At 39.2% G+C, this 288,358-nt stretch overlaps 4 protein-coding genes and 1 long non-coding RNA gene across 7 annotated transcripts in view; 3 read left to right on the top strand and 2 right to left on the bottom strand.

Moving 5' to 3' along the window:
- The first annotated feature begins 1,091 nt into the window (after positions 1–1,091).
- On the top strand, positions 1,092–17,653 carry ogfrl1 (opioid growth factor receptor-like 1). 2 transcript variants are annotated; one of them, XM_079842369.1, is made up of 8 exons: positions 1,159–1,403; positions 3,127–3,213; positions 3,355–3,433; positions 5,083–5,115; positions 5,345–5,423; positions 10,040–10,106; positions 10,609–10,754; positions 14,440–17,647. In XM_079842369.1, the coding sequence occupies exons 1-8, from the start codon at positions 1,209–1,211 to the stop codon at positions 14,933–14,935; spliced, it is 1,182 nt and encodes a 393-aa protein (XP_079698495.1). In that variant the 5' UTR covers positions 1,159–1,208; the 3' UTR covers positions 14,936–17,647. The 2 variants fall into 2 exon arrangements, with proteins under 2 accessions (XP_079698496.1, XP_079698495.1); XM_079842370.1 differs by lacking the exon at positions 5,083–5,115 and having other exon boundaries at positions 1,092–1,403; positions 14,440–17,653.
- A 6,241-nt stretch (positions 17,654–23,894) lies between these two features.
- Positions 23,895–40,424, bottom strand: LOC307141642. Its single transcript, XR_013818371.1, has 2 exons — positions 39,885–40,424; positions 23,895–27,519 (listed from the first exon to the last, which is right to left on the bottom strand). It is a non-coding gene; the product is annotated as an uncharacterized lncRNA (long non-coding RNA).
- Positions 40,425–41,614: 1,190 nt separating this feature from the next.
- asrgl1 (asparaginase and isoaspartyl peptidase 1) lies at positions 41,615–52,264 on the bottom strand. The gene is made up of 7 exons (XM_079843016.1): positions 52,127–52,264; positions 50,690–50,882; positions 50,447–50,589; positions 50,104–50,258; positions 47,332–47,453; positions 46,616–46,726; positions 41,615–42,830 (listed from the first exon to the last, which is right to left on the bottom strand). The coding sequence occupies exons 2-7, from the start codon at positions 50,874–50,876 to the stop codon at positions 42,628–42,630; spliced, it is 921 nt and encodes a 306-aa protein (XP_079699142.1). The 5' UTR covers positions 50,877–50,882; positions 52,127–52,264; the 3' UTR covers positions 41,615–42,627.
- A 1,692-nt stretch (positions 52,265–53,956) lies between these two features.
- rims1a (regulating synaptic membrane exocytosis 1a) lies at positions 53,957–158,437 on the top strand (the record flags this gene model as incomplete). Its single annotated transcript, XM_079841970.1, is given in 35 exon segments — positions 53,957–54,126; positions 55,910–55,984; positions 84,473–84,704; positions 115,517–115,818; positions 120,132–120,955; positions 125,283–125,323; positions 126,207–126,317; positions 126,499–126,598; positions 130,320–130,443; positions 131,421–131,467; positions 131,586–131,701; positions 131,787–131,917; positions 132,997–133,168; positions 133,252–133,405; positions 134,733–134,789; positions 136,154–136,325; positions 136,403–136,498; positions 136,944–137,006; positions 137,634–137,711; positions 141,540–141,638; positions 141,912–142,001; positions 143,068–143,145; positions 144,336–144,407; positions 144,575–144,640; positions 145,949–146,027; positions 146,029–146,060; positions 146,641–146,753; positions 146,864–146,973; positions 147,462–147,622; positions 148,694–148,914; positions 150,955–151,105; positions 153,798–153,910; positions 154,003–154,104; positions 155,749–155,888; positions 155,974–158,437. Coding segments are annotated over 35 exon segments (4,911 nt in total). The 3' UTR covers positions 156,193–158,437.
- A 7,810-nt stretch (positions 158,438–166,247) lies between these two features.
- Positions 166,248–288,358, top strand: part of kcnq5a (potassium voltage-gated channel, KQT-like subfamily, member 5a) — a 162,919-nt gene continuing 40,808 nt past the window's right edge. For both annotated transcript variants that reach the window (XM_079842995.1, XM_079842996.1), the window contains exons 1-2: positions 166,248–166,369; positions 167,524–167,943. In XM_079842995.1, the coding sequence (XP_079699121.1) occupies positions 167,609–167,943 (335 nt within the window). In that variant the 5' untranslated portion in view covers positions 166,248–166,369; positions 167,524–167,608. The remainder of the gene's footprint in view (positions 166,370–167,523; positions 167,944–288,358) is intronic.

Raw genomic sequence — 288,358 nt, forward strand, 5'->3', positions numbered from 1 at the left:
CCTTTCTGGATTACAATCCGCCATCAAAATGATACGTTTAATTATTCCAGCTGCTGTGAGAAAAGGTTATAAATGATCCGCCACCTGCAGCATCCTCACACGCGATAGCCTACTAGCCAGACTCCTTCTTTATGAATACAGACATGAGGAATGGTTTCATGCTCGAATTTCCCATGGAAAGCTGTACCACTCAAATTATAACACATTATTACAAGCTTACCATTGTGAATCGGGCTACGGTAATGAGATAGTTTTGAACACTGGCTGGTTATGTAACCAAAAAAAGTTATGGACTGCAGCTTTAAATGATGCTGAGAGTAGAGGTGTAAATCGGACGGTTCATCACGATACAATCTGATATCGATTCTCATAACCAACAATTGTTCTTCAGTCGCCCAGTCATGCCCGACTCTTTGCAACCCCATGAATTACAGCATGCCAGGCCAGCATAGCCTACGATATTTGCTGATGCCTCAAAAAACTCTGTGATACGATTACGGTTCTATTTGAACCAGGTGTATGTCGATCAATATATCGATACTATGATATATATAAGTTACACTTTTATTAATTATTTATCCAACCAAAATATGTAACATGAACATTTCTCTGAATATTGCACACCCTGTCCCAATTGGCACATCTCAACAAAAAATACACTTTAGTTTTTTAAATAGTAAAGAAAAATAAATAATGGGGAAAAAAATCTAATCAATTCAATTCAATTCAAATTTATTTGAATTGAAAAATCACACATGAGATAATAATTATTTGCCTCAATAATTAATGCAAAGACAGCGTGAAGATTAAATCACACATGAGATAATAATTATTTGCCTCAATAATTAATGCAAAGACAGCGTGAAGATTGTTGAAATAAAGGTGTCTTTTGGAGGGGAAATTGTATATATATATATATATATATAGTCTATCTAGTATAAATTAGGCTACACGTTGCATCGATATTAATTTAATCGATGTATCTGTTGCAACTTACACCCCATAGCTGAGAGCACATCATCTTCTTCCTACTCATCATCTCCAGTGCTGATCTCTGGGCAGAAGGGGGTGTGTTCTCATCAGAGAGCTGGAAATCCCCCCATTAGTCACATAAAAGCGACCCGAACGGCGGCTCTACATCATATTAAGGCTCGATCCTGTGCTGAACGAGGACTTTAAACTATGTAGGCACGGAGGACAGGGTTTAAATGGGCAATCTGATGGGCAGCTGGAGATATAAGGAGCCGAGCACAGTGGAAGAATGCGACTCGACGTGGGAAACGGACTCGGAGAGTGACGAGCATCAGCCGGGAGGAGAGGAGGAGGACAGCGGTATCTCCGAGTCCATGAGCCCGGCGGATGCCGTCAGAGGAGCCGAACAGCTGGATCACGGATCACCGCAGGTGCCTCTCATCATACACGAGCACTAAAAGAGAACAAAAGATAAACGATAACCACTAAAAATGGTCATTTGGCGTATCTTTAGGAATTGTAAGCGTATGGTCGAATAAAAGATGACAGCGTGTAGTAGTAGCCTAATAATTTTGGTTTTGTCACTAGTATCGTTATAATTATTATAAATTAGGGATGTTCTGCCGTAAAAAAACACAGCGTTACACTGAAAATTGCCCATTTAGAGTAAAATATTGGCTAAATAGCTACCGAACAGATGTATCCAGAATAGTTACAGTTGTGATGGATCCAATTGTCGTGTCATTTTTGTCCCGGTAGGACAAATAGCCTACCACTTAATTTTAGTAATTGGACGTAGGCTTTTAAAATAGTTAATGATACTAATATTAACACAGCAAACGCATATTTTATTTAAAAAATTACTATTTAAAAAGTGTCCCACAAATTTGACCTATATTTGAAGAACCAGCTATGACCTTTAACTTTTGGCCTTTCAGCATTTTGGCTATATTCTATAGGCTATATTTTTATACTTTTCTCATATCTGTGAATCACATTTGACCAAAACAATAAAAAAAAAAATTCAGATTTAGTTCCTTAAACACACTTTCCTCTCCACTCTTGTAATTTTCTCCTAAAAGTCACCATGAAATCAAAATTGATAGTTTTTATCGTATGCAATATTATGCACATCATTAATTTATAAATGTTTAAAATTCATGTGCCTTCATAATCTTTAATCAAAATAATATCCCTTCCTCTTGCTCTTTTCTTCTCTGATGCTGTTTACTGGTGCGAGGGCGGGACAACCTGTCACTCAAATGACATCACAGCAATAGTAAACCACAATGTTACAGTCAATTCCTAGTAGACAACAAATAATGTCCCAGAAGCCGTTTCACTTGGATATACAGTACGTCACAATAGGGGGGGAAACTAGAAAAATAATGCAGATGTTGTTATAATATAGGCTACATGAGATAAAATGAAAAGCTAAAATGATCGATATTAACCAGGAAAAGGGACAAAGTTGTGTCACAGAGTTAACTTTTCTTAGGACGGTTAAAAGTGGGAGGGTGGGTAACAATCTTTGCCCTTGTCATTTGTCATTTGTTTTAAAATGGCTCATGTTCTCTCAAGATTTCTGGATTTTAAGGCCACTGAGACTGTGACATGTTCAATGTGACCTATTTCCTCACAGGAAATTTGTTCTCTTGAATTTCCTGTCAGCAGAAGAAGGAAATTGGATTTTCATTCATTTGACTAAGATTTTGATAACATCATTTCACACTCACTATAATAGTTTTTGTAACCCTGCATCAAAGACCATTATTTAAAGCATTTATGTAAGTGAATTTATTGTTATTAATTAATAAGCTTCACAGGCATTTCAGTATGTCATTGGTCCCAACAAGCAAACAGCTTCATGTGGTGTGTAAGAGTTCAAGGCTTCTGTGCTGTGCTTTCACTCAACCATAAAGATGTTCAGTGTTTGAACATCACAAGAGGCTGAGAGCAAAAAATGGTCATGAATTAGTTAGAAACAAGTACATTCAGCAGTCTACAAAATGGAGCTCTTCTCTTCCATCTATGCATCCCAGTGGGGGAAAGCAGTGACAGTATAGCTCAGATGCTGATGAGTGGAGTCATTCATACTCTCTTTCACTGCCTATGTAACCATTCCGTTCCTCTCGCTCTCTTCCTCTCACACAGTTTGGTGACATGATGGAGTCTTCCACTAGGATGAAGAGGAGCTTTTACGCCGCAAAGGACATGTACAAGTATCGGCACAGTTATCCGGTAAAGAGTTGCATCTACTCTCTTTAGATTTCTCATGCGAAGCTTGGAGGCTGATCATATTTAAATATGAAAATTGCAGTAAAGTCAGCAGATAACATAGTTGAGGCTAGCTCTCACTTATTCTGGGATTTTGTTGCTCAGAACTACAAGGAGCCTCGTCGGCCGAATGAATATCGCAATCTGAGGTTCTATCTGAATAAGATCCCCCTAGTGCCGGATGGTGAGTGTGTTTGCTTTTTCGTTTTAATGAAATAATCATAAGACTGTACAGTGGGATATGGACCGAAAAGCATGCCATTCACTTATGTTACATAAAATTCCTTCATATGTGTACATTTTACTGCATCCACTGAATGTCTCGTGAGTGATATGCTCTAAATATGTACTGCATTAGTGGGGGATTTTCCTGTGTTCTTTAATAATGAAGTAATATTATTGCTATTCTTTCCAGGGCAGCGTTGTATGGTGTTCAAAATGTTTGCCAAACAAATTTGCTTTATTGTTTTTAAATCACCATTATATTAAAGGAACTTCCTCCCTGGAAGTCCCTTGATTCTCATAATGAGACTGTGCCTTAATTGTTACTTGGGGAAATTTTGTTCGCAGTAATAACAAGCAGCCATTTGAGGAATAGAAGCATTGGTGCAAATAATGATCCGGGCTGGTAATCCAGCAAGATTCAAACCATGGTTCACACAAACCATATATGATCCAGAGAGTCATCTGTACTCATGATTATAACACTTCAAGGAATAGTTCAGCCAAAAAAAAAATGAAATTCTGTCATTATTTACTTGTTCCAAATATGTGTGCTGTTACTATTTTCTGTGGAATATGAAAGTTTAAATTTTTTTTTTACATAAAACACTTTTTGAATCATTATTTTGAGTAATATCTTAACAATGAATTGGTTTATGTGATTCACAAAACCTTTCTGAATAATTTCTTCAGCTTCAACGTTCTCGAGCTGAGATCTAAAAAAATGTTTACAAATCTGTATCTTCTTAGCCGTGGTCACTATGACCTGGCATTATATAGACAGTATACGCCTTCTGTATTATGTATCCATGGTTTGGAAAAAAATGAGTAAATAGTGACTGAATTTTACATTCTGGGGTGAACTATTGCTTTAACCTCCATGTTGCACTGGACATGTTCGGAAATTAGATTAAATGTGTCTGTCAAAAAAAGATTTTTTCTAAAGGTAAAAAGAATGTTGTCAGTTCCACCTACAATGTTTCACCTGACAATAAAAGAATATTACAGTACATGAACATACATACTGCAAGAACATTTTTAGACAAACATAAAGCAGTTTTTACAACTGAATACACATGCCAGCTGGTGTGAAGGAAGAACATGGGTTCTGGAGTGCTTCATTAGCTGAATGTTTTCCCTGCGGGCCACTTTAGGCAGACAGACAGTGAAGAAATCTTAGAGGAGCCATTGATTGGTTATTGTGGGCATGTTTGAGAATTAACTGAATCTGTTGTGCAAGCATTTAATGGCAGCATAACTGCTTCACTGCTGTTTATGGAGAAGGACACACACACCCACACACACACACATGCCGTCCTCTGTGTCCCCCAGAGATCTCAGTGTTTCCATGTCACGGATGACCTACACCTCTATTTACACTCTGAAACTACACACACTGCCCTGTGTTTCTTCTTAAAGGGACAGTTCACCCAAAAATGAAAATTCTGTCATCATTTACTCACCCTCGTGTCATACAAGTCAAAGCTGATGAAAGATATGACTTTCTTTTTTATGTGGAACATTAAAAGAAGATATTTTGATATGTCAAAAGGTTTTTGTCCATACATGGTCACCAACATTCTTCAAAATACCTTCTTTTGTGTTCCACAGAAGAAAGAAAGTCATGCAGGTTTGGAACAAGTGGTGAGTCAATTATGACAGAATTTTCTCATTAGCATGTTAATGTTTTCATAAGAGAATAAGTCATGTCGGATATGTGAACGAATCATTCTTTCACAACTTTCAACTGAATCATTTGATCTAGTTCACAAAATAGAGCTGAAAGAACAGTCCCTTTATTATAGAGTTTTAAGTGACTAATACTGAGCTTGGCCTGTTGTGATGATTTATTATTTTTCTCTTGTCCCTCCAGGTATTTATATTGAAGAAATCCTCACTAAATGGAGGGGAGACTATGAAAAACTAGAGCACAATCATACATACATTCAGTGGTAAGACATTTCTTCAATATTCATGCTTCTTTACGAGCAATAAAGTGCACAGTCAGTAATTGCTTAATAAGGCTTAATGACTGAGACGTCACAATTTGTCATTGGCCAGACACTTATTATTATATTTTTACTATGTATTATATTGCTTGTTCAAAGAACAGAGAAAGTTGCAAGCTGATATGTGCATGAGGGATTTTTGGAGGGTGAATTAGAGATGTTTTTCTTTACCATCTGTTCAAAATTAACTGGCAAAATCAAACAAAAGCATGAAAGCGGACAAAGGCAATGATAAAGACAAAATCAGCACGGGTCAGTAACATCCTCATTGGCGACAAAGGATGGCCTTAGGACTGCATTAGATAAAAGTTTCTTTAATGTTTAACGTTGCTTAATTATTCATGGACCGCTTTGGCTGACATCATCTCTTTAGTAACTGAAGAAGCTTTGGGGAATGTCTATGACTTAAGGGCATTTTCTGATTAAATGGTCCATTTTCCTAACATTAAAGATGCGAATGATAAAGGTTTAATCTTAATGGCAGAAGATAAGTGCAAGCCACATTATAGGGATGTATGTAAGCTTTTCTAAGAATTTTAGATTAAATCAAGCATGATTAATTAAACATGCAAGCACTAAAGCATATGAAATAGCATCCAGCTGCTTGGGTGCATCATAGCTTAAAAATCCATACAATTTGTAGTAGGTATATGTTCAGACATGAAAAGGCATATTTCATATTTGTCTTTTTAAGTGCCCTTATTATGCTATTTTAAAGTTTCCTAATTTTGGAGGTCTCCAACAACAGGTTTACATGCGTCAAAGGTCAAATTTTTTTTTAATTTTCTCATAATAATCATTGCACATCACCACAATGTTCAATGATTCTCAAACAGATTTTTTGTTCCGAATCAGTCTCTCTAAATCTCTCCTTTCCACGAACCAACTCTGCTCTGATTGGTCAGATGGCCCAGTCTGTTGTGATTGACAGAGTGTATTTCGGAAATGAACGCCCATTACCATAACTGAACTTCTGCTCTGTTCAGGAGGCTTCCTGTTCCGAAAGCTCAGCTATAGTACACACTGTAAAGACAGTAACGATGACGTTGATTTTACATACATCCCAAATCGATGATGAAACAATGGAAAAACAAATTTTTCATCCTGAACCTTGAGCAAGACGTTTCTCGGTGATGCTTCTCAGTTTGAGGTACATTATGAGATGTTTCAACTTGCTCACCATCAGCATTAGCAAGTGTGCGTCCATCAACAAACAAACAATAAGTGGACGGGCAATATGCTAATGTTTTGTCGTGACATCACTACGAAACGGCTTGCGACTCGTTTGAAAAACGATTTGCTTAATTGACTCAAAGTCGACTCTTACTTTTGATAGACAATAGCTTTATATACGCTGCACTTTCAGATTTAAAACTTTGCAGGATGTTTTCATTGACTTAGAACTATGTTACACACTACATGAAAGGTAATTTTCAAAAATCCATAATAGGGGCTCTTTAAAGCTGTCGGTATCAGAGAAATACTCGTTTGGATTCCGATGATGAGGAAAAACAGGAACTTGCAGTTTGTGCATAAGAGGACAATACATGTCTGCATTGGCTTTATGCCTCTGTTGGCCAAACAATACGAATTGCTTCCTTTTAGCCTTATCAGATCTTTAAATAAAGCTGTTAAGTTTGTAGTCCTAAAACCTGGAAGAGAATTAGCATTTGTGGAGTAAAAAAAACTTTAACTTTTAAGAGACTCACACAATTTATAATTTTTTAATATTTTTTTCAGTATGACCAATGTATTTTTTTTTAAATCCATGTGTGCTTAAAAAAATATTTTACTAAATAACAAGTTGCTAAATTATGATTTAAGTTATCACAAGCATGTACTTTGATCAACTGCTGATATTAGCAAAATTCAAAGCACACAACCGGTTCAATATTCATGCTTGAGGTATAAATGTGTGTTATGTTATGTTGTAGATCAAGACTTGAAAGCCTCCTTAAGTAATGTTAATCACAGACCCAAAAAGCTGCTAAAATTAGCCTTTCGTGTTGTCCTACAAATTGACGTCATGACGTTTGCTTTTTTTTGTTTCATGCCTTAGTCATCCTCTTTTTCATCCTCTTATTAAATTTAAAAATAAATATTACACAATACATACAACACCAATGAAGAAACATGTAAATGGTAATGAATTAGAATCTGCTCACAAGGGGATTTTCAGCTAACATTGAAGGTTGTATGAAGGTTGAACGGTGGTTCTACGTCATGTACTCTTCTAAAGCTCTCAGTTGGGTGTCGTTACATCTCACACACTCTCCTAGCTGAGGCTCCTGTTCGTTCCTGCCTGCGCTGTGATTACAACCGTTGAGGGTGAGGAAGAGGGGGAGGACATGATGCCCAGAGCCCGCGTGAAATAACAACACATTTCTAAAATCAGGCTTCACGCATATGCTGCCAGTCGTACCTCAGCACTCCCTCCTGCTGAGGAAAAAGTGATTAGCTTCTCTCATTTTTTCCCCCCTACTCATTTTTTCACACTCCGTATTCTTGCTGGGCTATTTGCATAATATCAATTAGCGAATGTAAAAACACATAAACGGTGAGTGATTGCAAGCAGTCAAGTCGCTAGCATTTTGCCTGTTTAAGTAAATAAAGATGAGATGTGAGATGACAGTGAAAGTAGAGTTGCCAATTCCGCCTATTATACGCAAATCTGGCCTTGTTTTTTTAAAGAAGTCGCTTAAGGATTTGGGTAATCGTGCGTAGGCTTTTAATGTGAATACACTATATTGCCAAAAGTTTTGGGATGCCTGCCTTTACATGCACAACTTTAATGATATCCCATTCGTTATCCGTAGGGTTTAATATGGAGTTGGCCCACCTTTGCAGCTATAACAGCTTCAACTCTTTGCAAGGCTTTCCACAAGGTTTAGGAGTGTGTTTGGGAGCATGAAATTGTCCAAAATGTCTTGGTATGCTGAAGCATTAAGAGTTCCTTTCACTGGAACTAAGGGGCCAAGCCCAACCCCTGAAAAACAACCCCCACTCCATAATCCCCCCTCCACCAAACTTTACACTTGGCACAATGCAGTCAGGCAAGTACCGTTCTTCTGGCAACTGCCAAACCCAGACTCATCCATCGGATGAGTGCCATTGCACTTGGTGATGTAAGGCTAGGATTCAGCTGCTCCATGAAGCTCTCTACGCACTGTTCTTGAGCTAATCTGAAGGCCACACGAGGTCTGTAGCTATTGACTCTGCAGAAAGCTGGCGACTTCTGCACACTGTGCGCCTCAGCATGCGCTGACCCCGCTCTGTAATTTTACGTGGCCTACCACTTCGTGGCTGAGTTGCGGTTGTTCCCAATTGCTTCCACTTTGTTATAATACCACTAACAGTTGACCGTAGAATATTTAGTAGTGAGGAAATTTCACGAATGGACTTATACACAGGTGGCAACTTATCACAGTACCATGCTTGAATTCACTGAGCTCCTGAATGTGACTCATTCTTTCACAAATGTTTGTAAAAGCAGTCTGCATGCCTAGGTGCTTGATTTTATACATCTGTGGCCATGGAAGTGATTGAAACACCTGAATTCAATGATTTGGAGGGGTGTCCCAATACTTTTGGCAATATAGTGTATCTTATTAGATAGACGGAAAATAAATTAGCTTGTTTACGTGTTTTATGAGTTTTAAGGACAATAAAATCACCATTTGCCAGGGAAGGGACTTTTCTTAATGGGACTACAAAAGGTTTAAAGAATAAAAACGGTTTCAATGTTTTTGACAGAACATAATAGAAAACTGGAACAAAAATTCCTTTTAAAAGGGTTTCCTGTGTAGACTGTGTGATGTGCGTATGCCTCACCTTCACCAAACAAAATCAGGGGTCGCTTATTTTGGGCTTGTTTTTTCAGGCCAAGTCGCTTATTTCTCTAGCAAAACTTGGCAACACTAAGCGAAAGCTTGACTGCTATAGCAGGCAGCCAGCCAGGACTTCATCATGGCTTCAGAGAGAGAAGAGAAACAAGGGAGGCTGAAGAGAAGAAGGGAGAATAAAGATGTGCCGAGGTTTGCGGGTTGTCCTTCGCTAGTGGTTAGCAACATGTAGGATCAAACAGCTGACAGGGAGAAATTTACTCTTTGTTGCATTTGTTTGTGTGTGTGTGTGTGTGTGTGTGTGTGTCCTTTTTCTTGTTCGTCGGTGGTCAGTGCCAATACTGATATCTAGGGAACTTGGTATGGTTGATATAAAGCTAATATATTGTGTAGGCTAATACAATGAAATTATAGCAAATGACTACATTGCTGTAGTTAAAACAGTAGACCATAGCAATAGCAACGTCAAGGTCATGGGTTCACCTTCAATATAAGTCGCTTTGGATAAATGGATAGATGCGTATATATTTAATGTATTTCATTTACTTACTCGCAATTAATCAAAATATGTCCTATAAAACCAAAAATGGTTTCACTTATACATAAATAATGTGTTTGAAAATGTTTATTGTCGAATGTTGTCAGTTGTTTCTCAAATGAATAAATAATGATTCATTCTGAGGTAGATCCTAACCTGTTTCTTGACTGCTGTTACAGGCTCTTCCCACTCAGAGAACAGGGCCTAAATTTTTATGCTCAAGAACTCACTCAGGATGAGATAAAGGTATGTTCCTAAAGTCAAACAACTCCTTTCCAGTCAAGACGTGTACTGTACATTCTTAAAAATTAAAGCTCTTCTGTGGGTCTTCATATCAAAGAACTTTCTTCTTTGTAAGATTCTTTTTTTTGTTGCTGTTTAAGGTCTTGCATTGGAAATATGGTTCTCTGGATTTAAAAAAAATATATTTTAGATACAATTTAACATGTTAAGTACTTGTTTAAATCAGTGTTTTGGTTTGTGGGTTATCTAGAATTAAAAACTAGAGAATAAAATGTTGCTAATATATTAGTCTGTAAGATCCTTTGGTTCTAATTGGAGCCTTTATTTTTAATAGTGTGTTATCACCTAGTCAAAGGTGCCAGAACATCCATAAATAGGATTCAGGCAGTGGCACGTGATGCATTTTAGTCTCATCCTGCCTTTTTTTATTTGACCTTAAATAATCTGCTGTAGTCATTGTGCACTGCAGATCAACTTTTACTGAGTGAGTTTTTGACTTCAACAGGAATTCCAAAACACTCGAGAAGCCAAGAGACGCTTCCTCCTAGCATATACTATCATGTTGGATTTCTTTGGAATCAAACTCCTGGATAAAAATGGGAATGTAGCTCGGGCCCCAAATTGGCAGGATCGCTTCCAGCACCTGAATGAGTGAGTCCTTTTTTCCGGAATAAATACTTTAATCTGATCTTTATGTTCTACTCCACCTCAACCAGTTATCTTTACATTCCCTAATCTTAGTCTCCTGCTATATTTAGGGTACTTTAGTCCAGGGAGTCAGCATCCTAAGTCTCCAATCCCTGCAACACAATTTCGGTCATGACCCTGACTGTACCGTCATGTGACCATCTCATGCAGGGGCCGGAGAAATGGGTCAGATGCACAGAGGAGTATAAATAGAGAAGAACTGAATAGGATACAAAAAACTGAATGTAAGCGGGGAAAGAAATGTTGAGACAGTTGGAAAGGAGAGTTAAAGATGAGTTTGATGAACGCATGATAAGCAAAGAGGGAGCGAAAGAAAATCCGCAGTGCAGTGGGCTGTGTGGTAGACATAGATGACTGTGCGTATCAGACTGTGTGTCATTGCCCCAGGACTGTGCCACAGAGGACACATATTACATTACAGAGTTACTCCGCTTGATGAACTTTGTCTGCAGTGTGAATGGCCCTGTCCCAAAAGCTGTAATTTTGAGAATGCTGAGTGTATTCATCTTACACTGGACAAAAATGACTTCTTAATGAGTTTTTATTTTGCCTTTTTTATTTGTTTTCCACCAAAAATGCATTTCAGATCAATTTACCTTGATAAGCAACACTGCATAAGATATTTAGGCCTGTTTTCAAGTAATGTAATTTCATTATAATTGTTTTTGGATATACTGCACTGGCAGATGTTTTCACTTATTTTAATCTTGTTTATACTTCAAACAAGTGAAAAAAATCTGCCAGTGCAGTAAGACAAAATACAATATAATTTACAGTTTTTATAAATTCTAACTGGAAAATAATAAATAGATTTTTTTGCTGTGTGGCCAAAGATTAGTCAAAACAACTTAAAAGGAATAGTTCACTCAAAAATGGTCTCATAATTTACTAACACTTAAGCCATCCTAGGTATATATGACTTTCTTCTTTCAGCCAAACACAATCTGAGTTATATTAAAAAATATTAAAATAGAAAATAATAATCTCTTCCAAGCTTTATAATGTGAGTGAATAGTAACCTTTGAAGATTTTGAGGTCCAAAAAAGCGCATGCATCCATTAGAAAAGTAATTCATATGGCTCCAGGGGGTTAATAAAGGCCTTCTGAATCAAAATATTCATATTTACCACTTTATAAAAACTAGAATCACTGGCCTCTGGTAACGTCCGTACACCAGTCGAGTGACCTCTGACCCGTCGCATGACATATTGACGAATGTGGAAGCGCAGAGGATAGAGTAAAACTAGTGGTGGGCATAGATACATTTTTTAAATCTAGATTAATCTCACTGTAATCTTGGAATTAATCTAGATTACAATGGCTCATTTGAATTCTGCCGAAGGCATTCAGAATATGTGTACTAGTAAGTGATCGTTTGTCTTAAGTTTGAATAATAAATAACTTCTGTCCCTTTAAGACCTGACGCACGCATGGATCCCACTGTTCCTGTGAGCTGGTTACGACTGTGTTTATGTTAAAACTCACCAAGATGGGCATTGAGACAGTTTTGAGTGTATTTGACCATTAATAAGCTGGAAAAAGGAGCTCATTTTTGCACTTGTATGTCAGAGGCGGGTTTATTACGGTATGTGTGTGTGCTCTTCAGATGCGAGCGCGAAATCAGCGGGAATTAGTAGAATTAACGTTATGTGCAACCCCGCGCGAAATTCAGACCGGTCACACCAATAGTAACACGCTGTCATGAGGGAAAATCCAGCAGAACACCCGTTCGCCATGTTCATAGGATTAAACGGACTGAATGAGAGAAGGCGGGTGCGTGTCAACTCACTGTCGGTCGGAGAGGAGAGGAGAGCGCAGCTGATATCCATACTGTAGAAAATGAGTATTGTATCGTTTCAGATATTTCAGTATCGATACATAGCGAAATATCGATATTTTTGACAACACTAGTAGGCATACACACAGGTTCGAAGACTCGTTCTCTCGCCCCCTACAGTGCAATTCGGCTAGGTATACATCCACGCTAAAATATCAAGGTGAAAGTAATCATAGCTTGTGTAGTATAGACCCCGCTCCCAACCCAACTTTGAGAATAGATTAACGGCGATATTTTTTTATCGCCTGATAAGAGTCTCACATTAATGCAGCACATTAACGCCGATAACGGCCCACCACTAAGTAAAACACAACACCAGTCACGAATTAGAAGTCTAAAACGAGAATTTTTAAAGAGAAATGTCGGAGGAGCTTGAGTTTGTTGCCCAGCCCTATTTGTTTGAACCGCGAGAGGAGTCTACTCTCACCTTAGCTTACGCTATGGCTAAGTCTTACTGTACGCCTGAACTTGACTCTCTCTTACCAGAAGCTTGTGATTACAGTTTATAAAGTTCGAATTATGGATATTTTTACAAAAACACATCACTTCACTTCAGAAGGCATTTATTAACCACCTGGAGCTGTCTGAATTATTTTTTATGATGGATGGATGCGCTTTTTTAGGCTTCAAAATCTCAGTTACTTCTCACTCCCATTATGAAGCTTGGAAGAGCCAGGAAATTTGTGCGACTTTTTTTTTCAAGTTGAACTTTTAACTTGAATACCTTGTCATGCGTAAAACTTTGCAAAACATGCAAGACATGAGAGCAACGGTCTTATTCTATGTGAACGACCCCTTAAAGGGACAGTTTACCTCAAAATGAAACTGACCCCATGATTTACTCACCCTCAAGCCACCCTAGGTGTATGGCATTCTTCTTTCAGACGAATTCAATTGGAGTTATATTAAAAATGTCCTGGCTAATCCAAGCATTATAATGGGAGTGAATGGCAGCCCAAAATTTGAAGACCAAAAAAAGTGCATCCATCCATTATAAAAGTAATCCACACGGCTGTGGGGGGTTAATAAAGGCCTTCTGAAGTGAATCGGTGGGTTTGAGTAAGAAAAATATCCATATTTAAAACTTTATAAAGTAAAATATCTAGCTTCCGCCTTCTACATTTACATTTATGCATTTAGCAGACGCTTTTATCCAAAGCTACTTACAACTTGGGAGTACAGGAAGCGATTGAAATACTGAGTCCATACATTGCTCAGTGTAGCACAGGCATAGAGTAGGGAGGGAAAAAGGGCAGAAAGAGGAAAAGAAAGTTTTTATTTTAATTTTTTATTTTATTGCGCATTGCAGTAGTCATAAATATATAAATAAAAATATCTAAATAATATCTACATAAAATATCTAGCTTCCGCCTTCTGGTGGACCGCCTTCCGTATTCAACTAACGGAAAAGTGTAACTGGCATGACGTATGACGTCAGACATTGTGTAAGTGTTTTGAACTACAAGAGGTGTTACACTTTTTTTCGTTAGTTAAATACGGAAGGCGATCCGCCGTAAGGATATTTTTTAATGTAACTCGGATTGTATTCGTCTGAAAGAAGAATGTCATACACACCTAGGATGAGTAAATTATGGGATAATTTTCATTTTTGGGTGAACTATCCCTTTAATATGCTTGGGTCCTTTGCCACTATTCCTAACAATGTAAAATTACCAAAAATAAAATGTCATAAAATGTTCTCCTTTGTCAACAACCAACATTACTTTAATTGAAACTGTTGGAAATTGTGTTAAACCTATTTTTTGTACTATGACCTCTTTTCTTTTCCAGGTCGCAGCACAACTACTTGCGTATCACTCGCATTCTGAAAAGCCTTGGTGAGCTGGGCTTTGAAAGCTTCAAGCTGCCTCTGGTGCGTCTGCTGTTGGAGGAGGCGCTGGTGGAGGGCACATTACCCAACATGCGTCACAGCGCACTGGAATATTTTGTCTTCACACTGCGGCAGCACGCTCAAAGACGTGCCCTGCTTCGCTTCGCCCAGCGCCACTACCATCCGCCCGAGAACTTCATCTGGGGGCCACCCAAGAAGAAACGCATTTCGGCCTCTGGATCCACAGGGACAAGAGTGGGAAAAAGCGAAGCGGTGGAGAGGAGTGCGGGCAAAGCCAGGTCACCTAGGGAGGGCAGGAATAACTTAGAGAGGGAGGTGGAGGACATGGACGAGAGGAAGAGTGGAGAGTGGAAAACAGTGAAAGGGTCCAAGGTCCTGCAGGAGGGCAGGGGGAGGGTAGATCTAGAAGAATATATTGAGACCATTCCTCTGTAAGAATAGAAAGAGGGATTCTGGGAATGCTCAAGTATCTGAGCTTCAAGTTAGGCAAAGGAATGGCACAGCAATATTACTCCATACTATTGCCTTTTAGAGACTTGCTTTGTGAACAACTTGACTGTTTGACTTTTTTTTTTTTTTAAATACGAAGTGTTTTTTCTTAACTCTGAATACTTTTCAAAGTGTTAGCGGATGAATTTCTCTACTGTAATTCTTACTTGCAGCCCTCTGGAGAGTTCTTAGCACATATATATATAGTGCTACCTGAGCACATTGTGTGAAATATTGCACTTTTTGTCTATTCAGTCTTCCCCTGTGAGAGAATATTATCTTAGTCTACAGGCTTTGAGAATAGGCTTTATTTGCTAATCATAAGCCCGACTCTCAGACAGACGTGTCTTTTTCCGTGTTTAGAGCTTGCTGAAGTTTCTTGTAATGGATACTCGTAGCTCCTTGTAACAGATCGTAATAATGTGTAGTCCGTATGAATATACTTGCAGGAATTTTCAGGTAATTGATCTTCCATGTTTTTATAGGTACGTGTGAGACTTTAATCCAGTTTTCTCAAAAACATCTTGCAATATAAAGTGCCTCTTCTTTCGTTTGTTACAGCATGTGTGTCGCGCTCTATCATTTTGAGTCTGAAGTAGTGCGCCGTTTGTGGAAAAACAATAAGGAAAACGAACTTGAATTTTATGTTTTTTGATTAAACAAGGTATCATATATCAAATTATGTAAATTTTTTATAAAACGGCATGCCCATTACTCCAACCTACAGCTATTATCCAGAGCGTGCGCGTTAACCAATCTTATATTCAGATACTAGTTAAAGCACAAAATAAACATGACTGGACTTCCAAAGGTCTATTGAAAAATAAAGTACAACCTACTAAAATGTATAATTTATTATGTAATCGATGAAGAAGTGTTTCAATGTCGGAAAGACGCCAATAAAACAGCTTGTAGGCTGCGTTACATTTACCTCAGGAAAGCCATTCAATGACCATAGCGTTAGCTAGCTGGAAAAGTAAAAGTATAGTTTATATATGCACAACATTATAAATAAGCTTTATATTTTAACTTAGCCTGTTATTGTCTTAATTAGCCTATAAGAATGAATTTCCTAATTCTGACAGAAAACACGGAGTCTTTAGACGTCATTTTCTCAGTGATTATGGTTATCTCGACGATGGTTTGAAAGATAATGGTAATATCATTAGAAAGCAGAAAAGTTGCTTTTTCATTTGTTTTGAGTGCATATGACTCAAAACTACTCAAAGTGATGGAGCATATCACATACTGTATGTATGTGTGAGAGTGTATGCTGCCTTTCTCTCATCATACTTGGTGTTTATGTGTGGACAATCAGGGCTATTGATGGTCACTATCCACATAGAATAGAAATACATTTTTAAAGCAGATATTAATTCAAATGGATCAAGTGTGAATGTTATGTGTGTGTTTATTCCACACTGCTGTTTCAGAGTGTACCCAGAGGGCTAGCCATACCTCCACAGCACAGGTGTGTGTGTGTATGTGTGTGTAGCCTAACTGTTATGGAGTTCTGCCTGTTTTAGTTTCTACCGACACAAAAAGAAGTGAAAATTTTCTTCCATAATAGTGGCTGAAGCCAATCTTCCATTCTCTTGGATTAAACGATGAAGGCTCTCTGTCCTTGTCTTGTTTTTCTCGCAGCCTCTTTCCCTCAGTCAATATTTGGATTGAGCACACTTTTCTGTTTGCCGTCTAATCCAGTTCGTACCCTGGGGTTCATTAAACCCCGTCTTTCTGAATGTGTGAGAGTCACATTCTTCTTCTTCCAAATGGACAGATAGCTCTTGTGTCTAAAACATGAAAAATCAATGTTGTCTACTAAGATGCCTTCATCTGGTCGTTTTTTGAACGCAGCAATCATGTGCATGTGGTATGGCAGTTGGTGAAACGTACATTTGAAGAAGTAAATTTGTTCACAAATGTCTTTTTCAACTTCTACTAAGAAATAAGTATTAAATATTTGCTTGCTTATCTCTTGTTCTTGATTTTTAGATGTGAAGTTATGCTTTGGAAGCCAGTCTGAAACCATTTTGTAGACCATTTTTTTACAAAAAAAAGACAAAAACATTGCCTTTAAGTCAAGCAACGAAACTTCAGTTTCAGACATAGCTAGTGACTGGGAAACAAATAGCCATCTTCTCTTCATCCATCTTGGTCTAAAAGACTGTTGAATCCACATTTCAGTGTTTCTTGTGCCATAATTGTTGGAAAACGTTTGACTGGCCTAATGTAAGGCACAATAAGTGTGTTTTTTAAATATATTCAACTTTGTTGGGAAGTGATCATTTGTTATCAAAGGATATGTGACATATGGAAGTTTATATTGTGGCCTACTGTATAATAAAGTGCAGCTCTTTGACGAATTGTAAGTGTGTGTGTGTGTGTGTGTGTGTGTGTGTAAATGTGGCTACTGAATTTTGATGTTCTGCAAACTTGGCACAACTGCTATTATGCACCTTTTAATTTACCCCTATGATTTACTCACCGTACATTTAATTCAATTAAATTGAACTAAACTGTGGGGCCAGTTATCAGAGGAGAAATGGGCATGTTACTATTATGACTTTTCAAACATATATTTATGCACTTTGAGAAGATAAATGCACATATAAAGCAATTCTTTGTGATAAAAAATGCTGAATAAAAACAAATTGAAACCACAGACGTGCCACATTAATTTCATCATCTTTTTTTTACTACATACTAGAATACTTCTGATTGATCAATCACAACATTGTGTTAATATATAATTTATAATTACATATAGTAGGCTATTTGATATACAACTAGAATATTTATTAAATACTGTGTATGTATTTATTTATTTGATAAAGAACAGTGTAATTAGCAGAGTAAAACACTTGGCTGGCCATAAAATGAACCACTTCAGGGTGATATACGAGACCCCCATAGCTTTTGGGTCCCGATATATTTGGGTTTTGTTTTGCAATAGCAACTGACTAACTGAAGGTTATCTCTTACTTATGTCATTTCAAAACAATCTCTCAGCTTAAGATAAAGCAGCCCAGTGGGTTGTGTCTTTGACAGAGGACAAGTTGAATAGTCTGTCCCCTCCCATAATCCATACGGCTTGTTTGAGAGGATTGTAAAGTCAGGGAATACAGCTGAAATTGTGATAAAATCACAGAAGAGAGGTGCCATATGGTCTGTTCAGGCAGCCTGGTCCCCGGCGGGCTTAAGGAGAACGTGTGTGCCGTAATCAGCTTGAGCCTTGCTGTTGCTTGTCAAACCGTCAGTGTGTGGGACCGGTTTTCCTGACGTACACCTGTGAGTGTGACTTTACCTGCCAGATCTTCAGTCAGAGAGTTGTCAGACACAAACCTGTCCCGCCTCTCCTGCTGCGCTCCTGCACATCTTCTCCTGTGCTTTTCTTTGACATGTTCAGGCTCTTTTCACAAACAAAAAAGGAGCATGATAATGCCATGTTTTTGGAGACCATGGTAATATTGTGATAAAATTTGAAACGGAGTGTCATATGATGGTATGTGAATATGGTAATTCAGCAATGGTTTGTCTCCCATCCCAATTTTAAATAAATAATATGTATGAAAAATACACAAAAATATTATTGTTATACATTTTGCATAATTTAACAGCATTACAGCTTGATTGGAAATGACACTAAAAATACTGCTCACACGTGAAATGAACCTTATTTTGTGTTGTGACAGGATTATAATTGTAATTTCGGAAATATTTGTTATGTAGTGGCAGGGAACGGAAGAGTCAAGGATCTAAACGCAGCAGCAACAACAACAAAAATTTTCACAACACAAAGATAATACAAAACAGGGAGCAGAAACAAAATGCAAAACAAGGTGATCTGATCAGATACGAAACCACAACAGCTACAACAGACTACTGAAACACAGGGTAATATATACACAAGATAACAAGAGACAGGTGAGGATAATTAATCACAATAGCAACAAACAAGGGAACTATGGAAACAAACAAGTGAGCAGGAAATTAAACAGGAACAATGCACAGAAAATACTTGTAACAATTGTAACAAATTATTTCGGGTTTATGTCGCCTAATTGATTATGTTATTTAAGTATAATTTAACTGACACACTGTCTTCAAATTGTTTGTTTACTTAACCTGCATCCGTTAGCAGTTAGTAAAACACTGTGTTTTACTCCAGGACTGTGGTTGTGTGTGGTAATGTGCTGAGTGGAAGGCAGCGTGGCCGTACTGATCAGGAGTGACAGAATGAGGTGGAGGGGTTGTGTGTTGGAGAGCGGATACTTCCCGTGACTCACTGCTCTAGTTTGTGTGTGTGTGCATGTATCTCCTTTGCTGTGCTGTATAATCTCATTCAATTAGAAGCTTCAAAGCTTCATACCATAAACATACAACACAGTGAAACAGCACCAACCACAGGTCAGGCAAGAATGGATCAGTCAGCGTGTTTAGATGTGGCCTACTGAATGACCTACCATTCACATGGCCCAAGCAACTAATATCCCAGCAGTCATTGTGCCTTTTTACTGTTCAGTATGGAATACTAGCTTACTTGCTGAGTACTAAGCATTATTTACTGTATACTGTATTTTTTCAAATAGAAAGTAAACATTTATTTCCTGTGTAAGTGTACTTCCTATTGAAAAACAATTTGAAACGCTTGTTACCTTTTCATTTAATTTAGTGCAAGACAGACACACAAACCTTGATTTTCTACTCACTATTGCAATTCGGTGGTATTAAGGGGAGGGGACATTCTAGAGAGAATTTGATTGGATAAAAAAAATAAATGCTGTTCTTTTGAACTTTCTATTCGTCAAAGAATCCTGAAAAAAGGTATATGGTTTCCACAAAAATATTAAGCAGCACAACTGTTGATTTCTGAATGATCACTGTGACACTGAAGACTAAGAGTAATGATGCTGAAAATTCAGCTTTGCCATCGAAGGAATAAATTACATTTTAAAATATATAAAATAGGGAAAAAAATGTATTTGCAATTGTAATTTTTCACAATATTACTGTTTTTACTGTATTTTATTGATCAAATAAATCAGCCTTGGTGAGGATAAGAGACTTATTTCAAAAGCATTACAAATGTTCTATCAACCCCAAACTTTTGAACGGAATAAATGAGTAGCCTATTTTTAAATTTTAAATGTGTATATTTATGTGTAAAATTTAGTTGTTAATACTCTCAAAGTTAACAGATTTGGGCCTGGTTTCACAGATGGAATTTAGATTAAGCCAGTATTAGTTCAATTAGGACATTTAAGTAGCTTTTTATAAATGTGCCTTAGAAAAAAACATTACTGGTGTGCATCTTGAGACAAAACAATGGCAGTGACATATTTTAAGAAATGTCAGTGCAAGTTGCTTTCAGTTAAAACAGCTCAAACATGCATTTAATCTGGGACTAGACTTAAGCCTTGTCTGTGGAACCGGGGGTTAAAGACTCAAACCCACAAAATTGTGGTTTCATGGGGTCTTAAAGGAGCAATGTCCATATAATCCTGCTGACAGCAATGATAAGAGTATAAGCAGCTGTTTACCTCACCTCTTCCAGCAACTCTATCATCAGCTCTCTCACTCTCTCTCTCTAGTGATATCATGTTGAAAATTTGACCTTGAGTCGAGTCTATCTTCTGAGCTCCACTAATATGAACAGCTAGATAAACATGTTTTGCCAACATGCCTTTGAGAAATGATAGTAACTGGTTTCCTCCCTGGTATTTTATTGTGAAATCCTATTCTTAACTAAAGACAAGCACTTTATTAATTCCAGGAATATGTATGAAATACGCATTCTTTCTTGCTTCAGGATATCAGGGGTTATTTGACATTCCTACAGGTTTATAAGCCTGTCCATTACTGTTAGTTATCATGACTGAGGTTGCAGGGTTGGTAGTGTCATATACAGTGCATCCGGAAAGTATTCACAGCGCTTCACCTTTTCCACATTTTATGTTACAGCCTTATTCCAAAATGGATTAAATTCATGATGAGCCTTGAGTCTTTTTGAGTATGATGCTACAAGCACACCTTTTTTTGGGCAGTTTCTCCCATTCTTCTTTGCTGGACCTCTCAAGCTCCATCAGTTTTGATGGGGAGTGTCGGTGCACAGCTGTTTTCAGATCTCTCCAGAGGGTTCGAGTCTGGGCTCTGGCTGGGCCACTTAAGGACATTCACAGAGTTGTCCCGTAGCCACTCCTTTGTTATCTTGGCTGTGTGCTTAGGGTTGTTGTCCTGTTGGAAGATGAACCTTCGCCCCAGTCTGAGGTCCAGAGCGCTCTGAAGCAGGTTTTCATCAAGGATGTCTGTGTACATTACTGCATTCATCTTTCCCTCGATCCTGACTAGTCTCCCAGTTCCTGCCGCTGAAAAACATCCCCACAGCATGATTCTGCCACCACCATGCTTCACTGTAGGGATGGTATTGGACAGGTGATGAGCAGTGCTTGGTTTCCTCCAGACATGACACTTGCCATTCAGGCCAAAGAGTTCAATCTTTGTGCATCGAAACAATCCTGTCTCGAAGGTCTACAGACAATTCCTTGGACTTCATGGCTTGGTTTGTGCTCTGACATGCACTGTTAACTGTGGGACCTTATATAGACAGGTGTGTGCCTTTCCAAATCATGTCCAATCAACTGTATTTACCGCAGGTGGACTCCAGTCAAGTTGCAAAAACATCTCAACGATGATCAGTGGAAACAGGATGCACCTGAGCTCAATTTTAAGTGTCATGGCAAAGGCTGTGAATACTTATGTGCATGTGATTTTTTCGTTTTTTATTTTTAATAAATTTGCAAAGATTTCAAACAATCTTCTTTCACGTTGTCATTATGGGGTATTGTTTGTAGAATTGAGGGAAAAAATATTAATTGAATCCATTTTGGAATAAGGCTGTAACATAACAAAATGTGGAAAAAGTGAAGCGCTGTGAATATTTTGCGGATGCACTATCTAGTGCAGATGGGTTTTTACACAGGTCTAGGGACTGTCCGTTTCACAGTATTTGAATTTTGTCCAGCTGACAAATATGGGTGACTTCTCCTTTTTGTGTGAGTCTCTCTTTCTGTCTGTCATCTTCACTGGAACTGAACTTCTGAACCGTATAGACCAATTGTAAAGTCTTGTGATACAGTTTTTGTTTATTACCCAAGGGCACCTGGTTCACAACCTTACCTAATTTATTTTTAAATGGAATGTTTCAGTGTTTTAGTTTTACATTTCTTCACATTTATATTTCATAATCATGCAATTTAATGATGAAATATCTATTTATTCAAAGTTCCACTGATAATCTAAAGTGGATGTGACACATGCATTTGTTTTTACCAAAAGCTCAATTACTGTGCACTGTCATTCGATATAGATAGAACTGTTTGTGTTCTCATTTTGATTTCCCATTGGGATTAGGGTAACTTGAAACCCCAGATGTTGTTTGAGGGAAACGTATGTTTTCTGTAAAGAGGAAGTGCTGATAGGCCTCATAGCAGTGCGTGTAATGAAACGGCCAGTTATGTCAACTCGATTCTTCACTGTTAGCAGCCGTGTGGCTTCAGATGACCTTCCTTCAGCCATGGAATGACAAAGAGCATTTATGCCTTTGTCCAGGATATTATTCAGCCATTGCACAGCTGTTCCTGCATGCAAGCTTAATACATGGAGTGTGTACTTTAGAAAGCGAGTCACACTTTGCCAGTAAGCAGTCGTACATATTGGTTAATTCCCTGTTTACATTGATGTTTGTGCGATGACCCCTGCCAGTTCACAAGTTTGGGCTCGGTAAGATATTAGGGCTACATTTATTTAATCAGAAATACAGTAAAAACAGTAATATAGGCTAAATTTACAGTATTCATCACTCCAGTCTTGTCACATAATAATGTGGTGCTCAAGTAACATTTCTAATTATTTTCAAAGTTGAAAACACTGTTTAATATTTTTTTAAAACTGATAAACTCTTTCAGGATTCTTTAATGAATAGTTTATTTGAAATGGAAATCATTTGTAACATTATACTGTATATGTCTTTACTGTCACACACACTTTTGTAACATTATACTGTATATGTCTTTACTGTCACGGACACTTTTGTAACATTATACTGTATATGTCTTTACTGTCACACACACTTTTGTAACATTATACTGTATATGTCTTTACTGTCACACACACTTTTGTAACATTATACTGTATATGTCTTTACTGTCACACACACTTTTGTAACATTATACTGTATGTCTTTACTGTCACACACATTAACCACACATTAATGCACCTTTGCTGAATAAATACAATACTGTATTTTCATTTCTTTCACAAAAAAGAAAAATCTCACAAACCCCAACGTGAGATTTAACGGTAATATAATATATTTAAATGGTATAGTATTTCTGTTTGTCCGCAGGTTGAAATTAGATTGGGAATCCTATAATTTATTAGCAGTTCTACCGTTTGTTAGCATGTCTTCGAATTCGCAATTTTTCAACTAATGTGTATTTCAGTGACAGCATAGATTTGTGTTCTGAACATTTTGACATCTTACAGGGTCAAATGAGCTGGGTAGTTCCACACTTACTGTTAATATTTCTTTATTTTATTTTATATGATATAAATGTAAACATTTTTAAATGAGCTTTTGTCACAGTTCAGTATTTTTCTGTTGCTAATGTCTAGTACTGAGAGCAAATAATCTCTGCAATCTTTCTGAACACACTGTAATGTTTCAGTTCCTTTGTGTGGTCGAGAGTGTTAACATCCCTCGAAACTAAGTATTACTATACATACAAATACTAAATACAGGGTTTCGACTGACTTTCGTCACGTTGAGTTAATGGGGAAACATTTTGCTGAGGAGGAATATGACTGATCAAAAAGAGGCCAACAATAACAGAAGAGTCAAGAGTCAAACAGTCAGCTGTTTATTAAACAAGGAACAACGGTCTGAACATTCCTCCCGATGGGTGTCCATTCCTGACAATGCATTGTTTACAATGTTGTTTTTACTTTACATATAACACACATACCAAATTGCATGCTTCAACTTCCCATTGCTGTGCCTACTGTGGGGCGGGATTATTGTTTGAAACATTTGAAAGGAACTTGCTGTAAATTCAATAGCTCTTTTGCAGATAGATGAAAATATCTCTGGCACCATAAGAATCTTATAGAGTTCAGTTCAAAGAGTATGACAAGGAAAAAAGTGAAACTAATAATGAATGATGTCCTTGTTGTCATACTTTGGTTGTTTTGACTCCTCCAGTTGACAGGAAGAGCTTGATCAGAGCGTGTCAGTTGGTTTTAAAATTTCCTATACCGTTTTTTTACTCGCTTAGTGTAACTATAGCAGGGAATGCACTGTGGGGTGAATGAGGTCAAAACAACTCTTTGTTGTGCTTCCCAAAGAAACCAAAGATATTGTGGAAAATTATGACAATATTAGCAAAAGATATTTAAATATTTTAACAAAAATTGTGCTCTCAATCATTTTAAAAAGCTAATTTAAAAATGTCACGATTAGAAAGAATAATGTAATGTTTCCTAATGCAAGTTTTATAAATCTGTGTGCGAACTGGTTATTTACAATGTAGATTGTTTTTAAAAGAGTTTAATAATCTTGATGTTACTGCTAAATTATATGTTTAATATGAGTAAAATGAATACCATCTGGTTTGGTGTCGTTGAATTAGAAGCGAATAAGACAAGCAAAGGTTGTAAAAAAGAAAAGTTTTGTAGTGGATAATTTTAACATTTCTCAAAAAATTGGCCAGTGAACAGAAGCATTTTTGTCTGCTGCCTTTCCAAGCAATTCAAAGGATTTTCTGGAGTTAGTCTGCCACCTAGTGGCGCTGTATGAGAGATGCTTAAGTTATGACATCAAGCAAAAGTGGATAAAGGTCATCATTGCAGTAGAAGAGAATGGTTCCCAAAACATGGTTAGGCGTGTACACTGAGAGCACTGGATGTTGTGCATATCTTCGTGGAGTTGGGATTAGCTTTCATGAGAGCAGTCCTAACATATTTGTCAAAGGAAGCAAGAGGAGAGACGCCCATCGGAAGGGTGCCTCTCTCTGTTCCTTAGTGGGTATAAATAGTCACTTCCTCTCAGGCAATTCCATCGGCAGCTCTGTCTGGGTGGAGGTACTTGCAGTCGGACAGAGGGGTCAGAAAGCTTCAAAGAGACCTATAGTTCAGCCTGAACGTCTTAATGACAGGCCACTCGCCCTCAGAGCCCTTACAATGCTCACAATGGAGCTCACTTCCTGTGTGCGTTACAAAGCTCCCATATCCACTTCAAAATCTATCCACAAAGTCCAGGAAGTACATACTTTACATATGCACACAATGTTTATACGTTTATAATGGGGGACGTGCACCTTTCACAAACTGAATTGAGGATGCAGAAATGTTGTCTGGAAAGTTAAAAAAATTGTCTTGAGGTTGTTATATGCCTTAATGGGATAGTTCACCCAAAAACGATTTTTTTAATGTTTATCTGCTTACCCCCAGGGCATCCAAGATGTAGTGTTTCTTCAGTAGAACACAAATGAAGATTTTTAACTCCAACCGTTGCAGTGTGATAGTCGTATAATGCATGTCAATGGGGATATTTTAGAGTATGAGAGCAATGAGAGTAAAAACACATAGACATACAAATCCATATTAAACCATGCGGCTCATGGGGACACATTGATGTCTTAAGACACGAAACGATCGGTTTCTGCGAGAAACCGAACAGTATTTATGTTATTTTTTTACCTCTTATCAGACGAATGTCATCTAGGATTCCCAGCGCCATAACTTCCGGCGAATGAGGTCAAAATACTGGCGCGATCAAAGATATATATACGTAGTTGCCTCATTCGACCGATCCGCGCAGGCACTAATGAAGGATCTATGTATATATATCTATGATCGCGCCGGTATTTTGCATGTATTTGGACCTTATTCGCCAGAAGTGATGGCGCAGGGATGGCTGATGCAGAGCAATAGAAAAAAATGAAATACATTTTTAAATATGGACATTTTTCTTACACAAACGCATCGATTCGCTTCAGAAGGCCTTTATTAACAGCCCGGAGCCGTGTGGAGCATGTTATTTGACGGACAGATGCATTTTTTATGGACTTCAAAAACAGAGCAACTATTACTGCTATTATAATGCTTGGATTATCCAGAACATTTTCAATATAACTCAGATTTTATCCGTCTCAAAGAAGAATGTCATACACCTCGGATGACTTGAGGGTGAGTAAATCATGGGCTAATTTAAATTTTTGGGTGAACTATCCCTTTAAAGACAGACAGACAGATAGCTGTACATGCTTGCAAAGATTTGAAGCAAAAGTAACACTACCGCAAACAAATGAACTCAATCAGTACATTTAAGTTAGGTCATTGCTATCTTCTCCAGTGACTGTAGTGCTTGTTTTCAATTTCAGGTCTAATGCAACTAAAAAAGGAGAACATCTCAACAACTTTCTGAATAAGCTTTTCCCCTCCACAGTGGAGCTGTAGTGAGCTGTAGCGTTCCTGAGCCAGAGAGCGCAAACATCCCACTCCCGGCATCGGGCTGGGCTCCAGCTGAGAGTGTAGGATGTTTACACTCCCTGAAGCTCATATGGGTTCCCAAGTCAGGCTGTGATGGAGAGATCTGGCCATGCCTTCATAGCGAAGAATTCTTGACCCAAGCATACCTGAATATCGCGCTTCGATCAACGCACTTGTTAAAAATCTCAGCTCAGTCTGGTGTTGTTGCTCATAATGTACATGTATCAAAAAATAAAAAATGTGGCCTTTTTTTTTGTATTTGAGTTTTTTTCCAGTTCTGTTAATTATTTTAATTTCTTCCCTTTTCTTGCTTTTTAATTTCTAATGAATAAAAACGTCTGCTGAATGAATCAATGTAAAAGTTTTAGTTCTCATTAATGATAAAACTGTGAAATTACAAAACTGTTTTAAAAAGAGAACCGGCCACGAGTTAAATTCATAGAATATCAGAGGAAATGAGATCATTGCCAATGAATGAGGAGCGGTGGATGAGAGATGTCACTGCTGCGCCTTTCAGGAATCTGGACATGCCAGTCGTTAGTCTTTGAGATAATCTAACCGCCCTATTAATAGAGACACATTCCTCATCCTGCAGCCTACTGGTTCTCTTAGGGTAGAGGAACTGCGGGGAGAGTTTGTTTGCGCGGGTAAATAGAATGCGAGGGGTCTGGAGTCGATGTCCCAAGGGAGCGAGGAGAGGCGGAGACAGTGGACGCTCCCACGGACCAGCGTCATCTGAGGAGCCTCTGCATCGCTCCTGGCCCCTGTCCAGGATCCCTAGCCCACCCTCCCGAAAGCAGCAACCCCTCCTCCCTCCTGAGGATGTGGCCGCTCCCAGCCCCTCTGAACTGGCCTGAATGGAAGCTTTTCACATTCTTCAGTCCCCTTTTCTCTTATTGGACAAGAAGGCTCTCTTTCTGCCCCCTCTCTCTATGTCTTCACTGAATCTTCTGGGAAAAGTCATCAGACTTGGTGCCAGCCTATGGGCATAAAGAGGGGTGGAGGACAAGAAACACACAGAGAAAGAGTGATTGAGTTTACCAGGAAGGGGAACAAGAGGGGACAGAGCGATTAAACTGGTGGGGCTGGAAAAAGACAAGAATGATTTTTATAAAAGGCTTAATGAATGCAGACACACAAAGCTGAAAGATTGCAACATATAGATGATATTGTAATAGGTAAATCTACTGTGTTCTTTAGTAAGAAACTAAAGCAGTTTTTTTTTTCCTCCTCACAAAATATTTACATTCTAGCATTATAGTTTGTGTCTGTTGCCTTCTGGAATGCAGTAGATATGATTTAGAAGCAAAACTTAATGACACTTTTAGATCTTCTGCCACTTTAACATTTGCAGCCTGTGCTTAACAGAAACGTTGCATAATTTGTGATAAATTGTTAAAATATTTTAAACTAAGAATGAGTTTAAAATATATTTTAAGTATTAATGTGCCAATCTCTGTGCTCTTGCCCAGCATTTTAATGGCAAATTTAAATACAAAATACCAATGTACAGCTTATTCAACAAGCAGTTTATCATTACCCCATTTTTATTGAAGAACTAGGTACTTGAACCGTTAATACTAACACTTACTATTCTATATTTAAAAAACCCTGGCTGTGTGTACTGTGCTGGACTAACTGGGACTGGTCCCGGCACTTGCATATTGTTGCCCTATTGTTGGTTTGATTTCTTATAGTGCTCTCCTCATTTGTATGTCAATTTGGATAAAAGCGTCTGCTAAATGATTAAATGTAAATTCATATTCAATTATAGACACTATAAGGGAGTAGTTCTCAACTCCGGTCCTGGTGCCCCACCGCTCTGCACACTCTCTTATCTAACACACCTCATTCAGATCATCAGCTTTTTAGGAGAGTTCCTGGGTCAGATAAGAGAGACATAAAATGTGCAGACGTGGGCGCCAGGACCAAACAATATGGAGTTGGAACAATACGAGGAAGATCAGAATATCATCCTTTTAGAATGACAGTTTTATTTATTTATTTTTCAACGATTGTATTTTCCTTTATCACATTAAAGATGTCCCTGAGGACTGTCTCACCCCTAGGTGTCTGCAGGGTCAACATGAGTGAGCTGTCCAGAGTGCTGAAACTGGGTGCTCATTAAATCTGTCATTTTGATTAAGTGATAACCAACTAAAGCTAGAAAACCTTGGGTGAAACCAAGTCTTCAACTCTGCTCCTGGGGACCCACTTGCTGTATCTTAATTCAGAGGCTGCATCCTTCAATCCTTCGAAGTCCGCAAAAGTCAAACCGAGCGTTGTTAAATTGGATAGTCTAGACTCTAGATTACGGAGGATTGTTCTTGTCTTGTAGCAAAAGTAACAGCTGCTGTTGACGAGCGACAGTAACATTTATACTGGACTTTTAAAAAAGTTATATTTAACTGTCTAAAAAAACACAACAGGGTTCACAAATTGTCTAAATATGTTCATGTGGTCTATTTATGTACTTAATAAAGACGATAAACTACATAAAATCACATCTTAGTAAATGTTAAAGTTTTTATTTTTACATTTGTATCGTTAGATATTCGAGTAAATTGAAACCGAATACATTTAAAAGTATAATCCAGCATTCAAGTATAATCTGCGCATTGAATTCTGGGGTAGGCTAGGTCGGCGAAGGATCCATCTGTTGTATCCCTCATTTCCCAGGAAATGAAGGATGCATTTCAAGGAGCCTTCGAATTGGAAGAGCCTTCTTATCGCATCTGTGATGCAATTAGCTGGAAATTAATTTGAATGCAGCCTTCGAAGGAAGCCGCCTCTGAATTAGGACGCAGCTACTGTCCTGCAGAGTCCAGCTCCAACTTTGATCAAACACATCTCAAGCAGCTAATCAAGGTCTTCACGATTGCTTGAAAAATCACAATGCAAGTCTGTTGAAGCAGATTGGAAATAAATGTTGCAGGACAGAGGGTTGAACACCTAGGTCACGTGTCAAACTCCGCTCCTGAAGGGCCACTCTCCTGCAGACTGTAGCTCCAAAACACCAACCTAGAAATTTCTAGTAATCCTGAAGACCTTGACTAGCTGGTTCAGGTGTCTTTAATTATGGTTGGAGCTCAACTCTGCTGGAGTTTGACACCCTTGACCTAGGTCAAAGACTACACATTACTTTTTGTATATCAACAGACTAAATTTTAAGGCATGGATGGCTCAGCTAATGGTGTGAGTTTGGCAGGCGGGACTATTTGTTTGTCAAACCAATGTTTGTTGTTTGCATCACATAACCAACTCCATCTGTATGACTTTTCTGACATAGTAAAACTTTCTAAAACGGCATGGATGCTTCAGCAAATGCATTTTTATCTTACATTCGCTTTTATCACTATCTGAAATGTCAGTACAGACATTTATAAGCCTGGATTGTTTTTTTTACATTTACAGTGTTAACAGAACAGATCCATTGAAATACATTATAAAGACTAGTAAAAATACTACACACCAAACATGGTTCACAGTGCTAAAAATATTGGTTTCAACTTGAATAATACATCTATAATAATATTAATGTTCAAAATAAGCATTTAGCAGTGTTGTCCGATAATTTGCAAAGCTAATTTGTTTGACATAAGAAATGGTCAAATAGCAAAATCCTAAATATAAAAAAGTAGCTTTTCCATTTTAGACAGTGTTAATGCATCAATTGGTTCAGTGAATGGACTTTGTAGGCTTGAAAGTTTTCACTTTGCTGACCCAAAGCTGTTCCTCAGGATCACATTTCTGTGCTTTTCATCGCACGCCCTGTGGGAGCCTTCATGCAGGAGGTGGGAAAGCAAGAATCCTGTGCTCTCTGTATCTGTGTTACAGGCCTTTGAAACTCTGAGAAGGAGTGACCCGGAGCAGGGGCAGCTCAGCTAATCTAGGTCTTAGCGCTCCGCAGGTGTTGGGGATGAATGTGTTTTACACGATTGAATGTGTTAATCTGACACAAATGGCAACCCTTGGCTTCTGATGTTGACATTCGGCCTCTAGAGACAGTGCTCATTCTCGCCAGAGCCCGTGAAGCAGACCCTCGGCCTGATTCGCTCTCGAACCGCTGTTTGCTCTTTACATGCCACAGAGGGATCCATTTCAGCCTGTATCAGTCCACAAAGCTACGCAATTGCAGCTGCTGTGGATCGAAAGCAACATGGCTGAAACAGTCAGCTGTTGGTGTAGTCGACTGTTTTGTGTAAACGATAAAAACACAGGAAGGTGTGAAAACCTTTCATAGTTTACTGTCAGAAGTGACTTCGTGTCAGGTAGCTCACGTGACATTACCCATGATAAATTAGTCTAAAATAATGCATAGAAAGCTAGATGTTCTTTATCGACATATCAAAATTACACAGGCTTATTGACAGAAAACATTACCCTTTTTTCAGTGGGTCATGATCTGGTTACATAACATACATCTTAAGTGAGAGAAATATTAATACAGTTTACCAAACACTGTGAAGGTATCAATCTAGCCACATTTAAAAGTCTGACTGAATGTTTGATTCCCCCAAAAAGGAGTATAGCCCACAATTTTATCTGAGTGCACTTTATTTTTTAAGTTAAAAATCTTAGTTAAAATGAACTAAACACAAAATTCCAAGTTTGAAATCAAGTTGCTTTGCGTAATTGTGTAGATGTTTGCGCAATGAAATTTACTCTATAGCACTACCTAGCGACCAAACAGTGGTTTTACCAGCATTGTCGGTCGGACCAATGTGAAAATTATCACATTTTGGCAAGTATATTTTATAATCTTTTAAAAATAAAATGAATAAATATGAAATATTTATAAACAATATATACTTATGCTTATAAATAGTTGTATTTGTAGCACTAATTAAATTCCCAAATCTTATAAGTTGTTGGCCTATCTTTTTTAAGCTTACTATTTTCACAGTGCTTTCCAGTTTTGTGTACAATGTGCATCAGATGGCCCGTGAATTGACTTTGTGGCTCTTCAGAGAGTGGAACTAAAAGTAATTGAACCTGAACATTAAAATCAGATGGTTTGTTCCAGTAGGTGTGTCCACGTTCTCCTGCTGCAGGATTCTGGGTGAGAGTAACAGCAGTTGGCTGCTGCAAACATCCGACTGAAAGCTCCATCTTAAGCACCAGCTTCCAGTCAAGGATGTTTACAGTAGCCCGTACTGCCAGCAGTTTTTTTTGCCCATGCAGACGATACCTAAACCTGACTCTGACTTTAACACTAATACACGGAAATTTGTACCATTGCTGATACAAACATTTTTTTTTATTAAGCACCACTACAAACTTTACTTTATGGGACTGCAGACTTCAGTGGCCTTTCGGCACTCCTACCTCTGTGTCCATGGAGAGACAGTCATTCCAGCAAGGTTTGGCCCACCTTGTGACACTATGAGGGCTGGTAACCATGACAGAAGAGAAATGTCATATTTACATTGAAAACACTGGAAACAAAGCGGCTGCCGTTTGTTTTGCCAAGACTCTCCCACAAAGAGCCAATCTGATGAAGCTTCATGCAACATATCCCTGCTGACTGCAAACATCTCCTAAACACAAACACCAGAGCAGTTTCCTGCCACCCCCCTCCAATCACAAAGCGTCCATCTCTGTTTACTCTTTAAACGAAGCTGTTAGACCCCTGTGTTGTGAGGGCTGAGATGGCAGATTTCCTCAAGACCGTCTCAACTCCCTTCAAGCACTAGACTCAAGCCTGCAGCTCTGAGAGAAGCCTCTATAAGCCCATTACACAAAAGGGAACGCCAACTAACTCAAAACTACATTTTCTGTCATCAGTTGTACTTTTTATTAGATTTTTTACTTTCGCTCAACTGGCCTCTAAAACTGGAAATGTGTGTAAGTGAGAATAGCTACTTTGACAAAGTGACAATGGGAATTCGGAATGAGTCTCGTCTTACTAGTCGCTTACTACTAGATGTATCACATCATTCACTGACATTTAGAAAATCTATTTAACTGTTTCTGAAGTCACAAGTCTTTCTCTGTACTTCAATATTTTGAGGATATTTCTCAAATTTTGATTTTAGGGGAAAAAACTAAAATAAATAAACATTATTAGGTAAAACAATGAGAAATATTGGTTTCTGGGCTATTTTTAGGTCAACTAAACAAATTTGTGACTGACTATAAATACTATATATACTGAATTGACATATTATATGTATATTTTTCTACAAGTAAACTGATAAATGCCACAATTTGGTGGGTCTAGCACCAAAATTATTTTATTATCATATTATATATATCATATATCATATAGATTTCAACTCTTTACAAAATAGCCATACATGTTTACGTGATGTTGTATTATAATCAAAATTATTATTAAAATATTTATAATTAATATTTTGCCATAATGCATATCTTTTATCATGTAGCTAGTTATATTTGTTGTAGCTTAGCTTGTGTCTGATAAACAGACCAGACCAGAAAAAAAACCTTCCGTTTTTGGAGCATTTCATGTTCACTGCCTACAAAAGCTATACTATACAGATTTGTGTGTATGTATGTAAATGAAATTTGTAACATGCATCCCCATGACATCTTATCCACACGGCAGCAGTCAGCAGCATGTGCTGTAAGATACATAACAGGTTGTTAATGAGACGTGGCTTCAAGTGTGTGTGTGCCTAACCGTGTGTTGAGACTGTGTACAGGGTCTGATCTGCAGTGCACTAGAGCTGCATTATTCTGGATAAATTGCAATTTTTTTTTGTTTTAAATAGTGAGTGTGATTCTCCCACGATTCTGAACAGGCAACTAAACGAAACGTAATTTACCAGAGGTTATGACAAAATGGAAATTGCTGCATTCTATTTAAAATGTTTAATTAATTTGAATGACTAGAATGAATGATTCAATGACTCTCTCGTTTCATTACTGGATGAATCAGCGGCTGCATCCGAATTCGCATACTTCCCTAGGCGAAAAACAATATGTCACAAAAGGAGTATGTCCTAATTCACAGTATTTATAAAAGAGTAGCCAAAAAGTACCCAGATGATACTTCTTCAGGCAAGATTCCGAAGTGTGCATACAATGGATATTTTACTATCCCATGTGGCCACTGGAGAGTATTTGTGAATCGCAGTAACGCGACGCAACTTATGCAGGTAGGTCGCGTGATAAGGGCAACATGGCGAATGCAGTATGTCCAGATTACATTCATACTACACACATTAATACTATATAGAATGTACTTTTTTAGCGGTTGCAGAGTAATTACTTATTCAAAATAAGTACCTACCCAAGAAAGTATGTGATTTCGGACACAGACAGTGTTTTTGAACAAATCTCTTGAATGAATGATTCCAACAATTTTTTTTTAGCACTCACTTGTTGCCATAACAGTATTTGAAGCACCAAGTTACTTTCAAATGGTGATTTGCTCTATTTTGAAGGTCTCGAGTCTCGAGTCTAGCATTACATTTTTATATGTTTTGGAGCTGTGGTGTGCTGACTTTTATGTTTTTTCTTGTTGAGCACCCATTTTGAACAAAAAATTGTTTTGCCGTTAATGTGCGTGCTTTGGATCAGTTTTTGATGGCTACCATAGACATTAGTGTTTAATGTCTGAACTTCTATGATCATTTGAATATTTAACAGAAATAATGTAACTGTGTGGTTGAAAAATTTTTTTGTGAAGCTGTTTGTTACCTATACATGATAACTGCTTTCTCTGGGTCAGCGGCAGCGCCAACGCAAATTTGAATGTTCCCTTTTTATTTTGTCAAAGGTTTAATAAACAGAAGAGAATCGGCGTCGTTTAGGAATAAGATCACGTGGGTGTTTAAATCGAGATCATGATCTTTTAACGATTAATCGTGGCTCTACAGTGCACTGACTCTGGTGAAACTCCCAGGGTCCCACATCCCTCCCAGCGCTCAGGTCACGGCGGGAACAAAGCAAACTTTATCAGACCACAGCAATCCCACATTCCGCAGATTCTTAGCACTTGGCAACCGCATAGCATGTAGTAAGGCAGAGACGTAGGGAGAGGGAATTGGGGGAAGGGGTGGAGAGCAAGGAAAGAGAGCGAGACTAAATGAAAAAAGGAAGGGATCTGGCTGTGAGTCCGAAGACACACGGCCTCCACCCAAACAAGGCCTCTGATCACATCAATAATTTGCTATGGTTCTGTTCACTCTGTTTTACAGTTACCATTAGCATTGATCTATTTTTTGATGGGGCAATAGCAGCTGTAGTCAAATATTTGGAACATATTAAAATAAAAAATCCATGTCATGACCCCTTTAAATAGCCCAAATATATGTATTTTTTAATAAACTATGAAAATTGTAGTGCTGCCCCCTAATAGTCGACTAAACGTTAGTCGACGAAAGGAGGCTTGGTCGACGAAATTTGAGCCAGTTAGTGGCAGAAAAAAATAATCCACATGAATTGGACACAGAAAATCCAAAGTGTGGGAACATTTCGAGAGGGTAAACAATGACCACAAAAAGGTGACATGCGACCTCAAACATGATTTATCATTTAAAACATTTAAAACCTTGATAAATGTGAGGTAATATTAGGCGGATATCCAAGGGTTCTTGCGGAGTGTGGAAGCTAAATTAGTGCCGCACTTACTGAACAACATGTTTAACTTAACTTCCATGTCCACGCCATCGGAGCGCATTTTCGCAAAGGCCCGCTTCATTGTGAGCATATGAGAAGACAGTTATTTTAGTGTTTCAGATGCTGCTATATATTTTATTTATACGTTTTTATATAGGCCTAGGCCTAATGTATATTTATTTTGTTTGTGTTCTGACCTCTAAAAAAACTGAGTTTTTGTTCTGATCTTGCTGGTGTCGCTGAAGCATGCGTGAGCACTTCATTTATATTTTAAATGCTCATTGTTATAGTTTAGTATTTGACTAATCGACTAATGGCTTACATGAACGACTAACAGTTGACTAATAAAATCTTTAGTCGGGGGCAGCCCTACAAAATTGTGACTGAATGCATTTTCATTATATGGAAAAGACAACCTTTGACATTTATGATAATAACTCTTTATACCGCACAGGAAAAACATTTGAGTGACATGAGGGTGGGTGGATGATGTCATACATTTCAGTTTAAAGCTAATGATTGGCGCCATGTGCAACATGATTGAACTGACCAATTGTAGACATGTAAATGAGATTTATGCCACAGCATTTTACACTTTTTTTTAACCTCTTAAGATCTGGGACCATTTTTGGGATTTCCACCTGGATTTGGCCTACCCAAATTGAAAAGCTTCCCATACACACATACAGTGGTCTAAGTTCAACATTTTTGTGTCATTTTACAGGAAACCCTTTGAAGTTACATAAAACACTGCTAAAAGTGATAAACATGTATGTATTGGTTGTCTAAGCAGTAACCCCCACAAACACAAAAAAGATACTTTATATATATATATATATATATATATATATATATATATATATATATATATATATATATATATATATATATATATATATATATATATATATATATATATATATATATATATATATATATATATATAAATATATATAAATTCCTATTTATACTATAAAACTATAAAAAGTTTTGAAAGTGTGTAACTCAGGCCCTGTGTGCTCTAGCACCCTGCAGACAGTTTGGGCTATTTCCACTAAATTCCAGAAAATAGTGGAAAAAATTATTTTGTCTGTGTCATGTTGTATGCAAGATTTATTCAAATGGGTCTGAAGGATCATTGCCCCCCCCCCCCCCCCCCCCCCCCCAACAGTGGTATAAATGCAATATCCCAGTGTCATTAAATTAATTTAATATGCTGGAAACAGCCCAAACTGTCTGCATGGTGCTAGAGCTCACAGGGCCTGAGTTACACACTTTCAAAAATGAATTCATAACCAAAAAAAAAATCAAAAAGCGTCTCTTTTTTGGGGGGTGGGGGGGTTATTACAGCTCAGACAACCTATACTTACATGTTTATCACTTTTAGCCGTGTTTTATGTAACTTCAAAGGGTTTCCTGTAAAATGACACATTATTTTTGAACTTAGACCACTGTATGTGTGTATGGGAAGCTTTTCAGTTTGGGTAGGCCAAATCCAGGTGGAAATGGTACCAGAGTAATTTAGTGTAAATATGTTACTTTGTGTAAAACAAATGCCAAAGTGATGCATATCTCCAGAAAGTATAGACTCTAAGCTTTCAAATGGTTCCACATATGAGGTCAGAGCTCCTCCACAGACATTTAAAATTGAAAGTATATACATGATGACCCTGTACAGGATCCGCGGACTTTAAGTGGTTAAACTTAAAATAGTCATTTAACTTACTTACCACAGGTAAATACTTATTTCTTTAAGTTCCAAACTCAACACTGGGAGTCTGGGACTCAACTTCTGACTGCTGTCATGAATTGAATCTGTCTAATGAATTTAAGTGCCATTTTATGCTGCTAACACAAACACAATACATTTTCCAGAAAAGGCAAAGTCACAGCAAGGTCACAAAGATCAGACACATTCCGCTACCTCGTCATCTTTTCTCTTTCTGTCTGAGAGCTCAATAAAGCAGAACCTTCTCAAATAAAGCATTGGTCCTGATGGCTGGGATTTTCTGATCATCCCGTTCTCCCGAGACTGTGAAAATACCACCCTTGTGAGCGGCACTCTGATTAGATCAAGGGCCTCATCAAAGCATTCCTTCCCTAACACTGACTTAAACTGCATTTCTCATGATGGCAAATGCCCTATGGGACAAACTCTTTGTGGAGCACATGAGGTTAAGTCAATGTCTAGAATCCTTCTCTGACTTTAACAGAAACCACTTTTTCCCTTTTAACACATTTGTCAAGTCAGTCTGATTCAGATGGCATTCGTAATGCATTTGACTGTTTTTGAGAAAATGTTCTTCAAATATTTGAATAAAGTCTACACTAAAATAAAAATATAGCTATGGATAAAAACTACAGACGTGGCAAGTATGTCAGGCTATTCGCTTGATCTTTTCCTGTTGATTTACCCTTTTGAAATTTCCGAAACGCAACAAAAAAACACGGCCCCATTTCTATTTGAATTGCATGCACTTGAGATGTTAGAAAACATATAGATTTTTTTACCTGTTCCACACAGAATCACTTGTTTCCATTCGCTGGCATTGCTTTAACTTTCTCTCTCCTTTATTTTTTTTTTTCCAGGAACCCAAAACTGCCCAAAGCAGAATCAGACGAGCAAAGGCCTCTCTGACCTTGCTCAAGGTCACACTTCTTTGCACTCGACGGGCAGTTAAACACAGCTCGCTGATTCCAGGCACGAAACTCACAGCAAGAGAACAAGTCATCTGTGTCACTAGAACACTGATTAACAGAAAACGCTAAGTTCGCTAACTCTCAGAGGTCAACAGGAAGTCATGCCACCCGACATTTACACTCTACCTGCTGTTTTGCGTCACTGAATTAGAAATGATAAAACAGACATGGAGTGAAGATGAAAAAGACTTACTTAACATGTTAAATGCAATAATGAAGGGTTTAATGAATGGGTCTCGACACACATTGGCCTCAATTGGCTCATGCTTGCCAACCTATCCAACTACAAAGCCATGACACGAGGGACGCAAAATCTGATTTTCATCTCGTCTTTGAGAACTACTGAAAGAGCAAGGTTACTTTTGATAGGCTGTTTCACTGAAGCAAAGAAAATAACTAAAGTAATGCACTGTGACACAGATGTGACAGTTAGATAAGAAGTAACTGCTGGCCTACATAATCTTGCAACTGTTCCAAGACGAAAGATCCATTCACACCAAGGATGAGAACTATAATGATAATTAATAACAACAAGGTTTCAATATTCGTTAAAAGTCCACATCACAACTGTAGTTATCATTATAGTCATCCTGAAATAAATGGGCCTTAAAGCGACAATGTGTAATTTTCCGCCGCTAGAGGTCGCTTATTCTAAACAAAGGCGTAGCTTGATGATGCCTGGATTTCGCAGAGCTTTTATTATGCCGCAGACGACCGCTTTCGGTCCTTTTCTGGTCATTACGCAGTGCTGTTTTATCATATTAGATACATTTGAGTGTGTTCAAAGTTATGTTATAATGCTGTGCGTTCGGTCTGCGGCTACTATGAGACATTTGTTGCACACTGTAGTAAGCTAGATCGATATTAGGCATGGTACTCGTGGTAAATCAAGAAAACGAGATTTAAACAATAAGACTAGGCTATATAGTGTTGAGCTATATAACAATGATTCTTTTTCTGTCAATGAATGTATACATACAGTTGCTCACCTGTCTAATAAAACACATAATATATTAAAGCGTATTTGGTGTTTTCATGTTTTCTACAAAATAAATCCAGAAATCGAGGGTAACGTGGGTATGATGTCATTGATAGGCGACACGTGTCCTGGTTAAAATTGCTTATTTCTCTGGATTTAAACATTCTTGAAAACATTTGGGATAATGCCTTTAAATGTAACAGCACAAATGAAAATAAAATTGTAAAAATTCCACCTCTGTGTTCATGGTTTTTTTTTTTAAAAAGCTAGAGCATCTGTGTTTTTTCTCTCTCTCAGGTAGTCATATTTAATTTTTAAGGGATAAAAACGAGGCTGTGAGGAAAAGAACAGTGTAGTTAATGGATTTGTGCTGTACTTTAACAACATGCCAGGTGTTCAGCTGACGAAACATCTTTAAAACTTTCAGTAGACAAAAAAAGTTATTTTGTAGCCTACCTTTATACAGTAGGCTACGTAGCCTACATTGTGTTCTATCCCTCACAGCATAAAGTAGGCTATATGGCGTCTGCCCTGACCAAAGCATATGGAAGCAATGTTCTGTGATTTTGCCTGAAAAGAGCAGCAGTTATTGAAAGTCAGAGCGTCGACGTTTTATTTGCGCTTTTTCTATCACTACTGAGCAGAAAATGGAAAATCCGGACTCCGCTCCACTCATACAACGCTCCGGGACTGAGATTTACTTGTTCTCTCAAAAGCTTGATTGGCGGAGAATAGCTACATGTAGAATCCGAAATATTATAATATTAATTACTTGATATTGTATCCTAATTACTGAAACCTGCAGTGTTGGTAATTTACACAAGTGTGAATAGCCTACCTGCGGCCTTGTTCTTACAGACGAATACAAGTTTTGGTTATCTCCTGTAGGCTATCATATTGCTTAAATACATAAATTCGATTAAATGCATATGCTATATTGTAGTTTACATTTCATATTTTTCCCCATAACGAAGCTATTTCCTCGACAGCGCACTGCCTGCTGCTCTACTAACTTATTTCTTTTTAAATAAATGTACAATCCAGACACTTAATGCAGCATATGAACAGACCACTCACCGAAGTTACATTCAGAATGTATATGTATTTCTAAGAAAGTTCCGTCCGATGAACTTTCTTTCACAAGATTCTTGGCAGATGTCCGTGACTTTTCCTCCAGCGCTGAAAGCAAAGATGCCTAGTGAGAAAATGCATAAATGTCCAGAATGTCATCTCCACATCGACTACAAATCGCCGCGTTCTTCGTCTTCTTAATGGCTTTATCATGTCTTCAACTTCACGAAAGCCCGTCCTCAAGTCATTTAAAGTTCTTGGTCAAAGCAGACATGTACAATGTATTTGCATAAGCTGTTGGGAACCGCCAAGTGCGTAATTACGTAACGTTAATTATCTCACGCGACGCAACAAAAATAGACAGCGGCCGTTATAAACAACTATTATAGTGCTTTCGTTGAAGTTTTGTAGCGTCGCGACGCTCTTTACTATGTAGACACGGCGTTAAAAGTCTATAATAAAGCTTTGTAAAATGGCAACTGTAAGAATGGGGGCTGCTTGACTTCTTCGTTCGAGCGCACTGTAAAGCTGTCACCCACTCCGGGCAATCTGTCACTCCTGACTTTTTCTATGCGGATTCCTGCACTTTGGCCCGCCCCTTTTCTGTCATCGCTGTCGAGTGCTGACCAATCAGCAGGCGAAGCGCTCTCATCCATGATGGTGCCAGCTTTTACGTTCACTGTATGACCTCTTGACCGCAGTACTTTTCAGTTTTCTTCGTTTTTTTTGTTGTTGTCCATATCCATTTGAACATTTTTTACGTTTAATACAAATCTATTGTATTATGGATGGATTTACATAGGTTAATTTAAAATGGACGCATTGCTACTGGTTCTGTACCAAACCATATGCTTGGATACATTTCTTTCTTTCTTTTTTGTTTTGTTTATAAGTCTCTCTGTATATATGTTTGTTTTTATCATCAGTCTATTGTACATGATGATATAACCAAAATCACATCAATGGATTGTATGTATTGACATAATCAAAATCACCCCAAAAAAATCGACATGCCATCCAAAATGCTTGGAAGTTTTTTTTTATTTTTTTTTTTTATAAAAAAAACATTATCTTGGAGTTTGAAACAAATCCATCCCTTTTATTCTGGAGGGACAATAAGTAGATCATATTTCAGTGAAAAATATAGAAAATAAGGTCTCTGTAACTACTTAACGTTAAGTGACTTGGTATTAAAAAAAACGTCTTTATCTAAAAGTAACATGGCACCATGCCCCACGAAGGTCACTGACCTCGAGGTAAATGCTTCTCTTTCTTACACTATTTTCATAGGAGATTCAAACTTTAAACCTGAACATAAACTGTATTTTTATGTACAACTTAAAATTTTATTTTATATATATATAATTTTTTTTAATGTATTTTTTATGTTCCTGGCAATTTAAGAGTTAAAAAAGACACAAAAGGACAGAGAGGTCATGACTTGTCGGTCATGTCTTTGAGAGGACAAAAGTTGATGTTGTTTTGCATGCTCCTATGTGGAATATTTTGAACACAAACTGACCGCCGAGGGCAGAAAAACTGGTTTTGGGGTTTTAGATCATTATGAAGACAATTCACAGTTGGAACTTGCAAGCTGGCCTATGTGTTGACACAATAAGCAGGAGCTTGTGTACTTAAACTGTCATAAGGGCCACGTCACCTCACAATACTGTACATGAAAACAACAGAACTGATGTTATCTGTATCTGGGCTGCCAATTTAAAATAGCACATAAGTGATCCACACCAACAAAAGTTTATTTTCTGCATGTTTTCACCTTCCAAAATAATCAGTATGATACCAACACACCATTTAAAACATGTTACAAAGTTTCTTCAGGCACAAACTTTCTCACAAAATATAGACGGTTACGATAAACTGCTGCATTGTTTATTTACATGCCAAAATGTTCTATAAATTAAAAATATTTTGTTCTGATTTAATGAGCTGCGTTTTCTTTCAGTCTTTATTAGCAAACGAAACACGGAACTACTTCAGGAATGAATCATGATTTCTGTTCTTCAAAATCAGCTGCCAAGACATTCTGTCTTTCTTAGGTGCCATTTACAGTACATGTAAAACATTTTAATCTCTACTATTTTGTAATAATTATAAATTTTTAATAATTGTAAATTATAACTGCACCTTAAAGGGATAGTTCATCCAAAAATGAAATTGTTGTCATCATTTACTCACCCTCAAGTTGTTGAAGAATGTTGGTAACCAGACAGTTGCCATTGACTTCCTTAGTAGGAAAACAAATACTATGGAAGTCAATGGCTACCGTCAACTGTCTAGTTACCATCATTCTTTAAAATATCTTCTTTTGAAACTCATACATGTTTGGAACAACTTGAGGGTTAGTAAATGATGACAAAATTTAAATTTTTTGCTGTGAACTATCCCTTTAACAAATTTCACTCACTTGATTCCAAAGAACATAATTTATCTCCATCTAGTGGAGAACATACAGTACTACGACTTAGGACAGTGTAAAAAAAGAGAATTCTAATATTATAATACTGATTTGTTTTCTTTTTAATCAATCTGTGTAAGACTTATATTGCTTTACTGTTAAGTGCAAAGACGATCAACTTCAAAATGCTTAATAGAAGCACAATATCACTGCCATGAGGTATGTATGCATTTACATTACCACTTATTTCCCTTTCTATTCAATACTTTTTGAAAAAATATACTCAACAAAAACTGTGTAAGAGTATGTGTGTGTGTGTTTATTATGTGTGCTCTACAAAGGTTCAACCATGTCTTCACCATGGTACAGCCCAAAGTGGAGTTCACCCTGCTGGGCGGCAGCCCATGACATCTGTAAACTGCTGAAGCGAGCTGCCCAGGTCCCTTTGGGATCTACCACCACCACCCCGCCGAGACCCTCCACCCGCTCCTTCATATACGCAAGAGCCAGGTCACTTGCCTCCTCTGGGGTTTTCCCTAGAGAACATAGAAGAACACATAACTATATTATCAAGCTAGTGCATGGTATTATCCTTCCAGATCTTTCTGCCAGACGTAGGTGACCATAAAGTGCACAATAAGGAAGAGGATCATGCAAATGGTTTAAATTATGTGGAATGGATTTCAGGTGAGACCAAATAAATCTTATCAACACCCTGCCCATATAAACACAAATATAGGTGAGTTCAGCAAAAACACTTGCCGTTGTGTTTCCACACACACAGGGCAAAAGCATGCACACAAATCACCTCAACTTCCATGTGTCTACTCATTGCAAATGGTGCTGGAGGAGGTTTTACGAAACACATTGTTATAGACTGGCTCAAATTGTTTTTGCTCAGACCCATGAAGTGAGCAATGTTTACCTAAACAGACTTGAGGTCAAGCATCTTAATGAGGCCCTCGATCTCAGTTAATGTGTAGCTAAAGTAATTCAAGCTGTTTATTCACAGGCTAAAATGCTGCTAGGAATCAGTCTCGCGGCTATTCATGCACACATGTGAACCGTCCATTTGAGCTCATGTCAATATACATGTTGCTTCTAAATCGGTACAATGCAGATTGACTTATGGTCCAAGATGTGACATTTATGCAGTAATAATACTAAAACTACTGATTACAAGTGCACAGTACACAGAAATAAAGATATCAGTTGGCCATATGGCTAGTTTAACTTTTCTTTATATTGTACAACAATTATGTCTAGTATAACGTACTATAGGATGGGCATTATCGCAAAAAAACCCTGACGGTTTTGTTTTGACCCCATAATTATGCAAAGCTCTTGTACTTGTGCTCACTTATGTATTATTAATCTGCAGTTTCAGTTACTTTTTCTAGTTTTAAATTAACCTTTTTAATGACAATCTTATGTGTCTTTGTCTAATTTTAAATTCTCTCCAATCCAGCTCTAGCTGTCGCTCGCAAGTTCCTAGTAATTCCAAAAAGTATTTTGTTTCTCGCTTTAAATGGGGACTCCTTAGCTTCCTGCTTACCATGTACTGTATATTAAAATGAATACCAAATATTATTTTTAAAATACATTTGATACATAAAAAATACATTTAAAATACTTTTTTGATACTCAGCTTTTATAACTTGTGTTAGTATGAAAAAAAGCAATAATATGAATCTTCTCACAATGTTATTATGTTCTGTGTTTAACTTGATTTTGATTTTGTTCACTTAATAATTATGTGCTGCTATAACTCGGCTTTCAGTGCATAATTGTATTATGAATTTGCAACTGCATCTCAAATCTATTCCCGGACTGGCAACTGTCTACTGTCCATCTAATGATTATTAACTATGTGGAATGACTGTTATGATTATGTAAATTGACCAGGCACGTGCAGAGGGGGGGGGGGGGGGGGGTGCTTTGGGTGCTCGAGCCCCTGCCCTTTTTCAAAATGAATCAAAAGTGCCCCTCTCAGACAAGTATCAATGATAATGTCGTGGTCAATAAAACTAAATAATTGTGATTATTATAACATGACATTGATGACAATGTATACAATAGTAACGAACGGCTCAAAAGTCGGACAATTTCTGTTGAGGCGTTGCCATAACGCGTTGCTATGGGTTGCGTGCGTTTTGATTGATTGCTGATTTTCCTCTGTTCGGAAGCGGCTCTCGAGACAAATATGGTCCTTTCAGAGAGTATGTGGCCTTACGGGAAAAAAGTAAACCAATATTTTTTTTTCATCCATAATCAGAGCTAATGTGTTGATTTAAATACAAATCTATATACTAGGCTATATATTTTAAAGTATTACACAATTCACCAATGCCCGTTTGTCATGTAGCCTATATACACCAACCAATCGTGATCTGGCAAAGCAAGTTCAAATTCCATTGGGCATGTGAAGTGGAGCGGTAATTTTCTGTTCTTATTCATAAATCGGTTCAAAATTACATGGACAGACGAACTAACGTTTCGGGCTTTCGGTACGGGGCGCGCGTGTACCGAACGTTTATGAATGTAATCTATAACAGTTAACAGTCGGCTTGTTTAAAGCGCGGAACACACTTCAATCCGAGTTCCCACACGAACATATTAAGTATTCAGTCCATTTTATCACGAAATTCAAACGATAAATGCCGTTTTAACGCTCTATTATGTGACGTGACAGAGAGACGCGTATCAGTTCAACTTCAAGCGGCAGCGCGAGTGAACGCGATCATCTCTTCCTAAAGAAATGAATATCTAAAAGGTATGTTGAGGATACATTACAACTTACTGAAACGTATCATATGTTGTGTAATCGCTCCATTAGTGTTTCAACCGCGGAAAGACAATAAAACAGGTTGTAAACAAACAATGTCATGTAGAATCACATTTAGTGATTCATGTAGAATCACATTTAGTGATTATTCTCAGAAGTCATTCAGTGTCCACAGCTGTGAGTTCACTAGAGAGATTAACTCTTTCACTGAATACATGCACTATATTAGCCTATATATTCGTTATATTAGTCTATATATATTCATTATATACCACTTAGCCTGTTAGTGATGTCTTGTTTATTTAATGTATAGCCTAACCTGTCATGAAAATTACAGCCACTAAATGATTATATTTCAACGAGTTGGAGAAAAAATAATAATAATTAGATTTAGATATTAATGCAAAAACTGCCTTATGTGAAGCTTATGAGTGTTGATTTTTATTTCTAAAAATAAATAGCAAATGAATTTAGGCTAATAGTTTGGGCTCTGTTGTTAATCTTTAATAGCAATATGTAAGGGCTCCCTATATAGTTTACAGCATTATCTTTAACTTTTAGTTATAACTGAATTCATTTAAGGACAGACACAATTTTTTTTTCCATTAAACCACTGTTGAATAAAAATTAATATAAAGCAATTTTGTAAAACTGCTGTACCGAATCCGTACCGAACCGTGACTTCAAAACCGAGGTACGTACCGAACCGTCAGTTTTGTGTACCGTTACACCCCTAATATATATATATTTACATATTGCCCCTTTTTTACATTTGAGCCCCTGCCTCTGAAGAACTCTCTGCACGGCCCTGAAATTGACTGTATATTCTGTTACTGCCTGTAAAGCGTCCTTGAGCCTGGGAAAGGCGCTATATAAATTAAACATATTAATAATATATGACACTTGAAATGTATTTTACTATTGCCATAGACAATGATGAAATGCACTACCATTTAAAAGTTTTGAGGTACGATTTGTTTTGTTTTTGAAAGGATTCTCTTCATCACTAAAACTGCATTTATTTGATCAAAAATACAGTAAAAACAACAATATTGTGAAATAATAATACAATACAAATAAACCATTTTCTAATTTATTTTACTTTTTCATCAATGTTGAATTAATATCTTTGTGGAATCCATGATACATATTTTTTTCAGGATTCTTTGATAAATATAAAAAGTTCAAAAGAGGAGCATTTATTTGAAATAGATATATTTACAACATTATACATGTCTTTTTCATCACTTTCGATCAATTTAATGTGTCCTTGCTGAAAAAAAAAAATATATATTATTATTATTATTAAATAATTCTGACCCCAAACTTTTGAACGGTAGTGTATACAGTTTAGCAGTCATTTTCGACTAACACAACTGACCAATCAGAATCAAGTATTTCAGAGCAGTCTGATACACATAGTTAAAATAAATAATGTGATAACTATGGTCATTTTGTTCATGAAAAAAGAGAAAAAGAAAGCCAAAGCGTTGTTTGTTTATGCTAAATAAGTTGTGCTGAGCTTTTAACACATGCCTTGCTCCATGTGGAAGAGAATGAGTCTGGACAGCGTGACCTTCATAATGGCTTCCCCATGGCCTGTGGGTGAGACAGCCCCAATCTTGTTATCTGCATATCCCCCACATCCTGAGAATCAGAGATAAAAACAAAGATCCTGAGAGAGATCTTTCCTGTACACACACTCAGCAAACCTGTTGCTCCAGATAACCATCCACCTATTTGAGGCAAACCCTGATAATATTCACTGCATAACAGAGAATAAAGCATCTGTCTTTTTTTTCATTTTTGCTTATTTACTTATTAAGCAGACAATACCAGCTTTCTTTCATTAACTAGTGAGTGTGTGTGTGTGTGTGTGTGTGTGTGTGTGTGTGATTCCCACAGGTTAAAGTGTGTCCTGAGAGAATGTATGTGGAGGGTTCTGTGCTGAGCTGGGGATTAAATCTGTGGTTTGAATATTAACTCAGCAGGCAACAAGCTCTCATGAGCAGCTGAAATTTACACACATTAGGTCCAAAGGTCAAAGTTCAATCCCACACCAGCTGCTTAAGTTTGTTCAAATTAAAGGTGGAATTTTTCAACATTAAAATACTTTCGTCTATTTCAGCTTAATACACAGAAACAGCAATAAGTAAGCCATTTGTAGGCTGATTCCTCTGGACTGGACCTCTGTGGTGCAAATCAAATCAAGGCCCCTTACATACACTACAAAGAAGCAGGTTTGGATTTACCAATACATGGCGTGTCTCCCACACGCCCCTCCATTTTATTTATCATTCCACCAGTGGATGTAGCACAAGCAATGTTTCCGTCTATGTCCACAGCTACTGCACCTACTGTTCCCATCTTGCCCCTGAAACACATGCACACAAAAAAAACAGATTTAAAAACACACAAAAACAATATGGCTTACTTATTGTGGTAGCAAAGGAAAAGCTGACTAGAAAGAAAGAAACCAAACTGAGTTGTCTTTCACATCTTCTTGAGCAAATACACAAAAAAACAAAATGTCCATCTTGACAAGTATCTACGTCAACACAGTCGGTTATGACTGACATTAGGTGAATGTAAACAGTTCCGAAAATATCGGATGTGTGCTAATATAATGGATCTGTGCATTAGGCCTTAAAGTGACGGCAGCCGCATATACTTTCTGTTTCCTTCTGTTAATAATGTTAATCAAACAACAAAAGAAAAAGAGAGAATCACTTATTGCTCTTAACTAAACGTCAGTAGCTTTAATAGGTATCAGTGTACATTTACTTTATACAATAATACAGTTTTCACAAGCAATGTAAAGTACTGTTTATTTAATTTGCATCTTTGTGCTATTGTATTTAGTTGTGCTATTGCTTGTAATTTGTTTATTTGTTCTTATTTTATTATTGCCTGTTTACTTGTTTTTAATGTTTATGTTATATTAGATAGGCTAGAATTTGTTTTTGCTGTGATCGTAAATTGGAATCGAGAACTGTGAAATTTCACTGGTATCTAAAATGTTGGTATTATAAGTTTACATAGATCAAAAACAATGAAAGCAATAACTTTTTTATTTGATTTAAAGTGAATAAGGCCAGTGAATGTTTTGGCAGGTCAAGTAAATATCTGAACTACTGGCCCAACCAGGAGCTCGTTCTTCGCTAACTCAGTTAGCTGGATTTGATTGTTGAAGATTTGTTATGATCTTGGATTGTTTGGTTCTTCAAAGCTCATCCTGGACTTGCTGTCATAGCAACAGGTCTGTAAGCTTAAACCTGCTCTGGAGCAACTTATTTCATGTAAACAGGATTAGATTGCATTTTTTTTAAGCGGAGGTGATACTTAAAATTTGTCCCAACCACTGCTACTTTATCTGTAAGAGTTCCTTACTGAACCAGGGGCAAGAATAATTGTAAATAATAATAATAATAATAATAATAATAATAATAATATAAAAAAGGATTTGAAAATAATATTATAATGTTGTGTATAATACTATAGACACAGCCACTTGATTGAAATATTTATTTTTGATAGAATAATTACTTTATAATTTTATAAAATGAGCCATGCATTAATTTGAGTGGTGATGGATATTATGGGAGTGGCTTGATGCAGATAATTTGATCTTGACCCTTAAGAAACTTTAATACTGTCACGTAACAAATCTGCTTAAAATTGAATTAAAAATTAAATGAATTGCTAATTACATAAAAAATGTAAAGGGTGTACAAATACTATAAAATCGTGAATATAAATAATAAATAAAATAAATAAATAAAATAAACAGTGCACATTTCATTTATCTATTATAACTTTTATGTTGTTTTGGTCGCTTGGCTGTTTCCTTATAAAGGTCCAGAAAATTGTCGTTTTTTGTTTTTTTTTCCGCCAGGTGGCTTTTTTTATTATATGAAGTCATTACGTTGCTGTCTTGCCGCCAGCCAATCGCTGCATTGCTGATCGTGGTTTTGAGTATCGATACATTCACCCTCTTCAGGGAACTGAACACCGGAACGCTCAGACTCAACTTAATCCAGATATTTTAATCCAATCTGCAAATTAATTTGAAGAACCAAATTAGCCAGAGATCAGTTATCACGATTAGTTGATCTGGGATCTGTCAAATAATCTCAGATGTATTAAGTGAGGTACAAAGAACAGACCCCTGGCCAGAAATAAATCAAATGAATATGTTGAGCTCCGAGTCAATATTCTCGTATTTTAGCTAGTTAACAACAGTAAACACTATTGTCATATGATGAACATTTTCTGTTGGTCAAACAGTAGCCTATATGTGCACCAATTGAACTGTACTGCAGAAATACTGGTAAAACATATATTATAAAATTTATTAATTTGTTACCAGAAAAAGTGTAGTGCCTCTCGCAATTCAAAATGCTTACGCTATGTCTGACGAGTGTAACTGCTGTGCAATGTCGTCAGACTTGGCGTAAGCATTTTGAACTGCGAGAGGCACTACACTTTTTCCATGAGTTGAATTTGGAAGGCGATCGGCCGGAAGCTAGATACTGCCATTATAAAGCTTGGAAGAGCCAGGACATTTTTTAATATAACTCTCTGTTTGTGTTTGTCTGAAAGAAGAATGTCATATACACCAAAGATGGTTTGAGGGTGAGTAAATCATGGGCTGATTTTCATTTTTGGGTGAACTAACCCTTTAAGGATGAAATATTAGAACTGCCCCTGGCCTGCGTTTCATGACAGAACTTTGCATGTACTGTACATTTTAAATGAATGCACAGAATATGCAAAACTACTGACTTTCCTTTAACATTTTTCTTTTTCAATGGACACATGTATATATATGTATAATATGGACATTACAAGCAAGCAAGAAAGTAACAGGTTTGAATCAAAATGAAGACAGAATTTTCTGAACTATCCCTTTAACTATTGTTGCAACTCTTTAATTCTTAGTAGAAGTTCTAGACATTAGACATCTTATGCCAAAAGCATTATGTCAGCACTTTGTACCAGTTTTCATTACGTAAAAGCTTTACATTTGGCATTCCACAGGGTTGGCATCTGGCTCCAGGTTCTTCTTCCAGCGCATCTTGGCATAGTCTGTGATCAATGACTCCTCAGGCACTTCCGGTACACCCATGCTTCTGGCAAACTTAGAGGCCCCTTCAGCTGTCAGACACAAGTGCTTGGTCTCCACAGAGAAGACAGACATCATTCACATTATTAATTTGAGTATTTAAAACGTAAAGTGTTCTAAAATCAACTAATGATTGTATTCAATGTATGCAAAAAACATCTGATAACATATAGCCTAGTATCACTTTTTGTTTTTAATCTGTTTTAAACTGTAGATTACTGATGATGACTTTACAACAATACCTTCTCCATGACAAGCCTGGCCAGTTGCACCGGGTTAGCCACTCTTCTGACTGCGGACACAGCCCCGCTAGCTAAAGACCTGCCATCCATCACAAATGCATCCATCTCTACCTCCCCCTTCTCATTTAGCACTGACCCCCGACCTATGACATATGGGCATAACCCAAGTTTTCAACTTATCCTGGATGTAGTATTAGGTTATAAATATATGCATTTAATTGAATATACAAGTATTATGAGTACCTGCATTGAATCTCGGGTTGTTCTCCATCAAGGTCACTGCTTCAACCACAGCATCCATGGCACTTCCACCCTTCTGGAGGATGGCATACCCAGTCCTGACTGCCTCTTTCACGCCAATAGTAGAGTGTTCAACTCTTTCTTTAGGAATATGACCAGCACCTCCATGCACCACCACTACAGGCAGCATATCTGTCTTCAAATACAAATACAAATACATGACGTTAACATGAAATTCTTATTTTTTTGCAGTATTTATTATAAATGATTTATCCATGCACATAATCGTTTGAAAAATTCCTGTTCATGAGTAATCTTTAATCAAAGTAACTTCCCCTTCTTGCAATGACATTTCTGATGGGTTTACTGGAGCGATGGCGGGACAACCTGTCCGTCACATGAGATCACAGCAATTCACAACGATTCAACCATCCAATCAATTCCTGATGGACAAAATCACGTGATTCTACTGCCTTTGTTTAGAACTACTTTTGGCACATGATTGGCGAATTATATTTAAAAATTCTTTATAGCATGTTTTTGTGATCATACATTATTCGATAAAAATGTTACACCTTTTTTTGACTGTTGTCATTCTAAAAAATGTGGCATTTATCTAGGTATTTTCCACAGAACCCTGGACATAATTTGGATATAACTTGCAAATATGTTTTTATATATTTTTGAATAAAAACGATATCAGGATTTTTTTTGGTCTTATTATTTTATATGCTAAATTTCATTTTAAAGGACTAACGCTTAAGTAACTCTTAAATGCACTGATAAAAAAATCTAGTTATACAATTATTTAATTTTTAAAAGTTAATTGAAAAAATAAAATTTTGAAATGATCTCTGTTTTATTTATTTTCCTTTAAAATGTATATTGGTTTTGTTTCCTTTTTGTGTTTAGTTAACAAACCTTGTGTTTGTTAATTTTGTTGGTCTACCAAACTTTTTTAATTGAATATTTCACAAATAAAATAGTTATTCAACCTGTGTATTTAACTGTTGTGTAAAAGCAATACAATCGTTCTGTTGGTTTGAATATTTTAATCTACTGCATGATCTTTCGACATTTGTTAAACCAGCTACAAAACACACATCATATGAGCTATTCTTAACGTTGCACAAGGCTAAACTTTATGACTATTAGACCAGAACAGAAGATGCATACACATATACAAGTAGCCAACAAAGTCAGTGGTTTTTAATGACTTTACTATCACAATAATTCTGTCTACAGGTACAGCATTTGTAATGTTTACAATGCCATGTCAAATTGCGTTACAAAATGAGTTTACGAGCTGTAACCACCCAAACTGTATCCCATCGTCAAATACAGTGCAAGAGAGTGTAAACCAATCTTAAAACCTATCAACCGATCAACAAATTTTGTGCCACTTTCCCAAATATGCATAACATTAAAAATTATATTTACCAAGGGTCCCTCGCCAGATTAACGATAGGAACATAAAAATCACTGGTTGCAGAAGAGCATTAATAGCAATGGGGAAGCTGTAGATGGTGTCACGAGGACACATGATCCATACCATAGCTGCTACAGAGAAAACACCAAAATAAAAGTCCTGTAATTAATGCCATTGCCACAGGGGCGCAACATTCAGTTCCTGGGTTAGTTCTGCTTCAACACACTACACACATCAATTACATGTAGCCTGGTTTTCAAATAAGGCTGAAGAACTTGATTAGAAGGAATTGAGGAAGTCATCCCATATGTGAACACAGATTAAATGCATCTTAGTTTAATACAGACATGTTGATGAATAAAATGTCTGTTTTCAAAAAATGCTTAACCTATTTTTTCTCACACCAATAATTTTACCATTAATGGGCAGCATATGATTAACCAATTCATTATTATTTATTTATTATTTATATATATAGGGTTTTGCATTATTTATAAGTTGTTTTAAAATACATCTGTACTGTCAAAGTGGGACACATTGTAAACATATTCTGTCTAATGTAATGTAAAGTTATTCTCAACAAGTTCAATTCAAGGAAGTTATTCTACATTTGAAGTTGTAATATTTAATTGCAACAATCGTATTTAAAAGTGCATGTTCTTCTTTAGTACAATACAGTAGTTCAGGTTATATGAACTGTGGTTTTATGAAGGCACAAATAGAAATTGTTCCCTTTAATATGACTGAAATGTACAGTATGCACTGTTGGACAGTTTGTATGAAAACGATTTTAGGAAAAATTTGATTCATTATTAAATTACATATAAAACTACATCACAGTCACAAATTACCCTCACATTTTGTCTCAGAAATTGTCATTTTACATTACGTGACTGCTGTGCAAATGTGTTATGAAACACCCCCTGAAATAATGACAGAACTATACCCATTTTCATCCCATATGGTAGTGAGAACTTAAAGATCGTTTTAAAGAATATAAATTAATGATAAGATAATTCAGCTTCAGTGTCCCTGTTGTCTCAATTTACCCGTAGCTATTAGGCTAATCCATATAGGCTTACCGGTATTTGAATTTTTTTTTATGTTTATTTTTTTATATATATTTTTTTTACAACAAGTATGTGTTTCAAAGTGTGCATTATTAGCTACATTTTAGACATTCATCTGTTGCGTCCTGAATTTACACGACTTGTACTTGCAACGCGCTGTTCTCAGTCTCCTCCACGAGCATTCTCGGTGAATCTCAAAGCGTCTGCCGCTGGTGGATGCATGCGCGTCATCAGCGCGCTGTGATTGGAGAACGAAAATAGGATGCTGTGCGCGCGTGCAGCGAGCCCCCATTCTCAAATGAGAGTGCGCGCGGCCGTCTCGAGGAGGCGTGCGCGCGCTTGAGGGGCTGCGGTCCCATTGACTATTCCGTCTCCCTGACAGCGGCAGCATCAGCAGCAGCAGCGCGAGCTCGGAAAACAGAGCCGCGCGGACTCCGCCTTTGCTCCCATCATCCCACCCGAGAGCCCGAGCTCCGAGGCGGCTTCATCAACAAGCGCTAGACCCCCCTCGTCGACTCGCACATATCCCGCGGATCAGATATGGACTACCCTTAACCGGACCTGGAGGGGAGAGGCAGGCGGGCGGGCGGGGGGTGGGGGGGAGAGAAACAGGAGAAAAAGCCGTATAGGAAGAGAAGCACAACCGTGGGTGCCTGCCGCAACGATGAACGGTTCGCCACGCTCGCGACAACCGCAGATAAGCCATCGGACTATGTCCTGAATAGCGGTTTACATAGCTGGGATTGTGCACCGATCATACAGGGGTAAAATATGTCCGCCTCGGTGGGGCCCCGCGGTGGCCCTCGCCCACCCACAACGCAGCAGAGCTCCATGTCCGAGCAACCGGACCTCAGTCACCTCACCGAGGAGGAGAGGAAAATTATCATGGCTGTGATGGCTCGGCAGAAGGAGGAAGAGGAGAAGGATGAGGCCATGCTCAAGTAAGACATCACGCTTTATAGGGAGTCTGTAGTATTCGTGCTGCTTCTGGAGACCAAAAGGCAAACAGCTTGTGATGCTTTCTGTAGGTGCATCTGTTTGCCATAGCCTACTAATAAAGCCATCAGGCTGTACGCCTGCACCTGAGCTCCACTGTGTGTGTGTGAGTGTGTGTGTGTGAGTGGGTGGGTGAGTCTGGCCATGTTCACTTTTTCCAACCTTACGGACACCTGTTATGAATGAGCACCGCTGTGTGTATCATACACATCCATATGAAATAACCTTATTAGATGTGTAATGAAATGCAGTGAACGGCCAGGTGACTGGTCACAGGTGTAGCTGTTAAAGAGAGAGGGGTGTGTCGACATACAAGAACTAAATATCTACAACTCGATACACCTTGTTGTTTTACACCTAACTGTGTGATGGATTCATTTCAGGCAGCACACGTGTCATGTCACATATTTGTTTGACTCATCATACATTTTTAAAAATATTTTTTAATAGGTCAGTGAAAGTTTTTCTGCAGTATCCACCATCATAGTCGGGATTCCTGCCTGGTCACGACAATATTTCCGTGCCTCGTCATCATGACCGTCAGGATCCTTAACCCATTCATTGAAATCTTCCCTGATTGTAGTGAGCATCACTCACAGCCTGAGTAAAAGCAGTCATAGCTTTGTGTTTTGTCTGTTTAATATTTTCTTTTCCTCTTAATAATAACTTTATTTGTATAGCACATTTTACACAAATAATTCGGCTCAAAGTGTGTTACAATAAAAATAACTTATTACAATAAGCACCACTGTGTTTTCATGTGAAGTACTTTACATGAAAACCAGTAAACATACCATTTGAAGAGATCTGATTTATGACAGCAATTTACATGTAGGAGGGTTTATAAAGATTTATTCTGAATAGCTATTTGTGGTTCATCAGTGTTGTTATAATGAGTGTGAAGATGTTTCTTGGCTTCCTGTCCACCTGCCATTTAGAGGCCATCATTGCTCATATTACATTAGTTGTAGCCACCTTGAGAATTGAAATCAGATTTATGCATCTCAAATTGGTTCACTGAGCAGCAACAATCGATAACTTAACTACTTCGTCCTATTTTTCTCATAGGAAATTATTATGCAGTTATTTAATTTCTCAGCCTTCGTGTATACATCTTTGTCACTAAAATCGTCAAGAAAAACGGTTAAAGTCACAGGTCAAATGATATACAGTGTCAGTCACACAGTATTTCTTATAGAGAGATAAACTGTGTCTTAGCGTAAGCAACCTCTAATTTTCATTTGCTGTGTGTTTTATGAGACAGTTTGAATGGTGAACAGTTCCTTAATGTCCAAGAAACGTCTGTCCTGAAGCAGAAGCTAGAGGTCGACCTCACAACGCTTTTGAGGCATTCAGAAATACATTGTGTGCTAGCTTAAAGGGACAATTCACCCAAAGATCATTTACCCCATTACAAACCTGTATGCCTTCTTTTTCTTCTTCTGTGGAATATAAAAGAAGATAAGTTTGGGAAAATTGCTATTTTTAAATCTTATTTTGTGTTCCGCAGACAGAATGTTCATTTTTGGGTGCAAATAATATTGTAGAATTGTTTAAAAAAGGAGGAGGAGATGTGTTTTGTACTTATAACTCAAACTTAATTTCATGAAGAAGATGCATGTTTGGAGAGGATACTAGGAAAAAAAAGTTATTCCGCTGTCCTAATTTTATTTTGCTGTTAAAATTTCTGAGAGATTTACTGTCACTGTCTAAAATGTGTTTGTACAGAGAGGAGAAGCCCATACAAGCAAAAACAGTGAACCTGGTCGGGAATAAGAAACCACCTCAGAAGAACGACATCAGGTAAACATCTCAACCAAGTTTACCTGCAGTAAGTTAGATGTAAATAAATGATAAACATTGTAGTGGCCATTGTCATGTTATGTAAGTCATTTCATGTTCTGACTGATAGTGTATGACTGCGGTTTCTATAAATGCCAGACAATGAGGATTTGACAACTCTGCCACAAAATGACAGAAAAAGCCATACGTGATAGTGAATGAAAGGTCAAGCTTTACCTTAAGGAGGTGTTCAATGCTGGTTCTTTCTTGCAGCTGTAGAGTTTGTAAAGAATGAACTTGGAGAGAAGTGTCTAAAAGAGACTAATGCTGTTGTGACATTGTTTAATACTTTAAATGACTGCTTTATATGTTTTCAATCTTTTCTTTTAACTTGCCCATTGGCGTCACGCTGAAGTTTCTGAGAGTGGCACTGTGTTGTAAATCAAAGCCTTTCTCACAGTCGCATTATTTTTCTCTGCAAAAACAAGAAAACAAATCCTGGCACCTGTGGTGGTGCTTTAGAGTGCTGACAGAGTAATATTTATGCTATGTTAAATTATTTATGCACACCAGTATTGCCCTGGTTCTCTCAGCCGGAGAATAAGAGAACTGCGGTGTGGTTCATATCAACAGAAAGAGTATATCCCTCTCACACTTGCTCTCTGTGGTCTCTGGAGGGGTCAGAGGATCAGAAAGGCTTAGGATTAGGGGGCAAGTTGGCCAAAGCACATCTGTTTCTGTGTGGAGTCCCTGGATGTGGTCACTTGTCGTGTCATTAGCCTGACCAAGAACTTGCTCCAATAGAGCACTGCAGTTTTTATCGTAGTGTTTTTGTAGGCCAACCCGGAAGTTAGCATCACCCTAGCTCCCTTGACAAAAACCCAATAGCATTTTTAAATGACTTTTGGATTATTATAGAAAATAAGATGTGAACAACAAAAGTTTATGATTCGTACGTGATAATCTTCACAGCTGTTATGCATTTTGAAGCCTAAATACAATGGTCACACTGTAAACCCGAATAAGTTGGCAAAACTAAAAAAAATTGAGGCAGTTGGTTACATACATTTTTTTTAAGTTAATAAATTGAAAGTTTAAGTAAGCAGAACTTTTTATTTTGTACTCTTACATATGAATTGCTCTTAACTTCAAATATTTGAGTAAGCTAATTCATAAATCAACTTAAATATTCTTAGCAGTGGAAACTTGGCTAGCTTCAACAAGCTAATTCAATAAATGCTACCTTTCTAATGAGTTACACAATGCTTAATAGCATAATGAGTACAGCAATATAGAACATTTAACATACTGTCCTCAACATCTGTTCTCAAACCAAGCTCATGCTCCACTTGTCACCATGACCCCCCACCCCCCCCCCACACACACACACACAATAACTAACATAGCAAAACATTAAACACTAAATCTACACCTTAACATTAATCTTGCACAAAAAACATTTAACACTTAATTTTAGCATTTACTTTTGAGTGTCATGGCAAAGCATGCTGGGAAATATAAATCCCATCCCAGTTTCAGTTCAATTTAAGTTTGTCTAAATTAAAAGAAACAAGTTTATAAAACTCAAAACAATACAACAATTCAGATGACTTAAAATGTGTCAGTTTTGTGAACTCAAAATAAAACATAAGTTCTAAATACTCATAAAAGTTCATTTGTTTGAACTAAGTTGTTTAATTTGAGTTGGCTCTACTCAAACCAATTAAGTATTTTTAGCATTAGGGTTTGCAGTGCAGAAGTCGGCATCTAAACGTAGGATATACTGCAGGGGTGGGGAATGTTGGTCCTGGAGGGCCACTCTCTTCCAGAGTTTAGCTCCAACCCTGAAAAAAAAACCTCACCTGCCTGTAACTTTAGCATGCGTCTCAATCAGCTTCCTGTTCAGTAGTCAGGGCACTGATCAGGACATAAGTCAATGGGCTGACTCCCTGATCAGTGCCCTGACTACTGAACTAGGGAGCTGATTGAGACGCACCCTTAGTAATCCTGAAGACCTTGATTAGCTTCAGGTGTGTTTGATTAGGGTTGGAGCTAACTCTGCAAGAGAGTGGCCCACCAGGATCAACGTTCCCCACCCCTGCTATAAAGGAACAACACAATTGGCCACATGACTTCATTGCCTCCACGCTTAAGCTTCAAACAACTCTTTCGGTCTTTATTTAAAACGTTTTCCCTGAAAGTTTGAGTTAGATTTGTTTGCAACTGTTTGATTATGAATACACCGAGGCTGTAAAAAACTGACTAGTGAACAGATGAGTTTTCCTGTTCTGCATTATATCATTTAATGTCCCAAACAACCTTTCTAGTCCCGTTTAGCCAATTATTATACAAGTAAAAGCTTTAAAAATCACAAGGGGGTATTACTGATATATTTTATGTCGTAGAATAAAACATGGACATAAGCTTGTGGCTTGTGTTAACCACAGCTTATTTCAGGCATAAAAAAACCCATTGACTTCAGGACAATGGAAATGATAAAATGCAAACTCGTTTCCGGGTTTTAGCATGCAAAAATATGTCATCCCTGCAGCATTCTATTGACTTGAGCCAAAATGCAGTTGTGCTGTTTATCATTATTATATTATCATTGCACCATATACGCAGAATGTATTCGATCAGTTACACTTACCAGAGACTTCTGGCCTGGAAATGTTGCTGTTGAGCAAGGGATTTAGAAGATGGGGTGTATTTGAGTCAGGTCTATTCTGCTAAAGATCAAACAGAGAGTTGCTCTTATTGTAATCTTATTCTCTTGAGCCCCACTCCTCCTCTAGCCTGTGCTTCTGGCTTAGACACAAGAACTGACAAAAAGCCTTTAAAAAGAGGAGGAATACATGAATAGATAAATAATTAAATGCACAGGCATATCACACAGTACTGGCTTTTAATAGCGCCCTAGTCCATACATTAGCACCCACTGGAGAACAAGCCTTCCGAATCCATTTGCTCTCACCCACCAGCAGGCCTCAGAAGGATGAGCTTGAGCTCACGGGTTGGCATGTGCTAAAGTCATGCTCCTAATTCTCCCGCTCCCACTCAATTACTCTCTCACTTGTTTAGTCAGTGGCCCGACTGCATTATACAGTGTGGCTTTCGCAGACCTCTGCATACAGATGCTGGAGTGGTCGTGGGTTTGATTGTTGTGCGTTTTATGTGACCTACTCAAACTGAGCTGCTTAAACTGAATGATGCAGCTTAACTCTGAACTGCATTGGCATAATGTTAGCCGGGTTAGCAAGCAAGCTAACTTTCAATTATAAAAACTTCAGTAGTTCATTTTCTGTGATCTTCTGTTGATTTAAATATACCACCAAGGTAATAGCTCGCTAACATTGATGAGGTTTTATTGAAGAATATGTTTTGTTGTTTGAATTATTTTTGAACGGTTAAAACGTAATGGAAATTGTGAACAAATCACTGTATGTCATTGTTTTTGTATCAAAATTGTGCTTTTTAATTTATAAGTTAAAGCATAGTCAATAGTTTCCAGATACTATTGAAAACCTACCTGGATAGGTCAGAAAAAAATTGTTTTTTCCCCTGATGTTTAATGTTTCATTTATTTATATTTGATAGATAGATAGATAGATAGATAGATAGATAGATAGATAGATAGATAGATAGATAGATAGATAGATAGATAGATAGATAGATAGATAGATAGATAGATAGATAGAATGCTTCAGATAATGAGTGCTCTGAAACAAATGTTGTTTAAGTATTCTAATTAAATGTATGAATAGGCACACATAAACATGTCAGAATATCCTGTTTAGAGTTGAATGCTGCTCTGAGAGGTGTGTGTGTGTGTGTGTGTGTGTGTATGTGTAAATGCTGTGTTTCTTCACAACAAGGAGAGTGGGGAGTCCATCTGTTCCTCCAGTTGGTTAACTGTGCTAGGACACACTCACACACACACACACACACACACACACACACACACACACACACACACACACACACACACACACACACACACACACACACACACACACACGCACACGCACACGCACACACACACACACACTCATTTCCTCACCAACTCACAAAAATATGCAGTCAAGTCGACAGGGACCCCTCACCATGCACTGCAATAATACACCCATCCTTGGACCGCTGTGTCAGCGACTCAGGCTGTTTAGAGCACAAATGTTTTGGTGGATAATCAGTCTGTGAGGGAAGTAAGACCTTTTAAGATAAAAACACAGAAAAGTAAAGGGAATTACAGCCGGCGCCTGTTTCCTCTTGTTGGGAGTTGCCAACACACAGAACTTTCCCATAGCAGAGTCAGAGGGCACTTTTCTGAGACACCAACAAATACTCTCCTGACATACTGGATCTGCTCTTGGCATTTGGTGGGACGAACTGGAACAACTGTAACTTGTTTAGCACATAATGATGGTATTCAGGAAATGATTTAACATGTCAGTAAAACAATGATTACCTTTTAAGGATGATGATTCATTGATCCTCAAATGACTGGAGAGATGCAGGCAGCGATGAAGAGTGAAGTGTCCTTTGCTGTCTGGTTGATATTTCCAGATCAACAATGTGTCATGATCATTACCGCCAACCCTCCTGTGAGAATTTTTCCCATGGAGATGCCAACATGTAGCATGTGTAGGCATGCTGGGACATTTTCTTTGCCCAACACCTCCACTCATCTCTTAGTAATTTTGATGCTAAAATTGTCTATCCTCTAACCATTGTCTGTGCTTTAAATGAGAGCTTTTGGAATTGAGATTTGATGGAAATGTCTCATAGCATTCCGTAATTTTTGGATCCAAAACCAAGCGAGCTCCCTAATTTAATAATTTTGGATGTTCTTAATTTTGTTAAAAAATACAGCATTACACACACAATGAATATGTTTTTTGAACGAATGTTGACTCGCTCATACCCAGCAAGCAATTTTACGTTTAAAAGATGCTTAAATAGCCATCCAAACACAGCCCTGATAACGTCTAGGCTAAAACAAGGCAACATTTGGGCTGTCAGACAAGAATAGACTAGTCATCTAGAACATGAACATGTCAAAGAAATGAAACCAAACACCTTGTAATCACTGTTGACTTTGCTTACATTATGGATTATCATACACCTCGCAAGTTATTTTGGCAAAAATGACATGTAACCAAATTCAAGGTTATTTTGGCTAGAAGTACATTACTCATAGCCGGACTATATTGGGTTTATAATTAACCGAGATGGTGAAATGACGGCTATTGCTTACTAGGTAAAGATAGGTCACTTATTTAATTCCTGAATAAATCAGTGTTTTAAGCAAATCAGCTGAATTAAACATCTAATTTATAAAGGTAGTCGCTTGTAGCCTAACAATGTAACCTACAGAAAGAATTCCCGAAAAATCCTCACCACAGATTTTCTTGAAGCAGTGAATCATCCCTGTGCTGTTTAACTATATATGATCACTCTTGAAACGCCACTTCAAGCCAATCAAATCTGAGTACTGGAAATAACCTGTCTATAAATATATTTAATTTAGTACAAAGTATATTTGTGCGTGTTCTGTATTTGTTTACAACTTAGTGGTTGCCCGAATGTTACTATGCAGTTGGTAATTGTTGTTTTAGCATGTTGATGGTTGCTAGGTGGTCGACAGATCGTTCTGGTTGGTTTCTAGGTGGATCTTTACTGGGCCAATTTAAAAGAACCCAATATCAAATGTTTGATCGCTATGATATTGCTTATGTAGGCAGAGAGCTAACATCTCCACTACCTCAGAAGATTCAGAAGAATGAGTCATGTATTAAGTGTAGATTTAATTTGCAAATAAAAACAGACACTAAGCTCCTCAACTGTGGTGAACTGTCAGCTTGGAGTTGTCTTTTTACCGCGTCTGCTTCTTCTGTCAGTCGTATGTTTTTTTTTTTAATGAGCAGAGTCTTCAGTTAGTCAGTCAGTCAGACAGTCAGTCAGTGAAGTGTGGAACCAACACCTGGAGCTTCAGTTACACAGCACTCCCGTGGAGGAATGTGCATTCCGGGCTGTTCTGTAGGCACTGTTCTCTCTGTTTTCCTCGGTAGAGTGTCACTTTCCTCAAGCATCATCAGTAATACTCCTGAGCTGGCCAAAAAGCTGTGGCTCTGTGTTACTTTTGCATCAATGATTTTTTTAATCGCCCAGAGAGAAGTGTGTGTGTGTGTCTGTGTTTATGCATCCATGCATTTGTGTAAAAACAGCACAAGCAGTTAATTCATGGCCTAATTAGAAAGTAACGTCATTGACATGTTCATCCGACTGCATGTTTGAGGCGATCAGATCCACAGCCATTGTTTTTTGTTGCCCCGGGTTGTGGATTCCAGAGGGTTTTTAGAAGGACCATGACGTCTTGGATGAAGGGAGTGGGTTGTCTATTTATGGATGCGTTTTGTTTTAATGACATGGCTGTCACGCGTGTGGATAGGCATATGGACATTTTTTCCTCTTTTCTCTCTCTTTGCTTGTTTTCATCAACCCACATGGGACTGCTCCATCTGAGAGTGGATTCTGTCAGAGAATTACAGTCAGTCTGAGCTGCTTTGCTATTGAAGAGTGTCCATTCTACCTTTCACACACTCGTCAGGTCATAGTCTTAGGTTACTGCCTATTATCAAAAACGTTATATATGATATACTTATATCGCTTATGAATAGGGGAAAGTGGGAGAAACAAAAATAGTCCCAATAAGTACCAATAGTAGACTTCTCTTCAAAAGTTGCACATTTTTGAGAATGTCTGTAGCACTGATGTGCAAGATATGCACGCAAATGTAAGGTTTATTAAAATCTCGGAAGGCTAAGATTAGTAATAGTGATGCCTGCCTTAGCACCCCAAAAACAAGGCATTGCATATGCAAACACAATGGCAATGCCTAAAATCTTATGTATTTAATGCTTAGGTATCAAAATAAGGACATACAAAGAACAAAGGACATTGAGAACTCAGACATACAAGCAGGGGTTAAATGTTAAAAGGGGCCGTCCGGGGCTGAGCTCTGGCACATAGGCTTACCCTGGTAACTCATCAGTGGACTTTCCTCATACATTTTCAACAATGTATGCTATATATATATATATTTTTACACCTTTCTCGTTCTTACTAATTCAAGAAATTATTCAAAACGTTTTTTTTATGTCGTTAAATAATGGACGAAGCAGCACAAGCGCATAAACACAATGTGCAAGTTAATTTACAGCAGTGTGAGCACAGTGACAAAGCTCGCATGTAAAATATAAACCTGCAAAATATGATTGTGCACACAAATCAGCACATTGCGAGGAGAAATAACAAAAGTGTTTACTTGGTCACGGGCCCCTGCACATAACAAATCCCCAATTTAACCCCTGCATAAAAGGCTGATCTGTACTAACTAAAAGGGCCCAAAATATTGCTCCACTTGATCTTTAGATGCGTATTAGTGTAAATGGTGGCTCACGACGCCAAGCGTGATGTGCAGCCAGCGACACCGGTTATAAAACATGTGATTCAGCGTTGTGCAGCTTTGTGAAGTTTTTGGACAATCAGACTTGGTGCATCAGGCAGCAGTTTCGCTGGATCTTTTATTCCCCAATACAATACAAATAAGCAGCCTCTTAGAGTTGAAATTGCCCTTGTTCTCTCTCTCCCATGCAGTTACAATGCAAAAGAGCAAAAAAAAAGCATGAAACAAAAATTGAGTAAAGAAAAATCACATTAAACAAGAACATACAAATAAGCAGCCTCTTAGAGTGGAATTGCCCTTGTTCTCTCTTCAAAATAAATATGATGTACACTCATTTTCACATATTTAGCAGTAGACAAAAATATAGCTCAAAAAAGGTAAAATGACAAAAATAATCACACAGGTAAGTAAAATAGCATACACATGAATTGGAGTGAAAATATAGATATAAAAGCAATAATTACAATTAAATAAGAATATCAGAAGTCTCAAGAAACCTACATCTCCCATGCAGTTACAATGCAAAAGGGAAGATGAGGAGACTTCCAGAGAGGAAGTTATGTTGGCTCGCGATGTCCCAACAGTTAAAGGGGAAAGCACTCATTTCAATCAGGCGGCAACATCATGTATATAAATGAAAATTTTGTGCAAATTCTACCATACAATACATACATTTAACAGTATAGTTTTTATACCTGTTACACTAGTGGCATATTGGCACTTGAGGCATATTCGAGTGTCAGAGTGGAGCAGCAGTGGCGTCCCTCCCATCTCTTCCTTCATGTGTCTCTCAGCAGAAAGGAGAAAATGTCATTAGCGAGGCCTGGAGGCTCCTCTTGCCTGCTCACAGACTTGCTCTCTCCGTAATGTCCTCTTCCTGCTCCGCAGGGTTGGAGCTCAGACTCATGGGATGGCTTGGGTGACAACCAGACTCAGGGTGGAGGCACTAGGAAGGGCTGTAACCATGGTGTCTGTCAAGTACCCAGGGATCGCTTGCAAGCTCTGAAGACTTTATATAGATGCACCCTAGTGTTTCTTTTCTCATTCTCAAACACTCTTATGTTTTTTGGAGTCTGCATAAGGGAAATTGTAGCCTCAGGACTATGTCACTGTGTTAAAACATAATTTGACATTATCGCCGAGCTTATTAACAAAGCCTGCATAGACATTTTATTAAAATGACTGGCCAGGTATGAAGTCAGCAAAGCAATTGCAATTCCTGACAGAACAGGAAAATGCAAATGATACAATGTACCTTGAGTGATGCGATATAGCACAAAATAACCACTCAATAATAAAGAGCAACAAGGATAAAGTGAGACGACAAATGCACAATCGCAAAGTATGAAGCAGAATGGACTTTACAGCCTAACTAACTTATGGAACTATAAAGCCCAGTAATGCAAATACATTATCAGGGCTTAACAATTAGGATTTCAAATGTACTGTATAAAAATGTTACTAAAAATGACTTTTATCATATTTGTGGGGTCTGGTATTTCTATGGTATTTCTAATCATAGGTATATTAGGTATATTCACCTAGGTATAGGTGAATATACATAGGTATATTCACTATGACATTTTGTACTTCAATTTTATAAATGACTTTAAATAAACCTACAGAGCCCCGCACATGATGACGTGGGAACTAAATGTTAATTCATAGCCACGATATTCCGTATACACCTTTGGGAACCAACTAAAAACATCATGCACTATGCTGAAAACGTAATATTTTAAAAGCACTTACATTTATGTAGGCTCTCTTTTTTTGTCTGACAGTTAATGTTGTTATTAATGTAATAGGCTACCTCTTGCTCTTGTGGCACTGAATAATAACTTCAGACTGATGGCAGAAGGTCTGGACTCTATCGCAGATTTCATTGATCAAGGGCCGCCCAGGAGGACGTTTGACTGACATGTAAAGCAATCAATCACTGTTTGTTTTGTTCCGCGTCATGTTTAGGGGCGTGAAAATGAAAAGTCGATGTCCCTGCAATAACAGACCGGCATGCGTCTATAAATTATTCATTCAAAAACGTTGTTCAAGTTCACTGCAACAATGGAGCCACAAACTTCTCATACTTTTGAAAATCCAGCGTTTAGTTGATCCTGGTAAGCGCTCATTGTCACAGTTGTAAACACGACAGTGTTCTTCTTCAACGAGCATTTGTTTCTAGGCGGACCGTTAAAGAATGCAACACACTTGTCTCGCGGACATCCTGTAGAATTCAACCAATCAGATGACGACTTGGAAACTCCAGGGCTGTTTCCGAAATAGCCCCCTATACCCTCATTCACTATTCCCTACATTAGTCCACTGATATAGTCCACTTCGAAAACGAGTGAGTGATTTCGGACACTAAGTGCGCCGGAAAGGCTGCCGTTTTTGCAGTTTGTGCTTGCTGGTTTGGCAGCTCCAGTAATAATGAAAAGATTTATCCTGAACTCTGCTACGGAAACTAGCATGTAACCTTAATCAAACAATATAATAATCATCTTAAAAAGGATCATTTATACCTGTATGCATGATATTGGGCTGACCAGTGCGGTTCGGAAGATTCAGCTGTGGGCACTATTTGAGGGAACAGCCATTTAGTGGTGTCCGAAACCATAGTGGACGTTATTAAGTGCACTCATTCAATCCCACAAAGCACCACAATAACGAGTTTGCAACCGATGTATGCTCGACGGCTAGAGAATACCCATAATGCACTAGGGGTGTAACGATATTCAAACCGAACCGAAAAAACGCGAATCACCACCCACGGTTCGAACCGCGATACTCTCATGTCGAACCGAACGTGCCCCGCCCCCTGTTGCCCCAGCACAGCTCTCACTTCACCTTATGCAAAACAAAAAAATTTTTCTTCCTTGACATTAGATTAAATAGTAATTAGTACCCTTTTAACAACTAATGAGAGCTGTATTTTTTTTTACTAAATATTATTATAATAATATATACACTAACTTTTGTCTTCCAAGTGCATGTCACGTGACTTGGGCGATCGCTCAAGTTGCAGCATGGTGGAAGGACAAAGAGAGCCAGTTTCCCCCATTTACCCAGGAAGGCAAAATGCTACCTTGGAGTCCCAGCTTATGTCGTCATTTTCGTAGCTCTCATCCCTCAGAAAACCGCATTCCTGTCCTGTAAGCCGTTATACTGTGCTCGTAGGGCACACTCTTTAGTCACATGCGCGCACCCTATCACGCCGTATATTATAGTTTTCATGTTTCATTAACAGTTCATGATGTATTGTGTATTCACCACGGTAAATGTTGTTTCCATAACCACAAAATGCCACTTTATTTTCACATTGTTATTTTGTTTATTTTTAAATTAGTGTGGTGGCTACTTTATAGTATTAACAAAATGCTTTTTAATATCTAATATTTAATATCTTTAACTTATAGGCCTATTTATTCACCAGTAGGCTAGTCATATTCATAAAATATGAGTGGAACATTACTTGTGTGTGTGTGTCATCAATTTTTATGAAATAAATTAGCTTTTTTTTAAACATTATGGTAAATGGTAAAATGAGTAGATTATTTCTGACTAGTCTACAGTGCAGACATTTATTTCATTTGAGTTTACTCAGGTATGCTAATTGCTCTAAAGAAAACGTGAAGCCAATGTATAAAGTTAAATTATTGCTGTTGTTGTGATTAAGTTAAAAGTGAATCTAGTGTTATTATTGCTGGTGCCTGCCATGAACCTTGACTCCACAGCAAACAGAACCGAACCGTGGCTCCAAAACCGTGACATGAACCGAACCGTGGCATAGGTGTATCGTTACACCCTTAGTGACATGCAACTGTCATTTGTCTTATTTGAATCATTCAGTCAAACAATTAATTAAAAACAGCACATAAGCTGCGTCCAAAATCGAATACTGCTCTACTATATAGTATGCAAAAAACAGCATGTCAACAGAGCAGTGTTTCCGAATTCATAGTATTCGAAAAACAGTATAGGCAAAAAGTACCCGGATGACCTACTACTTCTGGCGATTCTGAAGTGTGCATACTATGGACACTTTACTATCCCATGAGGCCACGGGAGACGATTTATGAATGTAGGTGATGGGACGCAACTGACGCTGGTAGGTCACATGATCATGACAACATGGCGGGTGTAGTACGTCCGGATTACATTCATACTACATTCATTCATACTATATAGAACATACTTTTTTAACGGTCGCGAAGTTCGTTCAAATTCCAATGTAGTGCCTACTCACATAGTACGCGATTTCGGACGCAGCTAAATTCAATCAGGAACGAATCAAGTGTCTTTTTAATGAGTGAATTATTGATTCATTCACTCAACTGATTTGTTCTAAAACATTAGCCGCGTTTCCACCGAAATTACCCGGAACTATTTGTACCAGGAACTTTTTTCCCAGGACCTTTTTCTCCCCCAGACCTGCTACAATCTGCGTTTCCACCACTGCGTCTAAAGTACCGGGGAGATTAGGCAAATTAGTCCGGTGACGTGGCAATGCGCGCGACTGCTTCTCCCAGTTACCGACGGACATGAATCACTTTTGCGCGATACTGTCTGCAACAATAACAAGTGGAGGAGATGCAAGAAGCGCTGCTTTTGCATACACATTACCAACACTGCTTATTTAAACGTGCACTTTCACCTGGTTTGACCATTTTAATGCAAAATGGGATGATGGGCAATCCAAAATCTGAATGTGTTGTAATAGCTCAATTCCAAAACAAAATATTTTCTATAAAAGGATAATGAGGTTTCAGTCATTCATGACAGATGTGTGAAAAGTTAATTGAATGAAAACAATAGACTGAATTAAGCGGTTGAAAGATTAGGTACTAGACTGCAAGTAAATTATTTTGTATCACAATAACATCTCTTAACATTCACAAAAAAAAAAGTCACATGTATTACAATATGCTTCATTAAATGCATAATTTTAGAGACTTCTTCCTCAAATTTGAAATGAAGCAGGACCACACTTATGGCTTCACTTAAGTTGTGGTTATACGTTATTATACTACATTCACATAGTTATACATTTAAAAATATAATATTTGGGTTTTCTAGATATGTTTATGTGCATATTCAGAAAGACTTGCGAGCAGCAGCCTTTTTATTTGCAGTCTACACTATATGAATACAATTAGAATGTGGTTATATAGTTAGAATGTGGAAATTAAAGACACAGTGACATTTTACACATTTGACTTTATTTTAGACAGATTAGTTCTTACAAAATTAAAATAAGTGTGCAAAGACAAATAAATTACTAGAACAATAAAATGAAAATATAAAATGTGAAAACAACAATATAAAAAAAGTGTATTTTTCAGTAACCTGTCCAAGAGCTGTGCCAACACATACAATATATAAAGTACAAATGTGGTAGTGCAAATGCTTCATTCAAGCGGGCTGGTCATTGTGGCTACTTCTTGAACGACTGGACAACTGTCCAAGAACAGACAGAAACCCGGTCTGAAAGTCCCTCTGCTGCCGTCTGCTTTCTTCCGCTTCTGACTGGTGGAATGCCAACTCTTGCCTCCTCATCTCTCCTCGGCCTGGCTCTCCAGTAACAGCTGAATATATTGGTCACGCGGATCTTGTCCATGCTGCAGGACGGCCCGGTTAGCATCCTCCATGTCCCTCAGTGCATCAAGAAAGTCACAGTCCCTTTTCCTTTTCTCTAAGTAGAAAAATTGCACTGAAACACATGGAAATTAATACACAAGGCAACCATGAAACAATAGAAACCATCAATTAATTATTTAAAGTGTTTTCACTACAAATAATGAACAATTGTTTGCCCAGCTTGAACAATGCCCAGTGTGCCATTTTTATCATGGGCAATTTAAGTTTACAATTAAAAACAACAAAACTACTCAAAACCATTAAGGATTACACATCAGTTTTTAAATATATACACATTTTTGTCAGCTTTATACCTCTGCGTGTGTGTGTTTCGGCAGGAGACACGGGGTTAACGTACTGGTGACCGCGGGGGAAAACACGCTGGTCTCCGTTGCCTGCAATTCATCAGGGCCACTCGTTACACCTGGAAAAGCACGTTGAAAAAAGTTACTGCAACGTGTTTAAACACTGCAACGAGTTTAATAGATGATACCAAGATGAGATATTTACCTTCAACCCACTCGGATTCCTGGATGGTTTCCAACAACGTAAGCCGAGTCTTTCGTTACCGCTGTACCAGAAAAGGACGGTCTGTCCCAACAATACGCCGGTCGGAACCGCTCCGGTTGTTATCCTTTCTATATCCTATTCTTCAACTTCTCTCTGCACTTTTTTCCAGTGTGACTGGAACCGAGTCGATATCTTCAGGTAACGTTATACCTTTCCATTGCGGGTCGCCGTTTCCAGTTCCCGCTGGATGTCCTCCTCCGCTTATATGCTCAATAAAGCCTGAGCCTCGTCGTCGGTCCATCAGTCGAATTTTTTGTTGAACTCCATTGTTGCAAAGAAAATATTTACTGAACGCAGAACCCACGAAACCCACCTCGCAAAAGACTTGTAAATATGGCGGTGGAAAAAAAAATGCTGCGAGAGCTCAACCAATCAGCATGTTCAGCGCCCAAGTCCCACCCCCGAAAGTTCGCGAACTTTTCAAAAGTACCACCTCGCAAGCAGGGCCGTTTGGAGGGGGAAATATTTACCCGGAACTTCATTTAGACCCTGGTTCCTGCGGTCGAAACACACCGAGTTCCCCCCCAAAGTTCCTGGTTCCGGGGTAAAGTTCCTGCGGTGGAAACGCGGCTATTGATTCATTGAGCAATGCCTCTGCTGTGTGTTGCTCAGAGACATGGTGCAAACATTAGTTTTAATTTGACTTATTTGCAACTACGTTCATCAGAGGAACAAAATATACATAGTAACTGTCGCTATTGTGTTGAAATGTAAGTAACTCTATTTTAAGTTTTTGTTTATTGAACTGTTGGAGGCTATATAATTTGCGCTCTTGCTTATGTGGAATTGTTAAAATATGATCCAGTGTATGTCATTGCTGGTTTTGTATAAGTGTGTGTGTGTTGGCATGGGTTCTGCTGCCTGAGTTTCCTATGATGCCAAATGGTGCTTTGTGTGCATTTGTGAGTATTTGCACAGCTTCTGTATGTATATGTGTGTTTAGCTTCATCATGTTATAGCCTGGTGTGTGTTATATGCTGAGCCTCTGCTGGGCTGTGTTGATCCTGTAGATGCACAGTTAGGCCATATGGATACCTTTATCAAGATATCCCATCATCCACCACTCCACTGCTACAGCTACCGCACATATTCTCCATCTGTTTCTTTCTTCCCACTTCTCTCCCCCGCACCCCTCCATCTCACACCTCCCTTCCTCCTCCCACTCTAATCTGTTTGTAAATGGGTAATTCACAGCAGGGTAAAAATAGACATCATCATCATATCATGTACCACCCTAATTAACGGCTTTAAAGGCCGACAGGTTTATTAAGTGTTTTCATGAGGTTTGTTAACTAAAACACTAGCCAGTCAAAGCTAATGTGAGTGTCACAGAGGCTGTTTAAGGGGAAAAATTAATGAGTTGGATTATTGACAGAGGAGAGTGGCCACTTGAGGAGATGCCTCAGTAAACCCTACTAAGCTCACACATTTGTTTCTATCTCCCATTCCCACTTATTCTCTGTCTTTTTTCAAGCTCTCAAGTTCACGTTCATTATTGCATTACTGTAACCCATGGAAAAATATGACCATATCTTTATTCCTTTCAGTTCACTTTCTCGCGTTATGTCTCTTGCTTGTTAATTTGAAGCTCAGCTCCATTCATTATTAAAGGGATGCTGTCTAATCGGCACAGAGTTGCTGCCGTCACCAGGGGATTCTGGGAAATGTTATTGTCCTGGTGGCACTGTACAACTCCTCCACTTGGCTGGGCCGTGGATGAAAGGCCTGCTGCTGATCAGGCCAGTTACGCTGTTGTTCTTGGAAACGAAGCACCCTGAAAAAGAGCAAGTTATTTAGCAAATATTATATAAAGAAAAATTGAGCTTTTTGGAAAGTCCATCCAAAAAGGTTATGTTGTCATTTATCTGCCCTCGTGCCATTCCAAACCTCTCTTTCTTTATTCTGTTCAGAATAAAATGAGACTTTTAATTGAACAATTTGTAATTGCTATAGGATCTATATAGGCAGTGCTTGATGTTGTAAATATCCTTTTTAATAATAGTTTTTTTTCATTAATATTAGTATAGTAATATTATTTTAGAGTTACAGTGTGTCTTTTCCATTTTCTTTATTTAAAAACAATTGTTTATGAAGGCCAAAATTTGCAAAAATGGACAGTATGTTCTATGTGAGTGTCAGGGTTGAGGTAAGGGATGAGGCGAGAACTCAGAGATGCAGAAGAAATGGGCTTTTTATTAATAAAATAAAAACAAACAAAAACTACCCTACACAGAACACACATGGACAGAAGAGCGCACGCTCACACGACAAGAAAGCGCATGAGAACGAACGAATGCTCATTCCGTGCTCTCACGACAGAAGTATGTATGTCCGAATCCCAATACAAAACCAAACTAGACCGAAGTGCTGGGATCCGAACATCACACATCACACATCACACACAAAACTCACAAGGACAGAAGAGCATGCAGCTCGAGCATGCTCGAAGCGCGCACTCACAAAAGACAAACAATACAGGAGTGTCAGGGCTCTGTCACAAAACTATGAGTAAGCTAGACTGAAGTGACAGAACCCTGACAGTGAGCCCTTTACAATGTTAAAAGGAAAAAGTGAGGATAGCTTTAATGTTTTTTTTGTTAAAGTAATTAAAAAAAAACTAACAACATGGATCATAAATTTTATATCTTTATTACTTGCTTAGTGGAGAAGAGAAGATGAGTATCTTCCTGAACAGAGCTGGCTGCTCAACCTTGCATATTCTGTTAAGCTAAAAAGAGAAAAAGACATGATTGGTAGGAAACCAGTTACAATGTGAAAGTTGAAATGTATAGACATTTTAAGAAAGAAATAATTTACCTGTTGAGAGTGTGCTGACTGTCTATGTAGTTTTATAGATGAGCTCCAGAAAAATCAGTAATGAGGTGGCTTGACAGTTACATATTTAAAAAAAGGTGAGAATAAGGAACCTTAAACTCTAATACAAAGAACGATTTCAGCTAAAGTGTTCTTTTAGACCATAAATAGAACTGACCCGTAAAGAACCTTTAAAGAACCATCTTTTTTTTAGAGTGTATAAACACAATTTAGTAATTTTTTTTCCTCCAAGTTGAATTTTATTAAATGTTTATATTTATGTAGTGCATTTATGGAATGTCAAAACAAATCTGCCATGAGCTTATGAAGCTGATATTGCAATAAACTTAAATACAACAACAATAACAACAACATGAGTGAATAACTTGCTTTTGTATCTTGTTTTTTTAAAGATCGAAAGCTCTCAGCAGCCTTCATTTATTGTAATTGCATGGAAAAGGGTGGCCTTCAAAATTTCTCTTTTATTGTGCAAGGAATTCTTATGAGTGTTGAATGACATGAGGACGAGTAAATAATGACAGCATTTTCATTGTGAACGTATCCCTTTAAATGTAATTCAGTGTTGGATTCATGTAACAGCTGTGAATTTCCACTAACTCACTCACTCACTCACTCACTCACTCACTCACTCACTCACTCACTCACTCACTCACAGTAGAGGCTCTGGACAGCAAAAAGCTCTTAGTTACAATTGGGTGAAAGAATCCCCATTAGGGAATCTGTGAAGGGGATTGATAATTGCCTTGGAAACAAAAAAAGGAAGTGAAATAATAAATGGGCAAAAGACAAGAGTGTGAAGGAAAGAATATCGAAGTTAGCTGGGACTAGCTTACTGGACTTTAGTGTTACTGTAGCCTTAAGAGCACAGAGAGGACGTAACAACTCTCCCCCGACTCTCTGCTGCATTTCCAGTTTGGCATAATGAGGACACCGCTGTACACTTGCTTCTCTCTACCTGTCCTATGGGAGGCAGCGGCTGGTCATGTGACGTGCACAACACTCCTCTGTGTGCTCATCATTTTTGTCACGTGACCTTCTCTGTGTTCTGTGCCATCTAGTATCTCCACTGGGCATGTGATTGAGAGCACTGATATTTCATCATGCTCAAGAGCTGGTGATTTGGCTTTCATATCAATGAGGTGTCTTTGTGGAGCATATCATGGCTTTAGCGGATTTACTTAGTCTATGATTAAAAATGTAAACTCTTGTATTTCATTTAATTTGCAAGTCTTGTCATCTAATGTATTTAAATGTATTTTTTTAAGGTGTCCTATTATACCCTTTTACGAAGTTTTGGGGTGTACTAGAATATGCTTTCATGCTTGATTGTTCAAAAAACACATTATTTTTTCACATATTTTACATTATTACAGCTCCTCTCTCCCCAGTCTGGCCTGAACAGTTGTGGCTAGAGGGATACAGGAACGGCTGGAAGTGAGGCAAAATCTCACAATAAAATAACTGCAAGTTCTGCTCTAATGTAAATATTAAGAATGGCGGCAATTTCAAACCAATTTGAGCCAGATTCAGACCCTGACAATGTTAACAAACAAGATGATTGTGCAGAATGGATTTAGAGCACAGACTTTGCAAGCATGGATTTCACAGGACGTTTCAGAGTGGTATGTTTTTTTGTTTGTTTTTTGGTAATTTTTGTATACATTTTAGATACGATTTCTGTTGAACTGCTGTAACGAATTGTTAATAGAAAACACAACTACAAATAATAAGACATACAAGTTGTGATCCACAAACAACAGATTGTCCCGACAAAGTGGAAACTGCTCCATAAATGTTCAGGAAAGGTGTTTAAAATATATTAATATATTATATAGTATAACCACTAAGCCTTAGGAAGGTCAAACAAATGAGTTGTGGAAAAAACAGGATCTTTTGACATAGCGACAATGCTGTCTTCTCTAATGCAGCTCAACCAGGCCAAGCATTTTTGCGTATTCCATGGGTGGCAATTATTTAAATGAGTAAAATTGTGACTTTACAAAGCCTAGAAAAAGATGTTATAGTCCAAACGAGCCGTTTGTTGTAGTTCTTGGAAAGTGGATTCTGTTAAATAAAATATCTCCCTTTGGAGTGGACTTTGAGCTTTGTAACCTTGCAAATCTTTTTTATGCTTAAACAGGAACATTACATTCTAACTATAGTTGAAAAAGTGAAAAAGCATAATAGGACCACTTTAATAAAGTGGCAGAATCTTTTCTATTGATAGGGTTAATTTGATATCAAGTGTTTTAGTTTTTTTTTTTAAATAAAATTTTCTTACTTTTTGCATATTTTAACCAAATTACAGCTTGCTTGTTAATTGCATACATCATGTCTCATATTGTTTCTCTGACACATGTTTGTTTCCTAGGTAACCAAGTAACTAACTTTTTATAAAATTTGATTGGGGCAAAGTTGTTGGTTGTTAGTTTGAAGAACAGTTAATAATTTGTGTTAAAAATGTAAACTATAATAGATATTGATCATAGCTCATAAATGTAATAATTCATTCATTTTTGATCGATTTTCAGATTGTAAGAAGAAATCTGGGCCTAGGACAAAGGCACAACAATAAAATCTATATATAAAAGGTTCCAAGACAGCTGTAATGTGACCAACACAAAGAGAAAAAAAAAGATCTGTTAGTTTTACTAAAAATCAACCATTGGTTCTTAAGTCACCATAGTTGAACGGACTGGATAATTTTCTCTAAGAGAAAACAAATTATACATACATCTAAGCATGAAAGAGTGAGATATGAAAGATCTCAAGAACAGCACAGCCAAAGCCTAGTGTGAGCAAGAACACGAGAGCTCATGTACTTATATATGCTTTTGTGTGATTTAGCTGGAGAGAAAAACTAGTTCAAATCGGGTCATTTTTTCACCATTATAAGCATGTGAAACGAAAAAAGAACGAGACACAATGCTGTAGAAAGTGCTGAAAGGGAGGATGTGGAAGGGAAACGGCACCGTAGCCTTGCCACATGGCTGGTCTGTGGGGTTAGCAGGGGGCAGCGCTGTCGACACTCTCCACAGTGGGGAAGTTCCGATGGAGGCAGGACTCAGCCATGGCACTGCTCATGGTACCATATGGTGCCACTCAGAGGATGGCAGCCCCCATCCTCAGCCTCAGTGCCTGACTGAGTAGAAATAATGGCGAACTGTACTGGAGCCAGTCCTGGAGAGCCAGAGTCAACAGACACGTTGAGGCCAGACCTTGAGCTTCCAAGGCATTATCTGGATAACTGTCAGAACCGGATATTTAGGCAGTATGAGACAGAGTGGTAGGAAACTGTGAAGAGGGAGTGATTATATAATGATTTTAAGAAATTCTTTTTTTTTTTGCGTGAAGAAAATAGCTTGATTTTTATGTTTATACAATTACTTTTTAAAATGTTGTTTATAATGTGTACAGCCCTGTACATAACCAACACAGTATACAAAAGACAATTGATAAGGTGAATGATTTTTGAAATTTTTTGATATTTTATTACTTTCCCCTTCATGGCAAATGTTCCTTGATATACATGATATACAGTACAAGGACAATTTTGGTCATCAGTATGTTTATATATACAGTCAGTGTATATATATTTATGTATCGTCATGTAATCTTGAGCAAATCTCAAAATGAATATCCATTTTAATACTGTAATTGATAATGTTGTGTTGCATAATTCACTTGTAGCATTTGAAATTTCCGTTACTGCTTTATTGTATCTCCCAAATTTCCAATACTAGTGCATCCCTAAACTTGACAAAAGCTTCTTAGAAAATATTCACTGAGTCACTCAAGAAATTGAGTAACATTTATTTTAGTCTTCTCTCTCAATGGATCTTTCCCTTTTTAAACCCACACTGGGCCAAACAGAGGCATTTCCAATTTGGTGACTGTTTTTCAAAGTGAGAACTGCAAAATCAAAACCCCAAATAATTCAGTTAATTTGAACCCCATTTATTTGAAGGTGTCTGTCTGCAGAAATCCATCATGCATGGAGCTGCCTCTATGTGGAAGCGGGGGCTTAATTTCTAAATTGGAAGGGAGTGATTTTCTCACTATGTTCCTGATGCTTTCATACAGTGTACTTTGATGGATTTTCCGCTCACTTTCAAACATTGATCTCCAGGTGATGAGATAAATCATTCTAGTTTGGCCTCAGTGACTTTGGTCCCCTTGTGAGAAGTGGAAGTCACCCATTGCTGGATTTATAAGCAAAACCCTTTTAAAAAATGTAGTTAAACAGCTGTTTAATGCAAAACATGAGCGGCTGCCATATCGTAAGAAGCCTTTAAATTCATGGAACCAATAGAGTGAAAGTGCTGCGTTCATTTAAGAGGCTAAATTTAGCCTATTTTTACCAAGAGTAATGAGACCGTTTCTTACGATAGGTACTTATGCCTGGCAGCGCCCTGTTTGTCATTCAAGAAAATGTTAAGAAAAGGAAGAGCTGTTTTTCTACTTTGGGGTTTCCTTGTCTTTCATGCTATACATATATAATAATGTATATTTGTCCACAGCTATCTATAGCAAAGTTGCCATCCTTTTTTTTTGCAGTCTTTTATTATAGACAAAAAAAGGCCATGGGTTTGTACACAGGACAGCTTATTTGTCCTGTATGCAACATTTTAGGATCCATAAAAAAAACTGGTACAGTAGCTTAAATATTTGGTCATATAGCAACAATCTTTAATAATAATAATAATAATATTAATAATGTATTGAACATGCAGTCAAGCCGCGGTTTGACATTGCCGAGAACCAAACCTGTCAACACTCCCGTTTTTCCCGGGAGTCTCCCGTATTTCACACCCATCTCCCATCCCCTTCACCTTTTGTTATTTCTCCCGGGAAACTCCCGTAATTTCTATGGCCCAAACCTCGTTATATGAATAACCACGTCAATTAATTATTCCAAGGTTGTCCAGTTGCCAGATCTTGTATGAAACGCATCCTACTCACACAATCGACACATCATACAAATTTCAACCCATTTGTGACCTCGACCTGGCAACCTACTACAACACAGCTGCGCTGTTGATATTTGCGCATGTACGTAGGACGTTGAATCAAGCGTCACTGGTAGAAATGGGAGGAGAAGACTCATGTGGTAAATATTTAAAGGTCCCATGGCATGGCATTTTTCTATTATTTTATAATGTTTCCTGAGGTGTACTTATATTGTTAGTATGATTTTTACATCATAAAATGTCATAATTTAGAAATAAAAGGCATTTTTTCTATACTGCTGTTTGCCCTGTGGCTGAATGCCCTGTTTCAAGAGGCGTGTCTGCTGTGAGACTTCAGTAAAAACGCCCACTGTTGTGATTGGCTGACATCTTTGCATTTGATATGAGCGGAGGGGGCGTGGTTTAACGAGGTCTACGAGGCACGAGCAGGCAAGAGCTGCTGCCAGAGAGACGGATGGACCTGAGTTCACTTCTCATCAGTTCTGTCAGTATGTCTCAGTTCAGTGACCTATTGTAGTTACAGCATATACTTCAGGTTATTAGTCTATTTCTAGTCGGAGGGACTGTCACTCATGTCAGAAAGTTAGTAACTTTAGTAAATTATGGATCAGCGCTGACTGGAGACGCGAACCGTTTAGAACGATTCAATCCGATTTGGTGAACCGGTTCAAATGAAAGATCGTTCGCGAACCGGACATCACTAATGTACCAGAGACAGAGCTCAGCGATTGCTAACAAAGTTATTTATAGTAACTACTGAGTTATGAGAGAGCTGTCAGCGCAAGTTTATTGTGTTTGTATCTCAGAGTTCTGAATAAACACGAGTCCCAGTCACGCCAAGTCCGTCTTCATCATTATTACCAACTTTGTAACACATGCAAAGTACCATTACAGCGAGATGAACGAGTTACAAGTGTTAATAATAGCATTATTTTTAGATATGTTCCAATCATATGAAAAGCGTCAGTGACGCGCATTGAGTACACAGCGCAAACAAAGACACAACAGCAGTAATCGAATGTAATCCAGTTTATTGTGGGGATAGCTGGCTAGCCTAGCCCGGATACACTTACCCCCTTCTGCTTAATCTCGCGCCGCGTTTGGTGCCTCTGCTGTGGGCCATATGCAGTACTGGGGGTCGGGGATGTTGAAGGCCGACCTGTCAGTGCAGCCCGAGCTTCGGCGTGAGTGAGGTTTATCTCTAAAGATGTTACTCTGCTGATGTTGAGCAGAAACGACTGTATGCACATTGTAGAACAGATAGACGCGACGAGGACGTACAAAAACACTGACTCACAAGATAGAAAACACGAAAACACGCCCATGGACTTTAGTCATTTTAACCTCATAAAATGAAAATTTCATGCCATGGGACCTTTAAAGGAACACACCAACTTTTTGGGACTTTAGCTTATTCACTGTATCCCCCAGAGTTAGATAAGTCCATACATACCATTCTCATCTCCATGCGTGCCATAACTCTGTCTGACGCACTCACCGCTAGCCTAGCTTAGCACAAAGACTGGAGGTAAATGGCTCCAGCTAGCCTACTGCTCAATAAGTGACAAAATAACGCCAACATTTCACTATATACATGTTGTGATGTGTATAGTTACATCGTGTACTAAGGCCGACGGAAAATGAAAAGTTGTGATTTTCTAGACCGATATGACTAGGAACTATGCTATCATTCCTGCGTAATGATCAATTAATTTTACTGCCGTACCATGAGTGCAGCGGCGCAATGATATTATGCAGCACCTGAAAAATAGGCTAACTTCCATCAACATAACCAACGTGTAGCAGATTTCATTGTGATTTATCTTATAATTTGTTTTTTGTGTACATTTTTGACATTTCTGTGTGTTTAAATAGGTTTAAGGTCTGCATTATCTGTCTTAATAAGTAGGGACTTTTATTTTGACGGATGTTGTAGTCTACGGAAAGATAGTGAGAGCTTGCGGTTCATCGGAGTGGTTAGGCAGATTTAAAGTTTGCAGTTTGTTAAGCACCCCCCGAAAAGGAATAAGGTGTGTATGTTCTTGTTTACTGTCATCTGTAATGAGTATTTTTGTGTATTTCGCTGTATGTTAATGATAATGCTATGAAGAGAGAGAGTTTGTGTACGAGGTGTTAATGCGCACTTCTTTGCTTTATTTGTTCAGGTCTTACAGTGATTTTTTGGAGATCAAATGGTTTCAATAAACTCCATGAAACATCAGTTAAGTCTGGCCATCATTCGGACAGGGTCCGCTACACAACGTGACAATCTGCTTGCACAGAGTGCGCTGGGGACTATTGTCAGGTGCTGCATAATATCATTGCGCTGCTGCACTCATGGTACGGCTCAAAGTTCCTTGATCATTACACAGGAATGAGAGTATAGTTCATAGCCATATCAGTCTAGAAAATCGCAACTTTTCATGTTCCGTCGGTCTTAGTACACGATGTAACTATACACATCACAACATGTAAATAGGAAAATGTTGGCGTTATTTTGTCACTTATTGAGCAGTAGGCTAGCTGGAGCCATTTACCTCCAGTCTTTGTGCTTAGCTAGGCTAGCGGTGGGTGCGTCAGACAGAGTTATGGCATACACGGAGATGAGAATGGTATGTATGGACTTATCTAACTCTGGGGGATACGGTGAATAAGCTAAAGTCCCAAAAAGTTGTCGTGTTCCTTTAAGTGACAGGACTAATCTGTGTTCCACATGGGCACATAACCAATCTGTGCGAGGCAGAGAATTTTTGCTGGCTTGTAGGGGATCCAATACTTATTTCACTCGATTAAATGCTAATCAATGTATAACCTTTATATGATATGTTTTTTCTGGATTTTTTGGTTGATATTCCAATAAAATAAACCTACCATAAAAATTATAGACCCTTCGATTCTTTGCAAGTGGGCAAACTTACAAAATCAGCAGGGGATCAAATAATAATTTTCCCCACTGTATATCAGTAAACATGGTTTTGATGCGCTAAACCTTTTTTTCGCAAAAAGATCCTTGGATGGAAACCTGGCTTATATTTATATACAAACATATGCATGTACGCTATACAGTAGTGCATGTGTACATGTCTATTGACAAGGAAAAATTATGTTATATATTTTATATATAATTCATACTTTTTTCAGCAAGGATGCATTAAAAAAAGGTAATTTTTACACCATGACTCTTTTTACTGTATTTTTACTCAAATAAATTCAGCCTTGGCGAGCACAAGAGACCTTTCAAAAACATGAATGGAGCTGCTAGTGCTTGTAAGCTGCATTTATGGCTCCATCACAGGCTGCCAGCGTGCGCTGTTCCCTCATAAATGCACGTTTGTCCCGGTGTTCGCTGTGAATGATGTTGAATTTACACTGACTCAACCTCAGCAGTACTTTCACTACATCTCTGTCCCTCGTCTTTCCTTTCATACAACGTCCTGGCACAGATAGGGTGGATTTATGTCCATGTAGGGAGCCGTGGGGCCTAGCGGACATGATAAATGGGCCAGCGTGTAGGCCCGACCAAAGCCTCCGCAGGAACGCTGCGCACAGCCAATGAGTTACAGTTGTGGCTCCTGTCATGGTGTGCGTTAGTACGAGAGACTGCTGACAGCTGTTTAATCACGGACGTTTCCATGTGCTCGCCCGACGACATCAGCACTGAGACCAGCTGTCATGAAGTAGGGGAGAACGCTGCAAAAGCGAGCCCCACCTCCCGCATCTCCAAGCCAGCTCTCCTCCGTGTCCCCACACTTTACCACATTAATTAGAGCTTCCTCATACCTTAATTACACCAAGTTCTATGCTAATGCCGGAGTCCTGTGTGAATTGCTTGCCGTTTCTTGCAGACTCTCTGCCTGATTTGCATTTCACAAAAGGTTTACTTCTATTCCTGGATGAGAGGGAGAGAGAGAGACGCAAATGATTTGTGATGGGGAAGAGGGGTTTTGTGCTAGTAAAGTAAAGCTGTGGTTCACTTTCGTATAACCTTGTGCTTCACTTATGGGTCTTTGTTTTATGTGCTGTCTCAATTATGGCAAGCCTGGGCTGCTTTCCTGAATATCATTTCCTGTTCAGAGTACAAAGCTCTTTCATATGTTCTTTTACAGTGCCAATCTCAATGTTTGTCTGTTTCTCATGTTTTTCATAAAGTGCTGAAAGATATATATATATATATATATTTTTTTTTTCAGAATAGTGCTGCTCAATTTCATCTTAACGTTGACTTTGTGCTCCATTGTTTATCGGACATACTGTAACTAAAGGTCATTGTGGTTTGTTTGTTTGTTTGAAAGGTGAATGTTACATCTTAATATTGAACAGAGAAGAGTGCTTTTTTGTATGATTGCAACCCATTTCAAGCCATTGGGAATTATAATGCAGCCTTTTAACAATGATAAGAAAAAAATATGAAATTTGAAAAAATGAAACATTTCTTTATCTCATTTGTAATGATAATTAACTGAGGGCTCATGGGGACCTTTGCTTCACAGCTTTTAACCTCAGTAATGTGACGTGTCTTCAATAGTTTAAGAAAAGTTCTCTCAACATGTATCAAACTATGCTTAGTTTTCCCAGAGTCTAATAAAAAAAGTTTCAAAATTAATTCAAACATCTCTCGTCAAATTTCTTCAACACCAACTTTACTTTATAACTCTATACTTGTAGATGTCAAAATGCATAACACACACAGTTTCTGCCAATCTCATGTTAATCTTGAGGACCTATAGTGTAGTATTGCATGCTTCATATCTCTGAAGAGTCTTTAGTTTTATCATATTTATAAAAGACAGATACGCTGTACCGATTCTTAACGAAAATAGCCGAACTTGTGAAGGTGTGCAGTGGGCGGAGCTAAAGAATCTCATGCACACACACTCCCTGGATAACTTCCGATTCACTATACATTCGTGTTGTTTACATTATATGCACTTGCGCGCCGATTGCCAACAAAACACAGACATTTGATGCAGTTTCTCTCACCGCCTGCGGTTTCGACTCGTGACCGGGAACAAACAAACACACTCCCGAAAAACAAACTGCATCCACTGTTTCCTTAACGCTGGGTTATTTTGGAAAGCTGAACAAGGTTAACTTTCCCTCACAACCAAAAACACACTTGTTTAGTGACATTGTTTATTTCGTGGTCTAAAAACAAAATGACAGCGCTACCGACGGCTCCAGTAACCCGAACGAAGCTCGTTGTTGATGCTCTTGCTCTAGTTCTGGTTGATGTGCGCACGCGCATATCTGGGAGAAGTGCCCATACAAGGAATTCTGCCCATTATAACTTCATACAGGGCCATACTCGAAAAAAAACTTTCCAAAACTTGTTCGAATCCTGAAGGAGTGTATTTGGCACAGAAATACACCGTCATACGTCCAACTCATTATTTGAAATTTAAGCCACGTTTAGCATGAGAATCCAACTCTTTAACAGTGTAAATACTGTTTACACTCTCTAATAAAGTCACCCCCACCCCCCAATAAAGTCATGTATAGTATTGTATTGAACTTTATTAAGTCTCATTGGCTGTGAAAGAGCAACCTGTGAGACACTCGCAAAGAAACATCAACAGATTTTCTTGTTGGAACATCTTGCAGTCACCTTGTTGCTTCTGTGTTGGAGCTTGTCCTTTGCGTTTATCTTTAACCCACAGGACGTGTTCGCTGGTGCCGGTGTTCAGGAACAGGAGAGCAGTAGGGGTGCACAGGGGGAGGGAGACCGAGGTTAGGGCTGGGGGCAGGTGTTGAAATCATCTCGTCTTTCTCTGGGGCACGTTCTGCATGGCTGGTCGCGCATTCATCACCTTCCATAGGTAGCATATTCTTTTAACTCTCTATGTAGGTTGCTTATTTTAATAGACGTCATATGATATCGTCATGGCGGAGGAGTCTGTGAGGAAGACCCCTTTAGCGTAAGTAAAGCTCTGGATAGATTCATGCTTGAGACCTTTGTGCTGTTTAGACAGGGGGATTGCTGAAAGATACGTGTTGTATGTTTCATATCGCTTAAGAAAGGTCTTGATTTTGTTTATTACTCACTGTTTTGTTTGGATTGTCTCTTTTGGAAGGCGTTCATGTAGTCTGCAATCATTCTGTGAGTGAATGCTTGAGATGACCCTACATGGTGGAAAGAACATTAGACTGAAAGAAAGATTGAGAGAGCCGGAGTGTGAAGGAAATGTGAGATTTGGTGGTGAAGTTTTCAATCACTTCATTAGCTTCAGAAAAAACTGCCTACTAGAAACCTTAAATTTGGATTTGGGATTTCGTCAGAACTATATATACAGTATGTTTATTTGGTTCTGTCCTGTGAAATAAAAGTAAATGAAAGGTTGAACTTCCTGTCAGATTGGTCTGTTTTTAACATAACCAGCAAACAAATGTTGCCTTGTGGGACAAATATAAAAGTTTAAGAATTAGTCATCGAAAAAACTTAATTTAAATAAACCATTAATCTGAATAAATAAAATTGGATTTTTTAAATTAGCTAATTTTTTGTTTTGTTTTTTGCTGGTGAAATGTGACAATCGGGGTTATTAGGTTAAGTAAAATTTGCTGATAAAATTTGACCGTTTTTTTTTAGAAATATAAAAAATGTGGGTTTATAAGATAAAAATGTTACATTTGCTGGTAAAATTTTTAAACGGGAAGTTGGTTAGTCCAAATATAAAATTTGTCAATAAAATTTCAGGGCTATGACTTATGAGGTATAAATGTTAAAAATGGGGGGTTATTAAATGTTCAATTATCTGGTAAAATACAGGGAGGGGGTTATTAGCCAAAAAGTTTTTTTGGTTAAAATGTTAAAATTTGAGGGGTATTAGGTAAAACATTTTTTAACTGCGACTAAAAATATTAAAATTCAGGGATTATTGGATTAAAATGTTAACTTTGCTGGTAAAATTAGGAAGCTATTAGGTAAAAGTGTTTAAATTGGCTACTATTGATTTTGAAACTAAATTGTGCTCACAGTCAATCATGTCCTCATGTCCGTGTCCTTCATTTTCTCGATCTCCTCTCCCCTCCCAGTTTGCACCAGCAAGTTGCCAACTACAAGGAGCAGGTGAGGCGGATTGGACCGGAGCCCCCCCAACAGAGGCAGCAGGGCCAACACAAGGATGACGCCCCCACCTGTGGCATCTGCCACAAGACCAAGTTTGCTGATGGCTGTGGAAACCTGTGCTCCTACTGCCAGACTAAGTTCTGTGCCCGGTGCGGGGGAAGGGTCTCTCTGCGTTCCAATAACGTGAGTAACTCCTACATCGTGTGAATGGCTAAACTGTTTTCCTTGCTTCTTCGACCTGCATCTGCAAACGTTAAGCAGAGACAGGGAGAGAAGAGCGCTGGGTGGATGATAGAAAGGTTAATTGGGCATTAGTCAGAGGAAATGACGCTGCCGGTCACCGGGGGGTCGCCGCACACCCACGCTGAGTCTCCACAGGGGCGGCCGTACCACGCAAAGGGAAGCACCTGCAATGGTGGCCCACCTCCTGGAGTGTGATATTTACCTTTGCTTTATATTCTTTCCACTGACTCCAGAGTGCTAATTAGTGTTCACTCGTAACGAATGTAGTGTAGGGAGTCAACAGAAGGATAGTAGGGAGTGAGGTCAGTGAGGTGGAGATGGGGTAAATGTGATTATTAATAACACACTGATTTAGTTATGGATGTATCCACGTGGGCATTTGTGTAAATGTGAAGATTTCTATAGCTACACAATGAAGCCAGGCCATTTCTACCGGAACTTTTGTCCAAAAGTAACTTTTTGCCACACCCATTTTTTTGTATATATATATTTTTTGTATAATTCATTGAGAAGTATTAGTTTTTGTGCCTATGAAAAATTAATTATCTGTATTTTTGCCATGAGTCATTCGAAACTGGATATTTAGTTGTACCTGCTCATTACCCCTATTTTTATATATAAATGACCTTTGCTGTCATCCAAACACTTACTGTAAGTTATTTATGCTAATAATTTCATAACACTATTAAATGTCATCTATGGCAAATTTCAAAATTACTGTCCATTTTTAAATTGCACATAATGTTGTGATAAATCAGTTGGAACAATAAAATGTAATTTTAGTGTTATTTACAATTAGTTCAGTGTTTATTTTAATTTAAATAGACAAAGTATGGAATTATTATGTATCTGACTTTTATTGGTTATCACCTTAAATACTATCTACTTTTTGAAATCATACATTTTTATATCATTTCTTTTTTTAAGTACATTTTCCACTGAAAAAATGTCACAATTTGATGTCAGCTAGGGTCTGATTGTCGCTCTTGTATTGAGATGTAACCTCAGTATCATTATATTGAGATTCTTAAAGTATATTTGCCAAGGCCAATTTTTATACATTTGGCACTTTAATGTTTTTAATCTATCATTTAGATTTGAGCCCTGTGGATGTGAGAGGTCAAATAGGGCTAGTGTTGATTGTAGAAATTTGTTCAGGTGCTCTTTTCTGTGTCTGAGAAGGTAGCAGAAATCACGTATGTGATGCAATGAAAGTAAAGTCTCCATTGGTATTGGATGGGTGCTGCCCTGAGGATAGTTTAGCTGAAATGAGCACATGTTGTTTCACGGATCCCTTTGGCGCATGCTATTAATGAGAGTGGCAGGCTTGATAATGGAGTCGCTAGATGCCTGTAGGTTAAACATGGAGAGCTACACCTACTCAATCTGGTGGACTGGAAAGAGTAGCTAAAAGCGATGAAGTACACTTAGTAATTCTATTGCCATGAGTATAGCCTGGGTTGGTCCAGAGTAAACAGACTTGAAAAAGTTCAATACACCTTAAAGTGTAACTTTAACCTGCTTTGTATTGTTACAGTATCGGTAGAATATGTAAATGAACAATGCTTACTCATTCTCTGTGCTACCTGGAGAAATTGTTTATTTGTCAGCAAAATGTGTCATCTGGCGGACTTTTGACAACTCCAAGGCTTTTGTGAAAACTACAGATTTTACTTCTGCATTTTTGTATCCTCGCTCATGGTTATTAACAGAACAGTTATTGTAAGGGTAGGTTATCAGTGAAATTCTTATGATACTATGTCTACTCTTTAAACAGCATTATGGTAAAAACGCCAAAAGCTTTCTTACCTGTACACGACAACGTTTTGTTCACTCTGAACAATGAGCAATCTACAAATTCTGTAAAGGAATGACAAAAATCATACAGTGTGTACACTTGCCTTTATTGTGGATTTTTCAGTGTACAGGTGTATGAGGCTATAGTAGCATTTAAGTGTCTGTGATTTTCCTTTTTATGGCGGCTCTGAAGCAGTAGGACCTACTTAGCAGAATGTCATGTTCTCGTTTTCAGTGACCCATGAACTACCTTTATTCCCATTGGGAATTATTCATGGGGACACTTAGAGTAAATATCAGTGGAAAAGTTGCACCTCCAAGGTTTGCCCTGTGGGTGGCAACATACCTACAAATTTACACCACCATAAAGTGCACACTTGCATGATCTCTTAAATATCAGCAAGAAAAAAGTGAATAAATCCAAAATATTTCATGTAAAATATTCCAAGACATTTTTGTTTTGTAGCTGGACAATACAAGAGGTATTTTGATGCTGCTAATGCCAATGTAGATCTGTTGTTTGCTTATCCCACTTTGCATCTAAATGTTTTTTTTTTTTTAGATCTGATTGTCATTTCATACTTTTCTCTCTTGTTCTTTTCCCCCACCGACCATCCTGTTTCTCTCTCACTGTGATGCTCCTGTGATGCTGAAGAAGAAGGAGGACAAAGTGGTTAGCATTTTCTATTCTCTCTCTGTCACTGTGCAGTATGAACACTGATCTTTTCTTTCCTTCAGTCCCCTTATTCACATACAAGCTCCTCGGTGCATTTTCTATGTTCTTTTGAGTTTTACTGTGTTAATTTATTGCACTGTTGTGTTTATCAGCCTTTGGTGATGTGAACTTGATATGAGAACTTTGTTATGGCTTATTTTCATATATGCTACCTGCATAACGTCTCGGTTACGGATGTAACCCTCGTTCCCTGAGGAGGGAACGGAGACGTAACGTTAGTGACTAACGAATGGGGGTTTCGCTTAGAAGCCTATCAACTTCGAGTTTAGAGAAAACGCCCAATGGCGTGCCAATGCCATGGGGCATGCGGAATTTGCATACGTAACTCCGCCTCACCGCGTGAGTATATAAGGAAGTACGTGGCAATATCGCATTATGTTACCTGCTTGAGGAGCCAAGACTGAACTCCTGCGTTCCAGGTAGCACAGCTGATGTGGCAACGGGACGTTACGTCTCCGTTCCCTCCTCAGGGAACGAGGGTTACATCCGTAACCGAGACGTTCCCTTTCGTTCAGTCACTACGACGTAACGTTAGTGACTAACGAATGGGGGTCCCAATATAATCCCGCCACTCAGCTGTCTTCCAGTGCCCTGCGTAAGTGTGAGTACCCTGTCGTTAGACTAGTACGGACGAAGGACTCCCAGTTATCACAGGATTACCAAGGTACACTGGGAAGCATATCCCAGTGAGGGAATGCCAAGGGTGCCTACCCGTGGGGAGGACTTAAGAGACATATATGAGCCGGCTAGGGGCTGCATATGGAGATCTCTAGGGTACCAGCCGAAGGTGGATTTTTAACCCTAGGGTTGGCGGGGACACGCCAAGGGAAGAAACCTGCTCACTGCGGAGACTTACGGTGAAATACTCGTGTGGGGGTCGCCGGAGGGGAACCATGCACACGGGGCACCTGGCCGGAGACGAGGGTCTGGGCTCGCTAGAGGGCAGACACACAGGTATCGGTGTAAGCAGTGCTGGAGGAGCTCAGGGCTCTTGGGGGAGCTCACCTGAGGAAATATCGCACGTATCCAGTCCGTGGAGTGGAGTGGCGAGCAAGCGAAGACACCCGAATGAGTTGGGTGTCGCCCAGCCTGCAGCTCTGCAGATGTCTGTCAGCGAGGCGCCATGCGCTAGAGCCCAAGAGGAGGCCACACTCCGAGTGGAGTGTGCCCTCACACCAAGGGGACATGGTCGACCTTGCTGCTGGTAAGCCAAAACAATGGTGTCCACTATCCAGTGAGACAACCTTTGCTTTGAGAGAGCACTTCCCTTCCGCTCTCCACCATAACAGACAAAGAGCTGGTCTGAGGTCCTGAACACTGCGTCATGTCTACGTAGGCGCGGAGGGCGCGTACTGGACAGAGCAATGCCAAGGCTGGGTCTGCCTCCTCCAAGGCAGCGCTTGCAGGTTCACTACCTGTCTCTGAAGGGAGTGGTAGGAACCTTGGGCACATATCCAGGCCGGGGTCTCAGGATCACGTGAGAGTTAGCCGGCCCGAATTCCAGGCACGCTTCGTCAACCGAAAAAGCCTGCAGGTCCCGACCCTCTTAAGAGAGGCCAACGCGGTCAGCAGAGCCGTCTTCATCGACAGGAACTTAATATCAACCGACCGCAAAGGCTCAAAGGGAGGCCTCTGCAGAGCACTTAAAACTACTGAGAGATCCCAAGAGGGTACGAGAGGAGAGCGAGGAGGATTCAGTCTCCTCGGCCCCCTCAGGAACCTGATGATCAGGTCGTGCTGACTTACCTTTTTGTTCTCCAAGAGATCGTGGCGGGCAGATATAGCGGCCACATAAACTTTGAGGGTGGAGGGAGACAGCCCACGCTCCAACCCCTCTTGGAGAAACTCAAGCACGGACCCGATCGGGCATTTCCAGGGGTCTTCTGGCGGGAAGAGCACCAGGTGACGAAGAGGTTCCACTTCAACGCATAGGCATGCCGAGTGGACTCTGCCCTAGCGGAAGCGATGGTGGCGACCACCGTAGGTGGCAGGCCACTCAAACCTGCCGCGTCCCGTCTAGGAGCCACACGTGGAGGTTCCAGAGGTCGGGACGCGGGTGCCATAGGGTGCCCCGTCTCTGAGTAAGGAGGTCCGGTCTCAGAGGAATAGGCCAGGGAGGGGCTGTCGCAAGGAGTATGAGTTCGGGGAACCAGGTCCGGCAGTGCCAGTACGGGGCGACCAAAAGGACCTGCTCCTTGTCCTCCCTGATCTTGCACAGGAGTGCTGTGCGAGTAGGCTCACTGGGGGGAACGCATATTTGCGTAGGCCCCGCGGCCAGCTGTGCGCCAGTGCATCCGTGCCGAGGGTGCCCTCGGTCAGGGAAAAGAACAGGCTGCAGTGGGAAGAGTCGTGGGAGGCAAACAGATCTACCTGTGCGTCGCCGAACTGTTCCCAAATCAGTGCCAGACAGCCATGCCCATCTCGGGACTCGATCGCGAAGCCAGTGCTGAAGCGGTCTCATATGAAGCAATCCGAGCGGCGTTACCGCGGCTGCAGATGCCATATGCCCCAGGAGCCTCTGAAATAGTTTCAGTGGAACCGCACTCTTGCTCTCGATTTGACGGAGGCAAGCCAGCAGAGACTGCGCGCGCTCGCTCGTAAGCTGCGCGCACATGGCGACCGAGTCGATCTCCATACCGAGAAAAGAGATCCTCTGCACGGGGCAAAGTTTGCTCTTTTCCCAGTTGACCCGAAGGCCCAGACGGGCTAAGTGGTGGAGAACCAGATCTCTGTGTCCGCAAACCTGCTCCCGAGAGTGGCCCAGTATGAGCCAGTCGTCGAGGTAGTTCAGGATGCGGACCCCGTGCTGCCGAAGGGGCGCAAGGGCTGCCTCAGCAATCTTCGTGAAGACGCGAGGGGACAGAGATAGCCCGAATGGGAGAACCGCGTACTGATATGCCCGCCCCTCGAAAGCAAACCGTAGGAACGGTCTGTGTCGAGGAAGGATGGAGACATGGAAGTAGGCGTCCTTCAGGTCGATCGCTGCAAACCAATCGTGAGGACGAACGCATTCGAAAGGCGTTTCGCAGTCAACATCTTGAACGGAAGCCGGTGAAGGCGGTTCAAGATGCGAAGGTCCAGGATTGGTCGTAACCCACCAGTTTTCTTGGGTACAATGAAGTAGGGGCTGTAGAACCCCGACTTCATTTCGGCCGGAGGGACAGGCTCGATCGCACCCTTCGCCAGTAGGGTGGCAATCTCCGCACGCATGACGGGGGCATGGGCATGGGCATTTTCCCCCGGCCCTCCACCGGGGGAAGGAGAGGCCCTGCTACCATCCCCTGGGAAGAACTGGAACCCATCTCTGAGTTGTCCACCTCCAGCCTGGCGTTTAACCAGTCTGGGGAGCGGACTTGGCGACATCCTCAACCACCTCCACGGCGCGGCCCAGGTGAAGGCTGCTGCTGGGGCCGGGCGGGAAGAGGGAGGGCGCCCTCGGCGGCGAGCGGACCGAGGCGACTGAGCCGGCGGCTATTGGGCGCAGTTCTCAGCCGCGCCGTCGAAGAGGCCAGCCTGGGATATGGGTGAGTTGAGGAGGCGGGCCCGCTCAACGTCCTCCACATCACCAGGTAAGGCCAGGTGTTCTCCCGGACCACAGCTGTGGACATCGCCCGACCCAGGGAGCGTGTGGCCACCTTCACCGCCCGGGGGCGGGGTCAGTTGCGGCACGCAGCTCAATGAAGAGCCCTGGGTCGGCTCCACCCTTGTGCATGTGCAAAGGGGCGGCGGCCTGCCCGCAGCTCTGCGGGACCACGCCACCGAAGTAGACGAGCCCACAGGCTTTGGGAGGGTGCTTAGGACAGCCACACCACGCCACGTCAAAGCCCTCTGTGGACACCGTAGTGCGCAACAGAGAGTTCAACAGTGGGGGGGAGGGGGCCCCAGTGTACCCTAGGCCGCGGCCCCATCAAGGGCAGAGAAGGCGGAGGAGGCCACCAAACGGTCGCGGGAAGCACGGGGACTTCCGGGACCGCGTGATCTCCTCATGCACCCCGGGAGCGAAAGGCATTGGGGGCGGGGCCCAACAGCTGTCGGGTGCCGCCCCCAAAAACCAATCGCGCAACCACGAGCACCCGCGACTGGGCGGAGTTCCACACCAGCGCGAGACTCGCGGCTGCCCGAGATAACATGGTTGTCAACTTTAGGTCAGATCAGGCAGTGCTGACACACCCGGAGGCGGAGCATAACCTAATCGTCATCCCCAAAGGACTCCAGCCCACCTTGGGATGCGGCGATCGACATCTCACTGCTATCCGGAGCGTGAACTGAATGAACGGGGCGTCAGAGACGGGCCGTAGATTCAATCCAACACTCGCGGGAGCGATGTATAAGAGGGGGGCGTGGCCCGAGGAATGAACGTCGGGGTTCTTAATACCACAGCACCGCCCTCAGGTCACCCTGGCCACCAGCCAAAGTACCATCTCACTCGGGGACGGTAGATTGGGGTGTGGCAGAGGGGACTCTCTCTCCTCAAGGAGATCACTGAGTCTCGACCGCGACATCGCGATGGTCACGCCCCCGCAATGGAAACGTGACACATCCGCAAACACTGCCCGAACGTGCTGAAGCCCAAACACGCTCAAGCAGTGAATGCGTCCATAGACAGCAGCGGAAAATCGATCGCACCCGGAAGTGCACGGGCGAGCCGTCTTGAAAAAGACGTGCCACGCGCAAGCTCTTTTTGTGAGAGGAAAGCCTCGCAGTCGATGCTGAAGTGCCCAGGGAAACACACACCTGCTGTCAAACGGACCACTGCGCAGATCAGCAGGCAGGAAGTATGCGATCACTGGAACGCGCCGTCACACCAACACCGACTGGAAAGCTGTTCGTCTCGAAGAAGCTGACAGAGTCTCAGAAGGCTGTAGGAGTGAAGAGGTAGGTTCTCTTGGCTCCGAAAGCAGAACATAATGCGATATTGCCACGTACTTCCTTATATACTCACGCGGTGAGGCGGAGTTACGTATGCAAATTCCGCATGCCCCATGGCATTGGCACGCCATTGGGCGTTTTCTCTAAACTCGAAGTTGATAGGCTTCTAAGCGAAACCCCCATTCGTTAGTCACTAACGTTACGTCGTAGTGACTGAACGAAAGGGAACCAGATTTACAAAAGTTGTATGTGTATGTAAGCATGTGCAAACTTGATATTGGTCAAAAAATGCTGGAACTAATCTGCTTTTAGTATTCTCATGAGGATTGTGTTTGTAGATGTTTGTTTTGTCAGATTTTATGAGTTTCCTTTAATAATTATGTAATTTGGGTGACGCATCTGTACACCTAAAATACAGGGTGATGTCACTGCAAATAGATTAATTAGCAATCGATTTATCAAACCTGAAAGTCGTTTTAGACATAGCATGGGTGGTGCTTAGAGCCCTGCATTTCTGCACGAACCCTGCCTAGGGCAGGGCTTCCGGCCAATTTTCACGTCATACCTCAAACTCGGGCCAGGCTTCGGGCCTTTTTTAGGCTTCTCCTTTGTTTTATATTTAAGACATTCATTAATTAAAAGAAACAATGAAATGTGCTGCGCTGGTGGAAACAACATGAGACCATGATGCCGCGACTATCAAGACTGGCTCGCACAGTGTTTGGAGTAAGGCGCTATGCAACACGCATCGCCGCAAATGAGTAAAGCAAGTCAACACGCAAACTGCCCCAAGTAAAACTGAAGTCTTAGATGCTCAAAAACACAATCATCTTCATTAAAACTAATGAGACTAAATGCTCTTACCAGTGCATAGGTTGCTCGTTCTCATATTGCGGTCTTTGATCTTGAAATGAGCTGATGAATAAAATGCAGCTCATATCTGTTGCTTTCATTGACGTGAACTCTGTTAAATGTGCATATAGTGCGGGAATTGAAGATTGGATTTATATTCATTTTGCAGAGAGGTGTAAGGTAGACAACCTGTATTTTTTTTTTAGTGGTGGGCATAGATACTTTTTTTTTATCTAGATTAATCTCACTGTAATCTTGGAATTAATCTAGATTAATCTAGATTAAAACGGCTCATTTGAATTCTGCCGAAGGCATTCAGAATATGTGTGCTTGTAACTGATCGTTTGTCTTTTTGTAGTTTGAATAATAAATAACTTCTGTCCCTTTAAGACCTGACGCACGCATGGATCCCACTGTTCCTGTGAGCTGGTTACGACTGTGTTTACGTTAAAACTCACCAAGATGGGCATTGAGACAGTTTTGAGTGTATTTGACCATTAATAAGCTGGAAAAAGGAGCTCATTTTTGCACTTGTATGTCAGAGGCGGCTTTATGTGTGTGTGCGCTTCAGATGCGAGTGCGTGTCAACTTGCTGTCGGTCGGAGAGGAGAGGAGAGCGCAGCTGATATCGATACTGTAGAAAACGAGTATCGTATCGTTTCAGATATTTCAGTATCGATACATATCGAAATATTGATATTTTTGACAACACTAGTAGGCATGCACAGGTTCGAAGACTCGTTCTCTCGCCCCCTACAGTGCAATTAAGCTAGGAATACATCCGCGCTAAACTATCAAGGTGAAAGTCATCATAGCTTGTGTAGTATAGACCCAGCTCCCAACCCAACTTGTGAGAATAGATTAACGGCGATATTTTTTTTATCGCCCGATAAGAGTCAATGCCGATAACGGCCCACCACTAGTTTTTTTTTGTTTAGATTGTGTAGCCCGTTTTGTTTGCGAGCAGCTTTAGCCTGCCTCAGCTTGTCAAAAATGCCTTTTTACTGTGGTGGTGGTGATAGTAGGCTAAACGTTTAAACTAACATTGTGATACTTGAAGTGTTTTATATATATGGATTTTATTATAAGCAAGACAAGTCAAGTTTTGATTTGAGAGGCTAAATTGATTAACTCACTGTCGGCCGCTGGCCGCTTGGTCGTCACTTTAAAAAAACTAAAACTTTAATTTAACAAACAAAAAAAATGCTTCAAACATTTTTCTAAATTAACTTAATAAAGAAACGAAACGAAACTAAATATAACTACTTTGATATTAAAAACAAAACTGAACTATTTTAATGGCTGCAACAATGTGTAATAGGGAGGATAACATTTAAAAGAAAAAACACGGGCTCCAGTCGGACTCGGGCTGAGAATTTTGATAAGCTGTCGAACATGGGCCGGCCTAGGGCCTCAGCGTCTCAGGCCAGGGCCGGGCTAGAGCCTAGAATATAGGCCCGTGCAGGACTCCACGTGCCATTGTGGCAATATGGAGACTATGACAATGAGTAAAATGTGGATATACTTCATAATCTGGTTGAGAATTTATTTCTTTTGGCAAGATACTGGTAAGACGTGTGTGTGTGTGTGTGTGTGTGTGTGTACCAAGTATTCCCTATGTTATGGGGACCAAATATCCCCACAAGGATAGTAATACCAGTAAATGTTCGACATTTTTTTTGGTCCCCATGAGGAAAACAGCTTATAAATCATACTAAATGAAGTGTTTTGAAAATTTAAAAAGCAGAATGTTTTTTGTGATGGTAGGTTTTGGGTTAGGGGATATAATATACAGTTTGTGCTGTATAAAAATCCTGTGTGTGTGTGTGCGTCTTTCTGTATTTAACAATATGATTAAAATATGTTTTTTTAATAATTTTTTATACTGTTTAGGGTCAATCAGAAATTAATACTTTTATTAAGCAAAGACAAATTAAATGAATCTAAAGTAAAGACATTTATTATGTTACAAAAGAATCAAAAGCACTGTATAAAATTAATACAATTATGGAAATATTATCTGTTTTCCAAGTTATATATACAATAGATATATATTTATATATTTTGGGAAACAAATAATATTTCCACAATATTACAGTTTTCACTTGATTTTTGCCTTGGTGAGCTTGGTGACGCCTTAAAAAACAATACAAATCTTACTGATCAAAAATGCTAGGGCCTGAGAGTGTGTCCTGCTTGGCCTGCTGTACTAAAATGTTCATGTACTGTGCCTTCTCCCATAGAGCTGCATTTGTTAATCAGAACAGTGCCATACACTTCAGTGCTGCAAAAAGATCCCTGTAAATTCAATCCAGAGCTCATTATCCCAATGATTATCAGGCCTCTTGGTAATATCTGTTTCTTCTTCTTTAGCCAAGCGTTTCTTTCTGAGTGCTGCAGTTTTTGAAGTCAGATTCTTTTCCCTAGGCGGTACACTCGCCTCTCTGTCTCTTGTTCTCTCCTTCTTTCTTTCATTTCCAAGGATCCATTTTAGACTATGGTCAGCTGGGCTGGGCTTTGGCACTGTGTTTTTTTAACACCACAACTTCAGTGCTACTGGAAAACACCAGCAATGTGTCATTCCACTGCCCACCTCCTCAAAGCGACACCATGAAATGATTAGTATTGATCTTTCTGCTCTACCTTTGCATCTGGTTTGTGGATGCCTCATTGACAGGGATATTTGACCCATGTCTTTCGGTGACAACCACTGTTGTTTTAGTATATCACTGAGATACTATTATGTTTTTATTAATATTTTGTTTTCATTTTAATTTTAGTTAAAGTTTAGTAATTTTGTTGTGTAGTTTTGTAATGTTTTTGTACACTGTAACATATATTTTTACGTTACTTTACGTGTTGATATATATACACGAGTCAAAATCAGCTTAGGTGTAATTAAATGTAACAAATCATGTAAAAATGTATAATCTTGTATCTTATTTATATCTTATTTCTTTGGAAAATTGATAATTGCCTTAATCATTTTAAACAACTGAGAAGATAGTATTCAAACTACATTTTATAAAAATCACCTGTCAAGGTTATATTTCATCAACTTACGAGTCAAATTACAAACTACAGGGACTCATGAAAAAAGATCAGTCAAGAATAGAAAATTATAGAAAATATTCAAATCAGGAATATCAGAATGTGTAGTTTGTGCATAAAATGTATCCGTCAAAACCAACATGTTGAACGATTTTAAATTGGTAACCCGGCCCTTTTTCAATTGGATTGGTTTATTCTCTTTTGCATGTAGTGTGAAGTATTTAGCTCTGTTTCCTGATCATTCCTATTTAATTTCAGCATGTGAAGAGCAAATGTATACTTGCGTGCGTTATTACTTACGTTATTGTCTTTGATAGACAGCATATTGAAGCTGCTCAGGTTGCCCTCTTTTCAGAAAGCGATGCAGTAGTCAAAACGTCTGGTAGCACTTGCTGGACCTCTGCTTCTCGTAAATACTACCCGCGTATTGTGCACGTTTTTTTTGACAGACATGTTGTGATATTCAAATTGAATATCATCATATTGATTATGATTGATGGCCATGAGTGTGTCAAGTTTTTAGTTCTAATATTCCAACTGACAGCCCTCCTAAGTTTTTGACAGAAGTGATAATGTGTGTGAGGAGTGAACTATGTTTGAGACACTGGAGATGTTCAAATGCTTTTTGCATAGTTCATTATAATTATTTTATGGAATTAAGTTTATTTCGTGGCTTAAATAAATTACATTACTCAGAGACTGACATGTTGCAAATTTGTTAACTTTTTTAAAAAAAATCAAGTTATTTATTTACCAGGAAATTAGTGGTTTTGATGCACAAAATTGTTTTTATTGTTTCTTATAACAAAAATATTTAGTTTAAACCCATGAAAATGCAGATCATTTTGTAAATAATAGAGAAAAATCAGTTTTTAAAACTCTTACTTTTTAAAAATTGTAAATTTTTCATTCTTTGTTCATTCTTTTCATTTTAGTTTCAGTTAACTACAATAACCCTGGTGAGAACAACTGTCTTTTTAAACTGCCTTTTGTCAGGCTTCCAGCAGGACTTTATGTAGTGAAAATACGAGACACAGGTCCAGCTAGTGGGGATTTGGGTTTGAGGTCTACAGGGACGAGTAATGTGACAATGAAATGCACACAAACGATGCCCAAACTGGCTGGCGGTACTATGGGAGGCGATGTGTTAGACGTCATCAATCTGCTTAATTCAGAGAAGGTCTGATGTTTGGAGAGGAAGTAGAGCTAAACTTATCACTGCATCGATCCGCAGATGGCTTGTCAAGCGCGAGATGTATGTGACGAAAGAGTGAAAGTTGGTTTTGTAACATCAGCAGGGAGATGAAATAGATTATTTACACTATTGATCCGGTATTTAACAATCAGAATGGTCTTTGTACGAGGGATGGGTGAAGAAGTGTTTTGCAAGAGGGCCGGTGGGTGAGCGTCTCCAGGCGCTGATGTACTGGCTCATTAGATGGAATGGACAGTAATGTCTTTTGTGGCAGTCTTTCATCCTTATCCGGGATTTATAACATGCTGAATTATGGGTCTAGCTCTGCCTGTTGCCGCCCCAATTCATCAAGCTGTCGGAGGTGGAAGCGTGAACCGCGTTCTCCCTTTTCCTCCACTCACAGAACTCAAGCACTCCATTTATTCACCCCGTTTGCGTGGACCTGACACCAACGGATGACCCTGCCTGTTTGCATCTCGCCGAGTGATGGAAATGAAATGATATTAACAAGATGGAGGAAGAGGCGGAGTCTGGTGATGAATGGCAGGCTTTCAGTTGCTAGTCAAACACAGCCAGTCGGAGTGAGATGATGGCTCGGTGGAAAATTGTTAAGATGTTCAGCAGTTGTTTAGCGTTTACATGATGTAAAGGAAATTCAATCTTCTCAGTTGGTTCCCAACACAGTACCAAAATGCTGAAAAAACTGATGTTAAAATAATAGATTTTTTTTTCATCTCTATTGATGACCTTTGATGTTAACAACAAAAAACATTTAGGATTCTTTTTTTAAAGAAGTGTTTTATATACACCAAATATGCATTTATTTGATCATATATAGCAGCAATATTTTGAAATATTATTACATTTTAAATATATTATATTAAATATAATTAAAATACAACTTAATCCTGTGATGCAAAGTTGAATTTTTCTTCAGTGTATTACAGTGTTTTTTTTTAATTGAAATTTTATAGAACGTACAAAAGAACAGCATTTATTAAGTAATTTTTTGTAACAATGTAAACATTTTTAATGTTACTTTTGATCCATTTAATGCATCCTTGCTGAATAAAAATATCTATTTAAATAAGAATCATGAAACACGGGACGTGATGTTTAACTGTCCATTGTGCCAATGGATGGTATGCACATAAGGTTTGCCTTGATGTTAACCCATTTGTGCCCAAATTTTTCTGAATGGTTTCATGCATATAGTCATGTTAATAGTGTCCTATGTGAACATGTTCTGCATGTATTTTCCCCAGGTTTTAGTTTTTTTTCTTGAAAATCGTATTTGAATGTGCGGCAACTATAGTTGCCGGTGGGCAAATATGTTGTATGCACCCCATCAATGTCAAATTTGACTAGGATCAGAACATTTGGCATCTAACTCAAAATAACTGCTTTCAACAGATCAATCTTTATTCACAAACAAATTTATTGTGTATAAAAGTCGAAGAACATTCGATGCAAACTCAAAAAACCTGCATCTATCTTATAATCTGTTGAATATGAAAATACAACAAACAACAAATACATTTGTCTTAAAGTGGTGGAACATAGTGCAGAACAAAGTGCAGCCATTAAGTTGCCCTAACAGGGCATTGGGTATCAAAAAGTTAAATGAAAATAAATTATTATAATGACGAAAAAATTACATCTATATAACAAAATTAAATGAATAAAAAATAGTCTCATAGTATTCAATGGCTGACCGTAGTAGGTGATTTCATTTAATAATGTAAATGTAAACTCTTTACTTGTCTGAATTTCCACATTATAATGGAATCATAAGCTACTAGTCATAAAAAGAATTAGGGTCCTTGAACGATTAGAATGAAACGCATCCATTCCAAACTGGATGAAGGGTCCTCAAGATTTTGGCCCTTACAAGACATAATATCATAAAATATTATATTTTCCCTATCGAATTAAGGTCTACTGTACAGTAGAGGTGTCAGTTAAGGGTTAAGTTATGTTTTAGTTGGGATATTATGAAAGCAAAAAGCACTAAACAAGACCAAAATTCTTGATTTATTAACCTGTTAACACAGTACACCCCATTTCCCCATTATATGTACTTACAAGTCATTTGCCCACCGGCAACTATAGTTGCCACTTTGACTTTTGACTAATTGTACAAAAATCTATAGATCTCTTGTAAGAATTGTTTTGTTTGGATGATTCTAGAGACCTTCACGATTATGTATATGTGTATATATATATATATATATATATATATATATATATATATATATATATATATATATATATATATATATATATATATATATATATATATATATATATATATATATATATATATATATATATATATATATATATATATACTGTGTATATATATATATATATATATATATATATATATATATATATATATATATATATATATATATATATATATATATCAACAAAAATACTTATTAGTAACATGAAAATAACCTTGCCTTCGTTATGCTTCCTGGAAGTAGGGGTAGGAAGTTGGCTCTGGCAGGCTCATGTGACAGGAAGGGAGTTAATACCTTTTTTTTCTCTTGAAATCCTTTATTTGGTTGTTTTTGTGCATGTCATTGAGATATAAAACATGGATACTATCTAGAAAAATACTTACAAAAGGAAAATGGCAACTATACAATGCGGCAACTATAGTTGCCAGTGGGCTTAAGAGTGGCGTTAGAGCTGTATCTCAAACGTGGGAAAGATGTACATTTCAGGACACATCATCAGTAGTGTACCTTTAAATCAGAGGGTGTTTCGGCCTTTCAACACTAGACACCCTCATCAAAGGTGGCCAGCTACAGAGTGATCAAACCGGAGCTTGTATCCCATGCCCAATCATGAGAATTGCCTGGTTGTTTTAAATGGCGCAGCCTACGGGACTATGCAAGGCAGGGGGCGTCCTCTTCCCTGAATCAAGCCTAGAGCTGAACGCATACCTTATTCGCCCTCCTCCTGGAGGGTTGTGACCTGGGTTCTCAAGTGGGGTATAGGGTAGGGGGGATTAGTGAGCGGGTCATGTTGTTGCTCTTTGAGCCCAGCAAGGGTCCTTCCTCTTAATCCATATCCACTGGCTGCTTCTTTCGGCCGCTTCAGAGACTGATCTAACTGTCTGTCGCAGAGCCTGTCCATGGATGCCAAGGTCTTTCAGCAGTCTGATGGTCTTACTGACGCCAAACGTTTGTACTGTAGTGTATTTATTTTGCTATCCTAACTATGCATTATATTATATAGTTGCTTGCATTTTATTACTTACTTTTAGCTCCGTTTTTACCTTGACTCCAACAGAACAGACCTGCAACAGACCTTTTTGTTGCGACCCACCTGATGTGAACCACAGCTGTTGAGTGTGCTCAGTGGTTTGTGGTTTAGACAGAGAAACCATCGGATTTTGGACTGAGAGGAATGTATCAGCAGAACTTTTGCGAACCTGGAGTTCAGGGTTTTTTCAGTGGCTGTGATGGGCACATTGGGGTGCTGCATGGAGTAGAGCTACTGGAGATATTCATGAACTGACTAATTTTTCTTGCATCACAAAAGCATGGACAGACTTCAGTTTTACACGAACAAAAATATAATTTTTTTTGAGGTGATGACTGAAAAACACTGTCTATTACATTCCCTTAATCTTGCATTGAAAGGGTGGAGAGGGACGAGTGCTTTAGTGTAATCCAGGACACGCTTGTATTGGATAACACATGCCCACACATAAAGCACACATACATGCAGATGGGGGAAGTTCATTTTTTTGTGGACAATCCACTAAAGAAAATGAAGAATGTCTCTCTGACATTTTTGTTAAGGCTTTAGTGTTGATATTGTTCTTTTATTGCTCCTTTATCTAAAAAATATTAAATAATTAAAAATGATTTGAATAATAATATTACATAATTATTTAGTAAAGTAATATACTGTACATTTATATATATATATATATATATATATATATATATATATATATATATATATATATATATATATATATATATATATATATATATATATATATATATATATATATATATATATATATATATATATATATATATATATATATATTAGATATATATAGATATAAAATGAGACTATAAAATCAAGATTTGGTGAGAGCAGAAGAAAATATCTCGTTTGTATTTTCTCACCAAATCTGAGGATATAAAACAGCCTCAGATTTGGTTTTATAGCCTCAAATTTGGTGAGAGCAGAAGAAGATATCAGATCATAGCCTACAATTTCTTGATCAATTTTGCTGTGCAATGAGCTGAATTAAAAAGTCCTTCACTTGCATGCACTTTATCAGATTCGCAAATTGCTGACACTTGGTGTAGCATCCACATACTTTTTTGTGTGCATTTGCGTCATAAAGTTGCCGCTGGCTCCGTGATCAATAGAAAAGCAAGTTCCACAAATGTCACATCTTAATTTACTTGGCTCTAACAGTGACTCTCTTTTTAATAATTTTAACTTTTTTTGATAATTTTAAATACATTATATTGCCAAAGTTTTTGGGACGCCTGCCTTTACATGCACATGAACTTTAATAACATCCCATTCTTAATCTGTAGGGTTTAATATGGAATTGGCCCACCCTTTGCAGCTATAACAGCTTCAACTCTTCTGGGAAGGCTTTCCACAAGGTTTAGGAGTGTGATTATGGGGATTTTTGACCATTCTTCTAGAAGCGCATTTGTGAGATCAGGCACTGATGTTGGACGAGAAGGCCTGGCTCGCAGTCTCCGCTCTAATTCATCCCAAAGGTGTTCTGTCGGGTTGAGGTCAGGACTCCACACCAAACTCGCTCATCCATGTCTTTATGGACCTTGCTTTGTGCACTGGTGCGCATTCATGTTTGAACAGGAAGGGGCCATTCCCAAACTGTTTAAACAAAGTTGGGAGCATGATATTGTCCAAAATGTCTTGGTATGCTGAAGCATTAAGAGTTCCTTTCACTAGAACTAAGGGGCCAAGCCCAACCCCTGAAAAACAACCCACACCATAATCCCCCTCCACCAAACTTTACACTTGGCACAATGCAGTCAAGCAAGTACCGTTCTCCTGGCAACCGCCAAACCCAGACTTGTCCATTAGACTGCCTGACAGAGAAGCGTGATTCATCAGTCCAGAGAACACTTCTCCACTACTCTAGAGTCCAGTGGCGGCGTGCTTTACACCACTGCATCCAACGTTGCATTGCACTTGGTGATATAAGGCTTGAATGCTGCTGCTCGGCCATGGAAACCCATTCCATGAAGCTCTCTACACACTGTTCTTGAGCTAATCTGAAGGCCACACAAAGTTTGGAGGTCTGTAGCTATTGACTCTGCAGAAAGTTGGCGACTTCTGCGCACTGTGTGCCTCAGCATGCGCTGACCCCGCTCTGTGATTTTTACGTGGCCTACCATTTCGTGGCTGAGTTGCTGTTGTTCCCAATTTCTTCCACTTTGTTATAATACCACTGCCAGTTGATGGTGGAATATGTCGTAGTGAGGAAATTTCACGTATGGCCTTATTGCACGGGTGGCAACCCATCACGGTACCACGCTTAAATTCACTGATCTCCTGAATATGACCCATTCTTTCACAAATGATTGTAAAAGCTGTCTGCATGCCTAGGTGCTTGATTTCATACACCTGTGGCCATTGAAGTGATTGGAACTCCTGAATTCAATGATTTGGAGGGGTTTCCCAATACTTTTGGCAATATAGTGTATATTCACACGCTTCTTTTTGACATCTTCGCTTAGGACCTGATTTCCTCTGCACTCTCTGTCACTGACATCGGATCCCACCTTCACTATCGATAGAGAATTGTGATTGGATGGTAATTTTGTCCTTCAAAATATACTACGACGTGATTGACTACCTTTGATTAGGCTATTCTCACGTGACAAAAAAACTAAATTCATAATAAGTCGGGACACCAAAAATAGAGCTGAAATACTGGACTGTCTATGGAAAAACAGGACGTCTGTTCCCCTATCCCTATGGCTGTTTCATCCCTGGTTACAAATAGACAGAATTTGCTTCACCTAAAGCATGGATATTTCAAATCCACTGTCCCACTCAAACAGCAACACAGCTTTAACACCTTGGGAAAAAAAACGTGTTTCTCTGCTGTTTTCACACTGATCCTTGGAGAATGAAAAGGGAGGTGGTGAGAGCGGATTCTGTAGCAGATTTTCCCATTTAAACTGTATTTTTCACCCATCCTGCTTAATTTTTTTTAAAGTTTTTTTTTACAGGTGATTAATATGAAGTTTACTTTAACTGGATATCTGTAGAGTTTTAATTTATTTTGGTCTGATGAGATTTATTCATGTCATGGTTGGCATGTGAGATTCTGCTCTGTCCAAAACACACACACACACGCACGCACGCACGCACGCACGCACGCACGCACGCACGCACGCACGCACGCACGCACGCACGCACGCACACACACACACACACACACACACACACACACACACACACACACACACACACACACACACACACACACACACACACACACACATACACACTCTGTCCAGAATCTGTCTTCCTCTCAGTGAAGAGAGATTCTGGACAGAGTGCTTCCCAGGTACCAGGGCCTTTGCTGATCATTAGCAGATGTTAATTAGCTTGATAATTAGCCCATCAACTGCCGGAGTTTGACGAGTATCCCTCCCATGATTTCGGTCTTCTCTGCTCCTTTACACCCTCTATCTTTCTCTCACAGATCACTGGGATTGTTTGTAATAATATTGAGCCTATCGTTTTATGAAATCAAAGCTGAACCAGATTTTTGAGTTCATATTTTTTCTATTTGGTATCAAACATGCTCACAAATTTGCAGTTTAAGAATTATTATTGGTTAACCAATTGTCACACTTAGGCACACACAATGTCATTCTAGTGTTTATTTGAAATCTCTAATGTTATGTCTGTCTTATTTCCTTGAAAGATGCTTTTCTATTAGTATTAGGGTACAAAGGGGCTAAAAGCGCACTGGGGTAAAAGGCGCATTTGACTGTCTTTATAAGCCAGTCAACCGATTTTGATGATGCATGTTAAAATTTGGGCGATCCTTGATGTAATCGCGGACAGCAATGCAAAGTTGATTCTGAAAATCTTTAACAAGACCTTTCAAAGTACAGTTTTGTTCAAGGTAATTAAAGCAAAACAGTTTTTCAATAACGGAAGAATATGTAAAAGTATGGTGTTTGGGGTAGAAGGCACCCCTATTGTTGGGGCTAAAGGCACAATAATTAACATGATAATAAATAGCTGGCTGACTTTTCCATTTGTTCAGATTTGGTTAGATTCAGATGGTAAATATCATATAATAAGTTTGGTGTCCACCTTAGAGATAATCACCAAATTTATAATGAAACCATCAAATTTAAAAATATGACTGTATTGGCAAGTTCCTGCATCAGCATCACATGCAAGCGTCGTGGTGCTCATATGAATAGTGTCAGTCAATATTACAAATTTCACGGTTCTTGATACCAATTTTGGTACCATTGCAAAAACATTTGTAACAATTTTTTTTCTCTTTAAATGTAACTATTTGAAAATATATTAAAGGCACAATATGTTGTATATTTTGTTGACTTTTGTACTTGCATTATACCAAATGTATCCAAGAAAGTTTAAATCCAGAGAAATAAGCAATTCTAATCAGGACACAAACCGTGTCCGTGCATCACCTATCAATGACATCATACCCACGTTACCCTTAATTTCCGGTATTATTTTGTGGAAACAATGGAAACACCAAAGACTCTTTAATATATTAGACAGATGAGCAACAATTTGGAGTCAGTAAAGAAATGAAAATTAATTACATTTATCATTGCATGTTACAGAAGAACTCGCACTTTAAGACATTGATCTATTTTGACATATCAGATGTTTTTTTCTTTTGTCCGTTGTCAAACATTTCAGTTTCAGATTCACTCAACTCTGTCTGTACTTGAATCTCTTATTTACATCGTCTTCCTACTTTGTTGGTTGCAAAGAAATGACTTGCTAGTATGCAAAGTTCACACTGAACAAAGTCTGGCGTATTGTGCAGATTCTGACTAAATTAAAAGCCTCTGATTGGCCATTGCATTCACACACTCTTCAAACATTTCTGTGATTGGCTTCAATGCTCAACTCAAAAACACGTGAATAGAAACCTTTGATGCTCTTCACAGAGCGCTCACATCAAATACAGATGGGAGCATTTAGAAAGCAGTGCCTAGCGGGAATACCAGATTGACCCGGTACTCAATACTACCGGTACCTCAGAAAGACTGGTACTGTTTTTAAAAGTTTAAACATATAGACTTGGTACCGGAATACCGGTACTTTTGACAACCCTATAGTCTAATTTAAATTCCCGGGATTGAACCTACCACAGTATTGCAAAAGATATCAAGCCAAGACACACAAGGTTTATGAAAACTATAAAAAGCCTTAATTTCATTATGGCTTAGGCATTATTATATATTTTTCATAAACCTTGTGTGCCGTGGCTTGATATATGTTTTGTGAGTTGGATTGTCCCTACACCCAAAGAGCACCGGGATACGGATTTTACACCCCCTGCAGCACTTTTTTGCATTTCTTGTTTTATGTATCTACCACAGTATATTGCTTAGCTGTCTTGTGCTTTTACAGCTCTTGCAGGGAAAATTTCTTTTGTAAACTCAGTTTGTTGAATTACAAAGCAACTGCTGAATTGAAACATTCTATAATAAGCTGTGCATTATTAATCCAGTATTACACTTTTACTGTCTGTACACATGAACAAATAATCTGAAAGCAGTTTGTCTTGATTAAAACAGCTGCCTCCTCCTGTCTTGTTGTCTATAAGTGATTTGTGATCTGAGAGCAAGTGTCCCTCTCTCACACTCTGTACAGTGTTGTGTGTTGTTGGAGGCGAGGCGGCTGGTATTTGTGTGTTGTAATCCGTGTGGGGAGGGTCGGGGTCTGTGCCTGACAGCTGGGGATTCTGCTGCTGATTTACTTTAGATTAGATTGGAGCTCAGCCAGCACTGTTCAATCACAGCATAATGCTTTTTCATAGTAAGAGTGCTGCCCCTCTTGCCCCTCTCTGCCCTGTACACACCAAGCCATCACTTTATCCACACCACTCCCACCATGCCTACATTATGCAACGCGTGTGCTTTTTTTTTTTTTTCAAATTAAAATTGTGTTTAATTAGCCAGGTGTGTAGAGTAACCAGGGCTCTGGGTCAAAATTGCAACAAAAATTCCTTATATAGTGCAAATGTGGGGTAAAAATACCCTGCTGCAAATTCATTGGTTTTCTGTCTAATGTTTGATAAAGACAGAATATTTGTATTTGCTCTTTTAGTGACAGTATTGACATTGTTAGCTAAAACTATTATGATTACATTTCTGTAATTAAAATAAAGCTGAAATAAAATATTAATATTAGATGAAACATTTTAACTTGAAAAACTTTAACTTAATAGAATGTTGCCTTAGCAAACATTATTATAAATAAATTGAAGTACAAAATGTCTAACTAAAATGGAAATAAAAAATAAATAGGCTAAGCTATAGAAATAGTGTTACAATGTAGACAGGAGGCAGACACAGGTGTTAACAGGAATGGTAGTTTATTGACCACAGTAGACCATGGGAAGTGGAGCAGGTGAGTTAAGCGGTTGATGGTAGTTAGGAAGGTGATATGAGTGAGAGAGTTACTGTCTTTTGCATAGAAGGTAGAATGACGCTGGAGCCTGGAGATTGCTGGAGACTGGAGATCGCTGGAGGTCAGAGGGACGGACAGGAACACACCCACACAGCAGACAGGAAACACGGAAGGAGGGATACACGCTGGAGACAGGTAGTATCGATAGGAGACCTTGAGGTAAGCATAGGTAGCAGTATATGCGAACGAGACCGGACGTGGAGTGCTGTGTGCGTGTGCTTCTTATAGTGCTGGTGATGAGTGCCATGATGAGGTGCAGGTGATAGTGATCAGTACTCTGGGGATGGAGTGCACTGTGATTGGTGAAGGGTGGAACCTGACGTGTCTGTGACAGTACCCCCCCCTCCACGGCCCGCTCCAGAGGGCCGAGAACCCCGACGCCGTGGTGGTCGTCCTCTACCCCGCGGAGCTGGCTTCTCAGGATGACTGTCGTGGAATGTCTGGAGTAAACTGGGATCTAAAATGTTGTTCCTTGGGACCCAGGAGCGTTCCTCGGGACCATATCCTTCCCAATCCACAAGATATTCCAGCTGACCACCGCGACGTTGGGAGTTCAAGATCTCATTGACCTTGTAGGCCGTACCGTCCTCCAGGATGAGTGGAAGGGGGGGTTCGGCGGGAACTACGTCAGGTCCTGTGGGGGAAACAGAGGGATGGTGAGCTTTGAGTAGTGACACATGGAAAGTAGGATGAATACGATACCCTTGTGGCAGACGGAGTTGATATGTGACCGGGTTGACCTGCTTGATGATGGGGAACGGGCCAATGAACCTGGGACTCAGCTTTTTGCAAGGCAGACGCATTCTGATGTCTCGGGTAGAAAGCCACACCAACTGACCAGGTTGGAAGACGGGGGTGTCAGAACGCCGAAGATCCGCGACCATCCTGCGTCTGCGCAGGGCCCGCTGCAACTGATGGTGAGCTGAGTCCCAGACCCTCTCGCTCTCTCGGAACCAGTAGTCCACAGCAGGAACGTCGGAGGGTTCCCCATCCCAGGGGAACAGTGGAGGTTGGAAGCCGAGGACGCATTGGAATGGGGTGAGTCCAGTGGTCGACTGCTTCAGGGAGTTTTGGGCGTACTCGGCCCAACCTAGGAACTGGTTCCAAGAGTCCTGGTGGTCATGACAGAAGGTACGTAGGAAGCGGCCAATTTCCTGTACCTTCCTTTCCGTCTGCCCGTTCGACTGTGGATGGTACCCCGATGTCAGGCTAACGGCCACACCTAGGAGCGAGAAGAACGATCTCCATACTCGGGATATGAACTGGGGACCTCGGTCAGATACAATATCTTCAGGTACTCCGAAGTATCTAAAAACCTGATTGAAGAGTGTTTCAGCTGTTTCCATGGCAGTAGGCAGACCTGGGAGTGGGATCAGACGACATGACTTGGAGAACCGATCTACTACCACTAGGATGGTGGTATTACCGTCTGAGACTGGCAGGTCAGTGATGAAATCTACTCCTAGGTGTGACCATGGGCGTTCTGGAACGGGCAGAGGAAGGAGCTTACCAGCTGGAAGATGACGTGGAGACTTGGAAATGGCACACTCCCTACAGCCCTGCACGTACCTTCTGACATCCTTTGCCATCCCTGGCCACCAGAAGCGTTCTTTTAGCAACGAGAGGGTTTCATTGACCCCCGGGTGACCAGTACCGAGTGACGTGTGAGCAGAGTGAATAGTGGGAGTGCGTCGTGTCCGAGTGAGGTACAGCAAGCCAGGTGGACAGCCCGGCGGAGGGTTCGTGGAGGCATTGGAGGAGGGAATGGTTTCTTCGGACCAGGTAATAGGACTTACAATGAGGGAGCTTGGAATAATGGGTTCTGGTTCTTCGATCTGTTCGTCAGGGGCATGAAGACGGGAGAGAGCATCAGCTTTAAGATTCTTGGTACCGGGACGATAGGAGATGGTGTAATTGAAGCGGGAGAAGAACAGGGCCCAACGGGCTTGTCTGGGCTTTAGTCTCTTGGCTGATCGAAGATACTCAAGGTTTTTGTGATCAGTAAGCACCAGGAACGCATGTTTGGCTTCCTCCAACCAATGCCTCCACTCTTCCAAGGCAAGCTTGACTGCGAGAAGTTCCCTGTCACCGATGGAGTAGTTGACCTCCGCCGGGCTGAGCTTGCGGGAGAAGAAGGCGCATGGGTGGAGTCTACTTGGCGTCCCCTGCTGCTGAGACAACACTGCTCCCACTCCGGTTGTGGAGGCGTCCACCTCCACGACGAAGGGCTTTTCCGGGTCTGGATGGACTAGGAGGGGAGCGGTGGTGAAGGCTTTCTTAAGGTGGCAGAAGGCGTTGGTGGCTGCCGGGGTCCAGGACAGAGACTTGGGCTTGTTGCGTAACATACTGGTGAGTGGATGAGTGATGGAACTGTAACCTTTGATGAATTGTCGATAGAAATTGGAGAAACCTAGGAAGCGCTGGAGTTCTTTTATAGTGGTGGGTTCTGGCCAGGTTGTGATGGATTCCACCTTCCTCTCGTCCATCCGGATGCCACTGTGATCAATGTGGTATCCCAGGAAGGAAACTGAAGATTGGTGGAAAGAACACTTCGGCCTTGAGGAATAGATGGTACTGACGTAGACGGTTGAGGACCTCCGCAACGTGTTGGCGATGTTCGGCCTGGCTCCGGGAGTAGATGAGGATGTCGATGTAGACTAGGACGAATCGATGGAGAAACTCCCGGAGCACCTCATGGATGAAATCCTGGAATACGGAGGGGGCGTTTTCCAATCCATACGGCATGACGAGGTATTCATAGTGACCAGTAGGGGTAATGAAGGCAGTCTTCCACTCGTCCCCCTCACGTATCCGGATGAGGTTATACGCGCTGCGGAGGTCCAACTTGGTGAACACAGTGGCACCACGGAGGTGTTCGAGGGCTGCTGGGACGAGAGGAAGGGGATATCTGAACTTAACTGTGATCTTGTTGAGGGAACGATAATCGATGCATGGCCGCAAGCCTCCGTCCTTTTTTGCCACGAAGAAGAAGCTGGACGCAGCAGGGGAAGTAGACGGCCTGATGTAACCTTGGTCGAGGGCTTCCTGGATGTATTCCTCCATGGCCTTCTCCTCCGGGATGGATAGTGGGTATATCTTACCCCTTGGTACTGGTTCACCCGGAAGCAGGTCGATGGCACAGTCCCATGGCCGGTGTGGAGGCAGCTTGGAAGCCCGTTGCGGGCAGAAGACATCGCTGAAGGGGGCGTAACACTTAGGAACATCAACAGAGCGTTGTTCAACTGGACTTTCGATGGATGTGGCACAAAGAGTCAGATCAGGCAGAGATGAGGATGGAAGAGGAAGTTCAGTCAGACATTGTGAGAAGCAAGTGTCGCCCCACTTCAGGATTTCGCCCGTTTTCCAGGAGATGGTAGGGTTGTGCTGCTCCAACCAGGGGCGCCCCAGAACCACGTCAGCGGTGGAATCCTCCAGAACCAGCATGTGAGCCTCTTCCCGATGTAAAATCCCAACCTGGAGAGTGACTGGTCCAGCCACGGTACGGACGTGCTTGCGACTAAGGGGTCTTCCGGTTATTGAGCTGATCCTGTAGGTGGTCGGAGACGGAGTGGTCTTGAGGCGTAACTGGCGGCAGATGGCACCGGAGAGGAAGTTGCCGGCTGACCCCGAGTCGAGGAGCGCGAGACATTGGCGGCAGTAAGGGTGACGACAGTGGTGAGTGGTTTCATTTTATGATCAGCAGGAATAATGGCACTCACCATGGGTCGTGGAGGTCGGGTGGGGCATGCAGCTATGACATGCCCAGGTTCACCACAATACAGACAGAGACGTAGGGTCAGCCGACGGCGGCGTTCTTCAGGGGTTAGTCGGGAGTTCTCTAACTCCATGGGTTCGTGGGCTGGTTCTGGGGAGCTGACGGGTTCGGATCGGCGGAAGGGCACGTTGAAGGGATACTGGTCCTGGTGCTCTTGGATGCACGCCTGCATGCGAGTGGCACAGCGAATGGAATGCTGGATGAACTTCTCAAGGCCGATGGAGTCCTCGCATGCAGCGAGATGCAGCCGTACCCGAGGTTCCAATCCTTGCCGAAATGTAGTTATCAGCGCCTGTTCATTCCATCCGCTGACTGCTGCAAGCGTTCTGAATTGCAAAGCATAATTGTAAATAGACAGGGATCCCTGTTTCAAATTATAAAGTTTCTCACCAGCTGACGAATCTGTGATAGGCTTCCCAAACACCTCCCGGAAGTGGGAAATGAACGCTGTATATGATTGCGTTACCGCACCCTGTTGTGACCAGATGGAATCGGCCCACATCAATGCTTTGCCGCTGAGCTGAGAGATAATGAAGGCTATCTTGGAAGTGTCGCTCGGGTACAAGTGCGGCTGCATCTCCAGGACCAGTGTGCATTGCAGCAGGAAACCACTGCAATTCTCCGCCGATCCTGAGTAGGGCGCCGGTTTGGCCATGGGACTAGCATACGGAGGTAGTGAAGGAGGGTTGTTGACCGATGGGTTGGTGTTCGCTGGTGCAGGTGAATGGACAGTAACTGGAGTGGGTTGTGGAGGAAATGTGCGCCGAAGCGCATCTACCAATTCCTGGAAGGGATCTGGTTGGCTCATACTGGGTCTCGGTTATGGTCCGGTCTTCTGTTACAATGTAGACAGGAGGCAGACACAGGTGTTAACAGGAATGGTAGTTTATTGACCACAGTAGAGCATGGGAAGTGGAGCAGGCGAGTTAAGCGGTTGATGGTAGTTAGGAAGGTGATATGAGTGAGAGAGTTACTGTCTTTTGCATATAAGGTAGAATGACGCTGGAGCCTGGAGATTGCTGGAGACTGGAGATCGCTGGAGACTGGAGATCGCTGGAGGTCAGAGGGACGGACAGGAACACACCCACACAGCAGACAGGAAACACGGAAGGAAGGATACACGCTGGAGACAGGTAGTATCGATAGGAGACCTTGAGGTAAGCATAGGTAGCAGTATATGCGAACGAGACCGGACGTGGAGTGCTGTGTGCGTGTGCTTCTTAAAGTGCTGGTGATGAGTGCCATGATGAGGTGCAGGTGATAGTGATCAGTACTCTGGGGATGGAGTGCGCTGTGATTGGTGAAGGGTGGAACCTGACGTGTCTGTGACAAATAGGAAAAAATTACTAAATTAACCTAATTTAAACTAAAGTTAAAATGAAAACAGAAAATATAAACGCTAAATAAAATAAAATTCATAATATTAAATGAACTCTGTTTATAGATTTTTTATGTGTCTGAAGTGTTTCAATAGGGGATAAATTAATCTTTGAGAACACAATGTTAGGTAATTAATCAAAACCAAAAGGTGCAGTGATGATAAACCATAGGACTGAGGAAGGTTCAATAATCTGATATCTAACAGGGTGGTTATGATACATGGGGCCCTATCTTGCACCCAGCGCAATTGACTTTGTACACCGACGCATGTGTCATTCCTATTTTGCACCCGCGCAAAGCGCGCTTTTCCCTCCACAGAAGCACGTCGCTAAACTAGTGAATGAACTTGCGCTACCTGGGCGGTTCAGCGCAAAAAAGGAGGCGTGTTCCGGCGCAAACAATCCCTGGTGCTATTTTGCTGTTCCATTAAACAATTGCGCCACTGACCAGAAAAAACCTAGTCTAAAGTCAGTGGCGCGTTGAGCGTTGTTCAATATGCTATTTTAAGGGCGCATGCTTGACCATAATGTATAGCGTGGCCAACACGCATACACTTTGCTCATGTAACCTACACAGATGCAACAGTTATTTTTGCAAATCATAAATTGTTACACTAAAAAAATATTAACACATGAGATGACGGAAATCATTGTGGTGTGCCACGAAGATGTGAAAAAATAGGCATAAATCTAGTGATTCAGGCTAATTGTAATAATTAAGGATAAGACCTGTTTGCCCAATAGTGGCAAGACATATATGTATATAAGGACATCTGACAAATTGGTTTGTCCGACTAAAAAACTGAAAGACTGAAAAAAAAAAGACTGTGAAATCACCTTTACCACAATGTACAACATTACAACTTCACTTCTCTGTCTTTCACTGCTCTTACAAGCACATCAGTCTCCTCGGCTGTGAACCGCTCCTGGCGTGCGCCTGGTAAATACGCCATAATAATAGCAATCCATAATGGAACTTGCGCACCTGCTTTTAAAGGGAATGTTGGATGACGCTCGGATTGGTTTATTCACGTTACGCCCAAACCACACCTATGAATAATGAAGCTACTTCAGACCAACCCATTTTAGATTTGCGCCGGGCGCAAGAGCCATTTATCCCGCTGGGAAAATAGCAACTGCGCCGAGACCCGCCCACAAAGTTACTTGCGCTTCGCGCTTTGACACTTGCGTTTCAGATCGTTAAAATAGGGCCCATGATATCTAATCATATCATTACTACAGCTACTTTTTAGTTTGATGCTGATTTTATTTTAGACAGTAGGTAACACAGCTATCATTTCTATTTTACTTAATTGATTAATTTGAAGTATGTGGTATTAATGGGTGACACGCTTTTTATGGGTAGGGGGAAAAACATGCTCGAAGGTAAAAATGGACTGTAAAATCAATTCAAGGGGACAAATATTGCCCTTTTTAATGAAAAGGTTAGTGTCTGACACTGATACAGAGTGATGATAGATCTCGATAAAGATGATTAAGTGTGTGAATCCCAAGGGATGAGGGTTTTATTGCCCCCATCCTGTCATAGATGTGGAGATGGTGTCTGCTTACTTTTCAAAAATAAAAAATGTATGGTATTAAAAAGTAAGAAAAATTTGTTGATTTTGTTGATATTAAAATGTAAGAAAAATGTGTTGATTTTGTTGATTTTATGGTTCCAGTACAGCCAAATCATGTGCATTTTGATTTTGAGTTTGGATTTATTAAATAAGTTAGTTGAGTGACAGAAAGTAAAAGAAGAAAGAAAAAGAAATGGAAACTAGGACAGGAGTTCTGGTAGCAGGTGGCACACTTGAACATTTCGTTTTCCGACTATAACCACAGAGCGTGTTTGTCTGGCAAGGACATCAACGGCAGAAGGCTGCGTGTGTGCGTAAGCTTACGTGTGTATATGTTTGCGTCTGTGTGTGTGTGTATGTGTGTATTTGCGCTGTGTTAGATCACTTGTTTGGCCTTGCATCCGCAGGATCAATGGTAGTCTTCACCGAGTAAAGTTATGCAGTGAGCTGGGGAATTTTTTAACATATCCCCAATGGTGCTGGGCGGCTGCCTGGATAAATATAGACGTGTTGATGCGTGTCTCTCCCTCTCCCTCGCTTACTCTCTCGCTCAACCTCCCAAGCTTTTAATCAAAAGCAATCTGGAGGAGGGAAGTGGAAAAAAAGGAGAAAAATTTGGAATGTGCCAAGATCTTTTGTGTTCCTCGCTCCTGATCCTCCTGCTAAAGGAATCAGCAGGCAGGCTTTCTGTGTGTGTGGAGGAGGGTGATGGATAGCGCTGCTAATGTTTGAGTGTAGCGCGGCCCGACCCTCCATGCTTTTCCCCACAGTTCCTGCGAATCTTCCCACAGTGACCACGGTCAATGCCTTTGCTCTGTGGGCATGTGATTACATCCCACGGTCCTCGCAATTTCAAGTTTCAACCTCTTGTTTCAACAACACCCACCTTCTGTCAGCTAACATTACTACCTTATATGCATTGTTTGTCTTTACATTTATCCCTGCTGGCACAACAGTTTCTTTTCTGTCTCATTTTTTTCAGTTCACACCTCCTCCTGCCTACATTATCCCTTATAGCGGGCTGCCGTTTTGTCTGTCAGACCTGAGTCATGTATAGCAGGGTTTCAGTCTCTGCCGGATTAGCTATTTTTTAACGCCTCAGCTCTTATTTTTGGTCACTACATGATGGAGAACAGTTTAACTGACGACCTTGGCAACGTACAGGCTTTCATCTGTAGCTTTGTAGACCCTCTGTCAGTGAAGACATGTTTTATGTGAACTTACATGTACAGCAAAACTTTTTTGTCCTATCTTAGTTTATTAAACATCACACAGGGTTCCATTTGTCTACATTAGTTAACCACATTAGTTTTATGAGCTAACAATTAAACTGACTTCTAAAGCATTCATTAGTCTTAGTTAATATTCATTTCAACATTTACTAATATCAAAAGTTGTATCTGTTCATATATAATGAATTATATCATATATAAGTATTCAAGATGCAAGGAAAGTGTATTATTATGTTTTACACCACATTTTGTTTAAAGCCAACATTATTTAAAAAAAAAAAGATTTGTCCTTTTCTTTATCATGGACACAACTGATGTCATTGACCCGGAATCATGAACTGCATGGATGTGCCATCCTCATTTTGTCTGTCTTTTCCCCCCCTAGTATTATATTTTACACACAGGTAAAGTTTTTTTCTATGTCAAAACACTTTCTCATATCCTAGATTAAAATCAATAAATTAATTTATTAACAAATAAGCCACTCGTAAGTTAATTAATTTATTGCTGACCACCCTCACACAGAAACACTGACATGAGTTTGAAATATGATATTTCTTCTACCCCAGGTAATGTGGGTATGTAACCAGTGCCGAAGGCAACAGGATATACTCACTAAATCAGGAGAATGGTTTCCCAGCCATGGACCCAAGCCTGGAGAGCTGGGGTCAGCAGTGAGTGAACCAGCCATGTGTGGAGACCCCATTGGAGAGAAGAAGATGCGCTCTAGGTCTCAGAACCCTCTCGAATCCTCTGTTTCTACTGCCCATGACACCAAGTCATCTGCCCCAACCGACCCCAGAAAAGGCCCCTCTACAGGGTCAGCCGACACGCCGTCATCGCGCTCACGCAGTGAGCCTCCGCAAGATAGGTACACTTCAACCTCTCTCTGAATACAACATCTAGAATATTAAGTTAACCTTTTTTTCCATATAATCCATGCACATCATAACTTTTTTAATTAAAATTTTTCATAACTTTCAGTTTTGGCCGAAAGAGAAAAACGTGAACCGAAAATATGACATTTACATTTATGCATTTAGCAGATGCGACTTACATTGCATTCCAGGTACACATTTTACATTTTGTCAGTTCTTGCTTTCCCTTGGAATTGAACCCATGACCTTGGCGTTGCTAGCGCCACGCTCTACTGTTTGAGCATGTTAATTATGTATGTACTTGAATACACTACAGTTAGACCTTACTTTATTTGTAACTTTGTTATACTATATTTATCAATGGTTGTTATTAGTGCATTTAATATATATGTATATATCATTACAATTATTGGATTTCATTAAAAAGTCTAATATTAATACAATTATACAAAAATAAGCTAATTTAAAATAAGCCAAGAGCATCCAGAAGTTTCGGTTTCGGCCCAGAATTTTCATTTCGGTACATTCCTAATTCATGTGCTCTCATAATCGTTAATCCAAGACATTAACTTCCTTTCCCCTTTGCAATGACATCTCTTCTCTCATGATGTGTGCACTGGGGCGAAAGCAGGACAATAATCCCTCCCCTCCAGCAACCTGTCACTCACATGAGATCACAGCAATAGTAAACAACAACGATCCAATCAATTCCTGATGGACAAAATCAAGTGCTGTCCTACATTTTTTTTCTCAATTGAGAATCTTTTTCACTTAGATATACGTCACCGTTTCATGCTGACATTAATTATTACAAATAGTTGTTTTTTTTGCAGTTGTGAAATGTTGAAGATACATTTAAGTTAATTACATGATTTTAACTACCACATTTTGCTGACAGTATATACAATATTTACCCATATACACGAAGCCGATTAAAAAGTGTTAAAAGGAACACGCCTTTCACCGTATCCCCCAGAGTTAGATAAGTCCATACATACCATTCTCATCTCCGTGCATGCCATAACTCTGTCTGACGCACCCACCGCTAGCCTAGCTTAGCACAAAGACTGGAGGTAAACGGCTCCAGCTAGCCTACTGCTCAATAAGAGACAAAATAATGCCAACATTTTCCTATTTAATTGTTGTGATGTGTATAGTTACATCGTGTACTAAGACCGACGGAAAATGAAAAGTTGTGATTTTCTAGACCGATATGGCTAGGAACTATACTCTCATTTGTGCGTAGTAATCAAGTAACTTTGAGCCGTACCATGGGTGCAGCAGGCGCAATGATATTATGCAGCGCCTAATTAGTGCTGGGCGGTATACCGGTTCATACCGAATACCGGTATTTATTTTTGTTATGATATGAATTTTGATGATACCGCAATACCGGTATATGTCGCTAAACAACGTTCGGAACGCGGCGCAGCGCGTCATTGTTTGAGAGGAGACCGATTTCACTGTTGCACTGTACTGGTGAGAGCAGTCAGAACACAGCTGAGATCGCATCTAAAGCCTATGGCTGAATCCGAATCTGAAACCCCTATACCCTCGTTCACTATTCCCTACGTTATCACATTATTTGAAGGAGTGAATGAAAACGAGTGCGTGAAGTCGGACAACCGTTGTGTGTACATCGGCTGTACACTCGTTATTGCGGTGTGATGTGGGATAGACAGAGTGCACTCAATAACGTCCAATGGTTTCGGACACCACTACAAAGCGCTGTCCCCTCCAAATAATGCCCTATTTGAAGTTATAGGGGGCTATTTCTGATTCAGCCCTTGATTATAGCGGAGAAACTACACGCGGCGCGCGCGAGAGAGCAGTTTCTGCGCGGAGCGCCGTGATGAGATTAACAGCGTTCTCCTCATGGATCATATTGCACATATATAGACCGTTGCGAGCGCGTTTAAGTTTTTAATGGACATATTTCATATACTCTAGTGCTCTGAACAAGTACAAGAAGCGTGTATGCGCACATATTTCATCACATCTTCTTCAAATTAAATGTGCACTGATTTGGCTACACTGAACCATATGATCACGACCACTATGACACGATCGATTATTCTGCTATACAAAAGACAATGAATGATGCAAGTTAATAAATAAACTGACAATTCAAAGAAGAATGGGCAAAAAAGTAACTGCTTTATTCTTTCTGTTAAACTGATGTGTGTCATTTGTTCAGAGAGTGCTCTTAAATGTATTGCAAATATCCGCGTTTCTCCCTCGTTTTGTCAGTTTGTTGTTATATAGGGTTAGATTTTTAAAATGCTTAAGGTGCCCTCAACTCTGTTTTTTTTTCTATCCGTGGTCATATTTTAATATTCATGTGCCTGTAATGAGTGTGTTGTAGGTCTATGTTTTATTGTCTCTCCATAGCATAATTTTGTGGGGCTTTGCAAACCTGTATTAACTCTAGTGTGGAGTTTTTCTACAATATTCACCCGTCATGACAGTAAAATAGGGCATTCCAGTCAATCTACTGCAGTATTTACTCTCTCAATCAGTAGAAAATGTGGTTAACACCCGGTCATGCATAGGGGAAAAAAATACCGTCATATACCGTGAAACCGATATAATTTAGAAAAATACCGTGATATACATTTTCGGTCATACCGCCCAGCACTACGCCTAATATAATGATATTAGGCTAGCTGGAGCCGTTTACCTCCAGTCTTTGTGCTAAGCTAGGCTAGTAGTGGGTGCGTCAGACAGAGTTATGGCACACACGGAGATGAGAATGGTATGTATGGACTTATCTAACTCTGGGGGATACGGTGAATAAGCTAAAGTCCCCAAAAGTCGGCGTGTTCCTTTAAAAGGTATCTCTTCTATTTAAATCTGAGCCTTCCATGCTGAAGCAAATTTCTTAGTGGAAATAAAGCAGTCAGGCAAATTAATATTATTTATTAAATGGATTTCCACTCTAATCAAAAATTACATGATAAATGTAACCATTTAAAATAGAAAAATATATTTTGTTATAGCTTTTGTAGCAAGGGTGTCGGCATCTTGCAGTACTACAACATGTGACGTCACGGGGTTGGTTGGCTCTGTTGGATTAATGAAGATTGTTATAGTTTCGATTCTGGTTGTTGATTAAATCTGTCACTAAGTAGTGATTGCTGTTAATTGCTGTGGTGAACAGAAATAATTCAGGACTCCAGCATTGAAGAAAAAGTTGGTTAAAAACTTTATAGCACAGAATGCAAAAAGATTAAAAAAACGCATGGCAAGGAAGCTGATGTGAGTCCTTATTGGTAAACTTGGAATAGAAATGTTTATTTTGCGGTTTGCATCAGCTTTGATCTTTGTATGTTGTGGAATGCAAATGGGTGTTTATAATGGTGGTGGTTCAGTTTAATTTCCGACAGTCATTTTGGCAACATATTGTATAGCCAAGTATGGAAATCTTGAGGTACTGTTCTCAGTTTATGAAAATGGACTGTTTTGTCCTTTGCTTTAACACTGTAAAACTCATTTTTACATCCAGAAGCAATGCAATAGTGGCCTCCCTTTTGTCTTCTGATGCCTTGTGGCTTTCCAGTTTCCATCTTTCACTGTCTCTGTCTTTATCTTTCACTATCTGTCCTCCACTGTCTGTCTTTAACTGTCTCTCTCTACCGCTGTATTTGTTGGCAAGTCATGCAAGACAGCCAACCCCCTGATGTCAAAGGTTGTAGTATTGCAAGATGGCGGCACCCTTGCTACAAAAGCTATAACAGAACATCCTTTCTTTTAAATGTTACATTTATCGTGTTTGTTGTATAACTTTTGATTAGAATAGAAATCTACTTACTAAATAATGTTAACTTGACTGGCTGCTTCATTCCCCATTTAAAACAGCCTAAACTGGTTTTCTGGTCTTGGTTGGTCTCTTAGCCTGGTACTAGTGGTTAGGTATATCTTTTGGCAGATTTCAGAAGGATTTTGGGCACTTTGTAACTGGTTAGGTTGGAAGACCTACTTAACCAGATAAACACCAGCTTGGACAGGCTGGGACCCCAGTTAGACCAATTGAAGACCAGCTTGGCAAGGCTTGGAGACCAGATTAAACCAGTTCAGGCCTGCAGACTCTTTCTATGACAAGCAAGGAGCATCAGGACATTGTGTCACTCATTTGGTTTCTATTTTTGATGCATTGCGCTGTGATGCCTTCAACCATGGTGAACAGCATCTAGTTCCTTTCAATGTGGACAGACATACTACTTGACACTTATCATATTGTGCCTGGTTAAAATAAGGTGTTTCAACTCTCTGAATCTCTGATGCTGTGTGATTATTTAACCTTTAGAAAAAAGCCACCAGCAGCCTCTGATCAGAATGGCAAGCCAGGGCCAAGAGGAGAGAGGCGGCGAGGGCTATCCAAAATCCATTCCCAGGGTTCAGAAGAGCGAGAGTCCGGAGAAAATCGGAGAGAAAGTCGAAGACTGCTGAAGACTCAATCTCAGGAGCATGACAGTCCTGAAACTAGGAGGACTGAGGGGGAGCAGAAACCACCCAGGGAACAGTGCAGGACTGACCCAAATGCTCCACCTCAACCGGCCAAACTCCGGCCGGCGGAGCCTGATGGACGTATGCATCCTAAAGTGAGGGAAGCAGGGGAGATAATGCAGGACAACAGAGGTACACGACGTTGGGCAGATGGGCGGCAGACCTCACTGGAGGGCCAGCAACAGGCCTACGTGCCAGAGAGGACCGCGGGGGGCACAGGTTTGCAGGGTGCACCGGCTGTGCAGGGTCCTCCTGCTAAAACGAACCACACCCCACAGCCGCCAGCTCCGGGGTTCAGGGTGGGTCCTGCCATGCCCGCAGGCCCCCCTGAACTTAGGGAGCCTCAGGAATGGAACAGGAAGTTGCAGCCGAGCCACCTGGACCCTGGCTCGGCTGCACTACTGCGTAAATCGAAACGACAAAAAGCAGAGAGCATGCTGCGCAATGATTCGCTCAGCTCTGACCAATCGGAGTCTCTACGACCGCCCCCGCCCCGCCCGTATAAGAGCAAACGGGGCGGCAACAAGAGACAGATGTCCGTCAGCAGCTCAGAGGAAGAGGCCGGTTCGACACCGGAGTACACCAGCTGTGAAGATGTGGAGATTGAGAGCGTCAGTGAGAGAGGTGGGTCAGATGGATACCTGCTTTTGTATCATTTTATATATTTTATGTGTTTGCACAAGCACAACCCAATCAATGCAAGCATATGGATTGGCGATGAATTATTTTGAATGCCAAACTACTAGTGTCGTGGAGCGGGCATATATATTTTTGGAATATATTTCAGGGCTCAATGCTAAGGATTTTTTCCAGGGGTTCAGATTTTAACTTGCCCTACCAACATTTTCACTGGCCCCACCACAAAAAAGTAATGAATAAAATAAAATAGGCCTAGTATTGTTTTTGTTGTTTTTGAGCCATGTAACCTTAATAAATTAGGTTATGACTCTAAAAACTATTATCCTAACTCATATCATTTTTTTTATATTGTTAAAGACAGTCAGTAATAAAATAAGAACAAATAATCAAATTACGAGCAACAGCAGAAATAAATACAGCAGAACAAACATATACAAATGAAATAAACAGTTCCTTCAGTTTTTTGATGTAGGTCTAAACTAGATTGTCAGGTACAAAAATAGTAATCAAATGTAAAATATCTCTGCATAAACCTATATGTCACTGCATATAAATATAGATTAACCTAAATAAAGTTATTCAGTCAAGAGCAGTGAGTGAATTTTTTTTATCTTCTTATATACTTCTTATATACTCAATATTTATATAGCCATTGACGATATTTTCTGGCTTTCCATTTTTTTTCCCTTAACTCGTTTTTTGTCCTGAACGAGTACAGAATCTCCTGATCAAAACAGAGGCGAAGAAGCAGAAACGAGCGATATCATAATGTAAGCAGATGCTTATGTAAAATAACGCGATCGTCAACATTAAACAGCATATAAATCAAAACTAATGTTGCCCAATGTTACTAAATGAAATGTATACCCAGGACGAGCTATAGGACTGGGAAGCTTTGGGGTGTTGATGGACTCGATCCATCTGTGTGTGATCATCGTTCTGAATCATATCCGGACGTAGTCTTTTACTACAGATTGTGCTACCAGCATCATATTTGTGTGATTTTAGGCTTTATTAATATCCGTACCTACCCCTACCCTAAACCTACCCTTAAAACTATGTCAATATTTAAAAAAATAAATATTAAATATTGATATACGATTGCGAAGTAATGGTGCATTCAAGTCCTCCTGGGATGTTCGTATTTATGAGGTGAGAAGTCGTGTTTACGACATCATGTGCGTTCAAGTCTCTTTGGTCGGAGCAAGATGGCGGTGTACCTTCTTTTAATGAATTTGACGAAAATACAGCAAGGTTTGTTAACTCTGCTTATTGAAAATGAAGAACAAAGTGAATATATGAAACCACTGTAAACTGTAGCATTATATATATTATATATATTAGGTTATATATTAGGCTATTTCTAATTATAACAAGCACATGATAAATGGCAGTTTCTTGGACATAAACATAGAATCTCGACGAGTAAACATAGAATTTCAACAACAATTTGCCGTCAACTACATCCATTGATTCCGCCATTTTTCTCACTGACACGTTCCCAACTCATACAGATTGGGGCTTAAAGAAAATCCAGAACTTCCCACTGGTATTTACCACTTTGTGGTGGCGTTCATGTGCGTTCAACTTGTAAATACGATCTTTACGACATGACTTGAATGCACCATTAGCCCTGGTAGGACAATCTGACGGGTAGGATGAAATGTCAGTACACGGGACCATCGGGCAGTTCTTATTGTCAACCGTAATGACAAATAAATTTTGTCATTCTTCAGCCCCCCCCCCCCCAAAAAAAAATGGTAGGGGAAACACTGGTGTAGATGTAAAGTTTGAATCTTATTTACATGGCACTGTGTTGTTAGTCTGGCAAACTGACTGAACACAGACTTAAAAGGTCAGTGTATTAACACAAGCCAGGGGTGAAATATAAACATTGTGGGGTGAATAGGAAAGACTATGGGAGAAGGAATGAGAGACTAAAAATAGGAGAACAGGAGATTGAGAGGAGGTTGAGCAGAACATAAGCTCACTCTTATCAGTGGAACAACATTTCATCAGGTTCAACAATCTCACAAAAACAACAGGTAAGAGAATCGACTCTTTCTCCTAAAGAATAGGAATAGAACAATTCAAGTTGACATCTCATACTTTTGTTATGTTGAACTTTATTTAAAGCTTATATATTGGTTGTTAAAGGTTAAAAAATGGATTTATAATTTCAACTTTAAATGTAAAATTTGTTTTTCAGTTGTACAAAACTGGGTGATTATTCAACTGTGGGCACTTTTATGTACCAGAGGTTGATTTTTTTTATTAAAACTAACAGGCTCCATTTACTTGTTGTCTTGGAAAGTGTTTTTCTTCCCTAAGGATTCATCACTTTTGAAATGCATTTCATCTATACGTATATGTTATCTTTTACACTTGTGCCAGGCCTACAGTAGACTTTCAGTCTTAATATATATAAAAAATATGCGTTATTTATGCGTTTAATAAAAATCCAATCAAGCAGTAATTTTGTCTAATTATGCAAAAATGTTGCCAATATTATTTTTGTGTATTTCTGCAATATAAATGCTAGCTATCAAATGCTAAAGGTAAAGCAGGTGGCCAATTTAATCCAAAATGGTTTTCATAATCATCATCACATAATGCTATTAAACAATACAAAATTTGAGATGTGGTGGAAATTGCACTGGTATAAATGTTCATGATTTTCAGAATTTTATTTTTCTTGTGTGAAAATGTTTTCTTATATTATTTGTATTGTATGTGTATCTACTGTTGGGCATTGTTATGGGACAAATGAAATAAAATACATCAGAAGTGCCTATAGTTGTGAAAACACCCATCTATCACTTTTTATTTTGTAGAGTAGCACAGTTGTGTAACAATACATACAGTATGGTTCAATGTGGAAGTATTTACTTATTAAATATTTATTTGCTAAGTAGGTCATGTGAATGAGAAGTAATGAGAAGTGGAGACACTTCAGTACAAGGCTTAGATAAAAGCCCACACAGGGGACCAATCCACCTTACAACAAGCAATATATTAAACATTTATACCCTGAGACAGCTACTTAATATTACTGCATGCAGACCTGTGATTTATACATGTTGCTTTTGTAAGTTGTTCATTGTTTTGTGCTGGAAATGTGTTTTCTTTTTGTTTTTTGTTTTTTTAGTTGCTACATCTTTCAAGAGTTATAGTAATGTTGCTGCTTTTCAGAGTTTAACATTTTTATTTAGAGTAAATTTTATAGGACAACCCTGCACAAAACTGAGTTAGGCAGTGAAGAAGCAGCCTTCCTTAAAAAAGGTAACCTATGAAGATTCCCTGACATACTTTTTTTTTTTTTTAATTTCGAACCCCTGAACCGTTTTTTTATTAGATACATCAGCTGAAGCTATTTTATAGAATTAATAGTTCTGATCTGATCGGACTAACCATCTTCAAAGTAGTTGTAAAATAACCAATATCTGTATGTAAATCCATATAAATGTGTGTGTGTGTGTGTGTTGCTAAGGTGTTTTGAGGCATCAATCATGTTTAGTTGTGTGCCAAAGTTTAATACTTAATTTAGTTAAAAGTTTGTTCAAAATTCTAACATTGTTAAATTATGTAAAAAGAGATGCTTCCCTTAGCAAATACCACATATTATTTACTGACTATTGGTTTATATAAAAGCAATTAGCCACCCAAGAGAGCCTTACACTTTTATTTGATTTAAAACTAAACTACATTTTAAGATATTTTAAACATTTAAAACATTAAACCGTTTTACAGCAGACTAAACGTAATTACAAGTTTGCACAATTTATTTTTGTTTTTCGGAAGAAAATTTCAGCACTCCTCACCCTCTCTGTGCGTCATGTTCAAGACGCCCCAGGTGCTAAAAAATAACCGGAAAACAGCCCAGAAACCCTTATGCACATGGCACTCATCCATATAACATGCCAACAGTAAATAGAAGGCCAACATCACGGAAAGCACTGAGACTGTCCCTTGGTGCCTGTGTGTTTGTTTGTGTGTGTCCGTGTGGCAGTGTGTATTCAGCTTTGTGTGTCATCATTGCTTCCTCTGTCTGGGGACTAAATGTAGCTCTTAAACACACATTCACGAACACAGAGGCCACTTTAATCCCAGTTCTCAGTCTTTCTCTGCTGGTGGGTCAAAGCAAAACATATTTTAGCTTGAGATCTTGGCTGCAAGTGCCCCTCTGGGGCTCAAATATTCAATAAGCGTAAACAGTGCAGGTTTAGAGATGGACTCTGGCTAGTGTAAGGTGGCAGCTCACATAGTCAACATGTGTATAAACTCGATGAACTTTTGTGTGTGTGTGTTTTAGGGGACTGGGAGTGCTGTCCACTGGACCCCACCGCATGGCATGTACGTTTTTTTCCCACCTTGTGCTATAATCAGTATATAGTAGTCAACATGAATTGATGTTCACAGACCATTTTACCTCCAGAATGTTATATTTATCAAGAAGAAAATTTAGGGCAGGACTTGATTTGTATCCATTGCAAATTAATTGGATGGTTTTTGTTACATGCGTTACCGTAAAGTTATGGGTTTGAATCCTAGCAAATGCCTGAACTTATAAAATGCAATCCAAGTCGCTTTGGATAAAAGCATCTGCTAAATGCATAAATGTAAATGTAACATACACCAGAATTGAGCAATACCGAATGCAAGTTTGCTAGACCATTAACTATATAGATATTTAGTTATTGGTTACAATGATTTAGCCAGATATAAGCAAAAAAATTATGTTCTGAATAAACATTTAGAATAACATTTTCTTTTGCAGTCATTTACAACAACATCAGGAAAAAAGTAAATTAGGTCAATTCAAAATGTTATGGTAACTTTAACGAGTTGTCCAGTGATATTGAGTTTCTATTATATTTTGTTAAATTTATATACTGTATAATTTTTTTTCACCATTTCTTTTTCATTTTAGGTAAAGTTTTAGTAATTTTGTTGTGTGTTCTTGTCATTTATTTAAACATGTCTATATAGTTGTATTAATTGTACATGAAGTTCAAGTGTAAAGTAAAGTGAGAAATGTTAATTATGTAATTAAAAATGAATGTTTGTTTAATTTAAAGTAATGATAATGTTTTGTATGGTTATAGTTTTAGTTAACTATAATAACATTGGCTGTGTCTGTGTGTGAATGCGATTGAGTGTGAAGGTGAGGTAAGGGTTAGATGTAATGGGATGGTTCTTTCTCTGATGGGATTAATCTCTGCCTTGTTCTCTTTAGCATCCGGTTACATGGCAGCCCTCCAAGGAAGGTGATCATTTAATTGGCCGAATAACTCTGAGCAAGCGAACAGCCATGCCAAAAGAGGCTGGGGCTCTGCTAGGGCTAAAGGTGAGGGGAGAGCTAAACATACTGTATAAACACAAGCGTTCCTCTCCTCACTGTACTGAAGTCAACAGCTACACCATATCACGGACTATGTACAAAATACAGGATGCCTACAATACATGTTGTGGCATTTATTAATTCTCTGTAGACTTTACCCATCTTTAATTGATTTGTATCGGTACAGGTGGTCGGGGGGAAGATTACAGAAACTGGGAGACTTGGGGCCTTCATCACAAAAGTCAAGAAAGGAAGTCTAGCTGATGTGGTGGGTCATCTACGGGCCGGTGAGTCCAGCTCTTCTCTCAGTTTGAAGCTCAAATAACCAGAGCCGTCAGTTGATTAAACAATGCAATGAAATGAATCCCATCATACACTGATTAAAACATTAAGCATATAAATCACACAAATGTGTATGTCAGTGGTTCTCAAAACTCAGCAAACTTCTAAGCCTCAAGATGACATAAAATGATTTAAAATAAGATATTAAAATAAATCAAGCATAGCGTCAGTTCTGGCAGGTCACACTAATCAAGCTTGCATCAGTTGACTGTCAGATCACGTCTACCTATAGGAATACGGGCGGCAGTGGCTCAGTGGTTCATGTAGGTTGTCTACTAACCGGAAGGTTGGTGGTTCTAGCCCCGGTTCCACCTGACCAAGTGTCGAGGTGGATGGCTGACACCGCTGTCGGTATATGATTGAGTGAATGAATGGGTGAATGTGAGGCAATATGTAAAGTGCTTTGATGGCCATGGGTCTGTTGAAAGTGAAAAATACAGTCCATTTACCATTCTATCACAGCATACTCCTCCTACATAAGCTCATTCAGTATTATCAGCAGTCATCGCCTTTCTCCAGAGCACTCTGGTTTCTCTTATTTACCCTCCTCCATCCCCAGCTCCTCCTCTTGTCATTCAGGATTTGGTATTCTGGTTCCCCTTGAATCAGACTAAATTCTCGAATTATTTTGTACATTAAATATCGACATTAATGATATCTGAAACACATTATGTTGGTTCTGTTCTGTTTACCTTTGCTCTTATCCATAGGCTGCATGGATGCATAGTTCTTGCCCAGAACAGAACCAATTCGCCAATCCAAACTATATGCTAATTGTTAATCATATTTGACGATAGTGGTCCTGAGAGAATTTAAAGAGCACCTATCATGGAATTTTGAAATTTACCTTTCATGTAGTGTGTAACATAGATCTAAGTGAACAAAAACATCCTGCATAGTTTGAAATATGACAGTGCACCGTATGTATAGTTATTTTCTTTCAAAAGTAAGAGTCGACTCTGAGTAATTTTTAAGAATCGTTAGAAGACCGAAGCTTTTTATCTGACTAGATGACGTCAACTTGTCAAGTTATTTGAATACAATACGCCCACTTATTGCGCTCCAAGACGCCAGGGAAAACTAGAAAACATCATGGCGACGAGACGCTGTGTTCTGAAGTGCGACTCAAAAGCAAACTTTTTTCATCTGCCCAAGGATGAGCATTTGAAGACTAAGTGGCTTGAAGACAAACCATACATCGTCGCGATTGAGTGTTTATTAGTCGTCAAATGTATGTTTCGCGATCTCAGGAAGCTTTTATTATGGACTTTTATTATGGCACATGGTATCTTCTTCGTCTGTCTGTACATGGACTACATGTGCACAGAGCGCCCTCCGGCTGCCAGTATGAATTGAAAACAACACATAAGAGACTCAATCGCTCATGATTAGGCTATATCTGCGCATTTTGAGGAAGTATTGAATAAAAAATACACCTCTGTTTAGAAATTTGACACAGACATATGAGAATCTATCAATATGTCTCCTCATCTGCACACTTTTGAACTAAAAGCCCTGAGGGATGTTGATTTGTCGCGAGTCTTCGTGAGGAGAATAGAGGAGTTTTTTTATGAATGAGATCAGCTGAGGCTCATATTACAATCAAACGGTACAGACGCGGTTTTCATATTCATAACTCCTGACACATATTAACAAATTACTGTCACTATAAGACTTTGATGGGCGTTCCGTTTCCGAAAATATCTGCACAGACTATACCAATCACAACTGACTGGGTCATCGGACCAATCACCGCAGATTAGCGTCACGTAAAGGCGGGGTTTTGAAAAGTGAATCACTAAAGGAATCATTTGAGAATCGCTGTCAAAACAGGTCAAAATAAATGCATATTATAAGAAAACTAAAGTCTTTTTTGTCATTGCATGCATGCAAAACTGTTGTTGGGGACTTCTAAAACAATATTTGGAACATTTTAAATGCCATGATAGGTGCTCTTTAAATTATGTTAAAGCATAATTTTTTAACTGTGATTTAGAAAGTTATTTTGTAGAGATGCCAAGCTCTAAAATATTTGACCGGGTGGAAATTTTGACTACAAATATTAAAATAAAAATAAATTCACAAATGACTGGAAGAGTCATGTAAATTCATTGGTTTAAAAGAGTGGAAACTCTGAAGAACATTCAGCTCCTAAAACTTCTAGAATCCTGAAATGTAACTTTAAATTTTAGTCATAATTTTTTTAGCTACTTTATATACGGAATTTAAGGGTGTCCATAGATTTTAAAAAAAGTTTTTAAAACAAAACTAAGGCTTGGGGTCCTTTGAATATGGTTATGTACAAGACGACCCGTGGAGTCAAAAAGGTTGAGAAACACTGGCATATATCAGTATTTGCAAAGAAAAGCCCCCAAATGTAGATGATTCAAAGACATTCAATTATTGTTGTAGACAAGTAAACGGACAACAAGTGTCTTTAGAAGTCAGTATATTATTTGCATTTTGTCTGCATTCTTTTCTCAAAATTTTTTGTTATATTACAAGTTAAAATTGATGGTTGGAACATATCTGGTTTAATTCACTGTACCAGCAGGTCAGAGTCCTACACGTGGGTGGGTATCCGATGGGTGAACCGCTAATATTTGATGTAACTGGTGGAATGATATTTACGTTGTTATTTGCGATGCGGCTGAGGGTCGGGAATCAATAGGCATGGGTGGGAATCAATAGGCATTTTTGGCTATTGGACTGCGGGTCCAATAGCCAAAAATATTTCAACTCAATTCGTTACCCACTGATAGGCATCTGCTTTCAAGCAGTCCAGTGCTTATTTGTGTTTGCGCTCTGTAGTCTAAAGACCATCCAATATTTCTAATTGCAAAGTGATTTGCAGCAGTGTTTGCACGCTGCAACTGAAGTGATTGACAGCTTCAGTCCCAAAGGGAGTGCTCTTTTCTCCTTTTCTGTATGTAATCTATACAATTGGAATAACATTTTTCATGCTGCTTAGAGGACCAACGGCCACATATACACTGTTTCAGGAGAGACAACCGCATTCAAATGAAGAGTGAATCCGTTAAAACATCCCCTATACTATATGACAATAAAGGCTCATATTTGGCTATGTTTTTTAATTTAATTGCAATTTTTTTTCAAAATAGCCTGTATGGGCAGATTTTTCACATGATGTAGGCAAACGTTTTGTATTGTTTAAATGACGGATGCACGTTCTAATATAAAAATAAAATAAAAATCTGCACCATGCTGCATGTCTATTTTTCTTAAATACATCAACTCAAAATGCCTGATGTTGGTTTGATTGCTTGTGTTACATGAGAAAATAAATATTTTTTGTCTACTTGATGTAGATTTAATGCGGGTGCAGTTTGAGGCGGGTCGGGTACAGAATAAAATTAGTGCTGCTGTTGGATAACGGGTCAGGTATGCTGTTAAGTACTGCGGGGCAGGTGCAGGTTTACCAAACAGGACACGTGCAGGACTCTGGGTCAGGGAACATGTGCTAAAATAACGCATTTAATTTACAGTCCTTATTTTAATTAAATATAATGATGCATTTAGTCCTCAGGTATTTTGAAAATGTTCAAGGAATGTGTTTAATCAGTAAAATCTATTAATAATGTAACTGTATGTTCTCAGATGTATACAGGAATTGAATGTGACAACACACATTTTGACTGTTTGTAGGTGATGAAGTGCTTCAGTGGAATGGTAAATCATTACCAGGATTAACCAAGAAAGAAGTTTACAATATCATCTTGAATTCTCAAACAGAACCAAAAGTTGAATTAATAGTATCAAGGCCAATTGGGTAAGTCGTCAATCACTTCGTCGTCTTACGGGGTATCTGACTCTTGGGTGACTAATGGCAAAGCACCCAATTTTATTCTAGTCCAGACAAAAACAAATCACTATATAAGAGTGTTTGAATAGTCTGTATTGTGTTTAGTTTTCACTCTGAAACATTATATTCTCCTCTGCTCTGTCCTCCTACCTCTTTAAAAAGATGTATTCATTGATTTCTCTCCAAACTCTTGCAATGGGTGTATAAATCTAAGCAAGTAAAACAAAGTCTAAGAGGTGATTTTAGGAGCTCATCTCTCAGCTCAGCTCATCTTTTTTTAACGCTCTAAGAATGAACTTGTGATGTACACACCTCCCTTCTGCCCTCTACACATAACCTCTGGTTGATGATGTTTGACTAGAATACAGATGTCACTGTATACAGAGTATTTGGACAATTATGTCACACTTAATGGAATAGTTCACCCAAAAATGAAAATTCTGTCATCATTTACAAGATATTTTGAAGAATTTCAGTAACCAAACAGTTGATGGACCCCATTCACTTCCATAGTATTTATTTTCCCTACTATGGAAGCCAATGGGGTCCAACAAATGATGAACTTTTAATTAATCATAAATACAATTATAACGGTTTTCACATAAATTATGAAGCAGCTCTATTGTTTCAACATTAAAAAAAAAAGTTTCTTGAGCACCAAATCACGTGACATTGAAGACTGGAGTAATGACAGCTGAATTCAGCTTTTCCCTCAAGGAAATACATTACATTTTAAAATATATTCAAAAATATTATTTTATATTAAAAAGTTATTTTAAATTGTAAACACTTTAGGCACCATTAATAAACACTTTTTTACTGTATTTTAATCAAATAAATGCAGCCTTGGTGAACAAATCTTACTGACCCAAACTTTTAAATGGTAGTATGCCTTGTTTTAATGTTGACAACTAATGTATGGATATGGGATCTCTTTCTTTCAGTGATATACCACGAATACCAGAAACATCACATCCTCCATTAGAATCTAGTACGTACTGAATCAAATGAATCAAGAATCTGATCAAATGTGAACTCTTAAATATTGAAATATACACAAACATCTTCATCTGTTATCATCTGTATGTTTTTTCCATGTCACTCTGCAGCAGGTTCAAGTTCTTTTGAATCACAGAAGATGGAAAGACCCTCTATATCTGTCCTGTCCCCATCTAGCCCAAGTGGTCTTAGAGATGCCCCTCAGTTACTGCCTGGACAGCTGTCGGTCAGTGAATACTGAAGAAAGCAAGCGCAATTCACCATGTTTTGCTTCATTTTGTTTATTAGCTGTGTATGTGTTTGTCTTGCAGGTGAAAATGTGGTATGATAAGGTCGGCCATCAGCTGATAGTGAACGTATTGCAGGCTATTGACCTGCCGCCCAGATCGGATGGACGACCCAGAAACCCCTATGTCAAAATGTATTTCCTGCCCGATAGAAGGTATTCATTTGATCGTTGTTAATTAGCATATTAGATTTTTCTTGCGGTGTCAATTTGGTATCAAGAAATTTGTTATTGTAATGACTACAGAGATTTATTTTTATTGTGACAACTGAAAAGTTTGTGGTCAGTAAGATTTTTTTAAATAATTTTATTTAGCAAGGATGCATCAACCTAATTAAAATGGACAGACATTTATATTTCTGCCATTACAACTCTCTGAGTGTTTGGCATGGTAATGGGTATGACAGTGTTGATGGAATAGATCTGCTACGATGCTGCTGCTGCTTTTATTGCTGCTGCAAGGCACTGCCAATACATACACAACACACTGCTGTGAGCAAGTAAGACATGCTGCTGCTGTGTAATATAGTGTACATGAATTACCGGTAGCAGATCTATACAGGTGGAGCTGGGGAAGGTGGGGGGTTTCTGACAGCGCACTGCACTGCTAAGGCAAATGCTAACCAAGTATTTGAATGTTGAGCACGCGAGCTCATTGGCTACTGATACAGCAGGAACCAATCAGCTGTGCCCTATAGAAAATTATGTGATTGCAAGCAGATTGAGCTAAAGACCTATCAGCCTGCGCCATCTAGAGTTTCATGACAGAACTTTGTATTGATGTACAGTATAAAGACTTGATAAATGCTGTTCTTTTGAACTTTCTATTCATGTAGTATCATGGTTTCTACAAAAACATTAAGCAGTACAACTGTTTATATTGATAATATAGTAAGACATTTTCTTGAGCAGCAAATCAGCATATTTAGGTTTGACATCTTTATAATTCACATTTTAAAATATATTCAAATAGAAAACACAACAATAATTTAAAATACAATAATATTTTACAATATTTTTATTGTGTATTTGATCAAATAAATGCAACCTTGGTGAGCTTAAGAAAACCTTAGAAACATTACAAACTTTTACCGACCACAATCTTTTGAATGATATTGTAGATCAAAACGCTGAATTTATGATTTTGATTAGTGCTCATATATGCATCAAGCAGTTGTAATTTAGTTTTAATGTTTTCATTATATTGTTTTATGTGTATATTTGTTTTACTGTAGTGATAAGAGCAAGAGAAGGACGAAAACAGTGAAGAAAAGTCTGGAACCCAAGTGGAACCAGACGTTTGTGTACTCACACGTCCATCGCCGGGATTTCAGGGAGCACATGCTGGAGATTACTGTGTGGGACCAACCCAGAATACAAGAGGAGGAGAGTGACTTTCTGGGAGAGGTACGAAGCATATATTCACAACATGGAAGTGCTCTCTGAAAACATTCGTACGCAGTATTTCGCCTGACTGTCTGTGAACCTAGATCCTGATCGAGCTGGAGACTGCCCTGCTGGATGACAAGCCTCACTGGTACAAGCTGCAGACACATGACGTCTCTTCCATCCCACTGCCGCACCCGTCCCCATACCTGCCCCGCAGACACGGCCACACAGAAACACCCACCAAAAAGCTGCAGCGTAAGTAGAAGGCCACGCTGGTGGGGATGTGATGAACATAGTATATCACTTTGTGTTTAAATGCTTATTCTATCACATGGAGGAATTTGCTAAGAATAATTTCAATTGCAACCATGCCACTGTTTTAGGACCAGATAACTGGATATGTACCCAATTATAATATACTTCTCCATCATGTGATCATAAATTTGATAGGAAGTGAGCATAAACAATTGTACCACACGTTTTCTGTGGGTGGTAGTAGTTGAAAGGTGACTGGACCCTGTAATTAGCATCGTTTGCACAGAAAGCCGGCGTGTTTGCCCAAAAACAAATTACATTTACTTTTAAATTTAAATATGCATGGGGCAGCGCTACATCAGCATGTATACAGTACAGTATTATTCAAAGGTTTGGGGTCAATGAGATTTTTTTATGTTTTGGAAAGAAGTCTCATTTATTTGACCAAAAATACAGTAAAAACAGTAATTTTGTGAAATATTACTCTTTAAAATAACTATTTTCTTTTTTATTATCCATTACTCCAGTCTTAAGTGTCACATGATCTTTCAAAAATCATTCTAATATGCTTATTTGCTGCTCAAGAAGCATTTATTATTATTATTATCAATGTTGAGAACAGTTGTGCTGCTTAATTTTTGTGGAAACTGTGATACATTTTTTCAGGACTCTTTGATTAATAGAAAGTTGCTTGCTGAATAAAAATCTTACTGAACCCAAACTTTTGAACGGTAGTGTACATACTAAATTGTGAGTGGTATATACTAAAATAATAAAATACTGCTCAATTGTGTGCCACAATCATTCAATGAATTCGCCCCCTCAGTGTTTCCCAGAATTACTGAAAGCTGAAGTGGATGTGGGCAGTTCGATTAAAATGGATCAAGTTTGCCTTTACTTTCTAAGATAAGATATGTCAAACCGGAGAAATTATCATAATTTCACAATTACAAAACAATATATACTATAGCTGAAGAAAAACCATCAAACATTAGTTAAACATCAACACATTTTTAAGCTCGAGGTTCTGGAGTTCATCCAGGCTCATTAATATGTTTGGCATTGTCTCTCAATTTTCCATGTCTGTTTTGTCTGTACGTTCATGATTTTGAACCGTGCTGCCTGTGAGTTAGTGTGTAGGAGTGTGTAGCCCATGAGTACAGTATGTCCACAGGACATATTTTAGTATGCTAGTCTATTTCTGTATACCTTTGCTTTCCTATCTGTGGCTTATTTCAACAATGCTTTGTGTGCATCCGTTTACGTCTTTATCTCGTGTCTGTCTGTACATCTATCCCTGTGTGTATATCTGTATCTGTCTGTGCAGGCTCGCAGCGTATTACAGAAACTGATTATGATGATGCAATTGGTGTAGTTACCACAGGTGGGTGGGAGGGGCCAAGGCAATGGCAACCTTGGCACTTCTCTGTAAATTGTGCATTATAGTACCCCAGAAGAGAGAAGCATCCAATAGCAGGTCTTCCCTTCCTTTGGAAGTCACCGCTGTTGTGCTGGAGACAAGGCACATCTGGAAATTTTCATTCATCCCATACTAATAAAATAAAAATGTTGTTACTATAAATTGCTTAAAACATAAAAGTGGTGCTTCTTCTATATTGGGAGACTGCGTTTATAGACATTGACTGTCCGGAGTGTTCTGTCTCCAGTCCTTTTCTCTGTAGTATAGTAGCGTAGACCTGCAGCATAACGCACAATAGTTAACACATGCATGATCACAATGGGGAAGGGGATGAAGGAGAATTTGGGAATGGGAGGACTGCTTCCTCTCGCTGGTGCTTAACCTTTTATTTTTCCTCTGCATGGTAGAAGTTAGAAAATGACACAGTTTTGTGGAACACTGCCTTTGTGAGATACCTTGACTTCTTTCTCCAAACCATTAGGCATATTTCTATGTAATTGTGAGAATAGTGGATGTTGTCTTAGGGCAGTAGTTATCCTTTTTTTTCATTATTTTTTGTTGTTGTCGTACTTACCTTTGAAAATTTTAAATTGTGACTTCAAAATTAGGATTTTTTTAAAATTATAATATAATATGATGTGATCTATCATATGATATAATATAATAGTTATATTACGTACATTGTAATTAACAATACAAATTATATATAAAATACAATAAAACTAAATAAATAATATATTTAGCTTTCAGTGTTGATTGCTTTGCTAATTTATTTATGAATGTTTTGTCACTAAGCCAAAATTGTAGACTTGGTGTAAGCATAAAATGTGTTATTATATTTTTAAATAACCAAAAATAGAAAAAATATATAAATTGAAATATAATGTAGAGCTCAAATGGTGATTACAATTGTCAAAAGCACACATTGGTCATGAAAAAAGGAGAATGAACAAGGTATTTTAATTGTCTGGCATGTTTTGTTACACTCAATTGTTTTTTGGGATTTACGCATTTCAATTAACAGTAAAATTCCAATCAAATTGAATTAAAAAATACATATTTTAATTGAATGATTAAGGATTTTTGAATTATTCAATTAAAATATGTAAGGATTATTATATTTACTATTAATGAAAGGTGTAAATCTTAAAAAAAGGCTTAATTTTTTTTAGTGTAGATATGATCTAACATATTATGCCAATGCTTTTACTTTTGGATGGGTTCTAACATGGGAATGTGGTTTGTCAAGGCCAACAACTGCATAAGCAATGCATCTGAATTTTCCAGACAGGCTTTCCAAAATTAAACTTTTGTCTGTGTGATCACAGCTACAGAAAACCGATCAAGAGAAAGAGAAAGGGACAGAGACAGAGACCGAGCAACGACTTTAGAGGTTCCTGATCAGCAGAGGCCAACTCAGTATCGCTCACGGTCCGTGTCTCCACACAGAGACGAAGAAAGCAGGGGGCGGTCCCGTCCTCCCAACGTCCCCGCACAGAGGTATGTCCCTACCTATTTAGGATTTATCATGTAGCAAATAGTTGCAACCTGCTTTAAAACGGGCACATCTCTCTAAGGAGTCTGGATGAAGTTCAGCACACCCGGCGATCCCGTTCCCCAACACGCTACCATGATCGTGCCCGTGTGCAGGAGAGAGATTACGCAGACGACAGGTAAATTGAAATGCAAGCAAGTGTTTATAAGTGTGTGTTAAAAAAACTATCACTTCCATGTGCCTTCATTTTCTTCCACAAAAATGCTGTTTCTGGAATGCCATTAAAATGAGTTTTTGGGAAGAGAAATAAGGTTTTTGAGACTTGCTAAGGTCTTGGACCGTATTGAGAAGGTGGGTTAGAGACAAAACACATGTGACTGAATGACTCACGGAAGGTTTGTTTTTGAAAAGATTGAGCACCGTTGAAGGGTTTGTATGGACAGAGACGATCATACAGAAAGACACATCTTTTCTAACCATTGTGTATTGTTCTGGCTTTAAAGGTTGTGTCCCGTCCTCTTCTAACTCGCCTACTGGTGGCTGTTTTTTCCTTTATGTTTGCTTTTTTATTGGTCTGTTTTGTTTATTTTCCTATGTGTCATCCATCTCCATGCTAATTGCAGTGAGGTCATCTTGATACACAGATCAATGCGGGGTAGAAGCGCAGAGTGTCTGCACACCCAAAGGTAAAGAAAAGTCCAGAATTGAACCACCAATCTGTGAATTAAAGTATTGTTGTATTCACATTACTGTGTAAATCAATATTTCTATCTTGGTGTCATAAGCACTCGTAATATCATGTTCATTTTGAAAAGACTCCTCATATCTGTTTCGTTCGCCTAGCCTGAAGTTGATTCCATTTAATTAAAACAATTCTGAGTGTTGATGCCAGTTTCTCTCCCTCGAACGCTTCTTGTCAAGCTCTTCGCCTCTCAACTCTAATAATTCAGAGCAGCTAGTTGACAAGAAACATTACAAGCGGAACTTTCCACTTGCTTTTGGCATACAGCCTAAAAGATGAATACCTCGTCACGACAACCATTTTCTTTCTCAAAATAACAATCTCATTCTGGTCAAGTGTTATTTTGACACGTTTATTTTTATTCCGCTTGTCACTGACCTTGATTCAATTATGAGCGCGGGTAAAAAAAGATGATCTAGAATGAGGGAGTTGCCTCTGGAGTGATCTCTGCATGTTTGCTTGAGTGACTTTTGACATTCTTTTGCTATTCAAGTGGACTAACCACAGCTGTGATGTTGATGCATCTTTTGTTTCCCTTTTGCATGCTTGCATGTCAATGTAATATTGCCAGGAGTTCATCCAAGTACAGTAGCACTCTGCCTCCTAAGATGCCTTTATTAGTCAATGGAATTCATAAGGATATTTACAGGTAAGGCAGCCAAAAATGAACTCTTGAGCCATCCTTTTTGACTAATGAGTATTTTATAGCATCTGTGAACCTCAAACTCCGGAGCACTTATTACTTATTATGGATTAGCTAATGCAATATGCAGTATGCTGGTGCATATATGTTTGATTATTGTCAAAGTTTGACACAGTATTTTATCATTAAACAAAACCATTAAACTGGATGTTTATGACAATGCTGTACATTTAGTGTTAAAAGGCAGAGAAGTAATATTGTTGGCTCTTGTGAAAAAGTGCACTTATTTGTATTGAATGCGCATTTGTACTGTACTTCAAATCTTATACTTTAATATTACATGATCTGCAAGTAATTATTTTTAATGAAATAAAATGCCAATGTACTTAAATGGAGTACACGTTTTTGACTGTTTCTTAACACACTTAAGTACACTTTTAATTAAAAAAAATTATATTAATTTAAATTACAAATTTAAATACAAGCATAATTAAAAATAAATTACATATTTAAAGTTTTAAGTTTTAGTTTAGCATAAATGCTTGTTAATATTATGCTTGCTCACTTTAACCACATTTAAAAAAACAATGTAAGTAATTATATTACATAAAAAGATGAACTTCAGTCCTATTTAAACAGGTCAAAAAAGTACTCTAAGGTAATTGCATTTAATATAAATTTAAACTATAATACTCTACCGTTCAAAAGTTTTAGATTTCAACATTGATAATAATAATAAATGTTTCTTGATCAGCAAATCAGCATATTAGAATGATTTCTGAAGGATTATGTGACACTGAAGACTGGCAGAATGATGCTTAAAATTCAGCTTTGCTGACAGGAATAAATTGCATTTTAAATATATATTCAAATAGAATACAGTTATTTTAAAAATGTACAAATATTTCACAATATTGAGTTATATTTTTGCTGCATACTGGATCAAATAAATGCAGCCTTGGTGAGCAAAAGAGACGACTTTTAAAAACATTAAAATAATCTTTTGGATATAAAACTTTTGAACAGTTGTGTACATTTTCATTTAACTGCAATCAACAGTTTGTCCAAAAACATTCATTTTTACATTCAATTTGCAGTTAAGTATATATTTTTTAAGAATATTTTTACAGTTATAAGTCTCTTTTTATAAGTATGCTAAAGTGTACTTTTTTCACAAGGGTTCTTAAAAACACCTGCAAACACATAGACAAGTATTGTAGTCATTTAATTCTAGATTGAAATACAGACAATCTAATGGGAATCTGCCACTGTTAAGTGTTAAGATGGTAGGTAAATGTGAGTGCTTTCTGTCTAACTGTGGTGTTCTGGTTTCTGTGGATGTTTATTGTTCATTTTAAAATATACAATTTATTTTAAGAGCTAGACAGTAAATCACTGTTAGCTGTAAACATCTTATGCTGTGTCCTAACCTGGCGTGATGGGACATGTTTCCAGCAACAAGCAATTTGTCTGTCCAAACCAGAGTATGTGAGCGGCAGCAATTTCCCCTCCACACTCTAAGAATTCAATAATCACTCCGCTCCAGCTCCGCTCCGGGTTCAATGATATCCGAAACACACCGCTCCGTCTTTGCTCCGAGAAGTATTTAAGTAAGCTCTGAAATATCACAAAAGTTCGGTTTATAACATTCATTAAATGAAAAAATCAATAAACAACAGGAGATAGTTTCAACATGGTTTATTGCAAATATTTTTTTCCTATGACATACCAAGCTTATTAGACTTTATCAGACTTAAAAGTTAAATATCATTGCTGCTTTTTGCAGTGCAAATTTTGTTTGGAAAGATGAAAATAGTATGTTTTCATGAGTTATTTTATCTACGGGTCACTACATTACAGATTTCTGCTCATTCAAAACCAGATACAGAGAAATAACTGTAAGCAGATAAGCACCGTAAGATTACATTTGTTTGAATGCATTAGAAAGAACGATTGCATGTGTGAATAAGTGCTACCTGTTTAAAATGTGCTTTCACCCAATCATATTCAGTATGTAGAAGGTACAAAAAAAACATCCCGCTCATGTTCATCGCCGTCGTCATAACCTTTACATTCCTTCTGAATCAAGCTTGCTAAATGTGTTTAACGTGTGAGTTCCGGATAAAAATGCAGTTATATTATGGGCCGTTGGATTGTAGCCTACTCGTGATGGAGCGGTAGTAGAGTGCTCTCGGAGTGAGTGAAAACTCCTCACTCCATTCAAAATCACACCCCTCCGCTCCCATTCCAATCACAAACTGTGGTCCAAACCAAGTAGGTCCATAATTCCTGGAGAAAGATATCCGTTAGCATCCGCATTCCCATCGTTGGGACACAGGGCCCTATCATACAAGTGGCGCAATGCGACGTAAAAATGTTTTTGCTAGTGTTTTTTGCTAGTTATCATTTTCACGTCCAGCACCATGTTGTTTAAATAGCAAATGCACTTTCACCCATCTGTTCGCCCATGGGCGTGCTGATCTGAAAACGAGGTGTGTTCAGGCGCATTGTTGGCACATTGCTATTTTGAGGCAACTGAAAACGACTGCACCATTGACCATTAAAAATCTAGTGTAAAGTCAATAGCGCAGTATTTTTTGTGTTATTTAAAGGGCGCGTTAGTAATATGCGCATATAGGCAGGTGCACAACGCGCATACACTCTGTTTATTACACACACACAGGGACACGCAGCAGCACTCAAACATTTTTAAATAATACAAATAAAAGAATTCCTCTCCGGAGAAGCGTTCAGTCTTTCCACTCGCAATTTCCTCCATGTAAATAGCGTATCTGCCATGGTGCAAGCGCAACTGGCTTTTAAAGGGAATGGGAGATGAGACTCTGATTGGTTAGCTGCACGTTACTCCCAAAACACACCCATGATGTATTAAGAGACTAGGTACAACCCTTTTGGACCATGTGCCTAGTGCACCGACCATTTTTTCTGTTGTTAAACTAGCAAAAGTGAATTCGGCCCTAATGCCTTAAAGATCCCATGGCATGGATATTTTATTTAATTTTATAATGTATTCTGAGGTGTACTTATTTTGTAGTATGCTTTTTACATAGTAAAATGTCATAGTTTAGAAATAAAAGGCATTTTTTCTATACAGATGTTTGCCCTCTGGCTGAATGTCCTGTTTCAAGGAGCGTGTCTGCTGTGAGACTTCAGTAAAAACACCCACTGTTGTGATTGGCTGACATCCGTGCATTTGAAATGAGTACTAGATCTTGTAGCGGAGGGGGCGTGGTTTAACGAGGTCTACGAGGCACGAGCCTGCAAGAGAGACGGATGGACCTGAGTTAGCTTCTCATCAGTTCTCTCAGCATGTCTCAGTTCAGTGAACTGTTGTAGTTACTAGCATATACTTCATGTTATTAGTTTATTTCTAGTCGGAGGGACTGTCACTCATGAAATTTTTTCCTGTAGACGTAATAACAGGAAAATTCAAGATCAGGTCGTCTGAGCTGTCATTTTCTCAAAGGCAGAAGAAAGACAGCCAGAACTCGGTTTACACCGATCAAAATTTCTAGCCACTTGGGGACAATATTCAGGCTAGGGGAACTCATATTAATGTTGAAAAACCTCATAAAATTAAAATGTCATGCCATGGGACCTTTAATCGCACCTGCACCATGCTCTTCAGACCATGCGCTCAGATCGTTAAAATAGGGCCCAATGTATTAAACTGAACGCATTTCTTTGTTGCTGTAATCCACAGAAAAGTTGGTCATGTTATTTTATAATGTTTTGTTTTGTTCTTTACTATGTTTTTTTCTGTAACTTGTGATTGCTTTTGTTTGCACTTGTTTGACTTTCGTTTGTGTTCAGCTCAACACTTCCTGCATGCCTTAAGTCAAAGTCACGGCTCTCTGTAGTCACTGCCACTCAACGGCGAGTTCTTAGAGTCACAGACAAGATCACCATTAGGTAAGGGGTCGAAAATGTCAACCCTCAACCCCACTAGATAAAAAAAAAAAACACATCCAACAGCTCCCCAAGAGCCAGCAGCTTCTCATTCAAAACATTATCAGAAAATTCAACCATTATCTCACACAACGCATTATAGCAGCTCTCTTGAATTCCTCCCCTTACAGGTTTGCTTTTCATTTTATTTTGGACCTAATGTTTTTGTTCTTTGTCATCTTCCTATCCTCTTTTTTCCTTCTCCTTTCTCCATTGGATGGCATGTTGTGACCCTAGTGATCTACAGCCCTCTCTTGACAGGGTTAGAAGTGCTAGTACCAACTGTCTGAGACCAGGTTCTAATTCCAATTCACCTGAACGAGACAGGTACACTCTTTATTTTGAATTGGATTATTCTAGTTTTGTTGAATTTGTCATTAATATCATTCACATACATTAAAGGACACTCTTATAATGTTCCTTTGCGATGCCCGTTGAACACAACAATCACTGGGTCTCATTCACTAATGTGCACACACATATAGTTTTACTTAAAACTTGCGTGCAAACACAGAAATCATAATTTGATTTTTTTTTATAATTAGGATCAAAATTTTAATGAACTAAAACCACACCTACAAATCCTTGTTGCATTAGAAACATGATATTTATTAAGTAAAATGTTTATAAATATAAAGGTTAGTGGTCGGTAAGATTGTTTAATATTTTTGTAAGAAGTCTCTTATACTCACCAAATGATGCATTTGTTTGATTAAAAATACAGTAAAACTGAAATGTTATTATAATTTAAACTCTCTTTGACTATTTTTTATTTTATTTTAATATCTTTTGAAATGTAATTTATTCCTATGATGCCCTAGCTGAATTTTCAGCAGCCATTATTCCAGGCTTCAGTGTCACATGATCCTTCAGAAATCATTCTATGCTGATTTGCTGCTCTAGAAACAATTCTTATCAATGTTGGAGTGAAATTGTGTAGAAAGCTGATACTAAGTATGCGAATTACTAACTGCTAGCATACACTCACTCATTTAGATTCACAATTATTTCTTTTTGAGAGCTTGGGAGTTTTTTTCTGTGCACGTACTGTAAAATAAGAACACTTATGTGTGATTGTTAGTGAATAAGACCCAGTATGTCTATGTTAATGTCAAAGTAACATACCACTGTTGGGTCACCCACTTTGCACTGCTCTGGTAGTGTCCCGTGACTCTTATGGCCTGACGGCTCTGTTTTGCGTCTTGGATAGGGAGCATTTATGTAACCACTGTAGCTGGAGAAGTGTCAAAAATGAGTCCCCTGAATCTGTACATCTTCTTGTATGTTTGAGATGACCGTTGTCACAGTCTCTATTTTGACCTCCCGTGTTTCTTCCATCTCCACTTTGAACTCTTTGGGTGTTTGTGGAACACACACGCACACACTCATGCAGGAGCACCCAGTCTCTGCCCCGTACCAGACCCACGAGCCCCAGGATCCTAATTCAGCATGCCTCCCCAGAAGACGACAGGTATCCCTCCTGTCCTCCAGTCCTATTGCTAAACCTCTCTGCTCTTCTAACCTGTCCGTCCCCTCTCTGCCATGGGACTAGATAGTGGATGTACTGTATAGCTAACCCTCCAGCCTCCTGTAGCTTCTGACCTATAGCTTGTTGTTACCCAGCCCCGTGATTTTAGTGCTCTATAATGTGATCGTCAGTGTGTTTTGTAGTTTTTCAGCTGCTCAGTAGCTTTAAAAATGTGGCTTTTGTGGTGTGATGTGCAGTGTGTTGCGTTGACTCTGGATTTTATGAGGTTGTATTTTAGTCCTTTTTATCTAAACTCTTTCCTCAGACTATAATTTATTCCCTTGTTATCTACAGTTTTCGATACATTTAGATACATTACAGTGGCCCTGAAAAGTATGTTGACATATAAAATGCACAAATTACTTTTGCAACTTTATTTTAAACCAAAGATAACACAAGCACACTTTTCTGGCAAAACATTTCACACAAATAAGTTGGTTACACTGCAAAAAATGCTTTTCTTAGTATTTTTGTCTAGTTTCCAGTCCAAATATCTAAAAAAATTAATAATGATTTGTTTAAAACAAGCTAAATGATCTGCCATTTAGGTAAGAAATCTTGTTACTTTTTGAAATCATGTTGTCTTCATTATTTTCTTACCCCATTGGCAGATCCTTTTGCTTGTTTTAAGCAAAAACTCACGCCATTTAGATTTTTTTCCCCCAGAAAACAAGAACAAATACTAAATAAGAAAACACTTTTCGCAGTGTAGTTTTCAGATTATAAAAGAGCAATTTTTGGTTTTGTATTTTACATCTAGTTCTGTGATTATTCAGAAATTGTAAGTGTCCAAATTTGTTTTGGGAGCACTTCATGTGTCATTCATCTGAAATTGTGATTTCAGAGGTTTTGCTTTAACTTTTTGGGTATAAAAGTCACATAGGTCACATGTGACCCCTGACAGTCAGTTGTCTGTGCTTCATATCATACACAGTGTGTCTTGTGTAAATGTTTCAATTACTGTACATTTTATTCTATCATTTCCTTTTGTGCATAGTAACTAAACCAAAGTGACATGATTTAGCCCTAATGAAATATTTTTTTTATTAACATCAGTCCATACTGTGTCATTGTGTGTCTGTGTGTCTGTGTCCATGCCCCTCACATGTGTTTGACCTGATCTTATGAATCAGCTGGGTTTTGGAGGCTATGTTCCCCGCTCAGGAGACAGTACACCACCTCAGTGCAAAGCCAGACGCACAGAGGTACACACCCACAGGAAGAGCTCTAGAGCACATATACCAATAACATGTCCATCTCCATCGTGCCATTTCACTAGACAGCAGTTTCATTTACTGTCCGTCCAGTCCTGAGTGAATCCACTCCTCATTCTTTTGTTTTCTGTCTCGCCTCGATCATTTCCATGTTGCAGGCAGTCGAGAACTCTGGACAAGCCTAGCTGTCAGAAACTTGGCAAGAAAATATCTGACAGCGAGCGGTAAGACTTATCAAACCATGTCACGTCACGTCACATTTGCATTGCCTGTTCATTGTACAGTAAGTTCTGTATGTCTGTACAGTACCTGTTTAGTACAGTCACAAACCACACTTATTTATTTCACACTGGATAAAGCTTCTAGATTGGACTTGTACAGTGGGTTTTGTTAAATGATGATTTATTTTTTCAACAAACATGTTTTTTGTTCAGTTGTTTCTGATCACTTCTATATTTTATATCAGGGCCCAAAATTCAAATATTGCCAAAGCTGTGAGGAAAAATGTACTTTGGTGAGTAAATAAAATGGTTACCCACCAGTTCTCTCACAATGCGTAAATAATAGGGGTGTAACGATACTCTCATGTCACGATTCGATACAAATCACTATACTGAACTCATTATACGATATTATTGCAATACTCCAAGACATATGGTAAAAGGTTAACAAAAATTTACTGTTGATTAAAAATGCTAAATTTGGCATTACATTGGGGGGTGGAAATGACTATGCTTGGACTAATGAAAATATTCATGATTCTGAAGCTGAAAATACAGAATTATTTTAGACGAATATGCTTGCACTCTGTCACTAACTAGATATATTTAAAATAATGTAGGCCACTATTTACTGGTAACATAAGACATTTGGCATTATCAGGACCCACAAATATTCCCCATTGCATTATTATACAATATATTCAACATTATATATAGTAGTTTAATGTAGTACAAAAACATTATTCCCTTCCACGATACATATTGTTGCATTCTTCTATTGCGATATATTGTTACACCCCTAGTAAATAAAATAAAATGTTTCAATTGAAATGTTAAAAGTAATAATGTAAATGGCATAAAATTGATGTGAGTAAATCAAATCATAGATAATCTGTCTTCCTGTTAAACAAATATTTAATTGAATTCATGAATTCGTTTCTAAAGACAAAAATATAAAATATACAAAGAGAATAAATATATTTTTATAAAAAAAAAATCATGGCCAGTACATTTTCTCAAATCACCCACCAATGTTAAATTTGGGCCCTGTTATTCAGACTATTATATTGTGTATAATATTTAGCTGTTATGTGGGTTGTTGAACTTTTACAGGGAAGTGCTGCACTGGCTTCATCCACAAACATGTTTGTTTTTTCACAAATTCACACTTTATTTCTCTCTCTGTTTTGCAAATAATTTGTTGGCTTTATCTCCATTTGGTTGTTTATTTTTCTTCTATGATTTGTCACATTGATTTTATTTCTCCTTTATTATTCTGTCTTGTATGTTGCTATTCTCGCTGGCTTGCAGCATTAGGCCAACCTCCATTCTTAAGGGCTCACGCAGGAAGAGGGTATCGCTGCCTCCATTGGGTAAGGTGACCCGTGCGGGGTTCAACCACAGGCTCACCCCAAATGGAAAGGTGCTGACCCTGATCTGGGCTGAGAAGCCTTGCTGTGCTCAACCCACCCTACATTCACACAAAAAGCCTGGTCTTTGCTATAACCTCTGCTGCTTTTGCTCTTTTCTCTCAAATGTTTTGTGTGGTTGCTGCTTTTTATACTGAATATCCACCTGTCCTCATCACCTACCCACAGCTTTCTGTTTCTTGCCATGTGCATCATAACAACAATGTCGTCTTTCACAGTTTACCGCTATTTTTTTTTTCATCGGTTTCACACCATCCATTCTTGTGCTTGTTTTGCTTTCCTTATGGCTCTTAGCTATAATAACCCTATCATGCAGACTATCAGTGGTCCGGTAAGGATATGACAGTCTGTTCGTGAAAATGTGTACTTCTTGATGCTGTGCGTTTATCAGACTTACATTTTGATCCACACTGGTTGTCGGTATGGCATTTGTACTTGATAAAATCATGAGCAAATGTTTCTGTCTCCCTTTTCTCTCTCTCTCTCTCTCTCTCTCTCTCTCTCTCTCTCTCTCTCTCTCTCTCTCTCTCTCTCTCTCTCTCTCTCTCTCTCTCTCTCTCTCTGCTCCAAAAGGGTGCAACCACACTCCCGCCCCACATTCTCCTCATCAACAGCGGACTCTTCTTCGACACGAAAGGTCAGACAGCTTCCCCAAGTTCCCGCTAAAAGCAGCAGTGTAGAGCAAGGTACAGTCACTGTCCACTGACTTGTACTGGTTACCTTTCCAAATGTTTGTTGAATAAATATGCAAAATATGAAAATAAGAGCATCATATTGTTTATTTTGTATGTATTAGCTCTTGCCTCAGAGGAGCGAACACGGCAAATGAAAGTACGCACCTTCCGAACACCAGCTCCCTCCAGTACCAGCCAGGATCTGGAGAGGGCGCTCAAGAATAAACGAGAGGTGAGCGCCGGTCTGCTCTCTCGGGATTGGATTTCATCTTCATATACACTACTGTTAAAAAGTTTGGGGCTGAATTTATAATTAAAATAGATTTGCTCCAGAACAGCCATTACTCCAATCTTCAGTGTCACATGATCTTTTAGAAATCTTTCTAATATGATGATTTAGTACTTGCAAACATTTCTTATTATCAATGTTGAAAACAGTTTTTCCTGCCTCAAACCATCAAACAGTCTTAGAGTTCAAAAGAGCAGTATTTATTTGAATTATAAATCTTTTGTAACATTATAAATGTCTTTACTGTCAAATTTGTTTAATTTAATGCATTCTTGCTGAATAAAAGTATGAAAAAGGATCTCATACAGACCCCAAACTTTTGAACAGTAGTGTATAATCTCATTCCAACTCTTTCAAACTGTGAAAAATCTAGAATGTTCAGAATTTATACAGTATGCACTTTCATTCCTTTGTGCGTTTTATTCTACCAGCTTTATAAGGAGCAGCGACGAAGCTCTGACAATGTGTCCCATAAGTCCTCAGACAGTGATGTCAGTGACGTGTCAGCCATCTCTCGCGCCAGCAGTGCCTCGCGGATCAGTAGCACCAGCTACATGTCCATTCAATCAGAACGACCCAGGGGTCGCATTAGGTGAGATGCATGGGGTAGTTAAATCACACGGGACTGTTGCATTAGGTCTGACAATTTTTGTAATATTTTGACACCTCATTAGTGATGTCAGATTTTGTGTTAGAGATCAGTTTGTGAATGGAATGTCATTTATTTACTTTTTTATTTTCTTTGTGTTTAATTTACATTGGGTAAAATCTGTTCAAATGTTTTAAATCAAGATGTTTTAAATTGTGACAAAACAAGTCACAATCTTCAACCTTCTCTCTGTCATTTCTGCTCCTGTAGCTTTAAGTTGAGCACTGATTAAATGTTTGTGTAGCAGTCAATAGTTAATGTACATGTTACAATGGTTAACCTGTTTAGTTTCCATACATTTTACGTTGTAAACATTATATCTACAATGTACAATTACAATATCAGACCATTTTGTTTAAAAGTTTGGGGTCAAGAATGCATTAAATTGATCAGAAGTGACAGTAAAGACATTTATAATGTTCCAAAACTTTTTAATTTTCTATTCATCAAAAAATCCTGGGAAGAAAAAAAATCATGATTTCCAAAGATATAAAGCAGCACAGCTGATAATAATAATTGATGATAATAATAAGAAATGTTTCTTGAGCACCAAATCAGCATATTAGAAGGATTTCTGAAGGATCATGTGACACTGAAGACTGGAGTAATGATGCTGAAAACTCAGCTTTGCCATCACAGGAATAAACATTTTAAAATATTAAAATAGAAAACAGTTATTTAATCAAATACATGCAGCCATGGTCATAAGAGAATTGCAAAAACCTTTAAAAAAATCGACCTCAAACTTTTGAATTGTATTGTTCATTGTGTAAATCAAACTCTTTTATATCAACATGGCATCAAAAAAAACCCTAACCCTGTTTTCCTCACAGCAGTCTTTTCCATGATCGTGTCATTCTCAGATTTGTATGATTTTCGGTAAACTCGTGTTGAGGGAGGTGCCGAAAGAACGTACTCAATAATCAAACACAGAGGGTCCCATTGACTTCAGAGATTTTCCATTTGTCATTTGGGTTACTGAGAGTCTTTTTCTATGTTTTCTCCCTACACCAGCCGTCATATTCATCCATCCAGCCACAGCATGTTGAAGAGTACGAGTGTTAGTGGGGAAATCTACACTCTGGAGCGTACGGATGGCAGCCAGTCAGACACCGCTCTGGGAACACTGGGAGGAGGAGGGAAAAAGCGCAGATCCAGCCTTAGCGCCCGTGTAGTCGCCATCGTGGGCATTCCCTCACGCCGCAGCAGAAGCACCTCTCAGCTCAGTCAGACAGGTGAGACACTACCAGCCACTCATATACTTTCTATGCAACAATGGCAGATTTCTTGGATAGCCACATAGATCCGGTATTGCTCCTAATAAATTCACAAGTATTTAAATCTAAGACACGCTGCTTCATTTACCATATACAGTAGGGCCTTTTGTCCCAATTAAACTAATTGTTTGGATATCAGTCTAGTAAAGTCACTTTTATACTCTTTTAAACACCAAAGAAGAGATACAGGACACAGATATATTTCATATGCTCGGTTAGTGTAGCCTGAGGTGCCCTCTACTGGTGTAAAAGCTAAAAACAGCATTTATTATGGCCAGAAATGCTTTATATCTTGAGTAACAATGAGGAGATATTCAGTAGAATGACATTAGTGTCATCAGGACCAAAAAGCAGTTTGGAATTGTTACCAAAATGAAGACTGGCATATTATAAGAAGCAATTTCTTTCCGTCAGTTAAATCCATTTGCCAAGACCGCTGGATGTCTTTTCCTCAGTCTTCCTGCTTAGATGGCTATCTCTTATCTGTATTTCCCCTTTCTCCGGGTCATCCTTGTCTGGGGGATCTACGTATCAGGTCTCACTCTACCCTGTTTCACCTCTTAAAGTAGAACGCGTCTTCAGTCTTTTTAAAAGTGTGGGATCTGAAGCCTCGGGCTGGAAATATGAATGGCAGCATGTTTGCATTGGCAAGAGTTCACTCTGCCAGGTGCAGATCAACCCTGGATTCCTATCAGATGTAATGTAGATAAATACCTTTGAAGTTGGATCTGATATCCTCTAAAATCCCATATTTTAAGCACTGTCTGTTTATAGTTTAATAAATGGACTGCTGAAAAAAGAAACAAATTCAAAAAGGATGGCAAAAGAAGTTTTTTTGGCACCGCTCTCTGCCAAACGCCTGGATAATATCTTAAAAGGCCCATCAGATGATAAATCATAAAGAGTTGCAAAGATGCGATAAATCAGCATTTTAAAGAGCTCCGCTGCTCCGTAACAGCTGTTCCACGCTCTGCCCACTGCACCAGCCTCATCCATTCACAACCACAGCCAAAACTAAAAATACGATTACGGTAACACTTTCTAAATCCTAAATCTAATACACTGTATAAATAAAAATAAAATAAAAAAAAGCATTAACTGATGTTATCAATTTGTACCTTTTTATAATGGATACTTATTAACTGTTTCAAACCATTATCAATTAAATATTTTTTTCAATATCATATAGGCTATTGATGACTTATCTTTTAAATTGGAGAATGACTAATGATGCCAGTGACATTGACTGCATGTGATAGTGACACCCAGTGTTCACAAAATAAATTCAGATTGGTTTTTTTTAAACATTTTGTGGGCTGCCATTAAGCATGTAGTTTAGACACTCTTGCTTTAAGATGCTTTTTTTTTAGGTACAATTCTAGAAAGTCCAAAAGACTAGAAGAACCTCAACACACGCTCTAAATGTACTTTATTCTATAGATTATTGCTGCAATTTAGCATTGGCATCTTAAAATAATTTCTGTTCTGAGTGTATTTGTCCGTTTTCCCAAAATAATGTCATGCAGAGATCTGCTGATAAGAATCCCTGGACCTTTCTTCTGTAAGTCTTGTGAGAATAAGCCCTTGATTGTGTTTTGATGAAAGTGAACACGATGAGTGAAGAGATAAATCTCTCTGCTACATTTTTAACTCAAACAACCGGCTTGACAGCGGCTCTGTGAGCCACCTCAGTGGTTGACTTTTTCAAAGGATCTGTAATCCATCAAAAGGCCATAAATAGTAAGGATGTTGCCCCGTGACATCCAGCAGGAGATGTTACTCTCACCAGGGGCGAAAAGCTTTGTTTTAGACTGCAATATTTTCTTCTGATTGACGGCTGTAAGAATAGCATACCAACTAAAACACCTGGGCACACACACACACGCAAATAAAAAACCTTGAAGAAATCAAAGCAAATATGTCTACTACACCTTTTAAAATGAGTGTTTATCAGACCTGCAATAATTCATAATACAATTTATTTTTTCCCATCCACAGAGGCAGCCAACAAGAAATCAAAGGGATCCAGTCAGATCCAGCGCAGTCAGGAGACGGGAATGGCAGTGGAGTATCCTCGTAACACCATGGCCCGCCAAGCCAGCCGAGAGTCCACTGACGGCAGCATGAACAGCTATAGCTCTGAGGGCAAGTTAGTATCCAGTGTGACTCCTCTTCTTTGTATACACAAAATATTGCCATTATAAACCATATATTGTTTTATCACAGGTATTTTTTTTCATGATTTCACATTGGTACTTCAGGTCTGTGCACCTATCTATTTATCTGTCTGTCAATTTATTTTATTTCCTACAGTTCGATCTAAGGTCATCATCTATAAACCTGCTTTACTCAGTGTTGTCAGAGACACTTTTATGAGACTTAGTACTGAAATTGTGATGGATCGTGATTTATTGAAATGTGTCATACTACCATTCAAAAGTTTAGGCTTTTTCAAAATATAAATTAATAACATTTATACAGCAAGGATGCATTAAATTGATCAAAAGTGACAGTTAACACATTTATAATGTTACAAAATATTTCGACTTCAAATATTTTTCCACAAAACTATTAAGCAGCACAACTGTTTTCAACTTTGATAATAATAAGAAGTTAATTTAAAATTGCATTATTTTACTATCTAAATGTTTTACTATATAATTGATCAAATATATGGTGAGCATAAAAGACTTAAAAACATTTCAAAATCTTACTGTATAATGTACACTCACCTAAAGGATTATTAGGAACACCTGTTCAATTTCTCATTAATGCAATCATCTAATCAACCAATCACATGGCAGTTGCTTTAATGCATTTAGGGGTGTGGTCCTGGTCAAGACAATCTCCTGAACTCCAAACTGAATGTCAGAATGGGAAAGAAAGGTGATTTAAGCAATTTTGAGCGTGGCATGGTTGTTGGTGCCAGACGGGCCGGTCTGAGTATTTCACAATCTGCTCAGTTACTGGGATTTTCACGCACAACCATTTCTAGGGTTTACAAAGAATGGTGTGAAAAGGGAAAAACATCCAGTATGCGGCAGTCCTGTGGGCGAAAATGCCTTGTTGATGCTAGAGGTCAGAGGAGAATGGGCCGACTGATTCAAGCTGATAAAAGAGCAACTTTGACTGAAATAACCTCTGGTATGCAGCAAAGCATTTGTGAAGCCACAACACGCACAACCTTGAGGCGGATGGGCTACAACAGCAGAAGACCCCACCGGGTACCACTCATCTCCACTACAAATAGGAAAAAGAGGCTACAATTTGCACGAGCTCACCAAAATTGGACAGTTGAAGACTGGAAAAATGTTGCCTGGTCTGATGAGTCTCGATTTCTGTTGAGACATTCAGATGGTTGAGTCCGAATTTGGCGTATACAGAATGAGAACATGGATCCATCATGCCTTGTTACCACTGTGCAGGCTGGTGGTGGTGGTGTAATGGTGTGGGGGATGTTTTCTTGGCACACTTTAGGCCCCTTAGTGCCAATTGGGTATCGTTTAAATGCCACGGCCTACCTGAGCATTGTTTCTGACCATGTCCATCCCTTTATGACAACCATGCATGTACCCATCCTCTGATGGCTATTTCCAGCAGGATAATGCACCATGTCACAAAGCTCGAATCATTTCAAATTGGTTTTTGAACATGACAATGAGTTCACTGTACTAAAATGGCCCCCACAGTCACCAGATCTCAACCCAATGGAGCATCTTTGGGATGTGGTGGAACGGGAGCTTCATGCCCTGGATGTGCATCCCACAAATCTCCATCAACTGCAAGATGCTATCCTATCAATATGGGCCAACATTTCTAAAGAATGCTTTCAGCACCTTGTTGAATCAATGCCACGTAGAATTAAGGCAGTTCCGAAGGCGAAAGGGGGTCAAACACAGTATTAGTATGGTGTTCCTAATAATCCTTTAGGTGAGTATATACTGTAACCCTATTTTCTGCTATTTTACCCAATGTTGACCTCCTCCCCAGCTCACACTTCCTTAAAATGTCCTATCTCTGGTTTTTTTATGCATTCGCTGAAAACCCATCACTTATACATAAATGGACTCTCAACATGTACATGCGAGCTTCTCATCTATATTTATTTGGAAAAACCATAAGGATAAGCTAATAGAGAACAGTCTGATTTACAAAGCTAATGCTGTGTCCACTATTGTCTAAGCTCAATTTTTGGAGCCAGATGGCAAGCAGTACTCCCCTATAATAATTAAAATATCCATCATCTGCGGAGAGAGGCCTTGGCAGGGTCTGTAGCTGCGCAGAAAACGGCAGCCACACATCCCTTTGCGGCTTCAAAGCGGCGGCCGTTCAGTCGGTTGGCCTGTCCATCGTGACAAACAGAGTGTGACACAGCAAAATGAGCAACAACTCCATGATTTAAGTCTTATTTCATGTGAATGTGTTTTAAATAGTCGGAAATCACATAAAGCAGTTGATATGGTAGCACGACATGGGCTGGCACGTCCCTCAGACATTCCTGCAGGAGTTAGGTCATGGAAATTGCGCTGGTCTCAAAGGAAATACTGAGTGTATTAAGAGGGGCCTTTACGCAGGACAGGGTTTACATACCATACTCAGCGCAAGACTGCGTTTCAGCTGCTTTTGAACTCTATATGATGGCATTCTGAAATAGTAGATTTCATCCATATCAACTAATTGTTGTATATGTTTGAAGTTTGTTTTCATATGTTGGTCTCTACAAAGGATTCAGAAGATTAATTTTTTAACAAGAAATGTACTGTTATAAGTAATTGTATTTAAATTGCTGCCTTTCATCCATCCATCTGATAACCTGTGCATGTCACATGTGTGTGTCTCAGTCTGATCTTCTCAGGGATGAGGTTAGGGGCTGACAGCCAGTTCAGTGATTTCCTAGATGGTCTTGGCCCCGCTCAGTTAGTGGGTAGACAAACACTTGCAACGCCCGCTATGGGTAAGTAAATATATAAATATTTTTGTATATATACAAACTAAACATTGCTAGATTTGCTTCAATGAAAAAAGTTTTTTTGTTTTGTTTTGTAGGAGATGTTCAGATTGGACTGATGGATAAGAAAGGGCAGCTGGAGGTGGAGGTTATCAGGGCCCGTGGTCTTACATCTAAACCAGGTTCCAAATCGCTGCCGGGTGAGAGTGTGCCCACACAACTAGTTTTCATTAGTAGTAGATTGTAGTGAATATGGCTCAGGGATTAATTATGCATATTCTGCTCATTGTGTAAACATTTTTACTTGTATGAGTAAATGTATCTGTGTTAAGCACATTGAATATCTTTTTTTTTTTGTGGCATGTATGCATTAGGTACAGTTCAAAAGTTTGGGGTTAGTACTTTTATTCAGCAAGTATGCATTAATTAAATTGATAAAGTGACAGTATTTATTTGAAATAATAATTTTTTGTAACATTGTAAATATCTTTACTGTTCTTTTGAACTTAACATTCATCAAATAATCCTGAAAAAAAATGATCAAGTTTCCACAAAAATATTAAGTATATTCTAGTAAAGTAAAATCTTGTATTTTATAAAGAAATATTTTATAAAGAAAATGCTTTTATTTGAAAATAATTTTCATTTAGCATATTTTTTTATATTAAATTTTTTGTATTGAAAATATGCTAAATACTGTTAAAGTGTACAAATGATCACGTAAAAAACAACAACAAAAAAAACACCCCATCTGAATTATATAACAATTAGGCTATCCATCTCATAGTGAAAACCATGCAGCCTACCAAATTTGAATTACCAGTAGAAGTGAAATCTGGGTACCGTCTTACATTATAAAATCACATACATTGGAAGTTTGGTCCCATCAGCGAGGCGCGTAAACATGACAGTCACACGGCTGTTAGAAATCTTTCTGACGCACCGTATTTCTTGGCATTTTACCCGTATTTGCAGCCCCCTATTGTTGTGGGTGTATTAATGACGTAAAAGTCTAGACCCTGAATGTAAGACAAAGCAGTTTTTTTCAGATGTATTTCTAAGAAAACACCAATGCGAAAACAATACTGTACTATTTTACTGTGTTTGTGATCACACAAATGCAGCAGTGGTCAGCATAAGAGACTTCTTCAAAAAATCTTAGCAACCCCACACTTTTGAACAATAGTGTACATTTAGTCATTAAGCAGACGCTTTTATCCAAAGCGACTAGTGTATTTGTAGTTAAATTTGTAGTCACATGTACTTTGGACTAACAGTAATGTCATTTAAAGGAGCTTAAAGGGTAACTTTAGTGATTTAGCATTAAGCTTTGTATTTAAACTGGGTCATTTATGCAGTAGAAATGTGAAATTATTTTTGAATTTGGTGCCTTCTAGACTGAGAAAAGACAGAAAATGTATTTTTGTCTCATGTGGATGAAAGACAACAACTCCCAAAATGCACTTGCTTCGCTGCCCTACGAGGCCACTCCGTACACCGTCGTTTTGATCTTCATAGTAATACAATCATTTCGTTCAGTTAGAGAATAAACACTACAATTAAAAACTGAACGTGTCTTTTCAATAAAGTGTGAGTGAGCCGAACGAAGGTCACGGCACAGACGCAGCAGTGTCAGATTTCATTCCTCTCGGAATCTGACGTCTCAGATCGCATATGGAAGCTAAACTATCACAGGAATTCATTGAAAAGTTGAAACACTCACTTTACTCTGCATTTACATCTGAAGATTAATACATTGTACTAATTGTAAATATGACGTTCCGCATTGCCAGGCACTATAACTGCTTGAACACAGCTTTTTGAACTTTGCCTGCTCTTCACAGCTCCCTACGTCAAGGTCTATTTGCTGGAAAACGGAGCGTGCAAAGCCAAAAAGAAAACCAAGATTGCACGAAAGACGCTTGATCCTTTGTATCAGCAATCGCTGTTGTTCGAGGAAAGTCCGCAGGGTAAAGTTCTCCAGGTAGGAACCGAGTTTCACTCATTTGTTTTCGGTACACCTCCATTGTTCACCATTAGTGTGTACTGACCACTGAATGTGTCTTCAGGTAATAGTCTGGGGAGATTACGGCCGCATGGACCACAAATGTTTCATGGGAGTCGCCCAGATTCTTTTAGAGGAGCTGGATCTTTCTAGCACAGTGATCGGTTGGTACAAACTGTTTCCCCCCTCATCATTGGTCGACCCGACCTTAGCTCCTCTCACTCGTCGCGCTTCCCAGTCATCGCTGGACTCTTCAGGGCCGCCGGGCATCATCAGGTCCTAGTGAATGGACAGGAGCAAGATGCAAAACAAAACACACGAGCCAGTGGACCAAGGACCCGAGGAAACAATCAGAACCGGAGCGGCAGATAAAGAGACAGATGGACAGAATCATGATCAAAGCTTTGCTGAAGCCTGACAATCACTTCTCTCTTTTACTTTTGATCTTTGGGTTGTAGAGATTTCCTTTGATCCACTCTGCTCCTTTACTGCATGTTTTGTTGCTGAGATGACGATTCGACCCAAATAAAAAGAGAAGGAAGGGAAAGGCACCCGAAACGCGACCCCGCTTCGTTTGACAGGAAGCAGAGCCCACGGTGGTTCCGGTAGCCTAGATCGCTCTGGTCAGTCAGCGTATTTGTTTTCTCACACGCGCATGCGTTTCAGAGTTGGCGAGAGTGAGAGGACAGCACTGCCCCTCCTCTATATTGCACTTACAGGAAGTCCCTCAGCTGAAAGACCAGAGGTCAAGGGTTAAAGGTCAAGATTTAGTCTTCTCAGAGAGTTTCTTCTCTGCATCACGGATGCTGCATCTGAGGCCCCGCCGTGTGCTGGTCTGGCACGAACTCAGACTCAGATTGTGTGACTGCAGTGTGTGTGTGTGTGTGTGTGTGTGTGAGAGAGTGTGCGTTTGCGTCTAATAAGGCAGGGACGCCTGAGAACCTTTTAAGTCTGTTTACAGCAGTCGCCACCGACTGCTTTGCCTTTTCACGTTACTGTTGATTTGGTAAATAGGCACACTTTGTAGAATGTGAAAACATGCTTCATGTTTTCTGACATTTGTGTCACACGAGCTTCACGGAAGACACAAAACCAATTGTATTTGATTCACTGGGACTGTAAGAAGCTGCCACTATCATTTAGGTTTCTTCAACCCTAACAGGAAACGACATGCATTAGCTCACTAACAGTTCTTGCGATCACACAACATTTCAGAGCATTTTCAATTCTATTCCGTTTGGTAAAGGACCTGTACATACCGATATTAGAATTTCTACCCAACTAGAGTTTACATTATTTTAATGCAAGCACAATTGCTTGAATTTTGAACAAAAAAAGAGAAAAGTTTAAGCTTTGGGGGATTGATGAAAATATCAGAAGAGGCCAAAATCGTAAGCTTCCTATTTTTAGCTGTTTGCCATCGGTTTTCGGTTTAGTTTATTATAAAAACGAATCTCACAGATCCCCCCCTTCCCCCCCCCCTGAGCATTTTGAATGTGACAGTGAGACATGGTCTCTGAAGTAGGCCGCTCGCCACCAACACGGGGAACAGCATGAAACTGGAACTGTTCCAAGTTGCATGCACATTTTGTAAAACAAGACAGATGAGAAAAAAAGAGACTACAATAAGTGTGTGTTAGTTCCACAAACTGTAGGCCAGCTTGTATGTTGCATGTACTTGTACAGTTTGCTTGTACTTGATATAAATAGATTATCAAATAAAACGAAGCCATTCATTCCATGTGTGGGCATTTGGCCGGGTTCAGCCATACACACAGGCCTTATTTTGGGGCTGAATGTCTATAAGAATTTTTCAATTGTTTTATTTCCCTGTTTTCCCCCCCTTTTTTTTTCTTTACCCTGGATGGATAAATAAGCGCTGTACTGTAGTACTCAGCAAACTCAAGGCCCTATTTTATTGAAGATGTTGGTGTTCACTGTAGTCTGTACTACTGTGGGGCTCAAACTAAAGTAGAAAACCTGTATAAAAACTAGAGCTATATGTATATGGAATATAATTATGAAAATCACAATGACTTAGAGATATATCGATATTGAACAGAGTGTATCAATTAAACATCACTTACGTACATGCATATATTGTAAATATGAGTCTGCAAAGAAGTTTACTTATATTTACAAAGCGGCCCCATTCAAGTTAATGGATCAGTGCTCTGTCTCTTGGTTCTGCTGAGCGGAAGAAGGGATGCCTCCAAAGTTTTATTTTAGTGATGCCCAATCTGACGAGAGAAATTTGGACCTCTACCACCCTGTTGCTTTGTCATAAATGCTCATGAATCCTCTTTTCAATGAGAACTTTACTTTATATGCCTGGTTTTGGCAGACTTATTTACTTTGTCAGTATTATGAAAGGATACTGATTGTTTACAGTTCATGTGTTCCACTGAAACAAAATTGAAAGTATTCACTGCAACATTTCTTGTTTGTACAGCAGACGTGGCTCAAATAATGTGTATGTTTTATATTCAAGAGTTCATTTTTATTATTTACAAATAAAAGACTGTGTGGAAGAAATTTGGTGTACTTGTTTTTTTTTTTTTAAATAATTGTATTTCATTCATTTAGTTTGAAATGTAATTTTGATCGTTAAAAATGTCTTAAGATCACATTTTGTATATGCCCTCAAACCAAATAGAGGTCCGTCCATTAATACGTCATACTGTAGTTAATGGTAATCCAATCCCTCCACCACGTGGAGGGAGATAGAACTACACAGTTCCTTCCTTTTGTTTATGGTTTACTTGCATTTAATTTTTCCAATAGTTGTGCAAGGTCACTGCTTAACAATTGCTAAAAAAAAAAAAACCCTCTTCTGTCAGTGCTTCAGATTTCTGGAAATGCGACAATAGACTGCATTGTGTGTTTATGTAACCAGTGAGCAGCTGTTCAGAGTCTAATGCATAATTCAGTTATCCGGCTAATTGTAATTTAATGTCAGTGTGTCTGTTTAGGTGAGCTATAAAAGTAGCCTCTTTGAAGTCAAGTGAAACACGGCCTTAAAGATAAAGCAGCTGTTTTGCTTAGCCTTGCACTAAATTACTTGGATGATGTTATGTTTTTTATATTATTAGTGACAGATTTGGTGTTGCTTCAACATTCACTCACTGCTGCTATAGCAATGCTGGGGCACCGGTTAGCAACACAGAACAAGAATTTGTTATTAAGGCATAATATTACACAGATGCTTCACCAGTGAAAATCAAATCGAGCAGCGGCATGTCTGGAAATCATGACGTCATTGCACAGTTAGTTGGATTGTAACAAAATATTGCTGTTTTTTTCCATAAACTGAATCACAACTTTAAACTGAAATCAAAAACAGCCAATGATGTTAAACAGAGTATGAAGCAAGGCAGGTTTCACAAAAAGGTCATTTAAAGTGCTACACTACAAAGAGAAAGAGAAAAATAAAGACAAAAGTGTAAACATTAAAGGTTTTAAAACATCAAAATAAAAGATGAATAATTTAGGGGAATTTGGTGTAAATATTTGCTGAAATTAGACTTATAAACTCAAAAAATACATAGGCTGTCTTTGGTTATCTACACCAGTGTTATTTTAGCATATTTTGTGCTATTTATATAGTCACTTGCCACTTTTATTGGGTACATCTTGCTAGTATTTGGGTTGGACCCCAACTGCCTTAATACTTCATGGCATAGATTCAATAAGGTGCTGGAAACATTCCTCAAGAGATTTTGGTCCACATTAAAATGATTGCATCACGCAGTTGCTGCATATTTGTTGGCTACACATCCATGATGCAAATCTCCTGTTACACCACATCCCATTGAATTGATATCTGGGGATTGGAGGCCATTAGAGTGTAGTGAACTCATTGGCATGTTCAAGAAACCAGTTTGAGATGATTTGAGCTTTATGACGTGTGTTATCCTGCTGGAAGGAGCCATCAGAAGTGGTCAAGGGATGGACATGGTCAGCAACAATACTCTGGTAGGCTGTGGCGTTTAAACAATGCTCAGTCGGTACTAAGGGGCCCAAAGTGTGGCAAGAAAATATCCCCCCACACAATTACACCATCAGCGGCAGCCTGAACCATTGATACAAGGCAGGATGGATCAATGTTTTCATGTTGTTTACGTCAAATTCTTGAACCTAACATCTGAATGTTGCAGACCAGGCAATGTTTTTACAATATTTTGTTCAATTTTAGTGAGTTCATGAAAATTGTAGCCTCAGTTTCCTGTTCTTAGCTGACAGGAGTGGCACCCGGCATGTTCTTCTGCTGCTGTAGCCCATCTGAACCTCTTCAGAGATGCTCTTCTGCAGACCTCGGTTGTAACGAGTGCTTATTTGAGTTACTGTTGCCTTTTTATCAGCTCAAACCAGTCTGGCCATCCTCATCTGACCTCTGGCATCAACAAGGCATTTTTGCCCACAGAACTGCCACTCACTGGATATTTTCTCTTTTTCTGACCGTTCTCTGTAAACTCTACAGATGGTTGTGCATGAAAATCCCAGCACAGGTGTACCTAATAAAGTGACCTGAGAGTATACTATTATAATATTACTATTTTGAAATAGCTTTTATTTTAAAATTTTCAGTTTTCATTTGAATTCAGTTTAATTTAGAATTGTAGTAATTTTGAGATGCGTTTGTCGTTTTTTGTTATACAGCTTTAATGATTTTTTATTTCAATTTTAGTCCTAGTGATTTTAGAACTTTACATTTTGAATAGTTTTAGCTTTAGATCACAATAATAGCACTGATATATTTTGGACCAATTATAAGTACAAACAAACTCTAACAAAGGAATGCACACCTTGATTATCAAGGTGAACATACCAGGAACAGGGCACTCTCAATGCCCTTGATGTTTTTTTGGGTGAAGGAAAAGGGTCAAGAATGTCAGCAGCTGGAACCCAGGTGTGTTTTTCGAGACCAAACCTATTTTTGTCCACCATGTACTGCAGACGGCCCACCTGATGGCGAGAATTCAACAGTAAGGACAACACAAGATGTACCACAATGTGTGAGTAATTTAATCTGAACGCTTCAACACTAAGAAATAACAAAACTGTAAATTACAAGAGGATTTGATATGGAGAAATGTAGGTGTAGGAAAAGCTGTGAAGAAATCAGTGCAGGAAGTTGTCGTGGAGTTTCAGATGCTAGCAACTTGGAAACATTTATGCTGTCAGCTGCTATTTTGCTTTAATCACAGAAAATATCAACAGCATGTATTTTGTTTGTAATATCTTGCTACTCTAAAATGATAGAAATGTCTGCATGTTTAGCGAAAAATTTGACTTATTTGCATCAAGAAAAACAATGGCAATGTTCATAATGGAAAACTACTTAATGAATACTGCTCATTATACACTGTATTTTGCCTACACTATAAGTGAAACATAGCATTGCGACATTTCAAACAGAATTCAAATTAGTTTGTGTAATGATATTGCAACTGTTCTGCACGTTTTGGAAAAGCGTATTAAAGGGTTGGTTCACCTAAAAAATGAAAATGATGTCATTAATTACTTACCCTCATGTCGTTCGACACCTGTAAGACCTCCGTTCATCTTCGGAACACAAATTAAGATATTTTAGTTGAAATCCGATGGCTCAGAAAGGCCTCCACTGCACAATGTACTTTACACTCTCAAGACCCATAGAAGGTACTAAAGACGTTGTTACAAAGTCCATCTCACTACAGTGGTTCTACAATAATTTTATGAAGCGACGAGAATAGTTTTTGTGCACAAAAAACCTAAATAACGACTTATATAGTGATGACCGATTTCAAAACAGTGCATCATGAAGCTTCGAAGCGTTATGAATCAGCGAGTCGAATCATGATTCCGATCGCGTGTCAAACCGCCAAACTGCTGAAATACGTGACTTTGGCGATCCAAACCGCTGAATCGACTCACTGATTCATAACGCTTCATGATGCCTTGTTTTGAAATCGGTCATCACTATATAAGTCGTTATTGGGGTTTTTTTTGCACACAAAAACTATTATCGTCGCTTTATAAAGTTATTGTAGAACCACTGTAATGAGATGGACTTTGTAACAACGTCTTTAGTACCTTTTATGGGTCTTGAGAGTGTACATTGCATTGTGCCAATGGAGGCCTTTCTGAGACATCGGATTTCAACTAAATATCTTCATTTGTGTTCCGAAGATGAACGGAGATCTTACGGGTGTCGGACGACATGAGGGTAAGTAATTATTGACAGAATTTTCATTTTTGGGTGAACTAACCCTTTAAGTCATATGTACTCTGTAGGCCTATGTAGGTATACATAATTTTGCATAATAAAATTTATACCGCAGTAATAGTAGGAGTTATCATCCTGTTCCAAGCGTTAGGATACTTTCCCAATATTCGCCCCACGAATATATCTCCACCTGTCCAAAAGTGTTCTGAGGAGAAAGCCCATTGTTTGCTGTAGTAGGCCTAACGTTACCGCTCGAATCTACAATGTTGGGGTAAAGGATTTTCTGTGGGTTTCCAGTCTGATTAAAATGTGATGAAGGAGTGCTGCAAAATGGTAAGAAATCGCTGTTTTTTTTATATTGAATTGTATTCATGAGTTGCAAACACGCAGCACGGAAAGCAAATGACTCTTATGAGCAGGTTCTTTTAATGAGTCGTTCTAAAAGACTCACTGATTCACTGACGAGTATAATGAATCGTTATCTGACACAATAACGGAACTGCTAGTTCGTTTAGTGATATCCGTTTCGAATTGAAGTTGAAGGATTTGGACAATAGCCCAAAATTAACATTATATAAAAATGAATAGGCCTAATTGGCTGAAAGTATAATAATCTGTAATAGTTCGCGTTCTCTCATGTGGGCTGGTGAAAGTCCGCGGCTGACGCATTGAAACTAGGTAGGCTAAGTTACGTATCTACATTCATAAACTCAGTGCTGTTTCATTGCCAGTCAGCTATTAATGGAAAGTCTGTTCTTGTCTGGTTTCAGACTGCCTGTGGGAAATGAAACCAGTGCCGTGAAAGATTTCAAACATTTTTAAACGGGTTGATTTATTGGCAGTCTTGCAAATATGTAAAAAGCATATCTTGCGCGCCATTCTTCAAATGAATCTAAGATTTTAAGACTCGTTACTCATTTCTCTTTGCCTTGATCCCGATGGCCATATAATACTCATACCTTATTTTTTTTTTATGACAGGGGTTATTGGAGAGTCTGGGTTCTCATCACAAAGCCATGTAGCTTCTTTTCACGGATTTTGTGAAGGAGGCCTTAACATTTAGGGGCTTATTAAGTAAACTGTATGTTGATTCACATTGCTTACAATTATGGCCAAACCCAGGCTAGGTTTTTGGTGCAATCTAACCTCTAAATCAGTGAAACTGATTTGATTGTGATTATTATATTATATTATATATGATATGATATGAAGCGACTGCATCACTGACGAGAGATAGGCCCTACTTCCCTTTATCATATTTAAGCTTTTGGGGAGCAACAGTAGTAGCGGAAGTAGTTTATTTATTTTATGGTGTTAAGCTTAAAGTACGGTATACTCACAATTTCCTAATTTTGTAAATGAGTAGGCTATTATTCCTTTTTTTATTATTTTGCTGTATTAACAGACGCACACCACTAGAGGGTGTTGTTGTTAGCTGTGCATGAAATCTTCCTGGATACATTCCTGGATAAATGAGTTGTCATTAGAAAAATACATTTATGGTCATCATAGTAATGTGTGAATGCCAAAAAAGTAATTCCAGAAAGCCCACCCTCATCAGCACAATGATTACATTAAGACAAAAATGTCTTGTATATTACAACTGATGCTTAAAGTTAATTTACAGACTTGTGAAATTTGAGATTTGCGTACAATACATTAAAATAAATTGTTTTATAATAACGTGTAATTCTAAATTACGTTGACTTGCTAAAATCTCAGGTCTGCACTACCAGGATTGCTAAATAAACAATTTTTTAAATAATATTTGTATTGTAAACACAAGGTGTTCTTGTTCATTTGGCTTATATATTTGCCTTTCTGCTACTCCCTTGGCAGTTTCGTTAATGAAAGCTTGAACAGATTTGCACAGCTGTAAGAAAAGCCCATATGGCATAATTATGCATTATATAAATATATTCTTATTGTGAGTAGAATTTTTTTATCCACTCTATTTGCACATTGTGCACAAAAAAAACAGACTTGTGACAGTTACTTTAAAGAAGAACATGCCTAACTATTATGCATGTAAACCTTTTTTTTTGTTGCTTAGAACTCGAGAAAAATATACATTGCTGTATGTCCAAGCCTGTTATGACCCGTAGAATAATTATTTAATTATACTTGGTATGCTGATTTATTATTAATTATTTCTTTAGATGTTGTGAGTGACCATGTAGTAAGTGTAAGAGATATGCTCTCAATGAGTAGTGACAGCTTTCGATGATGATACTGCAATATAAGGTTCCAAATGATAATGTTATCCTGGAAGATTTCAGTGACAGTCAGTGAGCTGAACAGCTGCATTTGGCATCTCACTTTCTCACACACACACACACACACACACACACACACACACACACACACACACACACACACACACACACACACACACACACACACACACACACACACACACACACACACACACACACACACACACACACACACACACACACACACACACACACACACACACACACACACGCTCGCACACATGTTGTGTTTTCATTTTGTATGGGGACATTCCATAGACACAATCATTTTTATACTGTACAAACTTTATATTCTATCCACTTACACTAACCCTACCCCTAAACCAACCCATCAGACAAAACTTTCAGCATTTTTACATTTTCAAAAAACATCACTTAGTATGATTTATAAGCTCTTTTCCTCATGGGGACCAAAACATGTCCCCAGAAGGACAAGGATTTTGAATATTGCCATCCTTGTGAGGACATTTTGTCCCCATAAAATAGGGTTTGCCAGGACCACACACACACACACACACACACAGTCTGGTGCGCTATCCTTCTGGGGACTCGCCATAGGCGTAATGGTTTTTATACCGTACATACCGTATATTCTATCCCCCTACACTGCCCCTGCCCCTAAACCTACCCATCACAGGAGACATTCTGCATTTTTACATTTTCATAAAAACTCATTCTGATGATTCTGATTATAAGCTTTTGTGCCGTGGGGACCTCAATTTAGGTCCCCACGGTGACACGAGTCCCCATGAGTCTGTCTACAGTCAGGTTGAAGTCCCCACCAGGCTAGAAAAACATGTACACACAACACACACACACACACAAGATTGTTTAGGTCCCCACGTTGACATGAGTCCCCAGGAGTCAAAGTGCATTCAGGTCGAAGTCCTCAACGGGATAGAAAAACATGAACACACGAACACACACACACACACACACACACACACACACACACACACACACACACACACACACACACACACACACACACACACACACACACACACACACACACACACACACACACACACACACACACACACACACACACACACACACACACACACACACACACACACACACACACACACACACACACACACACACACACACACACACACAAGATTGTTTAGGTCCCCACGGTGACATGAGTCCCCATGAGTCAAAATGCATTCAGGTTGAAGTCCTCACCGGGATAGAAAAACATGAACACACACACACACACACACACACACACACACACACACACACACACACACACACACACACACACACACACACACACACACACACACACACACACACACACACACACACACACACACACACACACACACACACACACACACACACACAGGCAGACAGATATACACTTAGTGCTGCTCAATTGCTTTAAGACATTCTGCCTTAGTCTGTGCTATTTAATGTGATTTATTGGTGTGACAAACAATATTATTTTTATGCCATAGTGTTTGAATTAGCCATGTATAATGGAAAAAATTGTCTTACAAGGCCACTTGATAATCATAAAATTGATAACATTAAAATAATAAAACTTTCTTTGATAGACGGGTGGAAGAGCACTCAGTGTTCAGCTTCCCTCTGTTGAATGATCACAGTGAAGAAGACACTAAGAATACCATGAATATAAAATAAATAGTTACAAATATGGAAAATGCGATTAAATATCTTTCACATCATTGAGATATGAACAATTGACTTGCTAATTCAACTGTATACTCCTTGCCGGTTTATTTCTTCTCGGATCACGTGGTGGTTTGTCTGGAAGCGGTTCCGCTAGATCTGCGGGCTCCGTGATTACCGGATCAGACCTGAGCGATTTCAATTGAGCCCCGTTCAGGAACCCCAGAAAGACTCAGTTATGAGCTTAAGTCTTGTTGGTTGGTGTTCATATAAACGGTCTATTGGGGAGAATCTGTTCTGCCACCGCAGTGAGTAGAAAACTGTTCACTTTTGTAAGTCGATTCAAAATATGTGGGCACAGGGGTGTTACATGTTTGTATCAATAATGCAGAGTTCCCCCAAGCTTGATTAACTTTGTTCTCATTATATTTTTTTTGGAGGATATTGTCAGCTGAGTCTTCAGAAACAGAATTTTTACGCATAAATGTGTCGTTTGATCTGAGCCGCTCGGCGGAGAATGAACGCGCAGTTCTCTCTCAGCTCGACATAAATGGGCATTTGCAGAGGGAGCGAATGGCGATGCCAGATCACTTGGGAACGCATATTATTGATCATAATCGCGAATTAATATTATGAATTATGAAATGACTACATTTTGCAGACAATTATTTTTAAAAAAAAATTATTTCGGACATACATAAACTTTGGAGAAATCAAAATCAAAAGCGAGCCAGGCTGCGAATTATGCGGTTGTTTGACAATCTTAAAGGCTTGAACCCCCTCCCCAACAAAAGGTAGGGCGTGTATTTTACTTTATACATAGCCTAAATGCATAAATAAATATAAAAATAAACGTCAAGTATATGAGTAGGCTATAGCTTATAACAACAGCAGCATAGGCTGTTTTGACCTTTAAAAAAAAAAAAAAAAAAAAATTCAGTAACCACAAAAGTTAGGCTATAGAAAAAAGTCAGCACACTTGATAGAGGCTCGTGAAGAGAAGTCATAAGTCAAAAGGTAATTCGATAGGCAAATACATTTTTTATTGATTGTAGTCTTTAAAAATACGACCACACTGACGCAAAAGCTTCATAAAGCTGATAATTTATCTATATTGGGGTTACATTAGATCTTGTCAGCACATTTGAACTGGAATAGAGTAGCCGGTGGTTTGAAGTATACAGAGGGAGAGAAAGAGAGAGAGAAAGAGCGCGCGCGCGCGTGCGTGCGTTTAATGTCGGGTGATGCCCTCCCCTCGCCAAATCTCCTCCACTGATCTATGGTGACGCTCCTTCAAAACTCCAGGCTCACGGCGGCGAGCGCAGATTGCTTGAGTCATCTGAAGGTTCATAACTTTACCAAATCTTTCATAGCTTATCTGCAAATGAGCGGGGTGCCTGCACTTGTCAGTAGGCGATCCTGTAATATATAATCTTAAAGAGGAAAGAAAGAGAATAACAATAAAATACTCCATGTTTTTACACAGGAGGCTGTAACGCTCGTCTACAGACTCTTTATATGTGCGCACCGCTGGTGCCAGACGCGCGTTTCCAGCTAGCGCTGGTGATGCGATGCCCCGCAACCACAGTGGCGATGAGGGCGGTACTGGTCTCTGGATGAAGACCTCGCAGCACTATGTCGTGAAAGATGTTGAAACCGGTCGTGGGACGATGAACAACGCGGCCAAAACAGTCGACAGTTTGCTGCCGACGCCGGGCACAACAGGTGCAGGAGGCTTGGACAACCAGAGGAGAAAGCAGGGCGCCCGGCTGAGCCTGCTGGGGAAACCGCTCGCCTACAGCGCGCAAAGCGGCCGGAGAAACGCGCGCTACAGGAAGCTCCAGAACTACCTCTACAATGTCCTGGAGCGACCGCGAGCCTGGGCATTCATTTACCATGCCTTTGTGTAAGTCAAAAAATCTCACTCTTTTTTTTTATTGATAACATCATGGATGTTCACAACTGGAGTTCACCTGTTAAGTTATTTTATACTGCATCATATCTATTTTATTTGAAATATAGGGATGTAGAGAATTTTGCTGAATGCTAATAAATGAATATTCTCCTTTCAAATATAACTGTTTAACAGAATCTAATGACTTGTTCTATTGGAGTAATTCAGGGTTTTTAAAATGTCTCTACTAGGTACAGTAGGTAAATATGTTTGATCATTCATCATTTAAACGCACCAATGAGGTTTGCATTATGGTTTGAATCTGCAATCAATATTACTGGGAAATTTATGAGTATGGCTTTTCAGAGATTTTCTGTAAGCTCCCTGAAAGAGATGCTCTCTGTATAACTCCAGATTAAAGGGAAATGCATGTACTGTGACACTTTTTAATGTTCAGATTATTGCATCTTTTGACATGTTGTTAGGAGCGTTTGTAAGGAGGAAGTTGAGCTGTCGGATTGAGGCTGGAGCGGTGCGCTGCAAGACAGGATGTTGTTGTTTTATTTGTACTGAGAGGACAGCTGAGGTCATAGAGGTTAAGTTGTTACATCTGCAACAACGCATTGTCCCACACTAGTCAGAAACATCACAGAATCAGCGTTCTTGGTCTGGGCTGCAAGTTTTAGAACATATTTGTTAAGCATTCGTTCTGTAGAAAACGATTCACATAGTTATAATGGATGTTGCCATTTGCATATAGTTTTTGAGGGTTTAACTTGTGTGCATGCGCATAAAAAAAAAACGCTGTACAAAGTGTTAAATGCGGTCAGAGATTTTGAAGGAAATCCTTTGAGACTATTGGTTTTAAAAGGCTGTGTGAAAGAAGACATGTGGGACTGTTTGAAGTGAACAATCAATCACAACACAATCGTGCCTTAACATCATCACCACTGTGCCCTTAAGCAAACCATATGCTGCTTCTGCTGTTTCCGTCCTGTTCTTAAATCCTTTGTAATGAATAGTCATATTGTGAAGTAATGCTCATTTTGATTCTTGTGCCAGTATGCTTGAGGGTCAGATGTACATAGGAGCATATGTCCCATATGGACACATGCTTGATTAATTTCATCATTAATTATGAAGTCATTATGTTGAGCTAAAAAAAAAGGCTCGTAATCATAGGGGAACCTTTTTTAGTGCTATATAGCACCAATTTTGGTGCTTCAGTGGTTCTTCAGAGGTGCTATATAGCACCTTAGTCAAAGAACCGGTGAAGAACCTCTGAAGAACCGCTGAAGAACCACTGAAGAACCGCTGAAGAACCACTGAAGAACCTCTGAAGAACCGCTGAAGAACCACTGAAGAACCACTGAAGCACCAAAATTGGTGCTATATAGCACTAAAAAAGGTTCCCCTATGATTACGAGCCAAGAACCTTTTTTGGTGCAATATAGAACCTTTTTTTTTTTAGAGTGTATCAGTTGAAATATGTTATAACATTTGAGTGAAGAGGTCATTATACGACACGCTTGCTTTTCCGTAAGACGGAAGTTAGTTAAAGTGGCATCATGCTGCAGTTTTCAAGCTGAAATTCTCAAATATACCCACCTAAATTTAAAAACTCTAAAAGGAATTTGTGTTTGATCATTTGTTACTGTAAGAAACATTGTTTTTTTTTTAATTATATGCGGTTTAATGGAAACAACGAGCTGTAAACAGATAATTAAAAAAATATGTAAATGTATAAATTATAAAAAAATATAATAAATAAAACAATAGAGGTTAATTGCGCATATGACGCTTTCACCATTATTTCCAGTAGTGCCTATATCTCTAGTCAAATAAGTGTTTAGAGTTAAGATGCGTGTTATTAATTTTTGAGAAAATTTTTGATGATTAATAGGATTTTCAGTTTGTTTCAATTGCTGCCTGAAATTATGTAATCCTGCCTTGTTGTTTGTGTGTTAGATAATCAAATGATAGAATTCTGGCTGTTGTGGGTTTTTCAGCAAGGCACCCATACCAACGTCTAGCATTTAATGTAATACCATACTGTATTCCACATGTGAGACTATAATGCACTAGTCTTTTGTGAAGACGACTTAGTGTTTAATAGGTTCGTTAAATGGAAAGGATTTTCAATGGCCATATCAATAACTCGCAGTTGTCTGCTCACCCAGCAAATGTTTTTACAGCGCATCAAAGCAAGCTCATTTATCTCTTTGTGATGAGCAGATTACAGATCTGCAGCTGAGCACATTTCATCAAGGTTAAAGCTCCGGGCCACTCCAAACCTCAGAATCAACATCAACAAAATCGTTTTATCTCCTTTGCTAATGCCAAACATAACCCTCTCTGACAATCATATTTGACACTGATAATTTAACAGCACATTTTTCTACTTTCTACAAACCTCCCTGTATCCTACGTGCACTAATACATTCGGTTTCACCAACACAAAGAACACATTATGCTGCCATCGTGAACACTTACATCATTAAAGCCACATTCAGTTTATTTTATACCCTCAGAAATCGCATACTTTCTTCAAGAATGAAAAAGGAAATTGCACAGTAGGTGAACACTACCGTAATCATCTGTGTCGGTGCGTCATGCTATAGTTAGATTCAAGCCTACTTTATATGACTGAGAATTCATCTGGTTTGAGGTAGAAGTTCATTGAGTTCCCTATTCACATTTCCTAACTGTGCTATTCTACTTATAGATGGTTTAGATCAGCGGCTGGGAACCTATGGCTTGTGAGCCACACCAGGTCCAACACCCTTTACCAATAAATGATCTTTAAAAAATTAGACGCATCAATAGAGATCAGATTTCTGCAGAAAAGCAGCCAATTACAATTCCTTTGTTGTACCCACCGAAGTTCATTGTCAATATTTCAGTGTCTAAAGTCATGTGTCATACATAACAGCTATCATAGAGCTCCTAGACTCAGATTCAAGCAGCTATGTAGCTTGTTTGTGGTAATGGCGAAAAACAATTTTTAGAACAGCAGCGCTCTGCTCCGCTCTGCTGTGCAAATTTCACCGGGTACTTTCGCTTTTTGCCACAGATAGTTTTTATGTCCTGTAAATGTGTCGTGTTTATTATAATCTGCGCAGCTATCAGTGGACGGTACTGTTTTGAGTTAATAACAAATGAATGATGGATGAGTAAAGAGCGAAATATGCTTGTTATTAAAAAAGAATAATTAAAAATGCAATAAGCCGCCACTCACTCACTCACTCACTCACTCACTCACTCACTCACTCACTCACTCACTCACTCTCACACACACACACACACACACACACCACACACACACACACACACACACACACACACACACACACACACACACACACACACACACACACACACACACACACACACACACACACACACACACACACACACACACACACACACACACACACACACACACACACACACACACACACACACACACACACACACACAAAGAGGATTTATGCTCCTCAGGTGGTAACTCAACCTCACTTTGGTCAAAAAAATTTTCCTGACCCCTGGTTTAGATTGACTTAATGCTGAGTAATGGAGGGTGATTTATATCATACACTGCGGCAATGGCTTTTATATCGTAACAAAATATTTCAAAATTCCCACCTGTAATGATCTCCTGGACTCCACTGGGACAGAGAGCAATAAAGGGCCTCTTGTTCTCTGTGCACTCAGAAAGGTGCTCTAGTTTGCCACTGACCCGGTTAGACAGGCCAAATGTGATATATACAAGAGCCAGCCAACTAACATTAGAGATCTTTCTACTTCGGCTTAAGATGTCAGATGGATTTAATGTTGTTTCCTTCCACCGAAATTCGGACGGGGAATTAGGAGATGTCAGTCTTCAGTTTCATTTGTCTTTTCAAGCAATGTAGTATAATTTACTGAATCAATATTGACATTAAGTACCAATCTTCTGGCACCGTTTGATTGTGTAATCCGGTCTGCTTAGAGTACTAGAGTTATGAAACGCTTAGTTTGGGCCCTATAATTTGATTGACCAAGCTTTTCACAGTTTATCACTTTGTTTTTCTGTGTTTGCAACAGTCAAATAGACAAAAAAGATCCTCTTGAGCTGTTCCTCTTTTCATTTAAGATTAATGAACCTGTTTGATGGACTGGCCACAGACGTGGACCTGTCACTTTCACTCCCATAGTTGTCATAATCGAAATGCAAGCTGCTGTTGCTTACTTTGGAAGGTATATGGAAACAGAGCTGGCTCTCGCTTAATGGAAAAAGGTTTTAGACAGGTTACAGATGCAAAAAAAAGTGCAAAGAGAAGGCAATAAACAGGGTGTCATGTCTGTGTCCCAGTAGGAGTATGAATGGTAGGGGGAAAGGCCTTTGAAAAGGACACTATTTGATCACGTCAGGGGCTCCTGACACGAGACAGACCTGGAGGAAGAGCTGCAGCCCTCAGACAGGGCACTGTTTGAACATGTTGAGTTGCCAGCCGTGTTAAGAGAAAAGTAGCAGCGTGGAACATGGATCTAAGCATTTGGACATTTCTGTCCTACTGTGTATCATCATCACTGCAGATTAACTAATATATCATTAAAACTTTCTGTCTTTTGAAAGAAATAACTTTTCTTCTTAAATTCTCACTGAACCAGAAGTAGTGGGAAATGCTTTACCTAGGCCCACAAAGAATACACGACCGTTCAAAAGTTTGAGAAAGAAAGAAGTCTTTTATGAACACCAAGGCTGCATTTATTTACTAAAAAAATACAGTAAAATTGTGATTTATATTATGATTTCAAATAAGAGTTTTCTATTTGAATAAATAATAAAATATATTCTATTCCTGTGATGGCAAAGCTGAATTTTCAAGAGCCATTACTCCAGTCTTCAGTGTCACATGATCTTTCAGAGATTCTAATATTCTGATTTGGTGCTCAAAAAACATTTCTTATTATTATCAAAGCTGAAAACGGTTTTTAGCAGGATTTTTCAGGATTCATCACTGATGAATATAAAGTTAAAAACAGAATTTATTTGAAATAGAAATCTTTTGTAGCATAATATAAATGTATTATATATTTACCGTCACTTCTGATCATTTTAATGCGTTCTTGCTGAATAAAAGTATTAATTTCTTGAAAACAAAAAAACAAATTACAGACACCAAACCTTTGAATGGTAGTGTACAGTATGTGCCAACAGATTTTCACAGAATTGAAATTATTCATACATTTCTACATATGATCCATCACTTGTGTGTTAGTTCATTTAGCCTAATTTGGCTCAGTTTAACACATCTGACCCTGTTCAAATCTACTTTTCCTGAAAATCAGCGCAGAAAGTGCGAAAACAGGCTGCAGATTCTGTTTGGACCTGCCTAAACGGTGGCCACCGCTGTTCGAAACTTTCATTAAAATTAATGTTGGCATTAAGTTTAATAACCGGGAGACCATTAGCCAATAACAGTTTCTCAAAGCAACAGTACTGCTTTGTCACTGTAATAGTTTTTCATGATATGGATGACGAATCAATAGAAAGCCTCATTCGTTGTAGTTAACCCAAGGACTTTGTGATTCCGTTCTGCTGATTTAATCATTTTAACGGGGTGGTGGGTGGTAAAACATCAGAAAGTGGTCTTCTATTAGTTGCCCTTGCTGACAAGGGGCTGACTGATGGAGGCAGCCGTCTTCTCTTAATAGTAATATCCCTGCAACATAAGTAGTCCGTGTGGCTTGGCATAACCCAGAGGAGCTTCCCTGCCCAACAGTGCCCAAGCAAACTGGGCTAAAGAGTAATTGCCTTGCCGGGAAATGCATGGGGGTCTTCCGTTGCTCACTATTCTTTGTCTTTGAGCTTGCCTGTCAGCTTGAAGTGGTTCCCCTGATAACGCAGCATTTTGGTGTTGAAACAGGTGTGCACTGGGTTCTGAGTTGGCAGCTCTCTCTCTGATTGGAACTGATTACACGTAATATTATAATTATAACAATTAGTCAACATATTTTCCTTAAGGTTTTGTGATTCATTTATCCTGTTTGCTTCTCATGCAGCGCATTAGCAAGTAATTTCTATCTGCGTCAGAATTGATGCACATTCAGGGTAGAGTATGTGCTGAACTTCTCAGTTTGATGAAGAACATTTTTTAGTTATGCAGACGTGTAGTATGACCACATTCTTAGACCTATTACATCCATCATGCTGTCATTGACCTTTGACCCGTGTGTTCTTTGAGCTTTTGCATACTAACAACAACTGTGGCAATGTTAAGTAAAATTTAAACATTGGGAACAACTTTCTTGCTTCCTATAGCATTTACAATTTAAAATGTAGGCAGGCTCTTTTCAATTGTAAATGCTATAGGAAGCAAGAAATGTGTTCCTAATGTTTAAATTGTACTTAAAGGGTTACTTCAGCCATTTAGCATTAAGCTTTGTATCAGAGACCCGGTAGTATATTCAAATTATGGTAACCCCCCCCCCCCCCCCCCCCCATATCCCCCTGAGACGAGAGAATTATGCATTTTATTTCTGGAAAAAATCCTCAGATGACGCAAATATCGTCATTTTGCGTCATCTGAGGATTTTTTGGCCAGAGGCTAGAGACTACAGCCAGTAGAAGGAGCTCTCTCTCACAGAATTTAAATGCGCACGGCATTAATAACGGAGCGGTGCGGAGCAAAGTGAGTGTTTCAACTTTTCAATGAATTCCTATGAAAGTTTAGCTTCCTTATGCGATCTGAAAACGCGCCAGACTGGACACGCAGCGATAATGAATGCAGCGCTTACCTCAGCTCTGCTCAGCTGTTACTTCGCTCTCGTGATGAATGAAATCTGACTCCTGCTGCGTCTGTGCCGTGACTTTCGTTCGGCTCACTCACACTTTATTGAAAAGACACGTTCAGTTTTTAATTGTAGTGTTTATTCTCTAACTGAACTAAATGATTGTATTATTATGAAGATCAAAACGACGGTGGGGGTGTTGTAGGGAGTGACCTCATAGGGCAGCGAAGCAAGTGCATTCTGGGAGTTGTTGTCTTTCATCCACGAGACAAAAATAAATGTTCTGTCTTTTCTCAGTCTAGAAGGCACCAAATTCAAAAATTATTTCACATTTCTACTACATAAATGACCCAGTCGAAATACACATTCATCTTCCCAGCGCTGCAGTACCCCTTTAACATTGCCACAGTTGTTGTTGGCATGTCATAGATCAAAGAACACACGGGTCAAAGGTCAATGACAGCATGATGGAGAATATGTCTAAGAATGTAGTCCTACTACACATCTGCATAACTGAAAAATGTTCTTCATCAAGTTGAGAAGTTCAGCACATGCTCTACCCTGAATGCGCGTCAATTCCGGCGCACATTCACACAGGGTAGATAGCATACCACCCCCCCCCCCACGCATTTTAAAACTAGAGGGGACCGTTCATTTCAAGCTGTGGCACCTAGACTGGAATGCATTGCCTCCTTCCTTACGCTGCCTCGACTCAGTGGAACATTTTAAAACACAGTTGAAAACTCTTCTATTTAAAGAGGCTTTCACCTAGACTGTAGGGTGGTTAGGTCAGTCTGTTGTGCATTTCTGTTTATTTTTCTTTTCTATTTATTGTTTTTGTTACTTGTTTGATTAGGTACTGTACTGTTGTGAAGCACTTTGTGATTTTTATCTGTGAAATGTGCTATACGAATACATTTTACTTACTTACTTACTTAATTCTCATTTGACATACTGCTTTTTCTACTACCATTTTAAAAGTTTTGGGTCAGTAAGATACTTTTATTTAACAAGGATGTATTAAATTAAATAAAAGTTACTGTAAAGACTATTACATTGTTATAAAAAAACTATTTCAAATAAATGCTGTTCTTTTGAACTTTTCTATGAAAAAATCCTGAAAAAGTGAACTATTTGCACAAAATTCAGTTTTCAACACTGATAAGAAATGTTTCTTGAGCACCAAATCACCATATGTGACCTATGCTGGCAAATTGAGTCGCAATGAACACATTTTCGTTATTTTATCATTCTCTATTAATAAACCTTCAAAATGATGTACGATTTGTGACTTGGCTACACCTGTTTGATGTCAATAGAGTCAGCAAAGTCAGTTTTGAAAAAAATCGAGTTAGTTTTCTGAAGGTTCCAAAACAAAATCACCTAGCAACCATAGCTTAAAAATCACTGGTAATAACAGAAAAATTGGCACACACTAGGTCAAAACCAAATATCTATAGGAAAAATATATATTAAAGGGATGGTAAAACACATTCTTTTGAAGGCTTGATTGTGTTTGTGGGGTGCACTGTAACATGTGTTCATGCTTCGTTTAAAAAAAAAAAAGCATTATTTTTCATATATTTGACCTTTATTCTACACTGCTCTGTCCCTCCTTGTAAAACGGTCTGATGCTTTCCGGGTTGTATGAAGCCAGTCCCTCAAAAATACGCGATGGGCTCAGATTGGTTAGCTGGCCCAGTGTGTTGTGATTCGCTAACCGCCTAGTGCACGTTTATCGGAAACGTCACGCCCCTTACCTGGAGGCTGTGCTTTGGTCAGTTTTAGAAACAATGGCGTCAATAAAACCATACCAATCTGAGCCCGAATCAGACCCAGAACATTTTAGTGAAGATGATCGAGCAGAACCTGTTCAACCTGTTCATTCCTCAAGAGTAAAGACTGCGGATCTATAGTGATCGCTACTGAATGGCACTGTTACTTTTGTATTTTTAGAACGATTATAGCCAAATATCTGTCACAAGAACTATTAACCCAAAACGAACACTAAACACTGGCTTTACTAGTAAGTTAGCCAAATCACACACAGAACCATGTTTAGCAAGCCTGTAGATAAATAATACATAAAAGCTCTAATCAAAGAATCATTTACACTAATGCCAAGTTCGCTGTTGAGATTTTAACGTTAGTGTTTGTAACGTTAGGTGTTCGTCGGATAACGTTAAGTATGAATGAGCATTTAACAGACTGGTTTGCAGAACAGCGTTGTCATCTGTTTACTTCCTTGCTACAACCTATTAAAGGAAAACACATAGATGAAAAATAAATCAGACTTACAGGTTGTGGCCCGTAAACAGCTTCTGTTTGTAAATCCAGCTTTCAGGACAAGCCGTTGTGCATATCCAGCATTGAACTCGCGAACATTGTGGAAGTTTTCCTCCGTGAAATGTGCTGCGGGAGGGAGCCCCGCGCGCGTCGTGCATTCACACACTGGCCGCGCTTGTCTCACGCAGCTGACGTTGTGCAAATCCGGCATTGAACTCGCGAAGATTGTGGAAGTTTTCCTCCGTGAGATGTGCTGCGGGAGCCCCGCACGCGTCTGTTCCCTTCTGTCTCAAACACACGTGCATATAACATGTTGTATGTTAAACGCTCTGCAACGCACCCCTGTCCCAAGGAAGGCTGAACAAAGCAAGTACCCCAGACCTGCAATCCGGATGAAAATAACAGCGTTTCCTCGGCATCGCGGCAACAACACTCCAGCCTAACTATACCACAACAGCGCCGCGATACAAAATGCCCCCCCCCCCCCTTATTTAATATTCGAGAAGGAGGGGTTTATGTAAATATTGAGCCTGGTGATGTCACCAACCCTGGAGGAATGTCTGTAGTCGCCTACTGGCCGTTTGCTGTAGTTCTTAGAAATTGATTTCTTTAAAAGCAAATATCTCCCTTTGCTTTAAACTTTGAACGTTGTAACTTTGCAGATGTTGTTTATGCTCAAGCAGCAACATTACACGCTAGCTAAAGTTAGAATAGTGAAATCGTGGTTTACCACCCCTTTAAACTTTTTTTCCTCATGATACCACAATTGTTTGATTAACATCGATGAAACACTGTACCACACAGATCTTATATAATGTTACACATCAGATGTTTTTCACCTACAGTTAACCAGTCGTTCTCTTAAGATTTAACAGATAATGTTTGCGTGAATTCTTGCCAAGACAGATATTTTGAAATGCTGTAATATGTGTATATTGTGATTGTGCGGTCTCTGAATTGTCTTTGTGCGCACGCTTCGGATCTGTCAGTCAGCGTGAGTAAGATCGGAGAGACAAAAGAAAGGTACTCCTCTCATAAAACATACAAATAAAGATACTTTTAGGTGCTTGATTGCTATTTGGAGCATCGGGATCGTTAGACGAATCTCTTATCCTAGTAGTGTTTTATGAGCATTGGGATAAACTCCCTTTTTTAGTTATTATAAAAATGTGCATCAAAAAACGTACATGCTCATTTGAGGCAAAAAAAAATGTATTCGATAAGAAGACATGCACAAAAACTACAATGGAAACAGACTTACCGAATGAATCCCTCAACTCGCAACAAAAAACGCACGTGACTTTGCCTCAACAATGGATGTGATTGGATAACTGGACTAACCAGCAGACCAATTTCTTTGCACAGCATCTCAAATGTTGGTTTGATCATTCTGAAATGCCTGAGCCAAAGTCTGTCATCAGAATGAGTTGGTATAATGACCTCCCAGAAAGTATCGCACATGATTACGTTCCTAAACACCAGGCATTGAGCGCAAGATAACATTATAGCGTTTATTGCGCTTCGACTGCATGTTTGACGCAAGTCTTTTTATAATGTGTGAAAAAACAGCCACAGTGGCTTTCCCGATTGCAGCAATTTTCCAGGAAGTGACGATTTTGTTCTCCTGAACACATGGGATGGAAACCGTGCTTTATTTGCAAATGTTTTATGCAACATTCCAATTTTGCGCATAAGTTAAATTTGCAATTTTGGATTGAAACCGCTACTGTTCTTCCGCAAAATGCATGCAGTTTTGTTTTTTAACTGCTAGATGGTTACATAAAAGTTACAAAGTGTACCTTTAAAATATATTAAAATAGAAAGCTGTTATTTTAAATTGTAATGTTTCACAATATTACTGATTTAACTGTATTTGACCCCATGCTCTTGGTGAGCATAAGCTATTTCTTTCAAAACATTACAAAATCTGAACGACCACAAACCTTTGAATGGTTTAGTGTATAGAAGAGAAGTCTACATAATCTGACAGGGGGTCTGTTTTCTCTCTGGTTTAGAATCTCCTCAGATGCCTGTAAACAATCATTAAACAACATGATTAAGGAGATTTATCCTTAAAGGAACACTCCACTTTTTTGGGACTTTAGCTTATTCACTGGATCCCCCAGAGTTAGATAAGTCCATACATACCATTCTCATCTCCGTACACCCCATAACTCTGTCTGACGCACCCACTGTTAGCCTAGCTTAGCACAAAGACTGGAGGTATCTGGGGGATACAGTGAATAAGCTAAAGTCCCAAAAAAGTGGAGTGTTCCTTTAATAGAAAATTTCAAACAAAATACGCTCTCTGGTCGGTTACCCATGGCCATCATTAACACAGTCATTCATCAGAAAAGTGATAAAAATGACCAGCGCTCTCAAGTTCTCTTGGATGAATGGGAATCTCAATGTACTACATGTTGTGCCAGTAATTAAATTTTACTATTAGTGCATTGAAAAGTTAGGTGTTAATGGGCATTTTATTTGTTTAACTTGCTGATAAAGTACAATACTAATAACTGCAAATAATATTGTGCTCACTGGAGTTTGTTTATGTAACTCTGTTGAATCAAAGGTCAAAATCTCTGTTGCTGCAGCAATCTGGGAAGAATAAAAAGCATTCTCAGCATCATGCACGGAACCTCTTTAATTGGATTTAAAAGATTCTACTTTTGTTCTGGCAATTTTGCATGTACCCCCTTTGAAATGATGCAATAGTGGCGTATTTGCACTTGTGTTAGTGGCTAATGAAATGCATAACTATGCTAATTTTCCCATATGTCATCAGGCACATGAGAGATGACTCATTAGAGCCATGTCTTATTTTTATGCGTGATCCATTCGGTGTACTGTCGGATAATATGAGGCAGCTGAAGTTGGATTAGATTGTCTAGTCCTGAAGGATCAGATATGTTGAAACTGTAGCATATTTGGACTGCGTCATGTCTTGATACAATCCCCATCTCATCCCCTACTCAGTACTCTCTCTCTCTCTCTCTCTCTCTCTCTCTCTCTCTCTCTCTCTCTCTCTCTCTCTCTCTCTCTCTCTCTCTCTCTCTCTCTCTCTCTCCACAATCTTGTAAATTAAAGTTAAAAGCCCAGAAATTCTTTTAGAAAATATAATCAGATTTAGGTTTTAGGGAAGTGGTGTGTTTAAACCAAATGGTTCATTAGAGAAAAACGAATACCGTAGAGGACTTTTTACCTTAAATGTCACAGAGATGTTGGCAGTCTTGTTCTATAGAAGTTCTTTCACCTTACTTGGTTTAGATCAGTGACAGAGGACTCGCCGTGTGGCATACTCCCCTCTGGACCTCCCTACTCCAATTTGGCAGGAGATTGAACAACACTCCTCCTGTTTACACAACATATTTCCCTTTAATTGACCATTCAGCCATGTCAATACAGCGGCCTTGGAGAGCCCTTACTAGTCCAGCTCACTATTATTAAACCATCTTGAGAGGGTAGATGGTAATTTTTCCATGGCAAGCAATGTTCAAGATAGAGGCCAGTGACTTTATTACTGTGTGAAATGAAAAGCATGCTGTCTTTTGAGCTTAAAGGCCAACATCAAGAGCACTTATCTATATAAATACACCTGCAGGAGCTTCTTAATACAGAACTATAACTGCTAGGTGTGGGTGATATGACCAAAATCATATATCACGATATGAGTTATTTTATTTCACGATAACAATATATATCACAATATAGTTATGTTTGCTTTACAAAAGGTTTTTATGATATCAACATGTGTGATACTATTACAATATCATAATTCTTGTCACCATTTTCAATATCACAAAAAAACTAATACTAGACTGAGTAAAATAAAACTCTCAAGCTTACTGAAGACAAGTAAACAGTTATAAGAAAAAAGAACAAAGAAACTAATTACAAGCCAAGAAAATAAACTACAATAGAACAAAGACACAAATGAAATAGACCAACCTGAAAAACTTCAAGCACTGGCTATCATAAATACTACATAAATTGTATAAAGTAATCAAATGTATAAAAAAAAACATTGTGCATTTATTCTTATTAGTTAAAAGAGTGATTCAGTCAAGAGCAGTGAGAGATTTTCTAACAGCAGGAACATTTGGATGCTGTCACTTTAAGACCGACTGCACGGATCCATTATACTAATTTTCTTTTTTCAACTTTTTACTTTTACTTAAGGGGAAAGTCCACCCAAAAATTAAAATTCTGTCATCATTTACTCACCCTCAAGTTGTTCCAAACCTGCAAAAATGTCTTTGTTCTGCTGTACACAAAGGAAAATATTTGGAAAAATGTTTGTAACCAAGCAGATCTCGTATGGAGATAGATTTGTGTCTTTATTACATGCGATAAAATAAATGATCCGAGAGAAAAAAAAAAGTTTGAGAGAAAAAGTTATCACAATGATAGCAAAAAAGCATTTCATGAGAGAAAAAAAAATATTTGAGAGAAAAGGTTTTCATACCAATAGCAAAAAATAATAATATTTGAGACAAAAAAAAGTTTTGAGAGAAAGTATTTTCTCATAGAACATTAAAAAAAATACATTTGAAATTTTTTTAATTATTTCTGAGAAAAAAAATCTCTCTCAAAATACTTTGAAAAAACTCTCAAATATATATATATTTGCTATCAGTGTGAAAACATTTTCTCTAAAAAAAAAAAAAACGTTTCTCTCGAAACGCTTTTCTTTGCTCTCGATGCAATTTCTTGCTCTCGTGTCAGATTTTGATTTCACTGTGAGAATTGTGTCATGGGCGGGGCCCCGTTCCTCTTGGCCAGTCGGGTGAGCATCGTCTTGTCTTGGGAGTCGAACTGAATCATTACACCATTGTTCGGTTCACCTGCATGATACCGCCTCCGCCTTATGGCTAGCAGTGTTGAGCACGGACACTCCAATGTTTGGGTAAGATGATGACACACAGCTGGCTTAGCAAGTTCAGCATCACTGAAGATTAAACGTTAAAAAATAGCACTCATATTCAGGAATGAGTGTGTATTATATTATAGCCATCATGCTAGGTAAACTTGCAAACTCACCTGGTTTATATACTATTTTTAAATCAAATGCCAAATGAATGTTTTGATTTAGATAGTTTCACTGTAAGTGAAGTTTTCACTAGTTTCGTAACGTTAGTTCACTGACAACCGGGGCAATTTCCCCTTCATTATCACAGACGTATAGCCTGCGATAATTAATGCGATATGGCTCAGCTTGTCAGTGAACTTATGGTAGTAAATGCCTCTCCATCTGAAAGCAGGTGATGGCGATTTACTACTAATAAAGGAACCGGCTTTACTGATGAGATGAAAATAACAATGTCCTCCAATATATCGTAGGCTAAACATGTACATTTCCTCTATTTATGGGTACCATTTAGTCCCAGATCTGCCATTTTGAGGACCCACAGGTGTTTCTAATGAATTGATTGCATTGTCTTTGAAGTCTATGAAGTAGAGCCAATCAGACAAATGAAACCGCTGTGTGGGTATTCGAAATGATGAGACTACATGAAAAATAAACCCATGAATTGAAGTCATGTAAAGATCTTTTGAACTCTAAGGTGTTTGCCATTAACGTTGGTTATAATTATAATGTAACTATGTAAGCAGTGTTTCCCTCAGAACTTTTAGAGACGATGGTTGGACCTCAGTTCAGGGGAACGCAACGAGGGTCCTGGGGTATGCACCCCGGCCGGAAATTTGTACGTTTAAATCAAATGCATCATTCTGGTGCACTCTGAGAGCAACATTAAGAGGTTAAATTTATGCTGCTATATTTATAGCATATATTTCACATATGCATAGCCTTCATGTCAACTTGAACTTGGCTGAGCCATATTGCATTAATTATCGCATACGTCTGTGATAATGAAGGGGAAATTGCCCCGGTTGTCAGTGAACTAACGTTACAAAACTAGTGAAAACTTCACTTACAGTGAAACTATCTAAATCAAAACATTCATTTGGCATTTGATTTAAAAATAGTATATAAACCAGGTGAGTTTGCAAGTTTACCTAGCATGATGGCTATAATATAATACACACTCATTCCTGAATATGAGTGCTATTTTTTAACGTTTAATCTTCAGTGATGCTGAACTTGCTAAGCCAGCTGTGTGTCATCATCTTACCCAAACATTGGAGTGTCCGTGCTCAACACTGCTAGCCATAAGGCGGAGGCGGTATCATGCAGGTGAACCGAACAATGGTGTAATGATTCAGTTCGACTCCCAAGACAAGACGATGCTCACCCGACTGGCCAATAGGAACGTGGCCCCGCCCATGACACAATTCTCACAGTGAAATCAAAATCTGACACGAGAGCAAGAAATTGCCACGAGAGCAAAGAAAAGCGTTTCGAGAGAAACAGTTTTTTTTTTTAGAGAAAATGTTTTCACACTGATAGCAAAAATATATATATTTGAGAGTTTTTTCAAAGTATTTTGAGAGAGATTTTTTTTTCTCAGAAATAATTAAAAAAATTTCAAATGTATTTTTTTTAATGTTCTATGAGAAAATACTTTCAACTTTTTTTTGTCTCAAATATTATTATTTTTTGCTATTGGTATGAAAACCTTTTCTCTCAAATATTTTTTTTTCTCTCATGAAATGCTTTTTTGCTATCATTGTGATAACTTTTTCTCTCAAACTTTTTTTTTTCTCTCGGATCATTTATTTTATCGCATGTAATAAAGACACAAATCTATCTCCATAATCTCGGCCCCCATTGACTACCATCATTTTGGGTGAACTATTCCTTTGAACTATTCCTTTAAGGCATAAATGACTGTGCTTACTTGCAAAGACATGGTAACTTTGACACATAAGTATGTGTATTTAACCATTCAAGCCCAATTAGCACTCGGTTCAGTCCTCAGGTGCTTTATGAGCTGCGGCTTCATGTGCTCTTGTGTCTCTCTGACAGCACGTGTCGTGCATATAACGAAATAGCTTTCTTTTGCTCCTTACTGCACTTAAATTGTTTAAAATCACTTGTTTTTAAACCGCAATACTTAATAAATGCATGAAAACATTACATTTTCGTGACTGCGTAGTCCCGTGAGCATACCCGCGAGTTCAAAATCTCTACCACAAATTGACAAATTTTTACCAGTTATTCATCTCTAACGGTATATCGTCCATCCCTAAGGTAGGAGGAACTGTTATTAGTTAGTTCTTGCCTATTTGATTGGTTTGTCTGGAGTGTATTGTAAATGTTTTGATTTCTGCTCTCTCAGAGGATATTATATGAATCTGATTTACATGAGCGGGATGTGTATTCCTTTAAATGTTCACCCAGATTGCAGGTTTAGGATTTTGGATTACATCAGTTAGAGCACGCAGGCATGCCCACAGTTCACTCACTATTGGTTCGCCTACCTTCTGAAGCATATTGCACTCAAAAATGTTATTTTCCTGTATGCTATATTTGACATCAAAGATTCAAAGGCAATCTAATATCCAATCAAGCTGTCTGACTGCTATAGGCAACTTCCAGGAGTAAGTGCGCAGAGGTTTATAGTCATGTTACTGAGCATAATTTACATATTCTGCTTTGCTTTCTGAGTTATATATGTGAAATAATTGGTGCTTATTACTTTTGGAAGAAGATAAATTCACTCATATTTTCCACTATTTTCTTCAGTCATGCCTTTATAACTGCTTTTTGAGACATTTATTATTTGAATTAGTTTTCCATTTTTTCCATGGCAGTTTATTATTGTTGTATCGTCTATTTCAGATTTACCCAACCTAAATTGGCATGTAAACAAACTGAACTGTGATTGATCATTTTACATGTCTTTTTCCATCAAAAATGGGCCAGAATAAGCTGTAATGTGGACCAGATTTTTAGCTGATAGCTAAATAAGGAGTCTCTCATGTTTATTGTTGGATATATTTAAAAATGCAATTTTAAAATTAAGCAGCCATTATTCTAGTCTTCAGTGCCACATTCTCATTCTAATATGCTAATATAAAAAATAAAAAAAATGTGGAAACCGTGATACTTTTTTCAGGATTCTTTGATTAATAGAAAGTACAAAAGAAACAGCACTGACTTGTAGTGTACATTATATATAGAGAGGTGCAGAAACTGAAATGCACAATTTGAACATATAGTCTAAAATAGCATTTTTGGAAGTTTGAAGTTTAATTTCTAAGCCCTGTGAGTTGAGTGTCCATGCTAGAACTCCCACACTAACATTCTAACAGCTCTCTTACTGCGGATCTCAGTTCTGAAGAACACCAGGCATTCCGAAAGCTGATAATCTCATACGCCACAGGCCAAACAAAACCAACTCGTATTTGTCTTTTGAAAACGTGGATCGACCAAATTCCTCATTTGATAAGATGTGACCTCTCCAGCAAGACTGAAACTCCCTCACAGCCTCTTTTCTGGGGTCTGCTCAGAGATCTAGCCAACATCACTGCTCCCAGTTAATGTACTAATAGCAGCACAAAACATTTGCTCAAATTTCACTTTAACAATTGTGGTTGCCCATAGAGGAAAACGTGTTGTTCTGTCAGAAAATGAGTTCAGTTCAGTGCCATTGCACCTCTAGCTTGACAGCCCAAGTCTTCTTGATTCCAGGTTTCAAGAAGATTCCTCTTGATTTAATCGTTACATATTTATATCTATAGTATATAGATACTAGATAGACATTCTTATTTGTTTTGAAAGATGCATTACATTGACATCAAAGTATGACGTAATGTAAACGCAATACTCATTGATTGCTTTACAACCCATATGGAAGATCTAAGAGGTTCTTAATTTGTACCTGATATTAAAACATACAAAAGACAAGGCTTTTAAGCTAGATTAAGGTTCAGTCAGAGCCTTTTCCATTGTCTGCTCAAAGAAAGCCTAGCGATGGTGGAAAAATGAAGTTTGAGATGAGTGTCTGCTTTCTAGCGGAGAGCTTCATCCCAGGCTGGTGGCCAGGCAGTGTTGACAAAACCTGACAGCTGTTTGTTGTTGTGACAACAGTGTTCTCACATATGCACATGTGCGTGAGAGTTGTTTGTTGGCCCCATGGGGCTAAAAGCTGTTAAATGTCAGATGAGTACAGTGTCCTACTGTACATATCTACACCAGAGAGGCATTTCTACCATAAAGACTCAGTTTGTTTACATGGTATTTATTTCACATAGTATAAATAGATCGTAGTGAGCTATAATTCATGTTTAGTTGTATAGAAAAGTTCTTTGGCGTCCAATTCCTGGGGATGTAGATTTGGCTGATCCTGCCTGAAGATGAAGGCAGGGGCGGAGCCTACCCCCGATGGATGGACAGGGGCCATCCTGGTGGTGGTGGGGAGGATGGAGGGGAACGTCAGCGTCATCAACTCCGAACGTGAAACAGAGAATTCAGTGCTTATATACTCCAGGTGTTGAGCAGTGATTGGCCAGACCTATTATTACGAATGAATGACGTGGCATTCCCGGTAGAACTTATGCTGGCGCTATCATTTCCATCTCCGAGACGCCAGTCACACTCCTGTCTGATCAAATGAATGCTCATTCATTGATGCGTTCAGTCTTGACTCTTGTCACTCTTAGTTATTTTGCACTTTCCCAACCACATTGTTTTGGAGACAGACAAAATAGCATTTTGGAGATTTGGATTTGTTGAAGTAATTTATGTTTGTTTGCCTCCGGTGTGGATTGTGAAATAGAATTATTGTTTTTGGCAGTCTCACAGGACCTGGAAAAAAACAGAGCATCGTAGTATGTTTATTTCTTTAATTATGTTTTATGAGATATTTATATACGTAACTTGTATTTACTCATAATGCCTGCAGTTTGAGGTACTTCATATCTGCTTTCTGCATCTTGCTGGGCCTGGGTGCTCTCATTGTACCAGAGGAACTTCACATTCCTCCTGCTGTTTGTGTTGGGAGAGCGTGAGGTTCTGCGAGGAGCTCGCCATGCACTCAAATCCTTGTTTGTGGTTCCCAGTCTGATTGACAGACCACCCAGTCCACCCGAGAAAGCCTTCAGTTAAGGACACAGTCATGACCCCAGGCCTGGTTCCAGTTCCTGGTGCAAGGCGATGAGTTTCCATGAGGATAATGCAATTTAAACTTAGGAAAATAGTAAAAACCTGGGATTGCAGACTAGTTGAAATGAAATGAAGTTGTTTATAAAAATGTTTTATAAACAACGTTTGAGTTACAATTATTAATAAAAGAGATGCGATTTCATGTACTGATGCAGACAGAATTGGGAACTTTGATGCTTTTACTTAGATAGGAGTTTCTTTTGTTTGGATATGGGCATTTTTTTTGATGAATTGCATTACATTTTTATTATATAAAACAAAAAAATTATGCATTACATTAATAGCCCTAGTATGGATCACAGATAGAACAGTCTAAATTGAAATCCATTCAAAACAACATTCATACACATTCTTATTTGTTTCAAAATATGTATTTCATCTGACATCAAAGCTGGCTGGGCATAATGCAAATCTAATCAAATTTACACTACAGTTCAGAAGTTTGGGGTTGGTACTTTTTAAAATATATTTCAAAATGTAATTTATTATTATGATGGCAAAGCTGAATTTTCGGCAGTCATTACTTTGGTCAAGTCAAGTCACCTTTATTTATATAGCGCTTTTTACAATGCCTATTGTTTCAAAACAGCTTCACAGTGTTAAACAGGAAAATAATGCAACAGAATTTGATTCGGATGTACAGCCGCTCTGGAGAAAACAGTGATCTCATCCAGCTCAGTTCAAATATCATATAGTGTCAGTGCAGGCAGATCAGTAATATAGCTGAATATTTAGTGTCCCCAACTGAGCAAGCCGAAGGCGACAGAGGCGACGGTGGCAAGGAACCAAAAACTCCATCAGGTGACAGAATGGAGAAAAAAACCTTGGGAGAAACCAGGCTCACTTCGGGGTGCCAGTTCTCATCTGGCCAACGAACAAACAGTGTATGATTATGATTCTATGAATCTTTAGTCACATGATCCTTCAGAAATAATGCCGATTTGGTGCTTAAGAAACATGTTGAAAACAGTTGAACTGCTTAATATTTTCGTAGAATTTTTTTTTTCTGGATTCTTTACTTTTGAAGAAATTAATGCATCCTTGCTGAATATTAATTTGAATTAATATTAATTTCTTTGAAAAAATTGAATAGTAGTGTAAATGTAAAAAAAAAAAAAAAAAGTATTTCAGATGGGTGTCACAAACCCAAAAGACTTATTTTATAGAATTATGGTATTATGTAAATAATTTAGACAGAGAATCCTGATGTTATAGAATTATGATATTATGTAAATAATTTAGAGAGGGATTCGAGATGTTATATAATTATGATATAATGTAAATAATTTATAGAGGGATTTCTAGATGTTATATAATTATGATATGATGTAAATAATTTATAGAGGGATTTCTAGGTGTTATATAATTATGATATAATGTAAATCATTTATAGAGGGATTTCTAGATGTTATATAATTATGATATTTTGTAAATAATTTAGAGAGGGAATTGAGAGTATTGTATGTGATGCTGCTACCACAGTGTTTGTTCTTTCACCAAACTCTCTTGAATTATTTAAATCTCTTTTGAAATTGATAGCATGCCAGCAGTTTTACAACCATAATTTACATTTATGCATTTTGGCAGACGCTTTTATCCAAAGCGACTTACAGTGCACTTATTACAGGGACAATCCCCCTGGAGCAACACGGCGTAAAGTGCCTTGCTCAAGGACACACTGGTGGTGGCGTCTGCTGGGATCGAACCAGCAACCTTCTGCGTATCAGTTCAGTGGTTTAACCCACTAGACGACCACTAGAACACCATCTCCCATCAATTGTCATTTTACACAGAAAAGGTCTAAAATCCATAATAAAGCATCAGGCAGCACAATATAAATATAGCTTTAGTTAGGATATTTTGAAAAATAGAAAAATAAGAAAAATAAGAAGCATTGTGGAAAAAAAATATGTACCACAATCACAGATGTTTCTATCCAGACAGGATTACATTTCTCTGTGGACGCCCGAAAAACAGCAGGTAATTTACTCTGTAATTTTAGGTTGTATGAGAAAAAAACACTAATGTGTTTGATTCAGACAGGATTAAAATCAAAAGCACATCTGTGAAAATTAGTAGATACTCCTGCCTCTTCCGTCCATCACAATCTGACCTTCATCTTGTTCTCAGAAAGAACTCTGTTTACTTAGACACGTAGGAAAGACACTTAGAAGAGAAAAGGGAAGCACAGGACGGACAGAGGAAATTATAAATCCATTAAAGCAGGTACCTCAGATCATATAAAAGCCAAAACCAGATGAGAGGATGTGTAACTGGCACTGAGCTTGCGCCATTCTTCCTGACTCTGCCCCTGCAGGCCAACAGGAAGCCAGGAGACACTCTCCAGCAGCGGCATCTTTATCACACGTCATGACATACTGTGTCCCGAGGCACTTTGTGATTGAGTGGGATTTGTTTGTTGCTTTTGTAAGGTTGAACAGGTGCCCACTAGAGTTCAAAAAAGCACTTTCACATCAACCAATGAACTGAACTCTGACATCAAATGGACTAGAGTCTGTACCAAAAGCTCAAGTGAGAAGAGTATTTTTCATCTTATTATTGTATTTTTATAGTGATTTTTTATATACTTTTTCTTGCTTGATTAGACATGCATTTATTTTTTTCTGTCAGTCATTTTTTAAATAATAATTTCCATGATTTAACTGAAAATAGGAGTGTACAGTATTGGTTGTTGTTGGTCGAGTTTTATTTTATTTTATTATAATTGGATATTTACATGCCCATTTACCCTATTTTACATTATGATTACCTTTATTGTCATCTAACGCTCAATTAAAGTTAAAGGCACAATATGTACGATTTTTGTATTAAAATATCCAAAATCCACTAGAACAAAGTTATATATTTTGTTGACTTGTGTAATTACTTTATCCCAAATGTTTCCAAGAATGTTTAAATCCAGAGAAATAAGCAATTTTAACCACGACACGGACCATGTCTGTGCGTCGCCTATCAATGACATAATACCCGCATTATCCCCGAAACCATGGAAACGCCAAAGATGCTTTAATATATTATGTTTTATAAGACTGGTGAGCAACTGTTTGGATCCATTCATCGACAGAAAACGAATCATTGTTATCAACACAGTTAGTCTTATTGTTTAAATCTCGTTTTTGTGATTTTCCGCATTTACCATGTTTTACCATGCCTAATATCGATCTAGCTTACTACAGTGTGCAACAAGTGTCTCATAGTAGCCGCAGAGTGATCGCACAGAGTAGCATTAAAACATAACTTTCAACACACTCAAATGTATGTAATATGATAAAACAGCGCTGCGCTACCCCACATATGCATGACTGGAAAAAGCGGAAGCAGTCGTCTGCGGCATAATAAAAGCTCAGCGAAATTCAAGGTGCCTTTGTTTTGAATAAGTGACCTCTAGTGGCGAAAAATTACATATTGTGGCTTTAATCTTTAGAAAAGTCTCTAAAGATTCTCACGTCTCTCGCTCGCCCACCTCGCCACAATTGTCTTTTTTTTTTCACCTGATATCTAGTGTCACTGGTGTCGTGACTCATAAACCAGTGTGTGTAAACATAAATTACCAACTGTGCTTTGCTGAAAAATGAATTTGTTTCTGTGCCATGTATGTTTGCACGGGGGCCAGACCACCTTTGCGAGAAGCGCTGTGGTGTTAATTGGGATGACAGATGGGAGGATTCACAGGGTGGCCCGTTTTATGTGTGAACCTCAGATTTCTTAGCCAGTTATCTCTCCCCAATAGTAGCATCTGAACCTTTACTAACATGAAAGAAGTATTACGTTAACAAAACTCTGCTAAAGCACATTAATGCCTGTTGCATCAGTACACAGAACAGTGTTACTGCAGTCTTTCAAAACATTTGCTGGGATCAAAGGCAAAGCGCTAGTGCTGTATTTGCTCTGACGGAGAAGTTCTCCAGCCGAAGGATTCTTGTGCTGTTTGTTCCACTTGTTATGACACCTAACTCCACAAGATGTGAGTTTTATATGAAGGATTATTTTTTTACAGCTCCTTGGGGCTCTTCAATAAGCTGTGAAGCTTGAAATTTAGGGCTGAAGAGGGCGGGTATGTTTTTGCGGGCCGTTCTATAAGTCTCTGTTGAATAAACAGCAGAATGGCTGTTTAGTTGCTGGCCACTTTCTGAAGCGGCACGATGGTTCGGTGTTATTAGGCACCTGCCACGTCCGGCTCAGCCTCTCAGGTCTGTATGATTAGCCTCCTCCAATAGTGCAAACAAACTCTTCAGTGTTTATGATATGTTACTGTAATATTTGTGACCATATGCGTGCATGTGTGACGGGTCTTAAGTATTGCCACATCATCACAAAATGTTTATACCCTTATATTTATATTTTCTTGATTGATTGAGTTGCAATTTGCACTGGCACTGGATGCTTCAGCTATAAGCACCTTATATATATGCTTTATGCTTATACACACACACTCTTTCTCTGTGTAGTTATTCAGGCACGTTGACATTGGCATTTGTAAACCTAATTGGCATCACTGGATTCTGCCAGTGTGCCACAGAATGGGAGAGGAATATTAAAATGGAATTTCGATTATGAATAGTGAGCAATTGAAACTTTATGTATCAGTGTTTTCATAACTGACATGTTGTTTTCATTCTTTGACAGTATGAGTGAAAGTTGAATCCCATGTCTGTGTTTTGACCCAGTGACAGAGTAACGTCAGAGCCACTGCCCCGTGGGGAGCCTTCAAGAGTAGCTCAAAAAGGCATAATGGGGTGGAAAACTAGGAAACAATTCTTTTTGAATGGATGTCAATCGGGGAGATTTCTCTATATGCTAAATAAACCAGTTTGGTATGGAAACAACTTATAAATTAGTTGCTTTACCACTAACAAGGCAAGGCATATTAAAAAGTATTTTAATACTTTTAAATAGCAAGGATGCATTCAATTGATCAAAAGTGACAGTAAAGACATTTAAAATCCTGAAAAAAAATCAGGCAGCTGTTTTCAATATTGATGTCTCTTGAGCACCAAATTAGTATATTAGATTACTTAAGGATCATGTGACACTGAAGAAGAGAAAAATGTATTACAAGTTTTGTGTAAATTAATGTTTTAATATGCAAATGAGGCCATATATAAATGTAAATATACGCTCATTTGCATACATGCATCGTTTGTTGTTTACTTTCGTTTTTACTAGCTCTTGCAAGTGACAGCTGTTGCCGTCTTTTCTGTGAACGTTTATGAGCTGATTTCGGCATTGTCTGCATTTTCTCTCAGACGGAGAATAAACAAGGAAGCGGCAGCACATATCATGTGACGCGTGAGAACCAATCACGTAGTCGGAAATTCACATCGACCAATCAGATGTGGTTTTCGGCTGTTGATTCCCCGGCAAACTTTCACAGTTGGTTAATTCTACAAAGGAAATGCTCATATTTGGATTAGACAGCGCTGTGTATGAGATGGGGGTGCACGATATTCACAAAAATGTGATATTGCGATATCGATAATGAATATTGCGATATCGATATTAATTTAAATATTTTTAAACCTGTAAAATTACAAGAGTTACGGAAAACGCATCAAAATAAATTCATAACAAATAAAACAAGTTCTTACAACACAAGGTTTATTTCAACTGACAGTCATATTGGACTGGTACAACATGAATAAATAAATAATAATCATGTCTGGTTGTACAGTAGGGATGCAACAATACAGTTAGTCCACGGTTCAATACATACCTCGGTTTTTAACCACGTTTTTGGTTCGGTTCGGTTCTGATGGCTTGTCACATCAGTTTTTTGCTATTCTATTCTTAGCCGACAGGAATAGAAAGAGTTATTATTATTTTTATTATAAATTATTTTTTTATTGCAATACTCTTTTTTTAATTTTTATTTTACTTAAAAGACTTGGAAAAACCTTACTTAAAACTTTACCTAAAAAAACCTTGTACACATTCCTAGTGTATAGTATAATATAAAATAAATATATATAAAGATTTACAGTGGCAGCTCAGAGCAGGACAGCATGAAAGTGCATGGATAAATGTAAAATTAAAGAGAGAGTTCACTCAAAAATGAAAATTCTGTCATCAATTACTGGCGCTCAAGTTGTTTTAAACCTGAATAAAGTTTTTTCTTCTGTTGGACATAAAATATATTTTGAAGAATGTTGGAAACCAACAGTTGCTGGTCCCCATTGTAGGAAATAATAATATGGATGTCAGTGGCTTCCATCAACTGTCTGGTATTCAACTGTCTGTGTTCAACAGAAGAAATGAATACAGTTTTGAACAACATTAGATGAGTAAATAATTATATCATTTTAGAGGTGAACTGTCCCTTTAAGGACAAGCGGCAGCGTGTTCACTAGGCTGCGCTGCTGTCAATGTAAGACCTCTACACATCTAATATACAGACACACGTGATTTTACTTTCACTTTAGACATAACTGACTGTGTTTATGTTAACCTTGTGTGTATTTGACAGTATTACCGCAATAAGACTACTTAGTCCAATAATCACGTGTTTGACAGGCTTTTAGTGCGCACGCTCAGCGCATGTTAAAACAGTGCATGAGCATGCAAATGAAATGTTTAACCGGTAACGTAATGCTTTAAAACGCATTCAAATAATGAACTTTCGTGATTGTGAATAACTATAGTGTTTTGTGAGTATAACTCTGACACCAGCACTGTGGCTAAACACCCCCTAACTTGTGCATAGTGATCAGATATCTGCTCATATCAGCACGTAGACTGACAGGCACACTCAAACAGGGCTGAGATAAACTGAGAGAAATATTTAAAACAGAGAGAAATAAAAATAATTAATTAAATGCAAAACCACCCATCGTAAAGTGGCTTGTGGTGGTTCTTAACTATTTCGTCTTCTCCCTGAGCAACACTCATTTTCTTACTTTTGTGTTCTTTCTTTTGCTCCACTCGCTCCCTTCGCTCTCTCTTTAGGTCCTTTCTTTTCTTTCACTTCGTTTTGTTGTGCGCTGGTGTGTGCGTCGAGCCGGCCCGACTAGGGTGTGTGTGTGTGTAGAGCGAGGAAGAAGTGAGAGAGTGACGGTTAGCTTTGGAGCGAGTAGGAGGGACCCGGTTTAAAAAAAAAATAGATCCGATAAAGAATGTATTGTGAAACGCGTCTAATTTAGTCATAAACAAAATATCGCATAATTATCGTAAAACTTACGATATAATATCGAGCAACATGATATCGCAATAACGATATTGAATCGATATATCGTGCACCCCTAGTATGAGACTAAGAGCTTTACAATGATACCAGGCATGAGATGTTTCTGTGAATGGAGACGGCACGGGAGCTTGCGTTAGAATACTAACTTTTGGTAGCCTGACGACAAGCCAGACCCACATCTAGATGTTGGGTCTGGAAACTCCCCATTGACAGGGCTCAATCCGAGGGGTGGGATAAACGGTTGTCTTTCAAATTCCCTCTGCACGCAATTGGATAGCGCCATGACAGCCACAACCAACCAGAGCAAAGAAGAAGGTGAGCTAACGTTTGTTGATAGACTTTTCGCCGTATCCGGTCGGCAAAACTTCGAACATATCTTCTTTTCTTAAGAATGACTTCAGTGCCGTTCTTTGTTCTTTTCTCAAAGAAAAGCTTAACTCCAAGTCTTCCAGAGTTGCGGCCAAAGCCGATTCAAAAGGCTATTCGTCAGCTGCTTTGTTTACGATTAGCACGCACAACCTCCACAACTCTGCCCTGACGTGCTGTCATTATGTTAAGCCCACCCACCGACTCTACACACGCTGTGATTGGCCTGACCAGAGTTTGGTTTTTCCAGCTCTCAGGTCTACCGAGAGTTGCTAGACTACACTCGCGGCAAAATAAATTTTCTGCCGCTAGGGTGTGTCTAGATTTCTAGGCTAAGCTTTTGGTGATTTCTGGTAGAAATCTGAAGGAGCAAGTTGACAAAATATAATGAAATAACCACCTTAATGCCTTACGCCCTGATAACGCGTGCAGTGTGAAACCGGCATTAAACTGACAGCAGCGCAGCCTATAGTGAACACGCTGTCCTTAAAGGGACAGTTCACCTCTAAAATTATGTCATTATTTACTCACTCTAATATTGTTCCAAACCTGTATTCATTTCTCGATGACAGAATTTTCATTTTTGAGTGAACTATCCCTTTAATGTTAATACAACAACAAATGACTGATAAAATCACTCACGGCTCTTGACTGAAAAGCTTTAATACAGTAGCTTTAATAAGAATCAATGTATACTTTATAAGTAGTCTATGTAGTGTTTTATTTTTAAATTCATTCATTCAATTTCATACTTTAATGCTGCTGTACTGCTCTGAGCTGCCAGTGTAAATCTTTATATATATTTATTTTATATTATACAATACACTAGGAATGTGTACAAGTTTTTAAAAATAAAGTTAAGTTAAGTTTAAGTAAAGTTTTTCAATTATTTTAAGTAAAATAAAGAAAGAGTATTGCAATAAAAAAAATAGTCTTTTTTCTCCTTATCCTCTTGCTGTTCCTGTCGCTTAAGAATAGAATAGCAAAAAACTGATGTGACAAGCCATCAGAACCGAACCAATCCGAAAACCGTGGTTAATAACTGAGGTATGTATTGAACCATGGACTAACTGTATTGTTGCATCCCTAATATATATATATAAATATATATCTTGTAACACAGACAGCCCTCTTCCCAGAGCAGATGTGTCATAGACGATCATGGAAATGGCAAAGCTTAAAGCACATCAACACTGTGTTCGTAAATTTTTTAATGAAAAGCAATCTGAGATGTACCGCAAGGGAATATGTTAGAAGTTAGCAGTGAAGAGCAAGTATAATATACCCTCCAAGGGGTCTTGTATCTTCTTTTAAGACCTTGTAAATGATCCAGAGGGTTCAATTAGAGTGTTAGTAATACAGTATGTCACATTCAGATTACTTTGATAAATGATCAGCCTCTTGAGAATCAAATTGCAGATTTTGGAAGGACGTGGTCATGTGATGAATTTATCATGAATTTAAACATCTCACACAGGTCCTAACTGGTAGGCCAGATGATTTACCCTTTCAAATTTACCCATTTGAGTGATGAATTGAATTGTTAACGAACTGATTCAGTATCAGACCTAATGTCTGATTAAAGATCACAGCTTCCCAGTGGCTTTTCTCTCTTTTTTTTTACTTTTCTTCTTTACCCACCCCCCCTCAGTATGTTCCTGCTATCTTTTTTCTTCTTCATGTTTGTGGGTGTTTCAGGTCCATATGTGGTGTTTTCTAGCCAGCATATATTACTCCGCCATCTGGATTAGAGATACAAGCCTGTTAAACCTTCTTATGAACACACCCTCATTTAGACTCCATCAGCTAACAAGCTTTCACAATTAGTCATGTCATTATAGAACTTGTGAACCCTGAGCTGTTGAGCTTTTTTTTGGTGCATAATGGCTTTTGAGAGGTAAAATATTTCATGAATAAAAAAAAAAAAATGTTCTTCTTGAGGGATTTGTATGCCCCATTGATGGGTTTATGGATGGACCTTCATGCTTATTTTCATAATAAAACTACAAATTCGAATGAAGTAACCACTTTGTAAAATATTTACGTTGTCTCATGAGAATGGGTCGGTTAGTCGGTCGAAGATACAAGCGTTTAAAACAGATATTTACAGCATTTAATATAGTTTTAGTCTCTCCACATGCTAGTTTTCATATTATAGTGTAGATCACAGATTTGTCTCCTCTTTTTTTGTGGTGTTTTCGTCTTCATAAAATGTTTTATCATTCTCTTTTGTAGAACTCGAACAATGACAAATGTATGTTTGACAGCATTAAAGAAAATGAAGTCAGAAGGTTTTTTTTCTCCCCGTCTTGAAGTAATTGCTGGATTTTGTGTGTGGTGGCCAGGCCATAAAGCTGCAATGCTTTTATCCCCTTCTCTTTGGCAGCCAGAGAAAAACTGTGTCATGTTTTCATTCTCTCTTTCCATTATAAATCACATCTTTTATTTTCATAATTAAGAAAAGGTTACAAGTTAATAGTATAAAGTAAACAGAAAGCGCCACATTGCCTTTAGCGCAGCTGTCTTCTAATCCCGCCTGTAATTGAAATTCAATTACAGAATGAGATCCAAACCTCCCCCGTTGAAAGCAGCCCTCTGCACTTTGTCTTGTCACTATTAACGGTGCCTTTCACACAGTCAGAAGAGTGAATCAGAGCCACATGCCTTGTGTTAGCACCACCACCCTGCTTAAATGCTCAAATTCTGTGCTGTCTGGAGTACATGCTTCATCTAGTTCAGTTTTATGTGCATCTCTGTGCAGAATATGTTGTCATGCTCTAGATCAGGGGTCTCAAACTCGCGGCCCGCAGGATGATATTTTGTGGCCCCCTTCATGACATCAAAGTTTAGTGTTAGTGCGGCCCGCGCGTTGCTCTGAAAAGCACCTTTTTGCTGAGTCGTTGCTTGTGCAGCGCTTGCCGCGCTTGCTGCCTCCTTTGTGTGTGTGTGTGTGTGTGTGTGTGTGTGTGTGAGAGAGAGAGTTGGCTCGCCCCTCCCTTGTGCAGTATAATTGGTTGACACCGCGTGATTGACAGGAACAGACGAACAAAGCTGATCAGACAGTTGAAACGAATGTGGTCTAACATCGCTCGTCAATGTCAAAATGAATGAGATGGCCAATCAAATCAAAGTATGCAGGGTTTACGTTCTCTTTTGGCTCGTGCACACTGCACAGTCTTCACACATAGACGAGCGCGTCAATCTATTGCTTAATGCCGTTGCTGAGAGAGACTATTCTTTCCGGTGAAATCACAAAACAAAATGCAAACGTGTCCAAACGTATTAACATGGTCTTATTATACAATCATTTGAAGGGGCAGGTCAGATACCTGTGCCTCTTCCTTCATACACATGATCAATATTAGAATAAGAATCAATGATAATCAAGTTATAACCATTTTCTATATTTAATAAATCAGTTCACCTATAACCTCTCTATATTTAATGAGTGATTTTGGAGACAGGTCTACGTGACTTTCGGGGACCTCTTTTATATGCTTTTCTTATTAAATAGAATAAATTCACTTCTGTATTAGATGTAGTATCAGCATGTTTTGGAGAAGTGCCTTGTTGATAGTTAGTTAAGATGTTCTCAACCTTGAGGGAACTGTTCTCTGGAGCTTTTGTATGTGCGCTGCATGATCGGTGCAGGCCCAATATTGAAGATGGACGCTTTCTGCACACGACCCCAGACCTGAAGATGTCTTTCTATGACCTCCTGGGATCTATCCTTGTGTGGAAATTTACCGTGACTGGGCATTTTCTCTGCCAATCAGAATCATTCCACATGGCAGTAATGACGTGGCTAGACCTTGAAAACAGTATAACTGTTCAGAAATTGTATGTACGTTAGACGGAGGCGGGGAGACTGTTAGAGGGAGCGCGGCCTACGAACTCCTCTTGAAGCTGGCTTCTGCTGATGAAACTGCAAACTATTCTTCAGTAAATATTTCTTTAATTAATCTAACTCCTGACTCTTGGTCTTCATTTTTCACTACTGGTCCTGGGTCCTAAACTGTTACCCCAACACATTGATGAACATCTTTGGTTGACAAAAATTCTACCACCAGACCACTAGAGACTTCGAAAGTCTTTTGCGGATCTATGTATTTATTCACTCACGCATGCAAAGAATATCGGGACTAATAATATATTTGACGCAAATTAATGCAAATATTGTTTACAAATAGTCCCAAAAAGATTATTTCCCTACTAGAATTAGACCTAGAATTTCGCTCACTGTTCTGTTTGACCTGGTTACGGCCTTGCTGTGAATTAGTCTATTATTTAAAATTAAATTAAAATCATTCATTATTTCTTATCACATGATTTAATTTCTATAGGCTATATTTCAGTTCATGTTCAGAAAAAATATTCATGTTGAAGAACTGTTAATAATAAAGATTGAGAAGATTGGATCAGTTGTGCTACTTTTTTTTGGAATACTTGAAACACTTTTTATGTGTAATACTTGATGCGGCCCAGCCTGACCCAGAGTCTACCTCCAGTGGCCCCCAGGTAAAATGAGTTTGAGACCCCTGCTCTAGATGAACAAAGACAGCCGATGTCTAGACACATTAGGGCAATTGTCTTGCTGTGATTCAATACACAGCTCGGTACACAGAAAACATCTAGGTTACGTATGTGATTTGGAGACGCTGTGTCATTGATGATGCTGGAGGTGTTCCCATAGCTAGAAACTAAGCCATGGAAGAAAACAAACTGGGTCAGAGATCGCAGATTCTCCCTGACCAAAAAAGCCTCAGCACCCATCTAAAAATCTCTGTGAACGGGAGCATATTAAAACGATATCAACTCATCATAAATCAATAAATCGACTCATCAACTTACAATGTGTAAGTCTCCTCGCCCTCCATTGTCAACTGTGTTTCAACAACTCTCTACAGTATTTGGAATTTGGACTGCAGTACCCATTTCAACCGCATGCTGTCAATCTCACATACTGCACCTTTAAAGTTTAGTTAGTTTTGGAGTCTTTAAAATCTATTTTGTTTCCCAGTTATGTTCGTTTTTTCAGTTCGCTTTACTCGGATCCTGTGCTCCTGTATCCATTAAGTCTGAAGGACATTCTCCTTTTGGGCCTAATCAGACTTTCTGTGTTAAAATTGCTCTGCATTCAAGCATTTCAATTTAGGCTAGTGGTGTATTGAAATAATTTTTCAAGGACAAGGATCTTAGTGCCCTATGGCCACTCTCCTATACATGCTACATTCATGGCTTCATCCTTGTACAAAGCCATGAACATCTTCTTCACTGTCATGGTTGTCTTGGAAACAGGATATTAAAGTCTGTAGATGAGTAATAAAGCAGTTCCCTATCGCCATGAATACATGCCAGCGCCCTCACGCTTACTTGATGTGCTGAAATGACTTTGATTTGAAACACATTTTTCCGTTTGTAGCACACTCAATTCATGCTTTTCCTCATCCAGTTCGGTGCACAGAAAACAACATCAGTCGATAACCTGGATCCTTCATCATACCTTCTGATAACATAATCAGACAGGCTTTAAGTCCTGTAATACAGTAGCCGTATCTCTTAAGCCCAACCTGGTCTCACATCACACCTGCTGACTACTGCACACATTGCTGGGTGTGTCCATGGAAACGTATCCCGTCACATCTATCCAGAGCGCAGCCACGGGCGCAGAGATCTCTGACTATTTCTGACTGAGATTCTTGAATGTACTAGCAATATTTTTTCTTTGTGTTCTCACCTGGAACGGAATGTTTGTCTTGAGGACTTTTTATCCCAAAGGTGTCTCCTCTGCTTTTCTCATGATTTAATTGTAGAGAGCAAATCCCAAAAATAACATTTTGTTTTGCGACAATTGAGACGTTTTACCGTTTGTAATCAAAACATTTCCTGAAGCTTACTTGATTTGTACTTATTTGCTGAGCTGACTATATTGGTTTGGGACCAAGGCATAGAACCAGGCCTTTCTGTGGAGCGTTTTTTTTTTTTTAAAGTTGCCAGTCACCGCCAGCAATTTTGATCTTTTTCACAAAACTTTCATGGCCCCCATAGAGTATTTTGTTTTATGAATATCTGAACATGCAAAAGGTCAAAAGAAAGAACAGGCCCAAATACTGAAATAAGTATAATAAGTAATACTGAAATAAGTAAATACCTGTATAAGTTTCTTTCTTCTGTTGAACACAAAAGAAGATATTTTGAAGAATGTTGCTACCAAACAGTTGATGGTATCCATTGACTGAAGTCAATTTTACTATTTTTCATGCCATTTAACATAGTAAATACTCATCTGTGAGTGTCTGCCCTCTGGCAAACTCCTCTTGGTGGGTTTTCAGAATCTCAGAATTTCAGATGCGTTTATGAGTTTAAATGTTTAATCAGTTTTAATATTTATGCATTATTGTCTAGAAAAAAATGTTAAAAAACCCTCAGTCCCTGGGTTGTCTCACTTGCTGATCATGTTGTTGTTCTGGCATCTAGTGTAGTGTTGCCATTCATGTACAGTGGGGAAAACAAGTATTTGATACACTGCCGATTTTGCAGGTTTGCACACTTACAAAGCAGTGGGTAAGCTGTGTCAGTCCCTTTTAATGTAGTGCACAATTTTTCTCACTTGATCATACATAGTAATATAACCCATCATAAAGGATTGAGAGATATGCATATGAGAAAGGGGATCATTTAGTTGCCTTTTGGCATATTTATTTATTCATTTAGTGTCATAATACTTTTCTTTTTTTTTTCAAAAGCCAAGTAAAGCGATTTTTAATGTAAAAGAAAATTATTAAAGCAATTGGGTTGTTTTAACCCAGCATTTGGGTTGTTTTAACCCAGCGGTTGGGTTAAATGTTTGCTTAAAACAACCCAATTGCTGGGTTAGTCCATTTTTAACCCAGCATTTTTTAGAGAATGGATTTGGGAATGGTATTGTGCTTTTTTTCTCATTAAAGGTTATGTTTGTGTTTGAATTGGAAATTAGACCCAATGGTTCAGCATAACCCTTGCCATGACACAGTTTACCCCTACGGTGGCACATGTTTTTCAAATTCTAGTCATACTTCTAAATTCTATGTCTCTGTTATAGATGCCTTTCTTGTTTCAGATGAAAGCAGACATCCTGAAATCTGCATTAGTTTCTCATCTCATTCATCCTTGCCTAGAGGAAAACTTAAGTGGCACATCTTACCCCACATTCTCCCCTACATCATAATTTCTTGTGTCAAAACCTGCTTGTTTAATTCACACCAAACAAATGTGCTTCAAGATTTATAATCTGATTTACGTCACAGCCCTTAGTCGCTTTCAAAGAGATTATGTTTCACATAAAATATGAGCTTGTTATTCTATTCAAAATAATTTCTAAATCAACAAGGGGCAAAATGTTAAGAACTGTGTGATCTTTTTGTTGTTGTGTTGTATGTTTGCATTCGGCAATCCAACAAAGCTTGAAATTCAATAAAGCAATTAGAAATAAACTCTTTCACTCTACAATGATTTCTGTGTGGAAATATGCTGATCTGTTCTGTGGCTAATCTACTGTCTGTCAGTGGAAAAAAATAGTGTGCCATTCAGTGTTCCCCTTATTGAGTGGTGTGAAATAATGCTAATAGCAAATTGCAATAGCGCAAATTCATGTGCTATTGATGATGATTATGACACATTAAGTTAACCAATGTTTGCTTGGCATTATTTACAGCGCCTTCAAATTTGTTTAGGTAAAAATAGCTACTTGTGTGCATAGATCATGTGTTTTGTGTGGGATGGATTCAGTAACCTGTGACCAGCCGTATAGAAAGCACAGCAGCTGCACTCTCTCAGCTGTGGCTTTCTGAAACGCTTGTTGGTGTTTTGAGTGTTTGGAGCAGGCGCCCGTTCTCTGCTCTTATTTGAAGATCTGGCAAAATGTTTTATTTACTCCGATAGCTCTGCATCTGTGCGAATTTATGTAGTTGAAAGATAAGAGTACTTGGTGTAAGGCTCAAAGCTGCCATAACATCAGTTTGCAAGCAGTGCTTTGGTTCCATACGTAAGCATTTCTTCAGCATTTTATTTACCTGATGTCACATTTCTGAAAATGTGGTCACAGTCGTTGGATCTAGCCCATTATTCTTAACCACATCTGGCTTCTTTCAGATAATTTCTTATTTTTCACTTGACGGTCGTGATGAACATATTATCTGATATTTTGTTGCCATGTCTTGCTCCTTGGGGCAGATCTCGATTTAATTAGAACGGTAACTGTATTTCCCTAGCACGAGTTAATTGTTGTACTTAATCACTGCAAAGCTTGCAAAGCGCTGAGCTACAGGGAACCCGCAGTCTCTGAACAGAGACCCCACTGCAGTGCTGAGTAGCGACGAATTCATAGAGATGATTAATAACCTGATATGAAACATGTATTCATTATTTCAACAGCTTGTAAGCTTTACACGGCAAAACATCCTTTTTCTTAATCATTATCTTATGCAGTTTTGCTTCTCAAATAATATAACTTTTTTTTTACTGGATAACAAGACAAAACTACCGATGAAGTAAATGATTTTTTGCAGTTAAATGAAATATAGACAAAATACTTCCTTACATCCTTCCCTGCTGAGTATTGTAAACAAAAAGCCATTATAATGAAGACATTTGTTACAGTTCGTCCGTGATTTATAACTTCCATGCTAATATGTGCATCTTTATTTTGGGTTTAGGCTATTTTAAAATGAGACATCTGCTGAGATGACCTCTAAAAACTAGCATGCCCGCATAAAACCATGTAGACGTCTGCAATGTTTGATGGAGATTGTGACACTTTAAATGTTTCAGATGACATTTTAGTGGCTGAGACTGTCTGAGAGCACAGATTATTTCTATAGCTCTGTGTGTGTGTGTGTGTGTGTGTGTGTGTGTGTGTGTGTCAGGGGAGTTTCCTCCAAGGAGGCAAGGGAGGCAGTAATAATGCAAATATTACAAAATGTGACATTAAAAAGTGTATAAATCACCAGTAAGTAACACTGTCCAACAGCAACACCAGTGGGCAAAGTTACGTCTCTCTTGCCTCCCCTGAGCCCATTGAGTTTTAACAGACACTCTAAAGCGTGCATTGGGCTTGGTGGGGGTGATTGAGAATGAATGGGGGAAAGTCATGTGAGAGGAGGCAATGCCTCCATCACGCTGATTGGATATGATTGGCTATGATTGGGAAAAATCCCGCCTCTTGTTTTCATGCGAGTTTACAAAACGGTCTGAATGAACAAAATTGTGCCGCTAATGGGAAGACGAATGAAAAAGTAAGTAAACAACTCAGCCACTTCATATCACTGCTTTATGTCAAAATCAAACTTGAAATGGCCTGAAAACATGATGACTGTGGGGTTTTTTAGTGAGAAATCAGCTTGGTGAGAGATCTTTGGCTATGTTCATATTGTCCATTTTTGGGATTGACAACTGCATTTACTTACAGGTGTTTCTTGAAATGTCTCGTTCACACAGCGACTTACAGTACGTCTCAAATACTGTCTGTGTGAATGTGCAAATAGAGTCAAACCTATATTCTCTTACCAGTAACCATAGCGACAGTGATCAAAGTAATATCAAAGATGGCGACGTTCATAAAACTGAAAAGTCTTATCACTTTTGACACGACAAGAGTCCAATTGAGCTATCAGTTTGTCCATCAAATCTTCATTAATCGATTGTCCTTTGCAGCCTCTTGCGCATGACACAGCATTTGAGCCGTGCATAGAACACAAAACTGACAGGAGCCACTCCGGTGGCAAACAGTGACTGGATCTCACACAGATGACACACAGCTCATATCTCTAGCGCTGTAAGTTACCGAAAGTGAAACCACACACGAAACCCCTCAGCTGAGCAACTCTCTCGCACTGTAACAGACAACAAGGTCTAGTGTGTTTCCGTTCACACAGAGCGGGTTTTCCCACAAATGCAGTTCTGAGTGCTGAAAATGTATGTGTGTGAGTTTGGTTATTGAATACGGTTGTCACTTCCGTAAATAACCGTACTGTGTGAGAACATAACCGCATTAAGGACTCAAATACAGGACTGACAAACGTATTCTGCTGATGTGTGAATGTGGCCCTTATCTTTGTGTCTGTGACCAGTGTTTATTGAGCTTGATGACCCGAAAATAAGTTGACTTTTAAAAAGAACAACTTCAGTTCACAACTAAAATGTATTGTTTAAATTGTTATTCCCTTGTAGCCTGGATGTCAGCCGAACTTAGCCTCGCCCACAACATTTGAGTTTGGGAAATTCGGCCTGGAATTGATCTGTTGTGGAGCAACTATGCCCGAACAGGAGCTGTTCAGACCAATGAAATTGTCAGGGCAGGCTTTATACGATGATGGAGATATGATCAACAGTAACGTAATCATCCACGTCACCAAAGAGCGCTTGGGTTGAATTTGTTCGAATCCTAAACAGAGAACTTGTTCGTACATGCATTCACCTTTACTATTTCTCTCAAAAATGATCATCGTGTTGGTAAGTACTCTGTGTGTGAATGCCTGTTATTTACATTGTTTCTTCCGTTCTCTTATATTGGGCTCTTTGTGCAGTTAAATTGGCTTATTCTTACTGTTCACATTGAAAATGATGCAGGTGTTTTTCTGAGGGATTGCCGTTTTGACAGTTTCCACCTGGACATATAGTCATATTTGCTAATTACCTTTAATGTATTTGCCCTGTTTTGATCCGATTCTTTTTTACAACACCGGCAAAGATCGTTTTCACTCATCTTATTCAAGTTCTTCCAGCGTGCGTGCAGTTGAGTTGTGTTGACAACTAACGTTATGCATCGTTCCGTTGCTCTGATTGGTTGTAGGTCTATCCAATTGAGGTCTTTCCTCGTTCGGTTGAAACACGCCTCATAATCACAGCCCAATGGAGCAGTATCAGACTCATGTTCTGAACTAGAATTGAGTATGACGACGTCAGGCTAATTCCCTTGTATAAAACTGCTTAAACTGGATGATTCTATACTTGGTTTTTATAATTAGAACATTAGTTACATAATTAATGTAAAAATACAAAATAGAATTGTATTTGGTTACTCTTTTTTTTTTTTCATAAAAAACAGAGGTCTTTGCTTCCTCATTTCAGAACACCACTGCACACCACTTGTGTGTGTGTGTGTGTGTTTGTGTGTGCGTGCGTGCATAACAAGCTGTATGTTAACTGTACGTGTAGCACTATTGGCCTTTATTTCCATCCTCACATCCGGAACACATGCTGTTGCTGTTAAAGGTAGTTCACCCAAAAATGAAAATTAGCCCATTATTTACTCACCCTCAAGCCATCCTAGGTGTACAGTATATGAATTTATTTAACAGTATACAATCGGAGTTATATTTAAAAATGTCCTGGCTCTTGTGGAGTACGTTTATGATGGATTGATGCACTTTTATGGACTTTTATGGACTGTATTTGTCTGAAATAAGAATGTCATAAACATGTAGGATGGCTTGAGGGTGAGTAAATCATGGGCTAATTTTCATTTTTGGGGGAACTATCCCTTTAACTTGTCAGTCGCACATGAAATGACAGCATTATTGTTCTAATCGTTGTCTGTGATTGTGGACCTTGATTGTGTGGGATCTAAGGACAGAAGAAAGAGTTTATTTGTTTTTCTGATTACAGTGCATATAGTACAAATCTGTTGAAATGCAAATAAATGAATGGCGAGTTACATACGTATTACAAAAATTTAATTATGTAAGCTTTATGGTACACTTCAAATAAGGGAATTTATAGTGTTAATTTATAGTGTTAATATCAGCGAGTCCACGAATGGCTTGGTTATGCAGAGCATTCGCAGCTTATGGACCGCACACCACTGTGTGTATACACACACTCTTTAATGTCATTTTATTTATTTATTTTACAGTTTTGTGTTAATCTACATAATTTTGAACCATTATGCTGTATGGATTCCACAGTAAGAAACACATTAAGAGCATTTATGGTTGTCACCACTTGATGTGTTGATTGTGTTTAGGTACATATAGACCCACTTGTGTGTCAAGTCGCTTTTCAAACGTAGTTATTATTGAACTGCCTATACTTGCCAGCTCCCCCCATGTAGCTCATACAGTATGCTTTTACTGACCGTACTGAACCACGTGTTTAGGCAGAGAGATTTTGACCATTAAGTAATTCAAGTGATTCAAGCAAATAGCCACAGCACAGATCTGTTCAACAAAATGTTTCTACTTTTTCATTTACACTACTAATTTTGAGAAGCACTGGTTTATACAGCAAGTCAACACTGTTTAGGCCCATTTGAAAGAACCAGTGCCAGCGAGAAGCTCAAAGCTAAAGATGGTAAATTGTTACATGATGTGAGTGTGTGTTTTTAAAGGCACTCTAATGGGATGGAGTGTGACATGAGATATTGTTGACTCTGTAGGTCAATGTGTGTTGTGCCGTTTACTTTTCTCTGCTGCCTGGCAAACAGGCTGATCTCAGGTTCCAGAAGATTTCCAAGGGCCGTAGACCAATAGTCAGCCTATGAATTTTTTTTATTTCATACATGAATGACAGTCTTTTTTTTCTGGCACTGTTCTTTACACTACTGTTCAGAATGTGTGTGTGTTTCTTTAAATAAATTAATACTTTAATTGAACTAACTAATTCAAGAATACAATTAAATTGATCAAACGTGACGGTAAAGACATTTATAATGCTACAAATGATTGCTATTAAGCAGCAAATCTGTTTTAACATTGATGACAGTAAGAAATATTTCCTGAGCAGCAAATCAGCATATTAGAATGATTTCTAAAAGGATCATGTGACACTAAAGACTGGAGGAATGATGCTGTAAATTCAGCTGTGCCATCACAGAAATAAGTTCCATTTTTAAAACGTATATGAAATTGAAAACAGTTATTTTAAATTGTAATGTTTCACCATATTTCTATTTCTACTGTATTTTTTCACTGTATCAAATAAATTCCTTGGACAAAAACATAAAGTCAAGTCACCTTCATTTATATAGCGCTTTTTACAATACAGATTGTTTCAAAGCAGCTTTACAGTGATAACAGGAAAATAATGGAGAATCTGGAGAAAACAGTGATGTCATCGTCCAGCTCAGTTCAGTTTTCATACAATGGTGTCAGTGTAGGCAGATCAGTAATAAAGTTGAATATTATTTAGTGTCCCCAACCAGCAAGCCAAAATCCAGAGGCGACAGTGGCAATGTAGTTGACTGTAGTGTATGTTTCATTGTTTTTACGCAGCTGTTGCAGTTGGATATTTGAGTCCTTGCTCCTAAAATACTCAACTGAAAATAGATTAGCATGCTTTGATTCCAGCATGTATGCACATGCTTGTGTGGTTTGTTTTTACTGTGAGTGTAAATGTCTGACGTGTTACTCTAGAATTTGTGTGTATATGGCATGTAATTCCAGTAAGTTTAAATGTCTGTCATTCTAGTGGTGTGTGTGTGTGTGTCTGTGGCATGTGATTCCTCTGTGTGTATTCTTACATTTTCTGGATCTATCCGTTTCATTTTTAAAGATATTTAATTTTTTTACATTGTGAGCTGATATTTTAATTTTACTGATCATTCATTACCAAAGTAGAATGGTATGAGAATGGTATTTAGTGAAAAGTCATCATTCATCTTTGGATAAACAATCAGACTTTGAGTGAAATTGTCAGTTTCTTAAATATCCCAGTATTCCCATCAGACCATGATTATCATTCAGATAAAGCTATTCAGTGAATGGATGAATCTGTTTGTGAGCCAGTGGGGATATGCATGGTGTGGTGTGTAACAGTTGAGCTTGGTGTATATATATTGTTTTTGTTCTGCATCTTTAATACTTTCTCTATTTCCCTAACTAACTCTCTCACTCTCTTCAGTCATTAATGTTTTTCATTTGATGATCACTTGTAACTGATAAAAGCAGTGAAGTAGCCCTAAAACATGACCCATCTTCACACCATGCAATCTGACAAATGACTCCAGAAAGGAGTCTGGAGTTTTGACATTTACCGCTGTATGATAAATGACTTTCATTTCTTGCTCAGCTCTTTCGGGGATCAAAAATTGTTTGCAAGTTTATATTCAGTGTAAAGTAGGTTAGCATGGAATGAGAAATTATGATTTTGGAGAAAGAGTGTGGCACTGGTGATGGCTGTATTGATTTGATTTTTGAATAATATTGATTTGATTTCAGTGTAAATAATTCTGCACCTATAGTGTAAATACGGTAAAACTGTATGTAGAGCTTTGAAAACTTGCAGTGTTCTACAGTGTTTATGGATTTCAGAGAAACAACCAAGATCAACCAGTGTGTTTGTGTACATCTTTATTCCAAAATTCTGTGAGCTGCCTGCTGCCTTTATAGGCATCATAACCATCACTGAACTTCATAAATGACTAAAATTGGAAAAATAGTACTTTTTTCATTTGTTTTCATTTCATTTTTAGAATATTTATTTAAATATTTATTTGTGTGTACATACATGTATGTATGTATGTATGTGTGTGTGTATATATATATACAACCCCAAATCAGAAAAAGTTGGGACAGTATGGAAAATGCAAAAAACAAAACAAAAGAAGTGATTTCTAAATTTACTTTGACTTGTATTTCATTGCAGACAATATGAACAAAAAATATTTCATGTTTTGTCTGGTCAACTTAATGTCATTTGTAAATATGCATCCTTTCCTCTCATTCAGACCTGCAACACATTTCAAAAAAAGTTGGGACAGTGAAGCATTTACCACTTTGTAATGTTGCTATTCCTTTTCACAACACTTAAAAGACGTTTAGGGACTGAAGACACCATGTGATGAAGTGTTTCAGGTGTAATTTTGCCCCATTCTTCCTGCAAACAAGTCTTAAGGTGGGCAACAGTACGGGGTCTTCGTTGTCACATTTTGCGCTTCAAAATGCGCCACACATTCTCTATTGGAGACAGGTCGGGATTGCAGGCAGGCCAGTCAAGTACCCGTACCCTCTTCCTCCGCAGCCAGGACTTTGTAATGTGTGCAGAATGTGGTTTTGCATTGTCATGTTGAAATATGCATGGACGTCCCTGGAAAAGATGTCTTCTTGAAGGCAGCATATTATGCTCCAAAATCTCTATGTACTTTTCAGCATTAAAGAGCACCTATCATGGAATTTTGAAATTTACCTTTCATGTAGTGTGTAACATAGATCTAAGTGAACAAAAACATCCTGTGATAGCTTGAAATATGACAGTGCACCGTATATATAGTTATTTTCTTTCAAAAGTAAGAGTCGACTCTGAGTCATTTTTAAGAATCGTTAGAAGACCGAAGCTTTTTCTCTGACTAGATGACGTCAACTTGCCAAGTTATTTGAATACGATACGCCCACTTATTGCGCTCCAAGACGCCAGTGAAAACTAGAAAACATCATGGCGACGAGACGCTGTGTTCTGAAGTGCCACTCAAAAGCAAACTTCTTTCATCTGCCCAAGGATGAGCATTTGAAGACTAAGTGGCTTGAAGACAAACCATACATCGTCGCGATTGTGTGTTTATTAGTCGTCAAATGTATGTTTCGCGATCTCAGGAAGCTTTTATTATGGACTTCTATTATGGCACATGGTTCTTCTTCGTCTGTCTGTACCATACATGGACTACATGTGCACAGAGCGCCCTCCGGCTGCCAGTATGAATTGAAAACAACACATAAGAGACTCAATCGCTCATGATTAGGCTATAACTGCCCATTTTGAGGAAGTATTGAATAAAAAATACTCCTCTGTTTAGAAATTTGACACAGACATATGAGAATCTATCAATATGTCTCCTCATCTGCACACTTTTGAACTAAAAGCCCTGAGGGATGTTGATTTGTCGCGAGTATAGAGGAGTTTTTTTATGAATGAGATCAGCTGAGGCTCATATTACAATCAAACAGTACCGACGCGGTTTTCATATTCATAACTCCTGACACATATTAACAAATTACTGTCACTATAAGACTTTGATGGGCGTTCCGTTTCCGAAAATATCTGCACAGACTAAACCAATCACAACTGACTGGGTCATCGGACCAATCACCGCAGATTAGCGTCACGTAAAGGCGGGGTTTTGAAAAGTGAATCACTAAAGGAATCATTTGAGAATCGCTGTCAAAACAGGTAAAAATAAATGCATATTATAAGAAAACTAAAGTCTTTTTTGTCATTGCATGCATGCAAAACTGTTGTTGGGGACTTCTAAAACAATATTTGGAACATTTTAAATGCCATGATAGGTGCTCTTTAATGGTGCCTTCACAGAAGTGCAAGTTACCTTTGCCAAGGGCACTGACACAACCCCATACCATGACAGACCCTGGCTTTTTGGACTTGTTGCTGGTAACAATCTGGATGATCCTTTTCTTCTTTGGTCCGGAGCACACAGCATCCATTCCTCCCAAAAAATACCTCATTAATTAAAATACTGATTCATCTGACCACAGTACACGTTTCCACTGTGTGATTGTTCATCCCAGATGCCTCCGAGCCCAGAGAAGTCGACGGCGCTTCTGGACACTGTTAACATAGGGCTTCCTTTTGGCACAGTACAGTTTTAACTGCCATTTGTGGATGAAACTACGTATTGTGGTACTTGACAAAGGTTTGCCAAAGTAGTCCTGAGCCCATGTGGTGATATCGCTTATAGATGAATGACGATTCTTGATGCAGTGCCGCCTGAGGGATTGGAGATCACGGTTGTTCAGCTTAGGCTTGCGCCCTTGTCCTTTACGCACTGAAATTCCTCCAGATTCCTTGAATCTTTTAATTATGTTATGCACTGTTGAATGTGAAATATCCAAATCTCTTCCTATCTTTCTTTGAGGAACATTGTTTTTAAACATTTCAATAATTTTCTCACGTATTTGTTGGCAAACTGGCGATCCTCGGCCCATCTTTGCTCCTAAAGGATCTGACCTTTCTTGGATGCTGTTTTTGTACCAAAGCATAATTACAATCACCTGTTGACATCACCTGTTTCAAATCACATCATTATTTAACCATTTGACCTCATTACTAGCCCTAAATTGCTCCTGTCCCAACTTTTTTTGAAATATGTTGCAGGTCTGAATGACAGGAAAGGATGCATATTTACAAATGACATGAAGTTGACCAGACAAAACATGAAATATTTTGTGTTCATATTGTCTGAAATGAAATACAAGTCAAAGTAAATTTAGAAATCACTTCTTTTTTTTTTATTTGTGTTTTCCATACTGTCCCAACTTTTTCTGATTTGGGGTTGTACATACATACATACATACATACATACATACATACATACATACATACATATATATATATATATATATATATATATATATATATATATATATATATATATATATATATATATATATATATATATATATATATATATATATATATATATATATATATATATATATATATATATATATATATATATACATATACATTTATACATATACATTTGTTTGTATTTTTTCAATTTATCTTTTATTAGTTTTTCTGTTAATTATATTTTATTATATATTTTTTAAAACATTAATAATGAATAAATAGCTAAAGTTCAAGGAAAGTTCAGTAGATGCATGATGTTTCCATCAATGTGTAATCGTGTTAAATAATTGTTTAAAAATACTCACGCTTATAATTTTTACCATAATTGAGCAGCCCTACTTTCAGACCTTGCTGCTTCTGTAGGGAGTTCGGTAGGTTTTCGAACTAAGCATATGAGTGTGTGCGCCTGGGAGAGGAAGAGTTTAAAGCCTCTCAGACTGTCAGTCCAAATCGAATTTTTCTGCATATCCGATTGGAATCCAATCATATTTAGCAAGTGCACTCTAAAAAATGCTGTGTTAAAAATAACCCAAGTTGGGTTGAAAATGGACTAACCCATCAATTAGGTTGTTTTAACTCAGCGATTGGGTTGTTTTAACCCAGCAATTGGGTTGTTTTCAGCAAACATTTAACCCAACCGCTTGGTTAAAACAACCCAAATGCTGGGTTAAAACAACCCAATTGCTGGGTTAAAACAACCCAATTGCTGGTACACAAATAACCGGAATTGGACTGACAATGTGAACATATAGCCTAAGTGTCTGTAGATTCTTCCAATAAGCACAGAGTAAAATCAGTTTGGAGACACCTGCCCTCTAGCTCGACTCTGTGATCATCAATGGAGAGGGATTTTTCAGCAGGTTGTGTTGGGAGGGTCAAGGTTAATGCTTTCAGGCTTTGGCCTTCTTCAATCTACTGCCTCAGTACTAGTCCCATCATTCTTGCCTCATACCACATTGTTACAGTGCTTTGAGTGGCCACCTGTGCTGAGAAGCAGCAGGGTCTTGAAGCTAATGGGTCACAGCAAGAGATGAAAGAAAAAAAGTCAGTCTGTGGATAATACTTGCAGCTGCTTGAACATTTTATCCTCTGCCACCTTTATAAAGGTGATTGAAATGGGAATCGTTCTTCGCTTTAGTGATTTGATGTGCCAGATTGTACCATAGACACTGCTGAAAATAAAATACCATGCCAAAAGATTGTTAAAAGACATTGAAACAATGAATCATATGTAAGAATAAAGTTATTCTTAGATAACCATTATTTTAGTATATTAATATTAATTCTTAGAATTTTTAGGTTACATTTATTTGATTTTCGTTTTTTCTTATTTAAGTTCCTGCACCTAATCTTGAAATTACTATGGTCTGTGGATGTTGGGTGGATGAAGTGCTAATATTGATAATATCAGTTTGTGGTGTATACTACATAAATATGATATCTTTTTATTGAAATGAAAACACACAACATTGATAACCTACAGTGGTTAAATGTGTTAGCTGTGTGGATTTTAGGGCTGGGTTGATATTTCTCGATTTTAATCGATATTGATGTTGATTCTTAAATTTCAAGATTGATTTTTGTCACGTTAGTTTGGGTTTTGTTGGTGTTCATGTCTTTTGTCACGTTTCCTGGTTTGTCGTGTGATTCACTTGTCCTCATGTGATCATGTGATCATGTTCTGATTGGTTGATCATCTTGATTGTTCACAGGTGTTCCTTGTTAGTGATTTTAGTGATTAGTCCTTGTGTATAAATAGGCCTCATGTTCCATCTTATCGACATTTAGTTTCTGGTATTGTTCACTCACTGAATTTATAGATTCTATAATAAAATGCTTGAGTAAGAATGTGATTTACCTACTGATGTATTATTGATGTATTTTGAAAAAACATGTGAGTGAACATAAATCAGCCATTCGCATTTGTTTTTGCCTGATGTGACGAGTCTGTGGATTGATTGTTTGATTATGATCACCTGGAGATTTGCAGCGTTTTCTATTTAGCCTAACTGAGAACAGTGTATTTATACTGACGATAAAATATACGGAACTCCTGCTTTGACTCAATAATAAAAAATTTTTTATATGAGAGTCTCAAATTTCACATTTTATCATGAAATTCAAAGAATAAATGTCATTTTGGATCACTAGCTTGTAGCTGCATCGGTTAAAGCCGCAGCATGGATCAAGCGCACATGAACCGATCATCTCTTCCCATCTCTTCCTTCTAGCACTAAATAAACATCAATGAAACAAATAATTGTTTGTTTTATTTGAATGATGATTATTAAATTAGATGTATTAATTGATTATTAATAACATTTTCATTTTCTGAATTTTAATGTTGGCATTTAGGTAAAGTTCAAGAAATAATTAAAGTCTAATATTAATACAATTGTATAAAAATATATTTTAAAATGAGTAAAAAACGAAAGTCAATATCGGTTTTCTGCCAAGTGCATGCTGAATTTAAGGTTTCCGTTTTGGCCCATAATTTTCATTTTGTGTGTATTCTGTGAAATACTATATATTTTTTTTCTTAGGGACATAATGTGAATGCTATTTATTTATTGTAAATATTAATTTTTAGAGAGTAAGCTTCATCTTTGACTGCCATCCTTTAAATAGAAACTACAAACCATTGCATTGCCATGTCGCCTTAATTTCATGAACACATCTTAAGCTAATCAGCAGACAAAGAATGTCAGCCTGCTCATCTCCATAACTCCCAGGAAGCTTTTCTGCGAGAGAACTGACCTTTAAAAGTGTGAGGGGAAGATAAATCAGCCTGGTTTAAGAGACTCCCTCTGAAGAGAAGAGGCAGATACTGTTGGAATATGTGGTGTTGCAAACTAGGGAGGACCAGATCTGTTTAAAATAGCTGTGAAGATGTGTGGAGTCAAGGAGGAGACAGCGTGCACTGGTATGTGGGGACTTACTGTCCTGGTACAGGCTTCCTCAAGCCAGAACCTCCCTAAATACTTAGCTAGAACTGGAATTGTGCAACCATTTTTGCTAATTTGGTAAAAAGACAGCTGGTTTGGAGGTGATAACCATAGGCCCTGCATATCTCACTGTTTCTCTATTTCCAATCTCCCTGCTTGATGTTTACCCCCGAATGCTCATCTCTCCTGATGTGGTGCATCTAAATAAATAAGGCATGTTTTGGTTGACTTGGTCTTGTGTGCCATTCTCAGAGTGAACTGAGTTTCTGGGGCTCTTAAAAGTAAATTCCACATCAGCCAATATCTGCGCTTGCACAATCCAGCTTTTTTTCAGCTAAATAAACTCACGACATTCCGTATTTCTGCTAATCATAGCAGAAATAGTTAGCTTCTCATTTCTGGAGACATTTCCCAGAGGACAGGAGTCAAAGTTTAATTAACATAAACCTCTTCAAATGGTAAATATGGAGAGGCTGTTTCAGGTCTTGTGACCGAAAAAAAGCTTCCAATAAACTGTAAACAGTCAATGTGGGTCATTTTGAAGCAAATGTTCAATGTGAATAAACGAGCAGCCCATAATTAATTCCCACATATGTAATGAGCAGCATTTTTCCTGGGGCTTGAACATTGTGTTTACCTTCCAAAGAATGAATGGTCAGCCTTGAGTCCTCTAAAGCAGTGTTAAAGCGAGGCTCGTTTGGTATATGTTTGAGGCTGGCAATGTGTGTGTGTGTGTGTGTGTGTGTGTGTGTGTGTGTATTTCTGTGCTGTGACTGTAGTGTTATGAATTATACAGTATATTAAATATTAGTAATGAAGGGTTGTTTGGTTACTTAAAGGGATAGTTCACCCAAAAATGAAAATTGTCATCATTTGCTCACCCTCAAGTTGTTCCAAACTTATATGAGTTTCTTTGTTCTGCTGAACACAAAAGAAGATATTTTGAAGAATGTTTGTAACAAGCAGATAAAGCAACCATTGACTACCATAGTATTTTTTCCCTACTATGGTAGTCAATGGTTGCTCTACCTGCTTGGTTACAAACATTCTTCAAAATATCTTCTTTTGTGTTCACAAAATACATTGCCGAGCAAAGAGGACACTGACAATGCGCTGACAGATGAGGCAGAGCAGGTTACTTTTGGTATGAAACAAAGGGCCATATTTACTAAACAGGGCAAATTAGCTTGAGATAGTGCTGGGCGGTATGACCAAAAATGTATATCACGGTATTTTTCTAAATTATATCGGTTTCACGGTATATGACGGTATTTTTTCCCCTATGCATGACCGGGTGTTAACCACATTTTCTACTGATTAAGAGAGGAAATACTGCAGGAGATTCACTAGAATGCCCTGTTTTATTGTCATGATGAGTGAATATTGTAGAAAAATTCCACACTAGAGTTAATACAGGTTTACAAAGCCTCACAAAATTATGCTGTGGAGAGACAACAACCAATAAAACACAGACCTGCAACACACTCAGAGTCATACTTACAGACACCTGAATATCAAAAGTTGAGTTGAGGGCACCTTAAGCATTTAAAAAATCTAACCCTATATAACAACAAACTGCCAAAACGAGGAGAAACGCGGATATTTGCAATACATTTAAGAGCACTCTCTGAACGAATGACACACATCAGTTTAACACAGAAAGAATAAAGCAGTAACTTTTTTGCCCATTTTTCTTTGAATTGTCAGTTTATTTATTAATTTACATCATTGTCTTTTGTATAGCAGAATAATCCATCGTGTCAGCGCGTTCGTGATCAGACATACGGTTGTATCAGTGTTATCAGTGCATACATTTCATTTTAATAAGACTTGATGAAATATGCGCGCATACACGCTTCTGGTTCATGTCTAGAGCACTAGAGTTTATGAAATATGTCCATAAAAAATATCAGTGCTATATGATCCATGTGGTGAGCGTTGTTAAACCCATCACTGCGCTCAAAAACCGCTTTCGCTCCGCGCAGAAACCGCTTTCTCTCGCGCGCCGCGTGTAGTTTGAATTCTCCACTGTAATCAAGGGCTGAATCCGAAATCGCCCCCATAACCTCAAATATAGCATTATTTGGTGGGGACAGCGCTCTTTGTAGTGGTGTTCAAAACCCTAGTGGACGTTATTGAGTGCACTCATTCTCTCCCATTGCACCGCAATAACGAGTGTACAGCCGATGTACACATATTGCCTGTCCGAATTGATGCACGTTTTCATTCACTCCTTCAAATAAAGTGATAACTTAGGGAATAGTGAATGAGAGTATAGGATTCAGCCATAGGCTGTAATGCGATCTCAACTGTGCTCTGACTGCTCTTACTACAATGCATCAATAAAATGGGTCCCCTCTCAAACAATGACGCGCTGCGGCGCGTTCCGAACGTTGTTTAAGCGACATATACCGGTATTGCGGTATCATCAAAATTCATATCATAAAAAAAATAAATACCGGTATTCGGTATGAACCAGTATACCGCCCAGCACTAGCTTGAGAGCACTTTTTTTGGCGGTAAATAGTGCCGCAAATACCAGTAAATTGACTAGCGCAAATCTTAGTGGATCACCTTGCATGATTTGTTTACTGTAAATACTGTCCTCCCATAAATTTTGGGTCTGATAGGGAAACTCCTACAAATGCAAATGCAGTAAGATCAGCCACAAAAACTGTGTCCACCGTCCACTGTGTGTCTCAAATAATAGAGTGGCTCTTTTAAATCCTGACAGTAGTTTTTTAACACCAAAAGAGAGTTTGTGCTGACACAAGCTGTTAGTAAATCTGGCCCAAAGTCTCAGCTTTCAAATGTTGTCATTTAAAAAAAAATTCCAAACAATATTTAGCTTTTTGTGGCTCTTTAATGTGTCATGACAGATTGCTGTAGTGCCTCAGTTCAAGCGGCACGTGAACCGATCATCTCTTCCTACTATAACACAAAATAAACATTAATGAATATCAGAAGGTATGTTGTTTCAACCGCGGAAAGATGTCAATACACACCCTTTTTCAAATTCAAGTCCACCGATGTGAGTTTACTAACTCACCTGTCTGGTTTGTTTGTTGGACAAAATGGCGGTTTCAATGTTATGATTTGTCAGATCACCTGTCAATCAAACTTCCAGCGAAGGGTGAATAGGCCGCACCTTTAAAGCTGAAGTGTGATTTCTGCATCACTAGTGCCACCAAACTGAATCGCAAAAACAATTTATATTTTCAAACAGGTTTGCCCAATTAAATCCCCCTACCACCGGTTGGGAAAATTGATAGCCTTGCTCTAAACTCATGCCATTGGTTAAAGGGTTAGTTCACCCAAAAATGAAAATTCTGTCATTAATTACTCACCCTTATGTCGTTCGAGACCCGTAAGACCTCCGTTCATATTCGGAACACAAATGAAGATATTTTTGTTGAAAGCTGATGGCTGAGAAAGGCTTCAGATTGGCCTCCATTGGCATTCAGTACACTTATACTCCCAAGACCGATAAAAGGCACTTAAAATGTCGTTACAAAGTCCATCTCACCACAGTGACTCTACAATAATCTTACGATGCGACGACAATAGTTTTTGTGCGCAAAAAAAAATCAAAATAACACCTTTATCCAGCTTGTTATTGCCTTCCGCGTGTGCCTCCACGACGCATGCGCGAGAATATGACGTAGCGCCGGGGTTCGGGATTCCATGAAATGCACACTCTAACCCCATTTTGAGCACTACGCCGAGACCTAAAGCACGATCAATGTAGAATCCAACAGCTGAGATACGCGCGTCTTCCTCTGATTGTAAACAAATCACTTCTGGGTCATCTGTCCGAACGCTGGATCTGCGTCATATTCTCGCGCATGCGTCGTGGAGGCACACACGGAAGGCAGTAACAAGTTGGAAAAAGGTGTTATTTTGATTTTTTTTGCGCACAAAAACTATTGTCGTCGCATCGTAAGATTATTGTAGAGTCACTGTGGTGAGATGGACTTTGTAACGATGTTTTGAGTGCCTTTTATCCATCTTGGGAGTATAAGTGTACTGAATGCCAATGGAGGCCAATCTGAAGCCTTTCTCAGCATCAGCTTTCAACAAAAATATCTTCATTTGTGTTCCGAATATGAACGGAGGTCTTACGGGTCTCGAACGACGTGAGGGTGAGTAATTAATGACAGAATTTTCATTTTTGGGTGAACTAACCCTTTAAGTCAGTGTTGCTGTTTTGGGCTTAATGACAGCTGAGCAACTGATACTAAGATGAATGGGAATGCTAACAGATAGTTTTTTCCAGGTATTATAGACCTCCTTGATGTGGTCCGTGATGTCATCATTGATGTTGTTAATGCAAGAGATGTTCCCATCTGTGCTTACATATGCGAAGAGCTCTTAGTATGTTTGTGTGTGCGTGTTTGTGATTGTTCGTGTGGAATGTGTGTTCCTTAAGCTGCTATTGCCACAACTTTCCTTGGCAAGAGTCGAAAGTATGACAGGAAGTCTCTGATAATCATTCCCAGGCAGTGTGCTGTCGTGTGTCAAGACGTTCGATCGGTGAGTGAAAATGGAGGTAATAGCAGTTTCATCTGGCTGTAATGTAAGTCAAAACTGTCTTATACTCATCTCATAGACCTTCTCGCATGTAATAATTGTGCTTTTTAGTACTGCAAAATCAGTTTTTGTCTTGTTTTATTGAAAAAATTCAGTTATACTTTATGTGAAGTTATTAAACGTAATTTCGGGAGGAGTACGCCCATCTAATCTTCCAATGAATACCAAGGTATAAAACCAGCAGCTTACCTTTTCTCGTTGTTAGTTCTTGCAGCATCCCTCCTCCTCCCCTGCTCCTCCTTTTTTATACAATTTTGCCTGTTATAGGGGGGCAATTTTCCTTTTTGGGTGAACTAACCCTTTAAGGTTACGTAGTTACATGTTGCTACATGTACTTACTATAGTAATAACAGTAAATTATGAATAATTATGTAACTAACCCTCAACCAAACCCTAATCCTAAGAATACATGTAGTTAATTAATATTACTCAATACTTAAATATATAATTACATGGCAGCCTAACCGAGTTGCGGTTAGGTTTAGGGTTTGGTTTAGGGTTAGTTACTTGTAATTATGCATAATTTACTGTTATTACTATAGTAAGTACATGTAGTAACGTGTAACTACGTCACCTTAAAGGGTCAGTTCACCCAAAAATGAAAATTAGCCCATGATTTACGCACCCTCAAGTCATCCTAGGTGTATATGACTTTCTTCTTTCAGACAAATAAAATCAGAGTTAAAAAAAATTCCTGGTTAATCTAAGCATTAAAATGGCATTGACTTGATGGGTCGTTTTTGAAGTCCATAAAAGTGAATCTGTCGTGAATCATAACGTACTCCACACGGCTCCAGGGGGTTAATAAAGGCCTCCTGAAGCGAAGTGTCATGTTTGTGTAAGAAAAATATCCGTATTTAAAACTTTATAGACTAAATTAGCTAACTTCTGGTGGTACGCGAGTCGACTTGCGCTAAAAGAGTAACCCCGATGCTACGTTTTGTTTTGCTCTATCCTCTGCGCTTCTGCGTTCGTCAATACGCATGCGTCAAGGGGTCAAGGGTTCCTCTTTCGTCGTAAATCGATGCGTACGGCAATCCGCCGGAAGTTAGCTATTTTAGTCTATAAAGTTTTAAATATGGATATTTGTATTACACAAACGAAACGCGCCACTTCGCTTCATAAGGCCCTTATTAACTCCCCGGAGCCGTGTGGAGCAGTTATATGATGGATAGATGCACTTTTATGGACTTCAAAAATGACCCATCAAGTCAATGCCATTATAATGCTTGGATTAGCTAGGATTAAATAACTCCGATTTTATTCGTCTGAAAGAAGAATGTCATATACACCTAGGATGACTTGAGGTGAGTAAATCATGGGCTAATTTTCATTTTTGGGTGAACTATCCCTTTAAATTAAAGAGTTCCCAACATTTCTAAACATCCTTAAACCAATACCAATATTTTTGCAAAAGGTATTTAAGTTTATTTTTATTAAAAATTGTTTACTTTTAAAATGATTACAATTAGAAAGAAAGATAGTTTATAATTAAACTTAATGTGAAGCTTTTGCTTCTGAAGTAAATGTATCTGTGTTTTAAGGTTGTTTAGATCTTTCTACTGCAAAGCTAGAATACTGATGAATACAGAATACTGTAATTTTTGTACAATAAAAATGTATATTGATTAAAAAAAACTGACTTGTGCCAATGGGGCAAGAAAATAAACATAATTCAATATGTTGTCTGAAATATAATATCTATATAATTTGACTTCTGAAGTCATTCAGAATTTTTACTGCAAAACAAGAAAACTTCCAGATTAAAATAGTTTATTTTGCAGTGTGGTAATGGTTCAAATAAAAATGTTGGTCTTGCTACATATATGTGCCAGAGCCAGTGTCTTCAGCCAGCTTTCATACTGCTTTCTCACACTATCAGACCCTCTATAACTCTCTCGTTTCCCACCGTCCGTTCCTATTCCAGCCCAGAAAATGTCATTGGTGGCGTTTGTCTGAGGACTAATCAAAAATGTGGTTAAACAGTGGTTAAACATCTTACTGCTAAGTAGGAAAACACACGCTTGACCTGGAGAACTCTGGGAGCTTTCCCTCCATTCTCACTTGGCCTGCGGGTGGTATGCTCATTAGAGAGAGAGAGAAGAAAAGGGAAAGAAAGCCAGGGAGATTGGGATTAGGTAATATTCCTTTCCTCGCTCTATTGTTTTACAGTAGTAAATTGAACAGAAGAGATTTGAAATGGATCTGATGGGATCCAATCGCTTTATTTGTTTTGTGAGTTGGATGGAAATTTAATTAGAGCTTGTTGGCTTAAATTGCTCAATACAATTAAATCCAAAACCTCTCTCTTGAAAGGCCACTTTATGATTTGAGGAAGTGCCCATTGATTAAACAGTAAAGACACGGCCAGAGGTGAGAAGATTCCAACCCTTGGCATTATGCAACTGGATACCATCTCTCTTTATTTACTACAGGAAAAAAAAGTTCCCAGGGACTATTTCCAGTCCTTTTCTTCTCTGAATGATATGGCTTTCATTCTGAAACGTGTCCAGTCACTGCTGGAACACCTACCGAAATGAAACACTTACTCGCGCTGCCCACTCAGTAGGAAAAATCAATGATGTCAACTCCTTTTCCAGGAATAGTATTGTGGCTGCAGCTGAGCCGGTGTCTGTTCTTTGTGAAGTCTCTGAACACTTTTTAAGAGTGCTGCTCCGTTCTAATGCGGATGGACAGCGGGGCAGCCACACTCGTGGGACTGCCGGCACATCTGGAAACACTAAGCCTCCCGCTGCACTGCCTGGCCCAATAAAAGTCACTCTCTTTTCTCACTTTCTCTCCTCTCACTTTTATTTGCTCTGACCCTTTCTGTGGTGTAAAGGCGCGCTGATGACCGCATGATGCTCCCTGACACAGTGACCTGGGGGAAGTTCAGATGGATGAGGAGAGACAAAGAACGAGCAATAATTAAGAGATCAGTCACTTCGCCTCTTTAAAGAGCAACGCAGGCATAGGCTCACGGATATGAAGTATATGAAATATACAGATCTTCTTTCTCCTTCTGCTCCACTCTAATTAAATGGACAATCTTATGTAGGTCTGCTCTAATGAGTCTTTACATATTTCATATCAACTTCTTTCTCATCTCTCACGCGTTAATATTTAAGCAATGGTGTGATTGATACATGTGCTGAAAATAGAATCAAGACTTGGGAGCTTTTTCTAATATGTGTGTGTGTGTGTGTGTGTGTGTGTGTGTGTGTGTGTGTGTGTGTGTGTGTGTGTGTGTGTGAGAGAGAGTGTGTTTGTATCCATATTGATTGTCAGACAGAGTTCTGAAAACAGGCTAGGATAACATGGTAATGGTTTCACACTCTCAATCCTCCGCCAGCTCACATCATGTTCTCAGACTACTTGATGACAGCTGACAGTTAAACACAGACAGGTACATTCCCTTTTTTTTAATTATATGAATAATGAAACGATTTCGTTTTTCTTGAGCACCAAATCAACATATTCGTCTGATTTCTGAAAGACCATGTGACACTGAAGTCAGTTTTGCCATTGCATGAATAAATTACATTATATTACTAAAATATATTGAATTGTAACATTATTTCACAATATTAGTGTTTTTACTGTGTTTTGATCAAATAAATGCAGCCTTGGTAAGCATAAAAAACTATATTTACATTTCTTTTTTTCCCAAGTACAATTACAAATATATTACAGCGCAATTTTCTTAATTCACTGGTGTATATTAGTTCTGTTTAATATGATTCCTGTAGCCTACATTTCTCTCCAGGCTTACATGCCAAGGGAATCACAAACGGACAGTGAAAGAGATAAATTATTTATATGCAGAGACTTATGAATTTTTAAATACCACAGTGATTATATTCACCTTGCCTGCAAGCAGAATGATTGTATTAATGTTATCACGCAGCGTCTTTAGGTCCATAAGCAATGGTGAACTTGAGAAACTCTGTTACTCAGGGGTGTAGCACACTGTTGCTGTGCTGTTGTCATGGTGATAAAGGATGTTCAGGTAGTGTTAGGATAAGGGTGTTTAGATGAGCATGTAGCCAATTAGGACACGATTCTGGACCAACATTTTGATCTATATCTATATATACTTTGATATGGTTTAAACCATGAAAGTAAGATAATATACTTGCCCAACTGAGGTTCTAGAATACAGGGGCAAATGCATTAAAGACTCAATTTTATCGTATGTGTCATAATATTCCGAAATTATATATACATTTTATAAATATATGTGTGTGCAAATGTATAGTAGGATGTGTCCACTCACATTATGGAGGCCTTTGTGAGTCAAAAAGCGTTTTTTAGGGTTTCGTCAATTGATTTGTTAAGCTGGTCTTCACAAACACCACACGATGCACTGGACTGATCTAGCTCTGTCTGACTGTGGAATCGCAAACTAGTCTGTCTCACCAGGACAAAACACTCTGAATCCCAAAAACAGCAGTAGCAGTCCTGTATTTTTAATGGCCTGTAGATGCTTTTAAGCATTAAGAGTAACCATTGGAAAGGAGAAAGATAATTGTTTGTTATTGCACAGTTAAAAGGTACAGTATTCATTTTCTTTACTGGGGCTTTCATACACCTTTGTGCTGATTTGCTTTAAATCTAAGTATTATGTTTAAAAGAGCACATTTTAAGTCTTGCCGCTCTTGCAGAGCTATTTTTAAGCTACTATAATGGCTGCTCATTAATAGAGATATTATGGAATAGCTGCCTGCTCCATTCAGCTTCTGTTATGACAGGTTAGTCCTCTGCAATTATCTTCCTCACCTCTCAGTGTGACCACACCACCCCCACAACATACAGTAGCCCTCCTATTCAGTGTTTTTGGATTAGGTTTAAAAAAGGCATTCATATGTATGGTTTATTAACTTTATTTCTTTACAGGCAGTCTTTGGGAAAACAGTAACACTGTGTAACCAAATGTGGTTGGTACAAGCGATAAACGAAAAAAGCTGTCTCTTCCATATTATGGGCCGGTCATAATAAAGGTCACAAAGTTAACTTTGACAGTGATGCGTCAAAGTTAACTTTATGCAAATGAGCAATGAGACAATAGGGAGTGAATAGAGCTAAGTGATCTGCTGAGATACTGTTGTCGAGTGTAGGCATATTGGAGGACAGGGTGAAGTTACTGTGAGGGATTTTACTGTTTTATGTAATTTATCTGTGCACATATTCAGTGATTTAAGAAATACAATTTTTCTAATAATATGCTGATTTGTTGCACAAAACAATTAATATTTTGGGGGAAACTGATACATTCTTTGAGTAGACAGTTAAAAAGAACAGCATTTATTAAAAAAAATAAATCCTTTGTAACATTATATTAAAAGTGTATACTTTTGATATCCATATTACACTTTTGATCCGTTTAATGTATCCTTATTCCTTACTGAATTATATGATTAATTTCTTTAAAAAAAAATCTTTCTGACCCCAGTGTTTTGAACTGTAATGTAATCTTAATATGATGCTTTATGCACTATGCAATTTATATACAAAGGCGTATATATTAGCCTTTGCGTAATATTAGCCCGCTCAAACCGGCGATGACTCAATTGGACCCAAATCCTGATGATCCTCATGTTTATTAAACTTCAAACATAGGCGATTGAGTGTGGAAGTGGAGAGACATCATATGAGTTGCGTGTAAAACAGTTGCAAGCGTACACACTTTTGTCTGCAGACTTTTTTCCACTTCCAGTGTGAACAGAGAAGTGGCTTGTCTCAGGAATCTTGTGCGATTTATCTATCTAAGACGCATCAAGCGTCATCACAGGTACAGGTGTCACCCTATATTTCATCTGAAATTGCAACTGATGATCCCACACAATAATTCTCTTAATTCGAATAAGAGCTTTACACATATTTTTATGAAAGTAATGCCACACTTTGTGCCAAGACACAATATGCTTCCCCCAGTATTTCTGTTGTAATTATGACAAAGCTGCTTATTTTTGAGCCTCTTTTTATAAACAGAAACGGGGAGAGTTGAAATGTTAAATTAAACATGATTCATTTTGAGATTCCAGATGTTTCAAGAACCCTGTTGTTCGTATTATTTCTAATTACAAAATGATTCCACATTGTAACAGCTTTTCGGGGCAGGAGGGGGACAATGAGTCAATCAGTCAAAACGGCGATGATAACCTAGTGGTCATTTCCTGCTCTTAGCCATGTTAAACTCTAGATTCCTCTCTGATGAGATAGCTTTGGAGTAAATTGGGCATTTACCCCAGAGGCAATTGCACACCATGTTATTTGTACCTTTAGGACATGCTCCTGTGTATTGATTTTCAGTACTTTTCCATCAGCAGTGATTGTGGATTGTGGCATGGCAAAGGTGAAAGCTGTTGTCTGTCTGATATGTTTTTAGCTGCAGTCCATCAGAGGGGAACACGTTCACCATGCCTGGTTTCAGATCATTCTAGTTGATGTTTCTTTAATTCTCCACTGCTCTCACACATTCTCTACCTCTCGCTAGTGGAAAAATCTCTCCCTCATAACGTGTGTTTTTGTGTTTTCAAGTGTATTCATACGTAATACTCTGAGAGCAACTAGTTGCGCACTGCCTCTTCAGAAGAACAGAGTAGAGCCATTAGTGAGTACTCATGAAAGAACAAGCTTTTGGTGCAGGTATGTTGTTCCATGGAGGGTGGCATTAGAGTGTTCTAGAAAAGGGTTTTTCTCCTAGAAATTGTTCACCTAAAATAATAGAGTCCACCTTACAGAAACTCCTGTGGTGCATAGAGGCCGTGACACGCTGGCGGACTTTGATTGACACATGCAAAGACCCATGTAAAATCCTAAAGCTGTCGCTGGCAGACAAGTGTGCAAAGACGGAAATTCCTAGACTTCCTTCCCTGTCTATGAACGCTATGCTCCCCATGCTGAACTGATTACTACAAATCATTGGATGTCCTCTCCTCCATTTTGTAAAAATTAGTATACGTAGTTTAATAGTATAGTATAAGTTTTTTCTTAAGAGCATTCTTTCCTTAAGAACGTTCAAAAGATTCTTATTTAGGTAACACTATTTTAAGATGACGTAGTTACATGTTACTACATTTACTTACTATAGTAATAACAGTAACTGATGGCATGTCAAAAAACACAAGTATTTGATCCACATTGCCTATCTGATCCAGGGGATATGAATGTTTTAGGCCGATCACATAGCGCTGAAAAGACAGCAGTTTCTCCCTTAAGTCGGAGGGCAAGCGCTGGGCAAGACTTGCTCTGCGGCGTAATGGATCATTCTTACACCGCATCAAAGCGGCCACTTCAAAGAAATTGACAGGCAAATGTGTTAGTACATAGCCGAAATAAGAAATGAGGCTTCCTCACTGGTGGGCACGTTCAACTCTTTGGCGATATCCAGTGCCTTCAGTTGGATGATGGCTCTGGTAATGGACAGTCCCTCATTTCTTCTTTCAGATTTGTACTGACACACTTGCCAGTCAATTTCTTCTTTGAGGACCCCGGTAAGCTTTTCTTTGACTGTTAGCATTTTTAAGTCTTTTTGGGCTCGCCATCTTCTAACATTACATTACACTCTGACACACTGTATTTCTTGGCTGCTTAATGAGAGTTGTTGGATGATGACTCTGGTAACCTCTCCTCGGTTGCTGGTTCACTTGCCTGACTTTGGAACTGCTCTGTTCTGGACGGTCATTCGCCATCATGAGGTGCCCCGACACTGTAAACTACCGGTAGTTTATAGGTGCTGGTCACATCAGTCCAGCGCGGCACACTCGTTTTACACAAATTTGCACTGCCTATTGTTGTGGGTGTATTATTGACATGTAAAAAAATCTAGACCCTAAATATAAGACGAACCCATTTTTTTCCAGATGTATTACCAAGAAAAATTACCAAGTATTACCAAGTCTTATATTTGGAACAATACGGTAATATCACTCAGTATATAGCAGTTAAGATCAATGTTATTCTGAAAGGGGTGCCCCTTTTTACAAGTTGTAAAATAAGTAGCTGATGTCCCCAGAATGTGTATGTGAAGTTTTAGCTCAAAATACCCCACAGATCATTTTTATAGCATCTTAAAATAGTCACTTTTTGAGGGTGAGCAAAACGCACCGTTTTTGTGTGTGTCCCTTTAAATGTAAATGAGCTGCTGCTCCCGGCCCCCTTTCAACAAGAGGGCGGAGCGTCAAGAGCTCGAGTTAGCAGCTCCGATTACCTCACGTAGACATGCACTGAAAACTGAACAATAGCTGTTCAGACTTTTTATGTTCAAACCGGAGTCGGACAATGATGGAAAGACTCACTAAGTAGTGACAACATGTAAATGCAACAGAACGTTTCTGAATTGTTAGTTGATACATTTATGGAGCTGATGTGGAGTTAACTATCTTCAAGTCATCGATTAGCATGTTCTGTCATGATAATCTATAAATCGCTTGTCTGGGAACTGCTGTAAGATGTGCAGAGCAAGAGGATATATGCTATATGAAGATAGAACAAGTATAGTTTAGTTTAATTACGGTTATAACTGTTGTCATCTTGCTTTTATGACATGCTATTGCACTGGTGTTACGTACTGTATTGCAAGGTGAAAAGATGGATGCGACAGCTTGAGCAGACTCCTAAATGTGCTCAACTACAACAACTCTCCCTCTTTTCTAAAGCAGCCCAACATTCTCAAAGAGCAACATTACACACTAACTAAAGTTAAAAAGGACCCCTTTAACGAGTGTTTTAAGCCCCAGAAGTTAACCTCTCTTCAAGCTTACTGCAGGTTGGGCAGCCAGAGTTTCACCCATGTGTACAGAACGGATCAGAGCCGTCCTGAGGTGAGGTACATTACTGAAACCTAGTCTGATACAAACTGGACGAGAAAGCCTGCAGGGGAAAGCAACTCTGTTTGGCTTATTGAGAATTTGTTTAATCAGGACTTATGTTCACAATGCTCTACCTGCTCCACAAACTGTTTGTCTTCTTGTCTGATGATCATCTGTAATGACTATAATCCCTCTCCAGTCACTTTGTGACTGGTAACACACATAGACAAGCAGGGATATGACAAATGCACACATTTTTTATTTCTTTCACAAACACGCATGTGAAACAGTCCTAAAAAGGCAGAGATTTAAGCTCAAATGTCATTATCTAATCAGAAGCACTTTTTCTGTCCACACTGGAAGAGAAAATATCACGCGATACAAATAAATCAGAGCCAATAGAAACCAGAATTGCTTTCCAATGATCTGCAGGTCATAACTAGTTCAACTGGCTAATCTAGTTGTTTAACTATCCTGATTAAGGTAGCTGTTGTCTCCGTACATTGTGTACGTTTTTTGTAATGTTTATAGAAAACCATTCAAGTTGAAAGAAAATACCTTTATTCAGGATGCACTAAATTGCACAACATATCTGATGTTACAAAATATTTCGATTTAAAATAAATAGTGATTAAATATTGGTTTTTTTAAGCACCAATATCTGAATGATCATGTGACACTGAAGACTGGAGTAATGGCGGCGGAAAATCCAGCTTTGCCATTACATGAATAAATTACCTTAAATTACAAAATATGTTGAAATATTAAATATTCAGTTATTTAAAAGTGTAATCATATTTACAATTCATAGTTTTCACATGCCGTCACACGCTTATAGGAACGCCCACTTGGAGGGCAAAGGCGGCTTGCGGTGATTGTGAACTGCTGCCGCTGAGGGTGCTGCGCTCGCGGCTGGCCGTCTTTGAGGAGACCGGTCAGCCTCGTGAGCCCCGCGGTTCTGGGCCTGCGTCTGTTGAGGCAGCGCGGCGCCGTAGATCGTGGGGCTCACAGCGGGATCTGTCAAGAGGATATGGGACTGCTGAGGCATCCTCCCTATCCTCCTCTGACGATTCTGATATCCTCCCGCCCCGTGTGGAAGCCCGCGATGCGGCTTCTTCCCGCGGGGCGGAGGATCCGATTCTCAGGCTGTCTGATTCTGAGGAATCAGACAATTTGAGGATCGAGGTGGATGATGTGGGGCTTTCGCCACCCCACACACCCGCTATTGAGGAGCTAGTGGAGGTTTTAGTCCGCGCTGTGGCCAAACTGAGTTTGGATTGGCCACAAGAAATAGTGGACATCCAGCCACCATCTAAGCTGGATGAACGCTTTTTCAGGCGTCGGGTTCAACCTCCACGGCGGGGTCTTCCTTTTTTCCCCGATCTGCATAACGAGTTGTGTAGATCGTGGGAAAAACCCTTCTCAGCCCGTGTAGCTAATCCCCCAGTACTTGATTTTGCTAATGTGCTGGGGACGGCTGAGTTGGGGTATGCAGCGTTGCCACAGGTGGAAGAGGCGCTTGCGGGCCACCTCTCACCCGGGGCCGCTGCATCATTGAAGGCTCCGTCGCTGCCCACTAAACCTTGCCGCGACACGTCCAAGTTAGTCGGCAGGGCTTTTAGTGCGGCAGGTCGAGCTGCTGGTTGTCTGCACACCATGGCGGTCCTGCAGGCATACCAAGCCGACCTCCTCAAAGAACTGGATGAGGGCGAGGGACCATCTCCGGATGACTTCACTGAGCTCAGGAAGGCAACGGATTTGTCTCTCCGCATTACCAAAGAGACGGCTCGCGCTGTGGGCCGCTCTATGGCTGGAATGGTATGCGTTGAGAGGCATCTCTGGCTGACGCTGTCGGGAATCAAGGAGAGAGAGAAACATTTTCTCCTTGATGCTCCGATCTCGCCTTCTGGTCTCTTCGGCGGGGCAGTGGATACTGTCGTCGAGAGGTTTCAGGAGGCGAGGAAGCAGTCAGCCGCCTTCCAGAAGTTCTTCCCTCGCCGCTCGGGCTCTGCAGTTACAGCAGGCCCGGGTGGGCAGCCCGGACCCTCATCCAGCGCACCGCGATGCGCAGAGGCAGAGTGTCGCCTCCCGTGCCCCTCCCGAGGGAGCTTGGCAAAAGAGACGGCGCTCTCGCAGGAAGCCTTCTCAGCCTAAGAGCGACCTGAGGGACGTTATCCAGGCTAAGAAGGCTCCCAAGCGGTCCTAGCTTCGGCAGGACCGCTGAGAGTCGTCCCCCACAGGGTGGAGCGATCGAGGTCGTTTCCACTCTGGGACTCTCGGGGAATCGTTGCTGCGCTCCCGCCGTCCAAGACGTTTCGGGCCGCATCGGTTCCCTGCGCGCGCGCACTGAACCAGTCGCCTCCATTAGGACTTGCGACAGTTCAGCAGCCGCGTGCGCCTCACGGACCTCTTCCCCGACGACACCCTGCCGGTCAGCCGCTTCAGGGCGTTGGGGTAGGGGCTCGAATAACACCCGAGGCTGGCCTCGAGAGGCTAGTTCCCTTAGTAGATTATCTCGGCGCATGGTCATGCCTTCCGAGTATATCTGCATGGGCCCTGCGTACTGTGGAACGGGGTTACAGACTGCAGTTCGGTTTCCCTCCCCCGAAATTCAACGGGGTGGTTCGAACTGTGGTCGGTCCCGAGCAGGTGCGGGTGATGGAGCAAGAAGTACGCTCTCTGCTGGTCAAGGAGGCTATAGAGTATATTCCTCCACCAGACAGGGAGTCCGGGTTCTACAGCCGGTACTTCATAGTTCCCAAGAAGGATGGGGGGTTGCGTCCAATTCTAGATCTCAGGCACCTGAACCGGTCTCTGAGGAGATACAGGTTCAGGATGCTCACAATTCCAGCCATCGTGACTCAGATCCAGTTCGAGGACTGGTTCGTCACGATAGATCTGAAGGACGCATACTTCCATATCTCCATCCTTCCAGCTCACAGGAAGTTCCTGCGGTTCGCTTTCGGGGGAAAAGCGTACCAGTATCGGGTTCTTCCGTTCGGCCTAGCTCTCTCCCCTCGCACCTTCACGAAGTGTATGGATGCAGCACTGGCTCCGTTGAGACTCCAGGGCATCCGTATACTCAATTATATCGACGACTGGCTGATTTTGGCTCAGTCGTACGATATGGCGGTTCGACATCGAGATGTCGTTCTAGCCCACATAAGGTGCTTGGGTCTCAGACTCAACACGAAGAAGAGCGTGTTGACGCCCTCCCAGAGGACCACGTTCCTGGGGGTTGTATGGAATTCGACGCTGATGCGGGCACAACTGTCCCCCGCACGCGTGGAGTCCATACTGGCGATGGTCTCGAGAGTGAAACTGGGCCGCAGCCTCACTGTGAAGCAGTTTCAGAGACTGCTGGGTCTCCTGGCAGCAGCAGCCAACGTGATTCCGTTCGGTCTGCTCTACATGAGACCCCTCCAGTGGTGGCTGAGAACCAAGGGGTTTTCCCCCAGGGGGAATCCTTTCCGCATGATCAGGGTAACGCGCAGATGCCTTCGTTCCCTCGTCATGTGGAAGAAACCTTGGTTCCTGTCCCAGGGGCCAGTGTTGGGAGCGTCGTGTTGCCGGAAGTCCGTTTCAACAGACGCTTCCCTCACTGGTTGGGGCGCGGTCATGGAAGGCCGCTTTTCCAGGGGTCTGTGGGGGACCCGGCATTCTTCCTGGCATATCAATTGCCTGGAAATGCTGGCGGTCTTCAAGGCTCTGAGGAGCTTTCTCCCGGACCTCCGCGGCCACCATGTCCTGATACGATCCGACAACATGTCGGCGGTATCGTATCTGAACCATCAGGGGGGCCTGAGGTCGCGCCCTCTTTGCAGACTGGCGCATCAGGTCCTTCTGTGGTCCCAGGGGAAGTTGTCATCCCTCAAGGCGATGTACATTCCCGGGGACCAAAATCAGGGAGCAGACATCCTGTCGAGGCAGGGGCTGAGGCCCGGGGAATGGCGGCTCCACCCCGAGGTGGTGGAGGCTATGTGCGAGCGGCTGGGCCCGGTGGAAGTGGATCTATTTGCGTCTCGAGAGACGTCCCACTGCCCGCTGTGGTTCTCCCTCACTCATCCGGCCCCTCTGGGGCTGGATGCCATGGCACAGACGTGGCCGAGGCTGCGTCTGTACGCTTTTCCCCCGATTGCTCTGCTCCCGGGAGTTCTGGAACGTGTCCGCCGGGAGGGCGTCAGCCTTCTCTTAGTAGCACCCCGGTGGCCCACTCGAGTATGGTTCTCCGACATCATCGACCTGCTGGACGGACCCCCATGGCAGGTCCCTCTGAGGAGGGACCTGCTGTCTCAGGCCAGGGGTACGATTTTCTACCCCCGGCCAGAGGTATGGGATCTCTGGGTCTGGCCCCTGAGGGGGCTCAGTTCCTAGCAGAGGGCCTGTCGGCAGGTGTTGTGGAGACCCTACTCAGTTCCAGAGCTCCATCCACCAGGAGGTTGTACAGCCTAAAGTGGAATGTATTTTCCACTTGGTGTAGAGAGCGGGAGGTGAACCCAGTTAACTGCCCAGTGGCTTCAGTGCTGGAGTTCCTTCAAGACCGCTTCTCCGCCGGTCTTTCCCCGTCCACACTTAAGGTGTATGTGGCTGCCATTGGGGCTTTCCACGCACCTTTAGGTGATGCGACGTTGGGAAGGCACCATCTGGTTGTACGTTTCCTCCGTGGGGCTCGGAGGATGAGGCCTGCGGCTCATTCCAGGGTCCCAACCTGGGACCTGGCAGTGGTGCTCGAGGGTTTGGCTGAGGCCCCCTTTGAGCCGCTGGAGTCGGCTGAGGCGAGAATACTGACCTTCAAGGTGGCTTTTCTCCTTGCCATCACTTCTCTGAGGAGAGTGGGGGACCTCCAGGCCTTGGCGGTCACGCCGACTTGCCTGGAGTTTGCCCCTGGCATGGTTAAAGCCATCTTGCATCCCAGCCAGGGCTACGTGCCCAAGGTGCCATCTAGCAGGGCAAGGTCAGTGGTTCTCCAGGCATTCCATCCTCCACCTCACGTGACGGCGGAAGAGAGCAGACTTCACCTCCTCTGCCCCGTGCGGGCATTGAGGATTTATCTGGAGAAGTCTGCTCAGTGGAGAAAGTCAGACCAGCTGTTGGTGTGTTTTGGTTCACCCAAGAAAGGGCTGCCTGCGTCAAAGCAGACGATTAGTAACTGGATTGTCCAGGCTATAGCCATGGCTTATCGGGTGCGCAACCTGCCTTCACCCTTAGCCGTGAGGGCCCATTCTACCAGGAGCATGGCCTCCTCGGTAGCCCTCCTTTCTGGGGCCTCTATGCTAGACATCTGCGAGGCAGCTGGGTGGGCCACTCCTCACACCTTCATTCGTTTTTATAGTCTGCATCTCCCTGAGACGCCTGGCGCGAGAGTGCTCGTCCCCTAGTTGTGCCTGGTTCCAGCTTCACACTGGGGTGGGTATGATTGGTGCGGGATAGTTGGTACTCGTTCCCCAGAGTGTCATCACGATGACGCAGTTCGAGTTCCCTCGAAGGGGAACGTCTCGGGTTATGACTATAACCCTTGTTCCCCGAGAAGGGGAACGAGACACTGCGTCTCGTGTCCACCCAATCATCAGAGCGCTCGCTTCATCGCAAAGAACGCTATCTCTGTTTCGTTCAGACGTCTCTTTGTATCTTCCGGGTATGCCGTCACATACGACGTCATCACGCAACACCAATCGGATTGGGCTGATTCTACAGTTTCTTCAGACGCTTTACGCGAAGGGGCGTTCCCCAGAGTGTCGTCACGATGACGCAGTGTCTCGTTCCCCTTCTCGGGGAACAAGGGTTATAGTCATAACCCGAGACGTTCACCCTCCGTCTACTGCTTGATCAGCTCTATAACGTTTTACTGCGTAATTAATCTGTGTTTAAAATGAAGTGGTGCAACAACTCGATTTAAAATAAAACCCATATCAACAAATCCTTTAAACTTTGCTTAATTTAATCCTTATTGGTGCAGCTCACCCTATAGTGTTTTTCACGTTAAGCGTTTTAAAAATGTCCCGCTGTTTTCAGTGATTGAAATACTGCAGCAGTTGCTGTATATGGATCATAAGTGCCCAAAGCGTGCATCTTGTTCACATATTTTTGTTTTAAGATGGAAATTTGACAGGCTTGTGCTGTAGTTCTATGGAGTTCTATGGCGGTTTTGCCCTCCAAGGCTCCACGACTAACTATGAATAGGACTGTTAATAGTACTGTTTTTGCTGTATTTTTAATCACATAAATGCAGCCTTTTGGTGAGCATAAAACTTCTTTCAAGAACATAAAAAAATCTTGTCAACCCCAACATTTTGAACAGTACAGTGTATAGTTTGTTCAGACAGAGGAGAAAAAAATATATAAGAAACAGGTGATTATATGATATGATTGAAATTAAATGAAAGCACAGCAATAGATAGATAATGACTAGAAAGAATAAAAAGATACAAAGCAACAGATCTGATATTCTCAAATTGTAGGGCCCAACTCACAGCGCACATACAAATGAACCTGTCTAAACACTTGCCGTCTGTTTAGTCCAGGACTCCGGCATTTTGACTTGTGGTTTTGGGGGGTTATAGACCTGTTTAATAGAGTTGTATTTTAGGGGATTCACTGAGCTGTGTCTCTCACAGACAGGATTACGTGTGCTGAAAAGGTGGAATTAATGGCTTTTGGCCGGCCTTACTGCAGTTGCTCAAGTCCTCAGTGTTTTAATCCAGTTTAGTGCTGCTTTCCTACAGAACAAAGCATGTCGCATACCGCCAGTGCACATTAACTATGAGAGACGCTAACGATTTGAGGCTCTCAAGCTTGTATATTTGTGCAGTTTAAATAGGAGTTATGTAATAAGTGAGCTAATTGTTTTGTGCCAAAGCGAGTAGTTTAGCTAGGCTAGAGCAATAATGATAACATGTTTTCCACACACATATTGATTGAGCACTACAATAATGTACAGTAGAAATATACTATAGTCTTATATTATTATTAAGCGATTTAACATGATTTTTGAGATGTGATACATTGCAAGCACCCACAGCATGATTATAAAATATAGCAACGTATTGAAATAATGCATTGATGAATGCAAAGTCTTTAATGTTAAAGACTGATAACTGATATGGTACCAATATAATATACATCCCTAATAATTTGTGTTGTTGTTGTTGCTTTTTGTCATGTGGAAAGTGTTTGCTTGCAATAATTTTTTTTATGTTGTGTTATCAAAAGGTCCTTTGTGTGTGTGTGTGTGTGTGTGTGTGTGTGTGTGTGTGTGTGTGTGTGTCTGGTTTTCCCTAGACTGTTGGGATCAAACAGCTTAATAAGTATGCAAAGCAATGAAAAAGTTGGTGAATGAATGTGAATGTGAATAATGCATAAAGTTAGGCTATCATTAGCTAAGTATAAAAACAATAGGAATCAATGGAAAGTTCCCACTTATGTGTTTATGCTGCACCTACCATATGTTCAAGTTCAAGTTCAGGTTTATTTATAGAGCACGTTTATAAATGGCCGCAGGCCGACCAAAGTGCTGCACAACAGTAAAAATAAGAGTACAATACAAGTATATCCAAATTTATTTTTAATAAAAACAAAAACAAAAAACTTATAATTTAAAATCCAAAGAAAAAAAACATATAATTTTAAATCCAAAGAGAACAAATTAGTTTTTAGACTAGATTTGAACTCAGATAGAGTGGAAGCAGTTCTAATAGAGTCTGGAAGATTGTTCCACAGTGTGGGTCCAACCACTTCAAAGGCTGTATTTCCCCTTGTCTTTAAGCGAGCTCTGGGGATCTTAAGAAGGAGTTTGCTTTCCGATCTAAGTCCTCTCACAGGAATGTAATGGTGTAGTAGGTTAGTCAGATAAAGAGGTGCCAGATTATTTAAAGATTCACACACAGACACACAAACCCGTCAAGCTAATCAGACATTGGGGGTGTGCATGCATGTACAGTACAGCCGTAACCTCGGGATGTTTGCGGCGGGGGATTCCAGGGCATCAGGGAGCACCTAGTGGAAAGGTTACTGCAGTGGGTGATTAATTAGCCAATTAACACAATGATAAATGTGCTTGAGTAAACGAGGCAGGCAGCTTGAGACCGAACCAATTTTGGATATGTTTTTTTTTTTTTTTTTTTACTCATCCGTCCTTTTTTTCCCCTTCTTCATCATGAAAATGTTGAGTCGACTGCACATTACAGGGCTGTTTTCATTGTCATCCTTCTGACTGATTTAGTGCCTGTGGGTTTGCTCAGGGCACTATGGGACCATTCAATTTGGACTGAGGTAGGGATGCCTTAATGGGATGGCTGTTAAGGTAATGAATAGGGTTTCTAGTCACAAAGCCCTGGTTAAAAGCACCTGTCAGTGATGATGGGTAAGGCATTGTTAGGCTTGAACAAACAACATCCCAGACTGACATCACTGGAAGATGATTGGGTGCACTTGTGTATGGTGTGTTTTGCAATCTGCTTTGCTTTAGAACAAAAAAAAAAAATACTGCATCTGTGTAGATTTTTCGTATTCATTTTACACACAGTGATTCTATATACACAATTTAAACAATAATAATTTATACCTTAATATATTTGTTTTTAGAAATGTCAAAATGCTTATTTTCAGGTTTAAATGGATTTTCAATGTGGTCTATTTCCATTTTTCTTTTCTTTTTTACTTATTGGTCTGAATTCAGAAACATCCGCTACATGCCTGTGACAACAATTGGGGCAAACGATATTACGCCGCTTTTTGCACGTTTTGCAACACTGTGGTGAGGTACTGTGAAATGTCCATTTACATTGGTTGTTATACATATCGTGGCTGTTCGGATTGTCTCTTTTATTGTGACTCATGTTTCATGGGATTCTTAAATGCAGTGCTGCTGTATCAGGTGAGCTACCGAGCAAGTTTGCTATATCAGAAAAGCCATTAATATTTGATGCAGGCATCAAAATGTATTAGTTTAGCTATCATGCACTAGGGTAAAAGCATGTTGAGGTCATCATGCAAGGAAGTGCATGAAAATAACTCTTTATTAATCATTTATCTGCCTCTGTAATCATTATTTGTGTAAAAAGGAATAAAAGTAGTTTTACTACCACCACTAGGGTTCATTCCAGCTGGTATCTGTAGAGAAATGTACAGTCAAGCCAAAATGTATTCAGACTTTTTCAACATTTTTTCACATTATCAAGGTTTATTCGCTATAGTTTAGAAAATGGTAATAAAATATGGAAAGAACTCAGAGTTAAACTGTTAAACTAACTTTTATAGAAAGTAGTGTTAGACCGATATATCGGGCCGATATTTGCGATTTTTAAGTTCGCCGATATTTTTTTTCCTGCATTATTTACAGACAGGCGTCCATAGGCAGCTCTCACCGTCTTCAAACTGTCTTGCTCTCCCTCCCTTGCGCATATTAATCAAAATCAATTGAGAATTGACACGATGGTAAAAGGTAGAAAAACTGAAGTTTCACGTGGAGCATTGGGAGATTTTTTCCTGAATTACCGCTGGTGTTGTTCTACAAGAGATTAAGTTAAGTGCACCTACACTCTAGGTGAAAATGGACTAACCCAGCAATTGGGTTGTTTTAAGCAAACATTTAACCTAACCGCTGGGTCAAAACAACTCAATTACTGGGTTAGTCCATATTCAACCCAACTTGGGTTATTTTTAACCCAGCATTTTTTAGAGTATAACCATTAAATTACTAGGTTGTAAACAGTTTTAAAATTAAGTATAGTACAGTCAGTGTGCACTTTATTATGCTGCTTGCTTGTTGATACTGTGTGCAATAGTGTAATTATTTTATTTATGCTTAAATATTTATTTTCAGAATTTATTTTCACCACTGAACTCTTTTTTTTCTTGTTCTACCTCACCTGTTTTTACTATTTTTTAAATATTGTTTTTTTTTAGTTCAATAAATGTTCCTTTTTTAAATTGTAAATTTTAAACTATCATCATGATCATTGTGTCATTTTTTTATGTTGTAAATTGAGGGAGCAAAAGCAGTATCGGCTCCAAATATCGGCGCAAGAAAATCGGCAGCCCGTATCGGTCATCGGCTAAGGCTGATGAAAAAAAAATCGGTATCGGCATCGGCACTAAAAAATCCATATCGGTCGATCCCTAATAGAAAGGTATGTGATGGATTACAATCAACCAATCAGCTATCAGCTGTTAAATTTAGGTACACAATTAGATAATACCAATTTAGGTTAACCAATTACCAAGCAATGCTTAATTTTGTTCAGTCTGTGGTGTAAAAGGTCACATTTGCAAAAACAAAACAAAAAAAACCCTAAGCAAAACATGGTCAGGTCAAAGTGTCTGAATCATTTTGGTCCCAAATTTGTATAAATTTTACTGGTAGTCCATTGTATGAAAAATGTTTGGGTATAATATGTCACAGTTTACTTTATTTTGCTATCCTCTCTTACATAAAGGAACTATAGTGTCCTGCACCCACTAGTAAAAAATTATATCTGGTGTCTGAATAATTTTTGGTTTGCACAGTTATGTCTGGAGTTTTGCAGAATTGTAGGTAGAGTAATGCTTTATCTATGAGCTGTTGCATATTTGCTGTGTTCAAATGTGTGATGCTGTTTCTCTTTACTTCAGTAATGTGTAAACTCTTTCAGACGGCACTGCCCTTTAATGCTTTCATCCTCCATATATAAAGGGGTCAGCCTTGGGATCAATAGAATCAAGTCTGTTCAGTGCAGTCAGTTCATTCTCCAAAGCACTTCAAAACTAGTGCTTGTTTACTTTCGTTGTGTAGTTTAGAACGTGCTTTGAAACGTGAAAATCTCTTGAGATGGAAGTCTAAGTTACTGTTCCAATCAGGTCAGAGTGATTCAATATTTGAAGCAGTTATTATAATGTCTCAAGTATTTGCCCTCACTTTGAAACACTGCTGCAAAAACATGTGGTGTTTGTCTGCATTCATATTTGTTTTTCGTTCATTAGCACACATCTCTTGAAGTGTGATTGTGCGCATTTTTGTGCTCAGCTGTGTTTGTGTGTACGTCTGTGTATGCTCACACAAATAGCATGTGTGTATGTTGGTATTGCTTGCATTGCTGACTGTTGCTCCCAGAGGCTGACGTGAGCTGGTTGTAGGCCAGGAGAGCGCTGAGGTCTCAGAGCAGCTGTGAGGTTAGAGAACTTGTCATAATCAAAAAGTAGAAAGTTATGCATTGCTGGCCCTGAAACAAGCCAACGACGAAGACGGAAAAAACACAGGGCTATAAATTGTTTGCCACCATTAACATTCTTGGTAGCTAATTATATTATTGTTGATTTATGGCTTATTGAATAATCGTCTGATTCAAACCCACTGACTTTAGGGGGAGAGAGAGAGAGGTAATATTCTACAACTTTCCTGGGGTTTAGCATTTCAATTGGAAATGTTTGTTTTATTTGTTGAAAGATTAAAGTTTAAAGTCTTATAAAGATTTATACTATTTTGGATGTGATTCCAGTATGTGGGAGGAAAAAAACCTTAAGTTTTTTTGTTTTCTTGTCCACTAAAAATTGTCAGGTTTGCTTCTCATTCTGTTGTTTTAAGGATTGGTGGATTATTTTTTATTTTTTTTGCTGTGTGTACTGCATGAATTATGCACTAGTAGACAAACACAGAACATGTCATCTGTCCCTAAACTGCTCCTATGGGTTTTTGGCTATGTAAAAAGAAATGGTATGAAGACATCAAAAGATGACTAAAATACATCTTGTGGCCAGCATGGTCATCTATATCGCTACCGTAGAGCTGATATCTTTTCTGCATTTACCTCTTAATCAAGATGATGACAGGCTGAGGGATCGAGTGGGGTATGAATACTGTATCTATGGGGTCAGAGGATTAAATGTCCCGAAAAGTGGGCAACAGCCTATTACGAGAGGCTGCTGTGATCCCTCATTGGCACTAAAGGTTAACCAGGACTCTCAGGTTTGAACACTTTCAGACTTAAAACACATGCATTACAACGTTACAGGAAAATCTGGCTGTGCTCAAGTGACGGGGTCTGTCAGATTGCACCAATCTATTTGATTATTTCCTCAAATCCCTGAGAGATTTAACGTACCTCCAGAACTACATGTTACATGTACACACATACTGTGCCATTTACACGGTCTCCAGATCTGGGATCAAAATTAAATTGAATCGAATGAAACCTGGCAACCTGAAAAATGTAAATCAAAGAAATGTAATGATGTAAAATGAATAAGAAATTTTACATTTATGCTATTTCTGGGTCACTAGTGACTTATTGTGATAATTGACCATGTGAATTATTTTGAATGAAAGGTCAAAATGGAAATATAAAAATACTTCTATTTTGCACTTCACAACAACTAATGTATGAATGACTATGGCAGCTGTAAATCATAGCAGATAGATTTGAGATGGGCTACTGTGGGTTTTGGCTTCAAATAAGGAAGGAAGACTAATGAAATGAATGAAAGAAGGACAGGTGGAGACTGTGGAAGACAAAATGGAAAAGTAATAAAATTGTGGACAAAGCTTCTACTGACAGACTGCGCCGTAATGGAGCAGATGTCTCTCTGATGCCGAAATAACTTAGTGTCACAAGGAATTCTTTAACCTTCACATCATTGCACTCTGGATTAGTTTAAAGAGGGGAAGAAGTCTTTGTTTCACTTTTTCCATGAAACAAATCATAAAAAAAAAGTATTTTATTGTTTTTAATGCAATCCAACTCTGTGTTTGTCAGTAGTCGTTCTGAGTAAACACATCGGCAAGAGCCCACAGGGTGTCACTGGTCCAGCCAGATTGACAGCTGATCCACCCAGTGGAATATAGTAATTGTTTTGGATGTTATGAAAAACCAACAAACAGAGAAACTGCTTTTTCTCCCACACAAAGTAATCATAGCTCAAATGCACTACCGTTGGAGTCTCTTATCCTCACCAAAACTGCATTTATGTGATAACAAATACAGTAAAAACAGTAATATTGTGAATATTAGTACCGTTTTTTTTATGTTTTCTTGTGATGGTAAAGCTGAATTTTCAGCAGCCATTATTCCAGGTATCATTATCAATGTTGAAAACAGTTATACTGCTCAATTTTTCTTTTGTGGAAACCATGATGCATTTATTTTATAGAGCAACGTAGGACTCTACGTTTCTTCTTTTTTTTAAAGAACTGAGTAGCTCTTTGAATACTTTATTTAAGGATTTTTCAAGTTATAACACATTTAAATTTTAGATTTACTTTTATATTTATGCATTTGGCAGACACTTTTATCCAAAGTGACTTACAGTGCACTTATTACAGGGACAATCCCTGTAATACAGGGATTGTAAAGTAAAGTGCAATCCCCTGGAGTTTTAATCCTACTGGAGTAAAGTGCCTTGCGCAAGGACACACCGGTGGCGACTGCTGGGATGGAACCAGTAACCTTCTGCGTATTAGTTTACTGGTTTAACCCACTAGACCACCATCTCCGATGTAACCAGTGTTGCCACAGTTACTTTGAAAAAGTAATCTGATTACTCCTTTAAAAAGTAACTTAGTTACTTTTAAAATCAAGTAATCTGTAAAGTAACTAAGTTAGATTACAAGTTACTTTATTAGTTACATTCAGCAGTTGCCGATAACACCCCTGCCGCCTCAACATAGAAATGACAACCGTTTTTGCCAACACTCACTTTATTGGAAGTGCATTTTTAACAGTAACGTCAAAAATGTATCTAAAATATTTCCTGAAAAAAAAAACATGTTTTAATAAAACATTTAGTAAAGACTTTCACTTAATATAAATACTCTCCCCGAAATGCAAGGAGAAAGCAAAAATATATATTTTTACTAAGGAAAATGACTAAAATAGTAACTCACAGTGACTTGGATAAGTTATTTTAATCTGATTACTGGTTTGGAAATAGTAATGCATTAGATTACTCTTTACTGGATAAAAGTAGTCAGATTAGAGTAACGCGTTTCTAAGTAACGTGTTACTGGCATCACTGGTTGTAACACATAACAAACAACCTGGCTCTCTCTCACAGAAACACACACAAACACACGCCGCATGCAGGAATGCACACACATAAATAAAACAAAAAAAATAAAATAAAATTCAATAAAAAATACTTGGTCCAGTATACAAAAGTGCAACAGTCAAGGTGCCCAGAAGGGATGAACAGCTTAACCCTCAGAGAAGTCACTGGGGGCTGGCTGAATGGCCAACTTGTCCAAATGTCCAAGAAATGAACCCCAAACAGCGGAAAACTTTTCAGTAGAATCAATCCTCACAAGTCAGAGTCGTTCCATCTGTATAACAGAGATCATGTCCGCAATCCACATCTGGAAGGAAGGGGAACGTAGGACATCTTTGAAAGGTTAGGTGAATTGAAATGGGCCACAGCTTGAGTCACTCAAATTGTGTTACTAGGGTGTTGTTAGTGGTTGTTAGGGTATTTCAAGGTCATTCACTCTCTCTTTCTGCCATCAGTCGGCCAATAGATAGTCCCACCCCCGAATGACCTTGTTGGTTGAGCCAATGTTGCTAGGTTGTGCTTGTTGGATGCTCCAAACAAACAGCAATGTTTTGATAGCACCACACAGCCACAGTGTTTACACTTTTCAGGGGAATCAGCATGCAAATAGCTTAATTCTGAAGCTGGAATAGGAGGAAGTCAGCATTGAAAAAGAATGCACAAGCTATATGCATTTATTTTGAAGTGCACTTGTTTGTTATCTGAAAAGCCTCACATTGTTTTGTCTGTTGAAGCAACTTTCAATTCAGACATTTATGTGTTTACAAAACCAGCGGTGAGTAGGAAGTCTGAGGTTTTATATTACTGACTGGTGTGCGTGTGTGTGTGTGTGTGTGTCTTTGTTTGTGTTGTGTTGTACCGCTTTCATTACGATTAAGACAGCAGACACTGAAGCTTGTGAGTAAATATTGCTCCCAGATTGTTGTAGTGTTTCTAAATCCATCTCATCCACTGGCTATTTCTGCCTTCTTTCACTGAAAGAAAACTGAGCTTGTGTGTTGTATGGTGATACACCCTTACTCCATTCTGTGTGGCAGTGGGGCTTGGAGGTAATTCCACTGTCTTGTTCTCTGCTCTTGGCCATGGGCCGTGCTGCTGTTTCTGGATAAGAGTCATTGGTTTGGCTGGCTGTGATATGTGGCCTCTCTCCCAGCAGGTCTCTGTCTGACAGCTGTTGCTAACTTACACTGTGTCATACTGTAGCCAACTTGACATTTAACGCACCCCTCTTCAAAAGACTAATACGTAATTTTTCTGCATTTTCTATAAAAGAGTGGCACTTGCTTATGCAAAACTTGCCACCATGATGTTCTGGTTGGTTTCCATGATGTTGCTATGTGGTTGCTATTTGTTTCACGCTTTTCACAATACATATTGTTTCAAAGCAGAAAATACATGTTTCTACACTACACTTCAGATTTACAGTTCTACATTACTGTGTCAATGTAATGTCCATATGTCAGAAATGTACAGTTCTAAGATAATACAAATCATCCAGTTTGCTAACATCATGTATTCATTTAGGTAGAAACAATGAGCTCATTAAAGCATTATTACAAGTTGTGATTTGTAATGATTGCAAATATATAGAAAATGTGGCAGTTGTGTATGTTAATTGGCGTCATCTTTTCACAGGTATTGGGTCATCTGAAATCTTTGTTTATTCGTTTGTTTATGTTCAAATTGTGCAATCCAAATGGATGGATAATGTATATGCGATTCAAATACATACATGGTCTAAATATTGCTGTGGTCCAAGTCAAAAAGCCCCAATCTATTATACTCTGATATCTATATATGAATCAGGTCCCTCATTCATTATGCATCTGGGACATTTTTGGGGTTTTTTTGTCCTCCATGAAAAAATCCACAAGTTTGATTTCTTAGAAAACGAGTAGAAATCCCCAAGTGAATCATTGAATATACTGTTAATTTCTCATGATGGTCCACATTTGGCCCCTTCACATTTGACCTCTCTTCCGGTCCACGCAGCTGGATGAGAGGTGTGGTGACCTGCTCCTCACCCTGTGGCCCTTTGAGCTCCACAGGCTCAGGTTTCTGATGGTCGTTTTATCAGCCGTTTCACTGGCTCAGTAGCCTGATGAAATAGCACTCAAAGTTGGATGCTGGCTGCTTAACAAGGGCTTGGTGTATGAGCCCGTTGCCTGTTAAAGCATGTGTGTGTGCAGGTGGTATAGACAGGGGCTGGGTAATGGGTAATAGTCACTTGCCGGTACAATGCTTTCCAGATGCAGCAAGTCTGGAAAGACTCAGGCAAGGAGTGTGGGCTTATACAAGGAGGTGCAACCTAATCCAGGGGCAGAGGTCATCTACGCACTGCTTATAACTCATAAAGCTGCCTGGCAGGAAAGGTTAATCATAGGTAGCAAGAGAAAGGTCATGATTTATGTTGGATGTTGGCATTTAAGATGAAAGTATCATAATGGGTTTATTTTTTTTCTCGAACTTGTCTAAGATTTTCGTATGTTGTTGCGAAACAGACTTTTTGCCTCACCTTCCATTGTTCCAGGGAAATGTGGCGTGCGGTCCATATAAGATGCGAATGCTCTGCATACCCAAGCCATTCGTGAACTCACTAATTAATAATAACACTATAAATTACTATAAAGGAATTTATAAGTGGGACTGGGGGATTTCATGCGCAGGGAAAACTGTCCGCAAATTGCTCGCCCAAGCAGAAAAATGTGCAAAAAAATCTTAATCAATGAAAATCACATCGAATTTGGTACAAAACTAACTAGACTAAATCAAAGAGGGAAAAAAAAGTTTCACAGTATTTAATTTTCTACATAGGGAAATACATTTTTTACAAAAATGTATAATCTGTTAAAGACAGACCTACTGTAAGTAGACTGTGATGTTGTTAATCGATAGTCTATGGCTGCGTCTGAAATCGCGTACTATGTGAGTAGGTACTACTTTTGAATTTGAACGAACTTCGCGACCGTTAAAAAAGTATGTTCTATATAGTATGAATGAATGTAGTATGAATGTAATCCGGATGTACTACATCCGCAATGTTGTCATGATCATGTGACCTACCAGGGTCAGTTGCGTCCCATCACCTCCATTCATAAATCGTCTCACGTGGACTACTATGGGATAGTAAAGTGTCCATCGTATGCACACTTCATAATCTCGCCGGAAGTAGTAGGTCACCCGGGTACTTTTCGCCTACTGTTTTTCGAATACTATGAATTCGGACATACTATTCTGTTGGGGTACTGTTTTTCGCATACTATATAGTAGAGAAGTATTCGGACGCAGCTTATGTGTTTGTTAATGTCACATCTGTTCTGTGTTTTGCACTTTTGGGACTTTTATGTGTAAGTTTATTTGTGACTAGGTTCTGTGTTCTTTTCTGTGTCCTGTTCCTGTGGAGTTTTGTAGTTCTTTGTAGTTTTTCCATGTCGATTAGTTTTCCCAGGTGTTCCCATTCACCACACCCCTTGTTATCTCATTTAGCTAGTCTCCCCTGTGTGTATATAAAGCCCATGTTTTCTCTGGTTCTCTGTTGGTCGTTGTTTAATGTTTCATGTAATGCAGGTTATCCTGTTCCCAGTTCTCTGGTTTTCTGATTTGTTTTGTTCCAGAGTCCTGCTTTTGATTGTTTATTTTTCTCAGTGTTATTTTGTTCCTGATTTTTGATTGTTTGTTTAATTAAATTCTCCCCTGCATTTGGATCCCTCATCTCTGCCTGCCGCCTGTTATTTCCGGTTCCGTGACAGAACGACCGACCACAGTATGGATCCAGCGGGGAGAATAACGCATCTCTGTCAAGGAGAGCAAAGCACTGAGGACTATGTGCTGGAATTTATCAGGCTGGCACGCCTGACTAAAATGAGTGAAGCATGCCTGATGATCTTCTTTCGTGGGGGACTATCAGAGCCACTCCGTTCACGCATGCCACTATGGGATCCTGACTGGACACTGGAGTGCTACGCGGCCTGTGCACTTCAGCTGAGCGGCTCAGCATTGGTGGCGGGGGTCACCAGGTCGGAGATACCAGTGGCCATGGTCTCAGTGGAAGAGGACTTTAGGGCAACCCAGAGATACGGGAGACTGGCTTCGAGGCTGGAGGACACGGCACTTTGCTCTGTGCGAGCCGCTGACGTCCTTGCAGTGAGGATTTCAGCCGGGATGGCCACCACATCTGGGCCGTCTACCCGTACCCAGAGCCCAGGGACATCCCCTGTCCACGACAAGCATCCAGAGAGGGCTCTAGCCCGTGCGGAGAGTCCACAGAGGGCTCCGCCCCGTGCACAGAGCCCAGAGAGGGCTCCGCCGCCTGCACAGAGCCCAGAGAGGGCTCCGCCGCCTGCACAGAGCCCAGAGAGGGAACCGCCGCCTGCACAGAGCCCAGAGAGGGAACCGCCGCCTGCACAGAGCCCAGAGAGGGCTCCGCCGCCTGCACAGAGCCCAGAGAGGGCTCCGTACCAGTCTGTGTCCCAGCCCAGTAATCTGCAGTCAGCCCAAGTTCGCTACCATTCTGTGTTCAAGCCCAGTTGCCTGTTGTCTGCACAGCTCCGTGACCAACCTGTGTCAATCAAACCACATGACCAGTCTGTTCCTCCCAGGCCACCTGACCCATCTGTGGTATACTGGCCACCTGACCCATCTGTGGTATACTGGCCACCTGACCGGCCTATGCCCCCTAAGCCACCTGACCAGCCTGTGTCACCCAAACCTCCTGACCAGCCTTTTCCACCCAGGCCACCCGATCTGCCCCAGGTCCCACCCAGCTTCCAGTGCCCACTCCTGACCCTCCATCCCTCCCCCTGTTCCGCCACCACTTCACCTCCCTCCGTGACTGGTTCTGGAGCGTGTGGAAGCCGCTCCTTTGAGGGGGGTAATGTCACATCTGTTCTGTGTTTTGCACTTTTGGGACTTTTATGTGTAAGTTTATTTGTGACTACGTTCTGTGTTCTTTTCTGTGTCCTGTTCCTCTGGAGTTTTGTAGTTCTTTGTAGTTTTTCCATGTCGATTAGTTTTCCCAGGTGTTCCCATTCACCACACCCCTTGTTATCTCATTTAGCTAGTCTCCCCTGTGTGTATATAAAGCCCATGTTTTCTCTGGTTTCGTTGTCGGTCGTTGTTTAATGTTTCATGTAATGCAGGTTATCCTGTTCCCAGTTCTCTGGTTTTCTGATTTGTTTTGTTCCAGAGTCCTGCTTTTGATTGTTTATTTTTCTCAGTGTTATTTTGTTCCTGATTTTTGATTGTTTGTTTAATTAAATTCTCCCCTGCATTTGGATCCCTCATCTCTGCCTGCCGCCTGTTATTTCCGGTTCCGTGACAGTTAAAGTCAAAAGTTTGCATTATTTCAACTTCCTGTTGCTTATAATATTTACTTATAATACCATAGTGTTTCTTATACCGAGTTCACACTGCACGATTTTAGCCCCGATTTTCACTTGCAGACAGGTTTTTGCAAAATTGCAGACAAATGCCTGAAATTGGAGGCAAATTGGGGCTTGTTCACACGAGTGACAATCACGCAGTGTGAATTATCAAAGACGCGATCAGAGAGAATCGCAGACGAGTCGCCGACGCCCGTGAGATATTTGGCATGATTCCAACTCCTGCTGTGAGAAATGTGTTTTGACTGAAAAATACATCGGTGATGACCGATGTATATGAGAGAGCAAGATACAGGGCAGCAGGAGGTTCAGGGAGGAGTTAGACCAGAATATCAGTATTTTAATAGATATATTTAAAATTATATCAAACAGAAACAAAGCATGAACATTTTATTTGACCAGCCACAGAAGTAGCACATTGCAAAATGATTTATTTACCTCAAACTCTCTTTGCAGAACACAATCCTTGCTCCCTCTGTCTCCCCAACCATTTCCTCCTCCATAATCTTTTTTCTTTTTCGCCTTTTTGCTGCAAATCAGCGCACATACAAGTTGGATTGTGTTTGGTTGTGAAATGTAGTTTGCGCACCGGAGAGAGTTGTCTGTGATTCTTCCTATTGTAAAGTCATGCAGTGTGAAACCTCCTGTCGCCAATTCATTGTGCAGTGTGAACACAGCAGTGACTGAATGCTACCCCAGATAGTCATGCAGTGTGAAAAGAGCAGTGATCCGACGAGTTTGAAAATCGTGCAGTCTGAACTTTGGCATTAGTTCAGCTGTGTCCTGTTAATTATCTTTAACTGGTAATTGTTTTAAGCCCTATTCGGACAGGATTAGTTTAACATGGGGAGGTGGGGGTAAAGTAATTTTACCTCAGGACGTCTGTAATGTTAATGGCCAATTTGCACGGGATAAGACATCTCAGTAAAACTAGCAGAAGTGGGAGGGGTAACTTGCTTTACGCACCACAGTAACCTCCTTGTCTTATGACGTTGCTTCCTATTATCACGTGAGCAAACACGCCAACAAGGAAACGCTGTGTTTAATATCGGAATAGGGCTCGGACGCTGCGTTGCATTCTGGGACGTGGCGGCCATGTTGATGGCCTCGCGAATGTAAACATACAGCAAATCGAACGAGGAGAAGCAGAGTTGGGAGAAAGAAAAACTATGTTAAAATCCCGAAAAGGATGTGGAATTTACCGGGATACGTTAAATAGGGAAGCCAGGGACCGGTATATGGACAAAATTGGAACTATTAACGGTTTGGATTCATATGAAATTTGCAGTTCACAAATGGATGGGTTCAGCAGCTGCAGATCATGAAGCCTATGTAACGTTAACCTTTTACCTTGAAGCATTCTGCATCGTTCTGTGTTCTCAGGTTGCACTACTTGCAAATAAACACTGAAAAATTTGTGTGACCCTTCTTGCTTTTGCACATTATACGGTTATTGCAATTGTGTGACACTTCTTGCTTTTGCACATTATACGGTTATTGCGATTGCGTGACACTTCTTGCTTTTGCACATTATACTGATTTAAGTATTTATTGTGAAGATTGTGGGTATGGATGCAACAGACACTTATGGCTGTATTTAATGCACATTTATTTCAGCACAACGCTAGGGCTCATGTTTGTCAGAGTAAGTTAGAACATACAGACACAATCTTATAGAGGAATGTCATGTCTTCGTCCTTGCTTAGCAACACCATGTGAATCGTTACTTTATCTGACAAAATAGTGTACTTGTTGCGGACGGTTCCAATCACCCTTTACACGTGAATTCGGAGGTGGGCATTTTTTCTTGTGCTCCCCACATCTCTTGCATCCAGCTGACAGCGTCCTTTTGTGAAAGCCGACGACTCTTTGTTACCTCGGATACTTGGTCTCCGTGGTTGCGCCTCCAAGCAGGAAAGCGGTGGAAAGTTAATCCATTTTCGACGCTAAATTAATCAAATTAAGACACACGACTGAGAGGGAGTACAGTAACAGTGCGTAGTAGTCCGAGTAGAAGTAAAGGAGGCCATCAACATGGCCGCCACGCCAAGTAATGACGTCAGACGCCCGAGCCCTATATAAAAAAAATCTTAAATAACATTTTTATATTATATGAATATTAAAAAATATTCTAATGTGATGCTAAAAGAAGTCTTGTGCCTCTAATAAGTGCTTTCAATCTTCTTTTTGCTTTAAATGGTATGCGGAAAATACTCTGTTTGCCACAGAGTTGTCCCATCACCTACAACGCAACCGAGTGCTGTTTGAAGCGGCTCCATGCTTGCAAAACGCGCCAAAAACTACTTTTAAACAGTAAATGATGGAATTTTACCGTACATTTTAACAGCGGGTCTATTCGAACGGGATTAGTATTACCCGAGGTCATTTTTCCGGACCTTTTTACAAAAGGTAAAAGTCTCCGTAATCTTTACTGACATTGTCCGTAATGATTACCGAGATGGCACATTCGGACGGGACTAATGCTGCCTTCACGTGCTATCGGAATTATCGTAAATACGAGTTTCCTAGGTAAAAATTGCACATGAACGCCCTCTGATGTCGTGTTTACCACTGGGAAGTTCGGAAATAATTTTGATACCCCAACTCCCGAGATGGGCGTGTCATAAGCTTTAAACATGGTGGCGGGGAGAACTACTGCTGTGGCAGGTGTGGTTTTATTGTTTTTTTTTAGGTCGTCTTGTCTTGACATTAATGTAGTACATATTTACATGTAAGAATAATCATATGAAGCATGTTGTATGTTTGGTACTCAGCGAAAATATCCTGCATTTGACTGAAATTACAGAATCAGCAGAAAGCGGACTATCTGGAATGTTTATATGGTTGTCGGTGCATGGGAGACTACATATGATGTTGGTTTTAATAAGATTTTCCCAATAAATAGGCAAGAACAACCATGATTCCTGTTCACTCCGACAACAAAGCACTTGAATGCAACAAGCTTGTAATCACGACTTCTAAAGTGGGAATTAGGAAATTTCCGATAGCACGTGAAGGCAGCATAAAATCACAGAGAACCTGGTAATAATTACTTTACCCCCAACTCCCCATTTTAAACTAATCCCGTCCGAATAGGGCTTTTGTCTGGTCACCGTTATGATAGATGTGTTGTGCTTTTGCCTGTCTGTAGTTTGTTTGAGATTAAACTACTATTTAAACTGTCACAACCCCGTGACACACATATCGTGAGGATGGTGCTAATAATGTATTGCCTTATATGAAACATATATGACATCACTACTCGGATATAGGGACATATATGTACATATATTACATTTTCGTATGGGCCCACTGACTGGAAAAAAAGAAGAAAGACAGTCATATAGGTTTGGAATGACACAAGAGTGATTTTCATTTTTTTGGGGGAACTGTCCCTTTGAGCCTATAATTGAATTGTAACAAATATTGTAAGGAAATACTGAAGACACCATTGTTCATCTGACCAAAGTGAGGCTGCCAAGTGTATGTATCTGGTGTAAGTCTAAGTAGTGGTGTAAGTAGTGTTTATCTCCAGGCCTGGGGTGATGATCGTGTTGTAGCACTTATTGTACTATAATCTGCAGAGAAATAGCAGCGCAGGAGGGGGGTAAACTGCTGATAGATGAATTAGCAGAAGCAATTATCAGGGAAGGACTGCTGGAGTAAGAAGTGTTTAAGCTAATCAAATAATTAACCAGGAATATTCAGCACTTTCTAACTATAACAAACCCAAAGCAAAGAATGTGAGGGAAACCTTCCCTGAACTCTCGGTCGAGCTTCATTAAAAAGAAGTAGAAAGAGAGAGGCTGCAAGCTGTGGGGAAATGTGATAATGGTCTGGAAACCTGACATGGTTATTTGCTCAGTTTAATGGGAGCTGCTTGCATTGTTATCCCCAAAGTCTCATGTAATAGAGAAAATGCTCTTAGACCTGCTATATTTCTCTTTTACCCTCAACCAAGCACACGCAAACATTGCACACCAGCAGGACATAAAATAAGCTATTATGGCTGCATTAGGGTCCAGGCTGTGTCTACACAGTGGAAGTGAAGGAGCAGTCTAATATAGTCTGACTGAATGAGAGCAGTTTAAAGCCCTGCCAATACACTCGCATTAACTATTTACAGTATCCATATATTTTAAAAGCACCTTGTAAGATAAAGAGATATGACAAATGTTATTATTTTCAAACATGATGTATGGCAGATGCTGTACAGACAGGTGGCTTACTAATAGTTGCTTATTATGAATATTATGCTGAATAGGAGAAACAATTTTAACTCTGAAAAACTGACACTGAAAAAGCCTACTGAAAAGCAAATCTTTCATGTACTTGTGATAAGGAAGCATATTTTCTGTCCTTTTTTCTGGTGCTGTTACAGTATCTACACGCTCTGTTTCAGTTACTTGACCAGGCAAGAAGGCTCTTAGGGTTGTAGTAGTTGGTAGTTGCTGATATTACACATAAGTAACAATATATATTACAATATCTCCATCTTGCAATTGTTACTTTAAAACTACACTATGTAACTTTTGGCCCTCTAAAACTACAAGTTACTTGTGGAGGAACGTTTTTTGGCTCCATAAATTGTGTTTCCGCTAATCTTTGCGGATTAATCTGATGGCTTGAGGCACACCACAGTGCCCATGGTTGCAGTTAAACTGGTTGGGTATGCACGTGACGTCACCGTTGGCCAGAGGGACTGCGGTTACGCCCACTGAGTGGCAAAAAGACTGAAAGGCATTTATTTTTCGCGTTAATGCCGTGAAAAACACACAAAACCAGGCCCGGCGCAAGAGGGGTGGGTCAGGGGGTCTTGGCCCCCCCATGGACATCCCTGTGCCCCCCTCCAGACTGATGGAGACAGACTTGATAATAGTGTGTAATTTTCTCACTCAAACCACTGCCGCCTGCTGCTTCTGCTACTGGCTGCTTTTAGAGGGAAAAGCTGCCCATAACTGCTGGTCTAGGATCTGTTTTCTTCATAATAATAGCATATTATTAGCGAAAAAGAGTTGGCAAAAGATCCAGTGCGTATCTGTATTTGCGCTTATCAAATGATTTAATTTCCAACATGTTTCCGCTTCGGTGAGTAATGTGGCCAATCACAGACATGATTGTTTATTTCTTGACCGCAATGGCCAATCACAGGTGTTGAAGTTAGAATCCACTCACCGCTTGAGTTTTTGTCCATTGCTGCTGTGTTCTGCAAACGTGCAAATCCTGTAGACATTATGTAAATAATAGATTCATTGTGTAGTCAGCTTCACTGATTAGTATAACAGAACATTGTGAGATCGCGTTCCTGAATGAGTGACAGCTTTTAGTAATTATAAAGTGAGCGCTCTTTGCGCACTGTCTAGGCGATTAATTTTTTTTTATAGGCCAATAATATATTCAGAATTTGAATTAAACTTTTGTTTTCCATTCTTGACAAGCGGCCACATACACGCTTCAATACATAGGCCCATCTGCAGTGAAAGCCCATGCGGGATTCACTCTCGAAAATTGTTATGACTGATAGTGATAAATATTTAGGTATTTAGGTATCGAAATCAGGCTCATACAAATGTCAGGAAAACGTGATTCTGGCTGCATGTCAATATCCATGGATCACTGGATCTTTAGTAAGTTGTAAGGAACACTATATAGTTTAAAATGATAACCATTTGTTTTACTTGCGTTTTCCCCTAATAACTCTTCTGCCTCTCAGTCCCGGCTGAGGGGGCGTGTTCCGGCGGGAAATTGACATCGATGCATACCCTCTATAACGAAAGAAAGATATCCGAAAAATATGTTTTATGATCAGGTATGTAGTGTATGCTGCTGTTGTTTTGACTAGTTGGAAACAATTGTTTTAATATGATGCTAAAGAAGTTTGGCAATGCTGACTTAAGACATTTTTATTTGGTAAAATAGTGGAAACTATTATAACTTTGCTATAAAGCTATAATTAGACTTTAAGTTGACTATAAGGCAAATAGACCAAAATAGTAACTGAAGATTGGCAAAAAATTGTTACCAACAAAATCCTTTTTGAACAGAAAATGTGATGCTATGCAAACTAAAAAATATTTCTGAAGAGCCAAGCCAGTGCTGATTTGTGTTTTACTACGGGCATTGTCCTTTTCCCTTTTTGATTGCATATTTGTTTCAGTTCGAGGTTCATTTGTTGTGCCCTCAAGTGACTATGGTGCCTTCCACTGCATATAGTCTGACCGTATTTCCTTTATTTACAGATATGACATAAACATGCACAGATGAATGATGGAATTATACAGTTATATAGGCTTACCATAGTGTTTTGGGGTAAGGTAAAAACAGTTGAGAAGATGGTTCCAATATATATATCGGATGGATAAAAAAGTCTATCGTTTCATATTATGCTCTATTATTTATTTTGTGGTGTCACAAAATACATTGTTTAGCAGGAGCAGGAGTCTCTGTTCGTGGGTAACAATGCATCAGCGCATTAGTTAGTGATACACATCTGATGGTCCAAAATCACTTTAATGTCCAACCTGGCAAGCCTTAAAACAAATACAATTAACAAAGTTCAATGAAGACACAAGTGAAAGTGATCTGGCTTCAGGACTTGCACATTGTCAGAGCACTGAGGTGCCATGTTCTCCATATTGATGTTATTGAATGGTGTAAAATCACTTGAATGTTCAAACTGGCAAGCCTTTAAACACATACAATTGACAAACTTTTGTGAGGACGCTGTCTGAGTATGTTGACTCTGGCTGAATCCGAAATCGCCCCCTATACCCTCAAATAGGGCATTATTTGAGGGGACAGTCATTTGTAGTGGTGTCACTACAAATGACTGTCCTACGTCAGGTACTAAAAATAAACCACAGAGTAAAACATTAGAGCAGGCTTTTGCCCGCGGCACTACATACAACAGAGACTGAAATAATTTTAATGAAGTCAATGTTTCATTCATCAGAATTTTTTTTGTGGTCAATATGTATAAACTATTAATTGATTGAATTTACAGAAAAGGTACTTTATCGTGATATATATCGTTATCGGGATATGAGATGACATATCGTAATATGAGATTTTGGTCATATCGGTATAATCAGTATATTTTCAAATAATGTCAAAGGCATTGCACTAAAGGACCAGGTAAACTAGAATAGAAGCATTATTATTTTAAATGATTGGCCTTCATCTAGCTCAAACAGTAGAGCATTGTACTAGCAGTTTGATACTACTAGTTTGATTCTCAGTGAAAGCTAGAACTAATAAAATGTGTACCTTTGGGAAAAAGCGTCTACAAAATGCATGAATGTATATTTAAGTCCTAAAATTCCTATTTATTTCTATATGTCTGAAATATAATGGGGTTATACCAGGGCCGGCTCTAGCTCTTTGGTTGCCCTAGGCGAGATTGAGTTTTGCCCCCCCTCTAATTGTTAAGCCCACCGGCAACTATAGTTGCCAGTGTATAGTTGTCATTTTCCTTCTGTAAGTATTTTTCTAGATATTATCCATGTTTTATATCTTAATGACACACAAGCAGACAACCAAATAAAGGATTGCAAGAAAAAAAAAAATATATTAACTTCCTTCCTGTCACATGAGACTGCCAACTTCCTACCCCTACTTCCAGGGAGCACAACGAAGGCAAACCCTCCCAAAGAAAGGTCATTTTCATGTTACTAATAAGTATTTTTTGTTGACATGTATATATCAACATAATCATGAAGGTCTCTAGAATCATCCAAACAAAACACATCTTACAACAGATCTATAGTTTTTAGTATACTTAGTCAAACATAATACATTTGATTATGAATAAAGATTGATCTGTTGAAAGCAGTTATTTTGAGTTAGATGCTAAATGTTCTCCTCTTATTCATATTTGACATTGAAGGGGTGCATACAACATATTTGCCCACCGGCAACTATAGTTGCCACAGATTCAAATACGATTTTCAAGAAAAAATACAAAAACCTGGGGAAAATAAATGCAGAACATGCCATTCAGAAAAAATTGGGCACAAATGGGTTAAGTATTTATAAAAACTATATAAACAAACTGCTCCTATTGTTACTCCAAGACTTAAAAAGCTAATTATGACTTAAATGATACACTCTAATAAATTGCACATACAAAAATGCTACAAAGAAAGTTGGAGGATATTTAACAAATTATGACTCAAACTATGGATGAACAAACAAAAATGCTTTTATAGTCACTCCAACACTTAATCAAGAAAGCTAAGACTTGAAGGATCAACTGCAATAAATTGGTCATACACAAATGCTAGAAAGAATGTTCAAGGATATTTACCAAATATTAACTCCATAAACTGTGCAAAAACTCTCTTAAGCACCTGTAAAGACACTTAAGCAAATTATTAGATTAGATTAGATTAGATTCAACTTTATTGTCATTACACAAGTACAAGTACAAGGCAACGAAATGCAGTTTAGGTCTAACCAGAAGTGCAATAGCAGCAAGTGCAGGATATACAATGGATGCGTAAGTGCAGGACATGGATATGTACTGAATATGTATAAATATGTATAAATAGAGAGACGTTATTACTATAAACAGAACTGAATTTACAGGTGAATATGTACAGTGAATAAATATACAGATGGCTATTACTATAAACAGAATTTACAGGTGAATATGTACTATGAATACAATATACAGATGGCTATTACTATAAACAGAACTTTATATGAGGAATAGCAGTGGATTAGGGTAGTGCAATAAATTATGGACAGAGCTATCCGGAAAAAAAAGTGGAAAGTGCAGTGGAAAGTGGTTGCATATTACAGTTAGAAGTACAGTGCAAAATGCAAATGTAAACATTGGTACTATAAATACAGTCGGCAGTGCAAATGAGCATAATCCAGTTAAGATATGGCAGTGCAAGGTGCATATGTAAACAGTTGTTACTGTGATAAACAGTCGGTAGTGCAAATAACAAAGTGAAGGAAGATGTGAGGTAGGAGAGTTATCAGTTTATGAGGGAAGTGGATCAACGGGGGTTAGAGTTCAATAAAGAGACAGCTCTGGGGAAAAAACTGTTCTTTAGTCTGCTGGTCCTGGTCCGGTGGATCCTGAAACGCCTGCTGGAGGGCAGGAGAGAAAACAGTCTGTGGGCTGGGTGAGAGGAGTCCTTAAGGATGCTGCGAGCTCGATGCAGGCAGCGTTTCCTCTGGATGTGTTCGATGGCAGGTAGTGGAGTCCCTGTGATGCGCTGGGCAGTTTTCACCACCCGCTGCAGTGCCTTGCGCTCCGCAACAGAGCAGCTCCCATACCACACTGCCACACAGTTGGTCAGGATGCTTTCTATTGCGCAGCGATAGAAGTTCACCAGGATAGCCGAGGAGAGCTGATTCTTCCTCAGTGTCCTCAGGAAGAAGAGGCGCTGGTGAGCCTTCTTGACCAGGCTGGAGGTGTTGGTCGTCCACGACATGTCCGCCGAGATGTGGATCCCCAGGAACTTGAAACTGGAGACACGTTCAACAGCCATTCCATTGATGTGGAAATTATGACCCATAAACTGGATTAACTATAGCCTACCCTCTACAAACAAAAGTGCTATTATGGATACACTGTACTTACCACTACAAAATTAAAATATATAAGTTCTTGTAGCTCTATCCCTATCTTAAATAATAAAAGATGAACAGTTGTTTCTGGCATTTCTATTCACCTTCAAAATTGACGCAGCATTAAAATTTGGCTCGTCTGGATTGCCTAATTGTCAGTGAAATGTGTAGTATATGTAGATAACTAACGTTAGCTAGCTAGTGATAGCTTAGTGACAGCAATAAAACGTCCAATGCCGTCCAATATTAGTTGATAATATCGATAATACGAAGTAAATTTATTTCGTTTGACACCTTTATGGCTGAGATGAGAAGACTTACCTCTATACTGGGCTTTCTTTTGATCGTCTGCCTTTCTCTTTTTCCGTCCCTGTGCACTCGAGGGTTTAGACCGCTTCATTTTTGAAGAACGCGCCAGTGATGAACACTTGCCTGACATAACGCCTGTGCTAGACAATATTCACTTTCAATTCAATCTAATAATCAGGTTAAGTAATTAAACGTGCGGCTGAGGGGGCGCCCAAGGATGATCATGTTTAATAAAAGTATGTTTTATTTCGCTTGTTTTAATTCTATGCTTAATGGGAAGTAAGTTTAAGGGCGCCACTAGAGGGCGCCTGGCTGCGCCCCCAACACATTTGTCGCCCTAGGCAACCGCCTAGCTCGCCTATAGCAAACGCCGGCCCTGGGTTATACTATATATAACTATTCTCAAACAGCGTATAGACAGTCCTTATAGTTTCCTGCCAGCCACATTCATGAATAGCCTCTTGAAACAGCAGTTTGATTTCTCCAGCTCTGCTCCACAGATCTCCATCGCATTGCTGTATATTCCTCATCTAAAGCTGAGTTATCTCACTGCATCCCAGCCACTCTCCATCACGTTCATATGTTCTAGTAAAGTGCTTGATCTACTACTTTTCATGCACTGTCTTGGGACTGTCCCCTGTAGTGGGTTAGAGGAAATGAGGGTAGTTTTAGCCCCTTAGTGACCTCATAGGGGTCCCGTGAGAGCTTTCGCAGTGACAGTGATACATCAGTGTGCCTACAGTACGTTTTTCTTGCTGAATTGCACTTTCTATCACTGTTTGCGATCTGCTGCTCTAACCGCAGGTATCATACGCTTCCCCAACGTTCACACTTCATCTGCTGACATCTCAGTCACTTTCTACTTCCTCTCTCTGCAAAGTATCATTTGTTGTTTGCTTATCTTTTTTGTCTTTCTTCCTTCTTCTCTTTTTCTGCTGCAGTATTTCTTTTTTCCCCCTCAGTATTCTCTAATGTCACTTGCATGCTTTTATATCATTACCTCTTCTTAAGATCTTGCAACTACAGGGAATGAACTCTTAACTTTATAAAAGTTTTAAAGGAAATGCATAATAAGTCATCATTTTATTCTCCCTCATGCCATTCGATACCTTTATGGCTTTTTTTCTTTTGCGGAACACAAAACATATATTTTGAAGAATGTTGGTAAAAAATAAAAATAAAATTTTGGTGATCATTGATTTCCATTCTATGAAAATAAAATAAATTTGAATAATAATAAAAAAATAAAAAACCTAGGCATTTCTCAATATATTTACTTTCTTGTTCCACAGAAGAAAGAAAGTTGTGTATGTATATAGTATTAAAGTATTTATTAATATTTGAATTAGTTTTATTTTTTTATTTATTATATAGTTTTTATTTATTCGTATGTTTTTAGTTTTAGTGATTTTATGTTATTATTGTCATTTTTATTGGTTTTTATTATCTTGAGTTTATTTTTATTTCAGTTTTATTCGTTTTAGTACTTAAACTTGAACTGCAATAAGTTTAAGCTTTTCATCTAATATTTGTTTCTTTCATCTTTATTTAAATGAATAAAAACAGGTTTTAGTTTAACAATGCTGGTTCTGAACGACATGGGGGTGAGTAAATGATGACAGAATTTTCATTTTTGGGTGAATTATCACTTTAATATATTCTCAAGAAAATGTAAATTGTTTAAAGGATTTTTTACATTATAACTAATGTAAAATAGGAAATACAACTAAAATGTGTTTAGTAAAGGATAGGCTTTTAGCAGTACTGTACTGGAAAGAAGCATGAACCTCCCATCTTGTTATGATCCTTAGTGCAATGCTGCCTGTCTCTTTAATGAACCTATGTGTTATGATGTCTCTGACTCCTTATGAAGTATTAACTATTTGACAGTGAAGGATATAAATGCACAGGAAAGCACCTTGCGAAAGCACCTTTCTTATGAACCGAAAGTGGAAAAGCATGAGATAAAAAAGGAAGACATTGATTGCACTTTGCAAATCCCTATGAAAACAAAGACGTCACTGCAGTGATGCACATCATAGTGATTGATCCTTGCATATATGTGCATACATTTGAGCTTCTGTTTGTAAGTAGCAGCAAGTTGTGTGTTTTCTCAGCTCTTGTGTCAGTGCGAGGAGCCCATGGCTGAGGAGGAGTGTGTGATCATGTCCAGGCGTCCAGACGCTTGTATGAGGATGGATGGGACAGCTCTATGGAAGCCAGACACGAGACTACAGAGATTCCATTACGTAGTGCATGTGTCTCTCAGCACAACAACATAAAGAGCCGGCAGCCTCTGCACGCTCAAACAAACCTGAGCCTCCTCGCTCCAGTATATACACATCGAGACATTAGACTCGCTGCACTATATCTCAACATCAGACCAGGGCCAAAATACTATCTTTACACCTGCACTCTGACATTATATAGAGCAATTCAACAGCTACAGCATTTCTAAACACAGTCAAATAGACCTTTTGCTTTGCTTTTAAAGTAAATAATGTGCCCACATTATACTTTGAAATTAAATAGTGATTAAATGCAATTACTGGACTTTGAATTTGCAGGTTGTGTTGTTTCGCAGACTAAGCCATTGCAGAATGAATTAATCAGTTAATCCTGTTCCTCTGCTACTGAATCGCCACTTACGTCAGTTTAAAGATTTAGACATCCTTCATGCCTTATTATTGAAATGATCATCTAGACATGGTGCATTTGAATCAGATTTATGTACGGCTGGTAGAGTCAGGATGTGGTTTTGTGACAATGTTCGCCCATTTACACTTAGCTAATTTGTTTCAAGTAGGTGATTTTTGTTCATTGTTGTTTTTTAGGTGTCCGAGAAGTTTTGCGCTTAATTTGGGATTGATTTTAAAGTTTAACCCTTAATCGTCCCTTGGGGTCCAGCTGACCCCACTGGACTTTTCCTTCATTTTTTAAAAGTGTTCCCTTCATCTCAGGGCCATGAGACTCGGTGACTTTTCCTACATAATCTATCTAAACATGCACAAAAAATCTGGGCTTTATTTGGTTGTTCTAAAGGTGTGTAAAAAAAAAATTACAGTTTAAGTCCCTCGGGGTCAGATTGACCCCACATTGAAAATGAATGGGAAAGTGTAAAAAATAAAAAAAATTCACTTTTTTTGTCAATTTTTTTTTACTAAATCCAGTATAAATCTGAAAATTTCAACATTTATATCAAGGTCTGGTCCTAGAGCATAAACACAAAGTAGAACGAACTTTCTGTCTCATACACACACGCACACACACACACACAAACATACACATGTGTGTGACTGCAACAGAGAGCATTTTTATAGAAACTGGCAAATAAAATCAACAAAACTGGCATAAATCTGAAAGATTTTCATACATAAATGAAGTACTAATACTAGAGCACAAATGCAATATGGAACAAGCATGTTCACTCACACGCACACTCACACAAACACAAACACAGGTGTCTGGAGCATTTTGGGGGATTTTGGCAATGAATGGGAAAATGTAAAAAATGCTTTTTTTTTCACTTTGTTTGTAAAAAAAAAATCAACTAAATCCAGTATAAATCTGAAAATGTCTACATTTATATCAAGATCTGGTCCTAGAGCATAAACACAAAGTGGAACGAACTTTCTGTCTCATACACACACGCACACACATACACACACAAACACACACATGTGTGTGACTGCAACAGAGAGCATTTTTATAGAAACTGGCAAATAAAATCAACAAAACTGGCATAAATCTGAAAAAATTCCATACATAAATGAAGGACAAATACTAGAGCACAAATGCAACATGGAACAATCATGAGAAAGAGAGGGAAAAGGGCAAATAAAAGAAAGATGAAAGGCAGCTTAACTTTTGCATAACTTCTCTATGGACCTCTATTGGATAATGTGGTCATTGCACTCTCTTTCTCTTTAACTATAATTCCTAAAGTTTTTCCACAAACCTACAGATGGCGGTATTCTATCCCTAACACATAGAGCAATGTCCAAAAACTATTTATATTTATTTAAGATCATCATTCAAGTGATTTTTTCATTACAAAATAATTTTTAATGAGCCAATTTATGACATAGTTAGTATTTGTGCAGTAAATAGGTAAAAAACTACCAAATACCCACAAAAACACAGCATAAATGTATAGTTGAGAAGTAAATAAAAAAAATGATATATAGTTTTCCATGTAAAAAAATTATATTTCCTTATGCAATCGCTCTGTAAAAGTTTGGGGTCTATCTGACCCCAAGGGACTCAAACGTAAACCCTACTTGAGGGGCGATTAAGGGTTAAACAGATCAAATAATAAACGATGAAATTATCACATAATCAAATGTAAATATAAGAAGTCAATTATATGTTGGCCTGCATGTATGTGTGAATGTGTGGCGGGAAGCCTGTATCTTTGTGTGTGTGTGTATTTCATGGCCTAACACTCAACTAATGGATGGAAAATATCTCCACTCACTCGGCGCACTTAAAAAAGCTGCTCAGTAGTTCCAGAGATGGGCTCTTTTTCCACTTGCTTTCTTTGGCTTCTGTCCCTGCTCAGAAGACAGTTATGCTTTAAATCTGCTTTAAGTGTGAGTTGTTTTAACTGAAGTTAAAAGGATTACAGATGTGTGAGTTATTTACTTAATCAATACAGATACAATTCTATGTGATCACCCTTAAAATTTTGAACTGCTACATAACATGTTGAAAAATGTACCATAAACATAAAGGTTATTATTGCTAACTGAATTTATTATTAAGGTGCAGATGCACTTAGGACGTGTCCGAATCCACTTTTTCTAGTTCAACAACGGAAAAAATGATCTGTGCGTCTTGTCCAAAAGGGTTGTACCTAGTCTCTTATGAGTCATGGGTCTGTTTTGTTTGTAACGTGCAATAAACCAATCAAAGTCTCATCTCCCATTCCCTTTAAAAGCCAGTTGCGCTTGCACCATGACTGATTCGCTATTTAGAACTGATGGGTGTGAGTGCATTTGCTATTTAAACAACGTGGCGCTGATATACATACAATACATACACGACACGCTGCTGTGAGCATGTAAGACATGCTGCTTGCTGTGCAAATATAGCATACATGAATAACCCATAGCAGCTCTATACAGGTGGACCTGGGGAAGGAGGAGGGTTTCTGAAAACGTGCTGCACTGCTAGATCAAAGGCTGACCGAGGATTTGAAGGAAGAGCAGTGAGCTCAGCTGTGCCCTAAAGAAAATGATGTGATTGCAATAAGATTGAGCCAAGGACCTATCAGCATGCACCGTCTAGAGTTTCATGAAAGAACTTAGCATTTATAAAGTTATACAAGATTTCTAAATGTTCTAAATGTTCTTGTGAACTTTCATCAAAGAATCCACATTAAAACATTAAACTTTCTTAAAAAAAAAAAAATTCTTACTGCTTCCAAACTTTTGAATGCTAGCAATGCACAGATCTAAATAGAATTAAAGAGTAAATTACATTTAAGTTTTTGTATTTTGATAGTATGTGATAGTTCAAACCTATCACAGTTGGCTCTTTTTATGGGCAGGAAAATCTGTCTGAGTGGTTCTGTATGTTGGGACAATAATATAGGACTTTGCAGCAAAGTGGTTAAAGCAAATAATGGGACAGCTGTTGATGAAACATTGCAAAGTCTCATTTAGATGATCCAAACAGCTTCAAACAGAACTTTTTAATATATTTCAAAGATTTTGTGCTATAAACTTAAAAAAACCCAAATCCTTTGGCAGTGACTGGTTGTTCTCTGGTGCTGGCCATCTGAAGCACACAAGATCTGAGCAGATCCAGTCAGCGGGGCTGAATCACAAATGCCCCGGAGATGTCAGAGTGATGGTAGTTATAATTTACTGCTAAATGTAGCACATTCCATGCTGCAGTGCCAGTAAGCGGTACTGTTATGAATTTTTACAAATAAAACGTAATCAAATTATAGGAAGATGGAACCATTTGTGGTACCATATTAAGAATGAAAATAAAAACTATTCTGAAAGTAGATGGAGAAACAGGAGCAAAGTGTAAGCGAGGACGAGAGCATGTAACGTGAGCAAGAGAAGGTGTGCCTTCAGCAGTTTGCTCCATAGCCCTCAGGTGAAAGCTTCTGCCTCAGCTTGTTATTTATAGACCTGTACATGAATTAAAAATCACAAATGCTGAGGACCTTTTAAGCTTGTATCTGTGGAGACCTGATATTTCTTCTAATGATGCCCTAGTGTAGCTAATGACTGGCCTCTCTGTAGAATCCAGTGTTCAGCAGGCTGCCACAGCCATTACAGCAGATTGGCTTATAGCCGCCTGCTGAAAAACCTGAATCAGGGAAAGCGTATTGTGTGTTGGTCCCTGGGAGCTTCTCAATAATGTCCTCAGGCATACTTCTGGAAGAGCAAGACCATGCAGCGCTCAAGTGGCCACATCCACATCCTCACTGTTAAATCAAATTAGTTCGACTTATTAAAAAAAGCATGCAAACCGATTGCCTTAAAAAAAAAAGTTAAATAGGAATAGTATGGTGTGCTTACAAATGCTTAGTTAGGGGAGCTCACTTACACAAGAGATCTAGTAACTTAAAAAAGAGAGAGTACTTGATCTTTTACTTTAGATTTATCCTTGACTTAGTATAGCTATACCATTGTTGTTACCATTGTTCTGTTTTTCATGCCAGCATGATCAACTGCAAGAAATTGTTACGAATATAGAGGGATTATATCAACCCAATTAAAAGTTTCACAAGGTGTTTATGACATAAGTGTAAACGATCATATACGACATAAAGGGATATATAACATACCGGTAGGTTAATTTTAAAGGTCCCATGATGTGGATTTTTTTATTATTTTATAATGTTTCCTGAGGTGTACTTATATTGCTAGTATGATTTTTACATCATAAAATGTCATAATTTAGAATAAAAGGCATTTTTCGAGCCTGATTTTAGCCCTCTGGCTTGAATGCTCAGTGTGAAGAGGAATGTCTGCTGTAACACTTCAGTGTAAACACCCACTGTTGTGATTGGCTGACATCTTTGCATTTGAAATGCGAATTACACTTTTATTAATTTTTTTTTACTATTACAGCTGTCGAGATTAACGAATCATGAAAGTGTTGATTATAGCATTATTTTTAGATCTTTGCCCCCATCACATGAAAGGCTGCAGACTGTTGATCGCGTGAATGCAGTGATTTCGTCATTGCAACGCTATTTCTCTCACAAAATGCTTTCACCACAACTAACAGGAAGCACAATATCGAAATGAATACAGTAAGAAATTAATTGTGCAGCATAACAGCGTCATTCATTTTAACAGCAGTTTGGGCAAGTGTGCAGCAGAGGTGGAAAGTAACGAATTACATTTACTCGCGTTACTGTAATTGAGTAGTTTTTTTGTGTACTTCTACTTTTTTAAGTAATTAAAAAAATCTGTAATTGTACTTTTTCTTAAGTGTGTTTTGTTTGAAGTATTGTACTTCGCTACATTTTAAACCACATCCGTTACTGAGTAAAAATAAAAAAATAATTCGAAAGATTTCCGCAATCCGGAAACGACTGCATTGAATTGAAGGTCCAGGAGAACAAACGCGTAAAAATCACGCAAAGATGGAGACGGACAAGACAGACGTCAGTGATGCAGACCAGCTGAAACCGAAACGCCGTTGTGAACCACTGGCTAGTATGGAAATACTTTGGATATAGAAAAATATAACGTGCTTTTGTCCTGGAGGATATCAAAGTTGCAAAAAATGTTGATGCAAATGAGGAGACGCATAGAACATGTTCGGGACCACCCCTCTGTGCAGATAAAGGTATGTTTATAACTTATGGCCGAATGATTTCTGTGAAGCAGAGGGAATCCTGGAATCCAGTCATGACAATTGAATATACAGTATATCACATGGTCTGTGAATATTAAAGCTGTGATCTGCTTGTTCTGTCTCTGAATGAGCAGCGCCGTTTCCTCTACTAGCCTACATACTCAAGTATGCAATGCTTGTGGTGTTAAACGTCTCAAAAACCATATTTGGACATGAACATTTCCAGAGCTGATCTGAGAGAACCCCTAATGAGCATTTTCATCATTTTATGTGATTAAAAACCATTATCAAATACACTCTGAAACAGACACTGAAACAGCTCTTCACTAAAACAAACAAGTCAAAATAAATGTTTGGTTTAACTAGAAGAAATTGTGACAGAAATATATTACTATTTTAGGCCTACAAAAGAATGTAGGCTACTTGTCAAAATAATAATAACAATAATAATAATACATAATTTAAAAATTATTTAAGAATATATTTTTAATCCATGGTTTAATTTAGTAAAACGGTTTTGCAGCACTTTGCCAAAAAATAAAAGGATAAAAGTTTGTTACATTTTATTTGATTACCACCGTTTTGGTAATGTATTTGTATGAAATCATAAAAAGAAAAAAATTCATAGGACTCTTAAACATTTTAATAAATTAATGATAAAAATAAGTTGTTAATCTAATTCATAACCATTTACTGAATTTAGTTGATTAGATATGTTTAATTGAAATTTTAATAAACAAAAGGTTTGTTATAATAAAGCATTTGTTTTCATTCATTTAACGCCAATTTAACTGGTGATAATCATAATTTAATAATACAGTTTATTTATTACATAATTGTTTAATACCGTGATGCTGTGAAACTGATGTTTTCATATCGTGAAAATCTCATTCTATCACAACCCTACTCGGGAGAGTCCCCCACACCCGCTGTTAAAAAAGTAACTCAGTAACTTTTACTCTGAGTACATTTTAAATGAACTACTTTTTACTTTTACTTGAGTACATTTTTAAACCGGTACTTTTACTTGTACTTAAGTAAAATTTCATTGAAGTAATAGTCCTTTTACTTGAGTAGAATATTTTGTTACTCTTTCCACCTCTGGTGTGCAGATATACTCGCGACGTGTGATTGACAGCTTCAGCCATTAGAAAGAGAGTGTTCTTTGATCGCTCTCTGTAGTTTAATCACAATTTAAATAACAGATTTGTTTCATGCTACTAAGAGAAACAATGTGAAGTTGATCGTTTTGTCACTGGCTTGATTCACTGATGCATAAACACAATATTAAACAATTTAGAAAGAAAGTCTGTGTGAATTTAAATGATTAGCTACACATCAGAAATCACTGATCACAGATCAGGCATTAATGAACACTGTTACTCACTGTTTGTGGCGGTGCTGTCGAATCCATATCGTAAAAGTCTGTTTGTAAAGCCTGTGCTGACAATGTGACTTAATTAAATGTAAAAAAATAAACTGAATATATTTTCTCCAAATTCTCTGGGCAGGCAAAGCAGAGAAAGGGGAGGTAACCTTTCCCTGTATGACGACATATAGGGAAGATTCCAGATTGGCCCATCTGAGCTTTCATTTTCTCAAAGGCAGAGCATCTCCATTTCTAGCCACTGGGGACCATAAAAAAAAACCTCATAAAGTGACATTTTCATGTCATGGGACCTTTAAAAGGTGACCTAATTTCTGACTAAATCATTACCAATAGTTAATTTTTCAGTCAGAAGCTAGGTCAACTTTTAAAAGCAACCTATTTATTACTTCTCTTCATTTGAAACCAAATCACTGTGATTTCTTGTTGCATCGCTGCATCAATAGGAAGAGAATTACAATAATATGAATGTTCCAAGTGCCCAAGTGAACACTGACAACTTTTTTTTTTTGCTCAACAAAATGCCACTCAAACCAATCAATTAATCTTAACTTGGGTTTTCTGAGTAAACACGGAATAGTATGTGAACATTACATATTACTAGATTTTTACAATTAAGTTAAGAGAGTTAATTGATAAGTTAGTTAATTACGTTAACTAAATGTGTTAGTTAGAATCACTGTTGGATTTTACAGTGCTGTAGCAGACTTTTTTGTGTATTGTGTTATTGTGGCAGTAAAAGAGCATTTGTATGCATAGACCATAAACTGCTGCATAAGTGTTGTGTGTACATGTTGTGATGTCATGGTCTGAGTGGGTGAGGCTGACTTCAATTCCTAAAAACTGCTGAATACATTCAACTGTAGTTCATTTGTTACACTTGTCAGAATGTAGATATGAACTCTCGTCTTTTCTTCATTCTTCTGCTTTTTCTCAGCTTCTATTGAATTTAGTATTATTATTGTTTTTTATTACCCAGACATATTTATATGAATATGTTAAAATTGTTTGTTTGCCCGTCCGTGACACATTGTTTATGCTGAAATCATTCAACTAAATGCTTTTATTATTTTTTAATTTCCTCTGAATTCCTTGCCACGTCACCACTTTTTCCTCTCTCAACACTATGCTTACTGTCAGCATATTGCAATATAGTTTTGATTTATGTTTTTCTTTTTTTTCCACCATTGTTCTCTGCAAAGGAATGCAGTGATAATAATATCACATTACAAACTTAAAAACTCACAGATATTAATGTGGAGGAACACATTTTCTCTATGTACAGTACATTTTTAAGTAATTCAGAGGAAACACATTCCCAGTAAGACACATTAACAGACTCTTCTTCAAGTGTGCAAATTTACCTCCGAACCCCACAGAAACCCAAATAATTGAATAAGTAGTCCATCAGAATGCACAGTAACTTTTGAATGGCTATCAATGGAGAAAGATGCTTTGTGTACCCAGATGGTGTCATGGCAAATAGGCCTTACTAACTAGCTAAACGTTGACCCCTTGCCCACAATAAATGGTAGTGGGTGGCAGTGTGACTGCACCTTTAATCCCATATCTTTGACCTTTACTGAGAGCCCTCATTTAGTGAGAAATCACATTTAGTTTATTCAATTTGCATAAGCTTGAGGATCAGAAGTGTATTCACTACTGTTTAAAAAAATTGGGACCAGTAAAAGTTTTTTTTTAAAGAAATTTATATTTTTATTCAGCAATGATGCATTAAATTGCATTAAAAATTAAGCAGCAACATTAATAATGTTGAAAAATTAAGTTTTCAATTAATAGAAATGTAAAAAGTTTACATTTTAATAATATTATATTATTAATAATAATAATATAATAATATTTCTAATTTCTAAAGAGCTAATTACTGATTACTGAGCGTAAAAGACTTATTTTTAAAAAACACAAAAAAATTATTTATAATGAAAAGGGCTTTTTATATTTTCATTTGTTAATTAAATTAAATGTATGTAACTAATTTGACTTGGTATGGTACGGAGCCCCTAAAGGCCGAATATAAAAATATTTGGCAATGCTTTTGCGCTCTCACGCAAATGTTTTGCGTTGGCTCGCAAAATGTTTGCATTCCCCATAGAAACTTGCATTCACTCGCAAAGAACACCGTTTTTGTGAGGGAACGGCAAGTTTCTCAGGGGAACACAAAAATTTTGCGAGCCAATGTAGTTTCTCGGGGGAACGCAAAACATTTGCGAGAGAACGCAAAAGCATTGACCTATTATATCCCATCTCATATTTTTTTCCACCACTATGTCCCCTTAGGGGCTCCATAGTATGGGGCACAGATTGTTAGTATTAAGCAGATAATCTTGTTTTAGTTTTTTGTTTTTTTTTCCTGTTCAGAGAATTATTCCTGGGCATTAATGTAAGCAGTACAGGAATTTGCGTTGCATTGAACTAAATTGCTGGTAATAGGCGCAACATGAGTAATATATAGATCTAAATCAAGGTTTAATCAAGTAGAATAATGTTTTCCCTCTGATAAGACTGCAAGTGTTTAAAGCAGTGTTAAGCTTCAAAGGCAACTCGCTCAAGCAAAAAATGTTTTTGATCAAGGCACTGTGATCTCTCCTCCCCTTTACGGCAACAACCCGCGGACCAACACAACACACACACATTCATGCAAACTCGCACATACTTGCGTCCACCATCCAGTCCCATATGTATGTATCCTCACCAGCACAGAATGCTCAGTTCCCGCAATCAGACGGCTACGTTCACTCTGGGGTTAATTTGCCAGCTGTTCTTATCTTACTGAGATGGAATGGCTGGAAAATGAGGAAATATTTATTTCCCCTGACATCTTTAATTCTGATGTGCTTTTAAAAGCCATGACAAGAGGATGTGATTTTTTTTCTCCTTCATTCCATTCTTTCTCATTGAGGCCCTCTGATTGCTAGGTTTTTTACATTTTCCTGCTCCCACCTGACAGTAATGTGAGGTGAATTCAGGACTATAAGATATCAGATTGTATTGGGAATTGCTAAGAAGAACAATATAACAGGCATGTGCATCATTCAGAATTAAATTGATATTTGAGGGAATCAATTAGGAGGATGCAGTATTGTTATTTGAGGGATGTAGAATTGAAATAGAATGAAATGACATTCACTGCTGTAAATGTGCATTTTTTTAACATATCAGTATATGTTTAAAATATCAGCTATAAAATGTACATATTTGTATTAAATTATATTAAACTTATATATTTTTTTTATATTTTTTAACTTTAATTTTAAGAGCTATGGTATGAACCCTTAATTTTTCATAATACTTCAAATCAAAGTTTTTTATGAGGTTATGAAAACCTAATGTCTTTAATTGTTTTCGTTTTAAATTGTGTCAATTGTTTTGTCTGTTGAACACTATGTTTATCTGAGCCTGACTTTCCACATTTCACATCAGTCCAATTCATTCATCTTGCAGCCTATCACATTGTCTCCCTCTCTCTGTCAGCAGGAGTTCAGAATGTATCATCTCCCACTACGAAATTAAAAGATTAGCTGTACTCTTCACATGTATCAGTCCTAGAAAAAAAAAACCCTATAAAAAGTCTCTTATTGGTCAGGGATTGCCTACATTTACAGTTTCAGTTGTGGAGAGAACGATTTCAGCCTGAAGCTTACGCTGTGTTCAAAGACTGTAAAAAAAAAAAATGGACGACACACCTTCACTCTCTTCCATTGTAGAAAAGCCTCCAATGTCCCAATATGGCACTGACATCTTGCTCTGAAGTGTAATTTGATTATTTAGTTTGTCTCACGTACCATTCGATTACAGGAAGAGGGCGGGGTTTATGACCTGGACTGGGACTAAACGCCTGGGGGGCGTTCGAAGCGTTTTGGCTTCACTTTTCAGGACTTGTGCGGCACACTTGGTTGTGTTGGCTACATCTACAAGACACCTACAAGCTAGGGTGTCCGGACGTCCCGTTTTTTTCAGCTCTATTTTTAGTGTCCCATTTTTAGAAGATGTCTAAGAAGCGTGTGTTTACATTTAACGAGGGTCTTCAAAGTGAGTTAATCAAATTATTATGCGCAGTAAGTTGTGAATGAATGACACACGGCAGAAGCGCTCTCTCAGACTAAAATATCTGTCTGTCCCTGTCCATCCCGGTCCGTATTCCACCATGAGAAATCTGGTCACCCTACAACAAGCGCGCACACACATAGACCTCTCTAGAGACTAGAAGGAAAAGTGTGTCTTCTTTATAATGGAATTTCCTCATAATAATACAGTTTACTGGCCCAGGGACACATTTTATACACTCTGCAGTACAAAAACAGGTTTAGTGTGCCCCTTCCTCAAGGGGCTCAGGACAATGTATATTACATTTGAGCACAAGATGGATGGATGGACAGGTAGTTGAATAGATAGATGGATAGTTGAATAGATGGTGGGTATCAGTAAGTAGATAGGTTTGTAGATAGATAGGTGTTGAATTGTTTTGAAAATGCACCCATACACTTTTTCTCCATGGCTGGGACAGGAAGAGTTTTAGCTATTTCTCAGTTCTTCGAGTCTGTGCAGGATAAAGATAGAGTTTCCTCTTCTCCAGGTGATGGATGATCCTGCTGCTATTTTGGGGGCTGATGGGGGACTGCCTCTGTGGAGATCAGCATATAAAAGATCTAGTCAGCATTGGTCTGACACTGCTTTACTGTCCCGCCAATAAAGCTCACAGAAATATGGAGGGTTATTACCCTTACGCCACACACCAGGAACAGACAAGCTATATTTTCCTCTTAGAACCCAGTCTTCACTTTATTCCGATCCTCTCATATAATGTATGGACAGGACTGAACTTGAGTCAGCATTCTGGCAGGATCGCACAGATATCCTCCTCTATCTCTTTGTCTCTGTCTTTGTTCTGTACATTCCAATCACCCAATATTGTCTTGGGTGATGAAGCTCTCTACACACTGTTCCTGAGTTAATCTCTAAGGCCACATTAAGTTTGGAGGTCTGTAGCTATTGACTCTGCACTTCATCATGCGCTGACCCCGCTCTGTGATTTTTACGTGGGCTACCAGTTCGTGGCTGAGTTGATGTTGTTCCCAATTGCTTCCACTTTGTAATAATACCACTAAAAGTTGACCGTGGAATATTTAGTAGTGTGGAAATTTCACGAATGGACTTCTTGCACAGGTGGCAGCCATTCACGGTACCACGCTTGAATTCACCGAGCTCCTGAGAGCGACCCATTCTTTCACAAATGTTTGTTGAAGCAGTTTTCATTTTTCCGGCTGAACCAGCCAATGCGCAAACACAGTCCTAAGCATGCGGTCTCAGAACACTGACTGTTTCTATAGTGACCGGAGCTTCTAACCGCAGCTGCAGTGCAGTGATGCAATGACTTTACCAATTGCCGATTGGTTCTTTTGCTTAGAAGGCGGGACTTATTCTGTCATATTGTGCATTGCTCTTTCTACCGTTCATAGTAATATGAGTGCACCGTCTTTGTATATCTAAAACCATCAACGTCCTCTTAAGAACTGCTCATTTTGAGATGAAATATCCTTTAATTATTTAAAAATACCTGAGACATAATAAAGAACATAGACGAACCATACATTGTCTTGTATTCACTGGATTCTTCTTTGTCTGTCAAAGCATTTCTAACACTTTCTGTTAAGCTCTGATGCTCCTCACAACGCACACCACATCGGAAGTTAATGAAAAAAAAGATTTTAAAATAAAAAGAAAAGCAATACCTTTAGTGATAAAAATACTTTTTAATGTAACTGTCATTTGATTGCCAGTAATTTTACCTGAATACAATAATCGTAGTTTGTATTTTAAATACGTAACACCATTACATGTTCCATACATGTTCTTTACAACATATAAAATCAATATTGTATTGAAACGAGAAAATATGGCACTGCATAGACCTATTTCTATTTATTTTTGAACCCTTTTATCTGCACGACTCATGTTTGAAGTTGGCATGCTCAGTGTACACAGGGAAAAGTGAACACTGCATAGGGACATTGTGAATGGGAACGCTGCTTCTCGCGTCTCTCTCAGCTAATTGCATTATTCTGGGTTCAGTGTTATTGATACTAAAGTGAGCCTGTTATAAATAACTCCATTAAATGAATAGCTTGTTCCTGAATGAACTTCATGTTCATTGTGTTTTGCAGGAGGTACAGATGTTGGTGAGAATCTTGAGTATTCAGCATAATGTAAAAAGCCACATTTGTACTAATGACTGAACACTTATTTCGAATCAGCCCACACACTGTTTGATTGTGAGCTTTTAACAAAAGGTGCTAAAAGTGTTGTGCTGTTGTATTGTAATCTAGTGAGGAAAAAACGACTTGAGCTGTTTACTTCTTTGCTACAATATGAATATTGTATAACTATATTATATAACATTGTGCAGTATATGAGCAGTATAACAAATCTCTGACAATACTTCTGCCTGTCCGATCAAACCGTAAGTGAAATGTTTTGGGATTTTGATTTGTGGAGACCGGTAAAAGCAGTCAGGTGTGTCAACGCTCAAGTGCAAACACTCAGCATCTATGGAGATCTTAGTCTCTTCCTTTAGGACACTGAAGTCCCAGGAAGCTGCGATCTGGTCTCAGAGATATAAGCCCATTAATCCTGCAGCAATAGAGCTGTGGTATGTTAGTCCTGAGAGAAGCCACTTTATCTCCCTCTCCATTTCCATGCCCAGCAGGTAGATTATGCCATACTTCAGTGAACTACTCATTTAGCTGTGAATGTCTCATTTCCTTTTCCTCTTTCTCTTCCATTGTCTTCTCTCTGCTTCCTAACCCTTTGAGGCTTGTGATATTCCATTTACACCACCTGTCTTATGTTTCCCTCCTGTGCCAAACCTTGTTTCTGACAATTTTCAATTGTTTTTCTCTCCACATTCTCTCTCTTGCTTCATATTTCTACAGATATTTTATGCCTGCCTGAAGGCATCTCTTCTTGTCTAGTCTTCTCTATAAACAAACATTGCATAACATTATCCATTATCTCACCCAGTCCACAAAGCAAGACCAGCATGTTGTATAACCGGTTCCTTATTCAGTATGTGCTATTTGTACTGGTACCTCAGTTGTATAATGCTCAACTTCTCTCATATCTCATTTGATGGATTTTATTGCTCAGTGGGTGCTATTTAATAGCTCAGGACACTTAATTGAGTTTTGTCTCCAAAGGTAACACTTTATAAGTGCCAAATGTGAGTAAAAAATGGCTTTGATTTATTTATATATATATATATATATATATATATATATATATATTATATATATATATATATTAGATTTATAAAGTATAAAGTAAAATATCTAGCCTCCGGTGGACCACCTTCCGTATTCAACTTACGCACGCAAAAAGCATAACGTCGCATGACGTCAGACATAGGGTAATGAAGTCGGACAAAGCGTAATGATGATGTCAGACATACATAGGGTAAGCATTTTTAAAGAGAGGCGTTACAATTTCTTCGTAAATTAAATAAGGAAGGCAGTCCACAGGAAGCTAGATATTTTACTTTATAAAGTTTTAAATATGGATATTTTTCTTACACAAACCCATCGATTCACCTCACTTTATTAACCCCCGGAGCCGTATGGATTACTTTTATAATGGATGGATGCACTTTTTTGGGCTGCCATTATAATGCTTGGATTAGCCAGGACATTTTTTTAATATAACTCCGATTGTATTCATCTGATAGAATAATTTCATATACACCTAGGATGGCTTGAGTGTGAGTAAATAATGGGATCATTTTAATTTTTGGGTGAACTATCCCTTTAACCCTTTCATGCATAGAGGTCACTACAGTGGACAGCTATTCAAAAAGCATTTTCTTACATATGCATTGGTTTTGTTGCACATCAACCTCTACAATGGTTTGTACCCTTGTACATCATCCTATACATTGCCAAGCGGCAAACCAAGATGGCCAATGGCCAGTCAGAAATGCCAAGTTGCTCTGGAATATCTATCCATTCCTTCTATCCTAGGAGACTCTTGCAGGTAAAAACAAATGTTGTAGCATCAAGCAATACCTAATGAGTCATATCACAGTTAAATTTTCCAAGTATTGATTTTAGATTGGGAGAAAATTCTGATTAATCATCTATCCACTATAGTGGACATCATGCATCAATAGCTATATTTCAGCTACAAATCATACTACTACTGTGATTGTTGTTTTTGAAAATACTTAATCTGCAGTAACTTTTTTTCTTTACTGTAAATAATTTAAAAATGTATCTGTGTTATTAGAATGTAATTTACATTAACATCAAAAAGTAATGTGATTATATAATATAATGACTTGTAATGCATTACTTTACTTGTTTGATCAAAAAGTAATGATTACATAATGCACATTACTTTAATGCATTACTTTACTCGTAACATCAAAAAGTAATCTGATGACATAATGTATGTTACTTGTAATGCATTACTTTACCCGTAATATCAAAAAGTAATCTGATTACATTATGCACGTTACGTTTGATGCATTACTTTACTCGTAACATCAAAATATAATCTAGTTCCCTTTCGTTCAGTCACTACGACGTACGTTAGTGACTAACGAATGGGGGTTTCGCTTAGAAGCCAATCATCTTCGAGTATTCAACAGCGCCCAATGGCAGTGCCAATGCCATGGGCATGCGGAATTTGCATGCGTAACTCCGCCCCACCTCGTGGGTATATAAGGAAGTACGCTGGCAACATCGCATTATGTTTCTGCTTTGGAGCCAAGAGGATCTCTTCACTCCTACAAGCCTGAATTCTGAAGTCTTCTCTTCAGTCTTCGAGACCAGCGGTTCTCCAGGGTGTTGGTGTTACGGCGCGTTCCAGCGATCTCATGCTACCTGCCTGCTGATCTGTGCAGTGATCTGCAACAGCTGTGTGTGTGTTTCCCTGGGCGCTTCGGCACTCTGCAGAGCTTTCCTCTCACAAAAAGAGCTTGCGCGTGGCACGTCTTTTTCAAGACGGTTCGCCCGTGCACTTCCGGGTGCGATCGATCTCCGTTGCTGTCTATGGGCACATTCACTGCTCGATGTGTTTGGGCTTCAGCACGTTCGGGCAGTGTTTGTGGATGCGTCATGTTCCCACTGCGGGAACGTGACCATCGCGATGTTGCGGTCGAGACTCAGTGATCTCCGTGAGGAGAGAGAGTCCCCTCTGCCACACCCCAATCTACCGTCTCCGAGTGAGGTGGTACTTTGGCTGGTGGCCAGGGTGACCTGAGTGCGGTGCCGTGGTATTAAGAACCCCGACGATCATTCCTCGGGCCACGCCCCCTCTCGCACATTGCTTAAACCCGCGAGTGTTGGACTGAAACAGCGGCCCGTCTCTGACGCCTCGTTCGTTTCGTCCACGCTCCAGATAGCAGTGAGATGTCGATCGCCGCATCCCAAGGTGGGCTGGAGTCCTTTGGGGATGACGATTAGGAGTTGTGCTCCGCCTCCGGGTGTGTCAGCGCTGCCTGATCCGACCTAAGGTTGACAGCCATGTTATCTCGGGCAGCCGCGAGTCTCGCGCTGGTGTGGAACTCCGCTCAGTCGCGAGTGCTCGTGGTTGCGCGATTGGTTTTTGGGGACGGCACCCGACAGCTGTTGGGCACAAGGGTGGAGCCCATGCACAAGGGTGGAGCCGACCCAGGGCTCTTCATTGAGCTGCGTGCCGCGACTGATCCCGCCCCCGGGCGGTGAAGGTGGCCACACGCTCCCTGGGTCGGGAGATGTCCACAGCTGTGGTCCGGGAGAACACCTGGCCTTACCTGGTGATTTGGAGGACGTTGAGTGGGCCCGCCCCCTCAACTCACCCATATCCCAGGCTGGCCTCTTCGGCGGCGCGGCTGGGAACTGCGCCCAACAGTTCTCGGCCGCCCCAGAGCAGACTGAGGCTGTAACACGTACTGCCCCGGCGGCCAGCTGCTGCACCAGCCGCCGGCTCAGTCGCCTCAGTCCGCTCGCCGCCGAGGGCGCCCTCCCTCTTCCCGCCCGGCCCCAGCAGCAGCCTTAACCTGGGCCGCGCCGTGGAGGGGGTTGAGGATGTCGCCCAGTCCGCTCCCCAGACTGGTTAAACGCCACGCTGGAGGTGGACAACTCAGAGATGGGTTCCAGTTCTTCCCAGGGGATGGTAGCAGGGCCTCTCCTTCCCCCGGTGGAGGGCCGGGGGAAAATCCTTCCGCTGCTGGCCCCCGGGCTAGCAGCGCTTGGGAAGAACTCATGTTCCTGTTTCTGAGGACCCAGAGACCGGTGATGACAGTGCGCGCCACCCACGGGTCCCGCCACTCGCATCCCTCTCTGTCGCCAGCCTCCTGGCAGAGCAGACCCCAGTGGAACGCGCGTCCTTCCCTGGTCTCCTCTGTCAGGACGCAGCCGTTAACCGCACCCCCACACCGGGACGCCCAACAGCCTCCCTTGTCCGGGTCGGTAACGCTGCATCGCTGCCCCACTCCGGGTACACCTGTAGTCCGATTGACCCCGCTGGTGCAGTTCCTGGGAGCCTGGCTTCAGATTCCAGGGCTGTCCCGCTGGGTCGCGAAAGACAGTCAGGTGCGGCTACGCGATTCAGTTCGCGCAGGTTCCTCCCTGCTTCCGGGGAGTCCGTTCCACTATGATCGGGGCTAATGCCCCCGTCATGCGAGCGGAGGTTGCCACCCTACTGGCGAAGGGTGCGATCGAACCTGTCCCTCCAGCCGAGGTGAATTCCGGGTTTTACAGCCCGTACTTCATTGTACCCAAAAAGACCGGTGGGCTTGACCGATCCTGGACCTGCGCGTCTTGAACCGTTACCTCCACCGGTTTCCGTTCAAGATGTTGACAGCGAAACGCCTTTTCGAATGCGTTCGTCCAGACGATTGGTTGCAGCGATCGACCTGAAGGACGCCTACTTCCATGTCTCCATTCTACCTCGACACAGACCGTTCCTACGGTTTGCTTTCGAGGGGCGGGCATATCAGTACGCAGTTCTACCATTCGGGCTATCTCTGTCCCCTCGCGTCTTTACGAAGATTGCCGAGGCAGCCCTTGCGCCCCTTCGGCAGCACGGGGTTCGCATCCTGAATTACCTCGACGACTGGCTCATACTGGGTCACTCTCGAGAGCAGGTTTGCGGACACAGAGATTTGGTGCTCCATCACCTAGCCCGTCTGGGCCTTCGGGTCAACTGGGAGAAGAGCAAACTTTGCCCCGCGCAGAGGATCTCTTTTCTCGGTATGGATCGACTCGGTCGCCATGTGCGCGCAGCTTTCGAGCGAGCGCGCGCAGTCTCTGCTGACTTCCCTTCGACAAGTCGAGGGCAAGAGTGCGGTTCCACTGAAACTGTTTCAGAGGCTCCTGGGGCATATGGCATCTGCAGCCGCGGTAACGCCGCTCGGATTGCTTCATATGAGACCGCTTCAGCACGGGCTACGCGATCGAGTCCCGAGATGGGCATGGCGGTCTGGCACGCTCCGGGTACAAGTGACTCGGGCCTGCTTACAGACTCTCTCCCCGTGGTCGAACCTCAGTTTTCTACGGACCGGAGTGTCCTTATAACGAGTTTCCAGGCATCTTGTTGTATCAACAGATGCATCATCCACGGGCTGGGGTGCCATGTGCAATGGACAAGCAGCCACGGGCTCCTGGATAGGACCCCAGCGCCTTCTGCATGTCAATTGCCTCGAGTTGCTGGCAGTACGGTTCGCCCTGCACCGCTTCCGAGCGTTGCTGAAGGGTCAACATGTACTAGTCAGGACAGACGACACGGCCGGGCGGTCTACGCTCCCGCCGTATGTCTCAACTCGCCCGCCATCTCGTTTTTTGGAGTCAGAAGCATCTGAGGTCCCTTCATGCTGTCCACATCCCGGGAGTCCTGAACCGTGCAGCCTACGAGCTCACGGCTTCAGCCACTTCCTGGAGAATGGAGACTCCATCCCCAGACGGTCCAGCTGATATGGGAACGGTTCGGCGACGCACAGGTAGTCCTGTTGCCTCCCAGGACTCTTCCCATTGCTCCCTGTATTATTCCCTGACCTATGGTCGGCACGGATGCACTGGCGCACAGCTGGTCGTCGGGGCTACGCAATTATGCGTTTCCCCCAGTGAGCCTTCTCGCACAGGTACTGTGCAAGATCAGGGGGGACAAGGAGCAGGTCATGTTGGTCGCCCCGTTGGCACGGCCGGACCTGGTTCTCAGAACTGCTACTCCTTGCGACAGCCCCTCCCTGGCCTATTCCTCTGAGACTCCTCACTCAGAGACGGGGCACCTTTTGGCACCCGCGTCCAGCGTTCTGGAAGCTCCACGTGTGGCTTCTGGACGGGACGCGGCTGGTTTGAGTAGCCCTCCACCTGCGGTGGTCGCTACCATCACTTCCGCTAGGGCAGAGTCTACACGACACCTCTATGCGTTGAAGTGGGACCTCTTCGTCACATGGTGCTCTTCCCGCCAGGAAGACCCCTGGAAATGCCCGATCGGGTCTGTGCTCCGGATATGTGCCCAAGGTTCCCACCACTCCGTTCCGAGATCAGGTGGTGAACCTGCAAGCGCTGCCTTTGGAGGAGGCAGACCCAGCCTTGGCATTGCTCTGTCCAGTACGCGCTCTCCGCGCCTACGTAGACATGACGCAGTGTTTCAGGACCTCAGACCAGCTCTTTGTCTGTTATGGTGGAGAGCGGAAGGGAAGTGCTCTCTCAAAGCAGAGGTTGTCTCACTGGATAGTGGACACCATTGTTTTGGCTTACCAGCAGCAAGGCCAACCATGTCCCCTTGGTGTGAGGGCACACTCCACCCGGAGTGTGGCCTCCTCTTGGGCTCTAGCGCATGGCGCCTCGCTAACAGACATCTGCAGAGCTGCAGGCTGGGCGACACCCAACACATTCGCCAGATTATATAATCTCCGAGTGGAGCCAGTGTCCGACTATTACTCGCCCCTACGGGTGGCCGGTAATGGGCCAGGCTCAGGTGTCTTCGCTTGCTCGCCATTCCACTCCCAGGACTGGATACGTGCGATATTTTCCTCAGGTGAGCTCCCCGAGAGCCCTGAGCTCCTCCAGCACTGCTTACGCCGACATCAGTTCAGTCTGCCCTTTCGAGCCCAGACCCTCATGTCCGGCCAGGTGCTCCGTGTGCATGGTTCCCTCCGGCGACCCCCACACGAGTATTTCCACCGTAAGCCTCCTCAGTGAGCAGGTGTCTTTCCCTTGGCAAGTCCCTGCCACCCCTAGGGTTAAAAATCCACCTTCGGCTGGTACCCTAGTGATCTTCCATATGCAGCCCTCAGCGGGTCATATGTGTATTCTCTAAGCCCTCCCTACGGTAGGCATCTTGACATTCCCTCACTGGGATATGCTTCCCAGTGTACCTTGGTAATCCTGTGTTAAGTGGGAGTCCTACGGCCTTAAGTGGCGGGATCTCACACTTACGCAGGGCACTGGATGACAGCTGAGTGGCGTTGTTGTATAGGATCCCCCATTCGTTAGTCACTAACGTACGTCGTAGTGACTGAACGAAAGGGAACGTCTCGGTTACGTATGTAACCCTCGTTCCCTGAGGAGGGAACGGAGACGTACGTTTCCTTGCCACGTCAGCTGTGCTGCCTGGAACGCGGAGTTCAGTCTTGGCTCCTGCAGCAGTAACATAATGCGATGTTGCCAGCGTACTTCCTTATATACCCACGAGGTGGGTCGGAGTTACGCATGCAAATTCCGCATGCCCATGGCATTGGCACTGCCATTGGGCGCTGTTGAATACTCGAAGATGATTGGCTTCTAAGCGAAACCCCCATTCGTTAGTCACTAACGTACGTCTCCGTTCCCTCCTCAGGGAACGAGGGTTACATACGTAACCGAGACGTTACGTAATGCACGTTACTAGTAATCCATTACTTTACTTGTAACATCAAGTAATCCGCTTGCATTATTCACTTGAAATGCATTACCCCCAACATTGCTCATTTCAGATGAGATTTAAAACACCTGATCGCTAGGTTTTCTCATAGTAGAGCTATGGTAGAAATGTGTCTATCTTGAACATAATCAGAATTATCAGCTAACAAGGGTAAATCAACATACTCTGCTACACTGGAGGGAGCATCTGAGTTGGGTTTCCACAGTTGTACCTTGACAGGTTGTAGAGATCTCTGATGGAATCATCACATCCTCATGTTCTGATATACGCAAAGATATATTGCAAAGATATGCAGAGTTCAACTTGTATGGGTTAGGGTTAGTTAAGTTCAATTGCATTTGCAATATATTACAGTTTTCACATGATTTTATAAAATGTAATTGATTGATTTGTTAAATACACACAATATTGGTGTGTTATTACTACATTATGTTTAATACAGTATATCTTCAGTTTAAACCATAAACGTATGCTGTCCACTGTAGTGGACATCTGAAAATCATCTTTCAAATCTTGTTTTTCATGCCCTAAGAGCAATAAAAACACAGGGGGGAAAAATCCTGACTGAGGTTATCATAATTCGTCCATGAAAGAATTAAACATGTTGCATTTACTAAATAATTATTTTGGGTAGAATTTAAAGCAAATAGAACCTCAACCTGCACAACAAAGTGTTTGTGAAAGTATTTGCTGTGTTACACTCACGTTGAGTACATACAGAGTACTGTATATATGTGCATGTGTGAGAGAGTCAGGGCTGTAGGGGTGAGGCTTGCAGTATTGATCACTGAGTGTTTGTTGGGCAGGGTAAACAGCTGTGATAGATGGCCGTGTTAAAGAGGTGTGCTGTTCCCTGTGGCTCCTGTTTGGGTGGGTCTCAACACAGCCCTTAGTCTGCTAATGAAAGCAGATGCTACGGTGAACAGGTCAGTGCTGGATCAATGGCTCCCTCACTCAGGAAATGACACAAATCAATCTATGTCAAATCTGCCACTGCATAACACTACCCAGGAGAGGGTGGTTAGGAAAGAGAGTAATAGTTTTTTTGAATTCTTGTTCAATCTTAATATAAAATCTTTTTTCCCCTTTTTGCTTCGCCTGCTTGTTTGTTTTGCATCTTCTAGATCCAATCTGTACTGGGTAAAGATCACTCAAAGATCACACAGAGCCTAACAAAGACACCTGCCCATGCTGAGTCTACACTGAATGTGGAGTGGCACACTACAATTAATAATAATAATAATAAAAGTTGTTGTTGTTGTTGTTATTGCATCCTTACAGCAGCAATCACTTTGCCATACACTATATTGTCAAAAGTATTGGGACACCACTCCAAATCATTGAATTCAGGTGTTCCAATCAATTCCATGGCCACAGATGTATAAAATAAGGCATCGTTGGATGCATTGGTGTAAAGCACGCCGCCACTGGACTCTAGAGCAGTGGAGACGTGTTCTCTGGAGTGACGAATCACGCTTCTCTGTCTGGCAATCCGATGGACGAGCCTGGGTTTGGCAGTTGCCAGAAAAACCGTACTTGCCTGCATTCATTTTGCCAAGTATAAAGTTTGGTGGAGGGGGGGTTATGGTGTGGGGTTGTTTTTAAGGGGTTGGGCTTGGCCCCTTAATTCCAGTGAAAGGAACTCTTAATGCTTCAGCATACCAAGACATTTTGGACAATTTCTTGCTCCCAACTTTGTGGAAACAGTTCGGGGATGGACAAAGCAAGGTTCATAAAGACATGGATGAGCGAGTTTGGTGTGGAGGAACTTGACTGTCCTGCACAGAGTCTTGACCTCAGAACACCTTTGGGATGAATTAGAGCGGAGACTGCGAGCCCGGCCTTCTCATCCAACATCAGTGCTTGACCTCATAAATGTGCTTCTAGAAGAATGGTCAACAATTCCCATAAACACATTCCTAAACCTTGTGGAAAGCCTTCCCAGAAGAGTTGAAGCTGTTATAGCTGCAAAGGGTGGGCCAACTCCATATGAAACCCTACGGATTAAGAATGGGATGTCATTAAAGTTCATGTAAAGGCAGGAGTCCCAAAACTTTTGGCAATATAGTGTATAATAAGTATGATGATAATAATAATTATAATATTTATTTAAATATAACAACAATAACGCATCTTTACAACAACAATAATTTGGACAAATAATAATAATAGTATGATGACTTGCAACGTAGTGACAATGGAGTTTTTAATGGTTTAATATTTTATATTTTGTGTAATTTAAGACTTGTTTTCAGTGAATAAGTAGATACATTTATAAATAATAAGTATAATTTCTCCTTTTATCAAGTTTTTTTTTCTTTTTTTTCGGTCTATTGACTTTTTTTTCTTGTTTAGTAATTGTTAGGAATCTTATCTTCATCTAAAGACCATAAACGGTCAGAAGGAAAAAGCCAGAGATAATATGCAGGTCTTTAGAAGATAATGAACCCCCGACAGGGTGATTAGGTCCGCAACGCAAATTGAACATAAATCCAGCACTGTAGGAAATTGGTTTCCAAGGACATCAGTCAATTATGCTTCTCAGTGGTCATTATACAAAATGTTTTGATGCAGAATGCCATAGTTGACCAATCAAAATCGAGTATTCTAGAGAGCTGTGTGAAAATTGAAATGTAGGACTGGCACCACCCTGCTCAGCAGAATCCTGTCTTCAGTCATGTCCTGTGGAGCTCCTTTCATTTGAATCGTTAGGACGACAAATGTTTCCACACCTTGATTATAGCTGTGCAGAGAGCTTATATGATCTACCCATATGTTTGCTTGTCATATTTAGATTATACCACAGCCATTTCCATTTTATTCCTCAGGGAACAATGAGTTACAAGCCATTGCATATGCTGTTTGGCATTAATAATGTATTGCTTTAGCCTAGGTGGCTGCAGGGGGGTCCAAAAGTCTGAGAAAATGTGTGATTTAAATTTTAATTGAAGTATTTTTAAAATGTTATATAATTATGACACTGTTTATCTTATTATTTATTTATATGCTAAATTATATGCTGCACTATATTACCCGACACAAGACTTGCTTCATACATGTTCACAAGCCTCGGCCCATTACACCATAAGTTAACCATGAACTACTTGCATTGCAAAGGTGGGGTAAGGGTAGGAACACTTTTTTTGGTAGGATGGTAGTTCCATCTTTGGTAGTTTGGTAGGAGTAACAAGGGTAGGATGTCGTTTTTATGTTCAAAAAGAGAGAGGTGTGCATGTGTATAAAATGGAGCGTGAGAGCTTGGATAGACAGGCTCCCTGGCTACTGTATCCTTACATGGACAACATCAATATAAGCTTGACAGATTTGGCCCATCTGCTTTTTCTCAAAATATCATTAATGCCATAAAAAGCCAGAGGTACATGTGAGCGTTTGTATAGACATATGTCTGGAGCTGAGTGTGTGTGTGTTCTGTCACTCTGCTACTGAGTGGAAACTCTTTTACGTTCAGATAAGGCTGGAAAAACCTCATCAGCTGTTTTAGCTTTAGACAATTCAGTCATAATCTTCTCATGTTAATACCGTTTTGTGTCAATATAGTTTTGCTCTTACCCAACTAGCTTTTCATGTGCTCGTATGATGCTTGTGGTTTTCTCCAGTGATGAAAATCCCCCTCTGATGCGGCAGATTTACTGCTGCAGCCGGGGTGAAAATTAACCCCAAGTCTACAATAGAGTTTCGGCACACTGCTTGTAAACAGTCCAATTAAAGCAAGCTGTGGAGAACACTTTAGTGGGTTCTGCAGTGACCCCATCCATTAGTAAAGTGTGAGGAGCCACCAGGGGCAAAATTGCTTTTGAAGAAGAGAAAGTGAGACAGAGACTGTGATCAGATCAATTCAAAGTTGGATGGTTCTCACCATTATGCAGACTGTCACATGTTTTAACTATTCTATTATTCTAGAACTGTTACATATGGTATACTCTGTAAGTAGTACACTACCTTTCAAAAGTTTGGGGCAAGTAAGATTTATTTTTTATTTTTAAAGAAATTAATACTCTTATTCAGCAAAGATTCATTAAATTGATCAAAAGTGACTGCCTGAAGTTGTTCTTTTGACCTCTCTATATGGAAGCTGGTTTCCGCCACACAGAATAAAACAGATTAAAAGATAATTGCGGCTTTTTATCTCACAGTTGCGAGTTTACATCTTGCAATTCTCAGAATCTCAGAAATGATATAAAGTTGCAATTCTGACTTTTCTCAGAATTGTGAGATATAAACTAGCAATTTTGAGTTAAAAAGTTCAATCCTGAGGAAAAAGACTTCTCAGAATTCACCTCACATGTTATAAAGTCAGAATTGCGTGATATAAATGGCAAGATATTAACTTCCAATTGTGAGAAAAAAAGGTCAGAATTGTGAATTTAACAATTCAGACTTTATAACACGCAATTGCGAGTTTATATCTCACAATTCTAACACCAATTGTGAATTTATATCACGCAATCCTAAAATAAAAAGTCTGCATTGTGAGATAAAAAGTCGCAATTACCATTTTAATTTTTTATTCTGTGGCAGAAAGTTTCCATACCTTTCTATTCATCAAATAACCATGAAAAAAAATATCCAGCACAACTTTTTTAAACACAGATTATGATAATAATGATAATAAATGTATATGGTGCTATATAGCACTAAAAGTGGTTATTTGGCTCGTAATCATAGGGAACCACTTAAAGTGCTGTACAGCACCAAATCTTGGTGCTTCAGTGGTTCTTTAGCTGTTCTTCATTGGTTCTTTGGGATGAATGAGGTGCTATATAGCACCACTACCATATACAGAACCTGTTAAGATATGGTGCTATATAGCACCAAAAGTGGTTCCCCTAATATTACGAGCCCAGAAGCACTTTTAGTGCCATATAGCCCATTTTTTAGAGTGTGTGTGTGTATATATATATATATATATATATATATATATATATATATATATATATATATATATATATATATATATATATAAATAATATATGTAAATATATATACAAATTATAAATGTGTGTTAGATAATTAATTACCATAAATTAAAGTGACTGCAAGTGACAGGCCTAAATATAAACAAATTATAAACAATTTTGCTGATGGTTGAACTCTTCTGTATTTTGAAAAATATCTCAAGAGTTTCTTTTGGTTTAACTCTGTCCACCCAGAGTGTTGACCATACCGTCTTAACCTGAAATCTACACACCACAGACAGAGAGAGAGAGTGTGTGTGAGAGAAAAGCTTCCTTCTTGAACACGCATTAGCTTCATTTAAGCTATAATGACTCTTTCTCTCTTCTTATCCCTCCATGTCTAGAGTTCTTCCTGGATCATTTATTGTCTCCCTTTCTAACTTACCTGTGTTAACCAGAGGAAGCATGTCGGCGCACATGCAGCACAGCCAGCCGTGACAGAGTCTTTCCTGTGAACATTTGTGTTTGAGCACATTTGTGTGTTTAATGGAGCTAGTGGAGCGGGACCGCCAGCAGCGGCAGTGAGTGTGGGATTTCATGGTGTGGTTGAACTTTCTAGGGTGAATGAGTTCAAAGTGTTTGTAAATGATGGAGATTTCCATCTGTCTGAAGAATTATTATTGAGGAACAAATCTCATTCACTAGCAGCTCTACTTTTCTAATCAGTCCTTCACATCTTGGTTGCCCAAATGATTTTATATATGCTCATGAGCATGATTTAGTCTTTAATATGGTTTCTATTTAGCAGTTTTGTTCTTCTATGATAGCATTGGTTAAGAGCTGTGAAAAGCATCCATGGACGACAAAGGGAATGAAGTGTTGAAAAGAGGCACATGCAAGAGAATGAGTTTCAGTCGATGGGTAGCTGCTCGAGAACAGGTGAATTTGAGCTTCCTCTCCGCTGCATGTGGTTCAATGGATGCTATGAGCTCCTTTTGGGGTCCAGACTGATGAGGAAGTGCAGGGACGTCATGTTTGTTTCTTCTTCTTCCCACAACAAAGTAGCAGTCACACAGTGATCTCCTCATGCTCATAAATCTGTAGAAGCATCTGTTCTTTTGTCTTGTTCCGTGTTTATTTTGGAAATTATGAAATGCTTTACTCCATCTACAACTAAACAGCATTTTGCCAAAACTTTTTTACATTTACATTTGGCAGATACTTTTATTCAAATAAAGGTCTAGCATTCACCATGCAGCTTTTATGAGCTAATTTTAATTGTATTTTAGATGTATTTAAAATCAAACTATTTCAATTGTATTTATTTATTCACACTACATAACCATTCAAGTTAACTACTGCAAGTTAAAAATGGAGAAGAACATAAATAGTGGCCTGTTACATTACATAAAATGTACACTTTTCCTAATGCATTTATTAACATTTTAATGCTCCCTCCCTTGGTTTGTAACTTGGTAGACAAAACATCTCTTTAGACTCTTTTAACTTGCTCTTTAGGTTTTGTCGCCACCTTTTGCACTCCATATTCTTTTCTCTTTGTCTTTTTGTGATTGTTTGCTTTGCAGGACACAAGCTGACATCTGGTTAGCACCAGCAATTGTAGAGCAAGATTGAGAGAATGAGACCCACTGAGGTAGCAAGGGAGCACAGGAGAGGCCGTTTGGTGTTTGATGAGAACCTGCTGCTGTTTCCTTGTATGCCAGGAGCGTTTATGAACCCTGTCAGCTGCTTGAGCTCACCAGCTTCCCCAGGTCTGGATCCTGTTAGTGCAGGATTTGTGCTCATCACATGGAAAACAGCTTGTGCCGATTCCTCCCACTCCTCCTAATGGTACCCAAAAGGGAAAGGAAAGGAAAAGACGGAGGGAGGGAGAGAAAGAGGGTGAGCAAAACGTCTCCTGGCCCACACCTTCAAAGCCAAGCTATGCTGCATCATGGAAATTTGGCCCCCTTTCCCCAGCCATGCGGGTGACGTTCACTACACATAAGAATCATTACACTAAATCACCTCAGTGTACTTTTCATTTCTCCTTCTTGTGCTCGAAGAAATGTTATAGGATAGCTTATTTGACAAGCTAATGTTGGGCTTATACTATATTACTTTCTCCGTTTAATTCATAATAAGAGAATATATCTATTTTTTTATACAAGTTATGATGCTCTAGGATGTGCACTAACATTAAAAATGTTTTGAACAAGTTAAAACATTTTTTTAATACTTTTGTTCAGCAAGGACGCATTAAATTGGTAAAAAAAAGTGACAGTAAAGTTTAATGATACAATGTACGATACAATAAAAAAAGTATCTAATAAATACTGATCTTTTTAACTTTCTATTGATCTATATTAAACAGATATTAGAAGAAATAATATAAGAAATATGAAGCAGCACAGTTGCTTTCAATATTGATAATAAGAAATCAGCAATTTCTGTAGGATCATGTGACACTCAAGACTGGAGTAATGATGCTGAAAACTCAGCTTTGTATCACTGGAAGAAATTGCATTTTAAAATATATTAAAATAAGAAATAGTTATTTTAAATGATTTAAATATAATTAAATGATATACAATTATTTTAAATTATTATGATGCTTCACCTTTTTATTATGGAATTCTTTATATTCATCGTTTTTATGTTTAAGAAAAACATTTGAATGGTAGTGTACACAGCGACAAAAA

The sequence above is a fragment of the Gobio gobio genome (assembly GCF_949357685.1).
Source record: "Gobio gobio genome assembly, chromosome: 18".
NCBI lineage: Eukaryota > Metazoa > Chordata > Actinopteri > Cypriniformes > Gobionidae > Gobio > Gobio gobio.

Coding starts and splice junctions, on each gene's coding strand:
- ogfrl1 (XM_079842369.1), top strand. CDS start 1,209: ATGGGCAATCTGATGGGCAGCTGGAGATATAAGGAGCCGAGCACAGTG. Junction 1,404..3,126: donor TGGATCACGGATCACCGCAG/GTGCCTCTCATC, acceptor CCTCTCACACAG/TTTGGTGACATGATGGAGTC. Junction 3,214..3,354: donor AGTATCGGCACAGTTATCCG/GTAAAGAGTTGC, acceptor TTTGTTGCTCAG/AACTACAAGGAGCCTCGTCG.
- asrgl1 (XM_079843016.1), bottom strand. CDS start 50,876: ATGCTGCCTGTAGTGGTGGTGCATGGAGGTGCTGGTCATATTCCTAAA. Junction 50,590..50,689: donor CAACCCGAGATTCAATGCAG/GTACTCATAATA, acceptor CATATGTCATAG/GTCGGGGGTCAGTGCTAAAT. Junction 50,259..50,446: donor CCAGGCTTGTCATGGAGAAG/GTATTGTTGTAA, acceptor TTCTCTGTGGAG/ACCAAGCACTTGTGTCTGAC.